At 37.6% G+C, this 288,358-nt stretch overlaps 4 protein-coding genes, 1 long non-coding RNA gene and 1 pseudogene across 17 annotated transcripts; 3 read left to right on the forward strand and 3 right to left on the reverse strand.

Moving 5' to 3' along the window:
• Positions 1-10,713: 10,713 nt before the first annotated feature.
• PPID (peptidylprolyl isomerase D) lies at positions 10,714-24,132 on the forward strand. The gene is made up of 10 exons (XM_045464439.1): positions 10,714-10,928; positions 12,163-12,303; positions 14,747-14,853; positions 16,804-16,992; positions 17,891-18,013; positions 18,157-18,263; positions 20,003-20,144; positions 22,885-22,971; positions 23,070-23,112; positions 23,862-24,132. The coding sequence occupies exons 1-10, from the start codon at positions 10,844-10,846 to the stop codon at positions 23,948-23,950; spliced, it is 1,113 nt and encodes a 370-aa protein (XP_045320395.1). The 5' UTR covers positions 10,714-10,843; the 3' UTR covers positions 23,951-24,132.
• Positions 22,973-56,830, reverse strand: ETFDH (electron transfer flavoprotein dehydrogenase). The gene is made up of 13 exons (XM_045464424.1): positions 56,566-56,830; positions 47,983-48,123; positions 47,341-47,570; positions 45,910-45,991; positions 45,148-45,266; positions 42,009-42,086; positions 38,481-38,627; positions 36,765-36,905; positions 33,204-33,347; positions 29,377-29,545; positions 26,872-27,054; positions 26,257-26,478; positions 22,973-25,043 (listed from the first exon to the last, which is right to left on the reverse strand). Exons 1-13 carry the CDS (start codon positions 56,597-56,599, stop codon positions 24,880-24,882), a joined length of 1,854 nt encoding a protein of 617 aa, XP_045320380.1. The 5' UTR covers positions 56,600-56,830; the 3' UTR covers positions 22,973-24,879.
• Positions 56,831-57,307: 477 nt separating this feature from the next.
• CB1H4orf46 (chromosome B1 C4orf46 homolog) lies at positions 57,308-60,729 on the forward strand. The gene is made up of 2 exons (XM_045464450.1): positions 57,308-57,493; positions 59,195-60,729. The coding sequence occupies exons 1-2, from the start codon at positions 57,308-57,310 to the stop codon at positions 59,348-59,350; spliced, it is 342 nt and encodes a 113-aa protein (XP_045320406.1). The 3' UTR covers positions 59,351-60,729.
• A 6,500-nt stretch (positions 60,730-67,229) lies between these two features.
• On the reverse strand, positions 67,230-189,205 carry RXFP1 (relaxin family peptide receptor 1). 13 transcript variants are annotated; one of them, XM_045464464.1, is made up of 18 exons: positions 188,839-189,205; positions 151,445-151,582; positions 129,570-129,668; positions 125,794-125,980; positions 114,225-114,296; positions 103,526-103,597; positions 98,932-99,003; positions 98,774-98,845; positions 98,102-98,176; positions 88,084-88,155; positions 85,594-85,665; positions 81,660-81,731; positions 78,433-78,504; positions 77,539-77,610; positions 75,529-75,758; positions 73,058-73,468; positions 71,874-72,092; positions 67,230-70,002 (listed from the first exon to the last, which is right to left on the reverse strand). In XM_045464464.1, the coding sequence occupies exons 1-18, from the start codon at positions 188,885-188,887 to the stop codon at positions 69,701-69,703; spliced, it is 2,358 nt and encodes a 785-aa protein (XP_045320420.1). In that variant the 5' UTR covers positions 188,888-189,205; the 3' UTR covers positions 67,230-69,700. The 13 variants fall into 13 exon arrangements, with proteins under 13 accessions (XP_045320420.1, XP_045320471.1, XP_045320491.1 ...); XM_045464515.1 differs by having other exon boundaries at positions 125,794-125,899; positions 188,839-189,157; XM_045464535.1 differs by lacking the exon at positions 98,774-98,845 and having other exon boundaries at positions 125,794-125,899; positions 188,839-189,201.
• LOC123590919 lies at positions 134,584-140,963 on the forward strand. The gene is made up of 2 exons (XR_006709033.1): positions 134,584-135,054; positions 140,721-140,963. It is a non-coding gene; the product is annotated as an uncharacterized LOC123590919 (long non-coding RNA).
• An 84,824-nt stretch (positions 189,206-274,029) lies between the features above and the next one.
• On the reverse strand, positions 274,030-274,581 carry LOC123582888 (annotated as a pseudogene).
• Positions 274,582-288,358: the final 13,777 nt, after the last annotated feature.

Below are 288,358 nucleotides of genomic sequence, written 5' to 3' on the forward strand. Positions count from 1 at the left end.
CTAAATTTCCATCTACAAAGGACTGTTTTGGACCATGCAATCAAAGACCACGCTGCAAAAATTTGAACAAGAAAATGGGGTGTCTGGGGGGGCTAATCCTTTAAGTGTCTGACTTCAGTTCAGGTCAGGATCTCATAGTTCATGAGTTTGAGGCTGGAGTCAGGCTCGGTGCTGACAACTCAGAGTCTGGAGCCTGCTTCAGTGTCTCCCTCTCTCTCTGCCCCTTTCCCGCTCATTCTCTGTGTCTCTCTCTCTCCCAAAAATAAACATTAAAAAAAGAATAAGGACATATTTTTAAAGTTTATTCATTTATTATTTCTACGAGAGAGAAAGAGGAAGAAAGAGAGAGAGAGAGAGAGAGAGTTAGAGAGCACAAGCACAAATGGGGGAAGGGCAGAGGGGGAGGGAGACACAGAATCTGAAGAAGGCTCCAGGCTCTGTGCTGACAGAGGCTCGAACTCTGTTGTGGGGCTCGAACTCACAAACTGTGAACTGCGAGATCGTGACCTGAGCCAAAGTCCGTGGCTTAACCAACTGAGCCACCCAGGTGCCCCAAACAAGGAAATATTTTTATTATTGAATGGGATATTACCCAAATATATTATTGGTAATTAGAAGAAGCAATGTATATAAACAGGTGATGGAAAGTACATGACACATATATACATTTGCTCGTATAATCACAGAAAAGCTCAAGAAAAACACTATAATCACAGAAAAGCTCAAGAAAAACACTCAGGAAATGGTAGCATTGATGTCCTCTACAGCTGGAATTTCCTGGTGGAAATTGTGTAAGAATTTCCTGAATGTCCCGGAAACTTTTCACTACATGTTTTTTTCATTCTTTGATTATATTCTGTGAATGTGTAACTTATTTTCTAAAAATAACTCAATATGGGGTCCTGCCTGGCTCAGTTGGTAGAGCATGCAAATCTTGGTCTTGGGTTGTAAGTTCAAGCCCCACACTGGGTGTAGTGATTACCTAAAAAAGAATTTTTAAATCTTTAACAAAAATTTAAAAAATAATAAAAATAAACCAATATAGGGATGCTTGGCTGGCTCAGTGGGTAGAGCAAGCAACTCTTGACTTCAGGGTTGTAAGTTTGAGCCCCATATTGGGTGTAGAGACTATTTAAAAATAAGATCTTTAAAAAAAAAAATAAATCAATATGAAGTATATAGAAAACTCATCACGCAGTAAGCATGCAATACATATTAGCATTTATATATATAAAATTCCAACTTCATTGTAATTATTTTGCAGTGAAATAAGATATCCAGAAAATTTTAAAAACCAGCTGTTTAAAAAACTAAATACTGGGGCGCCTGGGTGGCTCAGTCGGTTAAGCGTCCGACTTCAGCTCAGGTCACGATCTCACAGTCCCTGAGTTCGAGCCCCGCGTCGGGCTCTGGGCTGATGGCTCAGAGCCTGGAGCCTGCTTCCGATTCTGTGTCTCCCTCTCTCTCTGCCCCTCCCCCGTTCATGCTCTGTCTCTGTCTCAAAAATAAACGTTAAAAAAAAAAAATTAAAAAAAACAAAACAAAACTAAATACTACTACAAGTTTTGTAATATATGAGGTAAGTTTGAACAAGAAAATTGGTCTTACTATAAATTGTAAAGACATTTCTTTTAGCCCATGAAGTCTTATGATTTGGGTCTGTTATCATTTACATTTCTCATAAAGGTATTAAACTATTGGTAATTTTAAAAATCTACTTATGCAATAAACATGGTTAGAAGGAAAAGTTTTCTGTATACAAATGCAAATGTCTCCTGTTAGTCATTGTGCAATTGGAGTTTTGGTAGATAAAGGGTGTCATTTAAAACATTACTAGACTTGTGCTCGCTTCAGCAGCACATATACTAAAACATTACTAGACTGTTTTTAAGAGGATTTTTATTTTTTATTTTTTTAATGTTTATTTTTGAAAGACAGAGAGAGAGAGAACAAGCTTGAGCAGATGAGGGTCAGAGAGAGAGGGAGATCCATAATCCGAAGCAGGCTCTAGGCTCTGAGCTGACAGCACAGAGCCCAACGAGGGGCTCGAACCCACAAACTGTGAGATCATGACCTCAGCCAAAGTTGGCCGCTTAACCAACTAAGCCACCCAGGCACCCCAGACATTACTAGAATTTGACGAAGAAATAAAATACCGAGCATACTTTAGAATCATTTCTTTATTTACAATTGAGTTTGCTTATAGTTCTGAGTTTTGAGTAAATTTGGATGAATTGAGAACAAATGGAGAATTCTTTTTCCATTTTACTTGTATGTATTTAGACGATCAGGCTGCCCTAGCTTCTTTCTCAATAGAATGCACAGCTAGGTTTGTCATTCTTATCAGATACTCTACTATTAATATCTTGTTCTCCCACATACTTTGGTGATAATACATTCTCTGGTTTTTAATTTCTTAGACATAGTTTTTAAGCTATGCTATAGATATATCATATTAACATGTATCCCTCTAGACTCTAATCTCACAGTCTGGTAAAGTATTTTCCAGAATGTAAGAAAGCTTAGATCATATGGCATCTTGCCTGTGAAATTGTTAGAGATCTCCAAAGTTGGATCTCCCAATTTTTTTCACAGTGTCTTAAATCCACCTCTACACTATACATATACTATAACAATCTGTCTCTTTTAGCAAACAGTGAACTCCTGTAAAACAGTAACTCTACTTTTTATCCTCATACTAATGTCTGCTGAATAAAGACCATTTTTTCCAGTAGATGTTACACTACTAATGAAAGTATGTCAGCAAATGTTATCACTTTATTATATTTGAGTGTTTTATAAAAATTTTTTTTTCAATGTTTATTTATTTTTGGGACAGAGAGAGACAGAGCATGAACGGGGTGGTGCAGACAGAGAGGGAGACACAGAATCGGAAACAGGCTCCAGGCTCCGAGCCGTCAGCCCAGAGCCTGACGCGGGGCTCGAACTCACGGACCGCGAGATCGTGACCTGGCTGAAGTCGGACGCTTAACCGACTGCGCCACCCAGGCGCCCCTTGAGTGTTTTATTAAATATAAAAGTAAATCAAATGATTAGAGTTCTTATCCAGCATGTCTCAAAAATCTGAATACAGAGGAATTATTTTCCTAGATAAAATTCCAATTTAATAGTGTAATAAATAATTGTGTTCTAAATGCCTCATTTTAAGCTTAAAAGATTCATTATTTTTTAAGTAACTGCAGCCTCCTTCCAACAGCTTGGTCCAATGATCACTTCTAGGGGAATATTCAAGAAGCAACTGAATCTGTTGGCTACCGATTCAGCAACAATTCACATCACTAATAATAAAACCAAAGTTGTTAGCTTTGGCAGATGTTCCCAAACATCTAGATAGAGTAATAGAGAAATGTTTTTTTCTGACCTAAGGGGCATGTTTTATGGCCTGCAATAAGAGCACGCACAACTCTGATAGTTTGGCCTGGAGGCACATTCTTTAGCCTCTCAGCCAGTTTCTTCCTCTGTGAAATGGGATTGAAACACCAGCCTCACTCACAGTTTTTTATAGCCAAGGTTGTCTGTTTTTTTTTTTTTTTTCAACGTTTATTCATTTTTGGGACAGAGAGAGACAGAGCATGAACGGGGGAGGGGCAGAGAGAGAGGGAGACACAGAATCGGAAACAGGCTCCAGGCTCCCCATCAGCCCAGAGCCTGATGCGGGGCTCGAACTCACGGACCGCGAGATCGTGACCTGGCTGAAGTCGGACGCCTAACCGACTGCGCCACCCAGGCGCCCCTGTCTGTTTTTCGATGATGCTTTGTAGTACAGATTTCTGGGGCTCTCAACAGAGTTCCAGAATCTAAATAGATCCACTGCTGCAAATTGAGAAAAGTCATAACCCCTTCTAAAACGTTCCTCTTTAACAAGGTGAGACGTTCTTTCTGTGGGCAAAAATACAAACTCATTTCTTTGCTGCCCACTGGTCTGGTACCCAGGGCACTTAAATTACTCTTCAATCAACAGCACAGAAACTTTTCATTTCACATTGTCAGCAGTGATCTCAATGATGTAGCTACAATGCAGAGACTATTAAAAACTTAGCTGATAACAAGTGAAAGGCAGCAGGAACTGCATAAGGAGCATTATAACCATGAAGTCCTATGACCTCACTAAATATATCCATCCTTCAAATTTGAGTTCTAGAAATCTGTACACCTGGATAGACAGCACTATTCTGGCCACATGTAAAAATGACTTAACAACATGTTCATTTGCATTTTTGTTTGAGGGTCAATAAAAGAAAAGACCTGGGGGAGTAGTACATTCTGTGCTTTTGGTATTATCGGGAACACTATCCATCATGTTATTTATGCTCTTCTTATAAATTAGGGGAGAACCTAGAAATGGCAGACCCATTAATAACTATTTCATTTAAGTTTGAAAGGTCCTGAATAGGAGGGGAGGCGGGTTTGAGAGACATCATTTGAAAGATAGGAGGGAGAATAGACAAATTATGACAATGAACATTACTGAGTACCTACTGTGTGCCAGATGCCTTTAAGTATTTCTAGCCTATGGTATCTTTAAACAGAACAGGGAAGGGGTGCCTGGGTAGCTCAGTCAGTTAAGCGTCTGTTTCTTGATTTCAGCTCAGGTCTTAATCTCACGATTGGTGAGTTGGAGCCCTGCATCGGGCTCTGTACTGATAGTGTGGAGCCTGCTTGGGATCCTCTCTCCCTCTCTCTCTGCCCCTCCCACCCACTTCCCATTACAAAGGATGTAATTTGAGTGTGGGAATTTATAGCCCAGAGCTCAGGTTTGAACACAGCAACTTTGGTGGGACAGGATATAGGAAAGAGGACTCAAAAACTTCCATGTGCCAGTGGTGCCTGGGTGGCTCAGTCAGTTAAGCACCTGACCCTTGATTTCAGCTTAGGTCATGGTCCCACGGTTTGTGAGTTTGAGCCCAGAGTGGGGCTCTGCACTTACATTGTGGAGCCTACTTGGGATTCTACCTCTCTCTCTCTCTCTCTAAATAAATAAATAAACTTAAAAAAGAAACAAAAAACTTTCCATGTACCAACTCATCTTTTTAAACTTCAAACTGTCACCACCAGTTAATCAGTACTTATTTTGAGTGGTTGGCATTGACATTAGGATACAGAAGATAACTTATAAGATATGTAAAAGTATCTGGCCCACTGTACGTATTCAGTAATGTTACTTTTACTTTTAATTCCCACAAATCATTCTGCCAAAGGAACTGGATCTCACTGTGGAGAAAAATTCTTTTTCCAAAGACATTTATAGGTCTAGAGGAATTCTATATTGTACTTATCATTTTCAGTAAATTTAAGGACATTAAAAATAATACTAAGATTATTCAGAATAAATGTCAATATTAAGCATTTAAGACATTAATAAACCCAAATTATTTCATTAGAGATACAATGCCATTGATTATAAATGTCTCCGCAATGCCACCAGTGACCTCCATGTCACTAAATTCAGTGGATGTTTATCAATCCCTTTTTTACTTAACCTCCCAGCTTTACCAGTCAATCTGCTTTCCACTCTCTCCTTGAAACACTCTTTCCTTGGATTCCATGATACAACATTCTCTTGCTGGTTTGTCTTCTTACTTTTCCTTTTTGCCTCCATTACAGACATATCTTTCTCTCTTTGGCCTTTAAATCCTGCAGTTCCTCAAGGCTCTGTCCTAGGACCTCTTCTTTACTCGTTCCCTACCCTCTTCCCCCAGCAATCACACCTGTCCTCGTGAAATTATCTGTATACTAATGTTACCTAAATTTCTATCTCTTAGACTTCTATTATATATCCAATTAACTATTCAACATCTCTCCTTGAATGTCTCAGAGGCACCTGAGACTCAACGAGTCCAAATCCAAACTTACCGTGTTCCACTCAAATTATCATCTTCTTCCAGTGTCCCCATCCCAGTAAATAGCCTTACCACCCATCTACTTGTGTGTCCCAGAAAGCCAGATGTCATCCTCCATCCATTCTTCTAGGTCACGTCCCATATCCAATCTATTATTTGGAACTGTTCATTTTATACATACTCCCCATGTGCCTTTCTCATCCATCAGTTTTCATCCATCTTTACTATCATCACTTCAGTATAAAATACTAACTGCCTCACTGCCCTCCTTACATCCATTATGACTCCCTTTGGTTTTATTCTCCATTTTAGAGCCAAAATAATCTTTAAAATGCAAATATTTTAACGTTAACCTATGAAAAATACTACATTGGCTTGCTTAGCATGTCATAAAAGTGTCTGTCAATCAATAGAAAGTAACACACCCTTTCTCTATAAACTCTTCTACTTAGTATAACCCTTCTGTCAGAGCCATCAGGATTTGTTACTTGCATATCTACTATTAGTTTCTTTTGCCTTCAATCTCTGCCTCAAATTAGGGAAATTCACGGAGATCCAGTAGATTGGCACCAACTCTCCAACCTCCATGCAAAGTGATTAGGAGGAAATTTTATTACTGCTCTCATTTTCTATGGAAAAATGTTTCTTCTCGCTTCACATTCTATAGATATAGAATATCTCTCAGAAGGCAGAGAAGCCTAATCCGTGTTAGGATGCCAGATCAAAGCTAAATTATGTAAGGATAAAACAAGTCCAATGTTAATGCCATGAGGAGCTCAAGGATCATTTACATATCATGGTATTTCTTACACAATATCTAAGTCTTATATATTTAAAGATAGATCATCAGGTTCTATCTTTCTAGCACATAGGAAAGTGGCTTTGGAATCATATCAAGCAACTTTCTTAACCTCTTCAGCACTTATCTGTCTGATAAATAAAATAGGATAATAAGACTACTACCTCTGACACAGAGTTATTTTGAGGATTAACTAACATAAAGCATGTAAAGCACTTTGCAGAGATCCTGGCACATAGCAATGATCAATAGGGCCTAGTTATTATTATTTGTGTTTGTGATAGTCATAATAAAATCCATTTTAAGGATGTACTTTTAGATTAAGCTAATTTTTTTTTCCTTGGAGGAAAGGAATATTAAAGATTTTTTAAAAGTTTACTTATTTGAGAGAGAGAGAGAGAGAGAGCGAGTGCAAGAGCAGGAGAAGGGCAGAGAGATGTAGACAGAATCCCGCTGATGGCGCAGAGCCCGGTCGGTGCGGGGATCGAACTCATGAACCACAAGATCATGACCTGAACCTAAAATGGACACTTAACTGACTGAGTCACCCAGGAGCTCCACGAATATTAAGGATTTGAACAATGGTTTTGTTAAATCATTGTATCATTAATTTTGTTCTATTAGATAAATACACATCTCACAACTGAAAACAGTTAAAATTAATCTTATTATTACTCCTCAGAAAAATAATACGTGCAAACTCTAAATTAATATTCAATATCCTTTTTTGATCACATCACTTCCAGCTCCTAGATGATTCTTATCATTTTAGGAGTTCTCAGGCGCAAAGTCCACTGCACTATTTCCATCTGTGGGATGATTTCTGCTGGTGGCAGAGACTCTACTGTCCCCTGGTGGCATCTGCTGTCTTCCTTGGGTTCAATGTTCCAGCTCAGAAAAATTACAATTATTCTTACTCATAAATTTTAGCAGGCAGAGCTTTGAGAGTTGCTTTTCCATTCTGATCTGTCAGAGTAGAGATTCTTGGTTAGGACTCTCTCCTACACGTTAGTATCTCATCAACACCAATGCCTCCTTTAGAAGCAGAATCATTTAGTCTCCGTAAGGAGTTGCAGATTAGCCTCTTGGAGTTCAGTTTTGCTGTCAGAGCCTGACTCTCAACAGACAGGATCCTGAAACTTTCTTCCCAGACTCTGGTGTCCTTTCTGACATCTTACCTTTGATAAAGGGGTTGGGTGTTATTTCAAACTTGTCTGGCTCCTAGTTGGGATCTCAATGATCCACAGTCTATGCCCATATAAAGGTATGAACTCAGATGTGTGAAACAAAAGTTTTTTTTTTCTATTACTCACTTTAAGTTCAATTTTGAATGGTCTATTCCAAAGGGTTGATAATGCCATAATCTTTGCCAATTTCTGGTATCTTACTTTCTCCTCTTGGGATTGGATCTAAACTTGATAATGTCTAGTGTTGCAGCTAGTTTTGGGGCAATCCATATTCTCTCTGGGGCTTGCTGCCTTCCTGAGGCTGTATTCAGGAATCCAGGCACATATTTGCTCTGCTCTCAGATCTCATAAACCCATCTATGGAGGTTTGCTGGATTTCTCAGGGATGTGACTGGGGAAGATGGTTCAGAGACTTCTTGTCTCTGAGACAATGGAAATCTGCACCACCATTGCCTCCCCTCTTACTCTCCTCTCTACCATCCAACCCCCCAAGTCTCCAGGATAGGGGATGAGTTTGTTTATTTGAGTTTTACTCCTACTATTATTTTTTTTGCAAGTGGAAAGCCATGCTCTTACAAAAGATGTTTTGTCCAAATCTCTTGCTATGCCAGGAGTCTTTTTTGTTCCTGTAAAGCCAAAACTTTTAGAACTCCAAAGCCAGGAAAACTGGTTTACCCTCTGTTTTCTTTGCTGTCACATATTTCTCCTAAAGCAACGAGTACAGAGCCTAGCTGTTTGTTTGGGTGGAGTAAGGGGCAAAGAGATCGGAAAGCAGAATACTGCATGGGGGGTATGATCTATGAATATTATCCTACCACACTTATGAGGAACAGACAGAAATAATAATAGAGCTCTTAGACAAATACTCATCCCTCTATTCAGATGAAATTATGTTCTTAGCCCTAAGAAATAGTGCATGCCGCTTGCTCTTTGTTTCTGCACACAGGCAAGACTTCAGAACTCTGAAGCTCTGTTTTAGTTAAGCGGACGATGGGACAGGTTGTCTTCTAGAAGGATTTATCTTTTCACTAGAGATCAGTACTGGAGTGGTTTTGAAAGGTATGATTCTGTTACCCAAGTTCGTTCTAGGAATGTGACAGTTTATATAAAGCTGCTACTTTACTGTGAAAAATCTAGACACAGTGAGAGAACATTTAGTCTTTTACACTCAGAAACTTGTAGAACAGGAAGAATCACGTTATATTTTCTGAGAATGCAGAGGTATCCTCAAAGCACCTTTGCAGTTTGAACTTTCATTTTGAAGTATGTTATTATTTTAATAAGGTATTAGCTATTTATAATTAATAATTGCTTATACCTGTTGAGTACTATGTTTCTGATACTAAAACATCTAAATAATTCTTCACCTAATCCTCATAAAAACCTCAAGAAAGGGCACCTGGATGGCTGACGGTAGAGCATGCGACACTTGATCTTGGGGCTGCCAAGTTCAAGCCCCATGCTGGGTGTAGAGCTTAAAAACAAAACAAAACAAAAAAAACAACTTAAGAGATACCTATCATTATCCTAATTTACCAATGAGGGAACTGAAGCACACAGAGGTTAAGTAACTTGTCCAAAGTCACAAGTTAATTAGTGATTGAATTTGAACCCCAAAGCCTGATGGCACAGAAGTGCTTAACTATCCTAAGTAGTTAATCACAATGATATTCATAATGATAATAATGGTTAGGAGGTTATGGCGTAAAAGTGACAATTCTCAGAATAATAAGCTAAAGGCTACCTTTAAGCTAGAGGAGTAGAAAACTTTTAATGTGAATTTATGTTTTGATATTTGAGACAAACTGTAAATTGCCATTTGCAGCCTGGAAATGAGAATGGATTAGAGAACAATTTATTTTGATTCATATTCATCAAAGGACTCATGAGTTGTGTGCTGAGCTTACTTGATCCTCAGGGAACCACAAAGAATCAACACCATGGAATTCAAGGATGTCAACTGGTAAGGAATTAAGATTTTACATTAGTTTTAATGTGCTGGAACTTGAAAGGGTCAGCAGGAAGCACTGATAATCTTCTCAAAGCATACACAAAGACACATGGAAATAAAATTTCTTGTTAGCATTCTGCATAACTCATTCATTCATTCAAAACAATTTATTGAGCACCTACTACCTGCTGGACACTGTTAGAAGTGCTCTGGATAAAGCAATGAACAAAACTAAATTCTTGTCCTAGCAGAGTAATTCTAATGGGAGAGGATAGATGGAATAATGAACAACTGGAATATCACAAAGTGCTAAAGGACATACCGGTTCTCTCCAAAATTAGGCTTGATCAGAGGTGAGTCTATGTTCCTATGACTAGGTAAAATCTTTACACAAATTCCCATAAGGGGAAACTGGACTATAACACAGTTTTATCAGGGAACGAAACTGCTCTTTTCTGGACGTTCAGCTTCACAGTCATCAGTAAAAATGTTAATATTAAGAGTAACTTCTAACAATAAGGCAGTAATAACATGGCCACTATTGATTAGCTACCACCAGGCTGTGTTAGGCATTGTGCTAAGCAATTTACGTTTCAATCCTCAAAACGACCCCCCAAGGTGAGCATTTTGTCCCATTTTCCAGACAAGCAAAATGAGTTTCAGAGAAGCAGTCACTCATCCGTTAGCGGCAGACCTGAGGCTGGGATGGAGAGGACGGTCTCCAAAGCTTTTTTACACTACCGTGGTAGGAAAAGCGATGAAACACGTGCGAAAACAATAAAAACGATCGGGGCTGCAAATTCAGTAGGCGAAAAGCGAGAAAGCACAAGGAAGAGAACTACAGAGAACGCGCACGAGCTCCAGCGCGCGGAAACGACGCCGGGAGGAGGCGCCGGAAGTCAGGGCGCGGCTTCCCGACCTCACACCGGAAGTAGCTCCTCAGCGCCGCCGACAGATCGTCGCGGAGAAAGTAGCTTTGGGGTCGAAGGTGCTGGGCGTCCACGAGATTGTCTGAGTTCGCTCCCAAGCGCATCTGCAATTCAGTATGTCTCACCCGTCCCCCCAGACTAAGCCCTCCAACCCCAGTAACCCCCGAGTCTTCTTTGACGTGGACATCGGAGGGGAGCGAGGTGAGCAGAGTCTGCTACTTGGGGAGTGGCCCCGAGGAAGCTGGACTTACCAGGATTTGGGCGACTCCGAGGGTGGCGTGCGGTTCGGCCAGGGGCTGCACTGTGATGCGAAGGGGATGGCTCCCTAGACTGGACTGTTGGAACAAATACTGATTTCCAAGGCTGGGTGGAGCCCGCGCCCTTGTACCAATACCATCGGTCGCGCGGAAGTTTCTGGAAATTTCTGGTTTGGGGATTGTGGCGGCCTTTAGTTTATCTCTCCTGATTTGGTTGTACTTCCTCGCCACCTTGCATCAAGCAGGCATGAAATAAGGTTGTTTTATGTATGTAGTGGGACATTCAGAAAACTGTGATAGGCGTTTGTTGAGTTCCGGTCACGCCATGTCTTTTGCCACGCAAGATATATATCAGCAGCTGCCATGTGGTTTATAAATAGAGCGACTTTTGTTTGTTGGTTTTTCTAATTACCTATTTTTAACTTAGAGGTACCGTCAGATTGGTGAATATTTTCTGTTTTGGCATTGGGAAAAAGGAGCTCAATGTAGCAATGTGGTTGCCTAGGCTACGTCAGCGGCTCCGAAGCTCCTAGGGTCTTGTGAATTAGCGTATCGATTTGTAACTGAATTGCTCTTGTAGAACGGGTTAGGTTTGTGGGGCTAGGCTGTGTTAACGCAAATACTAACGGACACATGAGGATTTAGGGACCCCGTGGATGATTATGGACGCACATGTACATTTTGTTTTGAAATTAGCGCGAGATTTTACCTGCCTTAGGAGCTGTCTAAAATGGGAACAACTTCACATTTTTGCTTGAGCGGCTGCATTAGGCAGATTCCATAGAACACAGAGGCTACAGCTATACTTAAAATTCAGCCAACCTGACCACTCAAAGGATATTTAATTTTCTCCTATTGGTTACTTGGTGGTTATAATTTCTGAGTACAAGTTAGAAGAAATTACTCAGAATTTAAAACCATTTGCACTTCATAGTGTCCCTTATATGGTGTTAATCTTCTGACTACTGTACTTATGATCCTTTGTTAAGATGTAGAAAAGTAATTGCTTCAGATTCATTAAGATACATGACACTTAACATTAGACTAAATTTGAATGTTAGAAAAATGACCAAAAAAGAGAACTTGGTATTTCAGTCACTAGAATTTTACCAGCTCCCCTTTTATCATTTGCATATTTGGTTGTTTGCATACTGACATAATTTCATTTTTTATTTTAGTTGGTCGAATTGTCTTAGAATTGTTTGCAGATATTGTACCGAAAACTGCAGAAAATTTTCGTGCATTGTGTACAGGAGAAAAAGGCATTGGACCCACCACTGGGAAACCTCTCCATTTCAAAGGATGTCCTTTCCATCGAAGTATGTGTAAAAATTTGAATCTGATTCTTTTTTTTTTAATGCTTATTTTTTTTTTTTTTTTTTTTTTTAATTTTTTTTTTCAACGTTTATTTATTTTTGGGACAGAGAGAGACAGAGCATGAATGGGGGAGGGGCAGAGAGAGAGGGAGACACAGAATCGGAAACAGGCTCCAGGCTCTGAGCCATCAGCCCAGAGCCTGACGCGGGGCTCGAACTCACGGACCGCGAGATCGTGACCTGGCTGAAGTTGGACGCTTAACCGACTGCGCCACCCAGGCGCCCCTTTTAATGCTTATTTTTGAGAGAGAGAGTGTGTGTGTGTGAGAGAGAGAGTGTGTGTGTGTGCGCGTGCACGTGGGGAAAGAGCAGAGAGAGGGAGACAGAAAATCTCAAGCAGGCTATCAGCACAAAGCCTGATGTGCAACTCGAACTCCCAAACAGTGGGATGGTTCCTGACCTGAGCTGAAACCAAGAGTTGGACGCTTAACCAACTGGACTACCCAGGTGCCCCTTGAATCTGATTCTCGTAAATAATTCTGTAGGCATTAGGGAAGAAAATACCAAGTGATAAAGAGTGAAAGTTAAAAATTACTGCTGGTTTCAGGAGGATGCTTTGACATCTGAGGCAGTAGCTCAATTTCATAAAGGTTGGGCTGTGAAAAGTGGAATTCTGAGAGTGTGCTAAGGTTTACTTAGAAATGGAATGCCTTAGCTTCACCAGACATCTGGCTCTTCACACCAGTGGGATTAGATTGAGAAAAAAGGGCGTGCTATGATAAAGAAACAGACTTTATTTTTATTTTTTATTTCTTAAAGTTCACTTATTTATTTTGAGAGATAGTGCATGTGTGTGTGCAGCACAAGCGGGGGAGGGGCATAGAGAGAGAGACGGAGAGTCCCAGAATCCCAAACAGGCTCTGCGCCTACAGCTACACTCACAAACTGAGATCACGACCTAAGCTAGATCAAGAGTTGGATGTTTGACCGATGGAGCCATCCACATGCATGCCCCAAGAAGCAGACTTTAGCTTGACTGATGACAAAAAAGTTATACCTAGTAGTGGACAGGATTGCCTGGGAAGGCTGTAGCTGATTGAAAGATTCAGTGTCTTGGTATTATTTTAATCAAAAGATGACACTTCACAATGCCTGTCACCCTTTGTTTAGTGATTATTCGATGGTTCCCTAGTAGGCTCTAGGTTCCATGAATTCAGGAACTAAATCTTTTCATCGTTTTGTCTTCAGCATACAGTATAGTTATTAAATAGGCACTCAATAAATATTTGCTTAATGAATAAATAAGTTAAAGCATAATCATGAGTAGTATTTTTAAAAGAAACTTAGGAAAAAATTGTTGATTATAAAATATTTAAATGTTTTACATTTATGTTTAATAAAATACTAAAATATACTAATAGAATGTAGTATTCAGAAGAGAGTTGATGTAGGAGGCCTGAGACTGCTTTCCTTAGAAAGGTTTGCTTGTAGGATGGCCATTAGCTGGAGTTTAGGAACTTGGCACTTGAACGATTCCCTGAATCATAATGATGGTTTACTGTGCCTAGATTGTTTGTATACACACTTTGATTTATGCTGAACATCTGATTTCCTTTTGAGAGTCTGAAATTTTGGTACATGGCTAGGTAGAGAGTAACTGCATGATCAGCCCTGATGAAAACCCTGGATGAGTCTGTAATGGGCAACAACATTGTGCACATGTTGCTGCATTTTTTTTTTTTTGCTGGGGGAAGAATGTGCTATATGACCTCTCATAGAAGCAAGAGAGTGTAAGGAAGCACATGGATTCCTCCAGACTCTGTTTATTATCTTTTTCTTTTATCATCTAGTTGTGTATCTTTATTACATTATTGTAATGCAACCAAATGCTGAGGCCCATGAATCCTAGAAAATGTCTGAACATGGAGGTGGTCTTGGGAACCTTTGACACCAAGTGGTAATACTTGCTAAAGTACTTCCATTATTGTATAACAAATCTCAGAATAATTGATCTTATTTAGTAGACTTTAATGAGTAACGTGCCTAGCCATGTGCATGGTGAAAAGCAGTTGCTGTACTTAAGAAATTGTTTCCTAGAAGAGACAGATCATTATAATATGTGTTGTAAAGGTAGAATCAAGATGCCGTGGGAGGAAAATTGATGAGATCCAACTTGGGAGTCTCAGTGACAGTTTCATAAGGAGGTGCCATTTGAACTAATTCTTTGAGTATTAGTGAGTGAGCAGGCAGTAAAAGTAGTTTGGACTCAGACTATGAAAAGTCTTTTAAGAGTTTGGAGTTGTGGGGATGGGTGGGGAAAGACAGGAGAGTGCTAAGACTAGAGTCATGTTTTAGGAAGTTCATCTTTCTCATTACATGTTCATTAGTTAACATTACTATAGTCATCCATATTTTAGTTTCTAATAGCTGTTTTCCTTTTTTGTAGTTATTAAGAAATTTATGATTCAGGGTGGAGACTTCTCAAATCAAAATGGGACAGGCGGAGAAAGTATTTATGGTGAAAAATTTGAAGATGAAAATTTCTATTATAAGGTAAAGTGGGCAAAAGGGAATGTTTATTGCTAATAGTAAAGGTTATTAGATGTCTGGGATACTTGTTGGACTAAGAACCAATAAATGTTTCAACGTGTGCTTAGATTCTCCTTTTCTTGTAAAAGGTATCATATTTGTAAATATATATTTAATATATATTTACTATTTTTAATATAGAAAAATTTGATCCACTAATTTTATTTGGCAAAAATACAATGGTTATGCCTGTGAGATCCAGGTTTACATACTTCAGTAAAGCCAATGAGTTTTTAAGAGTGGCCACCATATGGCAGAATTGTTTCCAGGAAAAATGTTCTCATTATGAGAAGGATGGTAACTTGTGCATCTTTATGCTTGAATTTGAAGAGCAACAAAACCATCGCTAATATCCAGGATGTCAGGGGATTTGCAAAGTAACGGATATGTTCATGTCCAAGCTCCTAGAGGACATTAGTGGTGCCTGTGCCTTCTTATCTTCATTTTCCCAAGATGTAATTGGGGTATATTGCATCATTCAAGTTGTAAGAAGGGACACGTAAGTACAAAAGTAAAGTAATATCTTTGGAAATGAGGAATATGAGCAAGGTAATTAGGATAATTTGAAAAGAAATTGTCATCAGTCTTTTAAACAGTATTCATTGGCTGCAATTGTATGTATTTAGTACTGTCACTGGCACCAGAGGGTTTATAAAAATGAATGGCTTTGATGATAATTTAAGATCTTACCAGGAAGACAAGATTAAAACACATGGGACAACTGGAGAATAAATAATATGCAAATTAATGCTAAATTGATTGAGACTTTATATATTCTAGGAGACAGGTATGATTTATATATTCTAAATTATTAGGGGAGACATTGAAGAGGAATGGGTACTTAAACTGGGCCTTGCAGGGTGGCCAAGACTTGGTTAGACAGGAACTAAAACATAGATGCCAGTTTGAAGGATATGAGTGAGGAAAGACAAAGGCTTTCCTCAGCCTTTGCATGACCCGACAAAAATTTAGAAAGCCTAAGGATAAAGTGGAAAGATGAAGACATTGGGTTTCATAGAATCTTTGAATAGGTTGATGCCAAGTAGAAATTTGATTTTGAAATGTATGCAGCAGTTTGTTTAGGTCATTCTCTGGAATGGTTCTCTGAAGATTCACCTGGAGTGAAAGCCATGATGTTTGTTTGTTTTTTAAGTTTTATTTATGTATTTATTTTGAGAGCATGCGTGTGTGTGTGTTTATGTGTGTGTGTGTACACGCACGCGTGCGCGTGCACGTGCATGGGGTCAGGGCAGAGAGAGGGGAGAGAATCTCAAGCAGACTCCACGCTGCCAGCACAGAGCTGACCTGGGGCTAGATCCCACAAACTGTAAGATCATGATGTGAGCCAAAATCAAGAGTTGGATGCTTAACCACTTGAGCCACCCTGGTGCCCCTGTTTGGATTCTTCTGAGATTAGGAAAGCACCTAACGAATATTTTGTCTAAATTGAATGTCCCATCACTGTTCCCACTTTATTGATGTGTAAAGGAGGAATCAAAGTGTAGGCTCATAAAAATGGGAAGACTGTTTCCTGTTCTCAGACTGTTCCCTGTTCTCAGAAGAGAGCATTCCTTATGAAAAGAGGGCAGAGTACAATCATTAGATTTCCATAATGCAGCATCTTCATCTTAAGTTGAGATACAAACATGTTCTCAAAATGGCCTGTTTAGAAACCTGCCCCCCCATTGTTTTCATTATTTTATTTGGTTTCATAAACTTTTCTTAAGGTCTAAAAAGTGATTAAGTGCCCCATGTTTGTGGATTAAAGGTTGCAATTTATACAAAATAAAATTACATTGTTTGCTCTGAGTAACATTAAAGCCTGCCCTAGTTTTATGTGAATGGTCAGTGAAAGAATAATTCAGACTAGGACCACTAACCTTGGTTTTCTTTTAATGATTTTTATTTCTACAGCATGACCAGGAAGGTTTATTGAGCATGGCAAACGCAGGCTGCAATACAAATGGTTCTCAGTTCTTCATCACAACAGTTCCGACTCCTCATTTGGATGGGAAACATGTGGTATTTGGTCAAGTAATTAAAGGAATGGGTGTGGCAAGGATACTGGAAAATGTAGAAGTGAAAGGTGAAAAACCTGCCAAAGTAAGTAAAAAGTTATAGTGAGATATACTTGTTATCTTAATCACTGCCTTAAACATAAGTAAAAGGATCAGGTGATTATTAGTTGGGAGAATGTTAGGATGACTTTTGGTATTGAAGCTTGGATTGCCACTTTTTTTTTAAAACTTTTCTACAGTGGGAAAGATGAGATTAGGGTAGCTTATAAGGAGATTTTTATTATTTCAACTTCAATTTTGGTGATTTTTTTGTAGGTTTCTTAACTCTTTCTATACCTGCAAAACTTTGAATCAGTATGTACAGTAGTACATAGTAGGAAGAGGACAGGAAACCAAGAATCCCGTCTAGACTCTGCCATTTAACTGGTGGTTTGGCCTTGATCTTGTTATTTAAGTTTTCTTGGCATGTTTCCTCATCCTGTATAAATTACTTGAGGGTTTAGACTAGATTATATAACTCTGTAAAGAACCTCGTATTTTACATGTCCTTGAATCACAGTGGCCAGAATACTACCTAACCTAGTTGGCAGGGTTGTGTGTGGGAGCTGGAAACTGAAATACTTAGAGGAGATAGACTGTTTCTCATTGTATGACGGAAACAGTAGTAAACTTGAAAGGACATGTCTCACCGAAAGAAAATTATATAGAAAATGATAACATTTCCAACTATTCTCTGTATACTGAGCCGCTAAATAGCAGTAAAACACTTTCATAAAATAGTGACGTTGTATAGTAGAATGTATATAAAGGGCATTATTGTAATCAGAGCAGATAGATGAGACTTCTGTCAATCTGTCATTTTAGAAGTGACATGGACAGTGTTGCACATAACTTATACCTGTATAGCTTTTAAACCTAGATCTCTTGTTTTTAATCTCATTAATATGGTAGTGCACCTCTACAATTTAGGATTATTTTTACAGTTGTGCGTTATTGCAGAATGCGGAGAATTGAAGGAAGGGGATGATTGGGGCATATTCCCAAAAGATGGCTCTGGTGACAGTCATCCAGATTTCCCTGAGGATGCAGATATAGATTTAAAAGACGTGAGTACTTTCAGATTAGTCAAACTTTATTAAAAATAGTACTAAAATTTTGAGCTTTGTATCAGTCTGTCTTAATGATAGAACCTAGCATTTAGCTACATTAATTATTAAAATGCAACATATTTGTATTTTTTTTTATACAGGTAGATAAAATTTTACTAATAACAGAAGACTTAAAAAATATTGGAAATACTTTTTTCAAATCCCAGAATTGGGAGATGGCCATTAAAAAATATACAAAAGTTTTAAGGTAATAAAATATTTTTAGTAAGTTAATTTTAATAACTTGTAACTTGAATTATAAATTGAAATTCAGAGTTGTTTATTGTCTTTTGGGCAAAATTACTTTGTAGAATAATAACCAGGTGTGTTGAAATAGTTGCATTTCTTTTGTTTCCTTTAACTTCTTATTTTGAAAATTTCAAAATACAGGAAAATTGAAAGAATAGTATGTGAATACTCATGTACCTTTACCTGTTTTCACTAATTTTTAACTTTTGCTACATTTGTTTTTGTAGAATCATTTTGAAAGGAAGTTACAGATACCATGACATTTACCCCTTCAATGGCTTAGCAGATACTTCCTAAGAATCAAAAACATGCTTTCACATAACCTTCTGGACCACTGAAAAAGACCCCCAGAATAATATTGATCCAATAATATTGTCTAATATGTAATCCATGTGCAGATTTCCCTAATTATTTCACTTGGTTTTGTGTCTCTAGTCTCCTTTAATCTTTGGTAGTTCCTATTTTACATTAGGTTTTCTAAGTCATTTGTATTTTGTGCAGTCTTAAGTCAGTTGTTTTATGGAATACCACCTGTATTTGTTTGCTCCCTCAAGATTATTTTGAGGTTAAATATTTTGGCAAGACCACTTAAATCGGTGGTGTTGAATATTTCCTATGATACCACATCCTGAAAGCACATGTCAATTTGGCCTATTTTGAGTTTTGGCATTTGGTTACAGTGGCATTAGCCAGATGCTTGTGTCATAAAAGTACCTTTTCCTTTTGTAAATAATAAGTACTTTGTGAAGTGATCCTGTGAGATTGTGTAAATATCCAGCTCCTAATCTTTCTTTCATCCAGTGGGTGTTAGCATCATTGAAGATCTTTGCCCGAATCAGTTATTACATTGATGGTGACAGAACTGATTTTCTAATTTATCATTCATAGCTGGCATTCTAATGTTTGAAAGAGCCTCTTCCCTCTGCCCCGCCTCCCTTTTTAGTACCACTGTAGATCTGTGTTTTTGGTTTTTTTTTTTCCCAGTTCAGCTTGTTACTGTACTCTCCTTCTTTTTGATGTTCAAAGGGTTCCAATTTGTCCAGTGGAAGCCCCCTTCCTGTATCTGTTTGACATGTTCCTATTAGTCTGTGAGCACTTGCTTGCTTTCACAAGGTGTTCTATGTTCATCTTGTTTCTTGATTTGGTATTAGCAGTTTCTCCAAGGAGCCCTGGCTCTTTTTATTGGGGGATTGATTTTAGAAACCAGATTCTAAGAGCCAGGTGTGCTCATCATTTCTGGGCCTTCTTCCGTGGGCAGAGCTAAGAATTGTATTAAAATACAGTTCAAAGTCAATAGTTCAAAGTCAACAAAGTCAGCTGTATTAAAATACAGTTCAAAGTCAACTCATTCTATACCCTCTCCTACAGTGAGAACCTTGGCCCAAACATAATTACATTGGAACGTAAATAATGGAGATTGTGAGTTTTAAAAATTGGGACATGTTAGTAGTGCATGATTATCTTTAGATTTGGGGATTGTTGCTAAATTGGTTTCTTTGAACACTTTTGAGGAAAAAGTTGGAACAAATAAAAATAAATCTTCTAAAGGAAAATAAAATTGTGATCATTAAGAATATTAATATTAGCATTTGATGAGCTTTTTATATCAGAAGTGACATAATACTTTTTGACATAGTTGAAGGAGCAGGTTAAGTCGTATGTGGCGTTACATGCCAACTTTATTAATGTATTCTCCAGATACGTGGAAGGTTCAAAGGCTGTTATTGAGAAAGCAGACAGATTGAAGCTGCAACCTATAGCTTTAAGCTGCGTGCTGAATATTGGTGCTTGTAAACTGAAGATGTCAAATTGGCAGGGAGCAATTGACAGTTGTTTGGAGGTAAGTCTCTTTGACATCAGACTTTTTGAAGGAGTTGGTTTATGATTTATCAACTTGAACAAAAACAATTTAATATACATTAATATATTTTATTACATAGGACCTAATGAGACTCGATGAAAAAGTTCTTTTATCTCTAAATACTTTGGACTTTCAGTTCTTCCTGTTAATCCATTCATTTAGCTTATACATTATGTAACTTAATACCAATGAAGATATTTTCCTTTTCCCTTCAGAGCACAGTATCAGCTCATTTATTCATTTTAACATATTGAGCACTTATTGTGTGCTAGGTATTGGAAGACAAAGCCAGGAATGATTAAGATTATGGGTTGTGGAGCCAATCAGACTTGGGTGTTTTTGTTAGACTTCTGTTACTAACTTTGTGTTGGGCAAGTCCTAATTTTAGAGAGTTTTAACATCTTTATTATTTATTTATTTGCTTATTTTAAAGTTTATTTTTAGAGAGAGAGAGAGAGAGAGAGAAAGAGAGAGATGGCATGAGAAGGGAAGGGGAGGAGAGAGAGGGAGAGGCTCTCAAGCAGGCTCCGTATTGTCAGCACAGAGCCTGATGCGGGACTCAAACCCACAAACTGTGAGCTCGTGACCTGAGCTGAAGTCAGGAGTCAGACATTTGACAGACTGAGCCACCCAGATGCCCCAACATCTTTATATTAAATGAAAGTAATACTTGCCTTATGGAATTGTTACAAAGATTATATAACATGTAAGAACATTTAGCACAGTATTGGGCATATTTTAAGCACCTAACAGAGATAGGGTGTTTTTTTTTTTTTTTTTTTTTTTTAGATATGAGAGAGACAGAGAGAGAGAGGTAGAGAGAGAGAGAATGTCAAGCAGACTCTGCACTGTCAGCACAGAGCCTGAACTGGGCTCCAACTCACAAATCATGAGATCATGACCTGAGCCAAAACCAAGTCAGACATTTAACCAGCCGAGTCACCCAGGCACCCCGAGATTAGGTGTTTCAGTTAAAAGACTCATACTCTCAAGGAACTTTTTATTTGGCTGAAGAGGGAGTCAGTTTCAATTTAGGGTCATCAGGATTTACATAGGGAGAATGGCTACTACTGAGACACTCAAAGGTCACCTGTCTTCATGGGGACATCCAGGGATACTGACTGATAAAGCTAGATAGGTGGCAGCATTCCCTCCTTAATCGAGCAATTATGACATTCTTCCTATTGCATAGTTGAAAAATTTTCCAAACTGTGTATTTTAGAAAGACCCATCTCCAGTAATTTTTATGTATTTTGCACATTAAGCAATGTAATTAAATCAGCTATGCCCAGAGTAAGTAGAAATCAAATGAGATCTGGGGTGCCTGGTTAGCTCAGTTGGTAGAGCATGTGACTCTTGATCTTGAGGTTGTAACTTTGAGTCCCATGCTGGGTGTAGAGATTACTTGAAAAAAAATTTTTTTTTTTAATGAGATACTAATTTGGTAGGATAGGTAGAATAAGGGCTAATATATTTAGAAGGGAGCATACAACAGGAAAAAATTTATCCAAGGAAAAGTTTGGTCTTCACTCTGGGTTTCTTTTCTTTCTTTCTTTTTTTTTTTAAATGTTTATTTCTGAGACAGAGAGAGACAGAGCATGAGTGAGGGAGGGTCAGAGAGAGACGGAGACACAGAACCAGAAGCAGGCTCCAGGCTCTGAGCTGTCAGCACAGAGCCCAATGCGGGGCTTGAACTCACAAACCATGAGATCATGACCTGAGCCGAAGTCGGTCTCTCAACCAACTGAGCCACCCAGGCGCCCCTCTTTTTTTTTTTTTTTAAAGTAGTCTCCACACCCAATGCGGAGCTTGAACTCCTGACCCGGAGATTAAGAGTGGCATGGTCCACTGACTGAGCCAGCCGGGTGCCCCAGCTCTGGATTTCTTTTGGACCTTTGTGAGGCAGATAATAAGCCTTTTGCAGTAAGATCTTAGTATTGACCTTTAGAAGATGTGAATAAACAAAATAGGTTATTTCTAAAATGTTTGTTTCAGAGCAGAGACCTATTAAGTGTTAACTACTGCTCCTTAAAAAAACTCATAGATTGCAAGTAAAGAGTGTAACAAATTTTTATTCATGTTTTTCTCTGATAATTTAGGGTCCAATCAGGAGATAGAAACTATATAGTAATTTGAAAAGAGAAAGTTTAATATAAAAGTACATGTAAGAGGAGATTGGAATAATGAGGGATTGGCTAGTAAAGAGAATTCTGAAGAATATGGGAATAGCAGATATATATCTGTCTGCCATATATAAATATATGGAGCTGGGATGGAGCCTCAAGGAAAAGTCACCTCTTAAGGGCCCTTAGGCTGAGATCCGTACTTCATTGGAGAGGGCATAGCTGTGACTTACTGGTGGCAGAGAAGTTTAATGGGTACCATACTTGTGATTCCCTGTAGTGCTTAGGGAAGTTGCCTGCAGGGAGCTCCTATTGACCAAGTAGTGCTGTTGACCAAGTTCAGTGCAGGAGCCCAAGAGAAATGCACTGGAACCTGCAAGAGAAACAGCTTTTCTCATCCGTGTCCCTTTAGTGCCCTCTACTGACAAAATGTAATGTGCCGGCTGGCAGAGGGTATTTACAGGGTTCATCCAACTCCATTATCACAGAGCAGTAAAGGGTTGATTTGTAGCTGACTGGCAGTAAATTGAAATCTAGCACATATATTTAATTCTTAATATTTAGATAAAAATATTAATTTTACAATTTTTTTGTAGGCTCTTGAAATAGACCCATCAAATACGAAAGCATTGTACCGTAGAGCTCAAGGATGGCAAGGATTAAAAGAATACGATCAAGCTTTGGTAAAATTTTGTTCTAAATTTTAATTTTTTTAGACAACCACCTTCATAAATCATACATCTAATTTCTTTAAATGTTTTTTTTTTTTTTTCAATTAAAGGCTGATCTTAAGAAAGCTCAGGAGATAGCACCAGAAGATAAAGGTAAGTTTGTACTTTTTATAGTGAAACTTCATTTTGTCCTGTAAGAATTCACCTTCATAAACCATTGTATTTTTTGCCACTTAGAGACCTATTTGTTCAACATATATTACAGAATGTCTGTTATTGGGCTAGGCATTGGCCATACTGCAGTGAACGTCAAGATCCCTGCTCTCAAGGAGCTTACATTCTGGTCTCTCTTCAGAATATTGATTTTCACACATCTGAATACTATTTTTCTATCATATCATTTGAGATCTGGTTCCTATTGCTGTAATTCTAGTTGAAAGCACAGCACTAAAAGATAAAGTATTTATGATGAATTTAATGTTTGGGACCATTCATTAAGCTGAATGAGGCCATAATATAAGTATTCTAGTTACTGGATATGTTTTAGGAAAGCTATGGAAAGTTAGAGCACAAAAATCTGTTTTTCAAATAATGCCTGCTACAAATAGTGATGGTAGGCCTAGGTATTAAAATATATCTTCAGTTTCTTATTACTAAAGTAAAATAGGAAAGGCACTGCTTTCAAATTGACAATCTTCTAAAATTATGTTTCATGGTTTTTGTGTTTGTGTGATGTTTGCTCAGTAAAATATTCTGTTAATAGAGCTCAGTTACTTTATGGACAAGAAGAGTTTTATCAACGGCGGGGGCGTTAACTGTCATACTAAAACATCAGTTTGTTGGGCATCCTCATTTTTTGGATGTTTTGAGAAATAACTCCTATTTACATATTTATTTTACAGCTATCCAGGCAGAATTGCTGAAAGTCAAACAAAAGATAAAGGCACAGAAAGATAAAGAGAAGGCAGCATATGCAAAAATGTTTGCCTAATAAGGAATTCAGTTTTACTTACATATGCATTGATTGTATAAAGGCAATAAGAAAATTTAAAGGTTTCTGTCTGTTATAGATGATCCCTGATGTGTTTCCTTTGATACTTCAGTTTCTCATTGTTTACAGTTTAGGAATACTGAAAAGGGTTCACTCTTAATAAAATGGTGTTACAAAATACAGTGAAGTTGGTTCTTTTTAATGGCTATTCTGCATTAGTTACAAAGAATAATGGTGTCCAGCCTGTTTCTAATCTCCTAAAGATACATCTGTTGGATAAACAGATTAAAGCTTAAGTTTGTATACTGTTTCCCTTGATTCTTTGATATATTTCTTTGTGGTTGGTTTTTGTTGGCATTTTTATACTTACATATAATACAGATATACATGTTCAGGGGTTGGCAGACTTTATCCAGAGGGCCAGAGAGTAAATATTTTAGGCTTTGTGGACCATTATCATCTGTCACAACTACTCAGTTCTACAGTTGTAGCCACAGACAGTATGTAAACCACTGGGCATGGCTGTGTTCCAATAAAACTATTCATAAGAAAAGTGGTGGGCTGGATGCTCACCTCTGGTCTAGAATAATAATACGTTTATACTTGAAGTCTTGAATTTGACAAGTGCAATATACATTAAAGGCCAATAGTGTATTTGCTATTGGTACTGAATCTCTGAAGAATTAAAGAGGTAAGCAGATGCTACCTTATTGATAAGGTTTTATGTAAGAGGCGTATTCATAATTTTTTATGGGACAATTTTAGGTGTAAGTATAAAATTTTTATTTCGTTGATAATTTTATGAACATTCTGATCAGTAATATGTGGTAAGATAGTTTGACAACCTGTTGACTTCTAAATGTTTAGTTAGCTTGCCATACATTTTAAAGAAACTCTCACAAGTGCCTGCAAATGAAATCAGTTGCAGTTTACATTCCATTGTAAGCAGGTCCTCCACCGCCTTCAGGTACCACCCAGTTAATATTCTGACTTGGATCTTTAATATCACATGTTTTACAATGCACACAATTCTGAGCATTTATCTGTAACCGAAATCCATCACCTTGTTCCAAAGGTACAAATTCATAAACTCCTGTAAGGAAAAATAAATAATACTATGAAGTGCGTATTTTGACTTTTAAAATTCAAACGTAGAAATTGAACCCCTGCAAACACTACAGAAACCTTAAAGGTTTGTTTTCTGAATGTTTACCCATAGAGAATATTATGAAGATCTTGGTGTGTGCCATTGCTGTTAGTATAAATTATAGATAAAAGGGGCGCCTGCGTGGCTCAGTCGGTTAAGCGGCCGACTTCAGCTCAGGTCATGATCTCACAGCCCGTGAGTTCGAGCCCCGCGTTGGGCTCTGTGCTGACAGCTCAGAGCCTGGAGCCTGTTTCGGATTCTGTGTTTCCGTCTCTCTGACCCTCCCCCGTTCATGCTCTGTCTCTGTCTCAAAAATAAATAAACGTTAAAAAAAAAAATTAAAAACAACTAGTTGTTAATATTAAAAAAAAAATAAATTATAGATAAAAGTAGAAGGTACAGCAGTATTGGCTGAGTTAGTCTTACTAACAAGGGAACAACATTTAGCAGTTTTTGAGCTCCAATGTTACATGTGTGCTACAACTGAAAAGACAAATTACATCCAGTCCTTCCCCCTTGAAGAGTTTAAAACCAGTGTGATGACAAATTATTTAAAAGTAAAGTCAAGAGACAGTTGGGGTGCCTGCCCTCAGAGAGCTTATATTCAAATTCTAGTCCCTCCAGAATGTACTAATTTTCATATATCTACATACTATTCTACCATATCATTTGAGACCCAATTCCTATTACAATTCTCATTGAAAGTTCACACTAAAGGATACAGTATTCAGGATGAATTTAATGTCTGGGACCATTTCTTTGAGCTGAATGTGGCTATACCCTAGTATTTTAGTATATATACTCTCTGTGTATGTGTGTGTAGGAGCAGCCATGACAGAAATGATTTTAAGTCCTGTGAACATGGAAAGAGGTATTCTTTGATGTTCCATAATCCTTATCTTGGTCTGAGGATAGAAAGGGAAAAGTTTTTTTGACAACTGTCATCTGAATTAGGCTTACCAAAAAATCCCTATTATTTCAGCACTGATAGAATAAGAACCATAAAAATGAGCTTTCTAAAGGAAGCTGTATGTAGGGGGTCATTTACAATTTCCATGCAGTGAAAATGGTAGACTTCCAATGGTAATGGAAGTCTATTACCAACATGGTTAAAACAAATATTTGTGTTTTAGGAATGGATGGAAATCACATTACTGACCTGCAGGGCAAAATCGCTGTTCTGGTCCATCATATATTGACAGATTTCTGTTTACAGGAATACTGTCGTCCTTTAAGGTTAAATGTGCTGGCTGGTCATGTTCATGATTAGTACCACTTAGGGCCACAGATGACAAAAGGTCAAAGCTGATCTGTCCATCAGGTTTTGGATACTCAATAGGTGTGCAGTCCTTGGCTGGCTTGAGCTGATCAGAGTCAGAACCTTAAACCATTTTGAGAAAGATGTTTAATAAAAATAAAACACTAACATAAAAGTACTTTATCAAACATTTTTATGAAAACTTGAAAATACCCTACCAAAGAAATAAAACTTTAACCCTCTTATGGTAACAATACACTATTAAAAATACTGAGTTCATTATTTCTCTACTAAGACAAGTTCAAAACGTTAAATTTACTTTCTCTACTACTTAATGGATTACATTCATGAGGTTAAAAAAAATTTTTTTTAAAGGTAAGCTCTACCCCCATCATGGGGCTAAAACTCATGACCCCAAGATCAAGAGTCACATGCTCTACCAAATGAGCCAACTAGGTGCCCCCATTCATGAGCGGCTAATGATTTAATACTCATACTCAAGTATGTTGGAATTACCTTTATGTTTTAGAGTCCATGGCTCCATTCCTCTAAATATCCAGTAAAAGATTCCAGTGTAAATCATCCCTCCATATACACCCAGTATTCCATGGCAGGATGGTCTTATATTTCTAACAGAATATAGCTCTTTCCACACCCATGATTTCTTCAAATTGTCCTCATACTCAGTTACATGGAGTCCTTTTATTAAAAACATGAAGTGTTAAGTGTCAAATTACCTCAAGGAGTATAAAATACTTTATCATGAAGGTATTTTGCTGCTGAAATACTTGATGAGTGAATCTTAAATAAATTTAAACAGGTGGTCATGTGAGACCACATCTGAAGAATCTTTCCTGTGTAAATGTTGGCATCTTCCAAAAAAGAATACCATTTGATATATGTTGTTAACAGGCAGTAAGTCATTTGATTTCTTAAACTAGTAGCGCAGAAAATCCATTTCAAAACTGAATGAACCTGAAATGGTTACTTACAAAGTTCATGCTACTATAAAAGTGAGACATTTTATAACTGATTAAATGAAACACTTCCACCTGTTACAAGTTGAATTGTGTCCCCACCCCCCCCCCCCCCCCCCAAAAGATTTTGAAGTCCTAACCCCCAGGATCTCAGGATGGGTCAGAATAAGGTCACTGCAGATGTAATTAATTGAGGTCATATTGGAATAGTGTGGGTCCTTCATTCATCGACTGGTGTCCTTATGCACATGGAAGAGAGGTGAAGATGGAGGCAGAGATCAGAGTTATTCTGCCACAAGCCAAGGAATGTCTGGAACGATCAGAAAGCTGGGAGGGGTGAGAAGACTAGAGGCAGCAGAGTAAGGTCCCATCAATGCCTAGAGAACTCAGAATAAATTCCCGTTGTTTTAAGCAGCCCGGTTTGTGGTACTTTATTGTGGCAGCCCTAGGAAATTGTAACAATACCTAAAACTTGCTGCATGCATTTAACTGGTTCTTAACTGTCACAAACTCCATAGTGACTATACACTTCCCAGTCACAATGTTGCCTCTTCTGGCTCCATTCCCTCTCCCTCAGGCTGTCCTCCTCAATCTAGTCTTTGGTGATCTACTTGCTTCAGTATCATCTATGTGCTGGTACTGTGTGTCAAGAAGGTGAAAGTATGGCTGGTGGTCCCAATAAGGAAAGATAACTTGGCAAGAAAATTAGGAAAAAGCTTCCACTGCTCAACAATTACACTCCTTACCTATTCTGTTCTCCTTGAAGTAGCTTCTTGCCTTGTCTATGTTCTATCTATCCCCTTCCTCTTCCACATCCTAGGCCTCCATTTCTACAAAGATACTTGAAGGCATAATCAGGTTTCATACTTCTACTTGGAGGAACACTTGTTATTTGGAATTCTAAGGAATAAGGTTTATTTATCAAATATCCGTTGAGTTGCTACTATATGCCAAGTATTTGGGATTCATAATGAACAAAGTCCCTGCTCTGCTGAAGCATTCTCTGCAAGAGGCAGGAGATAAAGTTGATAATAAGTATCTTCCCAACAGGGGGAGAATACTATATAAAAAACACTGTGTGTGTGTGTGTGTGTGTGTGTGTGTGTGCGTGTGTGTGGAGGGGCAGTGTTGGGAGTGCTCTGTGTGTGTTGCAAATTAACTGGTATGGTGAATGTAAGGCCACCATGAATGCGAGTTTGACATTTGAGCAAAGGTGAAGGCAGAGAGGGAGTTAGCCATGAGTAAAGACCATGGGATGGGAACATGCTTGACATGCTTCAGGAATAGTAAAGAAGCCAGTGTGGCTGGAATGGAGAGTAAAAAGAGATGAAATCAGAAGAGTAAGAAAGCTGAGGCTTTTATTTTGAGAAAAATTGAGAACTATTAAAGGGTCTTCATAGATTAAGGGTTTACAGAGGTTTCAGTGTTCACTCTTCCTCTCCACCACCGCAGAAGGCAAAGCCTGCAAAGGAAAAGGTGCTGCCGGGTTCTGCAGTGTGCAAAGCTCTTCTGTTTTCAGATTGAAGACACTTCAGTATTTGTGAGGTATCTTAGTGTGTATATTACATACATAAAATGGAATGCAGTACTGTCGAACTTGAAATCATTTCTTTTAAATTAAGAAAAAATTTTTTTAAGTTTATTTGACCAATCTCTGCACTCACAACCCCGAGATCAAGAACAGCATGCTGTACCAACTGAGCCAGTGAGGCACCCCAAACTTGAAATCATTTCTAAGTAGGTGAGACATCATTGGTACTATTCTACTTTTGATCTGAATAAAACACAACATTGCTGGAAAAATCTAATTATTGAGGTTAGTTTTCTTCGCACAGCACACATTTGAGTGCTTTGTGTAAAGGGACAGATACAATATATATCTTTTAAATATCGGTTGAAATATGCATAAAAAAGACCTCAAGATTTTTAATTGTATTTATTTTCATTCTCTATCTGTATACTAAGTGTATGTCTAAAAAGATTCTTTTTAATATCTCAATGAAGACCTTGACAATTTTCTATGCTTTAAATAGGAATTTCTTACCTATTGTCTTTGATTGGAGATTTTCACCAGTTAGTTGATTAAAAATAGATTCTGCTGCCAAAATTCCACTTTTCATTGCTGTGTGGGAACCTTTGATCTTGGGAACATTCATGAAACCAGGGCTACAACCAATTAGTAAACCACCAGGAAAGGTGAGCTTTGGTATAGACTGAAGGAAAGAAACATTCAAAGTGCATTTTTAGTTCAAATTAACCAAGCAGAACAATATTACAAATTATATTCTCTTAAAGTCTTCTAAAGCTATAGGGAAAAATTTGAAGGAAAAAATCAGAATAAGGGCAGTTTCCACCCCCCCCCCTTTTTAAGAATGAGGGTTAGACTATTACTATTATTCTAGGACTTCTTCCTCTTCTGCCCCCTGACTAACCTACATGAGACAGATTTACAACCAGAAATTAACATACATTTTTATTTTTACATATCCACATCTAAAAATGCTCTGTAAACTTAAACAACTATTATAGAAATTGTAATCTGCTTTTACATACATTCTTGGTAACATGATTTACAAAGGATGTTAACTCTATAGCCCTGTTTTATTTTACTTTGATATCTAGAGATGGAAACTTAGGTTCTGACCATGGCATCATGACAATTAGCTACTACTTTAAAGATATATTTTAATTAAGTTAAGAATAAGTTGAATTTCCAAAATTTTATTTATTTATTTATTTATTTATTTATTTATTTATTTATTAAGTTTATTTTTTTGAGAGAGTGAGAGCACAAGTTGGGGAGAGGGGCAGAGACAGAGGGACAGAGAATCTCAAGCAGGATCTGCACCGTCAGCACGGATCCTGATGCAGGGCTCAGTCTTCACAGACCGTGAGATCATGACCTGAGCTGAAATCAAGTCGGACACTTAACCAACTGAACCACCCAGGCGCTCCCCCCCCCCCCACCAAATTTTAAGACAGTTGTCTGGGCCTTAGTATATACTTTTCATGAAAAACAATGTAATAAAAGGTAGTGCTGTTATTTGGGTTATCCAGTAAAAGCTTATATATACCCTACAATGTAGTGGCTAAATTAGATTGTATGAGAAAATGTATTCTAACTATAGTTTGAAAATGAAAGAAGAGAGGACCAATGCAGAGTTTCCTCCTTCTTTATTTTTTCTTCTTTAAGGGCTTCCTAAAGTAAGCCACAAGTCTGTGTTGAGAAAGTGGTGGGTGGTAAGAGTTTGGCTGATGGTGCCAAAAGGGACACAGAGGGAGAAGGATAAACAGGGAAACCAGTGCCATCAGCTGCAAGATCTGTGGCCACAGCTACTATCAATTACAGAATTCTCACTATGAGGGAGAGGTGGTGAGAAGAGAAGCTGGAGGGCAGAGGGAATGCTGGTATAAGACAGATCAGGGTTCAGATCCGTTCACAGTACATGTAGGGAACGAATTTATGATTATAGTTCTCAGACCGAATTCAGTATCAGAACCGCCTAGATAAAAGAGCCTGAAATCAGGATCACAAAATAGACAAGAGGGGGAAAGGATATTACTAGCTGAATATTACTAGCTGAAAAGAGATTAACAGTTAGTAATTTGGATAATGACACTTTTCTTAAATAGGACTTTGGCCTTGCCAACACTAAGTTTGATTTAAGAACCAGAAGACTGTGTGAAGTTTATAAAAGGGCATGGATTGTTAGTGCCAGTTCTTCCAAAATGGTGCTTAAGTGCGAAGAATAAAAATCTTATGGTCCAAGCAAAATGATTTTTATTTTTTTAATTTTTAAAAAATGCTTAGTTTTGAGACAGAAAGAGTACAAATGGGGGAGGAGCAGAGAGAGAGAGAGAGAGAGAGAGAGAGAGAATCCGAAGCAGGCTCCAGGCTCTGAACTGTCAGTGCAGAGCCTGACGTAGGGGCTGAACCCACAAACTGTGAGATCATGACCTGAGCTCAAGTCAGAAGCTTAACTGACAGAGCCACCCAGGTGCCCCAAGCAAAATGGATTTTTAAATCCTGTGAGGATCCTACACTGTATGGGCAGTGTTACTGGCAGCTAGGTATCTGGTCAAGGAACTATGGACAGGAAAAGTTGCACTGGGAAAGGCTGCATTCTGGGACATGAAACCACAAGGTTGGAAACTCTCCAGAAAAGGTAAGTTTGAGTACAGACTAAAAAAAAGAGAAATAAAAAGTCATGTACACAGAAACTACCTCATTTATAAAGAGAACAAACTGGTGATTGCCAGAGGGGAGGCAAGTGAGGGGAGGGCAAAATATGTGAAGTGGATTAAAAGGTACAAACTTCCAGTTATAAAATAAGTATGATTAAAAAAAAAAGGGGGGTGGGGAAATCTTATCATATTTGTTAGCTCAAAATAAACAAAATTGAATTTTCCAAATTATTGCTTCTTAAGGTTCTTTAAAAATTTACTGGAAAAGTTTCTGAATCTTTAATTAAATCAGAAAATTTAAGTAAAATGTATGTGTGTGTGCGTGGTCAACTCTTCTTGCCAATCTAAAAAAAAATCATCTGAGAGGTTGAAATACACAAGGCCATATGTTTTTAAATACAAATCTGATGATGTCCTATTAAATATACTGGAAACTTCATACTATAAAAATGAGTAGAATTAAATTGACAGGTATTATGGACAATATGCAAAAGAGCTGAATGGGCTTGAACATAGTAATACAACTTAATAAATATTTGTTGCAAATGAATTACTACTCTAGAAACAAAATTATTCATGAGAATAATTCCATAGCAACAGGGACACTGTTATTTTAAGATTCTAATGATTATATTTATAATTTAGCTCTGATTTTACTGGACTTTATGAATTATTGTTACAGTAACAAAATATTTAGAACTTCATTTTAAAGGTTAAGTTACTCGTCCCCCATTTTTTTTTTTTTAATTTTTTTATACTTATTTATTTTTGAGAGAGAGAGAGAGACAGAGTGTGAGCAGGGAAGGAGCAGAGAGAGAGGGAGACACAGAATCTGAAGCAGGCTCCAGGTTCTGAGCTGTCAGACAGAGCCCGACACAGGGATCAAACTCCCGAACCATGAGATGATGACCTGAGCCCAGATGGATGCTCAACCAACTGAGCCACCCAGGCGCCCGTCCCCCCATTTTCTATTATCTGTTACGTTTACAACAGAATTAAAAAAAAAAAAATGTCCAATCTCTAAGATAGTTCTAGATTCCTAGAATATTAGAGACAGAAGGGATCATCTTCATTTTACACATGATCCCACAAAGCCAGAGAAGATATGTAACTTGCTTCAAATCACTTGGTATAGATTTTAGAGCTAATTTTTAAGATCATCTTACATGTTTAATATTTTTACAATAGTACTAACAGCTTTTATTATTGCTTATTTCATTGTTTATATATCATTAATACATTAACTGCATTTAGTAAGATTTATTTTGAACATATACTAAAATAGAACAATTCAGGGTAAAAGCTTGACAGAGGCCACCTAAAAGGCATGACTGTTACTAGGTAGTTGGGATTAATTAATTACCTTTGTGGAAAACTAAATCTGTCTTTGTTTCCTTGCTGCTAAGGAGTAATGGAAAATATCTTGGATCATATAGTTTTAATTTTCGGGTTAAAAACCAAGCAACCAACAAGAAGCCTATAAATTTATCTCAAGAAATCAATATATTCTTAAAACTAAACTCACAGTGTAATTTAATTTAAACTATGGTGTGACACAGTTTTATAAACACTAGATGCTCTGCTTAAAAGTTTCTTTCTATAATTTTCTATTCTTTATCTAAATTTGTCACATTATATTTTCAATGTTTACTTTATAATACAGAAATAAATAAAAAGTTTTGTTACCTGAAAGCCACCTTCATTCAGAGCTCTGGCTCCATATGCAATTCTTTTTCCACCTTCCAATGTCGGCTGAATGCTGGGATGGTGTTTCCACCTCTGGAACTCTCTAAATGGGCTCAGATATGGATTCTGGTAGTCTAGACCAACCTTAAAATTTTTATATTTAAATTTAGTAAATTTATATATTTAGACATTTTTATTTCAAATTATATCAAACTAAAATGTGAGCAATATTTATGAGAAAGCATTAAGTTTCTTGTGCTCAATAATACTTGGAGAACTATAGGCAGTAACTCAAACCTAACTGAATAAAATCTGTTTGGAAAAGAAAGGGTAAACAAAAGGATACCATGTGTTTGTATTTGGCCAAACTTTAAAAATGTAGACCGTGTTAATAAATCTTTGTGCTCTGTAAATAAAAGTTCAAATTAGAAAAGTATTTGTAGGTAAGTGGCTAACATTATGTTTCTACGAAAGGAGCTGTAATTATTTTTCATGTATCAGTACCCACTCTGGTAATAAATTAATAAACTATATGTGGTGCTACTAAGGCACAAATGAAGAAACAGAATGTAATCATACTTAGAAAAAAAGAAGACAAGAAATATTAGAGGCTACATTTTACAAGGCATTATCAAAACGCTAAAATTAATATCCAAAACTTTTTTGCTCTCAAAAAATTAAGTCACTGGAATAACTATACAAAAATGATATACTGAACACTTGGCTATCTGTCAAAAAACACCAATAATGCAAAAATTTAATGTATCACATACAAGTCTAATTATGACATTAAATTATAAAGTTGCGACCAACTGCAAGGCGCAGTAACTTTATTTTTTCCATTCCTTGCAAGGTTCAAGATGTAATTTACTGCAAAGACATAAGTGGCCAAAAAGGAAGAAAATGCTTACATTTAAAAGTTATAGATTTTTTCGAGGGGAAGATGGCGGCATAAGAGGATGCTGGGTTCACCGCGTCCTGCTGATCACTTAGATTCCACCTACACCTGCCTAAATAACCCAGAAAATCGCCAGAAGACTAGCAGAATGGATTCTCTGGAGCCAAGCGTAGACGAGAGGTCCACAGAAGAGGATGACATGATATTATACATGGAAAATCCGATAGACTCCACCAGAAGTCTGCTAGAACTGATACATGAATTTAGCAAAGTTGCAGGATACAAAATCAATGTACAGAAATCAGTTGCATTCTTATACACTAATAATGAAGCAACAGAAAGACAAATAAAGAAACTGATCCCATTCACAATTGCACCAAGAAGCATAAAATACCTAGGGATAAATCTAACCAAAGATGTAAAAGATTTGTATGTTGAAAACTATAGAAAGCTTATGAAGGAAATTGAAGAAGATATAAAGAAATGGAAAAACATTCCGTGCTCATGGATTGGAAGAATAAATATTATTAAAATGTCAATACTACCCAAAGCTATCTACACATTCAATGCAATCCCAATCAAAATTGCACCAGCATTCTTCTTGACGCTAGAACAAGCAATCCTAAAATTTGTATGGAACCACAAAAGACCCTGAATAGCCAAAGTAATTTTGAAGAAGAAGACCAAAGCAGGAGGCATCACAATCCCAGACTTTAGCCTCTACTACAAAGTTGTAATCATCAAGACAGCATGGTATTGGCACAAAAACAGACACATAGACCAGTGGAATAGAATAGAAACCCCAGAACTAGACCCACAAACGTATGGCCAACTAATCTTTGACAAAGCAGGAAAGAACATCCAATGGAAAAAAGACAGCCTCTTTAACAAATGGTGCTGGGAGAACTGGACAGCAACATGCAGAAGATTGAAACTAGACCATTCACACTTTCTCACACCATTCACAAAAATAAACTCAAAATGGATAAAGGACCTGAATGTGAGACAGGAAACCATCAAAACCCTAGAGGAGAAAGCAGGAAAAGACCTCTCTGACCTCAGTCGTAGCAATTTCTTACTTGACACATCCCCAAAGGCAAGGCAATTAAAAGTAAAAATGAACTACTGGGACCTTATGAAGATAAAAAGCTTCTGCACAGCAAAGGAAACAACCAACAAAACTAAAAGGCAACCAACAGAATGGGAAAAGATATTTGCAAATGACATATTGAACAAAGGGCTAGTATCCAAAATCTATAAAGAGCTCACCAAACTCCACACCCGAAAAACAACCCATTGAAGAAATGGGCAGAAAACATGAATAGACACTTCTCTAAAGAAGACATCCGGATGGCCAACAGGCACATGAAAAGATGCTCAACGTCACTCCTCATCAGGGAAATACAAATCAAAACCACACTCAGATATCACCTCACGCCAGTCAGAGTGGCCAAAATGAACAAATCAGGAGACTATAGATGCTGGAGAGGATGTGGAGAAATGGGAACCCTCTTGCACTGTTGGTGGAAATGCAAACTGGTGCAGCCACTCTGGAAAACAGTGTGGAGGTTCCTCAAAAAATTAAAAATAGACCTACCCTATGACCCAGCAGTAGCACTGCTAGGAATTTACCCAAGGGATACAGGAGTGCTGATGCATAGGGGCACTTGTACCCCAATGTTTATAGCAGCACTCTCAACAATAGCCAAATTATGGAAAGACCTGAAATGTCCATCAACTGACGAATGGATAAAGAAATTGTGGTTTATATACACAGTGGAGTACTACGTGGCAATGAGAAAGAATGAAATATGGCCCTTTGTAGCAACGTGGATGGAACTGGAGAGTGTGATGCTAAGTGAAATAAGCCACACAGAGAAAGACAGATACCATATGTTTTCCCTCTTATGTGGATCCTGAGAAACTTAACAGAAGACCATGGGGGAGGGGAAGGAAACAAAACAAAACAAAACAAAAGAGGTTAGAGTGGGAGAGAGCCAAAGCATAAGAGACTCTTAACAACTGAGAACAAACTGAGGGTTGATGGGGGGTGGGAGGGAGGGGAGGGTGGGTGATGGGTATTGAGGAGGGCACCTTTTGGGATGAGCACTGGGTGTTGTATGGAAACCAATCTGACAATAAATTTCATATATTGAAAAAATAAAATAAATAGATAAAAGTTATAGATTCAAACCCAGTGCTGCTTTCATTTTTAGTGACAGCATGCCTAAGTGGAAAATGGGCTTTGAAGTCACACAGACTCAGGTGTGAATCCTGCCTCTTGTCATTTAATGGGTGTATTTGAGAAAGTTGTTTAACTTGTTTGGACTTCAGTGTCCTGTCAGTAAAATAAGGACACACCTACTTCTTAGGATTATTATGAAATTTAGGATTCTCAGTGAAGCATCTAGCATAGTGTTGGGCATTTAGTAGCTATGATTCCTAAAGTATACATAAAGTATATTTATAGTGTTTAAAAAGCTATAGACTAATGCCAATTAATAGCCACAAGCACTTTACAGACTGACAAAGTTAGAAAGGGACCTTTAAATGAAAAGCGTTTTTTCTTTTTTTTAAGTAAAAAGCATTTTACATGCTGCAGATTTCTTAACACTGATGATCCAATGACTAACAGAATTTTCCATATTGGGCATGTAACTTACCACAAAACCAAGAGCTACCAGGGGTTCACCTTCATTTAAATGGTAGAGGAAAGAGCCTCCATAAGTATGTCTGTCCAAGGGCCAACCAACAGTGTGATCTACTCTTCCAGGTTTCCACTTCTTTTCATCAATAATCCATAACTTAAAAAAAAAAGTCCTAGAGTATTAAATATTTTCTATCACCACAATATACAACTTGCCAAGTTTTATGTCTTAGTTATGAAAGTTTCAAGTCAAAGACTGTAATACACAAAAAAAGTAATACACTGAGAAACACAAAAAAAGTACTTCGCATATCAAAGAAAATTATATCAAACTGCAGTATGATAAACCGGACTAAAGGAAACAGGTCAGAAAAGTTATGAAGTCTATAGGAAACACCCTGAAGAGATGAGCACAACTTCTGGGGTGCTGGTAATGTTCTGCATCTTGATCTGGCTGGTGGTTACATGGGTGTGCTCACCTTACAAGAATTACTTGAGCTGTACACTTAAGACCTGTTGCTTTACATATGTTATTCTTCAATAATATAGTTTATGCTTTCCTGCACTACCCCCCCAAATGAAAAAAATTGCTCATCTATTTTCAGAATGGTTAGTTTTAATTTTAAACAATTTCTATCTGAAATATTATTTAAAAATCAGATAACGTTACGTGCTATCTGCAACCTACCAAAACAATTAAGCCTTTACTCACAATAAATCTAGTTATATATGGAATTTGAAACTTTCTGAGCTTTACCCTAAAAAAAATTAAACAAAAGGGTTATAATTAATCTTTTACACTCTAATAAGCACAAGGTTTGGGAAAACAGAGATCGGATAAACTGAGAATATATACAATACTTAACCTAATTAAATTTTAGGTTTCAAATCAATATACTATGGCTGAGTATATATTTCATAAACTAAATTATCTTCACAGTGCAATTTTGAAGAAACAATTCTTGTAAGATGCGGTCACCCTACAAACAGCATATGGGTATCAGGTCAAATCTTATTAGGGCAGATGGCATTATAATGAAAAAAATTAATATTACAAGTATTTTTGGGGTGCCTGGGTGGGTCAGTTGGTTGAGCATCTGACTCTTGATTTTGGCTCATGTCATGATCTCACAGTTTATGAGTCCGAGCCCCACGCTGGGCTCTGCACTGACAGTGTGGAGCCTGCTTTGGGACTCTTTCTCTCTGCCCCTCCCCCATTCGCTCCCTTTCTCTCCCCAAATAAATAAACTTAAAAAAATATTTAAGTTCAAGACTTTGATTTCAAACAACATTTTTTAAAAAAAGTTTATTTAGTTATTTATTTTGAGAGAGAGAATACAAGCAGGGAAGGGGCAGAGAGAGAGAATCCCAAGCAGGCTCTAGGCTGTCAGTGGAGAGCCCGATGCAGGGCTCTATTCCATGAACTGTGAGATCATGACCTGGGCTGAAACAGTCAGATCCTTAACTGAATGAGCCACCCAGGCACCCTTCAAGCAACATTTGATAAAACAATTACATGTAGATACAATTTAGATAATAATGGAATTTGATTAGCAGTGTTTTCTAGCCCCTTAAAAAATATCTGAAATCTTTTTAGTCTTAATGAACATCTCAAGTCAAGGAAAAATATAACAACTATAAAATTATATCAATGTTATAAACTACATAAAAATACAAACAAGTTTAAATTCCATATTTCAAAATGAAAATTACAAAAAACAAATCAGGATACCTCCTTGAGTCCAATTCCATAGGTTTGGGGATCACAGTTGGCTCTCAAATCAAACTTCTTATATAGTTGCTTGGCTAGATGTCCATGGCAACCCTCTGCAAAAATTGTAACTTTGGCATGTAGTTCTAGTCCTCGCTCAAATGTTGTCTAAAAAACAAAAACGTTAAATTGCAACATTTGACAATTTAAAAAATATTCACATTCTAGTCAGTTTTTTTTTAATATGAAATTTATCGTCAAATTGGTTTCCATACAACACCCAGCACTCATCCCAACAGGTGCCCTCCTCAATACCCATCACTTCCCCTCCCCTCCCTCCCCCACCCCCCATGAAACCTCAGTTTGTTCTCAGTTTTTAAGAGTCTCTTAGGTTTTGGCTTCCTCCCTCTCTAACCTTTTTTTTTTTTTTTTTTTTTTTTTCCTTCCCCTCCCCCATGGTCTTCTGTTAAGTTTCTCAGGATCCACATAAGAGTGAAAACATATGGTATCTGTCTTTCTCTGTATGACTTATTTCACTCAGCGTAACACTCTCCAGTTCCATCCACGTTGCTACAAAGGGCCATATTTCATTCTTTCTCATTGCCAAGTAGTATTCCATTATGTATATAAACCACAATTTCTTCATCCATTCATCAGTTGTCTGGTCAGTTTTGAATTGAACCATGATTCAGGTATGGAAGAAACAGTACAAATACATAACCCTAGAAATAAAACTAGGTACTGCTGTAAGTGGAATCTAATTTAAAATGTTACAATATATCCTGTGTCTTTGTTGTATTTTTCTTTATAACTTCCAAAGTACCTGAATGAATGCATAAGAATTAAAAATGAAATAAAGCATGCTCCTGCTAAAAAAATTCTCTCCAAGTGAAAATAAAGTGAAAAGAGAAAAGCCATTTCCCCCTGCTCAATTTTCCAGTCTCATCATCTGAAGCAAAAAACACTATTAATAGTTTTCTTGTGAATCATCCCAGAAAATTCCATGAATAAAAAATTATACAGAGCCTATTTATATCCTTCTAACACAATCATACCAAATATACTCTTTAGCTACTTTTCACTTTAATTATACTTGTCCTCTATTGTTCAATGTATATTATAAAACTGAAATTTTTTTCCAAGTAGAAAAAGAGCTACAATTAAAGTCTTTACTTCTTTTTTGCTCTATATATTTTGCACTTAACACCTACCATGATGTAGATACTCAATAAAGTTACTTAATAAAGGAATACAGAATAATCAGGAAAGTCTCTAATGAAGTATATCTTTTCTGATATTTCTCTATTCATTTTGCTTGCATGTATGTGTGTATGCAGACATTCATACAGATAGTAGTTTTACACTGACAAACTGTTTTATAACTGCTTTCACATTAGTGCTTTGTCTAAGGCAATATACACCAAATAAGGCATTCATTTTAAAAAAATATTTATTTATTTATTTATTTATTTATTTATTTATTTATTTTGATGGAGAGAGAGAGCAAGCAGGGGGAGGGGCATAGAAAGGGAGAGAAAGAATCCAAGCAGGCTCCGTGCTGTCAGCACAAAGCGTGATGTGGGGTTCGATCCCACAAACTGTGAGATCATGGCCTAGGCTGAAATCAAGAGTCTTGATAAAGTTAACTGACTGAGCCACCCAGGCGTCCTCGTATAGCATTCAGTTTTAATGCTTGAATAGAGTCCCCTAATTTTTTAAACAATTTTCAATAGTGGGACAATCACACCGTTCCAGTGTGTTTCACTACTATAAAGCATTTCTTACACGAATATACTTGGTGCTAAATATTTTCGGTCTGAATGGTAAGAATTATCTCATTAATTTAACAATAAATTAATTTCTTTGGTTACTAGAAATTCTGAACATCTTTCACATGCTTACTGGTAACTTTTTTTTCTTGAGCAATACTTACTAGTGTCATAATAATGCATACATGTATATTACACTTGCATACACATCCTATAACAACTCTCACTCAGTACCTTTTTATTTTGTTCTTGTCTGCTTCCTTTTATTATACTTCATCCATAAACCATATTAACAATCTAGTATGTACAGTTTTACCCAAATACATAAACATACATATATTCTGAGATACATACACACTTAAATTTTTTCGATTCTTGATTTATTCTACAAAAAATAAGATCATATAATACAAACTGTTCTGTATCTTTTCTCAATACTACTTCATGAAAATCTTTTCAAGTCACTGTATAGTTCAAATTTTTCTTTTCAAAGGCTGTATAGTAGTAGTCCATGTGGAAATACCATAGCTTACTCACCTGTTCTGCTAATGCATAATAACCATTAACTCTGTTTCCAGTTTGTGATCAAAAACAATGTTTATAAAACATACACCCTCGTATATATATATTCTTACAATACTGGTGCTGTGAGTGCAGAGCCCGCTTCCAATCCTATGTCTCTCTCTCTGCCCCTCCCTTGCACCCTCAAAAATAAGCATTAAAAACAAAAACAAAAACAAAAACAAAAAACTTCTTGGGCCCTAGTACAGGACACACTGAGTCCCAGACCTCATATAATTCTGATGAATCTGGTCAAACCCTTAGAAGAACAATGAAGTAGGTAAGACTCCAAAGCTTTGCCATTTGCTTATTTCTAGGCAGGAAGCAGTAAGAAACAGGAACATCTGCAGGGAGATTCAATACGAGATTCCCAATTCTGTTCAAGAATGGCAGAAGGAAGGATAAATTCTAAATTAACAAATATTTATTGAGGACCTGATATTACCTGGTACTATACGGTAGGTACTGGAGTAACCCTCCATGATCTCTGCCCTCATGGAGCTTATGATCCAGTTGAGAAATTAAGACAATAAACACATAAATATGAATTGACAAATTAATTTATTGAGGTGTTAATTTGTGTTTTGTCCTATTGTTACAGGAAAGCAACATGTTTTATTCCTTGTCCTTTCCAGGGAATCTTATGGATCCATCCCCTTAGAGCTTTTCTTTGCAAATTCAAAAATAAAAGTTGTAAAAACCTGAAAACCAACCAGGATTATATCTGAATGAAAGGAAAGCAATCAGTTTAATATTTACCAAAAGATATTAAAATCATGTCAAAGACTCTATCAACATGACTGATAGTAATACAAATGATTCTTGTCCATAGAAATGAAAATTGTGGAAGTGGCAATGCAGTTTACTGATGACCTACACATGGGTATGTTTTTTGAATTCTCCTTGAACTGCTCACTGAGTCTGTCATTTATTAATGAGTAAAATAAAATCTGTCACATGTTTGTTTTATATTTGTACGAGTCATGTTTTTCTCTTTAAAAAAGTATTCTTAAACACATTATATTGACTTGTCTAAGTCATTTTTTAGTTCAAAAATGCTTCTGTATTTTTTAACAAGAGAAAAATTCCACACTAATCATATTCTAACACACACTATTAGCATACACTCTGTAGCAAAACTAAATTATTGCATTTAAGTTGATTCTCTTCTTTGTTTTGTTTGTCAGTTTGTTAAGCTCATAACTGTTAAGATGTTTACCTTTGGGGCACCATCCTTTTGTATCCCTACATCGTTAGTGGCAATCCCCTTTACACTACTATCTTCATGAAAAAGGACCTAAAATGAAAACATATTTTGTTATCACCTAGGATTCACAACCACCTTGAAAAGAAACAATAAACAGTCTTGGATTTTTAAGAAAGTGAGCATGTTCTCTAGATTACAGAAATATAGGCTTTAAAACATTTAGGCAAAAAAAAAAAGACACATGTTTTAAAGATACTCCCTTCTAGTGTATAAAAGAACACAGCTCTAACAGTTGGAAATGAAAGAAATGCCACAACTTTTTGAAGAAGAAAAGTGGTAAGCTACTACAGAGGTCACTAAAGAAACCAGTAACAATAAACAAAAAGCTCTCTGAAGAGATCAGGTATCAAAAACACGTATACAGAACCTGAAATCAGGGCCTGTAACAAATGAAGACCATCAGTGTGGGTGGGAAAACAATAGTGTCAGGAAAGCCTCTGTTCCAAATGAGCTAAGACCCCCTCCCCCCACCAAAAAAACCAAACCAAACCAAACAAAACACCAAAGAAAATGAAACCACAAAACAAAACAGAAAGAGGCTCAAGACAGCCCAAAGGTGATCAAAGTTTATTTCTGGAGCAAGAAGGACTGGCAAAAGCTGGTCAAAAGGGTAATTCTGACGATGAGAAATAGCAATCAATCCTCTGTAACCCTTACTTGGCTTCCGATTCCCCTATGGAGAAAAATGCTCTTGAGAAAGGAAGTACAAAACGTACACTAGAATCACACAGAAAGCACAGGTGTGAAAAGATGAAACAAGGATTAGCGGCAATGGATATGAAAAAGAAAAACATATAAATATTTTATTTCTTACCCTAAAAATGAATCAATCAACCGTAGAATGTGGCTTTGAACTAGAACTGAAGTCTGACTCAGAGTACAAAGAAACCCAACAAACAGATCATTAATCTATTGATGATGATCTTTAATGGACTGAGGAAAAGAAGAAAAGCGTAACAGACTATGTGTATATGTGTGTGTCTGTTCACAAAAACTAAAAATCATAGATTCTACAAAGTGTGACTTTTACACTGATCCCAGTCAAGAATATTTTAATCAGGAAAATGCAAAACCCCACATTTGGGTCTAAAAACCCAAATGCATATATATGAGCTGGTAAAACAAAAATTAGTATAGCACCAAGTATAATACAGGGACTTATATGTTTTATTTGACTTACATATTGTAAGGGTAAAAACAAATTTAAAAAATTTTTGAGGGGCACTTGGGTGGCTCAGTCAGTTACGTGTCTGACTTTGGCTCAGGTCATGATCTCACAGCTTTGCTCGTGAATTCAAGCCCTGCATCAGGCTCTCTGCTATCAGCACAGAGCTGGCTTTGGATCCTCTGTCCCCTTCTCTCTCTGCCCCTCCCCAGCTCGTTTTCTCTCTCTGAATAAAAAAACTTAAAAAAATTTTTTTTTCAATTTTCCCTGAGGCCGAAAACAAAAGAACTCCCCTCCCCCTCCTGCCGATTCTTCCAATTCTTTCCTTTAGAAAACTTAGCTGTAAACCCTTTCTATGTCTCTCTGAGATATAGGAATGTTTTTAAAAGTCTTATTTAAGACTTCTGCCAGATCTGCATCTCAGAAATGTGTTTCTCCAAATATGGAGACATATTTGAAATGTAAACACCATGGAGAATGGTGTCCTATTTCCCTGTCTCTGTGGGAACAGAACCAAGCTAGGTGCTTGGTTCTAAGTTATAACTTCCTGCTTGTCAAAAAAATACAAGAAATTTTATTTTTCCTCTGGATAAAGACACTTAAACTATATGTAATGGATTGTATCTGTGTGGTTATGTGAGAGAATGATATTTCTTTCTGTTTTGGCAATCTCCCTAGCAGACTGCCTGTGACATGCATTGCAGTGTTGGTTTAATGCTCATTAAATAATAGGGGTGCCTGGGTGGCGCAGTCGGTTAAGCGTCCGGCTTCAGCCAGGTCACAATCTCGCGGTCCGTGAGTTCGAGCCCCGCGTCGGGCTCTGGGCTGATGGCTCAGAGCCTGGAGCCTGTTTCCGATTCTGTGTCTCCCTCTCTCTCTGCCCCTCCCCCGTTCATGCTCTGTCTCTCTCTGTCCCAAAAATAAATAAAAACATTGAAAAAAAAATTTATAAATAATAAAACTTTTTTTTTTATAACTTATACAGATTTTTCTGGGTTTGTAGGAGATTTTATTTAATCTATCTATCTATCTATCTATCTATCTATCTATCTATCTTTATTTATTTTGAGAGATAGAGAATGTGAGTAGGGGAGGAGCAGAGAGAGGGGGAGAGAGAGAATCCCAGGCAGGCTCTGTACTGTGATCGCAGAGCCTGACGTGGGGCTCGAGCTCATGAACTTTGAGATCATGACTGGAGCAGAAATCAAGAGTCAGAGGCTTAACCAACTGAGCTACACAGGAGCCCCAGTAAGGGATTTTATTTTTAATCATTTCCCCAATAACACTAAGTGCGAATCAATAGTATGGTATGTTTGCCAAAAGAGTTATTTTGAGAGAAACAGAACAGATTCCAGAATGAAGAAGGCAATAGCTCTTCTCTTGAAGCAGTTTTTTCATTTGGGGTACCGCTTTATAAAGAGGATAAAAAGGGAAGAATCTCAGGGCACTGAGGAATACTGAAGGAACTCAAATTATGTCACATTATGGTTGAAAGAACTGAGAATATTTAACCTAGGAAAGAAAAAACACCAGAGTGAAAGTGAGGAAGAAGAGAGGAGGGCATAATTATAATTGGAAAACTGTCCTTGGAAGATGGCACAGATTTGTTCTACATGGTGCGAAACAGAAGATATATTTCTATTCAATATAAGAGAGTATTATCAACAATCCAAACATCAGATAGAGATTATTTCACTCCTGATGGTGTTCATTTGTAAATTAGACAATCACTTGATGAAGGTACAAAATAAGGAATTCAAGTCCTCTTTGGATTAGATCTTTTCACGATTCCTTCTAATCTTACAATTCTGAAATTCCATGGCTTTTCTAAAATATCTATTTCTTTACATTTGTACTATCCTTGGTTTATATTCAAAAGAAAAGAGATTCTTATAAATATTAAAACCAAAATAAAGCTGTACAAACCTCAGCAGCAGCATAACCAGGGTATACTTCAACACCAAGGGCTTCTGCTTGTTCTCCCATCCAGCTTACTAAATGTCCCAAGCGGACAATGTAATTGCCATGATTATTCATTGGAAGACCTACAAATATATGCTTATCAGTCTGACATTTTATCAATAAAATATCTAAATAAAATACACAAATACTTAACTTAAAGATTCTAATCAATATAGGGGTGCCTGGGTGGCTCAGTTAGTTGAGTGGCCGACTTCGGCTCAGGTCATGATCTCACAGTTCGTGAGTTTGAGCCCCATATTGGGCTTGCTTCTGTCAGCACAGAGCCTGCTTCGGGTCCTCTGTCCCCCTCTCTCTCTGCCCCTTCCCCACTTGTGCTCTCTCTTCCAAAAAATAAATAAAACATTAAAAAAATTCCAATCAATGTATAATTTCTGTGTAAATATACACACTATCTAATGGTCATAATTTCATTTATTTTCTACAATTTTGGCAAAAATTCTAATCACTAAATTAAAAACAACATTACAACACTAAATTAAAATTCTGAGTGGCTTACAAGGCTATCTCAATTGTTTTAGACTAAAAGACAAAGAACCAGGTTCTATTCTTGTTTTACTACAAGTTAGCTATATAACTTTGGGTAAGTCCTTCAAATCTCTGGGCCTCAGTTTTCTCATCTGTAAGAGGAAGGGATTTCACCAGATGAAATGTAGTTCCTTCCATGTATGGAATTCTAAGATACTACAAATATTTATCATACCTTACCTGGAAGAATTGGCACTGGAATTCTGTATTTCTCCGTTAAAATTCCAAATCTGTCTTCTGTTACGGGAGTGTTAAGTGGAGCCTGAAAACAAAAGAAGGAAAAAGAAGGAAATTTTTAGTTCATATTTGTAATGATAAATAGAAATAATAAAAAAAAAACTGTCAAAGGGAAAGTGAACTACTTTCCTCACTTTTCTTTCATCATTTCCTTTAGAAAACTTGGAACTATAAATCCTCTTTGTCTCTTTGAGATGTTTAGGAATCTTTTTAGAACCTAAATAAGCCAGTTTTACATCCCAGAAATGTCTTTGTTGGTGGGGGGGCTTGGAGACATCTTGGACATGGCTTCCTGTCTCCCTCTCTCTGTGGGAGGTTAGCCTAGGTGCTTGCTCCAAGTTGTAACTTCCTGCTTGATGAAAACAGAAGAGAAGTTGTATTTTTCCTTTGGATATAGACAATTAACATGTATGTAATGGATTGTATCTGCTCAGTTGGGCTTAGAAAATCTTTTTCTAATATAATTGATACTATAGCAATTCAATGAGATCTATTTTTGATACAATATTGTAAAAAGGAAGTTAATTAGGTATAACTAAAGTATTTCTAGTTTAAAGGAGCTTGGTCTTTTATTTTAAAGTCTTTTCTTTAGTGTTTATTTATTTTTGAGAGAGAGATCAGGAGAGTGTGCGAGAGCGAGGGACGGGCAGACAGTGAGGGAAACAGAGGATCCAAAGTGGGCTTTGCGCAGATAGCAGGCCGATGTGGGGCTTGAATTCACCATCCTGAGCCCAAGTCAGACACTTAACTGACTGAGTGAGTCACCCCAGTGCCCTGAGCTTGGTGTTTTAGAAAGAAAAACATAGATGAAATTTTTGGAATTCAATTTACTCCATACAGAAATAATACAGGAATCATATAATTTTTGACCTTTACAAAGTATATTCACAGGTAGTGAATATTCTAATGTTGGCAGATACAACATAACCCATCTTATAGAAGAAAAAACTAAGACATGTAAAGTGTAAGATTTTAACCAAGGTCCTACAAATTATGAAAGCAGTAAAACTAACACAGTTCTCTACATATCATACCAGTGCCTTTTCTGCTTAGGTTATGAGAGGCCCTATTAATTTCTTTCTTTAGACCATTTGGTTAGACTATCCTCTTTGGCTTTACATATTGCACTGTTTCAGGAAATTGACAGAAAGCTTTAATAAGAACAATGATATAAACACCTACGGAACAAGTTAGGAAATACCCTCAAAATCTGATAGGACTCAATTTTTTTCATTCTTTTTAAGTTAAAAAAATACCTATCTATAATAACCCTCTAAGAGATAGAATTATGTGAAATGGGTTTTCCATATTCTATAATTTGGAAATAGAGATAGAATAAAGATTATGCTTTGTATAAAAACCAATTTTTCATACTCCCTTCTCCTTCCAGTCTGGGAATAATTCTTCAAAAGCACGTGGATCCAGGCAGGCCCCTGAGAGAGTATGAGCTCCTATTTGAGCAGCTTTCTCTACGAGACACACACGGATGTCCTTTTCATGTTTAGTAGCCAGCTGCTTTAGACGGACTGCTGCAGAGAGTCCTGCGGGGCCTGCGCCAACGATAACTACATCTGCTTCTTCTGCAAACCTCTCCATGTTCACTCCTGGAAGGAAAAAATGTTTAAAAAAATACATGAAAATTCTGTGATGAACATGATCTGATAAAAATCACATACTGGGTTACAAATACTATACTGTACTAAGCATTAGTTATAGAAATTGCCCCTCTGCTTTGCATGAAAATTATACTAAGCATATTACTGTATTAATTGGACGTTCTGTTAGGTTCTTTTCCAGTGTAGATCTTTAGCTTCTAGAAGCCAACTTTCGGCTTTGGGATTTACTACTATAAACTTAGCAGATATTTGCTTATCTCAATATCAGTAAGTGATAGTGTTGGTAAAGCTATGAAATATTATTAGATGATTTTATACTATCATGAAAAATATTTCTCTCCACAAAACGATACAAAGTATCTAGAAAAGCCTCGACTCTTCTACAGAAATTATTACTTACCTTCCCATCGCTTGTCTTTATCCCGGGGATAAATAGTATAGTGGGTAGTAATTCGAGGTACAACAGAAGTTGAAGACCATCTTGTACCACACAGAGGTAGATAATTTTTCTTAATTTTTAAGGCATGAAAGCACTGATATGCTGCATGAAAATTATGAACATTATTATTTCTTTTTCAATTAGCTTTCCTCAGGAATAGGCTGAAAAAAACATTTTTTAAGAGAAAAAATTTCTAAGATTGGGAATCAGATCTGGTTTTTGTTAAATTTTCTATTAATTAGCCCTAAAATCTTAAACAAATCACTTAACCTTTCTAGATTTCAGTTTCCTCATCCAAAAAACGAAAGGGTCACTAGATGATGATTTTTATTTATTTATTTATTTAACATGAAACTTATTGTCAAATTTGTTTCCATACAACACGCAGTGCTCATCCCAACAGGTACCCTCCTCAATGCCCATCACCCACTTTTCTGCCCCTTCCCCCCCCCCCCCCCATCAACCCTCAGTTTATTCTCAGTTTTTAAGAGTCTCTTATGGTTTGGCTCCCTCCCTAACTTTTTTTTTTCCCCCTTCCCCTCCCCCATGGTCTTCTGTTAAGTTTCTCAGGATCCACGTAAGAGTGAAAACATATGGTATCTGTCTTTCTCTGTATGACTTATTTCACTTAGCATAATACTCTCCAGTTCCATCCATGTTGCTACAAAAGGCCATATTTCATTCTTTCTCATTGCCAAGTAGTATTCCATTGTGTATATAAACCACAATTTCTTTATCCATTCATCAGTTGATGGACATTTAGGCTCTTTCCATAATTTGGCTATTGTTGAGAGTGCTGCTATGAACATTGGGGTACAAGTGCCCCTATGCATCAGCACTCCTGTATCCCTTGGGTAAATTCCTAGCAGTGCTATTGCTGGGTCATAGGGTAGGTCTATTTTTAATTTTTTGAGGAACCTCCACACTGTTTTCCAGAGTGGCTGCACCAGTTTGCATTTCCACCAACAGTGCAAGAGGGTTCCCATTTCTCCACATCCTCTCCAGCATCTATAGTCTCCTGATTTGTTCATTTTAGCCACTCTGACTGGCATGAGATGATTAAGGTAACTTTTTGATCTAAAATTGTATGATTCCATATGATGTCTTATATTTGGAAATCTGTGTTCACATTCTGACCATATCAATACCGCATTCAATTAATAGTTAGGTCTATGTTGTTGAGCCATTAGTTGTGCATGTACTGAAACCCACTATACTATTTCCTAGACGAACAATTAAAATTTTCTTCTTAACGTTTGTTTATTTTTGAGAGACAGAGAGAGACACAGCACAAGTGGGGTTGGGGCAGAGAGAGAGGGAGACACAGAATTGGAAGCAGGCTCCAGGCTCTGAGCTGTCAGCAGAGAGACCAACGTGGGGCTTGAATACATGAACTGAGAGATCATGACCTGAGCCTAAGCCGAAGTTGGATGCTTAACTGACTGAGGCATCCAGGTGCCCCAGGTGAACAATTTAGTTAGTTTCTCCTCATTAAAGTAATGTTTTCAAACTATAATATTTTAGAAGTATCTAATAAACTAATTTTTCAATATAGCTCGTATCAAGCCTAACCTATAAATAGGATGACCATATAATTTATCAACTGGATACTTGTGAGAGTAACAAGGGGCAGTATTAATTATGCTGGGACAATGCAGGCAAACTACGTTTTATGGTCAGCCTTTTAAAAAATTAACTCTCCCATATGGCAGTATCTTCTGAGAGCCTCAAAAATGTACCTATACTTTAAGTTAGAAAATAGAAATAAACAGAAGTGTGCAAAGATTTATCTGCAATAATTTTCTTTAAACCTCTATTGTCCTAAAATCTTCAACTCTACCTCCTCCCTCCCTTATCTGAAGCAGATACTCTAACACACCAAACATCATAGAAAGATAGAAGCAATTAGGTGGGAACTTCCCTATTTCCTTGGCAACAACTTCTAATGTAATCTGTATTTGTATCTACTCTTTGTTCATTCTTTTAGGTTATAATAGATGTCGTTTCCCTTCACTTAGATTAATCCTTCCACCTGGATGATGAGGCTTATCCCTCCCATATTTGTAGGGACATCCCTCCATCTGAGGCCTTCCCTTTGACCTGTATCTTCAATTTCAGGCTCTCTTCTCCGGTACTCTTCTTCATAATTTTTCCCATTATTAAAAAAAAAAAAAAAAAAAAAGGGACAGAGAATCCTCCCTTGGGAATAGCCCTGAAAAGTATAAAAACTTGTATTTGGAGCTATAATAATTAAAAGTCTGTTATAGGAGAAGGGATAGAATAATCAAAGGAAAAGAATAAAGAGTTCAGGATTTGATGTCTGATAAAGATGCCATTTCTAATCAGGGAGAAGAGATGGTTACTCACTAAATCATCAAAGATAGGGAGAGAGTCATTTGGGAAAAAAGTGTACCTTTTTCTTCCTATCAAAATGAATTCCACTTGGCCTATAATTTTAACAGAAAAAGTCAAAGTATAAAAGATTATGGTGATACATCCACAGATTATTTGTTTCTCTGCTTCTGAGTGTAGGTTGCAATTAGTTACTAGCTTCCCACAAGTAGAGCATGAAAGGGAAAAATATTACTTTTACAGTGGAGAAATATAGCAGACCCTTTAACCAAATGATCAAGTTTAACATTACTGGCAATAAGATATGTTGGTAAAACCTACTCCCTGATATGATAAGAAGAGCTCTTCACCTGTGTCATACTTCCCCCAAAATCTATAACCTCAGTGTAATTATGAGAAGTCAGACAAATTCAGATTGAGGAACATTCTACAATATGCCTGGCTAGTACATATCAAAAGTATGAAAGACAAGAAAAGACAGAGGAACTATCACATTGAGGTAGACTAAGGAGACATGACAACTAAAAGCAACATGGTGTCCTGGATTGGATCCTGGAACAGAATAATAAAATCCAAATAGAGTCAGTAGTTTAGTTAATAGTATTACATCAATATCAATTTCTTAGTTTTGATAATTCTACTATGCTTATGTAAGGAGTTAAGCTGGGCAAAGGGTATATGGGAACTCTGTGTTATCTTTACAATGCTTCTGTAAGTGTAAAATTATTTAAAAATACAAAGTTAAAAGATTAAGATTATGGTGATACAAAAGTTAACTCAAAAAGCTTCAAAGACCCAAATGTGAGAGCTAATACTATAATTTTTTTTTAAACATGGGTATAAATCTTTGTGACCCTGGATTAGACAAAGGTTTCTTTGCTGTGATACCAAAACCACAAGCAACAAAAGAGAAAATAGGTAAACTATACTTCAACAAAATAAAAACCTTTTATCTTCAAGGGATGCCATCAAGAAAGTGAAAGGATAACTCATGGAATGGGAGAAAATATTTGCAAATCATATATCTCATAAGGGACTTGTATCAAGCATATATAATAAACTCATCTCTAATAATAAAAAGACAACCAGATTAAAAAAGAGACAAAGGATCTGAATAGACATTTCTCCAAAGGAGATATATAAATGGCCAATAAGCACATAAAAAGATTCTCAACATCATTAACCATCAGGGAAATACAAATCAAAACCACAATGAAACAATACTTTATATCCACTAGGAGGGCTATAAGCAGTAAGAGGGATAATAATAAATGTTGATGAGGATGTGGAAAAACTGGAACCCTCATACACAACTGGTGGGAATGTGAAATGGTGCAGCCACTTTGGAAAACAGTCTCCCAGTTCCTCAAAACCTTAAGCATAGAATTTCTATGTAGCTCTCCCCTAGGTATATACCTAAGACAAATGAAAACACACAAGAGCTTGTACATGAATCTTCACAGATGCATAATTCAAAGCAGCTAAATTATAGAGAAAATCCAAATGTCTGTTTGTGGATGGATAAAAGGTGATATATTCATACAATGGAGTATTATTTAGCAACAAAAAGAAATAAAGTAGTGATATATGCTACAATATGGTACACTTTGAAAACATATTGCTAAATGAAAGAAGCCAGCAGGGAAAGATCACGTATTATAGAATTCCATGTATATGAAATATCCAGACTAGACTAATTCATAGAGACAGAAAATAGATTAGTTGTTGCCTAGGGCTGGAGAGGTTGAAGAGTGACTGCTAATGGTGTGAGGTTTCTTTTTAAGGTGATGAAAATGTTCTGAAATAGACCGTGGTGAGGGCTGCACAACTGTTATGTTTGTATTAAAAGCCATTGAGCTGTGTATTTTAGATGGTGTGATTGTATGGTATGTGACATATCTCAATAAAACTATTATTAAAAAAAGAATATTCACAACCACACACAATAAAGATTATGAGAAAAACACTGGAAATTTTTTTTCTAACAGAGATGTGGGGCAAAAGGATCTCTCATCCATTGCTAGTGGGAATGCAAAGTGGTACAGCCACTTTGGGAGATGGTGTGGCATTTCTTAACAAAGCTCAACATGCTCTTAACAAATGATCCAGCAATTGCACCCGTTGGTATTTACCCAAATGAGTTGAAAATTAATGTCCACACAAAAACCTGCAGTCAAGCAAGATGAGTAAGCTCTAGAGATCTGATGTTCAACACTGTACCTATAGTCAACAATAACATACATTTAAACATTTGTCAAGAGGGTCTATGTCATGTTAAGAGTTCTCATCACAATAAAAGAAAGAAAATGGCCAATATTAAAAACAAAGCCCTTCACATGAATGTATAGCAGCATTATTTATAATTGTCAAAACTTGGAAGATGTCCTTCAGTAGGTGAATGGATAAACAGATACACTGGGGTGCATCCAAACAATAGAATATTATTTAGCACTAAAAAGAAACGAACTATTAGACATGAAAAGACATGGAGGAAACTTACATGCATATTAAAAGAAGGCAATCTGAAAATGCCAGTCTACATACTGCATGATTTCAACTACGTGACATTCTATAGATAAAATTATAGAGACATTACAAAAAAATCAGTGGTTGCCATGGGTTCTGGAAGAGAGAAGAAGGGATGAATATGTGGAACACAGGGGATATGGGGGTAAACTATTCTATACAATAATGTAATAATGGTGGATACATGTCATTACACATTGTCAAATGCACATAAAATGTACAATACAAAGAATGAACTCTAATAACAATGTATCAAAATTGGTTCACCAATTGTAACAAATGTACCACCAATACCAGATGTTAATGGGGAATGGGGGAAAGTTATATGGAAACCCTGTGTATTTTCTGCTCAACTTTTCTTTAAACCTAAAACTGCCCCCCCAAAACTAAGTTTATTAATTAAAAACAAAACAAATAGAAAAGGGAAAATGGAAAAAAGCAGTGGTTAAGTGCATAGGTTTTGGAGTCTGTTTACATTGTGTTTGAATTCATTAACAGCAACGAAACATTCAGCATGTTATTCTAACTCTGCTCACCCCGTCAGCTCTAAAGTTTATGGTCAGTCTTTGCCTTGGAAATACTATGATATATGATCTAGTATATCTTACAAAAAGCAAGGGGCTAATATATATTTGATAACTAAATAGATATCTTCCTAGTTACAATTTTCACTGTAATTTGCAGGAACCTGCAAATCTGTGGTTTAATTTCCAAAAAGTAACTTGGGTTATACAGCGATAACAATAATAATGAGGCCTTTCCTGGTTTTTAACTTGTCTCTTATAAGGAAGCATCTATCTGCAAATGAACAAGTTTCTTTTTCTTTTAAGATTTTATTTTTAAGTAAACTCTACACCCAATGTAGGGCTCGAACTCACACTCCCAATATAAAGAGTCACATGCTCTACTGACTGAGTCAGCTAGACATCCCAAAAATAAGTTTCTAAATATGGGCTATAACAAATAATTAGTAAAGATCAACAAAGACTTTTACATGGATTTGAAATATACAATAAAATTTACATTTTAATGGACATACTGAACAGTTCAAAATTTTCAATTTTAGGGGTGCCTGGGTGACTCAGTCAGTTAAGCATCCTACTTGATCTCAGCTTAGGTCATGATCTGAGGGTTCATGGGACTGAGCCCGGCCTCGGGCTCTGTGCTGATAGCGCAGAGCCTGATGCTTGGGATTATCTCTTTCTCTGCTCTCTCCTGCTTGTGCGTGCCTGCGCACTCATGTGCTCTCCCTCTCTCAAAGTAAATCAACTTAAAAATTAAAAAACAAGAATTTTCAATTTTAATACATCTTATCCTTCATGACCTTATACAAATTGTGGGGCAGCTCATCCCCATTTACAGTAGATAAATAGGAATTCAGATGATCCCACTCAAGCTCAGTCTCAATCCTTCCAACATCAGTCAAGCTCTGAGACTATGATAGGATTTGGAATGATTTGTGAATGGAAACTGTGCTGTGATGAAAACAAGATTTTTTTTCCTTTCTTTTCTAATTACATGGAGAGATAATTGCCTGGCATAGTCTAATTATTTTTTAGTACCTAATTGCAGAACTAGCATATTTTTATGATTTATTCTTTCCAATAAAATATTTTTTTAAAGCAAAAATCTGCCCTCAGAAAATCAATAAGATTGTGGGAAACAGGAAGGAAAGAGATGTATAGTGGCTGAACTCTAAGGACTTTTAAACACTAAAAAATATCTTGGGGCACCTAGGTGGCTCAGTCGGGTAAGCATCTGACCTTGGCTCAGGTCATGATCTCATGGTTGTGGGTTCAAGCCCCGGGATGGGCTCTGTTCTGACAGCTTGGAGCCTGAAGTCTATTTCAGATTCTGTGTCTCCCTCTCTCTCTCTGCCCTTCTTCCACTTGTGCATGTGCTCTCTCTCTCTCTCAAAAATAAATATTAAAAAAATGTTTTTGATAATCTTAAAAAAAGAGTGGCAAGGAAACTAATTTTCTCTACTTACAGAGGCATACTAAAAATCTTAATATTGGGAATAATGTTTTAATTATTAGGTAACTTTTCACATATCCTAAATCTTGAAAAAAATGTATCTAAAATACATAAATAAAGATATTACAGGAGAATTCAGTTCTAGAGTTTGGTTCAAATAGAGCATTATCATTATTCAAAAGAATATTTATTAATTATTTGTATTATTAAAAGATATTAAAAATCTTTGTTTTGTGATGAATTGTAGTTTAGTGTATAGAAGTTATCATTTGCTGCTGCAAACTGTTGACCTGGTATCAGACAAAACTAATTCTATTGCTTACATAGCCAGTGGTTTTCTTGAGAATATTTGGAATTGGGTAGTTTGATTTTTGATTTTCCCCAGGGGATAAAAATTAAAAAGTCATGACCTTTACTCTTTTTCTGAAAACAAATCTGGTACTCCACTTTAAACATCTGAACCATTAGGCAACTTGGCTGAATTTTGGTAGAGAAGGTCAAAAAGTCCATTGAACTCATAACATCACTGCCAACACATTTGTGTCCATCTCTTTGTTGCCAGTAGTGCTAACACTGAGCTATGAAAATGGCAATGATTTAAGTATCCATGGAAAATGGAAATGCTGATTGTGGTGGAATTTGGTTAAGGCTTGGCCCAAGAATTGTTTCAGCTAAATCAGGCAGTAGGGTAGATAGCATCTGACTACTTTGATATTCCACAAAACATAAAGCATATCTACACATTAGGTGTAGTAATACATGTATGAGTAACAGGAACCTTAAACAAAATTCTAATTTAACATATGGTAGCCAAATCTGACAAAATTCTACTTTCATAAAATGTACAAAATAAGAACATCTGTGAATCTGCAGTATGTATACTTGTTTATTCCATAACCAAAAATAAAAGATAAAAAAATTAAGACAACTGTGAAAAAATTCAAGATTCTGCAGTGAAGTTTTTTGAATTTTTAAACTTTTTTTGTTTTTAAGTAAAACCAACCAAAGACCATTCAACTGCATTATTATTATTATTATTATTATTATTTTTACTTAAGAGAAAGGGAAGGTAATGAGGTATTTTCACAAATCATCATGATGGTTCTAGGAGCACCCATAACACGGTAAGCCTCTAAAGTTAATTTTAGACAATGTAGAAAAATTTCTGGCTCCAGATGTAATCTGGTGACTTGGGGCAGCACATGGATGTTAATCATGATGTGACAGATCGGACTTCAAATTCTTAAGAATGGACTAGGATGGGTGCAAAGACGAAAGTCAGTACACGACCAAGAAGAAAAACTGTGCAAATATTATTTTATCCTTTAAAACAATGCAACATATAACACCTGAGCTATGGGATAAGAGTTTTAGGACCAGGATTTGGGAATATTCGGTTCAGGAGTCCACCGGAGGGTCATGTTGACAAGGTTCCTCAGCCCACGACCTTTAACCTAGTTGTTAATTCTTCCAATTGGGGCAACTCAATGGGGAGGAATTTAGGGTCCATTACCAGGCGCAGACAGCGTGGCCTTCGTCCTAGTTTAACCAGTGAACGCCAGGAGAGCCGGCGGAGAGAGGTAGGTGTCCTGCCGCACCCCCCTTCTCCCGCCCCAGGTGTGGCCCTGTCCTTTTCGCCCGGACTCCTCGACCTTCCTCCATTTATCCCCGCCCGGAGTTCTCTCTCACCCGGGCAGGACAGCTTGGCTAGCGGCACCAACATATTCACTGTTCCCAGGACTGTCGGTGGGACACAACGGAAGGGCTGTCTGTGGCTCGCCGCGGGCGCTGGACCTCTAGGCCGCGGGGGGCGCCATCACCTGCCAAGAAGGACCAACACCTCCGCTGAAGTTTGCCTAGAGTTCGGCCCAACACTGTGGCTTCACCGTGTTCCCGCCTCTTTCTCGCTCTGCGCCGGCGCCACGCATGGACGCGATGGCCAGCAGAGACTTCCGGGTCACGTTCCGAAAGAGGAAAAGGAAAGAGACTCTAAGTCCCAGCCCGCCCCCGGCTTCAGGCTGAGGATTGGTTCTGAGTTTGCGTCTCACCAAGGCGTGGTGAGGCCTCCGGGGGCTTGTGAGAGAGACCCACAGATCCGGGAGTGTAATGCGCTCGCATCCAAAGCAGTGGGAGGTGGCACGATGCATACGGCATTCTGGGAGTTGTAGTCCTCTGCTCAACCGTCTTCTGAGCCTGACTGGAAGTTTGCGCAAGAGCGTTGAGCTACCCAAGGTGAATTAACTGACATTTGATTGGCTGTCCCGAAAAAATGACTGGTATCCGCGGATTTGGCTAGAGACCCACTAGTATACTGGGCGGGATTGCGGCCGGGAGGAGGCGGGGCTTCTGGGCGTTGGGCGCGAGCAGTTTGAAAGACTGTTGGTGTCGGTTCGGCTGCTAAGGTCAGATTCTGCAGTCCCAGCCCCGCTCAATGGCAAACCCTGAGGACGTGCGGATTTCTTCGCCGCCCCCGCCACCTCCTTCGTCTCCCTCGTCTTCAGACGCCTCGTCAACATCTTCCCCCGGCGTCCCAGTGAGTTTGGGCTGGCCAGTTCCAAGAAGAAGCAGCAGCCGAACAGTGGACCCGCTGGAGGAAGTGGAGCTGCAGATCGGAGACGTGAGTGTTGGTAGACAGGTCCCCATTCAGCCCTTTTTGGAAGACAGACCGTGGCGGTGCAAGGGAGAAAAGGACCAGGAGTCCGCGCACCCAGTCCGGCGCGTCTCGCGCTTCTGCCCTTTCAGAGTATGGGCTGGGGGATGGGTTGAGTAAACTGGCGACCCAAGGCCCTTTGTCCCCCATCTATGAGTATTCCGCCTTTAGATTTAGTGTTGAGGAATAAGGAGTTATCCCTCCACCGCCCCACCCCTATTTTGTTTTAGTCTCGCCTTCTGGTTTCAATCACCCTCTGTAACCTGAAACCGTTCTGCTCTACTGCGCAGACTTGTGCAGGCGGTGTCTGTGCTCTCCTTGTTGCCTGTTGGTGCTTAGAATCAGGCTGTGATTTCTTTCCTTGGGACTTAAGATCCCGCTGCTCTAGTTGGCCACCTGCCAGAGCCAGCTGGCAATGCTATTATTGTCTGTTTTAGGCTTGCTGTGCGCTGGACCCAGTTTGGAGGGATTACTTAACTGCGCTTGTAGTCTAGATTGGGTTTCATTAAAGGTTAGGTCAAAAACCCCTCCCTATGATTGCTAGAATGCATAGTATGGTTTCTGTTGAATTGCGAATTCCCAGTGGCGCGCACACCCACCTACTCACCCATCACCGGGGTTTCAGTATAAAAAGGCTCTTGGATGGGTCAAGTGAATGAGGTATGTAGGGTGTGATCCTCCTGGGAGAACTTTGTGGAATAGACCCTGTTGTGCAGACTGGAAACTGGATAATGAACTCGATTATCTTAAGTATTTGTTTGCTTGTTTAAAGATGACAAAAATGGTGAACAAAACTGTTTTTGCTGAACAAGACTGGTTTCAAGAGAATATGTAGACTGGACTGCTGATGTGTTAGTGTAGGAACAGTGTTATTCTATATTATAGGTGAAGAAAACATTTCTGTATGCTTGATTTTGTTCATTTTGATTTTGTTCATATATGTCAGCTGAGAGTATCTATTCTTTGTTCTATATATTTTCATGGTTTAAATAGCGTTCACAGGTAAAATTAGTGGAGCACTGCCCTTGTTACTAAATATCAGTGAATTTTTTATTTTTTAGTGAGTTGTTTATGATGAAGTAAGTCTGTAAGTCCTTCTTCAGATACTTCTGGTCCTTAGTGTCAAGGGATCCAAGTCCTCTTGTTGAGTTAAATGAGATTCTAGTGTATTTTTTTTTTTTTTTTACTTTCTTTTTTCTTTTTTTCTTTTAAAGATTTTTTTTTTTTTTAAGTAATCTCTACACCCAAAGTGGGACTTGAACTCAACCCCCAGATGAAGAGTTTCATGTTCTATGGACTGAGACAGCTAGGCACCCCTAGTGTATTTTCAGTTAAAAAAAAAATACTGATTTGTTATGTTTGGTGCATAATGGATGCCTTTCCAGCAGACATATTTCCTCAAAGCTTACTTCATATGAAAGAATTTCTTGGGTTCCCTGAAAGAGCTGGTATTTTCGTTTGAAGATTTTTTTGTTACTTTTAAGGAAAATAACTTAGGCAATGGAGTCAAGGTTTTAAGCTATTTTTAGACTGTTTATAAAATGAGATGAAAATCTTAAAAATAAACTTCTGTTGTTTCTCTTTTCTTTCTTTCTTTCTTTCTTTCTTTCTTTCTTTCTTTCTTTCTTTCTTTCTTTCTTTCTTTCTTTTTTTCTTTTTAAATTTCAGGCAGCATTTTCATTAACCAAACTTCTTGAAGCCACATCTGCAGTATCAGCTCAAGTGGAAGAGCTTGCCTTCAAATGTACAGAAAATGCACGTTTCCTTAAAACATGGAGGGACCTCTTGAAAGAAGGTTATGATTCTTTGAAGCCTGACAACTGATTTGGCTGTGTAATAATTCCCTCTTCCTCATTGATGATATTTGCACGTGTACCATAAGTATAAGGTAGTCTCCAGTAGTTCTGTGTATTCAGAATGAAATTTTTTTGGTTTCCTTCACTTTTGTGAAAGCAGAATACTGATGTTATATTTGATGTTGGCAATATTTATCTTTAAATACTTTCTGTCCTCTAAACTTTCATAGAATCTTTTATGGAAGTTAATTTCATCAGTAGATATTGTTATCTATAGTTTTAATGGCAGAAAAAAAAATAGTTAAATCATTATTCTATTTGATTTGCAAGAAGATGCCAAGAGTGCCAGAGTTTGAAGTTGAGCTTTATTTTACAGACCTAGGGAGGTAACTTTAAGGCTACCAATGTTGGCCCAGTGCCACTAGGCCAAGGTCCCTGGAACTAATGATTGTGTCTTGTTTATCTCCAGCACCTAGAACAATTGTGTCACACAGCAATCAGTAAATGTTTGTTGAATAAAAGAGTTGACAGTACAGTTAAAAGCTGTTTTTTTTTGTTCCTGTTTTTACCATGAAAATTGTAATTGTTTTTCTAAAAAAGTATTTGACTCAGAACCTCACTGACTTGAAGGAATACAATCTTTTTTTTTTTTTATGAGAATTTGAACTTTGAGGACAACTTTTTAAAATATATGATAAATATTTTTTTATCCTTTATGATGCTTTCTAAAAAGCTTTTATTTCAGAAAATGAAAGCCTGTCTAGAAAGAATGTTTATATTTTTTCCTTGTTTATTTCTCAGGTTAACTCTTTTTGACGTTGTTGTATGTTTGGTTGTTCTCTTTAAAGTGCCTTGTCAAAATTATGGCTCTGTACTATTACTTTTTGAGCTTTGCACATAATAATTTAAATTCTAAATATGATTCTAAAGAAATTACTGTGTTTTTAAGCCAACAAATTTAAATGATGTGATTGCTTGCATGTAATTTGACTTTATTGACAATGTTCTACTTTACACGTTCCATATCTTATATTCTCTCTGTCTCTCTTTGGTGGTTTGTGTCGACAATTAAGCCAACTAATTTTCCGTAATTTCTAGACATCTTTGATAATGCATCTTAGTTCTTTGTAGATATGGAGTTGTGTACAGATACGTATTCTAAAGACCCACAGTGGGGTTATGAAAGGGGACAAACGGATGGGCAAAGAATAGTTTCATTGAGTATATTAGGTCATAGTTCTTGGTCCCCTTTTTTTTTAAAATTTTTTCTTTTTAGTTAAAGATAACACAAATGGTGTGCTTCTATACCAAAGAGATACTTATTTTCATATTAGAAAAATATTTTTCTTACATGTCACAAAAATTTCAATTTTTAAAATGTATAAAAATAAACTTGTTCAAAGCAAATTTTATTTCCATTTCTTTGGGTTCATTATTTTAAAACTTTTTATTGAAATATTTCAAACATAACAGGAAAAGTGAATGATTAAAGAATATATCCCTACCATACAGATTTAATGAGTATTAGCATTTGGGGCAGCTGGGTGGCTCAGTCTGTTAAGCGTCCAGACTTCAGCTCATGTCTTGATCTCACAGTTCGTGGATTTGAGCCCCGCATCGGGCTCTGTGTGGACAGCACAGATCTTTGGCTCTTCTGTCCCTCTCTCTCTCTGCCCCTCCCCCGCTTTTGCTTTCTCTCTCAAGAATAAATAAACATTTAAAAAAATAAATAAATGTTAGCATTTGGCTATACTTTCTTCAGATCTATGTTTGTAAATGTCAGATACATTTGAAACTTTTGTTACCTCTTTGATCCCACCCCTTCTCTCCCCAGAGGTAACCATTGTCCTGGAGGTGGTGTATATTCTAGTTTGTGTTTTTATATATATTTTTTTTTTTCAACGTTTATTTATTTTTGGGACAGAGAGAGACAGAGCATGAACGGGGGAGGGGCAGAGAGAGAGGGAGACACAGAATCGGAAACAGGCTCCAGGCTCTGAGCCATCAGCCCAGAGCCTGACGCGGGGCTCGAACTCACGGACCGCGAGATCGTGACCTGGCCGAAGTCGGACGCTTAACCGACTGCGCCACCCAGGCGCCCCTTGTTTTTATATTTTTAATACATGTGTATGTTTTCAAAGCACTACAAAATACTTTTTTGTGTATGTGGTAGCTAGCCTCCAGATGGCCACAATGGTCAGCCTCCTGGTATTCATGCCCTTGTATAGTCTCACATGTTGAATAGTGCTGACTTTAATAACTACTAGGAGATTGAAGAAATGCAGTGTGTGATTTCTGAGGCCATACCTTTGTCCATTTTTCTATTAGGTTTTGTCTTTTCCTTATCAATTTGTAGGTGTTCCATATTGAATACTAACTAATGACCTGTTCTCTGTGTTTCAACTATCTATTGTAGCTTGTGGTTTATCTTTGTATTTGAGTGTGGAGTTTTCTTAAATAAAGGCTTTTAATTTTAATGGAATCTTACCAATTTTTCATAATAGTGCTTTCTGGGGCTTGTATAGGAAATGTCATAATGATACTCTCCTTTATGTCTTTCCAAAAGTTAAATTTTTGTTTTTAATGTTGAGGTGTTTATTCGTCTGATTAACTTTTGCTTATGGTGCGATTTTGGGATCTTGTTTATTTTTGTATGTCTGTTGCTGTTCCTTCAAGTATCAGTATTTCAAATGCTACATCTGTCATTCAATTACCATGTAAGTGTTTGGTTCTGAGCTCCATATTGTATTCTGATTTATTTGCTTAGCCCTATGCTAAGGTCCCCTGTAACTTTTTCTGTTATAGCTGTATCATAAGTTTGATCTGTACTACTTTGATTTTTGTGTGTGTGACTTCCTCTCCCCACCATGTATGTTTTTATGTTAGAAAAGAAGAACCATCTTAGTTGATTTATAATTTTGTTGAATTGTAGTCAGCTTAGGTTAACCCCTGATTTCAGGAGGTGAGCCTTCTGTGGACACTTTTGGTTCATTCCTCATCACTAAAACTCATAGCTGCTAGTGTCAGGAGTCTGGTATCCCCACAGCTCAGCTCTGTTAACAGTTTTTGTTGTCATGTGTGGCCCACAGAGAAGTTCATCTTATTTTTAACAGTGGCTTTTTAAAAAAGCATCCCTTTTTGTATTTCTTTTTGCTCAGCTTCATGGCAGGGGTTGGGGAGGAGCTCAAAACATAAACATTTACTTAAAGACTTAAGAAATTGTTTTCTTAACTAAGTAGCTCATTACCAGTTCTATATACACCTTAGAGAAAAACTCAGTATTTTGATGTAATTAAAAGCCTCAAGAGGCTGGGGTGCCTCGGTGGCTCAGTCAGTCGCTGGAGTATCTGACTCTTGATTTCAGCTTGGGTCATGATCCCATGATCCTTCTCAGCACAGAGCCTGCTTGGGATTCTCTCTCTCTCTCTCTCTCTCTCTCTCTCTCCCTTTGCCCCCCTCTGCCGTTTGTGCTCTCTCTTAAAAAAAAAAAAAAAAAAAAAAGGCCTCAAGAGGGTAAAAGTCACTGTAATGAAATTTTTAGTATTACAAATAATGTGTTTCAAAACTTCTGAGTTAGGCACTATGCTAGGAGCTTTATAAGCATTATTTAATATTAACTTTTGAGGAAAGTGATGTTATTTCTGTCTATAGAGACAGAATAGGAAGTAAGCTGAGATGAAATTTGCCTGTGGGTCTCTTACACCAAAATTAGTATTCTCTCACTCTCTCTCTCAATCTCTGCCCCTCCCTTGCTTGTGTGGTCTCTCTCAAAATAAATAAATAAAAACAAACAAAAAGTTTGTTCTTGAGAGAGAGAAGCAGGCCCTGCACTGTCAGCACACAGCCCGACGCGGGGCCCGAACCCACAAACCATGAAAGCATGACCTGAGTTGAAATCAAGAGTCAGCGCTTACCTGACTGAGCCACCCAAGAGCCCATAGATTAATTTTTTGAGAGCTCTAAATATGGATAAAAATCACTTGACTGGAGGTATAGAAACTTGTTAGAAGGTTATTGCAAATATGGCAACAATACATGATGTCCACACAAACTAAGGTACTGGGAATTGGGATAAAGCCAAGTGGATAGATTTAAGAGTTGTTTTTTAGGTAGAATAAAGGTAGGGCTAGGTGATTTGATATGATGGATAAAGGAGAAGGAAGAGCTAAAGACTGATTCTAGGATTTCTACGTTGGGCTTTTGGTACCATTCACTAAGACAGGGTCTCAAAGGACTCTATAGGTTTTTGGAGATTAAGCTGTTGATAAGATAAGGTGTCAGTACAGAGTCTTAGTAAGACAGAGTCCTTAATGATGAAGGAGCATAAGGCAAGCTGAGGGCAAAGCTCAAGCTAAGAATAACAATCCCCCCGCCCCAACCCCTCCTACTCACCTGGTGGGATATGTGTGACATTCCTCAGACACTCTTGGGTGCCCAAGAACAAAGGAAAGGGGGAAACAAATGGTTAACTGATGGAGATCATAGTCCTGCAGGATATGAGTTTCCATTAGTTTATAAAAATAGAATTACCCTACAACCTAGCAATAGCACTATTAGGAATTTATCCAAAGGATACAGGAGTGCTGATTCATAGGGGCATGTGTACCCCTGTTTATAGCAGTGCTATCAACAATAGCCAAATTATTGGGGCGCCTGGGTGGCGCAGTCGGTTAAGCGTCCGACTTCAGCCAGGTCACGATCTCGCGGTCAGTGAGTTCGAGCCCCGCATCGGGCTCTGGGCTGATGGCTCAGAGCCTGGAGCCTGCTTCCAATTCTGTGTCTCCCTCTCTCTCTGCCCCTCCCCCATTCATGCTCTGTCTCTCTCTGTCTCAAAAATGAATAAAACATTAAAAAAAAAAAAAAAAACAATAGCCAAATTATGGAAAAAGCTCAAATGTCCATCAACTGATGAATGGACAAAGATGTTTTATATATATATATATATATATATATATACACACACACATACATACATATATGTGTATATATACACATATATATGGTATACATGTGTATACATATATACATTATATATATAATGGAATACTACTTGACAATGAAAAATAATGAATCTTGCCATTTGCAACAACATGGATGGAACTGGAGGGGATTACGCTAAGTGAAATAAGTCAGAGTAAGATACGTTTTCACTCATGTGGGATTTGAGAAACTTAACAGAAGACTATTGGGCAAGGGAAAGGGAAAAAATAATTTCAAACAGAGAGGGAGGCAAACCATAAAAGACTTAAATACAGAGAACAAGCAGGGTTGATGGAGGGATGGTGGGGAGGGAAAAATGGGTGATGGGCATTGAGGAGGACACTTGTTGGGATGAGCACTGGGTGTTGTATGTAAGCAATGAATCATGGGAATCTACTCCCAAAGCCAAGAGTACACTGTATATACCATTTGTTAGCTAACTTGACAATTATACTAAAAAAAAAGTCTTCATAAATTATAGGAAAAAGGCAATCTTATAAATAGCTTAATCTCCAAAAACCTATGGACTCAGTTTCCTGGAGCCCTAACATCACCCTCCCTTCCATAGTGATGTGGGGAACAAAGGCAAGAAGGAAATGATATGCATAGTTAAATTTCTTTATAACCTGCAGCCCATTGACAAATTCTTGAGGTAAATACAGAGTATGTGTAACATTTCTCCAGGAACTCTCTACTATCTTAATGTCTTACCAGAGGGAAAACAACCTAAGCTTGACAATAGCAAGGCCTCTGGTATCTTTAGCATATGAAAGTCCTTTTGAAAGCCTCCCTTTTTGCCTTTACCTCTCCAAACTACATAGCATATAATCAGTCACTCTTCACAACCCCAGTGCATCTTTTTCTGCCCGGGAGTCCTATCCCAGTGCTTTAATAAAATCACCTTTTTGCATCAAAGACATCTCAAGAATTCTTTCATGGCCATCAGCTCTGGACCCCCACCACTCTAAATCCCCATCACATGATAATGTACATGAAAGAGCCAGAGAGATACTCAATGTTTAGTGGGCAGTTGTATGCATAAGTGACTAATTTAGGAGAGAGAATAGGCTAAAGGCAAAAATGTGGGAATCTTCAGTATATATAAAGTAATTGAAACCATAGAAATAGATAAGAGGCGCCTGGGTGGCTCAGCTGGGTAAGCATCCAGATTCAGCTCAAGTCATGATCTCATGGTTTGTGGGTTCAAGCCCCACATCAGGCTCTGTGCTGATAGCTCAAAGCCTGGAGCCCACTTTGGATTCTGTCTCGGTCTCTCTCAGCCCCTACCCTGCTCATGCTCTTTCTCTCTCTTAAAAATAAACATTAAAATAAATAAAAACATTAAAAAAATTAAAAAAAAACATTAAAAAAATCTTTTGTTTTAAAAAGTCTTAAGAAAAGATAAGAAAAGAATTTAAAACAGTAAATGAGGCTTCTAGTGAAAGATTTTTATTTAAAAGAGGAGTACATTGGGGTGCCTGGGTGGCTCAGATGATTAAACATCCAACTCTTGATTTCAGCTCAGGTCATGATCTAATAATGGTTTATGGGTTCAAGCCCCACATCAGGCTCCACACTGACAGCACAGAGCCTGCTTGGGATCCTCTCCCTCTGTCTCTGTCCCTCCACCACTCATTCTCTCTCTCTTTCTCTCAGGAAATAAACTTAAAAAAAAAAAAAAAGAAATACATTATTAAAAATTCAATGTATTTTTGAAGTCTCTTAGAGTGGTTCACTCCATCACATTCAAGTATCAATTTACTTATTACTTAGGTAAGCAGTAAAATGCATGGACTTGAGTATTCTGGCTGCATATATCCCTTTCCCATTTGTTGTTTTCCTTCAATTTTATCAATATCTAAGTTGCTAAAAGGCAGTAATTGCTTTGTGAGGGATTAGGTAGTAGCCAAATGCATTAGGAACCCTTAAACTGAAAATAGTAAAAAAAAAAAAAAAAAAAAGTTGAAGTCTTCCTGGTATTTATTTTTAAATTTTAAAATACTTTGGTTTAACTTAGAGGCATTGATTTGACCTAGAAGCCTAGAAGCATAGGCCATGAGTTTTGGACCAAAGTTATTTTTGCAAGAGAGAAAACCATAACTTCTCTCTGAGTTAACTTAGTGCTTCTATTGCACCTTCCTTCGAAGTTAGTAGGAATAGTTATGTGGTATGCCAGTAATTACTTACCAAAATAAGTTAAATAGAAGTTACCCTATTTGGAGAGGTGGAAGAATGGAAGAGTGAGTAGCCTGAATAAACAGGAAACTAAATGGCTTCTAGAAAATTATTGGAAAATATTTTAATGCTAAAAAGTTGTTTCAGATTATTTTGTAAGTTCATGCATTTCTAAGACCCTTAAATACAGGTTACGATCATGATTTTTGTAGTATTACATTTTATCTATCTTGTCTTCATAATTATTGCTTTTTTTTAGAAATTATTTTTAAGAAAAATATTTTTCTTCTAATTTTTTAATGTTTATTTTTGACAGAGAGAGAGAGAGAGAGAGAGAGAGAGAGAGAGCAAGTGCGGGGGAGGGGCAGAGAGAGAGAGAGGGAGATACAGAATCCAAAGCTGGCTTCAGGCTCTGAGCTGTCAGCACAGAGCCTGACATGGGGCTTGAACTCACAGACTGTGAGATCATGACCTGAGCCGGAGTCAGATGCTCAACCAACTCAGCCACTTTTCTATTGTAATATTTATTAGCAATAAGATTTAAGAATAACAAATAATCCCAAAATAAACTTATGAGAATTTAAATATTTTTGTTTTTGTGAGCTTTAAAAATTATATAGTTTCAGTAGTTAGAGAATTGAATATTATAAGCAGAACTATAGCTTTCTATTATTTTCTGATTTTTTGTTGGAAGTGTAACCATATTCCTCATGTAGAAAATTTATTGTCATTATTCCAAGAACAAAAAGGACTCAAAGTAATCCATGTTTTTAATAGATGTAAGTTTCAGGTAACTTACTTTCCAAAGAAATCTATACAATTATATATTCAATAAATACATTTCTGATTCCAGTAATTTCATGTGTTAAACATTTTTAGTGTATTTAAAACTACCCGAAAACATTTTGTTCCTATTTAAAGTTTTCAAATTACTAACCCAAAAAAATTCCAATAGCTCAGTTAGAGACCAGAAGAATAAGTAGCCAAAAAGTTAGTATCTTATGAACTGACTGGCCATGCAAAAGGAAGGTAAATCCATCTCTTGATGACAGCTTCTTTGTCTTTGAAGTAAAACATGTGCATGCAGACCTTTCCTTCCTTAAGTTCCTGAATCATTGCATTCTAGCTCTTCTTTTTCCCTTTAACTGCTTTATTGAGGTCCAATTCACAAACCATAAAATTCACCCGTCTAACATCTTCAATTCAGTGGCTTTTAGCATTTTCACAGAGTTGTTTATCCATCACCACAATCAATTTTATAACTTTTTTTGTCCAGGAAAATACTCTGTACTTCTTAGGCAGCATCCTTCTGACCCTCTCAACCCCAGTGACCTCTAATCTATTTTCTATCTCTATGAATTTGCTTATCCTAGATATTTCATGTAAGTGGAATCATATGGTATTTGTCCTTTTGTGCCTGGGTTATTTGATACTCATCACATTGTAGCATGTGTCAGAACTGTATTATTTCTTATAAATGGCTGAATGATATTCCATTGTTTGTATATACCGCATTTTGTTTTTCCGTTTATTAGTTGATGGGCACTTGAGCTGTTTCCATCTTTTGGCTACTGTGAATAATGCAATGAGCATTTGTATATCAAGTGTCTGTTTGAATCCTGTTTTCTATTCTTTTGGGTTTACACCTGGGAGTGAAATTGCTGGATCATATGTTAATCCTATGATAAGCTTTTGAAGAACCACCACACTACTGTCTATGATAACAGCTGCATCATTTTACATTTCAACCAGCAATGCAGAAGCGTTCCAGTCTCCACATCCTTGTCAGTATTTGTTTTCTCTTTTTTTCTTTGTCTTTTGTTGTTTTAGTTACAGCCTTTTTAGTAGGTGTAAAGTGTTATCTCATTGTGGTTCTGATTTTCATTTTTCTAATGATTAGTGAGCAACTTTTCAAGTGCTTATTGGCCATTTGTATATCTTGTTTGGAGAAATGGCTTTTTAAGTTCTTTGTCCACTTTTAAATTGGCTTGTTCATCTTGTGGTTGAGTTATAGGAGTTCTTTATATATTCTGGATATTAAAACCTTCTCAGATATATGATTTGCAAATATTTTCTTCCATTCTGTAGGTTGTCTTTTTACTTTTTTAAAAAAGATTTCATTTTTAAGTAATCTACACCCAACGTGGGGCTCGAATTTATAACCCCGAGATCGAGAGGTACACTCCACTGACTGAGCCAGCTAGGCGCCCGTCTTTTTTACTTTTTTGATAGTGTTGTTTGGTACACAAAAGTTTTTAATTTAGATGAAGTCCAGTATATCAATTTTTTCCCCTTTGTTGCTTATGCTTTTGTTGACACACCTAACAAACCATTGCTAAATCCAAGGTCTTGAAGATTTACTCATATGTCTTCTTCTAAGAGTTTTGTCTTATTTTTAGGTTGTTGATTAATTTTGAGTTAATTTTTATATATGGTGTAAGGTAAGGGTCCAATTTCCTTCTTTTGCATGTGAATATCCAGTTGTCACCGGAATAATTTGTTGAACAGCCAGTTCTTTCCTCATTTGATTGTCTTGGCATCTTTGTTGAAAATTAGTTGACTGTAAAATGCTTTTTTGAGTTTATCAGAATATCTGTTTTCATAGAAATAGATATCTTGTACTACCTCTCAAATGTACAGCAACTTGAGAGGTAAGATGAATTTTTAAAACAAAATATTTTGCAAACAGACATTTTCTCATTTCTCATTTTTCATTACATTGAGTATTACAAAACCTTAAACCTTTATTTAAAAGTGTCCATGATTATTATGTTTGCTATGCGCATGACAGATAAAGCTCTACCTTCATCTAAGAGCTGCATCTATTCTGTTGTAGCTAAACATAACTTAACATTGCAATTGGAAAGATTCTATACTATTCTATACTTCCAGGTTCTATACTTCCAGAAATTTACTGCAGTGCTATACACATAGTGGGTACTCAATAAATGCCTAGTAAAAGAATGAATGAGTCTTTCTGAAATAGATTTCTCTTAATTTCCTATGCAAAATATGTACTAATATATACACATTATCAGTATAATTTATTTCCCTTTATATGGGCATCAGTCACTTTGATTCTTCCCAAATAACCTCATGTCTTTGTAATGGTTTTATCTCAGCCATTATAAATTATTAATTTTGTGGCATTCATTTTATACTAATAAATCCATCATGAAGCATCCCATAATATTCTCTGTGTAGAAATGGGTTTCAAAGTCCGTTATGAATAGGAATCGAGTCTAGTTGATTGAGAAATTAGTGACAATTCACAGGGGTCTGTGAAAAGAGCTGGCTTTATTAACTCAGGTGGCATCTCTTGCAGCGGCCACATTTCTACCCAGATGAAAGACGGAGCATATGTTTTCTGACTTCCTTTGCTGTCAATAGATCTTCTTTTTCTGTAGTTATACCAAAACTGATGAATCATTTCCTTGAATGGTCTTGTGGTTAGAGTATACAGAATTGGGTTTAAAGCACTGTTGATAGGCAGAATAAAAATCACTACCCAAGAGGTTATGGTATCTGAAAGAGAAAAATGTGATAGTTTTAGTGTTTGTGGATGTTTACAAGGTATAGAAGCCCCTTTTCCTTGTTTTTCCCCCAGTCCTCTTTTGAGTCTTAATTTTTTCTGATTGATGTCACATAATTAAATACCAAATCTAATGTGTTTCCAGAATGTCTTTCCAGGGTGTCAGTGTTTGAAGGGAGTGCTGGTAGAACAAAAAACAGGGTTCTTTGCTAAGTAGCTTTTCTTGAATACATCAACAAAAGTATTCCATTAGGTAGAACCATTTTCTACCAAGTGATTACATATTATTGTGATATGATTCCATTTTAGGAAAAATAATATTGTTTAGCATCCAGATCAAACCTTTCCCAATATTTCAATTGCTGGATAGAACATACAGTATTTCTCAGAATATACAGTCTTTAAAAGATTTCTTTTCTGCTATTTTTTTGGTTTTAAAAACAGGTATGCATTTATAGGCTTTTGACTAGATATTTATTTCAGTAAAAAAATCTTTGGCTAAACTTATCTTAAAAATCACTGTAGTACATAGGTAACTCATCATATTTGCTATTATAATTTTACTGATGCTATTTTCCTTCTTTGTTGCTTATGAAATGTAAGATAATATCACCCTAACCATGGGGTGAAAAAAATTAAAATTGTATGTTCATAAATTTTAAGAATGTGAATATATACTGTATTATAATTAATAGCATTTTGGACACTTTTTTATTGTGGTAAAATATACATAAAGTAAAATTTACTATTTTAATCAGTTTTAAGTGTAAGTGTGCAGTTCAGTGGCATTAAGTACATTCATATTGTTGTACAACCATCACCACTGTCCATCTCTAGAACTTTTTCATCCTCCCAAACTGAAACTACACATCTATGTAAACAATAACTTTTCATGCCCTTTCCCTCCCAACCTGATAACACATTCACAAACTGTCTCTATGAATTTGACTATCCTAGTTATGTCATATAAGTGGAATCATACAATATTTGTGTTTTTGTGACTGACTTATCTCACTTGGTATAATGTCTTCAAGGTCCATTCATGTGGTACCATGTTTCCGAATTTCCTCCCTTTTTAAGGCTGAGTAATACTCTTTTGTGTGTATAGGTTACATTTTGCTTATCCATTCATACATTGATGGACACGGGTTATTTCTACCTTTTGGCTATAGTGAATAATGCTGCTATGAACATAGGTGAACCAATGTCTGTTTGAGTTCCTGCTTTTAATTCCTTTAACTCCCAGAAGAGGAATTGCTGGGTCATATGGTATTTCTATGTTTGATTTTTTGAGGAACCACCATGCTGTTTTCTGTAGCAGCTGTGCTATTTTACATTCCTACCAGTGATGCTCTAGTTTCTCCAAATCCTCACCAAAATTGCTACTTTCTGTGTTTTTGATGATAGCTATCCTAATGAGTTGTGATGTACATTATTTTTAAATACCAATAATGCATTCTTCAATCATCTCTCACACTCTGGCGTCATGTTCTCTAAATTGCTATGTATTCTAGGAAAAATGTCTTATGTTCTCAAAAAAAAAAATGAAGTAAATATTTGATAATCATTTTCACCTGTTTGGTCATCTTAAGCATGGGATTATCAGAATTACAAAGCATAGAGTGTTATTTATTTGAGTTGTTCTCTTGTTTCAATGGTAATAGGGTTTTGAGGCATTTATGGAAATAATTGAACAGCTTCCTCCTGGTAAACATTTGATTGATGAACAGAGCCTAAGGTACATATAACTCTGACTTATAATTCTTAAAATGAGTTGATGTTAAGGATCTTAATTTTCTTTCTTGGAGGAACACTGCAGAAAGAGACTTGTTATTTCTTTACAGAAAGAAAAAAAAAATTGTACCTGGTATTTCTACCTGAAGCAATGAAAGAAATTTCAGCACAAAAATGGGTATCCAGCATAATGCATCAGTAAATACAATAAAGAAAAACCGTTTGGCAAGGATCATCTCTTTTTTAACTTGATTCCGTATTTCAGTTGCTGTTATGGCGCTTTTATGAATGCTATAAAACATGCTTCCATAAGAAAAAACTATGATGATAAATGCTGCCAAGTTAATACCTATTTAGAACACAAAGATTATTATTAATGTGATGAGCATTCTTTCAAAACAAACACACATACTCTTAGCTGTTTGAACGTGAACAACATGTGTTTTGTTCTTTATAAGAATTATGAAGAAAAATAATGATTTTTTAAAAAAATTTGAAGTTTTGTTGAACTAATGTGGAATGAAGAAATTTTAATTTAAAAATGGCATATTAGGGGCCCCTGGGTGGCTTAGTCGGTTAAGCATCTGACTTCCGCTCAGGTCATGATCTCACAGTTCGTGTGTTTCAGCTCTGCAATAGGCTCTGTGCTGACAGCTCAGAGCCTGGAGCCTGCCTCAGATTCTGTGTCTCCCTCTCTTTCTGCCCCAACCCTGACAGGCCCGCGTATACTCTCTCTCTCTCAAAAATAAACATTAAAAAAATCAAAAATGGCGTATTAAAATGAGATTAGAGTGATTCAGTGAATATCCTGGGCCTTCTAAATTAATCTTTATAATTTTTTTAAATAATTCAATTTAAAAAATTCAATATATATATATATATATATATATATATACACACACATTTTTTTTAACTTACCCCTGAAACATTTTTTACAGTAGAAAAACACTTGTATGTCTATTTTCAAGCCAAAGACTTGTGTGGGTGGCTACTTTGAGTTTATTTATCTTATAAGGGCAAAGAGTTAAATATATATTTTGTTTAGTATTATTAGGGTGAATGCATGAACTACAAGTATTTACTGTTTTGTCTTTTATTAAGGAGAATGTTGGAATTTATATAAGAAAGTGGTAATTCAGGGGGAAAAAAAATCCCTTTAGGGGATTCTGACAGAATCCATCCCCAATGTTGATGAGAAAAACTGGCTAGAAGTTCTGAAATAAAAATGTATAAACATTAGAAGAAATAATGAGATTGAAAATGTGATTTATTCTAATATTTGAATGAAAGGGCTTATAATACACAGTTTCTTACCGAGAAAAATTGCCACGGAGTAAATCTGAGCTCCAGTACTTTCTGTGTCTTCTGAATGAAGAGGGAAGCACACGCCATTGGTGCCATAGTAGTTTTTGAAAAATTCCTTATTGGTCAATGGAATGAAAGCCACGATAAACCCAGTCATCCAAATGAGAATCAGAACTGTAATTGTTCTGCATTTTTTAGGTCTTAAACATCTAAAAGGATAGACAATGCAGATATATTTTTCCAGTGTCAGAAATGTTAGAAGTAACACTGATACTTCTGTGGATAGAATGGCCAAAGATCCTACAATCTGACAGTGAATGCTCTCCATCCACAGCTGCGCGTGCTTGTTGTATTCTCCACGAAACTTGAGATCGAAGGCTCCAATGACAAACAAATATATTCCCATTAGGCAGTCAGCACCTATAGGATCAGTAAATGTTGCGAATTTAGAGAAATAAGTAAGTATAATAGAATTAATGACAAACAGTAATATTTTTAGTATTAGCAAAAAATACCTAATTTACTTCTATTTTGGGGTGAGGTAATTTTTTTTTTAATGTTTATTTATGTATTTTGGGAGAGAGAATCCCAAGCAAGCTCCATACTGTCAGCATAGAACCCAAGTAGGGCTTGAACCCATGAACCCCAAGATCTTGACCTGAGCCTGAAGTCAGATGCTTAACTGACTGAGCCACCCAGGTGCCCTTTGGGGGGAGGTAATTTTTATTGTAACAATTTGTTTATGGATAAGGACCTTTTCATCAGCTCTCTTCAATACGTACTCTTATAGCACCATCTACAGCTAATTATGTAATCATTTCTCTGTTTTTGTTTTTGTTTTTGTTTTGTTTTTTTGTTTTTGTTTTTTCTAATTTTCAAGTCTGTGTGAGCAGGGATATTGTGTATTTTGTTTTCCATTCTGGTCCCATCACCTAGAAGTGTTAAGTAAATGAATTAAATGCAATTATGTTGAGCGTTTGATTAGGGACCAATATGGGGATGTTGTTATTTGGATCCCCTCTTCCAGTGAAATACTCCCAGCTTAACATGCTAGGGATAGCATCCAAAATCCTAGAGAGAGTAATTCAGAAATTGCTGTGACAGACTAATGACTATGAATTTTGGGGTCTATAATTTAGAAGAAAGGAATAATTAAGAAGTGCTCTGTAGTCAGTATAATTTTGGAGGGCTTAAGTTATTTACCCAGAGCTGGTCTAAGCAAACCTGTTCTCTCTGATTCTCTCTTCCATTTTTACATCTTTCTCTGTCTCTTTTTAGGCTCTCCTATCCCCCAAATCAGTTGTCAATGTGATGCACTACTTGGTGATTTTGCTTTTTAAATGAACATTTCATGTCAGAGAGTAGGTGAGATTTTTTTTTGACTTTATAAGCATTCTATACAAACCTTCCAAAAATCACATCACTGTATAAATCATAAGGCTGGCCCTAATCCTTAAATATTGCTGTGATATTCTAGCCTTCACCAGGGAAATTTAGCATACTCAAAATTTTGTAGTTAACGATACAACGCAGTAAACAATTTCTGAGTTCTATTTCTTAGATAGCTTGCAGTGAAAAAAACAATTAGATATTAGACCTTGAATGAGGCTGGGGGTAAGACATGGACAGCATGCGTAAAGTAGAACATTGTATAGATTGATACTCACTGGAGAAAATATGGACCACTTGACCCACACTATAAACAACCTGAGGACTGGTCTTGCTTATTTTTCTTTGTAGTCCTCACTTAACATAATACCTCGCAATCACATTTCAAAAACTTAAAAATATTTAATTCTACCTAAAAACATTTTATTATTTAAATATTTCAAATTATGGGGGTGCCTGGGTGGCTCAGTCAGTTAAGCATCTGACTTCGGCTCAGGTCATGATCTTATGGTTCATAGGTTTGAGCTCCACATCGAGCTCTGTGCTGACAGCTCAGAGCCTGGAACCTGCTTCAGATTCTGTGTCTCCCTCTCTCTCTCTGCTCCTCCCTGACTAGTGCTCTGTCTCTCTCCAAACATAAATGTTAAAAAAATTCTTTTAAGTATTTCAAATAACGAATGGAAAAGATTTTAGTAGCTCAGAGACCAGAAAAACAGCCATCAGTTAAGTCAATGTCTATATCTGGACATGCAAAGAAAACGGTAAATACACCTCTGGATGTAAAAATTAAAGGTTGCCATTTTATTCACAGTAAAATATTTTACCTGCTTTAACAAAATGTCTTCAGAAAACCAATGAATGACAGCTTCTTTAATATGCATAAGGTAATTGAATTTTCTTGTTTTAAAAACGTATTTTCTTCTCACTAAAGGAATTTCATTTTCATTGCAATGAATGTGAACACAATATATAAGCAAAAAGGAGAAAGACTTAAAATCTCATAATTCCACCACTCTTTTTACTCATTTTTGAATAGCAGTGCTTTCATATATTGCAAAAGTGTAATTCCTCTTCAACCAGGAAATACTCACAGCAGAGAGAAATGATTGACATGGCATGCAGTCTGTTCTCAGACCTGATATAAGGTCTCATACAAATGACAAAGACGTTTCCAAAGCATGTGACTGCAGATACAACCCAGACAAATACTCTCTGAATAATGCTTGCCAAGAGGTTCTCGAGAGATGAGATTCCATCAGTGTTTGGTTTACAGCTGCGAACATGTGGTGCATACCCACAGTACTGGAATTTCTTAAAATATCTGATGAACAAAGCGAGAGTACAAGAAGAATTTACATTTAATTCAGTGCCATTATACATTAATATTTCTTTCCTACATTTTCTCAATAGAAAGAAAATATCTTAATATGAGACTCACAGGAATGTAAAACATTAAGGACACTAAGTGAACTTGATTTCACTGTAAAAGAGTTTGAGGGTCAGAGCAGCAAGTGGCCATCATGAATATACAAGTGTTAGGCGTGTCTTGAAACATAAACAAGCCGTTAGCATGCGATCAAGAGAATTAAAGGAAACTTTTATTAGTGTTTATTAGCATTTTTAGTGTTTAGTACAGGTGAGTGCACTGTTACACAGCTCCTATTGTTGCTGAAACCAGTCTAGCCCTCCGGGGAAGAGACAGCCATATGGTTTCTCCTTTATGCTTCCATGGCTTTTCCACTATATACTTATGTGATCTGTAACTACGTGTTAACATGCTTATCTCTCAACCGGATTTTGGTACCTACATGAGTGTTCAATAAGTTTTGTTGAGTTAATTATTTCATTAATAGACTAATCTTACTGATAAAGTCGATCAATAATTATGACTGTTACCACCAACACCAACACCACGTATTCAGCATCTTCGTATCAGGAATAAATTCTCCAGTCAACTCCATGGGACAGGTATTAACATCACCATAGGAGGAAATGAATATTCAATGGAGACAAATTATTTGCTGTGAAATTTCTAATAAATGTAGAAATTGAAGTTCAAATCTAATTAGAGCTTTAGAGTACATAGCTCTAAAGCTATGTACTCTGGCAAAAAAATAGAAATGATCTTTATAGTATAGACAGCTGTAGCAATACAAGATAAAAGCATGTCAATCACAGTATATTGTCCTATTGTTTAACCCTTCCTTCTTGAGTCCCTTAGACCTGATATGGTTTCTGCCCCAATTCAGGTTTATTCCTTGAGTTGTTTCTTGGGTTTTGTGAGCTATACCATTTTCTCCCAATAAACTACGTTTGGCTTACTTTAGTCAGAGTGTTTTATGTTGTGTGCAACCAAAGAAACTTTTAAAAGCATCCTCTGTGAGGAGTTAGGAAAAACAAAAAGAATGTCCCGTGTGAGACTTAAAACATAAGCGAAATTATAGAGTGGTGACATGACACTTTGTAAATTATTGAGAATTAATTACCCTGGCACGGAGATCATTCTCATATCTGCTGTAAGATTGCATTCAATTAAAGAACATGTTCCCAAAGCATGGAATCAATGGTACTATAATACACACTGTTTGAATAAAAGATTTTTCAAAGTTCACCAGTTTATCCATACACACTTGCTCCAATCATGTCCTAACATTGGAGGCAATTTTTACTGAGGAGGATTTCTCCATACTGTCCTCCATTTACAGCAATTATTTATTTATAGTTATTTTGTGTTGCTTATGTAAATTCTTATTTTTTCATCTGGTAGCACTTATACCATGTGTGAAAATTACTAGCTCCTCAGGCAAACACCAATATGTATGAATGGTGTCAGTGCTGAGGAGAGCTTATAGGAATGGGTGGGTTCCGTCCACACTTATGTTCTCTGACATTTAAAAAATCACCTTTGATTCTATCAAACCATGGAACAGTAAAAATCATCCCACCCCATAGCAACATTTTAAGAATAATATTGTTTAGGCAAATTAGTTAGTAGAAAATTTGATAGATTGGATGCGTTGGGTATGGATGTATTAGCATAGTGCACATGGAAACATAAAAGATTAAAATCAAGGTGAGAAACAAGGAAAACATCTGCTTACATGTGAGAGAGATTCATTAGAGGTCTAAACATCCTTTGTTGGATATTTGAAATTTCAATTCCTTCTAGGCTGCTAAAAATACCAAATTAATTATCAAAATAACATATGTTATAAGGGTGTAATAAAATGACTTTTTGTGATGGACAATTAATAAGATACTGTCAGTCAACACTGATTGTGAACCAAACATTCATCCTCAGCCTGTCCTATACACTTACTTCCCCAACTCCTTTCTGATTCTAGCATTTATACACATCTGTCTCTTCTATTTGAAGTTTTGGATCCTTGTAGATCTATGTGTATAGATGCTTTGTGTATAGTAACTACTCAATAAATATTTGTAGAATAAATGAACAAACATCTCTTAGACAACGTTACAATAGCAGAGGAGTTTTACATTTTGAAATTTTTCTAATAATTTTTAAATAACAATTTTTTTTTTCTAGTAAGATGCCATCTAACTGAGGGACATTTAAATTAAATTAACTGAGACATCTTTTAGAGGCAATTGTTAGACCATAAAAGATTTTTTTGTGTGTGGTGTAAATAATGATTTATATAAGAGAATATTGCATCTTTGGCTAAAAGTAGCTATAATAAATTCTTAGATACCAGTGCTAATAGAGAAATACATATGCAGGGATGCCTTCAGAGGATCAAAATAAATGATCCAATATAAATTCCTGGTGATTACAGCAAAATATAAAATCATTACCTAATTCTTAGTTTATAAACATGTAAGATAAAACTAATAGCACTCACATGGTTTGGTGGCACTTAACTAACATCCTGGAAAAGCGCTTCTGATTTGAAAGATTCTACAAATCTTACAGAATTTATTAGTATATAAATAATGATTTCATCATAAAACTATCCCCATAGGTATATACTTACAGAGACTTGAGTTTGACAAGATAATCAAATTGATTTGCTTGAATTTTCTGGATTGGGTTATAGGAAAGATTCCTGTTTTTTAAAAAAAGGCAGCAGTAGGTCATTTCTAGAAACTTCTTAAGTAAAGAGAAAATGTATCTCGACTTTGGTACCAAAAAAAAACAAAACAAAAAAAAAAAAACAAACAAGTGTAGTAATAGCACTTGCCTTACAGAGCTCATTAAATATTTACAGAAATTAATGGAGATAAAACACTTAGAATAGTGCCTGGCTCTTAGGATTTTGTTAGTGTAGAGAGGGAGCTAGGACAACATAAGAATGGAAGTGAACTAGTCAAGAAATGGCTCTCACCAAAGAAGTGATAGGGTACCCTGAGAGAAACCACACATACCTCACATTTTGCCTAGGTTCTCATTTAGTTAAATGAAAACACAATCTCATTTTGTCAAAAATTGAATTAATAGAATTACCCTGAATACTTTTTCCAATAAATCTCATTCCAAAGAGTGATGTTTGTTCTAATGATTTGTGAGGCATGAAATGAACAGTGAAAGGCTAGAGCTGGGAACAAAGAGATATAGACCAGAATTGACAGTGCAGCTGAATTCTGATGGAAAAAATTTCATAATCCTTTTTGAAAAAAACAAAAAACAAACAAGAAGCATTGAAACAAGAATCATTGATTAAAGGGGCTTCTCAGGGCAAATTCTTTTAGAAATTTATTCTAGATTAGACCATTAGTTAAATGGAGGAGCTATTGGGGAGTGGTGATTGCAGAAAGAAGGAAAGAGAGGAAGAAAGACAAATGAAAATTGAGTTGTATAAAGGAACAAAGTGAACTCAACAGTCTAGGACTAGAAGGAAATTATCTGAACACAATACAGGCTGTCTATGAAAAGCCCACAGCTAATATCATGCTCAATGGTAAAAGCCTGAAATTTTTTCCTCCCAAATCAGTAACCAGACCAGGATAATCCATTTTTCTTCTATTTAACGTAGTACTGGAAGCCCTAGTCAGAGTAATTAGGCAAGGGAAAAACAGGGCATTCAAAATGGAAAGGGAGAAGTAAAATTATTTCTGTTTGCAGATGATATGAAACCATGTGTAGAAAACTCTAAAGCTTGCATGCTCGCGCACACGCGTGCGCGCACACACACACACACACAACTGTTGGAACTTATAATAAAATTCAGGAAAGTTGCCAAATGCAAAACCATCACACAAAAATTGAATGTGTTTCTTTACACTAACAATGAACAATCCAAAAAAGGAATTCAAAAGATAATTCCATTTACAATAGCATTGAAAGAATAAAATACTTAGGAATAAACTTAACCAAAGAAGTGAAAGACTTGACTTTGAAAGTACAGTGTTGCAGAAACAAATTTACAAAGATACCAGTAAATGGAAAGACATTCTATGTTTATGGATTAGAAGACTTAATGTTGTGAAGATGTCAATACTCCCCAAAGTGACCCACAGATTCAGTGCAATCTCTATCAAAATCCTAATATATTTTGTAGAGATAGAAAAATCCATTCTGAAATTTGCATGAAATCTCAAGGGACCTTGAATAGCTAAAGCAACTTTGAAAAAGAAGAACAAAATCGGAGGCTTCACACTTCCTAATTTCAAAACTTATTATAAAGCTACAGTAATCAGAACAATGTGGTACTGTTACAAAGACAGGCATATAGACCAGTGCAGTAGGATAGACAGCACAGGGATAAACCCTTGTATATACGGTCAAGTGATTTTCAACAAGTGCACCAAGACTATTCAATGGGAAAAGGACAGTCTTCAACAAATGGTGCTGGGAAAACCAGATAGCTATTCACATACAAAAGAATGAACTTAGAACCATACCTTACATCATGTATAAAATTAACTGAAAATGGATGAAAGACCTAAATATAAAAGCTAGAAGTATAAAACTCTTACAAGAAAACATAGGGGAAAAGCTTCAGGGCATTGGATTAAGCATTATTCTTGTATATGACACCAAAAGCATAGGCAACAACAACAACAAAACAGAAAAATTGGACTACATCTAAATTAAAAACTTCAGTGTGTCAAAGGAGACCATCAACAGAGTGGAGAGGCAATTTACAGAATATAGACGAAAGTATTTGTAAAAAAAAGTATTTGTAAAAAAAGTATTTGTAATTCATATATTGAAAAGGATTTAATATCTAAAATACATAAAGAATTCCTATAATTCAACACCAAAAAACAACCCAATTTAAAAAATAGGCAAAAGACTTGAATAGACATTTCTTCGAAGAAGATATATGGCCAATAAGTCCATGAAAAGGTGCTCAGCATCACTAACCATTAGGGAAATGAAAATCAAAACCGCAATGAGATATCATTTCACATCCATTAGGATGGCTATTATCCAAAAAAGTGTTGTTGAAGATGTAGAGAAATTGGAATTCTTGTGCACTACTAGTGGGAATGTAAAATGGTGTAGCTGCTTGGAAAACAGTATGTTGTTTCCTTAAAAAATTAAAAATAGAATTACCGTATGATCCAGCAATTTTACTTCTGGGGCTATATACTGAAAAGGATTGAAAGAAAGGTCTCAAACAGGGATTTGTACACCCATGTTCATAGCAGTATTACTCACAATAGCTAAAAGGTGGGAGGAACTCAAGTATCCATGAATGGGTGAATGAATAAACACAATGTTTATGTTTATATGTGTATATATGTGTGTATCTCTCTCTCTCTCTCTATGTGTGTATACACACACACACACAGACACACACACACATAATGAATTATTTAGAATAGTATTATTACTAATTAATGCTATTATTCAGAATAATAACCAGAAATTCTGACACATGCTACAACAAGTATAAACCTTGAAGACATTATATTAAGTGAAATTAGCCAGTCACAAAAGCTTAAATATTGAATGATTCCACCTAATGGGTACCTACAGTAGTCAAATTAATAAATACAGAAGAGAGATGTCAGTCAGGGGAGGTGATGGGGAAATATTGTTTTATAGGTATGGAGTATCAGTTTGGGAGGATGAAAAAGTTCTGGAGATGGAAGTGATAGTTGTATAACAATATGAATGTACATAATGCCACTGAACTGTACATTTAAAAATGGTTAAATTGGTAAATTTTATGTTACAGATATTATTACAATTTAAAAAATAAAAGAAATTAAAAATAGAGAAATGAAGTGACAAAATTAGTATCAGTCTTACAATTGTGAGAGCTCCTTCAGGTCCTTAAATACTCGTGGTGGAAGATTTTCAATCTTATTACTTCCTAAATCCCTAGAGAAATAATTGCAACCATGTCATATTATTTTCTTAAGACTTTATTGATTGTACTGCAATTTGTTAGGGAACCATTATACAACTTTAAACAGTGCTATTAGTGAGTTATATTAATTACCAGAAGTCTAAACGTTTTAAAAAAGGAGTATAACAGGAAAATATAAGAATAACCCATTTCGTAACTTTTTCAGAGACAAATGCTTGATGGTATTTGATCTTATCCCAACAGATCCAATTTTCTAATTTAATTAATATATGTGTTGTGCCTCTCTTCCCCTTTCCTTCATTCCCTTCAACCTTTTGCGTTAGAGCAGTAGTATAATTTGGAGCCTTAATTTTTTCATTTGCTTGGGTTTATTATGATTACCAAATGGAAGTGGATTTTTGTGGGGGCAAGCATCTTTCACAGGTGACATGCATGGGATCTCATATGCTCTTGGGGCAGGATACTTTGGGTGTATGTGTAGAAGTTGGGCTGCCTAGCATAGTATGACCTTGTAGCTTAGTATGACCTTGTAAGAATGGTTTTTTTGTTTTATTTTATTTTTTAAATTTATTTATTTTGAGAGAGAGAGAAAGCAGGCAGGGGATGGGCACAGAGAGAGAGAGAGAGAGAGAGAGAGAGAATCCCAAGCAGGCTCCACACCGTGAGCGCAGAGCCAATGTGGGGCTCAAACTCACGAACTGTGAGATGATAATCTGAGCCGAAACCAAGAGTTAGATGCTCAACGGACTGAGCCACCCAGGAGCCCCTGTAAGAAGGGTTGTGAAGGTAACAGATCTTGTGGTAGCTTTGGTGGTGGCAGCACTCATGAAAAAGGTTCAGATTCTTCTAAACAAGATAACATTTCAATAGGTTTTAGTTCTCCAAAGTGATCAAGAGATGCTAAGATAAAGCCTAACCACTTTCCCTACCCATCTCCAAATTCTATTAGTTGCCATAAGGAAAAGTAGGAGAATGTATGTATTTGTTACATGAGTTGGAGTGCTTATAAATCAAAAGTGAGATTATTCAACTTTGAAGGGCATGATAGTTTTAGATTTGAAGTTCTTTAAAAATTATTTATTTATTTATTTATTTATTTATTTATTTATTTATTTATATTTTTGAGAGATAGAGAAACAGAGTGCTCATGGGGGAGGGGCAGGAGAGACGGAGACATAGAATCTGAAGGAGGCTTCAGGCTCTGAGCTGTCAGCACAAAGCCCAACTTGGGCTAGAACCCACAAACTGTGAGATCAGGACCTGAGCTGAAGTCGGCTCCTTAACTGACTGAGCCACCCAGGCGCCCCTAGAACCACCCGTATTAAACCATTGCCTCTTAGAAAACATGCCATTTTCGGGGCGCCTGGGTGGCGCAGTCGGTTAAGCGTCCGACTTCAGCCAGGTCACGATCTCGCGGTCCGTGGGTTCGAGCCCCGCGTCGGGCTCTGGGCTGATGGCTCAGAGCCTGGAGCCTGTTTCCGATTCTGTGTCTCCCTCTCTCTCTGCCCCTCCCCCGTTCATGCTCTGTCTCTCTCTGTCCCAAAAATAAATAAACGTTGAAAAAAAAAAAAAAAAAAAAAAAAAAAAAAAAAAAAAAAAAAAAGAAAACATGCCATTTTCATCCTTGGAAATCGGATTTTTCAAGCCAGTGTTTAATATGGGATTCAGCAGGCTTTTGGTAGGACTAATGATTTGCCTTGGTTATTCTCTCTGCAGGTTTTCTTGCTCATTCCTTTACCCCTGAACCTGGATTAGCACTGGTTGTGGACTTCACTTGTTTGTGTTTCATGTTCCCTGCTGGTTATTGATACTCACATAGAACCTGCACCTTAATGTCACCATGAAAGTTAGGATTTGGAAAATTGCTTTCTTTTTTTTTTTATAATTTTTTTTTAATGTTTATTCATTTTTGAGAGACAGAGAGAGACAGAGCATGAGCGGGGAAGGGGCAGAGAGAGAGGGAGATGCAGAATCCGAAGCAGGCTCCAGGCTCTGAGCTGTCAGCACAGAGCCCCATGCGGGGCTCGAACTCACAAACTGTGGGACCATGACCTGAGCCGAAGTTGGGCGCTTAACCGACGGAGCTACCCAGGCGCCCCTGGAGAATTGCTTTCTGATACTCACACAGTGGTTGCAAGTAGGATAAAACAAGGAAAAGTATGGATCCCATGACTAACTTGTATTTTAATACCTAGATAATAACTTTGGATCACCTGTTTGCACGTCTCCTTAGTATTGAGAATAAAATAATTTCCTATTTACTGATGATGTGGTTCAGTTGCCAAATACCAAGAGTTGTTACAAAACTTGCTTGGGTCTAATACCTATTGAGATTTTCTTGCACATTTAGTGAATGATTGCTACTGCCTACCAAAAAATGTTTCATTTCAAAAAAATGAAAAAATTGGGGGTTTCAATGGCTTGTTTATTGATGTTTTCAAGCAGAATGCGGCATATAAATTACCTCCATCTGTCTCAGTATGTAGGTAAGGTATCCAGAGAAACATTCTAGTTTACATTCTTTAGTTTTTTTATGGAAAAGTTTTAATAACTTAATGTTCTGCCCAGCTTATTGTCAAAACATGTTGATGTGTCCACAATTCAGATTCTTTCCAGAAAACACAAGACCAAACTACAGCTGACCCTTGAACAATGTGGAGGTTAGGGGTGCTGACCGCCTTACCCCTATGCAGTTGAAAATCCACATATAACTTTTGACTTCCCCAGAACTTAACTACTAATAGCCTACTGTTGCCCAGAGGCCTTACTGATAACATAAACAGTGAATTAACACATATTTTGTATGTTATATGTATTATATACTGTATTCTTTCAATAAAGGAAGCTAGAAAAAAATAAAGTGTTATTAAGAAAGTCATAAGGAAGAGAACATACATTTACAGTTCTGTGCTGTATTTACTGAAAAAAATCCAGGTACAAGTGGACCATCACAGTTCAGACCTATGTTGTTTAAGGGTCAACCGTAGTTGTTAGCTCAAACTTTAGCAAAAATCCAGTTGAGAAAATTAATACTAAAACATAAAAAAATTGTCCGAAGAACACGGACTTCATCCATTGCTCAATATATATTTTATTCTGACAATCAGCTACTATGTGCTTGGGCCACAAAGCTTTGGTTTATCAGAGAGTTGTTTTTAATACTCTTTGGAATTCTGTCATTGATCTTAAAAAAGGGACATTATAAATAGCTGATTCAACTTATGTCTCTCTTCCATTATTATAGGCTGGGATGTTATCCAAGGATGTCTGATTTCTTTTGGATCCAAGATTATCTTTTGTTTCCAGAATTAGCAAAGTATGTCTTTTTGTTTTAAGGTCTCTGAATCCTAACTCTTTAGGAAACTTAAAAACAAATGTGCTGTTCCTCTCTAGCAATGGGACAGAGGATGTATTTTATTTATTAATTTTACCCTGACTTTATTATTTAGCTATGTTTCCTTTATCTCCTTTTCCTTGGGGCACCTGGGTGGCTGAGTCAGTGAAGCATCTGACTCCAGCTCAGGTCGTTATCTCCTGGTTTGTGAGTTCGAGCCCTGCATCTGGCTTGCTGATGTCAGCATAGACCCCGCTTCGGATCATATGTCCTCCTCTGTCTCTGCCTGTCCCTTGCTCATGCTGTCTCTCTCAAAAATAAAAGAAAAAAACCTCATTTTCCTCAATACTTATTTTATATATATTTTAAAGTGTATTTTTCTAAGCTGTCTGAGTTCATTTATGGTTCAAAGCGTATACAGATAATGCTAGGAAAAGAGATAAATATTTCTCAAATGTATAAAAGCATATATATGTAACAAGTGTGAACTAAAACAATAGAAAGAAAAGTCTTATCAATATATGCATAATCAAACTTACAATTCATCTAGCTTTTGTAGAGGTGCAAAAGTATTTTCACTTAGATGACTAATTTTGTTTTTCCTCATTACCCTGAAAGTAAAAAGAAAAATATGTTGTAGCTCTTTGAGGTAAGTGATAAATGAGTTTTTGGAGAGAGGATTAACAGCCTAAAAAAAGGAAACAATTATATATAGTGATTTGCACATCAAGTATCTTGTAGTATGATAAATTACCCAGTCTTGTTTTAGTCTTAAATTTCTCAAAATTTTTAATGATGAAAAAAAATTATTTGATTTTTTAAGTGAGGTAGGGAAGAATTCTGCAAGGGAGTTAGTGAAAACTTCAACGCTTGAGAAAACAGACTGAATATCATGCAACCGAGAGCACAGGGAGCTGTTATAGAACTGCCTCTTCTCCAGCCTGTATCGCATGTCTCTCTAACAGAATACCCTGCACACGAGCACTCACACACATTGGAGTTGATGTGATTTAGAGTGGAGTTACCTAAGGAAGTGTAATCTAAGCTGAACCAATTCAGAAGATCTCTAGTTTGGGATGTTGAATCAAACTGTATATAATTCTTGACCAGTTCATTTCCATCTTTCTTTCTTTCTTTCTTTCTTTCTTTCTTTCTTTCTTTCTTTCTTTCTTTCTTTCTTTCTTTCTTTCTTTCTTTCTTTCAAGTTTATTTATTTTTGAGAGAGAGAGAGAGACAGAGTACAAGCAGGGGAGGTGCAGAGAGAGAGAGAGAGAGAGAGGGAGGGAGGGAGACAGAATCCAAAGCAGGCTCCAGGCTGTCAGCACAGAGCCCGATGCAGGGCTCAAATCCTCAAACTGTGAGATCATGACTTGAGCTGAAGTTGGATGCTTAACAGACTGAGCCACCCAGGTACCCCTTGATTCATTTCTGCACTGATCTTATGTGTTCTGAATGTTTCCAATTCTTTAAACATTGTGAGGCACGACCCTGGAGGCTGGTCTTGTCCCATCCTAAAGTGTTTATTTCCTCTCAGCTCTCCAAACCATTATGATCTCCTGCCAGGATCTCTAGACCAGAAAAGAGCAAGCACCTGCCAAGAGGAAATTCACAAATGATATCTTCACAAAGAGGCTTCTTTAAAAACAAATACAAGTAGAACAACAAAGAAGTTGTAAGTTTTTCAAATATCTATTTGGTCTATGGCCTTTAGTTGAAATTTGGTTTCCTTTGGGCAGTTAGTAGGAACTGTTTTTTGCATGACTGCTAAATAAGCATCCTGCACCCGAAGACTGCTGAGCTCATTGCACAAGAGTTCAAACATCTCAGTGACCTGAACCCATTGGAATGGGGGGAGCATACTGGAGAAAAAGTTATTGTATCAGTGGTAACTATTCTAGTATGGATTTCTAGATCGATTCTAGTGTGGTTTCCAGATGGATTCTAGTATAATGGTTTTCAAACTTTCCCCATGGTAACTACACTTAAAAAAATGCATTTTACGTTGGGACACGACAAACACCCACACGAGCCAAGATTTATAAAACAATACATTTAATGATCCAAATTGTGCTACGACATTTTTACCCAATTCAACTTTCATTAAAAAAGATAATCAGGAGGTACCATATTGCTTTCATCATCCACTTGTGAGTTTGAACCCACAGTTTGAAAAACACTGATCTGAGAAACTGTAAATGAGGCAGTTGTGTTTTCACATTGCAAGACACCTCAGCATCCTTCACTTTCATGGGAAAAGCCATGTGAATTTAAAATAGGCCAATAGGGGCGCTTGGGTGGCTTAGCTCATTAAGCGTCTGATTCGGCTCAGGTCACTATCTCACATTCTATGAGTTCGAGCCTCGCGTCTGGCTCTGTGCTGACAGCTCAGAGCCTGGAGCTGATTCAGATTCTGTGTCTCCCTCTCTCTCTGCCCCTCTGCCATGAGCACTCTGTCCCTTTCTCTCTCTCAAAAGTAAATAAACATTAAAATAAATAAATTAAAAAAATAGGCCGGAGAGGCAGATGGAGAAATTATACCCAGTAACATTCTGGAGTTTATCCTGGTGTCCATAATTATAGCATTAGGGGTGTAGACATTCTGCAGTGTTTTAAAAAAATTTAGTTGTAATTCAATTTGTCCCCACAATCTTTACAGTAATAATTTGCAAAGGGCAAACATTCTTATAGAATACGACTAATTTGGTGTTTCTCAAACTGAGATCCAAGGAGAGATTTTAGGTGGTCTGTGAACATTTCTTTCCATTAAAGTGGGTATCATTTAAGTTCGAGAAAAACAGGTCTCAAATAATACAGTACCGTTGCGATGATCCATGTTATGTTGTGAATCTTTGTTAAGCTTGGTTTGAACTCCAATAATTTTGCCAATATGCTTCAGTTTCAGAAAATTTTAAGTTATCAGTGAACATTTGCCATAATTACTGTGCATGTTTATGCTAACTTGTGTTCACATAAATGATCCATTTTGTTTGTAAAGAGATAGGCCATCAAAAGGATAAAACACTACTTACAAAACAGTTAAATTACTGCAGGAAATAAAAGTCAAATTTCTTAAATTATGGATATGGTTGCCTTCAAAGTCCCTGAAACATAAAAACAAAAATAATAAAGCTAAATTTTAATCATAGAAATAAATTGATCAAGAATTATTTGATTTCTAATAAAATATCTTTTTTTCACATACTGTTTGTTTCATATAGATTCTCATATGTAGCCACTTACATAATAGCTGAAATAATATATATATGTAATGCTTCTTTTTCTGTGTTCATAGTAAAAATGTTTTGAGTCATATTTGTATCATATGTTCATATAGGCACATATGTTATCCTGAGAAATGTGAAGAGAATGAGAAGTCAAATTAAAAAACTTTGTTATGATAAATATCCACTTAACAGACATTTAATAGTGATCTGTATTAAACATCTGTCTAGAGAGTTACCAATAGCATTCCTCTAAGTGGGGTGACCCTATTTGCTACACTCTGTAGAAGATTTTATTATCCTGCTGCCAAAAAAATATTTCACCTCTAACTCCCTTGCCTAAACACCCCCTGGAAAAAATCTCAATAGCATTTTACCACTGAGAACACCACTGTTTGCTTTATTATATTGCCACACAAGCCAATGCTATCCTTGGCTTTACAATTTCTAATTCAGGGAGATAAATGTAGACCCTACTTACACTCCCTTGCTGTGTGATGCTATGTCACCATCAGAAGTCTGGTCTGAGCAGTGAAACTTGTCAAAAAACTTATGTTTAGTGTCTCTTCTTCATGGTGATCATGAAAGCATCCTTTTATTGCCCGTCTTTTATCTTATTGTTAGGTTTATCGTGGAAGTTTGTAGGAAAGAGAGTTAGCTGAGGTTAGGGATATACTTTCAGGAATAAATACTTGTCCTTAAATCTACTCAGTCTACCCCAACACTTAGTTTACTCTTCACCATATAATATAGAGCTATTCAAGAATAATTGTGATGAAAGTGTATGAGCTGAAGTGTGACACAGCTACTAAAATCTGCAGGGGAAACATGGGTAGCATTAAAAGAAGTACCTATATTCTGCTGGCTAGGCTACATGTGGGAAAATTGGTTCTATTTTGGGCATTGCAATAAAAATAAATGTTGACAAATCAAGGAATATTTGAACAATCTGGAAGACCAAGATGTAAGGGGTTTAGAAACCAAGTTGGTTGAGGAAAAGGGTGTATTTGTAATGGAAAAGAGCGAAATAAGAGAGATATATTTGAAGTCAGGCTGTAGAAGATATTATAGGGTTCTCCCATGTTGCATCAGATTGCAAAATTAGATTTTCTGGTTGAATGACACAAAATATTTAAAGTTCAACCTCACAATCTATAGTGTCCAGGGAATAAGCTTATTATCACTACAGATATTTAGCAGAGGAAATATACTGTAATTCAAAAATTTTGTATATAGGATTTCTGTACTATACAGAATATTACATTAAGTCTTAAATCTTGATTCTAGGTCATCCTTCTAAAGAAAAATTCTACTAATCTATTAAATTGGAAATTAAGTGCTTATGGTACTGCTTTTTTGGTCATCAGCTTTGGTCTAAGCTTTTGGTTGCTCACAATATATATTGTCAGTAACAGAGACTGTCCATTTCTTTCCTCTTTTACTGTCGGTACCACGAGTCTGCCACCAGATGGTGATGCTCTCTTAAGTCTCACACAGTATTCTTAAGGTGAGTTGATAACACTTTTCTTGTTAGCTACTATTGTAACTTTCTTTTTCCTATTAAGCGAACAAAAGCATTTAAGTTAGTATTAATTCATCATTGGTATAAATCAGTAAGAGGTACACACCGAGCCATAAATTAGGGACTTTTGACTAAATTGTTAGTTTAATTTTGAGTTTATTTTAACATTTATTTGGGAATTTGTTTTGGCTTTCTTCCCACAATTAGAGGTTTTTATCCTTGATACACAGGGATCTGGTTTGAGGCATACAAATCTGCTTCTTGTTCCTCAGCTCCAAGCTCTAAGGGAGCTGACAAGGAGTGTTTTCATTACTTTATGTCTAGATTACTTTTCCAACTTAATGAGGCTCTGAATTTACCCATTTAATTTTTTCCCTTTTTACATGGTCATTAAGTTTGGCTAATCTGGTCATTGGTTGAAAGTGAAAATATGGTTCTTTGATCTGAAGAACAACAAAAACAAAACCCCAAAGCATCAACAATCTTGCCTGTTTCTTCTCAACTTCCTCTCTTATCCCCTAGAATATAGTGGCATTCTAAACATGCAAATCTCATAAACCTCTACTTCCTCCCCTACCTTCCAAAACCTTTCTGGCTCCTGTTTCATGGAGAAAACTGAGGTGATGAAGCAGGGAGAAGCCCTTGACCTTCTGCCCAACATCTACAAACTTACCTGTATATGCACCTGGTCTCCTTCTAGTCTCAAGAGGAAGAGATGACCCTTCTCCTGCTTTAGGCTAATCCCTCCATCTGTTTTCTTGAGTTTGGCTTATGTATGTGTATGTCCTAAAATATATGGTCAATTTTGGTGAATGTTCTTTGGACATTCTTTGCTTTCAGGTTTATTTCTATCAGAATTAGGTGCAGGCACATATAACAGACACCCAACTATAACAGCATAAATACACAACTACTGTTAAGCAGTCCAGGGCTAGTATGGTAGTTTTACAAAGTTGTTAGAAACATCTTTCATATTCACTGTTTACATGCCCTTGTCTTCATGGTCCAGGGTGATGCTAAGCTTGAGCCATCATATCTATGTTTTCTGGATAGCGAAAGAGAGGAAGGGGATGCCTTTTTCTTTTTAGGGAGATTCCCCAGAAGTCCACATGATACTTCTTCCACATCATTAATTAGAGCTTAGTCATGTGGTTACATCAAGATGCAGGGAAGTCTGGGAATTTAGTATTTTGGCTGGGCACACTGATGTCCAAATAAATCAGTTCTGTTATTGAGAAATACATTGCACTTTGATATACATCAGTTAGAGTTAGTTCATTAATTATGTTATTTAGTTCTTCATATCCCTTTTGGTTATACTTGATATTTCATGGATGAAAAGAGGTGGATTATTATCTCTTATTCCTTGTGTATGCCTGTTATTCCCTTTGGTTACTATATGAATTATTTGGTGTGCATATACTTATAATGTAATGCCTTTTATTAGAAGTTGCACCCTGTTGGGGCACCTGGGTGGCTCAGTCGGTTAAGTGTCCAGCTTTGGCTGAGGTCATGAACTCACGGCTTGTGGGTTTGAGCCCCTCTTTGGGCTCTGTGCTGACAGCTCAGAGCTCGGAGCCTGCTTCATATTCTGTCTCCATCTCTCTCTCTGCCCCTCCCCTGCTTGTGCACTATCTCTCTCTCTCAAATATAAATAAACATGAAAAAGATAATAAAAAAAGAAATTGTACATTGTAGCATTTAAATGAACTTAGTGTTGTTTAATGCAAATTGGCCAGAATTTTATTTATTTAGGTAAAAAATATGATCCCTGCTTTTTAAATTTTGATTTGCATCTACATGGAATACTTTAGGCCAGCCTTTTATTTTTGATCTTTCTTAATCACTTAGATATAGTTTTTTGTTTGTTTGTTTTTTTTGTAAATAGCGCTGAATTAGGTTTTGTTTTGTGAGCCAATTTGAAAATCTTTTTCTTTTCAATAGGTAAGTTAAGCCCACTTAAGTTTATTGATATGACTAATATATCTGACTTAAGTCTTCTATTTAAAAATCTTACTGTGTGGTGGGGTGCCTGGGTGGCTCAGTAGGTTAAGCATCTGACTCTTGATTGTGGCTCAGGTCATGACCTCATGAGTTCGTGATCTCATGATCTCACGATCTCATTCATCCAGCACCGTGGTGGGCTCTGTGCTGAGAGTGCCACAGCTGCTTGGTATTTCTCTCTCCCTTTCTCTCTGCCCCTCCCTTGCTTGCACATGCACATGCACGTGCGCTCGCTCTCTCAAAAATAAACATTAAAAAAATTTAAAAATATTACTATATGGTTTGATAGGTTAAAAAGCTTTCAACAAATATAAAAACTCTTGGGGCGCCTGGGTGGCTCAGTCAGTCCAGCGTCCGACTTTGGCTCAGGTCGTGATCTTGCGGTTCGTGGGTTCGGGCCCTGCGTCGGGCTCTGTGCAGACAGCTCAGAGCCTGCTTCGGATTCTGTGTTTCCCTCTCTCTCTGCCCCTCCCCCACACGCGCTCTGTCTCTCTCTGCCTCTCAAAAATAAAGAAAACTAATTAAAAAAAATTTTTTTTAACAAATAAAAACTCTTTTAATATTTAGAAAGGTTTGTATATTCTATTGGTTATATTTATAATGATAATTTTACCCAATACAGTCTTTCTTTCTTTATTTTTTTTTTAAGTGTTTATTTATATTTGAGAGAGAGAGAGGGAGTGAACCTGAGTAGGGTAGGGGCAGAGAGAGAGGGAAACAGAGGATCTGAAGCAGGCTCTGCACTGACAATAGAGAGTCTGATGTTGGGCTCGAACTCACAAACCATGAGATTATGACCTGAGTCCGAGTCAGGTGCTTAATGGACTGAGTCACCCAGGCACCCCAATACATTGTCTTTCTTAGAGAATAACAATATTTATTAATTTCCTATAATAAGAAATGATAAAATGAGTATATATTATTTTCCTTTCTGCTCTTTTACTTCTCTCCCACCATATGATTTTGATGAGTTATATGCTTTTGATTAATGTTCACTTTAGGAATCTTTCACCTTAGGAATATCAAATATCTGCATTTTAGTGGATTTATTGGTTTTAACTGGTGTCTTATGACTCCTAGTTAGTTTTCTTTATATTTCTGTGGTTATCATCTTAATCATTTTGAAACTGTTTACTCATTTAAGATTATTATTATGTCTTCTTGCTGAATTGACCCTTTTATCATTAATGCGATGTACCTCTTTATCCTTGGTTATAGTCCCTGTTCTAAAGTCTATTTTTTTTCAGTATTATTTTGTAGATGATAAAGTTCCTTCTCATCAGTAGAAAGGGAGCAATGTTGTTTTGCAGTTCTATATCCTAAGCATAATATTGTTGGAATAGAATTGTAATACATGTATCTTCGATGACTTTTTCTTTATAATTCATATTATGTTCTTGAAACTGAGCCATATTGATTGAAGTAGGGCTGGTTCATTCATTTTAAATGTCATATATGTATCACATTTTATTTTTTCTGTCTGTTTCCACATCTCCAGCACCTTGCTCCATAGTGTATCCCTATCATTGTCTGTATTTTCAAATTCTTTATACCCGCTTCTCCTGCCTACAAATAAACTTGCGTTGTCTCATATAGGAGTAAGTTTAATTTACCCTCTTGATCTTTAGTTTACCTTTGGCTATTGCCTCATGTGCTTATTTATTACTTATATTTCTAACTTGTTGAATTTCCCAACTTCTGTTGTGGTGTTTACAGTTTTTATTTTTTGCTTTGAAAGAACTATAATAAAGGCCTTAATCTATTGCCTGTCATGTATCTTGCAAGCAAATTATCCTGGGCTGTCATATGTCTTTTATTTTATGTGTATATTTCCACTAAATCAGTTAAAGAATATATATATATTTTTACCAACACATCTATCAGATATTTTAGTTTATGCTTTGCTAAATAAAAGTTCATGTGCAAGGTAGAGGCACTTTATTTATTTATTTATTTATTTATTTATTTATTTAAATCCAAGTTAGTTAACATATAGTGTAATAATAATTTTGGGAATAGAATTTAGTAATTCATCACTTACATGTAACACCCAGTGCTCATCTCAGAAAGTGTCCTCCTCCTTAATGCCTCTCATCTCTTTAGCCCTTCCCCCTACCCAACACCCCACCAGCAACCCTCAGTTTGTTCTCTGTATTTTAAGAGTCTCTTGTGGTTTGTCTCCCTCTCTGTTTTTATCTTATTTTTGCTTCTCTTCCCTTATGTTCATCTATTTTGTATCTTAAATTCCACATATGAGTGAAATCATAATGATACTTGTCTTTCTCTGACTGACTTATTTCGCTTAGCATAATACACTCTAGTTCCATCCATGTTGTTGCAAATGTCAAGATTTCATTCTTTTTGATCGCCAAGTAATATTCCATTATATTTACATATACCACTTCTTTATCCATTCATCAGTTAATGGACATTTGGGCTCTTTCTATATATACTTTGACTATTGTCCATAGCACTGCTATAAACATTGGGGCACATGTGCCCCTTCGAATCAGCACACCTGTATCCCTTGGATAAATGCTTAGTAGTGCAATTGCTGGGTCGTAGGGTACTTCTATTTTTAATTTTTTGAGGAACCTCCATACTGTTTTCCAGAGGGGCTGCACTACTTTGTATTCCCACTGGCAGTGCAAAAGAGTTCCTTTTCTTCCACATCCTCGCCAACATCTGTTATTGCCTGAGTTGTTAATTTTAGCCATTCTGATTGGTGTGAGGTGATAACTCATTGTGGTTTTGATTTGTATTTCTCTGATGATGAGTGATGTTGAGCATTTTTTCATGTGTTGCTTGGCCATCTGGATGTCTTCTTTGGAGAAGTGTCTATTCATGTCTTTTGCCCATTTCTTCACTGGATTATTTGTTTTTTGGGAGTTGAGTTTGATAAGTTCTTTATAGATTTTGGATACTAACCCTTTATCTGATATGTCACTTGCAAATATCTTCTCCCATTCTGTCAATTGCCTTTTGGTTTGCTGATTGTTTCCTTCACTGTACAGAAGATTTTTATCTTGATGAGGTCCCAACAGTTCATTTTTGCTTTTGTTTCCCTTGCCTCTGGAAACATGTCAAGTAAGAAGTTGCTGCGGCTGAGGTCAAAGAGGTAGTTGCCTGTTTTCTCCTCTAGGATTTTGATGGCTTCCTTTCTTACATTTAGGTCTTCCATCCATTTTGAGTTTATTGTTGTACATGGTGTAAGAAAGTGGTCCACGTTCATTCTTCTACATGCCACTGTCCAGTTTTCCCAACACCATTTGCTGAAGAGACTGTCCTTACTCCATTGGATATTCTTTCCTGCTTTGTTAAAGATTAGCTACCCATATGGGTCGTCTGGGTGGCTCAGTTGGTTGAGCGTCTGACTTCGGCTCAGGTCATGATCTCACAGTCTGTGAGTTTGAGCCCCGTGTCGGGCTCTGTGCTGACAGCTCTGACGGAGCCTGGAGCCTGCTTCGGATTCTGTGTCTCCCTCTCTCTCTCTGCCCCTCCCCTGCTCATGCTCTGTCTCTCTCTCTCTCTCAAAATAAATAAAAACATTAAAAAAAAAAAGATTAGTTACCCATACATTTGTGGGTCCATTTCTGGGTTCTCTATTCTGCTCCATTGATCTTCATGTCTGTTTTTGCACCAGTACTACACTGTCTCAATAATTACAGTTTTGTAATACAAATTGAAGTCCAGGATTGTGACACCTCCAGCTGTGCTTTTCTTTTTCAGGATTTCTTTGGCTATTCGGGGTCTTTTCTGTTTCCATACAAATTTTAGGATTGTTTGTTCTAGCTCTGTGAAAAATGCTGGTGGTATTTTGATAAGGATTACACTGAGTGTGTAGATTGCTTTGAGAAGTATAGTCATTTTAACAATATTTGCTCTTCCAATCCATGAACATGGAATGTTTTTCCATTTTTTGCGTGTCTTCTTCAATTTCTTTCATATTTCTATAGTTTTCAGTGTATAGATTTTTCACCTCTTTGGTTAGATTTCTTCCTATGTATTTTATGGTTTTTGGCACATTGTAAATGGGATCAATTCCTTGATTTCTCTTTCTGCTGCTTCATTATTGCTGTACAGAAATGCAACTGGTTTCTGTACATTGATTTTATATCCTGTGACTTTGCTGAATTCTTGGATCAGTTCTAGCAGTTTTTTTTTGTGGAGTCATTTGCGTTTTCCACATAGAGTATCATGTCATCTGCAAAGAGGGAAAGTTTGAGTTCCTCCTTTCCAATCCGGATGCCTTTTATTTCTTTGTGTTGTCTGATTGCTGAGGCTAGGACTTCCAACACTGTGCTGAATAACAGTGGTGAGAGTGGACATCCTTGTTGTGTTCCTGACCTTAGGAGGAAAGCTCTCAGTTTTTCCCCATTGAGGATGATATTAGGTGTGGGTGTTTTGTGTATGGCCTTTATGATGTTGAGGTATGATCCTTCTATCCTTACTCTCTTGAGGGTTGTTATCAAGAAAGGATGTTGTATTTCATCAAATCCTTTTTCAGCATGTATTGAGAGGATCATGTGGTTCTTATCCTTTCTTTTTTAATGTGATGTATCACACTGATTGATTTGTGGATATTAAAATAGACCTGCATCCCATTAATAAATCTCACTTGATCGTGGTGAATAATTCTTCTAATGTATTGTTGGACCTGGTTTGCTAGTATCTTGTTGAAAATTTTTGCATCCATGTTCATCAGGGAAATTGGTCTGTAGTTCTCCTTTTTAGTGGGGTCTTTGGTTTTGGAACCAAGGTAATGCTGGCCTCATAGAATGAGTTTGGAAGTTTTCCTTCCATTTCTATTTTTTGGAACAACTTCAAAAGAATAGGTGTTAACTCTTCTTTAAATGTTTGGCAGAATTCCCCTGGAAAGCCATCCAGCCCTGGACTTGTTTGGGAGGGAGATTTTTGATTACTGATTCAATGTCTTTACTGGCTATGGAACTGTGATTAGTTTTAAAAGAAATGAATACTTATAAAGCAAAAATTATTATTACTGGCATTAAAATTGGGATAATGTTATCAGGAATGCATATGAAATGAGTTATTTTAGATAGCTAAAATTTAAAGATGGTAACTTTAGTGATGAAATTGTGAAAAGTCCACCTCTTTAGTAGTATAACTTAATCATTTAAATTTTTATCTGAGATGTATATTTGGCTGCCTTTTTAAAGGCAAAGGAAATGTTTATTAGTGTATTGCATAATATCTCCTACATTTGCTGCTGGTGTCAGTGCATGAATTTTTAATTGCTAATTTATGTATGTAAATATTAACCAATTTTGCTTTATTATTAAGTTTGGATTACTGAGCACATAATAACTGTTAATGTGCTCATTTGAAACAAAATTTAATTACAACAAGGAGATTGAACTTAATTTGCCCTTTTCTTGAATACTTTAGCTGTCATCAATGCGGGTACTGTGCTGTCATACCAAGACGCCCTCTGGACTTAGTAATGACTCCGGCGATGTTTGTCTTCCCCTAAATGGTTCCAAACTAGTGTGTTTTGAATTATTATGTCTGTTCTTTATAGCACTCCCATTCCTGCTTTATTATCAGGTTGATAGTTGTCACTTCTCACTGATGTTTTGAACTTCATCTTTCCCCTCTACTTTTAATCTGGCACTTCTAATCTGCTATGAGCTTAAAAATTAAACAGCAAACAAAACTTCTGAAAATTTCACACAAAATGAGACACAGAGGAGGTTTTCATATAATACTGTATATGCGGTTTATTGTTGAACTTTTAAACAGTTATTTTGGTCACTTATTTCTTCATTTTTACTGTGTTTTAAATGGGCAAATTTACTGGTTCTTAATAGGTAGAGTGATTCTTATTATCATATGCAAAGCTACTGTGTAAAAAACTTTATGGAACATATTCTGTTGTCATTAGAGTTAAATATAAATTCTAAATATCATGTTCTCATTGTGCAGAATTTAGGAATGAGGCTAAAGTGATTTAGTCTTTCTGTATCAAATTAAAAGGTGAAAATAGATTGACAGAGGGAAGGAGGAGGAGATGTTCTATAGCTACTGTGACATCCTTTCTGTCTTTTTTCTTCCTGCCTCTCAATTTTTTTGTTTTTAAAGATGGTTTATGTTGGCGAGAATCTAGAGGAGTTAGTTTAGTCAATGGGGCTGTTCAGTAACAAAAACATGCTAAAGTAATCTGAGGAAATATGATATGACATTAACAACCTATCATTTTTAAAAACCTAATATCCAAAGGGAACTAGGCAAAACCAGAAAAGTTAGCTGGCTCCTTTAAGGAAAGGTACAGCAACTTACAGCCAGTGCAGTCTTGGCATGTGCTGGCAAAGAGGTTTATCCGGCAAATGGGTGAGGACATTATTCATCAGTGCTCTGAAAAAGAAAAGAAAGAGAAGTCACCTTTTTCTGGTTCTTTTTTCATCTTAAGTCAAATATGGTATTATCATTATTCTTTATGAAACCATGAAAATCTATTAAGTTAGTTATCTTCTCTTTTTTTTTCTGTAAGTTTTGTTATATTTGAGTGCTTGTTAGTAATAAAATTCAACAAATGATAGTTGTCATATGGAGGAAACAGCAATGTTAGTAACTGAAAAAAAGCCTGTACCCTTCAAAAGTGGGTAGTGAGGAGGTGATTTTAAATGAATATTATTATTATTATTATTATTATTATTTTTACTAAGATGAATACAGGGCAGTAGTGGTATGCTTGAGAATATTTCAATAAAATATAGCAGTGAGGCTGTATTCAGTTTTGAGGGGCTGATGTTCTAGAGGACAGAAGGTCTTATATAATTGTTAAAACTACAATATAGCCTCATAGGATATGATTAAGAGATGATTTTTAGTCAGAAAGGCCTTTCTGGGGCTTGAACAATTCCAAATTTAATGCTGTTAAACTTAAGGCAGTAACTTTTATTCATGTCTTTTCTTTCCATTGAAATAGTTGTCTTAATTTTTAGTACTTACAAGAGAATAAGAGAATTTAGTCCATAAAATGTTAGTGGGGAAATTCGACTGAGGTGATTATCTTCAATCATCCTGCCAGCCAGAAGAAAAAATGGATTCATTTATATATTTAGAATATAAAAACTAATACTATAAAATGACACATAAGTTAAACATACAGCCATTCTAGTCTGTGGAGATCTTCAAAAACACCCGGCTTCAAGAAAGTTATTCTGTTATGACTGAGATACCTGAAAAAAGAGAAATGACTACAGTAAATGTGTTATCTCTTTCTTTTTCTTTTTTTAAGATTTCATTTTTAAGTAATCTCTACACCCAATGTGGGGTTCACACTCACAACCTTGAGACGGAGGGCTGTATGCTCTACTGACTGAGGCAGCCTGGCACCCCAAATGTGTTACCTTCTTGATATCTAACAATAAGGAAAGGAAAAACAATAATCACCCATCTTAGATTTTCTTGTATACTATTCTTATCAGATCTTTTCCCTTCTTTTGGGTCTCTAAAAGTTCTTTATCACTTACCTTTTCATGTCTAGGTTTTAATTCCCCCACAATCAATCAATCAATCAATCAGTCATTCCATTCATTTATGCCTTTATTCATTAAACTTTTTTGGGTACCTATACTCTACGGCAGTGTGCTAGGCATATCATCTCTTTCTTTGAGGGGCTTTGAGTCTAGAGGGAAGACAGAGTATGAACAGGTTATTACTGCAACATGGGGAAAAGAGAAGCGTATAATGTAGGGTTGCTCTGAATTGCAGAGGAGAAGGCATCTGTCTTTGTTGGGGGCAGGGACTGCAATGCTCGGGAGAGTCAGGAGACAGAAGGCTTTACTAGAGAATGCACAACTGGATGGATAGAGATTCGGATGAAGATACCATTCACAAAGCAAAGAATGGGTAGGAGTTAATGTAGGCAGAGGAGATCGCTTATGCAGAGGCAAGAGAGATGAGAGAGAACAACAAGGTAAGGGATCACCAGGTATTTCAGTGAGGCCTCACCATGAAGGCATTGTGAAGAGGGACAGGGGATGAACCTGGGAGGCAGGCAGGGACTGTTTTGGAAAAAAGGACATGGCGACATTGTATGCTTGTTAAGGAGTTTGACATCCACCTTTTCAGTTCTTACTCTTCTGCAGATTGAGTCAACTCTGTTCTGTTCATGTTTCTTTCTTTCTTTTTAATGTTTTTATTTATTTTTGAGAGAAAGAGAGAAAAGTAAGAGAGAGAGAGAGAGACAGAGAGAGAGACAGAGAGAGACAGAGAGAGAGAACTAGTGGGGGAGGGGCAGAGAGGGAGACACAGAATCCGAAGCAGGTGCCAGGCTCTGAGCTGGTAGCACAGAGCCTGATGCAGGGCTTGAAATCCTGGACCAGGAAATCATGACCTGAGCTAAAGTCGGAGGCTTGACTGACTCAGCCACCCAGGTACCCCTTGCCATGTTTATTTCTACCTCCATGTCCATACAGCAGTTTGCTGCTCTGACTCTGACGTCAGATAGTTCAATTCCTAGCTTTGCTACTTATTAATAGTGTGACCTTAAGCAGTTAACTCCTGAAAGCCTCAGTTTCCCCAACTCTAAAATGGAGATAATCTTAGTACCTACTTTATTGGGTTGTAACACGTCATAAGCATTCAGTACATATTATTTATGACACCTCTATTCATGCCTCCCATTCTTATATCCGTCTTCTTTTTCCCCTCTGCCTATGATTCATATGCAAGTTTTACTTCAAATTTCACTTCCACAGATATATGGACCACACTGTTGCTGCACTTTTCTCTACTCTTATAATTTGACAGCTTATAAAATTTCTCCCGCTGAGAGACTCCCCATTCCCACCATATTTGTCTTTTGCTTAGGGGTAACAGGAGATGATGCCCCATATTAGAGCCACTTCTCTCCTTGCCTTGTAGGTCTAGAACCCCATTTGGGCACAGGAAGGGTAAAGAATAGCTACAATACTTCCCCATGACCGCCTCAGGGGGCTCCTTTAAAAGCCAATAGCAATCCCCCAGGTAAAAGCATTTGATCCACCCCTGTACTCTATACTCATCTGTTTTTCCCAGTCCTCTTCATTTTCCCCAGCCATCCTTCATTGCTCCTGACCCCAAACGGTCACTTGTTTCAGTGAAACTTAACAGGAATTTTGGTCTGAACAACACGGTTTCAGATTTAATCGTTCTCTAATTGTTCTCTAATTGTTGTGTGTATATTGGCATAGTTTCCCACCCTAGATCATAAGCCTCTGGAGAGCAAGAGGCATGCCTTGCCCCAGTGGTATCAAAGCCCTTTACCTGAAATATTAAAGTGTAAACTGTTGGAAGGCAGCATGTCTGACTTATCTTTCGGTGCCACCTCCCCATGGTGTCTTGCTGAAAAATTTGCACATTGTAAGGACTAATGAATATTTACAGGTGAATGAAAAGGAGGAATCTAATGATTATCTATGAAAACCCAGAAGTATGTGACATCTTTAACATCTAAACAATAGTCCAGTGCTATGAATAACCATGGAAAGAGATGGGGAACTCTTTAAAATTTGTGGTACTACCCTTCACATCCATTGGATACTAAACCAAGACTGTAGTATCTTTCACACCCATTGAACATTAAACCAAGCAGACACTGCTTATAAGTTTTGAACAGATTTATGCGGGGTTGGAGAGAAAGATAGGAGCCTGATGGGAATGAATCTGATATTGACTTTGGGTGATTTGCCAAGACACAAAAGAGCAGGGATGGGATAGAAGGGAAGAGGACTTGGTAAAAGTGGTTACTGTTAGGACTCTGAGTCTCCAGGGCCATTCTTCCATTTTGCTAGTAAAATTATTAGACAGCTGTCTCTCAATCCTAAACCCTGATACCACAAACTAGGAATCTGACTGGAATGAGTTTCTTGGATTAGGATTAAAAAAAGTGGTGTAGGATAGAAAACAAGGCGACAGAAATAGAAATATAGGGAGTTGTTGATTTATGTGCCTTTTGGTTATATTTCCATACAGTTATTTCCTATAGGAGGTTAGGTTCAGATGCTGAAATGGAACATTTAGTAGACTATTTTATTTACTTATATATTTACTTAATTTTTTAAATTTTTTTAGAGAGAGGGAGAGAGAGAGTGCATGAGCAGGGGAGAGGGGCAGAGAGAGAGAGAGAGAGAATCCCAAGCAGGCTCCAGTCTGAGTGTGAAGCCTGATGTGGGGCTTGAGCCCATGACTCTGGGATCATGACCTGAGCTGAAATCAAGAGTTGGACACTCAAACGACTGAGCCATCCAGGCGCCCCAAGAAAACTAATTTTAAAAAGCTTTGCTTTTAACTACAATGAAATACGACTTCATATCCATTAGGATGGCTGTTTTAAAAAGACAAACAAATTCTTAAACAACAAAACCTCAGAAAACAAGAAGTGCTGGTGAAGACGTGAAGGGATTAGTCCCCTTGTATGTTGTTGGTGCAGATGCTGTGGAAAACGGTATGGTGGTTCCTCCAAAAGTTAAACCTGGAATTACCATGTGACTCATCAATTCCCCTCCTGGGTATATACCCCAAAGAATTGAAGGCAAAGACTCAAACAGATATTTATATACCAATGTTCACGGCAGCATTATTCATAACAGCCAAAAGACAAAAACAACCAAAAATGTTCACTGATGGGTGTGCATGGAAAAACAAATGGATGAACCTTGAAGACATCATGCTAAATGAAATAAGCCTGACACAAAAGGACAAATATTGTATGGTTCCACTTAGGGTAGTCATATTCAGAGATACAGAAAGTAGAATGGTGATTGCCAAGGGTCAGGGGAGGAGGAGTTACTGTTTGGTGGGTACAGAGTTTCGGCTTGGGAAGATGAAATGTTCTGGAGATGGATGGTGGTGATGTTTGCACAACAATGTGAATATACTCAATGCCACAGAACTTCACATTTAAAAATGGTTAAAATGATAAATTTTATGTTATATGTATTTATTTTATTTTATTTTTTCAACGTTTATTTATTTATTTATTTATTTTTTGGGACAGAGAGAGACAGAGCATGAACGGGGGAGGGGCAGAGAGAGAGGGAGACACAGAATCGGAAACAGGCTCCAGGCTCTGAGCCATCAGCCCAGAGCCCGACGCGGGGCTCGAACTCACGGACCGCGAGATCGTGACCTGGCTGAAGTCGGATGCTTAACCGACTGCGCCACCCAGGCGCCCCAATGTACTTAATCACAATAAAAAAGCTTTACTCTTTTAACCTTACAGCGCCGTATGTATTCATAAAAGCAGGAGTGGTGGAAAAAGAATTACTGGAAAAGTCTGGGTTTTTTCCTTCGAAGATTCTAATTATCATCAGCGTTTCTTATTTTGAATAAGTTCTAACGGCCATCATTCCTGTCACCATGGCCAGTATGTATTGAGTTCTATTTATGCGTCAGATGTAGTGCGCCTAATTCTTCCCAGGGATTTCCTCGTTTGTTTCTTACAACAATCCTGAGGAAGGTACTGTTATAATTTGTATCTTACACTAGAGGGAATCAATGCCTAGAAAGAAAAATAAATTGCTCAAGTTTATAGACCAAGGGAGTGGTGAATCAGGACTTAAGTGGAAGCCTGTTCAAGTCAGAATTCCATGCCCTCGACCATAGTGCCCTGCGTGCCCCTTCAACTGTTGTGGGCAGGAGGGCTACCATGGAGGGCGGTGGGTCAGCCTGACAGACCACAGTGGAATGGGCAAACTAATTGGCACTGGTACTTACAGTTTAGTAAGACTGTATAGTCCTCTGAAAGCATAGATGGATATGGATCTAATATTATTGTTTTGCAGGCACCTGTGAACATAATTATAAAAAAAACATAATGAAACAGAATTTCAGTTTTGCAAGATGTAAAGAGCTCTTTGGATGGGTGGTGGTGAGGGTGGCACAACAATATAAATGTACTTAATGGCTCTGAATGTAATTGGTTTAAGATGGTACATTTTACAGCATATGTATTTACCACAATAGACTTTTTTTTTTTAAATTAAAAAAGGTAAACATAACAAAATAGTGAAACTAGATATGTTATTTTGTTTGCTATTAAATTCGTGTATGATTAGGCTAGTTTTTATTTAGAAACTTAGTTGTAAAGATAAACATGTGATAGTTAAAATTTAATATTTGAACTTTCTTTTTTCTTTTTTGCTTTTCAAGTTTTTATTTAAATTCTAGTTAGTTAACATATAAAGTAAAATTGGTTCCAGGTGCAGAATTTAGTGATTCATCACTTACATATAACATCCAGTGCTCAGCACAACAAATGCCCTCCTTAATACCATCACCCATTTAGCCCATCCCCCACCCATCTCCCTCAATCAACCCTCAGTTTGCTCTCTATTGTTAAGAGTCTTCTATAGAGTGTTTCCCTCTCTCTTTTTTCCCTTCCCCTATGTTCATCTGTTTTGTTTCTTAAATTCCACATATAAGTGAAATCATATAGTATTTGTCTTTCTCTATTTCACTTAGCATAATACAGTCTAGTTCCATCCACATAGTTGCAAATGGCTAGATTTCATTCTTTTAGACGGCTGAGTAATATTCCATTGTATGTATATACCACATCTTTATCCGTTCATTATTGATGGACATTGGGCTCTTTCCATAGTTTGGCAATTGTTGATAGTGCTGCTATAGACATTGCTGTGCATGTGACACTTCAAATCTGTATTTTTGTGTCTTTTGGGTAAGTAACTAGTAATGCAATTGCTGGGTTATTGGGTAGTTCTATTTTTAATTTTTTGAGGTGCCTCCATCCTGTTTTCCAGTGTGGCTGCACCAGTTTACATTCCCACCAATGGTGTAAGAGGGTTGGTTCCTCTTTCTCCACATCCTCACCAACATCTATTGTTTCCTCTGTTGTTAATTTTAGCCATTCTGACAGGTGTGAGGTGGTATCTCATCATGGTTTTCATTTCTATTTCCCTGATGACGAGTGATGTTGAACATCTTTTCATGTGTTTATTAGCCATCTGGATGCCTTCTTTTGACAAATGTCTATTTATGGCTTCTGCCCATTTATTAGCTGGATTATTATTATTATTATTATTATTATTATTATTTGAGTGTTGAATTTGAAAAGTTATTTATATATTTTGGATACTAGCCCATTATCAGATATGTCATTTGCAAATAACTTCTCCCACTCCATAGACTGCCTTCTAGTTTTGTTGATTGTTTCCTTCTCTGTGCCAAGAAGTCCCAATAGTTTATTTTTGCTTTTATTTCCCTTGGCTCTGGGGATATGTCTAGTAAGAAGTTGGTACAGCCAAGGTCAAAGATGTTGTTGCCTGTGTTCTCTAGGATTTTGATGGTTTCCTGGCTCCCATTTAGGTATTTTATCCATTTAGAATTTGTTTTTGTGTATGGTGTAAGAAAGTGGTCCAGTTTCATTATTCTACATGTCACTATCTAGTTTTCCCAAAACTATTTGTTGAAGAGATTGTATTTTTTCTATTGGATATTCTTTCCTGCTTTGTCAAAGATTTGTTGACCATATAGTTGTGGGTCCATTTCTGGGATTTCTATTCTGTTTCATTGGTCTATGTGTCTGTGTTTGTGTCAGTACCATACTGTCTTGATGACTATAGCTTTGTAACATAGCTTGAAGTCCAGAATCAGGATGCCTCCAGCTTTGCTTTTCTTTTTTCAGAATTGCCTTGGCTATTTGGAGTCTTTTGTGGTTCCGTACAAATTTTAGGATTGTTTATTCTGGCTCTGTCAAAAGTGCTGGTGGTATAGGGATTGCATTAAAAGTGTAGATTGCTCTGGGTAGTATAGACATTTTAACAATATTCTTCCAATCCATAAATATGAAATGTTTTTCCATTATTTGTGTTTTCAATTTCTTTCATAAGTGTCTATAGTTTTTAGAGTACAGGTCTTTTACCTCTTTGGTTAGGTTTATTCCTAGGTATCTTATGGTTTTTGGTACAATTGTAAATGGGATCGAGTCCTTGATTTCTCTTTCTACTGCTTTATTATTGGTGTATAGAAGTGCAACTGATTTCTGACATTGATTTTATATCCTGCAACATTGCTGAGTTCATGTATTCATTGTAGCGATTTTTTTTGGTGGAATCTTTCAGGTTTTTTTACATAGAGTAGCATGTTGTCTGTGAAGAGTTTAAAATTTCACTTCTTCCTTGAAGATTGGATCCCTTTTATTTCATTTTGTTGTCTGATTGCCGAGGCGAGGACTTCCAGTACTATGCTGAACAACAGTGGTGAAAGTAGACATCTCTGTCATGTTCCTGACCTTAGGGGGAAAGCTTTTAGTTTTTCCCCATTAAGGATGATATTAGCTGTGGGTCTTTCATGTATGGGCTTTATTATGTTGAGGTATGTTCCTTTTATCCTTACTTTATTGAGGGTTTTTATCAAGAAAGGATACTTTATGTTGTCAGATGCCTTTTCTGCATCAATTGAGAGGATCAAATGGTTTTATCCTTTCTTTTATTAATGTGGTGTACCACATTGATTGATTTGCAAATATTGAACAACCCCTGCATCCCAGGAATAAATTCCAGTTGATGGTGGTGAATAATTCTTTTGATGTACTGTTGAATTTGATTTGTTAGTATCTTGTTGAGAATTTTTGCATCCATGTTCACCAGGGATATTGGCCTGTAATTCTCCTTTTCAGTGGGGTCTTTGGTTTTGGAATCAAGATAATTCTGGCCTTGTAGAATGAGTTTGGAAGTTTTCCTTCCAATTTTTTTTTTTTTGGAATAATTTGAGAAGAATAAGTATTAACTCTTCTTTAAATTTCTGATAGAAGGGGCGCCTGGGTGGCGCAGTCGGTTGAGCGTCCGACTTCAACCAGGTCACGATCTCGTGGTCCGTGAGTTCGAGCCCCGCGTCGGGCTCTGGGCTGATGGCTCAGAGCCTGGAGCCTGTTTCCGATTCTGTGTCTCCCTCTCTCTCTGCACCTCCCCCGTTCATGCTCTGTCTCTCTCTGTCCCAAAAATAAATAAACGTTGAAAAAAAAAAATTAAAAAAAAAAATTTCTGATAGAATTCCTCTGGGAAGCCATCTGGCCCTGGGCTTATTTTGTGGGGAGATTTTGATTATTAATTCAATTTCTTTGCTGGTTATGGGACTGTTCAAATTTTCTATTTTTTTCCAATTTCAGTTTTGGTAATTTGTATGTTTCTAGCAATTTGTCCATTTCTTTCAGATTGCCCAGTTTGTTGGCATATAATTTTCATAATATTCTCTTACAGTTGTTTGTATTTCCATGGTGTTGGTTGTGATCTCCCCTCTTTCATTCATGATTTTATTTGTTTGGGTCCTCTCTCTCTTCTTTTTGATAAGTCTGGCTACAGGTTTGTGAATTTAATTAATTCTTTCAAAGAACCAGCTCTTAATTTTGTTGATCTGTTCTACTGGGTTTTTGTTTCTGTATTGTTTATTTCTGCTCTAATCTTTATTATTTTCCTTCTTCTGTTTTTAGACTTTAGTTGCTGTTCTTTTTCTAGATCCTTTGTGTAAGGTTAGGTTGTGTATTTGAGACTTTTCTTGTTTCTTGGGTAGGTATTTATTAGTATATACTTACGTCTTGGAATTGCCTTTGCTGTATCCAAAAGGTTTGGACTGTCGTGTTTTCATTTTCATTTGCCCCATATATATGTTTTTTATGTCTTCTTTAATTTCCTGGTAGACCTATTCATTCTTTAATAGGATGTGACTTCAAGTTTCATTGTGTGGTGGTCAGAAAATTTGCATGGTATGATCTCAATCCTTTTGTACTTGTTGAGGCCTGGTTTGTGACCCAGTATGTGACTTATTGTGGTGAATGTTCTGTGTGCACTTGAAAAGAATATATATTCTGTTGCTTTAGGATGAAATGTTCTGAATATATCTGTTAAGTCCATCTGGCTCAGTGTTTCCTTCAAAGCCACTGTTTCCTTGTTGATTTTATGCTTAGACCATCTGTCCATTGTTGTAAGTGTGGGTTTAAAGCCCCACTGTTATTGTATTATTATCAGTGAGTTTATGTTTTTGATTAATTGATTTATGTATTTGGGTGCTTTCAATATGGGGGCATAAATATTTACAATTGTTAGATCTTGATGGGTAGACCCCCTTTATTATGATGTATTACCCTTCTTCATCTCTTGTTACAGTCTTTGGTTTAAAATCTAGTTTGTCCAGGGGCGCCTGGGTGGCTCAGTCTGTTTAGCTTCCGACTTTGGCTCAGGTCATGATCTCATGGTTTGTGAGTTTGAGCCCTGCGTCGGGATCTGTGCTGACAGCTCAGAGCCTGGAGCCTGTTTCAGATTCTGTGTCCCCACCCCCCACCCCCCCGCCCCACCCCTGCTTGTGCTCTGTCTCTCTCTGTCTTTCAAAAATGAATAAACATTAAAAAAAAATTAAAATCTAGTTTGTCCAGGGGCACCTGGGTACCTCACTCAGTTAAGTGTCTGACTTCGACTCAGGTCATGAACCCATGGATCGTGAGTTTGAGCCCTGCGTTGAGCTCTGTGTTGACAGCTCAGAGCCTGGAGCCTGTTTTGGATTCTGTATCTCCCTCTCTCTTTACCCGTCCCCTGCTTGTGCTCTGTTTCTGTCTCTCAAAAATAGACACATGTTAAAAATTAAAAAAAAAAATCTAGTTTGTCTGATATAAGTATGGCTACTCTGGCTTTCTTTTGATGTCCATTAGCATGATATATGGTTCTCCATCCCTTGAATTTTAATCTGGAAGTGGCTTTAGGTCTAAATGATTCTCTTGTAGGCAGCATATAGATGGGTCTTGTTTTCTTTATCCATTCTGGTACTCCATGTCTTTTTTTTAAATGTTATTCATTTTTGAGACAGTGCAAGTGGGGGAGGGGTAGAGAGAGGGGGACAGAGAATCTGAAGTGGGCTCTGTACTTACAGGCTGACAGCAGTGAGCCTGATGTGGGTGGGGCTCAATCTCACAAACTGTGAGATCATGACCTGAGCCAAAGTTGGACACTGAACCACCCTGGTGCCCCTACTCTATACCTTTTGATTGGAAATTTTAGTCCATTTACATTCAGAGTGATTACTGTTAGATACGAATTTAGTGCCATTGTAATACCTGTAAAGTTGGTGTTTCTGGTGATGTTCTCTGTTTCTTTCTAGTCTTTGTTGCTTTTGATCTTTTTTTCCCCATCAAAGAGTCCCCTTTAATGTTTCTTGCAGGGCTGGTTTAGTGGTTGTACTCTTTTAGTGTTTGTTTGTCTGGGAAATTCTTTATCTCTCCTTATATTCTGTATTACAGCCTTGCTGGATAATGTATTTTTGGCTGCATATTTTTCCCATCCAGTACATTGAAAAATCATGCCACTCCCTTCTGACCTGCCAAGTTTCTGTAGATAGATCTGCTGTAAACTTGATGTGTCTTCCCTTATAAGTTAAGGACTTTTTTCTCTTGCTGCTTTCCAGATTCTGTCCTTGTTTGTGTATAGTTAGTTTGACTATAATATGTCTTAGTGATGGCTGGCTTTTGTTGATTTTGATGAGAGTTCTCTGTGCCTTTTGGATTTCAATGTCTATTTCCTTCCCCAGATTAGGGAAGTTTTCAGTTACAATTTGCTAAAACAAACCTTCTGCCCCCTCTTCCTTGCCTTCTTCTTCTGGGACCTCTATGACACTAATGTTATTATGCTTAATGGAATCATTGAGTTCCCTAAGTCTACATTTGTGATCCAATATCTTTTTTTTCCTCTTCGTGTCAGCCTCATTGTTTTCCATAATTTTATCTTCTATATCATGGATTCATTCCTCCATTTTATCCATCCTTGTTGTCACTACATCCAGTCAGTTTTGCATCTCGGTTATAACACTGTTTTTATTAGGCCTTACTAGTTTTTAGTTCTTTTATATCTGTGGTAAGGTTCTCCTGGTTTCTTCTATGCTTTTCTCAAGGCCAGCTAGTATACTCATGATTGTTGCTTTATATTCTGGTTCAGACATATTACTTATATCTGTTTCGATTAGATCCCTGCCCATTACATCTTCCAGTTTTTCTTTTTGGATGAAGTCGTCCATCTTGGACTTTGCCTAGACCTCTGTCTACTGTGTGTTAGGAAAACCTGTTTTGTTTCCTGCTTCTGAGAGTAATGGTTATATTAAGAAGAAGTCATACTGTCCACGGCCTGGTACTTCAGGACATTTTTTTGGTGTTATGTTCTGTGCTTTCTGCTATTGTGATTTGGCTGCTCTTTCTCTTAGATCAGTCCTCTGCAGAGTTTCTCCCTGCCTGCAATGTGGAGTATTTGGACCTGGTCCAGTGTTTGGCATGTTTTAACTAGAGATGTTTGGTCTGCTTGTTAGAAAAGGCTAGATCCTGGGGTGCCTGGGTGGCCCAGTTGGTTAAGCTTCCAACTTCAGCTCAGGTCATGATCTTGTAGTTCGTGAGTCTGAGCCCCGCATTGGGTTCTCTGCTGTCAGCCTGTCAGTGCAGAGCCCATTTCGGATCCTCTGTCCCCTCTCTCTGTCCCTCCCCCACTCATTCTCTCTCTTTCTCTCTCAAAAATAAATAAACATTAAAAAAAAAAAAAAAAGGCTAGATCCTATATCCCCCAGAGCTGAGGCTTTGCACACTCTATGATCAGTGGACTTGGTATTTGCAGGGGGGGTTGTGCTAGTCTTCTGGGGGAGAGGCCTGCTGAACTGGTTCTCAGGCAGACTTGCCTTTGTAAAGATGACCCTGCAGGACATATTGGGATGAGGCTTAGTGTAAGCTGGGGGTGCTGTGTTGCTCACAGAAATGCTGATGGGCAGAGGGAAAATGGCATCCCCCACTCTGTCATCTCTAGAGAGGGGAGTTCATGCCTGTTGCTGTTCAGGAAACCTTTACAGAAGAGCAGTCTCCTCTCTTGTGTCTCAGCCTTCTTCCATCAGAAACCCTGCATTCATCCTCTCTGTTTCCAAGCCGTCTATTCTTCTGGCAGCACAGTACTCCTGTGTTTTATCTCAGGCATGTGAGTGAGTTTCAAAGCTCCAAGTTCAGGGATGCAGTATAGCACAGACCCACGCTGATCCTCTGGAGGAGGGTCTTGCCACACTGTGGCTGGGGCTGTTTTTTCCCAGAAAAGCAGATGCACAACCGTGGGGGCTAGGAGTTTATGACAAAGCACACCCAAAAGCTGGCTTCTAGGTTAGCTACCTTCTGTAGGTGCCTCTGCTGCTATGCTAATTAATGGGAACATTCAATGATGCCCACCTTCTCTTTTGTCTCCTGAGAGGCAGTGCCGCCTCTCCCAAATGCACTCCAAGCAGAACTATTTCTCCCTGTGTGACCTAGGGGATCCTCAGAGTATGCTGTCTGCTCCTGGGCCTCTGCCCTCTTTCCCCATAGGAGCACCATTAAACCCACTAGGAATGACCGTGGTGATTTCACAAACTTCTAAAACTTTAAACTTTGAGCTCCACTACTTATAAAAACTTGTGATTGTCAGCCCCTCTCCTTTTCCGAGTCAATGGTTTTGGGGAAGAGTTTTTCTTGTGCAATCCCCTGTTCACTGCTCTCATGCTCTCTTTCTCTCTCTTTATCTCTCTGCTCTCTCCATGATCAGGGCTCCTACCCCTCTGCAGCCCCTGCAATTCTTTTCTCCCCCAAATCAACTCTCTGCAGCAACTAACTTCCATGATGCGGCTGTTTTTCTCCCTCTACTTGTGCAGTTTTGCTGTCTCAGTCCTCAGATCGATTTCTTGGGTGCTCAGAATGATTTGATATTTATCTGGCTGTGTTCGAGGGATGAGGCAAGCAGAGGGTCTTCCTACTGCTCCACCATTTAACTCCTCCCCTTGAATTTTCTATAAGTGAAACTTTAATGCACAGTAAGGCACTCACTCACTTATCAAACAGGCTCAGAAGTCAGACTTTTTAACATTTCCTGCTATAATGGAAATATAGGTGTTTAGTATAGTGCTGGCAAAAGTACAAAATGTGACACCTTTAAGGCCCCAAATCATATTCCATGTTAATCACAAATCTGCTAAGCAAGTCAGCTCCAATTTCATTAATTTGACACTCCAAGTCTTGCTTTAAAAAGTGTTTGAAGAAACTTATAAGAAGTATTTATGACAAAAGAAAAAAAAGGAATAAAAATAAAGGCTAGAAGAATATAAATTAGACTAGCATGTCAAGACAAGAATGTAGTTTTATATAATTAACTAGATTGGCCTGTGTTAATTGGAGGTCAAAGGAAACAGAGACCAGAGCACAAGAAATTGCACCAACTGCATCCTTGTAAAGCTTTGCATTTCTGCGTGCACTGGCCCCAGAATGTAGGGAATGACAAGGTAAGGCTTTGAGCCTGACTTCCTGTTCTGAGTATAGGCCATCGTTGTCCTTGAGGGTACTCTGAAGTTTATATATATATATATTAAAAAATATTAGGAGCAATAAGGAAGAAACCAATACGAACAAATTCTTAGTTAATTAGAAATTTTGACTAAAAAAGATCCTCTATTTCTGCAACATGCAAGAAAACCTAACTTTGTACGATGTTACACAATAAGTTATGTTAAACTATAAGTTTATTGTGCATATAACAATTTCACAGAACATGTTATGGTTCCAATCACATAATAGGGGATGCATCTTCCTCACTAATACACAGAGAAACTTTAGCATGTATTATTTGTTTCTAACTATTTTAATAATCTGCTAAGCAATAGACTGTATTGTGTGGAGGTTGAGCAAAGCTTATCTCTAATAACCAGGTAGAATTTTTTTTTTTTTGTAATTAGGCTATTTTGATCTATTAGGTATAACAAATTGGCTATTTGAGAATTAATTTGGGGCTCCTGGCTGCCTCAGTCAGTAGAGCATATGACTCTTGATCTTGGGGTTGTGGGTGTAAGGTTGGGTGTAGAGATTACTTAAAAATAAAATCTTTTTTTTTTTTTTAATTTTTTTTTTTCAACGTTTATTTATTTTTGGGACAGAGAGAGACAGAGCATGAACGGGGGAGGGGCAGAGAGAGAGAGGGAGACACAGAATCGGAAACAGGCTCCAGGCTCTGAGCCATCAGCCCAGAGCCCGACGCGGGGCTCGAACTCATGGACCGCGAGATCGTGACCTGGCTGAAGTCGGACGCTTAGCCGACTGCGCCACCCAGGCGCCCCTTAAAAATAAAATCTTAAAAAAATTATTAAAATGTTTACTATGGAAAAATGCTAAACTACCATTACATAAACCTGAATTTTGATTTTTAAATTTGAAGTCCTAATTCCTTTTAAACATGTGGACATAAGGTGGTGCTACAGATCAGAAAAATTCTTCATACTCCAAAAATCAGGAAATAGAATACAGAAGCATCCTCTTGAAGATTTTATATAATGCCTAATTTTGAAAAGCTCTTCTCTGCTGATTGCTGAACATCCAGAATAAAGTTTTGAAAGTAATTTTTATTGAAATTTTTATTTTTAAATATGAAACATACTTTTTTTTTCGGATTATCTGGGTTTTGAGTACATTTCATTTAATGAAGTAGATTAATATTTCTTCTGATTTTGCTTTATATTTTGTAATCTTAATTTTTTAAATGTTTATTTATTTATTTTTGAGAGAGAGTGTATACGGTGGGAGAAAGGCAGAGAGAGAGAGAATCTCAAGCAGGCTCTGCACTGTCAGCACAGAGTTTGATGTGGGGCTCAAACTCATGAACCCTGAGATCATGACCTGAGCTGAAATCATGAGTCAGACACTTACCCGATTGAGCCACCCACATGCCTCATATTTGTTATCTTAAAGAAGAATATACAGATATACATCTATGTGTGAGGTTTCTTCAGTATAAAACCAGAATCAAAAGCAACATAGGTATGAAAATGAAATGAAGAATTCTGAGATCTTTTCTAGATAGTGTGATTCATGAACAAGATATTTAAACCCAGCAGTTCAAGTATGATATGATTTAGTCACAAAGTTGGCCTAGATATTAGGTAAACATAACCCGGGCCATTATGGATTTTTGGAGTATGTATGAAAATGCTAAACTGATGGCAATCTAGCATGTCAGATACTACTTGAGGCCAAAAGAAAACTCAACCTACATGGCAGATGTGAAAATGGAATTAAGTCCCCCAGACAACATGCTCTGGGGTATCAAACCACCATGACTTGCTCTCTTAGTTGGAGACTGAATTTGCAAACATATGCAAGAAAGTTCTTCACGGTCTAGTGTGTGGCAGGAGAAGTCATAGCTCATATGCTCTAGTTTCTTTGGGAATAAGTATCTGAGGTTTTTCTAGAATGGCCTCTAGAACCTCTAAAAAAAAAGTTACCTGGTAGTCTTGAGCTAACAGCTAAATAATTTCCTGAAGAGGAATTAGACTTAAGCACCGGAACAGTGTTGGTCTTCACAGATGTAAGAAAAAACAGACATGCCAAAACAATGTTAGTGAATTAAATACTGGGGATTAAACTTTTTCTTACAGCTTCTGAAGGTGATGGTACTTCTTGAAGCCATCAGGAGGAAGCTTTCTTATTAAGTTCCGCTGAAGTGACCTGAAATAAATGTAAATTTATTAAAGTTTCTTAAAGTTTTTCTTCATTACTTTTAAACTACAAATAATACAATAAATTTAAAATAAAATAATTATAAGCTTTATTTACTTTGGTACCAGCTTTCAGGAAACATTTTATTTCATGACATTAACGTTCATATCCATAGTACCATTTGAATTGGATCTAACTGTTAATTTTGTGTTACTAAAGATATTTGTCTTTTCTTAAATTTAGGTTACAACATTGTAATTCTGGCAAAACACAAAAATAATTAAACTGGGAAAATAATTTTCAGTTACATTTTGCCTTTCTCTTTTTATTTAATAAACATTGGGTTTATAATCTCAATTTTGAAGTGACAATAAAAGTAGTGTTTTCTGGGGCGCCTGGGTGGCACAGTCGGTTAAGCGTCCAACTTCAGCCAGGTCACGATCTTGCGGTCCGTGAGTTCGAGCCCCGCGTCGGGCTCTGGGCTGATGGCTCAGAGCCTGGAGCCTGTTTCCGATTCTGTGTCTCCCTCTCTCTCTGCCCCTCCCCCGTTCATGCTCTGTCTCTCTCTGTCCCCAAAATAAATAAACGTTGAAAAAAAAAAAAAAAAAGTAGTGTTTTCTGCAAAGCACATTCAAGTACGTAAGTAATTTTATATTCTTCAATATTTCATTGCTCACATCCCACTTTATTTTTTGCTTTTTTGTGTTGTGTTGTTTTATTTCTACTTCCTTTTAAAATTAGTTATGAAGGAAACTGTCAGTTGGGAAGTACAATTGAGCTGTCTTTATTCAATAAGTGATTTTATTTGTTTCTAGTAAATTGTATAGAAAGTTTTCCCCTTGTATCATAATTTGATATGCAGCTTGACACAAATCAGGTCCACATAATTGTGGCTGTATTGGGATGGACCTAAACCTTTAATCTGTTAAGGAAAAGCAATGTAAGGTAGTAGGAACAAAATTAAAGAAGCAAAAAAGCAAACCAAACAGGGCAAAATGCAAATCATTACAGCTGGAGTCCCTTGCACGAATCATGAATCATACATAATCATTCCTTGTCAGTGTCTTTAACTGTGAAAGCATGGATTTGGACTAGAGGAACTGTAATAATATGATGCAATTATTATTACTATCTTTATATAATACAATGGAACAGACGATTGTCTGGAGGTTAACCACTGTGGGATGAACCCTTGGAGATATTTGATCCGCATAAAGGACTCGAGTTATAACAGTCTTGTATAGTAGGCACCACCAATGTTAGTTGTTATGTTGGTTTTGGACCAGTGTTGCTTAAACTTGGTAATGAAATCTTCTTAAATAAAAATAGTTTCTCAGATTCCCCAGGACACATTTTTGGAATCTAATTTGAGAAATGCTATTCTAGAGTTTAGGAATGCAAGTATTTTCAATGGAGGTATTATTGCCCCAAGGTGTGAAAATTGGTTCTAAAGGAATGAAAAAAAAATTTAAAAAGTCTTACCTTTTTAAATGGATGAAGAACAGGTATACATAAACAGATATATAGTATTAAAATTTCACAGGAGGGGACAAACAGAAAAACAATGTCTAAAAAGGCTTGGGGGGGGCCGTAATGAAAAGAAAAAAAAATTAAGACACACTGTTCTAGAATATAAACACCAGTCACTTAGTAATTTTTTAATGAATGAGTGCCAAAGGTTGATTAACTATTAATCCTCTCTTGAAATCATTCTTAGCTGCCAGGCTATCACTAAATGTTCTTTCATTTCTTATGTTAGCTATTGAGAATCCCCTTCCTACTAATCATTCTCCCTTGGCTTGGGTCTTCAATTCTGCTTTACATCCTGTTTCAATGTTTGTGTTGTATACAAATAAACTGTTGAATATTTGGGTTTGATTTAAAAATATTGACAAAATCTTAGTGTGTTTTCAAAAATGTGCTCATTCATTCATGCATTCATTCATTTTCTCAACAAACATGTTAAATGCCTTCCATTTGCACTTTGGAAAATAACCAGTAATATCCCTGCTCTTCAGAGCTTATATTCTATTGGGGTGAAAAAGAACATATTTTATCTATAAATAGAGATTTTTCTTTGGAAAGTAACTTCAGTTTTTTTTTTTTTTATTATATGAAATTTATTGTCAAATTGGTTTCCATACAACACCCAGTGCTCATCCCAAAAGGTGCCCTCCTCAATACCCATCACCCACCCTCTCCTCCCTCCCACCCCCCATCAACCCTCAGTTTGTTCTCAGTTTTTAACAGTCTCCCATGCTTTGGCTCTCTCCCACTCTAACCTCTTTTTTTCTTTTTTCCTCCCCCATGGGTTCCTGCCAAGTTTCTCAGGATCCACATAAGAGTGAAACCATATGGTATCTGTCTTTCTCTGTATGGCTTATTTCACTTAGCATCACACTCTCCAGTTCCATCCACGTTGCTACAAAAGGCCATATTTCATTTTTTCTCATTGCCACATAGTATTCCATTGTGTATATAAACCACAATTTCTTTATCCATTCATCAGTTGATGGACATTTAGGCTCTTTCCATAATTTGGCTATTGTTGAGAGTGCTGCTATGAACATTGGGGTACAAGTGCCCCTATGCATCAGTACTCCTGTATCCCTTGGATAAATTCCTAGCAGTGCTATTGCTGGGTCATAGGGTAGGTCTATTTTTAATTTTCTGAGGAACCTCCACACTGCTTTCCAGAGCGGCTGCACCAATTTGCATTCCCACCAACAGTGCAAGAGGGTTCCTGTTTCTCCACATCCTCTCCAGCATCTAGAGTCTCCTGATTTGTTCATTTTGGCCACTCTGACTGGCGTGAGGTGATACCTGAGTGTGGTTTTGATTTGTATTTCCCCGATAAGGAGCGACGCTGAACATCTTTTCATGTGCCTGTTGGCCATCCAGATGTCTTCTTTAGAGAAGTGTCTATTCATGTTTTCTGCCCATTTCTTCACTGGGTTATTTGTTTTTCGGGTGTGGAGTTTGGTGAGCTCTTTATAGATTTTGGATACTAGCCCTTTGTCCGATATGTCATTTGCAAATATCTTTTCCCATTCCGTTGGTTGCCTTTTCGTTTTGTTGGTTGTTTCCTTTGCTGTGCAGAAGCTTTTTATCTTCATAAGGTCCCAGTAATTCACTTTTGCTTTTAATTCCCTTGCCTTTGGGGATGTGTCGAGTAAGAGATTGCTACGGCTGAGGTCAGAGAGGTCTTTTCCTGCTTTCTCCTCTAAGGTTTTGATGGTTTCCTGTCTCACATTCAGGTCCTTTATCCATTTTGAGTTTATTTTTGTGAATGGTGTGAGAAAGTGGTCTAGTTTCAACCTTCTGCATGTTGCTGTCCAGTTCTCCCAGCACCATTTGTTAAAGAGGCTGTCTTTTTTCCATTGGATGTTCTTTCCTGCTTTGTCAAAGATGAGTTGGCCATACGTTTGTGGGTCTAGTTCTGGGGTTTCTATTCTATTCCATTGGTCTATGTGTCTGTTTTTGTGCCAATACCATGCTGTCTTGATGATGACAGCTTTGTAGTAGAGGCTAAAGTCTGGGATTGTGATGCCTCCTGCTTTGGTCTTCTTCTTCAAAATTCCTTTGGCTATTCGGGGCCTTTTGTGGTTCCATATGAATTTTAGGATGGCTTGTTCTAGTTTCGAGAAGAATGCTGGTGCAATTTTGATTGGGATTGCATTGAATGTGTAGATAGCTTTGGGTAGTATTGACATTTTGACAATATTTATTCTTCCAATCCATGAGCAGGGAATGTCTTTCCATTTCTTTAAATCTTCTTCAATTTCCTTCATAAGCTTTCTATAGTTTTCAGCATACAGATCCTTTACATCTTTGGTTAGATTTATTCCTAGGTATTTTATGCTTCTTGGTGCAATTGTGAATGGGATCAGTTTCTTTATTTGTCTTTCTGTTGCTTCATTGTTAGTGTATAAGAATGCAACTGATTTCTGTACATTGATTTTGTATCCTGCAACTTTGCTGAATTCATGTATCAATTCTAGCAGACTTTTGGTGGAGTCTATCGGATTTTCCATGTATAATATCATGTCATCTGCAAAAAGCGAAAGCTTGATTTCATCCTTGCCAATTTTGATGCCTTTGATTTCCTTTTGTTGTCTGATTGCTGATGCTAGAACTTCCAGCACTATGTTAAACAACAGTGGTGAGAGTGGGCATCCCTGTCATGTTCCTGATCTCAGGGAAAAAGCTCTCAGTTTTTCCCCGTTGAGGATGATGTTAGCTGTGGGCTTTTCATAAATGGCTTTTATGAACTTTAAGTATGTTCCTTCTATCCCGACTTTCGCAAGGGTTTTTATTAAGAAAGGGTGCTGGATTTTGTCAAATGCCTTTTCTGCATCGATTGACAGGATCATATGGTTCTTCTTTTTTTTTTTTGTTAATGTGATGTATCACGTTGATTGATTTGCGAATGTTGAACCAGCCCTGCATCCCAGGAATGAATCCCACTTGATCATGGTGAATAATTCTTTTTATATGCCGTTGAATTCGATTTGCTAGTATCTTATTGAGAATTTTTGCATCCATATTCATCAGGGATATTGGCCGGTAGTTCTCTTTTTTTACTGGGTCTCTGTCTGGTTTAGGAATCAAAGTAATACTGGCTTCATAGAATGAGTCTGGAAGTTTTCCTTCCCTTTCTATTTCTTGGAGTAGCTTGAGAAGGATAGGTATTATCTCTGCTTTAAACGTCTGGTAGAACTCCCCTGGGAAGCCATCTGGTCCTGGACTCTTATTTGTTGGGAGATTTTTGATAACCGATTCAATTTCTTCGCTGGTTATGGGTCTGTTCAAGCTTTCTATTTCCTCCTGATTGAGTTTTGGAAGAGTGTGGGTGTTCAGGAATTTGTCCATTTCTTCCAGGTTGTCCAATTTGTTGGCATATAATTTTTCATAGTATTCCCTGATAATTGTTTGTATCTCTGAGGGATTGGTTGTAATAATTCCATTTTCATTCATGATTTTATCTATTTGGGTCATCTCCCTTTTCTTTTTGAGAAGCCTGGCTAGAGGTTTGTCAATTTTGTTTATTTTTTCAAAAAACCAACTCTTGGTTTCGTTGATCTGCTCTACAGTTTTTTTAGACTCTATATTGTTTATTTCTGCTCTGATCTTTATTATTTCTCTTCTTCTGCTGGGTTTGGGGTGTCTTTGCTGTTCTGCTTCTATTTCCTTTAGGTGTGCTGTTAGATTTTGTATTTGGGATTTTTCTTGTTTCTTGAGATAGGCCTGGATTGCAATGTATTTTCCTCTCAGGACTGCCTTCGCTGCGTCCCAAAGCGTTTGGATTGTTGTATTTTCATTTTCGTTTGTTTCCATATATTTTTTAATTTCTTCTCTAATTGCCTGGTTGACCCACTCATTCGTTAGTAGGGTGTTCTTTAACCTCCATACTTTTGGAGGTTTCCAGACTTTTTTCTGTGGTTGATTTCAAGCTTCATAGCATTGTGGTCTGAAAGTATGCATGGTATAATTTCAATTCTGGTAAACTTATGAAGGGCTGTTTTGTGACCCAGTATATGATCTATCTTGGAGAATGTTCCATGTGCACTCGAGAAGAAAGTATATTCTGTTGCTTTGGGATGCAGAGTTCTAAATATATCTGTCAAGTCCATCTGATCCAATGTCTCATTCAGGGCCCTTGTTTCTTTACTGACCGTGTGTCTAGATGATCTATCCATTTCTGTAAGTGGGGTGTTAAAGTCCCCTGCAATTACCACATTCTTATCAATAAGGTTGCTTATGTTTATGAGTAGTTGTTTTATATATTTGGGGGCTCCGGTATTCGGCGCATAGACATTTATAATTGTTAGCTCTTCCTGATGAATAGACCCTGTAACTATTATATAATGTCCTTCTTCATCTCTGGTTACAGCCTTTAATTTAAAGTCTAGTTTGTCTGATATAAGTATGGCTACTCCAGCTTTCTTTTGGCTTCCAGTAGCATGATAAATAGTTCTCCATCCCCTCACTCTCAATCTAAAGGTGTCCTCAGGTCTAAAATGAGTCTCTTGTAGACAGAAAATAGATGGGTCTTGTTTTTTTATCCATTCTGATACCCTATGTCTTTTGGTTGGCGCATTTAATCCATTTACATTCAGTGTTATTATAGAAAGATATGGGTTTAGAGTCATTGTGATGTCTGTATGTTTTATGCTTGTAGTGTTGTCTCTGGTACTTTGTCTCACAGGGTCCCCCTTAGGATCTCTTGTAGGGCTGGTTTAGTGATGACAAATTCCTTCAGTTTTTGTTTGTTTGGGAAGACCTTTATCTCTCCTTCTATTCTAAATGACAGACTTGCTGGATAAAGGATTCTCGGCTGCATATTTTTTCTGTCTAGCACACTGAAAATCTCGTGCCAATTCTTTCTGGCCTGCCAAGTTTCAAAAGAGAGATCAGTCACGAGTCTTATAGGTCTCCCTTTATATGTGAGGGCACGTTTACCCCTTGCTGCTTTCAGAATTTTCTCTTTATCCTTGTATTTTGCCAGTTTCACTATGATACGTCGTGCAGAAGATCGATTCAAGTTACGTCTGAAGGGAGTTCTCTGTGCCTCTTGGATTTCAATGCCTTTTTCCTTCCCCAGTTCAGGGAAGTTCTCAGCTATTATTTCTTCAAGTACCCCTTCAGCACCTTTCCCTCTCTCTTACTCCTCTGGGATACCAATTATGCGTATATTATTTCTTTTTAGTGTATCACTTAGTTCTCTAATTTTCCCCTCATACTCCTGGATTTTTTTATCTCTCTTTTTCTCAGCTTCCTCTTTTTCCATAACTTTATCTTCTAGTTCACCTATTCTCTCCTCTGCCTCTTCATTCCGAGCCGTGGTGGTTTCCATTTTGTTTTGCATTTCATTTAAAGCGTTTTTCAGCTCCTCATGACTGTTCCTTAGTCCCTTGATCTCTGTAGCAAGAGATTCTCTGCTGTCCTCTATACTGTTTTCAAGCCCAGCGATTAATTTTATGACTATTATTCTAAATTCACTTTCTGTTATATTATTTAAATCCTTTTTGATCAGCTCATTAGCTGTTGTTATTTCCTGGAGATTCTTCTGAGGGGAATTCTTCCGCTTAGTCATTTTGGATAGCCCCTGGCGTGGTGAGGACCTGCAGGGCACTTCCCCTGTGCTGTGGTGTATAACTGGAGTTGGTGGGCGGAGTCGCAGTCCGACCTGATGTCTGCCCCCGGCCCACCGCTGGGGCCACAGTCAGACTGGTGTGTGCCTTCTCTTCCCCTCTCCTAGGGGCGGGATTCACTGTGGGGTGGCCTGGCCCGTCTGGGCTACTTGCACACTGCCAGGCTTGTGATGCTGGGGATCTGGCGTATTAGCTGGGGTGGGTAGGCAAGGTGCACAGGGGCAGGAGGGGCAGGCTTAGCTCGCTTCTCCTTAGGTGATCCACTTCAGGAGGGGCCCTGTGGCAGCGGGAGGGAGTCAGATCCGCTGCCAGCGGTTTGGCTCCGCAGAAGCACATAGTTGGGTGTTTGCGCGGAGCGAGGAAGTTCCCTGGCAGGAACTGGTTCTCTTTGGGATTTTGGCTGGGGGATGGGCGGGGGAGATGGCGCTGGCGAGCGCCTTTGTTCCCCACCAAACTGAGCTCTGTCGTCCGGGGGCTCAGCAGCTCTCCCTCCCTTTGTCCTCCAGCCTTCCCGCTTTCCGAGCAGAGCTGTTAACTTATGACCTCCCAGACGCTAAGTCGCGCTTGCTGTCGGAACACAGTCCGTCAGGCCCCTCCGCTTTTGCAAGCCAGACTCCGGGGCTCTGCTTGGCCGGTGAGCCGCCCCTCCGCCCCGGCTCCCTCCCGCCAGTCCGTGGAGCGCGCACCGCCTTGCCGCCCTTCCTACCCTCTTCTGTGGGCCTCTCGTCTGCGCTTGGCTCCGGAGACTCCGTTCTGCTAATCCTCTGGCGGTTTTCTGGGTTATTTAGGCAGGTGTAGGTGGAATCTAAGTGATCAGCAGGACGCGCGGTGAGCCCAGCGTCCTCCTACACCGCCATCTTCCCTCCTCTCCAAGTAACTTCAGTTTTATAGCCCAAGGCTAAAAAGGCAATCAGCTTGTTTTGTTTTTATTATATATATTTTCTTATAATTTCAATTCAAAATCAGTGTTAAGAGCTTATTATACTCTATTGGGAACTTTGGAGGATATATAGAAAAACCATTTTGTAGGCCCCCATGGAGCTTATGGCATTTCCCTTTCTCTGATAGAGATTAGAACCCCAACCACTGTAGTACAAGGAAGAAATTTGATGTGCTTAAAGGAGACACAGGTGAGGTTCAATGAGAGAATAAAAGAGGAAGAGCTAATTCACCTGAGTGGGAAGGTTACTCTGGAGGAAAGGAAAGCTCATTTAAGGACTCCTAACTATGGTTTCTTAGGAAGTTGGTGTTTTGTTAAGAGTGCCTAGGATTTATAGGCTACTTCCTTCTAAGTGATGTCAAGTATTTTTACAAATAGTGTTCTCGATATTTTCATAATACCCTGTTGAAACGGAAAAAGGTAGGTGTTATTATTCTCACGGAATAGGACAAACTCCAAATTTTTTAATATAATAAATTCTTGAGTTTTGAAATGTAATATTCCAAGTTTGACTCTTCACAAAGTGAAGTGTGTGTGTGAAAGAGAGAAGCTACTTAGTTTAATTACTATTGTCAAAGCTAGCTGCAGTTTTGATAAAGAAAGCTCTTACAATCGATTATGTGGTTTAGTGGTTAAATTCCAGCATCTTATCATCAGCTCTCATGCAGTCAAAATTAATGTTTAGGAAGCTAGAACAATGCATAAATAATCATGTTTATCTGTTTGTCTCTTTTGCTCATTAGCATTTATGTGAAATGTCTTAAAAATCCCAACTTCAATAAATATATATACATTTTTAAATGTTTATTTATTTTTGAGAGGAAGAGAGAAGAGTGAGAGTGGGGGAGGGGCAGAGAGAGAGGGAGAGTCGGAATCTGAAGCAGCCCAGAGCCTGACACAGGGCTCGAACTCACAAACCCGAGAGATCATGATTTGAGCCGAACTTGGAAGCTTAACTGAGCCCCCCAGTACCCCCCCAACTTTAATAAATATTATCTGGATTATTGGTTTCTTTAAAACTTATATATGATTTAGTCCATTTCTGACATTTCCCTATGAGAGTTCCAATTCAAAATATGGAATGAACTTAGTAATAAAATTTGACATTTACTCTTTTTTTTTTTTATTTTTTTTTTTTTTAATTTTTTTTTTTTTTCAACGTTTATTTATTTTTTTGGGACAGAGAGAGACAGAGCATGAACGGGGGAGGGGCAGAGAAAGAGGGAGACACAGAATCAGAAACAGGCTCCAGGCTCTGAGCCATCAGCCCAGAGCCCGACGCGGGGCTCGAACTCACGGACCGCGAGATCGTGACCTGGCTGAAGTCGGACGCTTAACCGACTGCGCCACCCAGGCGCCCCTGACATTTACTCTTTTAATGTATTTGTTGTAAAGCCTAGTGTTCCTTTTCTCTATGAAATTGAATAAAGACTGGGGTGAGTATGATGCTGAGTCAGCTTTCTGCAGAAAAAAGTGGAAATGAGGAACTTGAATCAAGCTGCTCAATCCAAAGCACAAGAAAATGCATTTTTTTTCACAAAACAGAAAAGAAAGTGTTACAGACATAAACTCCTGAGCTTTATTTCTACATCTCCAAATGCCTGTTGAAAATTTCTGCTGAGTGACCTGTTAACCTCAAGTTGAAAAATCCATCTAAAATTGGAGTCCTAATCTTAGCCACTTACTGTCACCAAGTGTCTCCATTCTTGGATCACTCTATTTACTCAGGAGGGAAACTCTGAAATCATCTTGGACTCTTCCTTCTCTCTCGTTTTCCTGTAGTCAGTCATTCACAAGGAGCTGATCCCAGTTTTTCTTTTTTCTCTGTACCAAGGGTTAAAAACTGGTGGCCCACAGGACTGCACACACCTCTTTATGAACGTTTGTGTGAATGTATGTGTGAATGTATGTATTGAGCCAAAACAGTTTTTATTTAAATTTGAATCAGAATGCCTTTAGGTATTCTTTAGGGGTACACACTGTCTGGTTAGTCATTGCCTATCTTCTTCCATTCCTCCAGTTCTGTCCATCTCTTCCTTTCTTATGCAAAGTTTAGTTAAGTTGCAGAAGAACAGATTCAAATCTTACTTGTAGGAAAGTGAAAAATGGGACTGGCAGCATCAAGGTATTCTTTGATTTTCTGCTAATTTGATACAAGCAGTGGGGGTGATCAATGTTTTTCCTTGAAAATAGAATGCAATCATCATCAATTTTTATACCGAACAGGTCCAGTCATGACTTAAAGCATGGCAACTCTCCACGGAATCTCAGATTGTTATTTAATTCTAGTAAAATACTAAGACTAATTATCGAGAAAGAGTGAGGTGAGTTGGGGATAGGGTAGAATGCTTGCCTTAGTTCAGGTGGGATTATCACCTACCTTGGAAAATAAGTCTTTGTGGTTTCACCCGTTTGATATTCTTAGCTTATTACCAAGTTGAATAAACTCAGGTCACTATCAATTGAGTAAACCCTCCCAGATTCTGTTAATTTGATGGCACCACTATCCACAGGAACTCTGAACTCTAGCTCTCCCCACCTCTTATACTTCAAGCTTATGAGTTGCTGTGTTATGTGGTTTGGGTTGACAAAGGCAGGACTTACCCGTATCTGTAAATTTAAGAATTACTCCGATTTTGTCTTCATATACTCAAAAGTCAGAACCATAAGGCACTAAAACACTTGGGTGAGACAAAAAACTCAGCAAAAATATTGGATGAAAATATCTATCCTCCACTGATTGCTTTTGAAAAGTTTCAGCCAAATGTGTGTGACTGTGTTCCTAAAGTTTGTTGAATTGGAATTATTACTGGATCAACAAACCACTTATTGTGAAGATAATTTTCTTTTATATATATAAGTTTGAGTTACTTGGGAAAAAAAACAATAGCAACCTCTCTCAGTCAGATGTGATTCAGAAGAGTTAGATTTTAAATGTGAAGTTCTAGGAATATTTTATCCAGTTTTTGTCCCTTCTTTTCTTTTCTTTTTCTTTTTCCTTTTTTTTTTTTGCTTGTTTGTAGATAGGAATGTTTCTAACAAAGTCTAAAAGAACTCTTTCAATAAATGTCCATTCTTGTAATAAGAAAATTCTATATCATAGTTTAACTGGCAGTCTTTTCTCTTTACTTGCACATAAATGATGACATTTTTTGTTTAGGTAAAACGTGGAGACACTAAATACTTGATAGGATTATTATCAGGGACCAAATAAATTCATATATAGATGAATTTAGAGTAGGGCCTAGCATTTACTAAATGTAAAATAAATATCAGCAATCATTATAATTGATGGAGAACAATGATATCATCTTTGAATAAAAATGCATTAATAATAACAAGGCCTTAAGTATGATACAATTTTCCAGGTGCTATTCTGGCTGTCAGGTTGAAGCCATTCTTTTCTACTTACATTTTAGTCACATTTGAAGAAACTGATGGAACAGCTCGTAAATTGGTCTCATCACAGTCAACCTCTAAACCTCGGCAAAGACATGGCACGGGCACAGAACCGACCACTGAATAAGGAGGAAGTAGTAAAGAATGGGGATAGTGAGGGACCAGGAAGAGGAGGGTAATGAAAAGAAAGAAATGAAAAACTATGAGAAAATTATTTAGTACAAAAGTATGTCCTGTTTTACCTAAGCAATTTGGGCACTGCTTTAAATTAAGTTTACAAAGTTTGCTTTTAATTTAATGTTAAAACAATGCTAGAACACTAAGATGAGAAAACACATACAATTTACGAACCCAGGCATTTTTTGTTTTTTTAAATAGCAGACTACTCTTCTCCATTTGCTGCAAAAATGAATGAAGTCATCTGCTTTTACTCATACAAGGAGAGTGGTTATGTCCAGGGATCACATGACTGACAGTGTGTGATGGGCTTTAATGTCCATGTTAAAGCTGCTACTTAAGAATAAAGTATTTATCGGGAGGCCTGGGTGGAAGCTCAGTAAAGGTGAGCCTCGACGTCGACTCAGGTCATGATCTCACCGTTCATGAGTTTGAGCCCCCAATTGGGCTTGCTGCTGTCAGTGCAGAGCCTGTTTCAGATCCTCTGTCCCTCTCTCTTTCTGCCCCTCTCACTCATGCTTGCTCTCTCTCTCTCTCTCTCTCAAAAGTAAATAAAACATTAAAAAATAAAGTATTTATTAATAGCATAATCTAACCCTTAATGGAAGACTAAGTCATTTTTAACTAGCGAGAAAGAGGAGAACTAAACATGAATTATAGTGTTGGTAGAATTCTTTTTTTTTTTTCTGGAAAATTCAGGAGTTCTTTAAAGGATTTTTTTATGATCTTCTTTTGGATTGGATTACATAGGGATGTAAGGATGTCAAAAATGTCATTTATGGGAGTGAACTTTTAAAAAAAATTTATTTATTTATTTATTTATTTATTTAAAAATTTTTTTTTCAACGTTTATTTATTTTTGGGACAGAGAGAGACAGAGCATGAACGGGGGAGGGGCAGAGAGAGAGGGAGACACAGAATCGGAAACAGGCTCCAGGCTCCGAGCCATCAGCCCAGAGCCTGACGCGGGGCTCGAACTCCCGGACCGCGAGATCGTGACCTGGCTGAAGTCGGACGCTTAACCGACTGCGCCACCCAGGCGCCCCATAAAATGTTTTATTTATTTTTGAGAGAGAGAGCGCACAAGTGGAGGAGGGGCAGAGAGAGAAGGGAACAGAGGACCCAAAGTGGGCTGCATGCTGACATCACCAAGCCTGATGTGGGGTTTGAACCCACCAACGTTGAGATCATGACCTGAGCTGTGAAATCATGACCTGAGCCAAAGTTAGACATTGAGCCGACTGAGCCACCCAGGCCCCCTGGGAGTGAACTTTTTTAATGCATATCCAGCCATTCTATTCTCACTGCTGCCATTGGGAAGAGGAAGAGTTGAATGTATCCCTTTGGCCATCTTGTGGGGCTGTAGTGACGGTCTTAAAGATGTGACCTCATAGTTCTAATGTCTGTTAGACTTTCAATGATGTGTTCGTATAGCTCAATAGTACAATAGGAATGGTTGATTAATGAGAACAATGAGGAGCGTTTTCCCTCTACGTTTACTTTGAAACCCTAACCTGTATGGTAGAGGTAACAGACTCTTATGTCCAGGGGACTGGCAAAATAGGTATAGGCATTGTCCAGATGTCCCAGTGGAACAGCTTCTCCTAACTGTTGCCATATTAGGATAAGAACATGTGTAGCCAAGTCAACCAACTTTCTCAAAGAAGCCAGAAATACAATGTCGTACATAGGTACTTATGTACCTATTTTAAAAAATGATAATAGCCAACTTAAAATACTTTAAAACATCACAGAACAAAGAAAACCTTCTATGAGAATTTTCTGCTTGTAGGCTTCCAGTTTTTGACCTTTACTGTAAAGCCTCCAGAGAGTAGAAAAGTGTCTTAATGCAACTAGAGATTTCCATGACAAAGGTGGTAGATGACTTTGACCTACTAAACTTCCCTTTGCTCAGCTATGGGATGACAGGTGTTCTACCTCTCCTCCCAAATAACTCTGCAGACTATTTTATAGGATTACAAGAGATCAAAATCATAACTTAGGTTTTGTGTTTTTTGTAAACAGTCTCCGCCAAGAACTTTTAAACAGTTTTATGGTTGTAAATAACCATTTTGGCTATGGATCTCTGAAAATGGATTCTGTCTCCAAATTACAGCCATGTCTAACGTGAGTGTTGTGGGGAAGGAAGGGTGTGGGTTGGGAAAGAAGATGAAGGTTCTGAGAGTGAGACTAGGAAGGGTTAAAATGGAGGGAGTGAAATTAGCATTACTTCCAGGGTGTTTTTTCTGTTTATATTGACAGAGTTAAAATAATTCATATACGTTGATTACAGGGTTACCTGTAATAGGGAAAAATGAAAAAAAAATAACACCAAAATATCCAACAATCAAAGAATGAGTAAGCAAATTATGACACTTAAAAATATATAGTATATTCAAAAAGAGCTTATAATAGCATGGATACCTGATTATGTCAAAATGTTAAGTGAAAATATGATACAAATGGTTTATACAGGATATTTCAACTATGTTAAAATAAAAAAGATAAGTAATGCACCAGCAAGTTAGTGCTGGTAGCCTCTGAGTCTATAGACTCAGGAAAGGCTATACAATAAAACAAAAAAATAAAACCCATGTTTTGAGATAACATGGCATAATTCATTAGTTTTTTTTGTTTGTTTTTTGTTTTTATTCTATTAGTTAAATTATACCTGTTACCTTTTTCATTCTCAAAAAGTTTTAGCTTTTCAACGATCGAGTAATTTGGTTTCTGTACAAGGAGAAAATGTTAGACTGAGACAGATTGCTTGTAATCTGTGGATTGGCAGGATAGAAGTATGGTCCTTAAATTGGGGACTGTTAGTAGTAGTTTTTTATTATTCTCATCTGAATGCTGAAGACAAAAAAAATATTAAACCTTAAGAAAAAAACTATACTTTACAGCTTGTAATAGAACATAAAGGAAATAATGTAGTAAAGGATTCTCTCCACTCCCACCCCCGACTATTTAACCAAGGTTTTGCAGAGCTAAGATCAAATTGTAACTCCCTGGCACAAATTTACATTTGCATAATTTATCAGAATAAACACAAATTATTTAAAAGGAAAAATTGACAAGATCTTCATGTTCTAAAATATTGCAGAGTCCGTCCTAAGGTCATACCCTCCCACAGCCCCTCCTGTGTGTTGGAAGTTTTCAGTATGCGACTAAACATAGCAGGTTATAGCTCTTGCATTAATAGCTCTTGTATTAATGAGACTTTTTTGTATTTCTAAAGTAGTTTAGACCCCAGAAGCTTTTTCACTTGCAAACATTAAAATCCAAACAGCTTCACTGCCCTTCTGTTTCTACAGTTCCCTTTGTATCAGAGTCTATAGTGATTGTGAAAAAGGGACATATAATAGCAACCCTGACTGACAGACATTAATTTTGTTCATAACAGTATCTGGCATAATGTATTGTTTTTTTTTACTTGGGATCCCTGAGTCACTTTTGAATAGAATTCTCAAATTAAGGCTACATGTCTGATAGAGTTTGCAGTTATAAAACTATAATTAACCTTTTAAAAAATATGTTGGATCCAACTTTTAAAAACATGATATCTTATTATGAACTCATTGAAAAGGAGACTCAATCCCTCTGATTACTTACGGCATTCAGATATTCGTGTCTCAAAGTGATACAAGGAAGTCATTTTGTAGTAACTGGCAAAGTATTTGTCAAACTGTATAGGCCATCCACTGTTGTCTCCTAAAATAAAAATCAGAAAGCAGAAAATTCAAGAAAACAGAAATACTCTGGTGTGTTGGGAAAAATAGGTCCTCTCTTTAAAATAAACAGGTGATTGTCACAAGAGAAACAAGCATCATCTGGGAGCTTGTTGAGAAATGGAAATTTCTGGGCCCCCACCTAGAGGTCCTGATTTCACATGTCTGAGATGGGTCCCTACATCTCCACTATGGGCACTGTAGGTGATTCTTTGGCAAGTAGTGTTTGAACCACATTTTAAGAAACAGTGCTTTCTTAAGTACTGAAACACAGCATACTGTTCCTAGCATATTAATTATGATTCTCTCTTCTATCATTTAAACTGATATTGGAGATGTATTAACATGGATAGATGATCATGACTATTAAAGAAAAAAAGAACCTGACCAGCATGATCACGTTGCTTACTTTTTTCTTTCTCTTTCTTTTTGTCTTTCTTTCGTTCGTTCGTTCGTTCGTTCTTTTAAAGGGCACCATGGTGTCATGGATGGTTTTAACAGGAATTATCTTCTGAGTGCTTACATATTTTCTCATATATATTTTCTGATTTTGATATTAAGCTCTTGTATCATTTAAAAAACCATAAAAATTGGGGCGCCTGGGTGGCTCAGTTGGTAAAGCGTCTGACTTTGGCCCAGGTCATGATCTCATGGTTCATGAGTTCAGAGCCCCGTGTCCTGCTCTGTGCTGACAGCTCAGAGCCTGGAGCCTGCTTCAGATTCTGTGCCTCCCTCTCTCTCTGCCCCTTCCCTGCTCATGTTCTGTCTCTATCTCTCAAAAATAAATAAACAATAAACAAAATTAAAAAACATAAAAATTATAAAAGTCCTTCTTTGGGGAGAAAACCAAAGAAATAATTTTACCATACAAAATTCCTTATGACCTTTTAGTTAATACTAAACATAAGAGACAAGGAAGCCAATCATGTGATAGAATGGACTTTGCATGGGGGTGTAGGAGCAACTTCTCTGGACATCTTTGCAGATGGTACAAGCCTTCCAGAGATTCTTTCCAGAGGTTTTAAAATTTTTTCAGAATGTTGCCAAGACTCTTTAAGGATGCATAAACATATGAGAAGATGACAAAACCTATAAAATTTTCTTGTTTTTTTAAAAAATTTTTAAAGTTTATTTATTTTGAGAGACAGAGCAGAAGAGGGGCAGAGAGAGAGGGAGACAGAGAATCCCAGGCAGGCTCTGCACTGTCAGCATGGAGCCTGATGCAGGGTCCAAACTCACAAACCATGAGATCATGACTTGAGCTGAAGCCAAGAGTCGGAGGCTTAACTGACTGAGCCACCCAGCCACCCCAAAATTTTCCTGTTTTTATAAATTAGTATTAAGTCTAGCATAAATGCTATTTATACTTGTAAAATTAGTCTTGCTTTTAGAAATCCCACTAAAAGTGAAAAATTGAATACAAGTTTATTTAAACATTGTATTTAAAATATTCTTCCTTTAGCATGCCTCTTTAGTTTTAAAACTTGTCTATTACAGAAGATTTCAAAATAGAAGTAGCAAAATAATATAATGAGATCTCAGTTCAGAGGGAGATAAGTGATGGCCCTCAAGTTTACCAACCACACTCTTCAACATGAGACCCCAGATGGGTACCAGTAACTAGGTGGCCAGGAACAACATCCTAGAAACAGAAAATACCATCCACTGAATACCCAGGTATCAGTTCAAGGTGCCTCCCCAGCCTCTGACACCATGAGGATGGTATCTTAGAGAAACAGGAAGAATGGGAGGAAATTGGAAAGACTGGGGTTATACAGCCAAATAGAGACTACAAGCTATTGAGTCTGTGGTAGATTTTGTGCAGCTTGTTCCTCCTTTGTTCTATACTGGGTTTAGAATGCTTTCTTGTTCTTTAGAAGTTGGTAGCTCAAATCTATGTTTTCCATACCTTTAGCAACTAGGGTTCTTGTTACAGATAAGTTCTTCCATTTGAATGCACACATGTGAGATCAGAAGTTTATAGATACCAGTCTTGTGGGTATATAGTGGGAGTTGGGGCAGCTACTGCAACCGGTCTCAGGGTTCAGTTTCACAAGTAAAGAGATTATTAGCAGTACTAGTGACAGTGACAGAATGTCACTAGTACTTCTTGATCTTGGGCTTGCAATTATGGTGATTTGTTCTCCACTCCTGATTCTTGCTTCTATAGCCTTAACAGCGATTCTATAAACACCTTCTTCCTAGCATGAAATCTGCTTTTTCTTAAGCACCCCCCAAACGAGAGTGGTTTCTGTTTCTTCCTTCTAGAAGGGATTGCAGATAATGCTCTCAAGGATGGAAACATTAGATTGATGATTTGAACTGGTTGGTGTTGAAGATAATGGCAATACTGTTACTATTAGAAAATGGGACTCTCAAAGTTTATGTCACACTGTGACAAAGAAGTGACTTCAATGATCGCTTATGGCTTCCTTATGATGTGCCTCTTAGAAGGCTACACACTGGCACAGTAGTTGCTATGGTAAATCATTAGAATGAAAATGAGAAATTTCTAGAGTTGTGGAATAAGATAGCTATGGAGATGTCCTGGGGAGATTAAAGCTAGAAAATGATAAGCCCAGGGTTTAGGTTCAATCTTATCAGTATGAAAAAGTTCAGAGAACTACTGAGCTTCCATGATCACTCTAAGATAATCTTTTATCTCTTGTGATCTCAGGATTGATGTAACCTCAAATCTGATAGACTCTGATCCAGTGGATTACAAAGGTTACAGCATAAGCTGAATTCATGTTTTGCTATCTCTTTTAAGTGAACATTAGGACACTGATTTGGAAGGAGAGAAACCCTGCCAATTATAATGGGACATTTGAGTACGTTGAGTTGAATTTAAATACTTTGAATCCCCATCCCATGGAACCTTTCCTGTCAGCAAAAACATCTCCCTTCCCTGTCCCATAAGGTTGGTTGTAGTCTGTTGGAGACGTGCTAGTTACTTTACTTGAGGTAAATAACTTTTGAGGTCTCTTCAGGCCCCACATTTTGAGTATTCTTTTCTGCTTCTGAGACTATTATAACTAGAGTCAGATCCTAACACACCCAAGAAGCCAAGCACAAGTTGAACTCAGAAAAAGAAGATCTACATACCAAAAGATTTTGCTATTTTAAATAAGCAGAAACTCAAGGGAATTGTTTGGGAACAATATCTAAGTATACTATACTAGGAGGAGGGACTATAACTTTGAGCACAGCTAATTAATACAGGTTTCTGGATTCAGTGTGCTGGCTCAAGCAGTAGTTTGCCAGATTGTTGACGGGAATCAAGACTCATTGTTGCCTTAGACTAAATAAAGTCAAGAGGCAAACACTTATGGGCATTGAGTCACCAAAGGGGTGGATTATGAGGGACATGGCCCATGTATTGTAGAGCTGAAATGGACTTATGGTGGATACTGTAGATTGGCTTGCTCAACCTCTGTTCAACTCCCCCTTCATTGGTGTGTTCCTGGAAAGTAGAGACTGCAAAGCTCACAACATTTCACATCTTTACAGCCAGGATCATGTGCACTCACACATATTTTGGTTGATAGAAGAAAGGTAGAGATCATTTTCCTGCTGCTATGTCTAAAACAGAGACACTGTGTTAAGAGGCACTTATGGCAGCAGCATGACAATTTGAGTATTACCAGCTCTGTGGGTGTGAAGAGGCAGTTGTGTTAGTGGTAGGGACAGCAGGATCAGCAGTGATTGGGGTAGTCACTGTCTCAGTCTTTGGATTGCAGCTATGTTGATGTGTTCTTGGATTCAATGGCATCAATGGGAGCCTTGCTGATGCCCACTCTCCCAGCCTTACTGGGAATTTTGTATCTAAATTCTGTTTAACATACCTAGAATGGGTTCTGGTTTTTCCATTAAACCCTGATAGATACAGAGACCTTTTGAATTATTGGATTAAAATATGGTTTAAGTGTGGTTGGACATTTATAGCATTTGGGGAGCCCAGGTAGAATCTCATGAGTGAGAACAAAGCAGTGCATTTTTTCTGAAACTATGAGCTTCGGTGTAGTTTAATTTTGTGGTCTCACTACAGAAATGATGACATTTTCCAACATTTTTCTGCATCTCCAGTATGGGTTCTAGGGATAGGTTTAACAGCCTTACAAAATGATCTATTCTTCTGGGCTCAGAATTACCTATTTGTTTCCTTGGCTTTCCGGTTTTGGTTTACGGCATTGGCTTTCCCCTTTCCTGGTTTGGCTGTGTTTGTTGATTTTTTGGCAAGGTTTTGCTTTAAAAAACTTGGTTCATATCTTTAGATATAAGAAAGGAGGATTCTGTGAGAGATTTTAATTCTCCCATTTTAACAGAGAAATTGAATATTAGCACTTAGCTCTGAGAGAACTTATGTTTAGCAAATACCTACTACATTGTACTAGGTACTTTATTTTATCCTCATAATTCTATTTGGTCACTATTGTCACTTCGTTTACAGATGGAAAAACTGCTTCTAAGATGTTTAAGTGAATCAGATTATCAAAATTTACTAAAGAGTTAAAATAATAAAATAATTAAAAATTTTTCTTTCCTAGGCCAAATAGATGATTTATCAATACATAGTCTACCTACAGAATTTCAGCTTTTGTGTGACATTGGCTTTAAATATTTAACCAATACTATTTATTGCTTATTTTTCTGTTGTCTATTTCATTTCCATTATTGAGGCTCTTATATCAGAATTGTGTGAATTATACAAAAATTCATTTATTAATTTTTTTTTAACATTTACTTATTTTTGAGAGACACAGTGTGAGAAGGGGTAGGGCAGAAAGAGAGGGAGGGACAGAATCCGAAGCAGTCTCCAGGCTCTGAGCTTACAGCACAGAGCCCAATGCGGGGCTCGAACTTACTAACCATGAGATGGTGACCTGAGCTGGAGTCAGATGCTTAACCAACTGAGCTACCCAGGCATCCCCAAAAATTCATTTAAATAACAATCAGAAGTAGTTATTACCTGGAATTTAAGCTCATCACTATTGCTACTTATGGAATCAATGAAAACATTGTAAATCATTAAAGTATTACTAAAACATTAATTTAAAAAATAAATTTTTTTATAGATTTATGCTATGATTTTTTATACATTTACATGTTATAAATAAGACATGTAAGATAAGTCATTTGGCTCTGGATATGTTGAGGCACTGATTATTTTTATAAACAAGCTTGTTGTGTATCTAGAGAGCAAAGGCAGAAGTGGTTTGCAAAGGTCTGAAGAATTTCTCCTTTCAGGCTGCCAACGCCTTGTTGGCTTTGTAGGAGGAGGAGGAGGACACCCCCTGCCCCACGTTCATGTTCATGTTCATGTTCCTGACACATCCGCCCAGACCTCAGAAAACAGCAATGGAAATGAGGTGAGGTGACAGCATTCCAGAAACACAGGGCTGTTTCTATGGTTAGTGTTTCACTGCTGCTGGGAAATTTATGAGATCAGGGATGGGGTGAGTGCCAGTAGATGTTGATTTTCTTTCACTCTGGTTCTTTAGCAGGCCCTGTATGGAACTGAATTTTTACAACTGAACTATTTCAATTTGCAGCATTTTTTTACCATTAACTGATAGTTCAGTGCTTAAAATCATGGGCTCGGCACCCTGTGCTAATACTTTGTCCCTCACCATTGCTCTCTATTTTAAGAGGTTCACTCTGTGGCCTTGGTTGAAATGATTTAGTCCAACAAATTGACATGTGTAGTTATTTATGCTGCTTCTCTTTTCATTTTCTTAATCCTACTCCTTTTTTCTCCTTTTCTACCTTATTGTACCTCAACACAACATACTCACACACACACACACACACACACACACACACACACAGAGTCAAAAAAAAAAAAAAAAGGAAAGAGATGTGATATTAGTATAGATGTGGGTACTTTTAGAATGCAGAAAGAAGCAAGACAAACCTGCTTATACTTCCCTAGATAGAGCATATCTTTTTTGGGACGATCTCTTTTTAAACAGCAACATCTTCAAACACACAAGCTTTTTAGGAATTAGTTTTTACCTTTCTTTCTGCCTTCCCAAAGCATTTGCTTCTTCCCACTCATTACTTCCCCCCACCAGAAGGCAGGAATATAGAACATAGGAATTATAGCCAAAATTGCAAAGTTGGAAAGTTAGCATTTTTAAGAAAACAGCTTTTGGAATATGTGCTTCTATATTTTATTTATTTATTTATTTATTTATTTATTTATTTATTTATTTTTTATTTTTTATTTTTTTTTTTTCAACGTTTATTTATTTTTGGGACAGAGAGAGACAGAGCATGAATGGGGGAGGTGCAGAGAGAGAGGGAGACACAGAATCGGAAACAGGCTCCAGGCTCCGAGCCATCAGCCCAGAGCCCGACGCGGGGCTCGAACTCACGGACCGCGAGATCGTGACCTGGCTGAAGTCGGACGCTTAACCGACTGCGCCACCCAGGCGCCCCTGTGCTTCTATATTTTAAATCCTTCATTCTTAAGGATGTTTGGGGCAGTAAGAGAATGGTTTTTCATACTTTGGTAATGATCCCACTAAAGTTTGGTTGTCTGGTTTTTTTGTGTGCATCATAAGGTCATATAATGAGCACTTTACTAGAAGACCATTGTGTTAGGGCGTATCATTTCCTTATGTATTGCTGAGTGAATAATAGTGTTGATTAACAATATAAATGTTTATTGAAAAAGAATTTTTTTCTAGCTAAAAAATGATGGAATGATACTATTGTTAAAAAGGAGACAGCAGACTCCAAATAATGTCACTTGTGCTAATCCCCAGATCAGCAGAGCAAGACTTAATACCTAACCTAATTGTAGTCTTAACTCCCCAGGAATGTGACCTTTAACCAGTCAATTTGAAATTTCCTGGTCAGCACTAGGAGATAATCCACTGATAAACCCCCTCTGTTTCTCTTAGTAGGGCAACCTTGCCTAAAACAATGCATTCTTGGTTAATTATTTCCTTTTTTTTTTCCTCCTCTGTCTTTAGAAACTTTTTCTTTTCTGCAGCTCAACAGAACTTCTTTCTACCTGCTATAGTGGATGCTGCTTGATTCATGAATCCTTACATAAAGCCAATTTGATCAGTTTATTCAGTTGAATATTTGTTATTTAACAATGTAAATAAAAATTAATGACACAGATGAAGAAAAATTTGGTGGTGCATGCCACATGAGCTCAGTACATACTTGCTAACTGAGTGAGTGAATGAATAAATGAATGAATGAGGCTCTAACCTCAAAGACACCTCAGAGAAAACCCAGTCTCTCTTATTCTACAATAAAATTTGGGAACTGGAGCACTTATCAAAAACACAGTTTTCCAGGATCTTTTACTGTAGATTCTGATTTGTTTGGTTAGTATGGGGTCTCGGAATCCATAGTTTCCACTGGTGTCCCATGTGAGTCTTAGAACAAGTTTTGGGAGAACTGTGTTATGAAATTCACCCTAGTTAGCTGGAGCCCTTCTCCCACTGCAGTAGAGCACAGCTAATTTAGTCACACAAAAATCTTGTCCATCAGAAGAGGCATACTTCTTTTCTTTAGCAAAGTTGTTGATTGTTAATAATGAGTAGCTCAAACACTCCAATAAGATTGCAAGTGGTCCTTAATTTACATATGTATATATATTTATTTATATAATTACTTATAATTTACTTAAATTGCTTATATCTTTCTTATTATGCTTATTGTAATCTGCTTCATACTCTACTTATTTGTATATGCATTTTATCTCCTTATGGCAGTATAGTAGGAAATAATCTTATAAACCTATGCATTTTTTATATACTTCATTGACTACAAAGCTACTTTAAATATATTTAAAATATGGCTCTTACTAGCTCCTCTAAAGTATATGAAGTATATGAAATACTAAAACATCATTTCACTTGCATCAAGTATTTGTTATAATTTAGTTTTTTTAAAGATTTTATTTTTAAGTAATCTCTACACCCAAATGTAGGGCTTGAATTTACAACACTGAGATTAAGAGTCACGCGCTCCACCGACCAAGCCTCCCAGGTACCCGTTATAATTTTAGTTTTATGGAAAAGTGGATTACACAATGATTTGTATTCTGGACAATGTACCTGCCCCTCCCATGCTCTCAGATTCTTCTGGCACTCGGGCAGAAATATAGGGGTGGGGGTGGTTCGAGGGATGAGGTCTGGATGGGAATGGGAAAGGTCCAAGTTTCTTAAAATGCACTAATTTGTTATGGTGCTATATTGGGCTTTCCTTAAATAGTTTCCCAGGATCCTCCTTGAGGAGAGAGCTCTGTGGTGAAATACATTTGGAAATGCTGCATCCTATATCTTCACTAGGATTAATAATGCATGCTAATATGATGAAAGAGAACACAGGCATTAAAGAAATATCTTTAGGGGCATCTGTGTGGCTCAGTCGGTTAAGTGTCTGACTTTTGATTTCAGCTCAGGTCATGATCTCATAGTTTATGAGTTCGAGCCCCTGTGGGGCTCTGTCCTGACTGCACCGAGCCTGCTTGGGATTTTCTCTTTCCCTCTATCTCTGCCTCTCCCCTGCTTGCTCTATTTCTTTCTCAAAATAAGTAAGATAAACGTTAAAAAATTTTTTTAAAAAGAGGTATTTTTAATTTTGTTTAATTCTTGCTATAAGATGCCATACATTTTGGAAAGTGTTTGTTTTCTCATTTGCACAAGAAAGAGTCTGTCTAGATCACTTGGTTTTCAAAGTGTAGATCCAGGACTAGCAGCATTAGCATCACTTGGGGACTTCAAACAAAAGCAAATTCTTGAGTCTTACTCCAGAGACATTGAATCAGAAACTGTAGATGGGGGGAGGAGAGAGGAGCAATCTAGGTTTTTACAAGCCTGATCTGATGCCTTTGAAAACCACTGCTCTACACTAATTAACCACTTTCTAGGTGTTCTAAACAGGGTAATAATATTGTCTGTGCATTGGGAAGTGAATCATTTCAAAACGTTAACAAGTATGTTCATCTGCCATGTTTGTTAAAAATGCAGATTTCTGGGCTCCAAAACTACCTAGGAGATCAGCATTTCTGGGGGTGGAGCTCAGAACTGCAGCACCTCTCGCCAGCCCTCAGGGGAGGCTGCTGCCTCTAGTTCTCAGAGCAGGATTCCCAAAAGTTCCCATCAATTTTCAGCAGCCACTCCTGGGCACCCCTGATGTTTGGGTTTGGAATAATCCAAGGTTAAGGGACTTGTGTCTCTGACAGAGAGGAGGCCAAAACAAAGGAAGATGTAATAATGCTGTGTCAAATGGTCTCCTTTTTTTTTTTTTTTTAATTATTAAAATGAAGGCATAAATCTTATGGGTTACAAAGTATGCATGTTTATTGACTAATGAATGAACAGATAATTTATAAAGTTTGGGTTTATGTAAAGTGGAGCATTCCTGATTCTGAGACATTTACTCACCTCAGCACCCATTCTTGGGAGTATCTTTTTCTCAGAAAGGAATGATCCCCAGAGTAAAGGTGCCCTGGGCCATTAGAATAAACCTTTGGATGCTGACTGGTTAGGCAGAACAATTCATCCAACTAACTGTGTGGGATCTCCTTGAATTTGAATGACAATAGTAGTTTGCTGGACAGAAAGTATTAGCCTCTTTGTAGGCTCCTAATGCCTTTGGAGGCAGCTCTGAAGAAATTAAAGGGTGTGACATTATCCTGGGCATATTTAAAGAAAATTAAGGCCACTGAAGAAACTACCTTTTGTGGCCTATCAAGTAGGAAGTGTTCTGGGATGAAAGTCTTTGTGAAGTTAACCCAAACATTGTTTAAGCATTGTTTGATAAACAAGCTTGAGGTTAAAATGAGGTTTGTCCAGCAAAGGGAAACAAGAGAGAGAAGCAAACCAAGAAACAGACTCTTAAATGTAGAGAGCAAACTGATGGTTACCAGAGGGGAGGTAAGTGGGGGATGGGTTAAATAGGTGATGGGGATTAAGGAACACTCTTGTGATGAGCACCAGGTATTGTATGTAAGTGCTGAATCACTAAATTCTACACCTGAAACTAATATTACACTGTATGATAACTAACTGGAATTTAAATAAAAACTTAAAAAATAAAATAAAATGAGGTTTGAGTGTAGAGAAAAGTGAAAGTTTCAGTTCCTTAGGTATTTCCAGTGCTATTTTGAGAATAAGAAATAGAAAACCACATATTTTTGAACAGACAATGCATGGTTGTGTATTAATACATATTTATGACCCATGTCACTTTTCCTCTTGTGTTTTTAACCTTGAAAAAGGCAGACCACTAACTTTAATGGAATATTCTAAAATGCGAAGAGCTAAGTTCTACATCAAACTGCCTGCCTTTCCCATCATTCTGACCGTTGTATAAAAAACTGTATTTAGGAAATGAAAGAATATTTGGTATTCCAGAGTTTTAAATGCAGGCCCACTTAAAAATTTAAAAATTATATTTAAAAATACATATCATCACCATCACACTCATAAATAAATACTGTTTATCTAATTCTTATAGATTAGTAAGTGCAGAAAAATATTTTGGGATATTAACAAAGTTTTTCTTCCCTTGAAGTTTTCTCATTCTCTGTCCTTTTTCCTAGAGCAGGCAGCTAAAGTTTTCCGCTTTTGTTGTTTTGGAGAAAGGATGACACAGAAGCTTGCAGATAACAAAAGGAATCAAATTCTTAGTATTTGATTTTCAAAGGCCTATACTTGAGCACTGAAATTTGGAAAAACAGAACAGAAGAACGAGGTTTGCTATTCCCAGTCTGCACAAGACAGTTGGACCAGAGAGGGAGAGTAGAAGAGTCTTCTTGTCCTCCCATTTCCCTAGACAGCAGAATCTGGGGGAAACCAGAAACTCTTTACTTCATTACATCTGCAAAGACATTATTTCCAAATAAGGTCACATTCTGAGGTTTGAGGTGGACATACCTTTTTAGCAGATACTAACCTACTACACTATCCAAAATGTATTAGAAGAGATTTCTATTTCCCCTGTGGATTATAGAAAAACTAACATGGAAACGGAATAACAAAAGTCTTCATCTTTTTTCCTGTAGACATCCTTTTCCTCTGCTAAAGTGAGGAGTGTTCAGAGAAAGAGTCTACAGAGGGACGGCATCAGAACTCAGGTCTTCATGATAGAGTAACTCAACTTGGCTCCAACGGGGGATGAAGTTGGGTTGGTGTAACTTCGAAGGGGAGCCCTCTCTGTACAACCATCCATTTATAACACAGAGGAAATGCTAACAAATTCTAATCTGGAAATGCGGAGTTCCTTTTAAATAAAAATCTAGAGGTAGCGAATAAATGCCATAGTATCTGCAAATTTGACACTACTTTAATATTTCATGTTTACTACTGAGTTACACTCAGTTTAAAATGGACATAAGTGATTTCTGAATGAGGGTCCTAACATTTTTGTAATCTGATTCCTTTGGTATTTACCCAGATATATTCATCCAGGTATCTCAGAGTTTTAGGTGAAAAAGCAAAAGGTCCCTTTTCTTTTGGTTTGCCATTGTGATACCAAGTACTACTCTAAGGACTCTTTGAGACTCTTTTGGGTCTCTAGTCTGTTTGATTGCATAGATAGTTCTGAGTAGAGATGAAAAGTGGGTTAGGATACACAGCAAACATGTATGGAAATTGTATGGGAATTGTATCAAATTTTTCAGGGGAAAAATTATACATTTCATATTGAAGTTTATCAGTAAGGATCAAAGTTATTATAAAAATGGTGTAACCAATTTTGATATATGTATGTCTATAAATTCTGTATTGCCCAAATATTTTAGAAAGAAAGGGATTCTTATGAATTCAATGGAAAACTTCAAATCTATTGCTTTTGCTTGCCTTGTGTCACTGAAAAATGTTCAGTGAGGGGCGCCTGGGTGGCGCAGTCGGTTAAGCATCCGACTTCAGCCAGGTCACGATCTCGCGGTCCGTGAGTTCGAGCCCCGCGTCGGGCTCTGGGCTGATGGCTCAGAGCCTGGAGCCTGTTTCTGATTCTGTGTCTCCCTCTCTCTCTGACCCTCCCCCGTTCATGTTCTGTCTCTCTCTGTCCCAAAAATAAATAAACGTTGAAAAAAAAAATTAAAAAAAAAAAATGTTCAGTGAGTAGATGTGTTATACTTTTTATACTGAGATATTTTATTTTTGTAAACTATTCCATTATAGAGAAATTATTTTTGTAAAGAAAAGTGGGAACTCAATAAGCAAATAGGAGTGCTTGTTTAAAATGCCTGTGATAATACAAAAGTCACATTTTTCTCCCTAAATATATTTAGTTCATATTATAGTTCAATATATGGGGAGTCAGTTTAATTTATTTAATGGTGTTTCATTTTGGGGGTGACTCTGCTAAATTTTATGGCTACTATTTTGATTTGACTTACTTTTCCACTTTAATAATTATTACTGGTGTCAATGGTAATAGCTTGGAGGTATTTTTTAGGGTGTATTTTAAAAGTTCTAATTAAGGAAAAGTCTCCTTTCCATTACAGAAAGATTTTTTATTTGGCAATACATTATTAACTTATAAATGAGCACTCTAAAAGTGATTTTTACCTGTGGATTTTTCTTTTATTCATATGTTAAGATACTATATTTTATGTGATTGTAAATATACTTAATGCTACTTATTCAAATATGCATGAAGTTTACATATTCTGAAAAGAACCAACTTTCTGACCTAATTTATTTAAAAAAAATTTTTTTTTTTTAACGTTTATTTATTTTTGAGACAGAGAGAGAGCATGAAGTGGGGAGGGGCAGAGAGAGAAGGAGACACAGAATCGGAAGCAGGCTCCAGGCTCTGAGCCATCAGCCCAGAGCCTGACGCGGGGCTTGAACTCACGGACCGCGAGATTGTGACCCGGCTGAAGTCGGATGCTTAACCGACTGTGCCACCCAGGCGCCCCATTTCTGACCTACTTTAATTAGCATTAAACAGAATGTAAACATGAATGTCTTAAAAAATGAACAGCCAGGGGAGCACAAATTATGTAGATATTCTAAAATTAAAAAAAAAAAAAAGAAAGAAAACAATTCACATCCAGTGAAGGAAATTCAGTAATCAGAAGCAAGAGGAAATAACTGCATTTCATAATTTTTGTCGTCTGGCCCCTAAAGGTGATGATAAAATTCTGTTTTCCTTCCTGGGATGTTCCAACCTGTACATGCATGGACGCAGCAACATGTCAACTTACCATTGCTGAGGTTTTGACCAGAGTTGATAATGGAGTTAGCAAGTTAGTAAGTCTGCATACCATATTGAGAGTTTGACTCTAGTTTATTTCTACTCTTGCTACTATCTCACCTGCATTCCTTGTTTTCCACTCACTTGGGTCTAGGTCAGTGTTCTCGAAATGTAGTGTGCGGGGTGACTTGAAGAGCTTTCAGAAACATTGCTGAGCTACCGGCAGAGTTTCTGATTCAGTCGGGTTGGGATGGGGACTGAGAACCTACTTTCCTAGTAGCTTCGTGGCTAATGCTGATGGCTTTGGTCCAGAACTACAGTGGAAGATCTGCTGGCCTGGATAAATTTCAGGAGAGTACTTTTTTTTCTGACATAAGAAGTCCAGGAGTAGTTTAAGATAGTATTTGTTACATAGACATGTTTTCATAAGAATAGATTATGATTTTGCCCATATTTCTAAAACTGGACTTGGGTTTTTTATTTTTTTGATGTTGACAATGGTGAATGAAGGAGGTTTAAAACAGCATTAAGCAGGGGCACCTGGGTGGCTCAGTCAGTTGAATGTCTGACTTCGGCTCAGGTCATGATCTCACAGCTCGTGGGTTCGAGCCCCGCCTCGGGCTCTGTGCTGACAGCTCAGAGCCTGGAGCCTGCTTTGGATTCTGTGACTCCGTCTCTCTCTCTCTCTGCCCCTCCCCCTCTGGCTCTCTCTCTCAAAAATAAATGAACATTAAAAAAATTTTTAAATAGCATTAAACAGAATATTTTTTTGTCTAATAAACAGAATCATTTTTGTCTAATAAATATTTTAATATTAATTGCTATTCAAGTCGCCTGCATTTTTAATAATTAGTATTTTTGATTAAACAAAATGCTGTTTACTTTCATATGCCATGTACACCTATAGCTTGAACTTGACTTATTTCATCTGTGACCTATTTTATTTTTATGAATGCTGGTGGTGCACACCACTCCCTGCTCACATCAGGGGTCCCTAAGATAACCATTTTGCAAAACCTTTGGAACAGATTGCTTATACTACTTTGACTCAACTTGCTTCACTCTTCCCTACATACATACAAACCAGGATTTCCCTGGTTTGAAGTCCAATCAAATATAAACTATTCCTGGGATAGAGTGAAAAAGTTGTGAACTCCAGAGTAACTCTGAGTATAGTGGTCAATAATCTGATCCACACAGATTTATTGAGTACCTGTTTTATGTGTGTGTGTATGCATTTCTATACATGCAATTAATTTAATTCTCACAACAAATTTATTATTCCAATTTCACAAATAAGGAAAGTGAGACTGAGCCAAAAGAAATGACTTGTCCAAGTATCAACAGATAGAAAAAGACACTTCCAGGATTTGAGCCTGAACTTTCTGATGTCAGGTTGAGGAACCTTCCAACAATTCTGTTTCTATTTAAAAAGAAATCAAAGAGGGTAAGGAAAAGTCATTATTCTTGACTGTAAAATACAAGCCACTATTCTGAGATACACAGTCCAAGGGTAGAGAAGGGGGGTGGGGGCAGGAATCTATTTAGTGCTACATAGAAATTAAAAGCAACTGCTTGGGTTTTTTCTTTGGAGGTAATGATATTAAAATATTAACAATGCAGTTTGTAAACTTAATGGGATGAACAGAATAATAACTAAAGTCTAATTTACGAATACTGTGAAGGACTTGGTTTGAAAGAGAAAAGAATAGAGGAAAAGACAAGCATGAAGTAGAAAGGGAATTGAGAGACAGTGAAAAAAGGAATGAGGACAGTTAGGGAGGCAGAATGGAAGTGGGGAGACACATGGAAATGAGACAGAAAAAGAGACAATGGCCCTCAGATACACAGAGAGCGGGGGTGGGGGGGGTGGGGGCAGGGATTGGGAGGGAGATAAAGGCAAAGAGGTGGAAGAAAGAGGAAACCATGATGGATCTCTAACCTGATTTTTGTTCCGATGGTATTGTTTTCACAAGAGTTAAGCCCCTGCTTGTCATCAGAATTCAGACTCTAAGAGTAAAGATGTAGGCCTTAATATTTTCTCTAATGTATATTTTCTTTGTTAAAATTCAACAGGATAGTTAAGCAGGATAATTAACATAATTAAGGTCCAAATATACAAATAAAATATAGTTTATTTGGTCCTGCCCAAATAAACTATAGTTACATTTTCAGGAAATAGGGGAAAGCTTACCCACCTCCTGACTATCTCATAATCAATAGCACACACACACACACACACACACAGCTATTTATTAAACATAAAACTACAAAAACAAGAATATGGAAAAATAGTGTTCCTTCAAATATGAGCTGCTGTTTCAATAAGTAAATAGACAAACCATGGTTGTTCCTAGAAATATTTAAATTGCTTAACAGACAGGACTTCCTAAAGTTACACAGGTGGGGACTCTGAGTCACCTAGAGTTAATATCAACATTTGTGGGAAAAGCAATCTCTGAGTCACCGAGAGTTAATATCAACGTTTGTGGGAAAAGCAATGATAATACCAACTGGGGTAGAATTTGCAAAAGTGGTTGCAGTGGCTGCCCTCCCTCTGCCCAACCCCCTTGCAGTGTGACTTTGCAGCTCCTCTCAGCAAGAGAAGTCAATTTCATCCCTTGAAACTGGACTGGTCTTGTGACTCCCTTCAACAAGGATGTGGGGCAAGTGTGTCATTTTTTGAGCATAGGCTTCAAGAGTCCTTTTACACCTCCAGTTACCCCTGGGTGCCATGTCTCTACCATTAGCAGAAAGCTTAGCCTACTGGAGGGCCAGAGCTGAGTCACTCTGGTTATCTCAGCCAAGGTCCCAGACATGACGACAAAGCTGATCCACAGATAATGGAGGGTACATGAAAAAGTCCCAACTAGGTTGAGAACTGTGGAGCTGGTCTCAGCTGAGCCCAGCCCAAGTTGTTGACCCACAGAATTGCAAGCTAAAGAAATTATTACTTCTTATGTCATTAAGTTTGTAAGGTAGCTACAACTGGCTGATACACAAGTTAATTAATTAATTAATTAATTAATTAATTAATACACATTTACTGAATGCCAATTTTGTGTCAGTGCTGGGCTAAGCATCCTAGATACAGTATCTCACTGAATCTTTTTTTTTTTTTTTTTTTTTTTTAATTTTTTTTTTTTTCAACGTTTATTTATTTTTGGGACAGAGAGAGACAGAGCATGAACGGGGGAGGGGCAGAGAGAGAGGGAGACACAGAATCGGAAACAGGCTCCAGGCTCTGAGCCATCAGCCCAGAGCCCGACGCGGGGCTCGAACTCACGGACCGCGAGATCGTGACCTGGCTGAAGTCGGACGCTTAACCGACTGCGCCACCCAGGCGCCCCAACACTGAATCTTTTTAAGACATGTGGACACAGATATTTTTATTATTCCCACGTCACAGAAAAGACAACAGCCATTGTTACCCTCTTCAGAGCCAGATTTTAAATCCAGGTCACCCAAGCCTGATCTCTGCATTCTAATGCATATCGCCTCCATCTGAATTTGCTGGTTGGTGAATCCTGAAAAACTTGAGTAATTAAGGATTACTACTTTGAAGATCGTTACTTTTGTTACTTGGTTTCTTTAAATGCAGCACTTTAAAAGAGCTCCCAAGCTATTTTTCACTGAGAAACTACTTTTGGTGGCAAATTTCCTGTCCTACCAAGTTTTTTCCTGCTTTCTGTCAACATATCAGCTGGTAGGAAACTCTCAAGCCACTCTCTCTATATGAACTGCTAGCAGCTTAAGGGGGAAGTGGCTGGCGGTGGGCAGAACACTTTTATCTTGGTTTTTAAAAAGTTTATATGGTAATCAGGTGTTTTAAGAAGATAGAACATATATATACATATATGTATACGTACATATACATATATGTATACATATACACACACGTATTCATATGTATACATATATATAAATACATAAAAGATTTTGGCTCAGGTCCTGATCTCATGGGTTGTGGGTTTGAGCCCTGTGTCTGGCTCTGTGCTGACAGCTCAGAGCCTGGAGCCTGTTTCAAATTCTGTGTCTCCCCCTCTCTCTGTTCCTCCCCGACTCGTGCTCTGCCTCTAAAATAGATAAACATTAAAAAATTATAAAAAAAGAAGACAACACATATGTATAGCCATCCAAATCAAAGATAATCATAGCTTAAGCTCACCAGTTTAGATAGTGTGTTTACTCTTGAGTTAACTGCTACCACCTAGAGAAGTGTTAATTCCTTCAGTGTAGGGTCTTTAAAAAAGTCTGTAATACTCTAGGGAGTGAAAACAGCAAGTCTCTTCAGTGTATTACTTATTTATGCAGCATTTCTGATCGTTATGTATGTCTTTATCCTCCAAAAATAGTACCTTATTTCCCCATGAGTAAGAAATCTCATTATTTTACATTATTAACCAAAGCTCATTTTCCCAGTAGGTCAGATCCAGCCAGTTGAAGTTCTTTTATAAATTTGTGTTGTTACGGCTTCAGAAATTTGAACAGGATATTTGGAGGTATGGTAGTGGAGGAGTAGTGAGACCATAGGCTTGCCTTGTCCCTTTTTAGAGTAGAGGTGAAAAAAACCGCCACATCTTGGAGCTGCAGAGAGTTGATTTGGGGGAGAGAAGAGCTGCAGGTACTCCAATGGGGAGGGAGCCCTGATCACAGGGAGAGGAGCGAGAGAAGGAGAGAGAGAGTGACAGTGTGTGCAGGGAATTACACAAGAAAAAGTCTCCCTTAAAGCCATTGACTGTGACAGGGAGAGGCGCGGAATACCACAAGATTTTATAAATAGTGGAGTGCAGAGTTTGAAGTTTCAGAAGTCTGCACCATCGCCAGGGACATGTCTAGTAGGCTTAGTGGTGCTCCAGTGGGGGAGGAGGGTGGAGACCTGGGAGTGGGCAGTGTGGGCTGAAGATCTCCTGGGTCACATGGGGAGAAGCAGTTCTCCTGCCTTCAGTACATTTGGGAGAGATGACCCGGCCTCTCCAATGAGGGCTTCCTGAAGAGTGGTGGCTGCAAACTCCCTGCTCCAGGGACAAGAGAGCGGGTGACGCCATTTTCAGCCTGCCCAATAGCACTGACCCACTTCAGTGTGCAAAATAGCACCACCAACCAGAGACTGGAGCCCCTTTTACCAAGCCTTGCTACCCTGTGCCCTGCAGGTGCATTTCCACTAGGGCAAGCCGGCCTAGGGTAAGTACAGCAGGTCCCACCCCCAGAAGATCAGCACAAACCCCTTGCGTGCACCAAGTCTACTGATCATAGGCTGCTACGAAGCCTCACCTCTAGGGGAAATAGGATCTAGCTTCTTTTGTTCAGCCCCCCTTGGGATAACAGAAAAAGCAATTTTAATCTTTATTGTTATTTTAAAATTATTTTATTATTATTATTATTATTATTATTATTATTATTATTATTTTGGATCTAGCTTCTTTTAACAAGCAGAACAAAACACACCTAGGATCTAGCTTTCTCTTTCTTTCTTTCTTTCCTTCCTTCCTTCCTTCCTTTCCTTCTTTCTTTCTTTCTTCCACCTTGACAACATGAAAAGATGGAGGAATTTACCCCAAAAGAAAGAAAAGAAAGAAGCCAGGGCCAGGGATTTAATCAATACAGATATAAGTAAGATGTCTGAACTAAAATTTAAAACAATAATTATAAAGATGATGGCTGGGCTTGAGAAAAGCATAGGAGACACTAGAGAATCCCTTACCATAGAGATAATGGAACTAAAAACTAGTCAGGCTAAAATTAAAAATAATATAACTGATATGCAAATCTGAATGCATGTTATGACAAGGATGGATGAAACAGAGGGGGAAAATCAGTGATATAGAAGATAAAATTACGGAAAATAACAAAGCTGAAAAGAAGAGGGAAAGAAAAACATTGGATCACAAATGTAGACTTAGGGAACTCAGCAACTCCTTATAGCATAATAACATTTGTATCCTAGGGGTCCCAGAAGAAGAGAGGTAAAAATGGGCAGAAGGTATTTGAGCAAATGATAGCTGGAAACTTCCCTAATCTGGGGAAGGAAACAGATATTGAATTCCAAAAATCACAGAAAAACTCCCATTATTCAACAAAACTGACCATCACAAAAATATAAATGAACTATTGAGACTTCATCAAGATAAAAAACCTTTAGGGTGCCTGGGTGGTTAAGTCAGTTAAGCATCTGACCTTACTTAGGTCATGATTTCACAGTTCATGACTTCAAACCCCACATTGGGCCCTGTTCTGACAGCTCAGAGCCTGGAGCCTGCTTGGGATTCTCTGTCCCCTCTGTCTTTGCCCCTTCCCCACTTGCAATCTCTCTCTCTCTCACAAAATAGATAAATGTTAAAAAAGAAAAAGAAAGCTTGAAATAAAGATAAAAAGGTTTTGCACAGCAAAGGGAACAATCAACATTCCCTACAGAATGGGAGAAGATATTTGCTAATGACATAAAGGGTTAATATCCAAAAATATGTTAAGAACTTATGAAAGTCAACACCCAAAAAATAAATAATCCAGTTAAGAAATGGGTAGACTACATGAATAGACATTTTTCCAAAGAAGACATCCAGGTGGCTAACAGACACATGAAAAGATGCTCAGTATTACTCATCATCAGGGAAATACAAATCAAAACTACAAAGAGAGATCACCTCACACCCATCAGAATGGCTAAAAGTAACAACACAGGAAACAACAGATGTTGGCAAGGATGTAGAGAAAGGGGAACCCTCTAGCACTGCTGATGGGAATGTACATTGGTGCAGCCACTCTGATAAACAGTATAGAGGTTACTCAAAAGTTAAAAATAGAACTACCCTATAACCCAGCAATTGCACTACGGGGTATTTTACCCAAAGATACAAAATACAGATTTTGACGGGGGACATGCACACGTTGGCAGCATTCTCAGCAATAGCCAAATTATGGAGAGAGCCCAATGTCCATCAACTAATGATGACAAAGACAATGTGATATATATATGCAATGGAATATTACTCAGCTATCTAAAAGAATGAAATCTTGCCAATTGCAATGATGTGGATGGAACTAGGGAGTATTATGCTAAGCACAATAACTTGGAGAAAAACTTGGAGAAATAACTCAGAGAAAAACAAATACCATATGATTTCACTCATATGTGGAATTTAAGAAACAAGAGATGAACAAAGGGGAAAGGAAGGTAAAATAAAAAGATAAAAACAGAGTGTGAGGCAAAAATATAGGAGACTCAATTATAGAGAGCATGGTAGGTTGCTGGAGGGGAGGGGCTGGATGGGCTAATGGGTAACAGGTATTAAGGAGGGCACTCATTTTGTTGAGCACTGGGTGTTACATGTAACTGATGAATCACTAAAGTCTACTCCTGAACCAAAACTACACTAAATATTAATGACCTAGAATTTAAATAAATATTTGGATAAAAAAAGGAATGAAATCTTGCCATTTGGAACAACATGGATGGAGCTAGAGACTATCATGCTAAGTGAAATAAGTCAGTCACAGAAAGACAAATAGCATATGATTTCACTCATATGTGGAATTTAGGAAATAAAACAGATGAACATATGGGAAGGGAGGAAAAAGAGAGAAACAAACTATAAGAGACTCTATGATAGAGAATAAACTGAGGGTTGATGGAGGGAAGGTGGATGGGGAGATGGGCTAAATTGGCAACAGGTATTAAGGAGGGCACTTGTGTTGAGCAGTGGGTGTTATATGTAAGTGATGAATCACTAAATTCTATTTTTGAAACAATATTACACTGTATTTTAACTAACTAGAATTTTAAAAATTTGAAAACAATGAATATACTAAACAAAATTTGAGCAAAATTCTAACCAAAAGCCAAGTTTTCCTGGTATTCTCCTTGGTCAGAAGCTCTACTTGTTGACTTTATTAGGTTATAAATTTGATTGTTGGTAAATAATGGTTGACTTTATTGGTTATAAATTTGGTTATATGTTGACTTTATTAGGTTATAAATTTGATTGTTGGTAATAGGTTAGCTGGACTTATTGTTTGTTCTTTATTAGGCGGTCTCATTTGTCCATCAGAATTGTAGTTAGCAACAGATAATAAGAAAGAGCAATAGCTGTTCACACTTAGCTAGTACCTGCTGTATGCTTGCATTTCTCTAATCTCTTACATTTAATCTTCCCAAGTTATCTTAGCATAGGGACAATTTCCAAGCCCTTTTCTAATATCAGGAAAGAGAGTCAAAAGAGAGGTTTAGAAACATTCTCAAGACTACATAATTGGTCATTGTTGTACCCAGATTCAAACCAGACAGTCTTGTCTCCAGCCCCCAAATTCCCAATTCCTACACCATTTTGCTTGTAAGATGTTAACTGGATGGGTTCGTGGGATACAAAACTTACTATGTGCACAATCACCACTTTCCTCAAATACTGGTGGTGATAATATAAAGAATGGATGTTTGAAGCTAATAAAAAACAGTGTACGATTTCCTTAAGTGACATATTTTTTTCAATTTAGTTTTCTCTTTTCTCTTGTTATGAGCAGTCTCAGAGACTTTACCTGCAGTGATTTTGCCCTGATTCCTGCTGTGACTACAAGTGCTTCACTCACCGCAGTTGTCCTCATCCGCTTGGTTGCCACAGTCGTCCACACCATTGCAATGAAGAAGCTGAGGCAAGCACTTGGTGATATTCCCACAGGGGAAATAGCCGAGGGAGCACTTGACATCCTGCCCACTCCCGTAAAGGACTGTGATGAAGAAGGAGGAGAAAAGGTTAATACAAAGGCTTGGCAAACAATGGTTTCTCCCCAGTATCCTAAAACCTGTAATCTCATTCTGGCTTGTACCGCCCACTGTGTGGCTGCCTCACCTTGCTTACTAGCCTCATGCCAACTGTTTTCCAAGAACCTTCACGCCAATGGGATGTTCTCTTCTATGTCCCCAGAAGATGCCAGGATTCTCCTTTCTTTGCCTTTTCTCATGCTGTTTCCCACGTGGAATGTCCTCCACCCCCATCCTTTTTCTATGCAATGTCTGCCCATACTTTATAGTTTATCTCAATTCCCTTCTTCTCCCTTTCAAAAATATTTTAACCAATCATTTTAAAAATCGGGAATTTATTGAATTCTTACTCAGAATCAAGACTCTTCTGGTATTAAAGGAAGAAGACATAGAGAACATCAGGAAAGTACATGCACATGCTCACTCACAGACTGGATAGTGCCTGTGTGTGAGGCTCTGTGCAAGATTTTGTGTAAACCACACTGAATGAAACAAAGTTCCTGCCCAAACTTTCAGATGGGCTTCTTTCACTTAGTAATACACATTTAAGGGTCCTCTATGTCTTTTTATGGCTTAATAACTAATTTATTTTAGCACTGAATAATATTCCATTGTTTGAATGTACCATAGTTTATTTATCTTTACTTACTGAAGGACATTTCAGTTTCACCCAAGTTTTGGCAATTATGAATAAAGCTGCTATAAGCATCCATCCACATGCAGGTGTTTGTGTGGATATAAGTTAACTATGCCATTTTAAAACCTTAGATTTATATAAATTTTAAAGATTATTGGAGACTCCAAATGTAGTTCTGTTACTTACTATCCTTACCAAGTTTGTACATGTTTGGAACTTACTAGAATATCATCAATTAAAAGAAATAAAAACAGAATAGCTTGAATTGTCAATAACATTTATTATATAAAAATGTGTTTGTGATCTGTCACCAAGACGTGAAAAGAATAAAAAAGACTATTTTCTTTGTAAGATGCAGCAGGGCATTTTAATAACAGGGCAAGTGACATTTTTATACAGAAGAAATCTAGCAATGTCAGGTTTTGACTGTACTTAGTTGTTTCAGAGCACATCATTTGATGAAGGAAATAGTTAAATCTATGTAATAATGAGCTGTGTTGTAAGTGGTGTTCTCACTTGTGAAATTATTTTTAATTATTTTTAATTTTTAAATTATTTTAGTTTAATTTTTTAACGTTTATTTATTATTGAGAGGCAGAGACAGACAGAGCATGAGAGGGGCAGAGAGAGGGGGAGACACAAAATCTGAAGCAGGCTCCAGGATCCAGCTGTCAGCACAGAGCCTGATGTGAGGCTTGAACTCATGAACTGAGAGATCATGACCTGAGCTGAAGTTGGACGCTTAACTGACTGAGCCACCCAGGTGCCTCTCACTTGCGAAATTATTTTAAAATTATTTATCAATATTTTTTCAACAAATTGATTAAAATGAAATCAAAGGATTTGTATGCTGCAGGATGGCCCTGGCAGGACATCACGTATTTCAGAGACTTCAAGTGTACATAAAATAAGGTAATCTGTGTTGATACTGACTTCTGATGTCTTTATTAATTTTTTTAAATTAATTTTTTAAGAACAAAATTTAAAAATCAAGGGTTGGGGCGCCTGGGTGGCGCAGTCGGTTAAGCGTCCGACTTCAGCCAGGTCACGATCTCGCGGTCCGTGAGTTCGAGCCCCGCGTCAGGCTCTGGGCTGATGGCTCGGAGCCTGGAGCCTGTTTCCGATTCTGTGTCTCCCTCTCTCTGCCCCTCCCCTATTCATGCTCTGTCTCTCTCTGTCCCAAAAATAAATAAACGTTGGAAAAAACAAAATAAAATAAAAATCAAGGGTTTCAGGGATACCTGACTGGCTCAGTTAGTAGAGCATGTGACTCTTGGTATTGGGTTTGTGAGTTTGAGCCCACCATTAGGTATACAGCTTACTTAAAAAAAAAAATCAAGGATTTCAGAAAAATTCTGTGATGAGTTGTCAGTCTTCAGCTGAGAGTTACTATTTGAAGATGTTTTAACTAGACGAGACATACCTGCCTGTGTTTTCATGCTGCTGTTTTGAAAATTCTCTTCTGAGTAACTTACTTTTAGGGATATTATGTTTTTACGTCCTATCTTTTAAGTTTATATTTAGAAGCAGATACAGCCCTTCAATGATTGTGTCATGGAATGAGTTCTACATTTTGATAACATTATGATTCAAAAGATACATTTAAGGTCTTAAATAGTGATATTTTAAAAATAACTTTGATATTATCTCAGATTTAAAGTTGCAAATAGAGTATAAATAATGATTTTTCCTCCTGAATCATTTGAGAGTAAGTTCCTGACTAGATGCTCCATCACCCCTAAAAACTTCGGCTGTGTTTTTTTCTCTAAATAAGGATGTTCTCCTCCTATATAATCATGCTAGAACCATAAAAATCAGGAAAATTAACATTAATACCTTATTACCATTTAAACTGCAGAATCCATTCACTTTTCACTTACTGTTCAAAAAATGTCCTTCATAGTAAAAGGATCTAGTTTATAATCCTTACATTTAATTGTCCCATTTCTTTAGTTTCCTTTGATCTGGAATAGTTTCTTAGTTTTTCTTTATCTTTCATGACCTCAACACTTTTGAAGATTGTAAGTTAAATATTTTGTAGAATGTCCCTAAATTTTGGTTGTATGATATTTCATCAAAATTAGATTTAGATTATGCAACTTTGGTAAGAAATTCACAGAAGTGACGCTTATTTCAACCTGTCAGGTTATGCAAGGTTTGATTTGTCCCATTACTGATGATGATCACTTTTGGTCGCTTGGTTAGGGTGATATCTGCAAAACTTTTCCACTGTGAAGTTAGTCTTTGTGATTAATAAGCATTTTTGTAGGGGCACCTGAGTGGCTCAGTTGGTTAAGCCTCCAATTCTTAATTTTGGTTCAGGTCATGATCTCATGATTCATGAGTTTGAGCCCTGCATCGGGCTCTGTGCTGGCAAAGCGGAATCTGCTTGGTATTCTGTCTCCCTCTCTCTCTGTCCCTCCCCTGCTTGCTTTCTATATCTCTATAAAAATAAATTAAAAAAAAATTAAAAATAAGTATTTCGTGGAAGGGTGTCCAATTCCTAGCTAACACCATATGGTTCAGTCTAGTTTTCTCCCTTTACATATCTCTAGCTCCCCTTTCTGACAATGAGAAAGTGCTTTCTATTATCCTTAATATAGTTATTATCTTGACAAATCCTCTTCCTGCGTAGTTACCTTCCTCACCTCTCTTTAGTTCTGACTCCCAATAATGGACATTTTTCCTGCATGAGCACTCTCCTTGCCCTGTTAGCCATCTGTTACAGAATGCCAGGCACCACCTTCCTCTGTGGACACCCTCCTTATCCCATTGTGGCCCCAAAATTCCTCTCTGGGATGCCATAGGTCCTCTGTCACATCCGGCACAGAAGAATACCTTTCTGTGGTTCACCAAATAGCTTTAGGGCTCAATTGTTCAGGAGGAGAATGATAGAGTAAGGGGCAGGTAAGTGATGGTTATAGGAAAATTTAGGAGAAGTTGAAGGGGATCATCTTATACCATTCCCAAATGTGCATGCCACTTTGGCATAAGTATTGTTTTAAAATGAAGACAATTGAAAATGAGCAAACATAGAGCCCTCCACCCTTCCCCTCTCTGCTTAAAAGCAGGACATATATTTCCCTTTGTAAGGGTGTCTTCCTCCTCCCTCCATACCAGGAGAAGAACAGCTCTTGTCACTGGAGATGGAAAGTTGGCACCGAGGTGAGTCTGCACAAACAAACATTATTAAATAGCCCCTTTTCTCTCTCTCAGGACTAAAATCTTAGGGGTTTCAATAAACACTTTTTGGAGGCTAAGTTCCAAGTGATTTATCATTAATGAAATAAAATTTAGCTTCTACTTTTTTGACAGACCTTGAGAGAAATGCACAAGCACTTACAATTTTGTCTAGGAAAATGCACAAAAGTGCCACTTCAGTGAAATTATAACTCTTACTCTGTAGCAAACTTAAATGCGAATATGGAAAATTTTAACATGGTTGCTCTGAAGTCAATGCCTTAAGGGCATCTCTGTTCAGTTAAATTTAAGTAGTGAGTGTAATTGGCACATTTAATTAAACTGTTTATTGTGTTTCTGTACAACTTTGACTTGTGTAAACACTAAGATGGGAGTTTCATTGGATTCTATAACTTATTTCCAGCATTTGAAATCCTCCTCACAATCTATGGAAAATATGCAATATTCTATTTTCTTAGATAATTACAGCATCAAAAGTATAGAGGTAGTTTACTACCTTGTTAGGAAGTAAAATACACACACACACACACACACACACACACATACAAACTGACACAAAGACAAACTTTCCCTATATTCAGTCCATTTATTTAAAAAAAAGATAATTTCTATCTTAAATGATGACTATCAATAGCTATTTAAGATGTTTAGAAATAAAAAATAGAAGTATCAGATGTGGGGGTGCCTGGGTGGCTCAGCTGGTTAAGCATCCAACTCTTGATTTTGTCTCAGGCATGGTCTCAGGTTAGTGAGATCGGGCTCCATGTCAGGCTCTGCACTGACAGCACACAGCCTGCTTGGGATTCTCTCTCTCCCTCTCTGCCCCTCCATCTCCCCTGCTCATGCTCTCTCTCTCAAAATAAATAAATAAACTTAAAAAATACCAGATGTAGTGGAGGATTGTTAAATAAATTACGTGGTGTAGTTTCAGAACTACATATTTGCATATGTTGAACAATAGTCTATATTGTTTGTTCTTATTTATATAAAATAAAAGCTATATGTGTGTTTATAAAATGCTGATATATTCACAATGAACTGTTAACAGTGGTCATCTTTGGGAAATGGGACAAATAATTTCAGGAAAAATGGGAGATTTCATTCTGCAGTTTATACCTTTAAGAAAAGAAAATTTGGACTTGTGTTTTAAAAATGAGTATTCCTGGGGCACCTGGGTGGCTCAGTCGGTTGAGTGTCTGACTTCGGCTCAGGTCAGGATCTCACATTGGGCTCTGTGCTGACGCGTTGGGTTCTGTGCTGACGGCTCAGAGCCTGGAGCCTGTTTCAGATTCTGTGTCTCCCTCTCTCTGCCCCTTCCCCGCTCATGCTCTGTCTCTCAAAAATGAATAAACGTTAAAAAAATTTTTTAAAATACATAAAAATGAGTATTCCTTTAATAATAATAAAAATAATATGAAGTTATTTATAGACAATTCAAACATGTGAAAATTTGGTTTCTTAGCTATAGATTAAAAACCTGATTGTAATATTAGTTAGCTCTCTTTAGACCTTTTGAAAGAAGGTGAGTATGAGATCAGTGGTTCTTAATCAGGGATGATTTTGTTCCTCAGGGGTCAAATGGCAAAGTCTGGAGACATTTTTTATGTCACAACTTAGGGGGCTGCTATTAGCATCTAATTAAGGTAGAGTCCAGGGATACTGTTAAACATCTCACAATGCACAGGAAACCTCCCCCCAAACAAAAACTTATCTGTCCTAATATGTCAGTAGTACCCAGGATGAGAAACCCAGGACTTGTCATTGGTGAAGAATCAATAGGAAAACACTCCATGCCAGCAGATGACTAACACATGAGCTCACTTGCAGAACAGGCAATTGATTACTTCAGTGGCTGTTTATCCTTCTAGTGGAGACTTTCTAATTGATTTTAAGAGGTTTTAGAAATAGATGGACATTACCAGTGCAGCTTTTGTGTCTCTGGAAAGGTTGCAACTGCTATTGTTTTGACAACTGGGAAAGAGGTTGCACATTGTTATGTCCACTAGTCCCAGGGACTCATGGTAGTTAGAATCATTTCTTAAAAAAAAAATTTTAATGTTTATTTATTTTTGAGAGAGAGAAAGAGAGAGAGAGAGAGAGAGAGAGAGAGAGTGTGTGTGTGTGTGTGTGTGTGTGTGTGCAAGCAGGGGAGAGGCAGAGAGAGAGGGAGACACAGCATCTGAAGCGGGCTCCAGGCTCTGAGCTGTCAGCATAGAGCCTGATGCAGGGTTTGAACTCATGAACTGTGAGATCATGACCTGAGCTGAAGTTGGATGCTTAACTGACTGAGCCACCCAGGCACCCCTAGAAAGAATCATTGCTTAAGTGCAAGAATTATTAAACAATGGGTTGGGTTACTAAGACAGTCTCTGGAAGTTTTGAAAAATTGGATAGATAATTTAAGCATATTCTGCCAAAAGTAAAAGAATTGGCCACAGAATATTTTCAGGCCTCTTGAACGAGTTCCATGAATCTTTGAATAGCAAAACAGATGTTTTAAGGAAGATATTATTTAAAAAGAACGTTTTAGACTTCAAATCTGAGAGTTTGAGATGTGTGTACTCTGTACACACAAAAAATATTGACAAAAATTCAATCATCTCTACCTCAAGAGAGCTGAAAAATTAGCCAAAAAATTCCTTTGTCCTGACAAAAATCTGGGTACTTAATATCTCTGAATTTTATTGCTTCAGCCCAGTTTCTCATTTTAAATATTGTATGATGATCTTTCTCATAACTTATGCTCCTCCAGATAAACACTTGGTTTCCCAAGAAATATGCCTTTCTCTAGGAGAAGAGGATTAAGAGTACACTTATTGTAAAGAGCACTGAGTAATGCATGGATTGTTGAATCACTATAGGGTACACCTGAAACTAATATAACACTGTAGGTTAATTACAATTGAATAAATCAATAAAATAACATTCTACAACAAACATAAAGAAACCATTCTACCACCAACAATAATAAAAAATATGACTTTATCATTGCCTGTCCTGATTCCAGTTTGACTTAAAACCTCACATAGAACTGTTTGCAGTCCCCAAATATGTCATGCACATTGCTGTTACCTACCAATAAAATGACAGTACATAGGCACTGGGATTTCTTCATTGCCAATATCCTGAATCTTTAGGATTCAGGTATTACCTTCTTCTGAAAGCATCTAGTTCTTTAGGCTGGGTTGTATACCTACTCTCCGTTTTCTTAGCATTCTGAACCTATCTCATTCCAACGGCCCCTGTTGCACTATACTGTAATTGCTGCCCACATGTCTCTTCTGTAAGCTTTCTTTTTTTAAAAATTTTTTTAATGTTTATTTATTTTTGAGACAGGGGGAGACAGAGTGCTAGTGGGGGAGGGACAGAGAGAGAGGGAGACGCAGAGTCTGAAACAGGCTCCAGGCTCTGAGTTGTCAGCACAGAGCCTGATGCGGGGCTTGGACCCACAAACCGTGAGATCATGACCTGGGCCAAAGTTGGACGCTTAACCGACTGAGCCACCCAGGTGCCCCAGCTTTTTGAGGGCAGACAGACCATGTCTCAAATCATGGTCATATTCTCTGTGCTTAACATTGTAGTATAAGATGGCAATAAATATTTGTGAATGAATGAATAAATGAATGAATTAGAATGAAAGATATGTGGTGAACTGAATTAACTGGAGATGGACTGAATTTTCATTAGCCTTATCTACTCACTGTCACCAGCGTAATAGTCCATGTCCTATTTCACTCATATTCTCCCTATCTCATTATTAGCCTAGGAGAGCACAAGAACATGCCTGTTACAACTAATTTCCTATAAAAACCAAAATTAAAAAAACTGAGAAAAACTAGGAAAAATATGTTAAATTTTTATTAAGTTCATATCTTTCATATCTTTCCATTAGATTTGATATGGTTTTTAAAAATCTTGGCTTATGTAGCAGCTTCTTACCAGATATGTCTCCTGAGGCAAAGGAAACAAAAGCAAAAATGAACTATTGGGATTTCATCAAGATAAAAAGCTTCTGCACAGCAGAGGAAACAATCAAATTAAAAGGCAGCCAGTGGAATGGGAGAAGATAGTTGCAAATAAAATATCTGATAAAGGGTTAGTCTCCAAAGTCTATAAAGAACTTACCAAACTCAACACCCAAAAAACAAATAATCCAGTGAAGAAATGGACAGAAGACATGAATAGACATTTTTTTCAAAGAGGCCATATAGATGGCTAATAGACACATGAAAAGATGCTCAACATCACTCATAATCAGGGAAATACAAATCAAAACTACAATGAGATACTACTTCACACCTGTCAGAATAGCTAAAATTAACAACTTATGAAACAACAGATGTTGACAAGGATGTGGAGAAAGGGGAACCTTCTTGTGCTGCTGGTGGGAACGCAAACTGCTGCAGCCACTCTGGAAAACAGTATGGAGCTTCCTCAGAAAGTTAAAACCCAGCAATTGAACTAGTAGGTATTTATACAAAGGATACAAAAATGCTGATTCAAAGGGATATATTCACCCTGATGTTTATAACAGCACTATCAACAATAGCCAAATTATGGAAAGAGCCCAAATGCCTATATATATATACATATATATATATATATATATATATATATATATATATATAATGGAATATTAGTCATAAAAAAGAATGAAATCTTGCCATTTGCAATGATGTGGACTGTTCCTCCCCTGCTCGTTCTCTGTCTGTCTCTCAAAAATAAATAAACGTTAAAAAAACCCAACATTTTAAGGGGTGCCTGGGTGGCTCAGTCGGTTAACAATGGCATGGAAGCTAGAGAGTAGTATGCTAAGTGAAATAAGTTAGTCAGAGAAAGACAAATACCATATGATTTCACTCATATGTGGAATTTAAGAAACAAAGCAAATGAGCAAAGGTGGAAAAAGAGAGAAAGGCAAACCAAGAAACAGACTCTTAACCATAGAGAACAAACTGATGGTTACCAGAGGGGAGGTGGGCAAGGTGATGGGTGAGATGAGTGATGGGCATTAAGGAGGGCACTTACAGTGATGAGCACTGGGTGTTGTATGTATGTGATGAATCATTAAATTCTCTACCTGAAACTAATAATACACTGCATGTTAACTAACTTGAATTTAAATAAAAATTTGGAGAAAGAGAAAACAATCTTGGCTTATTTGTGGGGTCTTATAAATTGGTGAGATAACCTTTAAAAATAGTGACTGAAATTTTTTTTTCTTTCCTGAAATTCTTTTGTTGCATGGGCTCTTCATCCATTTCAGTGATATTCATTGCTTCATGAGGTGGGCAAGTATAACTGAGAACCAAGGAGTACATTACTACTGCAATTAACATATTTTTAGATGAATTATTATTTTTCTTTTAGAGAGAGAAGGGGGGGAGACTGTGTGCAAGTGGGGGAGGGGCAGAGGGAGAGAGAGAGAGAATCTTAAGCAGGTTCCACATTCAGCACAGAGCCTGATGTGGGACTTGATCTCACTACTGTGAGGACATGACCTGAGCTGAAATCAAGAGTCAGGGGCTTAACCAACTACGCCACCCAGTTGCCCCTAGATGAAGCATTATTATTGACAGCCTGGGTTTCCATTGTAAGAGCCAAAATTTTGGAAAGAAAGTAAGGGTCTTTTCCTTTAAGTTCCAAAGGCTGATTTGTGTGGAGGACTTAGAACATGGAGTTTATACATAAACCACAGAGTGAGAACCCATAGGTGATGGTTAGTTTTATGTGTTAACGTGGCTAGGTCATTGTAGCCAGTTTTTCATTCCGGTACTAATCTAGGCATTACTGTGAAGGCATTATGTAAATGTGTTTAATGTCCACAAAAGCTTTACTGTAAGTAAAAGAGATTGATAATGTGGCTGGGTCTCATCTAATCAGTTGAAGGTCTTAAGAGCAGAAATTGAGGTTTCTCTGAGGAAGAAATTCTACCTGTGGATCACAGTGTTAGGTCCTTCCTAAGAGTTTCTAGCCTTATGGATTTCAGACTTGCCCAGACAGACCCCACAACTGAGCAAACCAGTTCACTGAAATAAATCACTATATATCTATCAATCCATATATGTGTGTATATATATATATATATATATATATATATGTATATGAGTATATATGCAAATAATATAAACATAAGAATCACTGCATATATGTATGTATATATACGGATAGATAGATCAAAATGAAAATAATATATATCTTACTGCTTCTTTTTCTTTGAAAGAACCTTGATTGATTCAGCATGTGATGGGGCAATTTTCCTGCCTCCTAAAGATAAAAGAATTTGTCAGAAGGCAGGAAGAAATGGATTGCAGGGAACCTCCATTCCCTGGGCTGGGACCAAACAACAATCTGGAAGGAGGATCAACAAGTAGTGGGAGGAATGCCTGGGTGGCTCAGTTGTTTAAGCATCAGATTTCAGCTCAGGTCATAATCTCATAGTTCATGAGTTTGAGCCCCACATTGGGCTCTGTGCTGACAGCATGAAGCCTGCTTGGGATTCTCTCTCTGTCCCTCCCCCTGCTCTCTCTCTTGCACTCTCTCTCTCAAAAATAAGTAAATAAACATAAAAAAAACCCTCTCTCTCTCTCTCTACACACACACACACACACACACACACACACACACACACACACAATGGAGTATTACTCTGCAATCAAAAAGAATGAAATCTTGCCATTTGCAACTATGTGGATGGAACTGGAGAGTATTAAGCTAAGTGAAATTAGTCAGAGAAAGACAAATATAATATGACTTCACTCATATGAGGACTTTAAGAGACAAAACAGATGAACATAAGGGAAGGGAAACAAAAATAATATAAAAACAGGGAGGGGAACAAAACATAAGAGACTCATAAATATGGAGAACAAACAGAGGGTTACTGGAGGGGGTGTGGGAGGGGAGATGGGCTAAATGGGTAAGGGGCACTAAGGAATCTACTCCTGAGATCATTGTTGCACTATATGCTAACTAATTTGGATGTAAATTAAAAAAATAGTAATAAAATTAAAAAAATAAAAAAACATAAAAAAGCCCCACAAAACCTTTAAAAAAATAGAAAATAGTGCCCTGGGTGAGTGAAGGGATCACAAATCTCAATGGACCTTTTTCATCCCCCACCACACGGTGTAAGCCACAGTAGAATAAAAAGAAGATGTGATGCATTTAAGGACAGAGACCCAAGGCCTCCTTTTTACAGTCTCTTATTTTATGAAATCCTAGACTGGAACAGAACAGTGTCCTGATGTTTACAGTGTTCCCCAGAGGGGACAGAAGTAGCCAAGAAGCTAGCCAACTGGGAGAGGTCTGACGAGCGGGAGGAGGATAATGCAGACTGACCAATGTGAAGCCGACTGCAGGACGGTGTGGGGAAGCAGATGCCTCTACACCAGATATGACAGAGCCAGGGGACCGGGAACTAAGCACGGGTGGTGCGATTTCCCGGGTGAATGATCCAGCAGTGGACCATAGGACCAAAAGCAGAGGCCCCTCCCACCACAGTCTAGATGACACAAAAACTATGGCCCAGCTTTGGTCACTCCTGGAAAAGAGAGAAGAGAAGAAGACAGAGAAGGTAGAGAGCTTTGAATTGGCAAAATATTTACCCAAAAGATACTGAAGGGAAAAAGTAGTGGGAAGAAAATAAATGATGGGATTACCTGGAAGTACGTTAGGTTTTCTGTCATATGCAGGAGTGGACATTCAGATTAATTTCATTTACTGAGAAATGAATTTCCATTATTCTGCCCTTAAGTTTCTAAAAGGAGTTGTACTGCTTCTGTTTTACTTGTGTCTAAATTGTAGAGTTAGAGCACATTAAAAAAAATGGCATATTCTACTGTGTGTGCATTTTTAAAAACTGATTTAAATCAAGCATTGTGGAGTTCAAAATATATTTAAAATGGGTTCTTTCCAGAATTACAGAATCACTGAGAAGAATACCAATGTTTATCTACTCAAAGGCTACCAAGGTTCTGCCACGCAAATCCTTTCTGGAAGAAGGTAGATCCTTAAGAAAAGTGTGTAGGATTAGCTCATCTGGCATCTCTGGGAAAGAGCTGCTTGGTTTATTCTGCATGCTCAGTGATGGGCTCTTCCTAGGAAGCATTTGAAAAATTGTCATCGAGGGAATAAGTAGTAGCCCTTTAAACAGAGTAGTTGAGATTCATGAATTTGGCTGCTGTTGATTTGCAGCATTTAAAATATATCCCCTCTAGGGGCGCCTGGGTGGTGCAGTCGGTTAAGCGTCCGACCTCAGCCAGGTCACCATCTCGCGCTCCGTGAGTTCGAGCCCCGCGTCAGGCTCTGGGCTGATGGCTCAGAGCCTGGAGCCTGTTTCGGATTCTGTGTCTCCCTCTCTCTCTGCCCCTCCCCCGTTCATGCTCTGTCTCTCTCTGTCCCCCCAAAAATAAATAAATGTTGAAAAAAAAATTTTAAATATATCCCCTCTAGATTTACTTTTATGGCAAAGCCGTAACTTCAGTTCTATCCAATTCTGTTTCTCTTAGACCTGCACTGTTGTGGCTAAACTTGACAGGAGAAAAGAACATGATTCATTTCATAACAGGACCCAAATGTTGGGGGGCTCTTAAAGCTGATAAGAGGAGCCCCACTGGTCCTCCCGCTGTGTCTCCCCACAGATCGCCCTCATACGTTCTTCGCCCTTGTTATGGATGAACCCTCTGTGCTCTTGCTGAAAGTTGGCCCATTCTCTGAGCTCCAGGCACCACCTCCTCTATCCTACTCAGGACACATTTCAGTGGTTCCTTCCTCGTGCTAAGCATTATCAAATTTTACCTCTCACCTGGCTCATTCTCAACAGTCTGAAAACGTGCCGTTACCTCTCCCTTCTTTTTCTTTTTTACATCTCCCTTCTTAAAAACAAAACAAAACAGAACAAAGCAAGAGAAAAAGAATTTTGTGATCTCATTTCCCATACTAGTCCCATTTCCAGTTTTGTCTCCCCCTTTTAGCAAAACTTGTCAAAATTTTTCTATACTGGTGTTTGTGATATAACTTTTGTGTTTAGCTTTACCTCTAAAGTGTTGGGAAGCTATTGAATACAATATTAATCTTCCTTTGTGAATTTAGGTTATCATGTTGAACAGTACAAGAATGCCTTTAAGGCACTTTGAGGGAATTTGTGTCCTATAAATTTGACCACAGACTCCTGCGCTTTGAGTTGTCAACTTTGTATAGTTTTTCTCCAAAATTCTTCACCAGGTGTTGCATCACCCATCATTAATTTGTTTGCCTCTGTAGTCTCAGTATCTTCATTACTATTTTTAATTTTTTACTTGAAGTGGCTGTAGCTACAAATGCAGATACTCAGACATGGTAAACTTCTGTGTAAAGAATGAGTCAATACGCTATGAATGAGATCCTGAAAAGGACAAAATTCTTTTTCTTCTTCTTTTGTTTTTTAATGGCTTTTAAGAATCAAATTAAAAAAAAAATTTTAAATGTTTTCCTATGTTGAGAGAGAGAAAGAGAGAGAGCAAATAGGGAAGGAGCAGAGAGAGAGGAAGAGAGAGAATTCCAAGCAGCTCTGCATTGTCAGCACACCAGTGAGCCAGCCAGGTGCCTCAAGAATGAAATTTTTTTGGGTTCTAGGATATGTGATCTACAATTGCGTGCGATGTTATTGTAAACATTTTTTAGAGCTTAGTATTCTGCCATAATAAGCATTCAGTAAGAATTTATTGAATGGATGCACATATTTCCCAACAGAGAGCAGCCAAGATTTCTGAATTTTCTATTTATGCATTTTTAGCATATTTCTCAAACTATGACAAAACTGTTTTTCTTGACTATCCAACCATCACATTTTATTCCTACTCACCAGTACAGCAGCAGTAAGCTTTATTGATTACTCTAGTAGTGCAGCCAAGAAATAGAGATCTTAAATCAAGGGCAGTTGTATTTCTTAATAGCTCTTCCATTCAGTACCTTATTTCCATTCCTACTGTCTCAACTTATTTCAATCCGTATGATATCCTGTCCAGGTAATAAATTTTTAATGGTTTCTTTTTTGATCGCACTTTAGCCTTATAGTCAAACGGCCCCAACTCGCCGTAACCTGCTTTTTGAAACCTAAAAATCCATTACTTTAACTTTTGCTCTGATCAGCAGTTCTTTCTTTCATGTTTTTGAGCACTTATAATATGTTAGACCCTAGGCTAAGCATTTTGCATGCCTTGCTTCATTTTATCCTCATAATAATTCCATTAAATAATTATCAATATTACCTGACTTTAAGACTCAGAAGGGAAGGCATAGAGGAGTAAGTTGCTTGGGATCCAAGAACTGGTAAGTGGCAAAACTGATTCAGACTCACAGCCAACTCATTCCAGAGCATGCGTTCTTAACCATGGTGCCTCTACTCATTCCCCCCATATTAACCTGCTCATGAGCCCCTGAAAAATTTTCAGATTTTGGCCTTCCTTTTTTGGCATATGATGGTGTCCCCACGTTTCTTCTTTTTCTAAATCTTACCTTTCATGATCAATTATCCTTTCTGACTGACTTCCTTTTGGATTTCTATTCTGGGTGAAATGTCTTTCTTTTGAAATCTTTCAGTGCAAGGATGAGATACTGCTTTATCAGGGTATTTTGTATTTGTGTTTCCCTGGATGTTCTAAGATATTTCCCCAAAGGTCAAGGACAAACATAATGCATCTAAACAGACATTTTCTTATTGTTTCTTGGCAGATGGTATTGGAGATGGCGGGTTTATAAATTCAGACTCATGGTTCATATGGAACAATGATTCCCAGTGAAGACAAGGATTTCTTCCCATGGTTTCCCCTTACTTATATTTACTCATATTTAGAGAGTAAAAAAAAAATTAAAAAGGGGGAAAACACAATTCTCATTATCTTTCCTCTTTAGAGAGGTCTCCAGAAATAAACAACTGAATTGATAAATCCTTGCGGAGTACGTTATATTTCAGTGGCCAAGGTATGGGCAAAAGGGACCAGGCAGAACAAAGTGGACTAGTATGCACCATATATTATGATATTTACAGTAAATACTAATGTCCAGCAGACTTATGTTTTATTCTTGGCTATGCCTCTAAACTGATGGGCAAATTTGGGCAAGTCACTTCATCTTGCTGGATGTGAGGTTTCCTCCAATGTTGGGAGAGGAGACGGTACCAGCTCTTGTAATGTTATTTGATTCTGGGTGGAAGATAAAATGTTAATAAAAATATTTGAAAGTTCATCTTTCAAGGGGAAGTACTAGGAAGAGAAGATACATGAAGAAAAATAGGGAAGAAATATTGAATGAAATTGAGAAGTAGGGAATGGATACAGTTAAATAGTGATTGGGAGGAGACAGAGGAACTTCTGGTTGCCTGCTTATTATTTATTTCTTCCTCTCCCTTTCATAATGGAATCCTGCCTCCCTTTTTTTGTGGTGACGATGTGTTCAGTACTGGAAGATGAGATGACAGGCCTCAACAATAATGGTACTTCTATTTCCTGTGTTCCCTGCTTCCTTGGCAGTTAGGCGGGCTATGTGACCAAATACCTACCAATGAGATCTAAGAAGTAGAAGTCTTCTTGGGGAATTTCTGGAAAAGCTATTGCCTTCCTGATAAAAAGGGAAAAAATGGAGCTTCATGTCAGTTTTTCTTTTCTTCCTGCTTTGAACATGGACTTCATATCAGGTGCTACAGGGATGCCTGTGTGGCTCAGTCAGTTAAGGTTTCGGATCAGTGGTTTCGGATCAGGTCATGATCTCATGGTTTGTGAATTTGAGCCCCACATCTGGCTCTATGCTGATGGTGAGGGGCCTGCTTGGGATTCTCTCTCTCTCTCTCTCTCTCAAAATAAATAAATAAATAAATAAAATTAACAAAAAATTACTTAAAAAATGATCTGATGCTACAGTCGTCATCTTTGCATTCATCAGGAGATAAGTGTTTAACACAATAACCAATGCACAAAAGATGGTGGAGTGAAAGATAGAGCCTAGGATCCTAGTGGAATGCCTAAACAGCTGATCCAGTGCCAGCAAGCACTTACTTCTGGATAGTGTTCATCTGAGAAAACAAACTCTCATTTGTTTAAGCCACTGTTGCTTGGTCCTTCTCTTTGTGGCACCTAGAATGCATTTCGAATACAGAGGGGATTTATGTAAATAATGATACAGACTCCCTTCCCTGGAGGGGAGTAGGAGAACTATGAGCGTAGGCAGGTAAAGGAAGGTAGGAAAATGAAAATGATTGCCAACAGGTGAAGGCAAAGTGTGCGTTTAGGGTGAAGGCTCCCGAAATGACCTTAAAAGTTAGGATAGATAAGTGTGACAATGAAAAGAACAAATGAGACATGGAAACAGGGAGTTCTGTGAGTCCTATCTGAAACAAAAAAATGATGTAATATGAAGAGGAACTTTAACAGGAGATCGGCCTCCATGTAGGCTTCCTCTGGAATATTTCTATGACAACTTTTGTTAACAGTCTTGTGTTCGCAGAAGGCATTATTTTAGGTATTTATAAAAGCATACCCTTGAATCAGACAAACCCAAACTGAGAATGTTTTACATAACAACATTCTTCAAAATTCATGTCATTGTCTTCAAATTAAAGGAGACTACAGAGCTGTGGTTGGTGAATGCAAGGTGTGATCCTGGATTGGAGCTTGGATTAGAAAAAAAATAATTTTTTCTTTAAAGAAAAATTAGGACAGTTGATGAAATATGAATATGGACTTTATAGTATGATTTTATCAATGTTAGATTTTTCTGAATTTAATCATCATATGGGGGCTAAGAAAATGTAATTCTTAGGAGATACAGCTTGAAGCATTTAGGAATGAGGGATCATGATGTCTGCAACTTATTCTCAAATCATTCAGCAAGAAAAAAAAATGTGTAAGTTTGTATGATTGGTGAGAGACAGAAAGCAAGTGTGGGACAACATTAGCAACAGGTGGTCCAGGTGAAAGGTATGTGGGTGTTTGTCTACCACTTTTGTAATATCTTATAGGTTTAAATTTTTTCAACATAAAATTTAAAAAAGTTTAGTAAATATGTAATCTATTAAACCTACTATAGCTGAAAAGCTTTGTAAAGTTTCCAGGTTTTAAAAGTTTTATTATTTGAAAAATATTTAACCTCTCCTTTATCTGGTGTTTGGGCACATAACCCACACAATTTTTGAATAAACATGAAGTTATCTGGACACTATCTATGTATGTGTGTGTGTACTATATGTACACTGTAAGATTTCTGAGAATTATGTGTGTGAGACACAAATAGCTTTAAATGCCAGACATATTATTTATAAGAGATGTCCTTCCATATTATCTGTGTGTTCATGACTTGGAGTTTGTAGTTATTCCCCCTATCTTTAACCCAAAGGACAATTTCAAAGGCATTTATAGGCTATGAGAGTTGCACAAGATTTTATCTGATGTGACATAGATGTCTCAAGGTACAGAGTAGGGATATTATACCTGAGGGGGAAATACAATAAGCAAGACTCTGAATATCATTAAGGGTCTGCTTCAGGCAGCACTGACTATTGACTGACTGCATGTCCACAGGCTACAGGTTAAATGCCATTGCTTCCTTTTTAGAATTTCCAGGATGGCTATTATTTTGTTAATAACATCTGTCATGGACTTAATTTTAATGCTTTTCCATATAACTACTTATTATTCAGAAAAACCAAAGAGGTTTATTTAAATTTGAATACTGTATTTTCCTGCTTTTGCCTTTTCTTGGAATTATCACAACCTCAGACAATAGCAATCCTCAAGACTCGCTCCACACACCAGCACTTCACGTCCTCAGTGTAGGCTAAGTGTGGCTGCTGCAGGGCAGGGAGAGTTATTCTTGGGAGTTCCCAGTTATGCCATTGTGGATTTTTTGTGCAGGTTTCATAACTTCTCAATTTCCTCTTCTAGAACACAGGGGTTAGTAAATCTTCCTTCCAGGTTTTTTGGTATGATTAGATGAAGCTAATGGATGTGAAAGAGTCTCTCACTGCCTTTCACAGAGATCACATGTAGTACGTGCGAATTTCCCTTCTACGTCCATTGTTTTTAATTTCTAGAGTATTTCTATTGTGAGAAAGAGAGAGCATGCGTGAGCATGAGTAGGGGAGGGGCAGAGAGAGAATCTTAAGCAGACCCCATGTCCAGCACAGAGGCAGACACTGGGCTCCATCTTACGACTGTGAAATCATGATCAGAGCCAAAATCAAGAGTTGGGTGCTTAACTGCCTGGGCCACCCAGGCATCCCATGAATATATTTAATAGAATCCATTCCCTCTAATCAATCATTGACCCATGAAATTGTAAGCATAATGGGCTGAATATTGGCTGAGATGCTAAGAGTCACATGTAGCCCACTTTGATGCTAAGACCCCCTCTGATACCAAGTAGATATTGCCTATACCTCTCTCTTCTTACTGATGTCTACTGAGAATTAGTTAATATTCTCCTTAATCTTTTGTAGGGTACCCTCACCCTCAAACCTTTCATGATTGATTTCTTTTTTTTTTAATTTTTTTTTTTTTTTTTTAACGTTTATTTATTTTTGGGACAGAGAGAGACAGAGCATGAACGGGGGAGGGGCAGAGAGAGAGGGAGACACACAGAATCGGAAACAGGCTCCAGGCTCTGAGCCATCAGCCCAGAGCCCGACGCGGGGCTCGAACTCACGGACCGCGAGATCGTGACCTGGCTGAAGTCGGACGCTTAACCGACTGCGCCACCCAGGCGCCCCTCATGATTGATTTCTAATGAACATAGCTATCTGTGGGTACTTATTTGTGTTGTTGACTGCCTGACTTCCTATTTATGTCTAAATTGCCATCTCAGATTAAGCTGAAGCCTATACTGGGAGATGGTTGCTAATTCAGGTCACCAGGTTAAGCAGTGAGGAAGAATTCATCTTCTTTGGTCATATTCTAGTATGGCTTTTGCCAGCTGGGGTCCCTCTGAGTGTCTGCTGCTGACCTGCCCATCTGTACCCAGCTCATTAGACCAATAAATGGGTTGGATGCTCATCTGTGGCAGGTAAGGGGAAGCACCATTCCTCCAGAATTGAATTATTAAGTAGAGAAGCTGTAGATTATATGGCCATTTTCCTACATATTCTTCTCTCCTTTAAAAGAAAATTCCTTTAGCTTCTCTCTGACCCTTAAAATTCCTTTTGCCTTTTCTCACCTTTCAGGGATAAAGGAATGGCTTTCTCTCTGCCCTCACTTCCCACCTGTGATCCTTTAGCAAGGGCTGGTGACTCTCTTTATAGCTATCCTGAATGTGCCAATGTCTTCTCCTCTTGGCTTTTTTCTTTCCTTATAGGGTCAGCCACTGTCTTTTCTTTTTTTTTTTTTTTTTTTTAATTTTTTTTTTTCAACGTTTATTTATTTTTGGGGGGACAGAGAGAGACAGAGCATGAACGGGGGAGGGGCAGAGAGAGAGGGAGACACAGAATCGGAAACAGGCTCCAGGCTCTGAGCCATCAGCCCAGAGCCTGACGCGGGGCTTGAACTCACGGACCGCGAGATCGTGACCTGGCTGAAGTCGGACGCTTAACCGACTGCGCCACCCAGGCGCCCCAGCCACTGTCTTTTCTTAGCTGTAGCTGTCTCTCACTTGGACTTCCTGCTTCTCTTTTCAACCTGTTCTCCATATAGCAGCCAGAGGGATCTTTCAAAAATAAATCACATCACAAAAATATCCTGTTTCAAAACTTATAATGTCACCCCATTGTTCTTAGGATAAAAATCCAAACTTTCTATCCTCCCCTTCTGACCTTACTTGAGTGAACCTTTCCTATTCACTGATTTGGTTTCTTTCCACTTTTCCTGCTTCACTTAATTTCATCCGTATTGACTGTCCTCTAGATGGGCTGTTTGTTCTTACTTTAGGGTCTTTGAGTTAGCTGTTCCAACAACCTGGATGCCTGGACTGTTCTTCCCCCGGGTCATGGCTGATTATTCCTCATTATTCAGGTCTCAGCATAAATATCCCTGCCTTACAAAAACTGGGGTCATCTATCTCAAGTCCCTCCACATTCCTAGCTGGTTACTCTCCTATTACACTATTGGTTCCCTCCCCGCCCTTCTTCTTCACAACACTTATTTCTATCAGGGACATTTTATTTATTAGTTTATTTTTTTGGTATTTGAATATTGCCCCCAGAATATAAATTCTCATAGGCAAGGGATCTTTCTTGTTTTGTCCACCATTAATCTCTGTGCCTGTATCATATTGCAAGAACTCAAAAAAATATTAGTCAAAGGAAAGGAAGAATGAATAATTGCCTATGAATTTGAAACATTTGGAATAGTATTTTTCCAAATACTATTGGTGGTGCCTTGAAGATCTCTTTAAAGGCTGTGGCCTGGGCTTTTCTTCCAGACTCTGACTTGAGCTAGTTAGGGTCCAATTTCTATAAATATTCTCCAAACACATCCTGGGCCTGATGTTAGTGTAGTTGGCCATGAAGTCTTTGTTTCCTCAAAGGACATAAGGCCCTTTACCAGACCTATAGCAACTCTAGGGACCACAGATTTTTGTCTATGAAACAACTAGATAAAGGAAACTTAGTTGTATTTTTGGGGCAAGGGGAGGAAAGGAAGAGAAAATTAAGGGAAGAAAGAGATGCAAAGAGAAATATTTAAAATTAGGACTAGCTCTTCAGTATAGCTAGTGGTGGAATAACACCATGTTTACTCCAGCTGTATTCTGTCATCCCATGATAGTAAAAATCCTAAAGACAGGTTGGATTTTAGATTTAGAATCTAGAATATATATCTGTAAGTGAACAAATAATATAATCACTATAATCAAGTGAACAAAAATCAATTTTCCTATATTAGCTAGGTTTTCATGAATTGACAAATTGGCATGGAATTTACTTTTTTAAGGAAAACCATAAACAGAACTTTGTGCATTCTATACGTGTGGAATTCTTTGCTCACCAATGTAAACCCTAAATAGTACATCAATATTGCAACTCTGGAATGTATGTGATTTTTTGAGTCTGTTATTTTTTAAAAATGTTTATATATTTATTTTGAAAGAGAGTGAGAGAGCACATGTGCATGAGTGGGGGAGAGGCAGAGAGAGAGAGAGTGAGGGAGAGAGAAAAATCCCAAGCAGGCTCCACACTCAGCATGGAGCCCAATGTGGTGCTCTATCTCATGACCATGAAGTCATGACCTGAGCCAAAATCAAGAGTCGGGCACGCAACCTACTGAGCCACCCAGGTGCCCTCTGTGTTATTTTTAAGAGTTAATATATTTTCCCAATATGCATTTAATTTACACCAGAAAGTAATTTATCCAGTGGAAGGATTTGTTCAGCTGAAAGCAAATGTCTTGTTTTTTTTGGTAAATGTATTGAAACTACTTTTTAGTTTTCTATGACTAGTAGTTGTAATATTTCTAATCATATTACAAGCCATTAGCAATGGTTTTTACATAATGTTTACAATATTTCCCCAAAGAGCCCATTTTCAGTCATGTGTCTCTTTTTAGCACCATGATCTAACCAACTAAGCTAAATGGCCAACTCACTCATGTAGCTCCTTTAGTTTAATGCTTGAGTTAATAGTAACTTGCAGGAATACTATAATATGCTATTATTTTGAAGATGTTCTGGACAAGCTACTTTTCTAGATAGCATGACCATGAATGTGCAATTTTTAGGGAGATTAGAAGTATGCTGAGGGTCAAGGGCCTCTCTGATGCATGGTCAGTATTTGTGCCATAAACTTTCAGCACCATTTCACCCCATTCTTACTGTGCCCTTCATCAAGGAAACTTTAAGAAATAAAGTAATGAATGTACACTTGGGCCTAAAACTTATCACAAGTAGTGTTATCGATTAAAACATGAACATATTAAAGCAAAGGGTAAAATTATATCTTACAGATATTATGCCTTGGCCCTATGAACACAATATTTTAAGTTATTTATATAAATACTGTTTTTCCACTATGGTGAGGTCACTGAGTATTGTGAGTTGCTGAGTAAAATCCCTGAAGTTTGTTTACTGATACTTTCTTAGTAACAGCTTTGTGCTGCCAAGTTACTCATTGATTAAAGAGTAGAGATTGTACTTCTAGATAGTACCTTCCATTTGATTCAAATAAACACTGTGGCCACCTATTGTCCATTATCGTATGTACTTTTGTTAACAATGTTTTCTATTATGTTTTGTCTTTTGACTTATTTTCAAATTGGATCCCAAACTTTATGCAGTTAAAGGAAACAGTGAGAAAATAACACATGAAAAAGAAGAAACATGTAAATACAGGCACAGAGTGGATCAAAAGAGTTTGGGAACTAGAAGTAGAGATAATAGTTGGATTTTTGTGGAGCGCAATGTCACAAAAGGCCAATATTATCATATTCAGTGTAGTAGACAAAAAGTTTGTCTTGTATTCCACACATATTTTGTGTATTTTATAGGTACTAGACAGGGAGAAAATACATTAAAAATGTATCAAGGTCCTATGAAAACAATGTAAAACCCAGCAGCTAACTTGACTTGGTCACAGTCTTCAATAGTGACTCGAGTGCAGTGGACACTTCCTTTAAGGGTTGTTTTCAATGGCTCAGTGATCTAGAAACCACTTTTGGTAAGCTGCTGGGATAACTTCCTAAAAGATAAATCTCTTTATATCATTCTGTGCATATATGACGAAGTCCATTGTTGAGCGTGGTTTACAAAGACTACATAATCTGGTTCCAAAGATCTTCTAGCTTCTCTAACTCCAAGCACTCGCTTTAGCCCTATTTCTTAAGCCACCCAAACTTCCCATCATTTCCTAAACCTGCCATGCCATTTCCTGCCCACACTCTACCTGTTCCTGCCAGTGCTTTCTTTTTTTCCCCACGAAACAGTAAGTGGTAGATCTGAATTGAGTTCAGATTGCTTGATCAGTTTGCTTATCTGTAAATGGAAATAAAAATATTTGTCTTATAAAATGAGAGATAATATACCATAATTAAGTATCATGACTTTGGTGCTTGTATGATGAGTGGAAAGAACTCAGAATTGGGTGCCAGATAAACCTGAGTTCAAGTTCTAAATTAAGCACTTACGAGCTGGTGATCTTAGCCAGTTTCTAAATCTGAGGCAGTCCCTCATGTAGAGAGAGGAGAATACATTACCCTTCAAGGTTCATGTGAGGATTTAATTAGACAACACCCTGACGTGTTTATCTTCAACCAGAACTTCAATAATGTAACTGACTCTAATTACAACTTCAGCAATATAAATAATTCATGTTAATAATCAGAATATGGTAGCTTTGGTCTAGTACATTTTGTGTATCTAAGACAGCACATTATAATATATATTAAACTTTCGCAACAATTACCCTGGAATAAATTTTCAAGTAGTGTAGATTCATGGAGACTGATTGGAGGATGTGTGATAGCACAGCTTCTGGTGGAGGAGAGCATGATGTCAGACCACTCTTTCTTCCTTCCTAATATTTATCAGAAACTCTATTGTTTTACAGATTCTTATTTTTTTAAGTTTATTTATTTATTTTGAGACAGAGAGAGAGAGAGAGAAGGGGAGGGATAGAGAGAGGGCTCGATCCCATGAACCAAACCCATCATGATCTGAGCCAAAACCAAGAGTCTGATGCTTAATGGACTGAGCCACCCAGGTGCCCCTCACATATTCTGGAAGAAAGATAATAGATAGACACAATGATTTGCGATTTTTCACAATCTGAATAAAACATTTATGTTTTGGTGTTTTCATCTATAATAATGTACAATATTATAATATTGTGTTGTTAGAACAGGAAAAGAAAGCATACAGTAAAATGTAGGGAAGAGAGATTAAAAATAAAAATTGCAGAAAAGGTAGGTGTAAGTGAAATAAGAGAAACCAGTTTGGGCAACAGAATGAAAGAGTGGAAGGAGATGGTACCAGAAAGAATATAAGATTTGTGTCATGATATTTGAATTAGGATCCAAATAGGATGGGCACATTTTCGTGTGACTTAAAAAACAACAAAACCACCAAATGAAGATATTCCTTTGATAAAGTGAATAACCCTACCCACCATTAAGTTGTGAATATTCTGATTTTTCTTTAGAATTTTCTTGAAAGTGAAAATAAATAAATACTGAAGGACTCAGAGCACTGAGGTTTTCCCCAACCTATAGAGGTGAGTAAGCATGTGTGATGTCCTTAAAGCAGTTTTTTTTGAACTTGGGGGGAACCAAACGGGAGGATGAAGCACCCTGTCAACTTGGAATCCAAAACTCCGTTGGGGAAGGGGGAAGGCGAAAATCACTGAGGGGGCTTGGGGGATTGCCCAAACAGAGGTGATTCTTGTCCCAAATCCAAATATGCAGTTCAAGGAAAGGGCAAGTCTCTAGCAGAAGCCATGTGCCCTGAGTGATGTGAGGGGCCGGGGGAGCTGTGGCACAGAGGTAAGTCAGAACAGGGTCTGAGTCAACCTCAAATCACCCCAGGGTTCCTGGCAGAGGAAGGATATTTGAGGATTTCTTATGCTGTTCTGAGAAGGCTGGCTATAAGCAGACAGTCAATGTAGGTGGGCATTGTTGCTGGGTGAGAAGCATGTGGATTATCTGGTAGCTGGAGAACATGAAAGTGTTTGAGTGCTTTGGTGAGTGCTGATGCCAAAATCCAACAGAGGAGCTAAACCTCACACAGAACTGACGAAGTTACTATAGATGTTCATCTCTCCACCTGTCCTCCACTTTCATGTTTCAGAAGTTGCCTCTGAGCCTAGATGCTATTGGGCAGAAGGGGAAAATGGGTGGAGTGGATAAGAATTCTTAGGTGATTAAGATTGTATCTTTAAAAAAATTTTATTTTAATGTTTATTTAATTTTGAGAGAGAGAGACAGAGAGACAGACAGAAGGTGAGTGGGGGAGGGCCAGAGAGGGAGGTAGGGAGAGAGAATCCCAAGCAGGCTTTACACTGTCAGCACAGAGCCCAAGGTAGGGCTTGAACTCACGAACCATGAAATCATGACCTGAGCCAAAGTTGGACGCTTGCTTAACTGACGGAGCCACCTAGGTGCCCTTAAAGTTCCTGATTTTTAAACCAAGCTACTTTGAATTAGCAAATTTAAATGTTTATCATTTTATGTAGGAGTCACGAGCTCTGAATTTAGTCACAGAAACAAAATTTCACTTTTATGCATCTGAGATTTGTGGCCTAAAAATGAAAATTTGTGTATTATATACCATGTCTGGTTTTGATATACTTAATATTAATGATCGGACAAAGCTATTATTTTGTGTGTGTGTGTGTGTGTGTGTGTGTGTGTGTGTAATAGTTTACAACCTTCCCTGCACCCTTAAATTTTATGACCAGAATGTTGGCATTGCCTTTTAACCTTCTTCTCTGAACTTCTCCCGTACCCTGTGTTTTCTGAGGGAAAAAAAAACACGAGAGGTGAATTTTCCTGAAAAAAGTAGACTAGAAGACACCTTTTTGTGCCCAAGGAGACCGTGTGGCAGAGGAGTGTGCTGTGTCAGGAGTGTGTTAGGAATGAGGGTTGAGTGATGGGGGGCAGGAGGCTGAAGGGAGGCCATGCAGTCTTGCATCCAAGAAAGAAATCTGGGGAGAGGAGTCAAAAAGTTCTTGGAGATTGAAGAGTAATAGAGAAGAGAGGCCATGGGACTTCAGTAGGGCTCGTGTAGATCGCATACAATCGAGGAGTCTAAATTTTTCGGAGGCATGAATAAAGGGAACGCCCTTGTTCTGTACGAGTGTCATTAAATGTGAACCCATTCTGGGATTGGATCACATATAATAAAGTTTACGCTGGTACTAACACCACCACCAACACATAAATGCCTCCGTTAGTTCCTTATCCTGCCTCTACGTCACAGACTGCTGGGTGATTTCACTGAATTCTTTAATGTCTTAAAACTTACTGTCCATCTGCAAACACTACTTATATTTATTCCATATGACGTGGCATCATTCTTGCTTTCATTCCTCCACAACACACTGCCTTGTCAGGTTCCATTCTTCTTGATCACTACCACATTCACTCCTCAGTTATCTGTTCAGGCATTCATTATAGCTGTACCATAAGCAAAATGTGGAGGGGATTTAATCAGGACAAAACGTTTGGCCTTGACCTATCTGTTCACATCTTAAGTTGATAATTCTAGCCTGTGTCTATTTGTATCCATCTTATATAACAGGCATTAAAGCTGTCATAGGTTGTAAACTCCTAGAGAGAAGGGAATGAGTCTGTTTAATTTCTTCATGCAGCTCCTCCTAGGTAATGACTACAATGGACCATGAGAATAATATTGAAGCCACTGTATATTACCAGCATAGAAACTTTGAAAAAGATGCCTAAGAGCCAGGAGCACGACAAAAAGATTTGTATAGATTTTTTGCCACTAAAGTGGATTTGATGGACAAATGATTTGCTCCATTATTTCAGGTCAACACTGGGGGTGAATGCTCAGTTTCTGAGAAAAGTTATGGGGTTTCAACAAATAAAAACAATCCCTCTTTCCAGGGAGCCTGCACTGTTGTGCTGTGGGCACTCAAGATCGGGGGTAAGGGCTGCAGGCAGAAGGGAAGAAACAAAAATCTAAATTTAACTTAGCTAAACTAGCCAGCTCTCCTGATTTTACCACAAAGAAGGAGGTTAAGTGGAGGTTAGGAGAATCGAACAGAAAGCATGACCGATGACGTCTTCTTGTCCAAGCTGGAAACGTGTGAGAAAGTAGAAACATTTATAAACCATGAAGCAGTTTTGCGGTGTCCAATAAATCAGCCACAACCAGGAGAGCAAATCTTCTGGACCATTGAAAATGAGTCAAACATTTCTAGCCTGCGCTGGGAAAAGCCTATTAAAATATCCAAAGGCTGGGGGTGAGCAGGAAGATGAGGGCAGAGGCTGAAAAGGAAAGACAAGGATCAGAGGTTTTTGCGAGTGACCGAGGTAGTGGTGCCAGTTGTGTTCTGTCTCAGAAGCTAGTGCCTGATGCACCCGAGAGCTTAATCAGTTCTTTCCCTTAATTTATACCTGCACCATGGAACCTGGACAAAAGCTTTATCAAAACAGCTTTGTGTGGTAACTTACGTGATTTCTCTCAGATCCACGCATGCACATTTCATGTCCATCAGCATGTTTTATCCTATAACATTTCAATTTCCAATCTACGAAGTAAGATTTATCTGCTTGAATGGCTACAACACAGGAACCTGTAGGGTGATAATTCCCTTATACCGTGAGGATCAGATGGGGGCACCAACTTACTAAATGCTTCAAAAATGAGCCAGAATGTCCGTGAATGCAGGTAGCTGCAGAATGGATTGTGCATATGTGATCTGTCGTAAACCTGTTTAATAGGGAACTATCCTTCATGAAGGTCCTAAGTCATGAGGGGGGATATTAAGGATAAGAGGTGGGTAGAACTAAGAATTCTGGTTGCAAGATGTGCGACCAGGAGACGAGAGTTTCTCTTTGTGTGTGTTTTGTCACGAGGTATGGTGAGTCTGAGGAATAGAGAGAATGGTTAGGATGAAAAGGGAGAAATCAGGTGGTAGCGAGGGTGCAGAAGAGCTTGTTGATTACAATTAGAAATCGGTATCTGGGCCTCTTGGAAGTCAGGGAAGGAAATGCTGCTGATTCCACTTGGCACTAAGCAGCCTGAATGTGGGGGAGATGAAAAAGAGGAGAAACTGAGCACGCAGCAGGATCAAAGCCTGAAGGAGGTGGGAAAGTGGCCAAGGAGACGTGTTCAGTGTCTGCATACCCGCTTCATCTCAATGCAAAGCCTGCCTCCCCCCACAGGATAAAGAGGAAATCAGCCTGGCATGGTAACAGACAGCTTATTACCAGTGTGGGATGTATTTGCTACCAAATCATGAATCGTTAATGCCTTTGGGTAGCTACGCACAGCAGTGAGGATGCGTTGCATTGCTTCTCTACGTGTCTCTGCCATCTCCTTGAAGTTGGGAGACGTGTGGCTACCATCTCAGGGAATTGTGTGTGTGTGCTGAGGCAGGGCGAGGGAGGAAGGAGCAAGTTAGGGTGACTCTATTCAGTATGAACACGGTCTCAAATGTATCTCCCTTCTCTGGGCACCAGCCTCGGCACAGGCAGAGTGACAGAAGACACGGTATTCTTTTTTGGGGGAGAGGTGGTGGGAGAGGTCAAGTGTGTAGGTATTTGGCAACCAAGCTATTTGGGGTTACCTGGAGAAAAGAAAGCATCTGTCTGAAACTAGAAGTGTCAGGAAGTGGGTCGCTTTGGTGGCTCAGTAGATTAAGTAGCTGATTCTTGATTTCAGCTCAGGTCATGATCTCAGGGCTGTGAGTTCCAGCCTCGTGTCAAGCTTTGTGCTGACAGTGTGTAGATTCTCTCTCTCTCCCTCTCTCTCTGGCCCTCCCCTGCTGTTTTTTTTTTTTTTTTCTCTCTCTCTCTCAAAATAAATAAACTTAAAAACAAAACAAAAAAAGAAGTGTTGGGCAGATCCTGGTAGTTTACAAATTGAGAAGTTGACAAAGTTTCTTCCACTGTGGCTTCACCTGACACCTGTGTAGCAATCTTCAGCCTCAGGTTTCCTACAGCCTATCAAGACTCCTCCACCTTAGATGGAATGCCCCCAAGGGCCAGATTCAGGGCCCTTTCAGATGGAAAGGGCTGTATCTTTAAGGAAAATGTAGTTGTCTGAGGGATAGCATGGGAGTATGGACTGGAGAGGGAATAGAGATAATGAAAACATCCACTGGATCTTAATCACTTGGAGATTTATAAAAGCCCCTTTCGTTAAAGTTCCTCTGGGCCTGACTGCAAGCATGGACTTGGAGAAGTGTGATCAGACCCTTCTCTCCCTGCTCATTCTCTCACTGGCTGTGAGAATGATTTAAAATGTTTATCTACTAGGCAGGTATGTGAATAATGATTACACTAAGCTTAGTGTATTGGCAAAATCTTAATCTTTAAGGCTAGGATTTTGGGTGATAATAAATTTGTTTTAATAACATCATTGTAGGTTCTCTCTACTTTAAGGTGACATTCTACCCTTCTACATTTCCTGCCCTTCTTGCCCTACATATGAAATTGGAGGCCCATTTTTAAGAGTAAGTAAAGAATAATACAACTCATGACAAAAGGGAACACAGCTATATGGCCTCAGTTTCTTGCTATGTAAAAAATGAGGGTGTTGTACTCTATAAGTTTTTGACTTTCCCCTGAACTCAAAAGTCTGATTTTATGAGACTTAAATTAAAAAAGTACTTGAGAGACAGAAGATGAAACTGTCTAACTAGATAGTAATTCACTAAAGATTCAGATGCTGGAAACAAAAAAACTTACTATTTTTCTTTAAATATATTAGATAGGAATTAAGAGAAATGATTAGGGGACAGCAGTGTAATTAGATGTTTTAATCAATTAATTAGCTCATATAACTGGATGGCCTTTCAGTTCAAGTGCATATTCAATCCTCTAATAAAAACAAAAAAAAATTTAAATGTTAGTTGCCTTTTAAGAAGGGTGAATCTTGGGGCGCATGAGTGGCGGCTCAGTCAGTGAAGCGTCCAACTTCGCCTCAGGACATGATCTCGCAGTCTGTGGGTTTGAGCTTCGTGTTGGGCTCTGTGCTGACAGATCAGAGCCTGGAGCTTGCTTAGGATTCTGTGTCTCCCTATCTCTTGGCCCTTCCCATGCTCATGCTCTGTGTCTCTCTGTCTCTCAATAATAAATGAATGTTAAAAAAAAAAAGAAGGGTGAATCTTACTATTAAAGACTGTATCAGATTGTCTGCGTTCCTTTTTGTAGCTAATCATGTGGTGACATTTTGGTTCAACAGAGCACCTTGACCAAAGGTGGACCTGGAGTTGAGTTTGGAGACAGGGGCTCAGGCCAGAGAGCTGTGTGTGTGTGTGTGTGTGTGTGTGTGTGTGTGTGTGTGTTAAATGTTTATTTATTTGGGGGGGGGGAGGAGAGAGAAAGAGAGAGAGAGAGAGAGCGCTCTTGCATGAGTGGGAGAGGGGCAGAGAGACAGGAGAGAATCCCAAGCAGGCTCTATGCTATCAGAGCAGAGCCTGATGCAGGGCTTGATCCCACAACCCTGGGAATATGACCTGAGAGGAACAAAGAGTTGGATGCTTAACCAACTGAGCCCCCAGGTGCTCCTATGTTGTTCTTCACTATGGAGGAGAACTTGAGTTCCGGAGACAATATCAGGGAGGGGTGATAGGTTGAGGAGGAATGATGGAGAGAGAGAGGTGGAGAGAGGAACTGGTGTAGTTGTCAGAGGCAAGGCCTAGAGCATCCAGTGCAACGGCCCTGAGAGTCCTCCTCACAAAGGATAATCCTTGGAGGTTTTTTTCTTTTTTTTTTGAGAGTATTGATTATTAAAAAAAAAGATATTCATTATTATGGGGGATTTAAGAAATAAGGTGACCCTAGTAAATTGAGGTGATATTGAAATAATTATAAAATGAATCTACTTAGCAAAAAAAAAAAAAAAAAATCAAACAAATTACTATAAACTACAACTATTTAGCAGGAAAGTATCAGTTTCTAACACAAGTAACAGGAGACCTCACTTTATACTATGCTTATTTTTTTTTTTTAACTTGACTTCTAGCTTTGCTGTAACAGAGAACAAAACCTAAATTTGAAATATACATGACGTGCCAGCCCCTGCTTAACTTCAAAGAAGGACAAAGCTTTTGGTTGTTCTGATCAGGGTGATGGGTGAAGGTGCAAAAAGGATGAGAGAGTATTGGATGACTATGTACAAGAAGTAGAGCTACTGAGGTTGTGGGGATATTGAGGGGAGAATATATCCAGGAGGAGGGGGAGGTAAACTGACATAGGAATGGAGTAAATATTTATTGGTACTTGTAATGTGTATAGTCCATGTCATGAGATACAAACAAAAATGCTTTCTAAGAAAAATCCTAAGATCAATACAAGTGGAGTCTAATTTTCTATTCATTCAAATTATTTACTTGTGTATCCTAACTCCTCAGTTGGGGGACACTGAGAGATATATGTAGAGCAGATGGCACCAGCTCATAGGAGGAGAGCCATAAACAATGGGCATGGATTTCTTCAACTTCCCTGGGATGGGGAGGGCCTCACCTGGGGATGTGCAACCTGGTGTTGTTTGGATTTACTAGTTTTATGACTCTGGGATGGTCAATAGTTCTTTTTTGCTTAATCTCTGAAATGGAGAAATATCTGATTTGCCTGTAGGCCAATGGGCTAGATTAGAGGATCTGTTAAAATCCCCTTTAATTCTCAGATATTATGGTATTAGAAAATATTAGAACTGAATCATGTTTTGCTAGCATAGGCTTTTCAGGGAGACAGGCTTGGAATCAAATCTCTTTTGCAACAATTACTAGGGAATGGTGCCAGGCATACTACTTAATATTTCTCATTTTCTGTTTCTTCTTTTGCTAAATGAGAATATCTCTTTGTGTTTTTATAGGGGTAAAACCAGATAATGTTTATAAAGCACTTAGTACATAGTTCGTGGCTCATGGGAAATTCTCAATAAGTGGTAAATATAAAAACAACCACATCTATAACCACAATCATAGTCCTTGAAATCAAATGGTATGAATGCTTATAGTTTTTCGGACAAAACAAAGAACAAAAAAACACACCTAACTAGAATACCCAATTCCAAGCATTTCACTTTGCACTTCACTTTGCAAACAAGTTTGTCCTAATGTGCGAAATTATACTTGCAAAACTATTTAGTTTTGTTCACAAATATTTAGTTCACAAATATAATCATGTCTTTCCTTGATGCAGATTATGATGATGTAGTTGCACAGATCTGTTAATTTTCTTCCTATTCGAAACTTAAAGATATTATTCCAAACTCACAGCAAGAACAATAAAAAATTATTAGTAACCTTCAAAAACATAGGGCAGCATAATAGATACTTCTGTAGTGTGCACATTGGAAAGTTTATTCTCTCATCTTTTGGATATGGGTAAATATGCCAGTATTCTCTTTTTTTTATATACTAATGGTCGGTTCTGGGAAAACCCTTTCCTTTCTTCTTCTGAATGGTTTGAGAAAAAAATATTAGAAGGTATGCCTGTCGTAGAACTTAAGGCAAAGCTCAGATGGTCTTGTAAGTATCCATTCAGAATTGAAAAGTGAGGACATGGTGCATCTAAGTGGCTTAGTCGGTTGAGTGTCCGACTTTGGCTCGGGTCATGATCTCACGGTCTGTGAGTTCGAGCCCCATGTCGGGCTCTGTGCTGACAGCTTGGAGCCTACAGCCTGCTTCAGATTCTGTGTCTCCCTCTCTCTCTCTGCATCACACTTTGTCTCTCTCTCCCTCTCAAAAATAAATAAACATTTAAAAAAGTTAAAAAAAAAAAAAAAGAAAATGAGGACGTTCCCAGCTGTGCCAGCTCTTGGCAAAATACTTCAGTGGATCAAGTTTATGTTTGGGCCTCTTCTATTTCCTATTTCCTCACTTGTTCTCCGTCTATCCAAAGTATTGAGTGAAATGATTGTTTTTGTTTAATGATACTGGTTAAGTAATAAGTAAAGCATTTGCTGATAAGGACTTAAGATACAATTCTTCCTGGGGATTGTTTTTTAACTTTTAATATCAAAATATTATGGACTCAAAAGAAGTTGCAAAAATAGCACAGAGAAGTCCTATATACCCTTCACCCAGTCTCCCCAATGGTAAAATCTTGTATAATCATAGTACATTATCGAACTAATAAATCAACACTGGCATAATACAACTAACTAGACTATACACAGAGGAATTTTTATTATTTATTATTATTATTTTTTTAATGTTTATTTATTTTTGAGAAGAGAGAGACAGAGCATGCATGGGGGAGGAGAGAAAAAGAGGGAGACACAGAATCTGAAACAGCTCCAGGCTCTGAGTTGTCAGTACAGAGCCCGATGCGGGGCTCGAACTCACGGACTGGGAGATCACAACCTGAGCCAAAGTCAGACGCTTAACCAACTGAGCCACCCAGGCGCCCCAAGACAGAGGAATTTTTAAAGAATTAGAAATTCTCAAGGGTCAAAGAAAACCTTTTCTATATCTAAATGTTGCCCCTGTCTGTGTGCACCTAGGTTTTTGCCCGTCTCACTGTTTGGGAATCCTAGATTAACTTTCTGTCTTCTCCACTCTACCCCTTCAGAGCAGGGATCATGCTTTAGTCACCCCTTAGTCTTATTGCTTATTAAGGTCATTGGCATTCAAAAAGTATTTTTGGTTAACAAGGTGACTAATAATTGCTTAGGTCTTTATACACATTATCTCTCAGAATGTTCATGGTCTAGGGGAAAGAGTATAGACTTGAAAAACATTCAAATCCTGGTATTTATTAGCTTGAGTCTTGTGACAAGGTACTGAATGTCCTTGGGTCTTGCCTTCCTCACGTATTTCATTACATCTACATAATAGAGTTGTTGTAAAATTCAAGGAGGTAATTTATGTAAAAAAGAAGCAAACATAAGGGCTTGGGATGTGGTTAGGGTAAAATATTTTATTGCCATTTTATAAACTAAGGGTCAATGATTTTATTGCCATTTTACAAACTAAGGCTCAGGGAAGGTCAGTCATTGCTGCAAATCTTAGAGCTGATACATAAAGTGCTGCTAAGCACCTTAGACCAGCAGCCTTCCATGATAGCACATTGTCTTTTCCAGGCCACTGGAAGAGTAGATTAAAAAAAGAAAGAAAGAAACAAACAAACAAACAACCACCACCACAGGGAAGTTACAGAGATTTAAGATTTTGTCCTTATGTAGTTGTTGACTTCTTTTGCTAAGTGCATAGGAAACCCTCTTAGTGGAGCTGGATGATGAGATAAACTAGAAGGTCAATCATGGGTGTGTGGTGCTATTTTAGAGGTCGCTGCCAAATGCCCGTTCACCCTCCCCATTCCGTTGACACCCTATAGCGAGGAATGTTGCTTGCCAAACTGCATCAGATGTTTATATCCTCATCCCTTGCTGAAGGCATGGAGGGATGAGAAATTGGAGCCCTTAAGTATTCACAGTACATTGTCAAAATTTGTTCTTAAATCACAAATTAAACTTAATTTTTTAAATCACAAAATAAACTTAAATTTAAAAAGTTGGAGGGGGGTGCCTGGGTGGCTCAGTCAGTTAAATGTCTGACTTCAGCTCAGGTCTTGATCTCATGGCTTGTGAGTTCAAGCCCCATGTTGAGCTCTGTGCCGACAGCTCAGAGCCTGGAGCCTGCTTCAGATTCTGTGTGCATTTGTGTGTGTGTGTGTGTGTGTGTGTGTGTGTCTCTCTCTGCCGCTCCCCTACTCATGTTCTGTCTCTCAAAAATAAATAAACACTTAAAAAAAGTTGGAGGGTTTTGACATCATCATCACCATCATCTACTTTTATTTTCTGCTCATGAAATAATTTTTTTTAACAAAAGAGAATATGTAAACATGGAAATTTTTTACTAACCTGAATTGGCTGAAAACACATTAGCCAAAGTTGCTTTTCAACTTGCTCTGATCACCTTTTTTTTTTTTTTAAGTTTATTTATTATTTATTTTGAGAGAGAGGGTGCACAGGAGGGGCAGAGAGAGAGAGGAAGAGAGACAGAGAATCCCAAGTAGGCTCCACACTGTCAATACAGAGCCCAAAGTGGGGCTCAAAGTCATGAAACATGAGATTATGACCTGAGCCAAAACCAAGAGCTGGACACTTAATAGACTGAGCCACTCAGGCACCCCTGCCCTCAACACCTTTTACATACCCTTGAATTCCTCATATTAGAATGTCTAATTCTAATTGGAAGTATCTTTTTGGCCTATTTAATCTATTCATTTCATTGAAATGGAATAGGAGATGGTAAAATATGTTATTGATTTATGAGGCTGTTGGCTACAAATGTCAAAAACTCGGGTAGCTTAAATACTTGGATTACAGTGAGAAACATTCCATTTTTGGTGGTGGTTTGCAATTTGTTTTTTGGTCCTCTAATTAATAAAATGGGTAATGGGTCTTAAATGTAGGAACCGAAACCATGAAACTTCTGGGAGAAGACATAGAACAAAGCTCTTTGACATGGATTTTGGTAGTGATTTTTTGGATATGGCACCTGAGACACAAGCAACACAATACAAAATAAACCAGTGGGACTGCCCCAAACTAACACGCTTCTGCACACCAAAGAAAACCATCAAAAAAGTGAAAAGAAAACATACAGAAAAATATTTGCAAATCATATATGTGATGTGGGGTTAATATCTAAAAACATAAAAAGAACCCATGCAATTCAGTGGCAAAAAACCAAATAACCCAATTAAAAGATGGGCAAAGGACCTGAATAGATGTTTCTCCAAAGAAGACATATTTCAACAGGGCCAACAGGTGTATGAAAAGATGCTCAACATCACCAGTCATGCACAAGGAAAAGGTAAATCAAAACCACAATAAGATATCAGCTCACACTTTTTAGAATGGCTATCATTAAAAGGACAAGGGGAAGAAAGCTGGCATGGATATGGAGGAAAGGGAACCCTTGCACACTGTTGATGGAATTGGAACTGGAAATTGGTATACTCACTAAAGAAGGACCCTCAAAATGTTAAAAATACAACTACCATATGACCCAGCAATTGCACTTCTGGGAGTATATCCAAAGGTAATAAAAACACTAACTCAAAAAAAGATACATACCCCTGTATTCATAGCAGCATTACTTACAATAGTCAAGACATGAAAACAAGCTACATGTCCGTCAGTAAATGAGAGAATAAAGAAGTTGTGGCCCATATATGCAATGGAGTAGTATTCAGTGATTAAAAACAACAACAAGAAAATTCTACCATTTGCAAAACATGGATGGACCTTGAACGCATTATGCTAAGTGAAATAAGGTAGACAGAGAAAGACAAATACTGTATGATCTCACTTATATCTGGAATCTCTACAACAAAAGGAAAGTCTCAAAACTCATGGAAAAAGAGATAAAATTTGTGGTTGCCAGAAATAATGGTGGGAGGTGGACAAGTTGCTGTATGATGTACAGGACAATTGTTAAAAGAGTAAATCCTAAGAGTTCTCATCACAAGGAAACAATTTTTACCCATATTTCTTTTCTTCTTTCTTTTCTTTTATACTGTATTTATATAATATGGATGTTAGCTGAACCTATGGTGTCATCATTTCACAATATATATAAATCAAACCATCGTTCTGTAGGACTTAAACTTACACAGAGATGTATGTCAGGTATTTCTCAACAAAACTGGAATGAAAAATGGAGTACCAGCTACCAAGATTAGAGATAGAGAGAGCAAAGAAATAGGATGCTTTTCCAGGATTCTGAACTGTTTCCTCGGTTTCAATGCCGTCTCCCACCCTCTGACCATTAAAAGTAAGGTATACCGGAGACCAAGAAAGGAAAGGAAAAAAAAAAATCACTTTGATGCAGTACAGGCCATCGGAACTGGGAAAGTTAGGATTGAAATTTACTTGGAGATATCCTCAATAGAATATCTCAGTGAAAACCACCTTCTGCAAACTTTGAAGACATGGAGGAGTGTAAACATGCGTGTGAATTCTAAATGTGTTAAAGTTTGTCATTCCCAGCATCATAAGGTGTTAAAGACACCCAGAAAGTTTTCTTTCTTGATTTCCTTGGACTGTCTCATAATTTAGTACCTAAGAGACATAAACATTTTATTTCTACTTACATAATATAATTTAAAGAGGGTGTAATGCAGAATGCCTCTCCTTTGATTAAAAAAAATTTTTTTTTCTGAAAAATAAACTACAGCATACATGGAGAAAGCAAAAATTGTCATAGTAACAAAAGTAAAAATGCCCATCTGGGCTCCTGGTGTGTCTGTGCCTTTCACTGCTTTGTGCTTTTCCTTTTTTTTTTTTTTTTTCCAAGGCATAGCAAGAGATCTTGTTGAATAAAAAGATTTTATGAATGCATTTCTCAGTGAGAAGGCACACCTGTGATATCAAATCACAAAGGACCGGGACCACAAAGTGTTAAAACTACACAGAAAGCTGAATACACGTAAAGTCTTTCCCAGAATATTTCAATGGGCATCTTACTTGAACACGATCTCTTTAAGGACTGCTTCTCTTGAAACATTATAAAATTACTTATAAAATAATTATTGCTTAAACAAATTGGTTTTTATGAAGCATAGGTTTGTATGTCACGTTAATCTTGCTCAACTATTGACTCTGCCAGGATAGTCCAGTTTCTAATATAAATACCAGAAATGACTTAAGAATAATTCTGAAGTGAGATTACAATTTTATCAGAAAAAAAATTATCTCAAAAGCATAAATGTAAGTAATAAACATTTGTAATTGTGATTAGTTCATACAATATTATTAAGGTATATAAAATTAAATACTGAGCATACTTACAATATTTACCCAAAATTAAGATGTAGAAGAAGACAGGACCAGATGTCATTTCCTTCTTTCTGAGCAACTGATTAATAAAAGTGAATACAATTTGGTCTTGGTTTCTGAGTCGCACACAGCTCACGGTGGTTGTGTGCTATTTCTGTCTGCAATCTTAGCAGCTACAAAGCAGTTCACCCTCCTTCCTCTCTCATTTCCTCTCCCTCTCTTTCCATTCCCTTTTCTTTTCTTTCTTCCTTTCTGTTTCTCAGAATCTCTCCTCCCACCCTCCTTTGCAAAAAGTCTTAATATCCTTCTTTACACCCTCTCCACACACACCCCCCCAGCAGACGTGCGCGCGTGCGCACGCGCGCGCGCACACACACACACACACACACATACACACATACACACACACACACACACACACACACACACACACACACAAAAGAGGGAACACAAAGCTGAGCAGTGAGCAAAAGTTTCAGACAGAGAACATACAAGCTCTTCTTGACTCTAAACATCTTGTTTCTATGTCCTGCCGCAGTGTACAAATGAGAGTGTGTGTGAACTGACAAATGTCTGAGCTGATCAAAGTCACACTACTAGAAAGAAACTGAGCTAGAGATACATTACAAATGAAAACTATTTTTTCTCCTCAGTGACTTGGGACTAGGAAAAGAACAGAACTACACGGGGCAAAATGCCTTTGTGGAATTAACTGTAAGGCAAGGATTAAAATGTAACTGTAGCATTCTTTTGTGATCTGAGTTTAGGCATTTGAATGATAGGATATTGTTTATAGAAAAATACAAAGGAATAAAAAACAAATCTTAAATTTTCTTGAGCCCATGAATTTGACTGCAGTGGAGAGAGCACGACAAGTCATTGGTTGTGGAGTAAAGCCTTCCTGGGTTTGAATCATGGTCTGATTCAAACAAACTATAGTTGTGTAGTTGCTTGCTCTTGGCTGACCTTTGGTTTTCTGGAGGAAAATATCTGGAGGAAAAAGGCAAGGTGGCTGGGATGATCAGCATAGTGCATACTGAATATCTGGCATAGGTTCTAGGGCATAGTAGGTGGTTACCAAATGGCAGCCATTCATATGATGATGACTTGTATAAGTAGGAAAAAAAAAAAAAGGAAAGGAAAACAAGGAAAAACATTTCCGTGCAGTGCTTTCTTCTTTTAACCAGGCTATATCATTCTTATTTTTCAGTTTGCTAATTTATTGCTAAAGCAATGGGCAGCAACCTTGCCATGAGAAATTTGCTCATGAGGTTAATGCCTCCTAATCTCTCTCTACATATAGACTCTATGTAAGTTACACATCACGATATCATTTATTTCATCACAGGAAGCCCTTTCTTTTTTCTTTCTTTCTTTCTTTCTTTCTTTATTTCTTTCTCTTTCTTTTTTTCAGGAAGCTTATTTCTAAAATGTGGCTAAAAGTTTATATTAACACTACTTTTCTTTTTTCCTGTAGAAGTAATTAATACCATGAAAGGAGAAATGAGGTATAGGAATCTTTATAAGTCCTTTATTTATCAGATTTATTCAATGAAGACACTGTTATTTTAGTAGAAATGTTTATGGTTAACTGAATTTGAATGCTCATTTAATGATCAGTAAGTGTTCATTCAGTGTTTATTCTTTATAATAATACTTGAAATGACTTAAGTGATTAACAATTTTTTATTTATTTTAGAAACAGTGTTTCCTAGAAGGATGCTAAGGGGCATATTAGGGCAATATCTGAAGGGACACCCATAGGAAGCTTCTCAACAGTAAAGCTGAGGCACTTGCTTTGGGAATCTTCCAGCAGAAAGTCGTTTTCAAAGTAATCCTGATGTTATTTTGTTAGCTTTGAGCATTTTGTCTGAGCTGATGATACAATTAGCGGGCCAGTAGTCAGGAAGTACTTTTAACAATATATACATGCATTGTATTTTTAATCTCAAATTATCCATGCTAAACTTCAAAATAATTTCTCATTTCACTAAGATTGTAGTATATTTTACTAAAATGGATATTTATCTGGAGGAACAATTTAAGACTTTTTTTTTTTAATAGAATATCACTTCTTTCTTATTTTAAGCCAATACAACGAATCTGGAGTATTAGTTTCATATAGGTATATTGGTGGAAAAAACCCAGGAGTGAAAAAAAAGTACCCTTACCATACAGTGCAGCAGGCACTATTGGGATTTTGGACCAGAAAATGATTGTGAGGTGCTATGCTTTGCATTGTAGAATATTCAGCAGCATCCCTGTCCTCTACCCACTAGATGTCAATAGCACTCTCTAGTTGGGACAATTAAACACGTCTCCAAACTTATGCAAACGTTCCCTGGGGGGCCAACTTGCTCCTGGTTGACAACAACTGCATTGTAGACAAAGCCTTGCCTGAACAATGTTTAACTATTGATTTTTACTTAATAATTAAAGTAGAATTCTTCTCACTTAAACTTCTAATTAAAATGTATTTTCTTCTTTTGTTGTTCTGCAATTTAAAGACATACATTAAAGAGTTTTAAAAAGAGATGGTGTATGTTCCTAGCCTTCTCTTCCTGCTCACATTGTTCAATTCCAAGCTTACATTATGGGTCTGATAGGATCTGTGATGTCATTCCCTCTGTTTGGCTGAGTATTTACTTCATGGTTTTCCACATCAGATTTGGTGGTGATTCAGGCTAACAGTTAACACCCTTTCTTACCTTGGAGTCTTTTTTAAAATCTTATTGAGACTCTCTGAATAATCACAAAACTTTATATTTGAAAATTACTTATCAGAACAACCTAGAGTCAAGCCAGATAAGCATTATCAACCTGTGTGCACTGTTTAGATTCAAATTTCTAATCTGTGGTTTTTCCTTCCCACTACCACTGAACTATTCTAGTACATTTTTAGCATCATATTTTAAAATTTGATAATGATACTCAAAGGTTTTTTGTCTATGTGTCTCAACCTATTTGCCACCATCATTTCCAACAGTAGAAAGAACCATTTTGCTTAATGTGTTTTTTAATTTTTTTTTAAAGTTTATTTATTTTGAAAGAGAGTGAGAACCAGTGGGCGAGGAGCAGAGAGAGAGAGAGGGGAACAGAGTATCCGATGTGGGCTCTGGGCTGATAATAGAGAGCCGGTTGCGGGGCTCAAACTCATGAACCATGAGATCATGACCTGAGCCGAAGTTGGACACTTAGCCAATTGAGCCACTCAGTCTCCCCTAAATGTTTGTTTGATTGCAGACCTGGGAAAGTCTCAGTGAAAGAGATTGGTAAGATCTCAATCAGAACCTCATGATTCAAAGATATTCGGGCAATAGTAAACCAACTCTTGAATCAAGACTAAGTGTGATCCCAGAGCTAAAATGCATGCTGTCAAATGCATGGATCCCATGGATCCATTCCTAATTGACAGCTGTCAACCAGGCAATACTCTTGAGATACTCATCATTTCTAAGTCATACCAAGGCAATTTTAGCTATCTCAATTTAGCATTAATTACACAATTCTGAAATGAAATGACTTCCGGAGAATGATATGAAGTAAGATGTGCACTGAGACAGAGCAATGAAGAGGTACAGGTATTTCAAGAGACATTTTATACAGAATCTAAACAATTTCACTCTAGACGGAAGCTATTATGTCATTTTAGGAGAAAATCAACAATTAAATGTAAACCAAATCCCATGTGGATTAGTGTGTTGCCTTGATGGTTATAATAGGGGTGTGACAGAATTGAGTAATCCTCTGTGAAACCGATGGTGTGAAGAAGGCGAGGACGTGGTTAACAAGCTCAACACCATCTATCCATGTATGTATCTATCTGTTTGTCTATCTATCAATCATCACCTTATGCAGTAGTTATCAGTTGATGGTTTTGTTAAGTGAAAATTATGTACATAATTTAGTATTACTAACCTTGTCTTACTTAGTTTCCTCAAACAATTGTAATTGATGACCTTCAAGTTTCAGGTTCCTTGTATCAAGATTGAGCCTACCTAGTTCAAGACCAACGGTATAAAAGGAGAAATAAAGTCTGTTGCTTGAGCCAGTAGATGGGGTCTGGAAACTAAACCTGCTGGTTCATATCTAGCAGCCTGCATGCTCTCTGAGCAGCCATCTCTGTCCCTTCTTCTGCACATGCCCATTGTTCCTGCTCAGTTGTGATAAGCTTCAGCTGCTTCAGGTTCCTAGCTGGAGCTTCGGCATCCATGCTGTCTTGCCTCTAACCCCAGCTCACTTGCCTATGATTTAGCTTGTTCTTCACTCCATGGGGTTGACCCTACAGGAGATTTACTGCTCTTAGCCCTAGCTTCCTAATCCCAGTGTTCTCCCTTTAATGCACTGCCAGTCTGCTGTTGATGCCTCTGCATGGCTCACCCAAGACTGCCTGATCTATGCAAGAGGTATCTCCTACATGCTGGAAGAAAACATAAATCAGAAAAGTAAAGATGGCTTGTTCCAGTAGTCTCAGTAGAGGACGGCAAGTTACGCTCCCAGTTTTGCCACTGATTAGACATGTAACCTCTGATAAGTCACTTAAATGCCCTGGTCCTCGGTTGTCTCACCTGTGAAACCAATAGTTGATCTTTCATTTATTTATTTTGTTAAAGATTTATTTATTTAAGTAATTTATTTATTAAGTAATCTCTACACCCAACATGGGGCTTAAACTCACAATCCCCAGATCAAGAGTCGCATGCTTTACTGATGGAGACAGCCAGACATCCCAACAATTGATCTTTTAGAGGAATTATAACTCTGTAATTTTATGAAATATAATAATCTGCTTCAGAAAAAAATGATAAATTGGGGCGCCTGGGTGGCTCAGTTGGTTAAGCATCCGACTTTGGCTCAGGTCATGATCCCGGGGTTTGTGGGTTTGAGCCCTGCATCAGCTCTGTGCTGACAGCTCAAAGCCTGGAGCCTGCTTCAGATTCTGTGTCTCCCTCTCTCTCTCTGCACCTCCCCCATGCACTTTCTCTCTCTCTTCAAAAATAAATAAACATTAAAAAAATTTAAAAAAAGAAACAAAATAAATTATTATGGAGACAGAATTCATACATATGAATTACCTAAAATATATTTTTACCAGATTTTTCAACAAATGTAAATTGTTGCCATGAATATAATGTTGTAAAGAAGGTATGAGAAGGTGTCAAGGAGGCTAGTACAGACAACTAGGTGGGGTCAATTATGGATGATCCTTTAGGGAAGAAAATCTGTGTAGTGAATATGGAAGACAAGGAAAGTCATGGGCTGACAGGGAGTCACAGAAACAACATTTTACTTCAAAAACAAGTGCGTGTAAACATGTGCAAACAGCAGATCTGGATGGGTCTAGGCCAAAATATAACCAAGAAATGCTATTGTAAAGTTATGGAGTAATTAATCACTTGTTGGAAGTGTCAGACATGAGGTTGACTAGATAACAAAAAGTAGGATATAAAAGTTGATATCAATTTCTGAGCAGTAAATTGATATAATAAAAAAAAAAGACTAATAAAGACGACTAGTCTCATGACCGTGTGATGCAAAAGATGAGAAAGAACAGACTTTAGCTACGGAGACGAGGCTGTTGTGTAACAGATGTAAGTCAGCTATTCGGGTTTGGTGTCACTGCAAAGGCTGCAAACACCAGCCGCTGCCAGAAAGAAAATTGCTCTAATTATGGTTGATTATGAACAGACTTTGACTATTTGTTTATCTATTTATTTTGTTCAGACTTTGACTTTAGATGAGGGATGTCCAATGGAAGTAAAAAATGAGCCACGTGTGCAATTCAAAATTTTCTAGTAGCCACATTAAGAAAGTAAAAGGAAATAGGTAAAATTAATTTTAATAATACATTTTATTTAACTCAATATATCCACTATATTACCACTTCAACGTGGAATCAGTATGAGAATTATTAATGGGTATTTAAGTCCTTTTTTAAATTTTTACTATCTTTGAAATCTGGTATATGTGTGTTACACACACAGCACATCTCAGTTTGGGCTAGCCACATTTCAAGTACTCAGGAACCATATGTGGTTAGTGGCTATCATATTGGACAGTGCAGCTCTAGAGGAGGACACAAGAGGTTTTCTTTAAGATCCTAGCAGAAGTTTTTAGATTTTTTTTTTTTTTAAATTTTTTTTTTCAACGTTTATTTATTTTTGGGACAGAGAGAGACAGAGCATGAACAGGGAAGGGGCAGAGAGAGAGGGAGACACAGAATCGGAAACAGGCTCCAGGCTCCGAGCCATCAGCCCAGAGCCCGACGTGGGGCTCGAACTCACGGACCGCGAGATCGTGACCTGGCTGAAGTCGGACGCTTAACTGACTGCGCCACCCAGGCGCCCCAGTTTTTAGATCTTAAGAGCAAATAAAAATAATCATTTTATAAGTAAGTAGAATTTTAACAAAAACAATGGGAACAACATAAGGTTATCAACCAGTTTTATCAAGTAAAAAAATTAACAACAGCAACAAAAGCCTTACTTACCATTTTTTGGCCATCATTTTATGAATCTGAGGACGTTTGGTTACTGCACAATTAGGGAAAATACAATATTCAAACACAAAACAGTCCTTTAAACTAAACACAATTAGTTTCATAAAACATGATGACATTGTATTTATTTTTCTTGTTTCATTGCAAATCAGTAATGACTTCTCCAGATCCTATCTGTGGACCATAATTTAGGAACTACTGATCTAGTCTAGGCTCAGAATCTGTTTGGTAGCTCAAGTCCTTTAAAACCCTGGTAGACTGCTAGTGCCTTTGATTTTGGGGCACTCAGCAGTTAACCAAAGTTTTTAGAGTCTGGATCAATCAATCTAGGGGCTGCCTTTGTAGGTCTTCCTTTTAGTATGTGCTGGAGTTCCTAACCCTGTTTTAATGGCAGCTAACTTGGCTTCTGCTTCAAAGCAAGGAGAATAATATATGGGTCCATGTGGCAGAGCTAATCTTTCATCTAATGCCAGGATACATTCTAGTGATTGGTGCTTAATGAAGGGAGGTATTGTTACCCCTGTAACTCAGAGGTGATCCTGTGGGGCATTTTGGAGAAAGGTTGGGAAGCTAGGGTTTCCTTATTTCTTTGGCTCCTTCTAAGTATTCCTCTTCCTAGTCTGGACCCTAATTTTTGATTTGGGTATGTAATTGGACTTTTACAGTGCTGTAAAGAAATCATCACCTGACCTAAAAGTGATCTTTGTAGAAAAGGCCTTTCTTACTTTTTTTTGTCTTTTTTCCTAAAGGCCTCTCAGTCAATATCTGCTAGATTATGCTGTTATAAAATACAACCACAAAAATCTCAGTTGCTCAAATCAACAGAAATTTGTTTCTCACTCTATATGACCATCATGGGTCAGTAGGAGGCTCTGGTCATTATGGTCTCCCAGGTATCGGGTTGATGGAGGTTTCATAATGACACATGCATCCATGATCATCAGGGCAGGAAGAAGGTAACATGGTAACATGGTAAATTGCACACTGGCTTTTAAAGATTCTACCTGAAAGTGATATACATCATATCTGCTCACATTTCATTGGCCTAATTTCAAAATGATAAGGGAAGGGACAATTCAACCATGTGCCTGGAAGAAGAGGAACAGAAATATTATGATGAACAGCACTAATGACAGCTTCAATCTGCCTTTCTGAATACCGGTAAGCATAATACACTAATCTCTTTTCTAAGGCAGACATTTCAGAAGTCAAATCTAGTCACAATATCAAGCCCACAGATCAGGATCTCTGAATGACATATAAAATGGGTACTTCTGACATGATATCTATCTGTGGCTTCTCTTGACTAATCATATACGAACTAAAAAGACACACTATCCTCCCCCAATATGCAGTGGTGGAACAGGGACAAGATAATCACAATGAATATTCTTACTAGAAAGCAGAAGGTGAGGAGAAACGCTATAGATAGTTGTGGGTAGCAATTTTGAAATTCTGCTGAGCAGATGAGGTGAGGCTCCTTACCCTGAGGATGGGGAATGTTTGTTAATTGCCTGAGTCTACTCCCTGGAAGGGGCTCCCCTGTCCATTGTTCACTGTGGCCCTCGGTCTGCACACTGGAGGGTCCTTCCTTTGTATTATATGATTTTCCATGTTGAAGAATATGTTCTTCCACATTAGAGTTGGGGGCTGAACAGAATACACAGCTTCCTTTTTTTAAAAAAATTTTTAATGTTTATTTTTGAGAGAGAGAGAGAGAGAGAGAGACCAAGTGAGCGAGCAGGGGAGGGGCAGAGAGAGAGAGGGAGACACAGATTCTGAAGCAGGCTCCAGGCTCTGAGCTGTCAGCACAGAGCCCAACATGGGCTTGAACCCATGAACCATGAGCCAAAGTCTGATGCTTAACCAACTGAGCCACCCAGGTGCCCCTATACATCTTCTTTTTTCCTTTCAGATGGTTGGGTATCCAAGGTTGTTTCATAAATAGAACAATCACCATTTTTGCTTTTAAGCTGAGGTCGATAGTCTTTGTAGTAGTACATCTCTCTCAAGGACTTAGTTGTGTTCTTATTTATTTGATTCCAATTAACTTCATGTGTTGATGGCCACCTCAATAGTTCTTTTCTCAGAAAAGTTTTGTGGACACAATTTCCTGATTTACCATGCTACTTTTTTTGCCCCCATACCTATGTATCTCTTTGTATTTAATGACATAATTTCAAGTAACTTGAGTCCATTAAGTTTTGTTGGGGCAGCCACTTCCTGTCTTCTCCCAGAGCTATTTGGTCACACTGAAAGACTTTACTGAACCACAGTTTGTTGGGTCTTTGCTCTTTCAATTATATTTTTTACTGGTTGTGGATGAAAAGCACACAGTTCTCCCAATCCTTCAAGGGCTCAATTTCTGGATTCTATTTATTTTTCTTTTCTTTTCTTTTTTTCCCCAAACTGGACAATTCTCTGCTAAGTTTATTTGCTTTTTATAAAATCTTATGAAACATAGACAATGACAACCAGCAACAGCAACAACTAAATTTCTATAATCTCTTGTCCTAGGATTATAAATTCTTTAGGTACACCATCTGCTTGCCAGGTTATCAATGGTGACGATATTACTAAATGCTTTGTCACTATGCAACATGGATAACTATCCTTAAAGCTTTGACAACAGTTTCTTTCCTATGTGCCACCTGGCCTTTAAGTCAATGCCATATGTTCTCTTTTTGTTATGACAGCACACCATGTCTAGTTACCAATTTCTGAATCAGCCAGTATATGCTAGGTGTGGGGGGGGGCTGCAGTAAGAAACATCTCCCATGGAAGTTTATTTCTCACATTATGATCACTCAGGGACCTGACAATATTCTGTCTTGATACATATTTCCACAATTGTTGTGGTAGGAAAAAGGGAAAGTGGCGTGCCATACCCTCATCCTAAGACATGACAGGTGATAGTTTTAATCGCATGACTTTATATTGAATGACTAAGTTGCCAATTTCCCAGTCTGGGATGGAAGAATTATTATTGCTTTCTACCCTTATCAATGATCAGTTATGCCTGCATTTTAGCTTTTCTTATTTATGACAATCCACTTCCCATTTTTGTATTCATCAGAATTCCCTGGAGTGCAGATGACAGAAATCCAACTCAGTCAAGTTCATCAAGTCTCTTTGTCTATTTCCATATGTCTCTTCCTCCTTTCTCTATTTTTTATCTTTGCTTCTCTATGCTTTATTACTTTAGATAGATTTTCTCTGTGTGGTTGACATAATGGCTGTTGTTAATCTCTGGTTCTTATCTTTTCTGGTCCATGATCCCCAAAGCAAGGAAACATCTCCTTGTCTAATTAAAGAATTGTTGGTGCAGGTCTCTACTTTTAGGTTACATGTTTGGCCATGAATTAAGCATTGTGTCTACGAGAAAAGAACCTTATAATTATCTGAGACTAGGTTTTTCATTTACTTTATGATTAGAAGGTAGTATAGGACACATTATCAGAAGATAGAAGATGGGTAGGATTGGTGAGCAGATACACAGTCTACCACAATCCAGAACTTTCCTCTGCCAGTAAGTATAGAAGGAAGTAGCACCAAGGCTGAAAATGTTTAGGAGATGTTCAGAGATAGTATAAGTAAGAAGAAAATGGGGCAAGGGTTGGGGGTGAAGATTGAGAAAAAGAAAGATTGACAAAGGTAAAGACAGATGGTAAATAATTTACAGATGGTAACTAAAATGGATCAGTAACTAAACTGAGTGAGAATGTTGTCAGGTTTTTTGAGTTGGTGTATACGAACTTATGGAGATCATGAAAAGTAATTGTCACAATAGTCATAAAAGCAAATATTAAAAAAGTAACATATAATTATGCAATTAAGTTTATGATTTTGCTATGTGAAGACAGATCAGTTCTGTCATATTCCTCTTCTCCTGGTGAGATAACACTCTTCAGGCTGTGTGACTAAAGTAAGAAGGTGTTGGAATAAGAAATCCTAGTTGTGAAAACAAAAATGTGTCTCCTATTTCTCGTTTAATCTTCTTTTAGAATTACTAGAGGTCAACTCGGATTTCTAATTAATGTTCCAGGCCTGTGTTAGCTTGTCATGAAATAGCTTCAGGGAATTTCTCAGCTATTGCCCCTTCTAGAGACTAATCGAACTTGGGTCTGGGGGTAAAAATCTTAAGACATTTTTTGGCAGCTCCTGATTCCTTACATGTTTATAGCTTGCTATTTACCTTTTGAAATGTGAAGTTGGGTTTTCTCCACAATGTGTCAATCTGTAAATATATTAAATAGACATACATTTATAAGGGTCAAATGCCATACCAAATTTGCTGTAGGGAAGTCAGGAATTTTCTGGGTGGAATATTGTGGTACATGTGTACTTGTTGGAACCAAGGGAGAGGTGGCAAGGAGTTACTAGAGAAACAACAGCTTCAATCCTGGCATAGAGAGACAAATTGTGGACTGAAACTAAGGGGAATCATGAAAATTCACACCGCAAGTACCAAGAATCAAACAGGTACTTAAAAAAAGTTAAGGTACTAACAATTATTGGGCACTAACAATGAATAAATAGGAAAAAAAAGGCAGGTGGGAGGAGAATGAGGTTCTGGAAGTAGATGCTTAATGAGTCAACCTTGTAGGATGGACCTCTTGCCTTGGAGACTATTATTAGCGAGGAGATGGGACACTTTAGACTTTGTTCTTGATACCAGTATATGTCTGTACCTGATTCCTGGTGATTTCCTGAAGGAGAGAAGCTTGAGAAAATAGTGATGCACTAAAGGATTGGGTAGAATAGGGTTGAAGAGACAATGAATCCAGGTGTGTTATGTCAAATTAGTCAATTGATTGTTACCTTTATTTTCTCGCATATCTTTGATGATTGTTATTGGATTCATCTTTTTTTCTATTTTTTATTTAAAAAAATTTTTTTAACGTTTATTTATTTTTGAGACAGAGAGAGACAGAGCATGAATGGGGGAGGGTCAGAGAGAGGGAGACACAGAATCTGAAACAGGCTCCAGGCTTTGAGTGGGGAACACAGAGCCTGATGCGGGGCTCGAACTCATGACCTGAGCCGAAGTCGGACGCTTAACCGACTGAGCCACCCAGGCGCCCCTTTTTTTTCTTTCTCTAAGATAAGTAGTAACTATTCTTTACTTCCTGCAATTTACTCATCTTTGTTAAGTAAAAATAAATTTTATTTTTGAGAGAGAGACAGTGAACAGGGGAGGGGCAGAGAGAGAGAGGGAAACACAGATTCTGAAGCAGGCTCCAGGCTCTGAGCTGTCAGCACAGAGCCCAACGCAGAACTCGAACCCACGAACCTTAAGATCACGACCCGAGCCAAAGTTGTATGCTTAACCGACTGAGCCACCCAGGAGACTCTCATCTTTGTTAATTTTAAGTTAATTTAACTTTATAAGTTAATTTAGAATTTAGACTTTATAAGTCTCCACATCATAGTAGTAAGTCCCTTCCTTTGGAAAGGCTGGGAGAACTGGTGTTCTTAGCATCATTAAAATGAGTTTCTCGAGAAGGTTGTTATTAAGACCACACTTAATTATTAAATGACACAATTAGAAAAGCAATCCAAAGTCCTGAGAAGTAAACTTGTCACCTTGAAGTTATCCTCGCCACAAAATTCTCTTTACCTGTGCAGCAGAGCGGTTAGTTTTCAGAGAGCTAGACAGTGAGAGGCAGTCAACAAACTTGTTAGCTTTAAAAAGTGCTTCAAGGGGCGCCTGGGTGGCGCAGTCGGTTAAGCGTCCGACTTCAGCCAGGTCACGATCTCACGGTCCGTGAGTTCGAGCCCCGCATCAGGCTCTGGGCTGATGGCTCAGAGCCTGGAGCCTGTTTCCGATTCTGTGTCTCCCTCTCTCTCTGCCCCTCCCCCGTTCATGCTCTGTCTCTCTCTGTCCCAAAAATAAATAAACGTAGAAAAAAAAAAAATTAAAAAAAAAAAAAGTGCTTCAAATTAACATGAAAATACACAGGGCGTAAAGTCGACTAAAATCCAGTTCTTAGGCACATATATTTAATAATGTGAAGTTTCAAATCATTACTGAATGAAAAATATTTCCTTTAGACATTAAGTTACACCATAAGATTCAGGAAACTGATGTGGGGCAGTAATTTGTTACAAGGGCTACACTTATTTATTCTCTAACATATGATGTGCATTTAGGATTCTAAGGTAAGTTGATTTTTTGATTAAATTCCGTTTCTTACATTATCACATAATTGGTGACAGAATACATTGCGCAAACTGGAAATGAAAAAAAAAGTGACTTTGTTTTAAAAAGAGGTACAAATAATTGGTAGCAAACCACACCCATAATCATGTACGCCTTTAGAAAAATTTTACTTTACATGTAGTTAGAGTTTGCTTTGTAACTTTTGGAAGATCTGTAAACATGTGGAGTCAATTTTAACTCAGTTAATTAAGCTGTTTTTTAAGAGTTATACAGTGTCTTTAACTTTGTATTATTCTGAAATGAAAAATACGTTTGTTCTTTGGAAACTGTCTAAAAACTGAGGTAAAATAAATTGTTGTGCTTAAACTTAAAAATATGGTAGAGGGGAGGAGCCAAGATGGCGGAACAGCATGGAAATCTTTCGTGTGTCTCGCGTCCATGAAATACAGCCAAGCAACACTAAACCATCCTACACACCTAGAAAACTGACTGGAGGATTAACACAACAATCTGCACAACCTGAACCACAGAATTCAGGAGGTACGCAGAGCGGAAAGCTGAACTTGGGGAGCGGTAAGGGAGGTGTTTTTGCGAGCAGAGAGAGGACTTGGGTGGGGGGAGAATATGGGAAAAGCACCCCTCCCCAAAAGCAGCTGCAGAGAAAGTGGAAAATTGGAAACAGCCGCAGGGACTAAACTAAAAAGGGAGAAAGGAGAAAGGAGAGGGTTTACATTCCATTGAGACTGTAAACAAGGGGAGCGCAAAGGCTGCAACTCAGCAGCTCGATACCTTGCGATGCTCTGGTGGGAAGGGCGAATCTCCAGGAACAGAGTGGGGTCCGGGAGGTTCTCAGGCCACACGGGGAAAAGCGGTTCCACTGCTGTAAGGACATTCGGTAGAGACTGTTGAAGCCACATGGTCCCAGCAGACCCCAGAAAACGGCCACATTCGCTGGTGCTGGAACAAGGTCGTTAAGGGTGAGGCCCGGTGCCAGATGTGTGTTATGATTTTCCATAATCCCTGAAAAGCTGCTGCTACACTATCTCGCGAACTTTTTCCGGGGCGGCCTGGCAGCTGGCCGCAGTCTCCGGGCACCAGCAGAAGCAGGGTCCGGCAAGCGTTCCTGGGTGCAGCCGACATTCAGCCATTGCTCATTCGGCCATTGCTCCATGAGACCTTCCCGCAGAGGGGCGGAACGGGCCAAAGCCGCAGTCCTTCAGAAGTAAGGGGCAGGGGAAAACAGTTGCATCTGAGACAAAACTCAGGAGAGAGGTACTGCCTGGGGCCTGGTCACGGACAGTGAAAAAGCAGGGAGTGCACAAGAGCTGAAGACAGAGGACAGGTGTGCAACTGCTGATCTGGGAGAACAGACTGGATAGCTGGGTGGTGCCTTTTTCACCTATGGGCCCCACAACACTCCACCCCAGTAGACTAGCAGCGCCATCTAGTGGAGAACGCAGTCTTTACACTGAGCCCCGCCCAACTGGGCCGACCTCGCTCTTCAAGAACACTAGTCTTAATGAAATATGGCCTTTTGTAGCAACGTGGATGGAACTGGAGAGTGTGATGCTAAGTGAAATAAGCCATACAGAGAAAGACAGATACCATATGGTTTCACTCTTATGTGGATCCTGAGAAACTTAACAGAAACCCATGGGGGAGGGGAAGGAAAAAAAAAAAAAAAAGGAGGTTAGAGTGGGAGAGAGCCAAAGCATAAGAGACTGTTAAAAACTGAGAACAAACTGAGGGTTGATGGGGGGTGGGAGGGAGAGGAGGGTGGGTGATGGGTATTGAGGAGGGCACCTTTTGGGATGAGCACTGGGTGTTGTATGGAAACCAATTTGACAATAAATTTCATATATTAAAAAAAAAAAAACACAAGTCTCACTGCCTGCTTAGTTTATGGACTATAAAGTGCTACATAGTCTGACTTCTATGACTTTTCCCCTATGGGGAAAACGAAGTAATTTCAGTCCTATCTCAATCTGTTAGCAGGTCCATCAATTCAGTTTTCTTTCTTTCTTTTTCTCTTTTACACTTCTTTTCTTTTTCTTGATTACAGAAAGAAAAAAAAATCATTTTTATTTTTAATTTTTATTAAAAATATTTTTCTTTAATTTTTATTACTATAAATTTTACTTTTGTGTAAATTTTTTCAAATTCTATAATACTTCCATCATTTTATTTTAGTCTACTTCAGTGTATTCACCTTTTCAAATTTTCAAATGATTTCCTTTTCTTTTTCTTGAATGCAGAAAGAGAAAAACTTCATTTTTACTTTCAATTTCTATTAAAAATATTTTTCTTTAATTTTTTACTATATTTTTTGCTTTTATGTAAATTTTTTCAAATTCTATTTTACTTCCATCATTTTATTTTAGTCTATGACAGTGTATTCACTTTTTCAAATTTTTGAATAATTTTCTTTTTTTCCTTTTTCTCTTTTTTGTTTCTTTTCTTTTTCTTGAATACAGAAAAGAAAAAAATTCATTTGTATTTTTAATTTTTATTAAAAATATTTTTATTTAATTTTTTCTACTATATTCTTTACTTTTGTGTATACCTTTTCAAATTCTGTTTTACTCCCATCGTCTCATTTTAGTCTACTTCACTGTATTCATTTTTTCAAATTCTCAAATGATTTCCTTTTTTTCCCTTTCTTCCCCCACCTTTTTTCCCTCTAATCTGCCAAACCACTTTCAACACCCAGACCAAAACACACCTAGGATATAGCATCATTTATTATATTTTTATGTGTGTGTGTTTTTAATTTTTTAATTTTAATTTTTTTCTTTCAATTTTTCTACCTCATTAGTTCCTTTTCTCCCTTCAAAATGACAAAATGAAGGAATTCACCCCAAAAGAAAGAGCACGAAGAAACGACAGCCATGGATTTAACCAACACAGATACAAGCAAGAGGTCTCAACCAAAATTTAGAATCACGATAATAAGAATACTAGCTGAAGTCAAAAATAGATTAGAATGCCTTTCTGCAGAGATAAAAGAAGTAAAAAATAGAATGAAATTAAAAATGCTATAACTGAGCTGCAATCACAGATGGATGCAGTGGTGGCAAGGATGGATGAGGCAGAACACAGAATCAGTGATATAGAGGACAAACTTATAGAGAATAATGAAGCAGAAAAAAAAGAGGGAGATGAAGGCAAAAGAGCATGATTTAAGAATTAGAGAAATTAGTGACTCATTAAAAATGAACAACATCGGAATCATAGGGGTCCCAGAAGAGGAAGAGAGAGAAATAGGGATAGAAAGGTTATGTGAACAAATCAGAGTGGAAAACTTTCCTAACCCGGGGAAAGACACAGACATCAAAATCCAGGAAGCACAGAGGACCCCCATTAGATTCAACAAAAACTGACCATCAACAAGGCATATCATAGTCAAATTCACAAAATACTCAGACAAGGAGAGAATCATGAAAGCAGCAAGGGAAAAAAAAGGTCCCTAACCTACAAGGGAAGACAGATCAGGTTTGCAGCAGACCTAGCCACAGAAACTTGGCACACCAGAAAGGAGTGGCAGGATATATTCAGTGTGCTGAATCAGAAAAATATGCAGCCAAGAATTCTTTATCCAGTAAGGCTGTCTTTCAAAATAGAAGGAGAGGTAAAAAGTTTCCCAGAAAAAGGAAAATTAAAGGAGTTTGTGACCACTAAACCAGCCCTGCAAGAAATTTTTAGGGGGACTTTTTGAGGGGAGAAAAGATGAAAAAAAAAAAAATATATATATATATATATCAAAAGCAACAAAAGATTAGAAAGGACCAGAGAACACCACCAGAAACTCCAACTCTACAAGCATCATAATGGCAATAAATTCATATCTTTCAGTACTCACTCTAAACATCAATGGACTTGAAACTCCAATCAAAAGACATAGGGTAACAGAATGGATAAGAAAACAAGATCCATCTATATGCTGTTTACAAGAGACCCACTTTAGACCTAAAGATACTTCAAATTGAAAATAAGGGGATGGAGAATCATATATCATGCTAATGGTCAACAAAAGAAAGCCAGAGTAGCCATACTTATATCAGACAATCTAGACTTTAAAATAAATATTGTATCAAGAGATGTAGAAGGGCATTATATAATAATCAAGGGGTCTATCCACCAAGAAGACCTAACAACTGTAAACATTTATGCACCAAATGTGAAAGGACACAAATATATAAATCAAAGAACCACAAACATAAAGAAACTCTTCAAGGGGTGCCTGGGTGGCTCAGTTGAGCGTCTGACTTTGGCTCAGGTCATGATCTCACAGCTCATGAGTTTGAGCCCCATGTCAGGCTCTGTGCTGACAGCTTGGAGCCTGGAGCCTGCTTCAGATTCTGTGCTTCCCTCTCTCTATGCCCCAACCCATTTGCATTCTGTCTCTGTCTCTCTCAAAAATAAATAAACATTAAAAAAAAATTTTAAAAAGAAAAAGAAACTCATCAATAGTAATACCATAATAGGAGACTTCAACACCCCACTCACAGCAATGGACACATCATCTAATAAAAAAAATCAACAAGGAAACAATGGCTTTGAATGACACACTGGACCAGATGGACTCAACAGATATATTCAGAACATTTCATGCTAAAGCAGCAGAATATACATTCTTCTCCAATGCACATGGAACGTTCTCTAGAATAGACCACATACTGGGACACAAATCAGCCCTAAGTACATACAGAAGGATCGAGATCATACCGTGCATATTTTCAGACCACAATGCTATGAAACTCGAAATCAACCACTTGGGGATTGAGGAACATCCTACTAAAGAATGAATGGGTTAACCAAGAAGTTAAAGAGGAAATAAAAAAGTATATGGAAGTCAATGAAAATGATAACACCACAACCCAAAACCTCAGGGATGCAGCAAAGGCGGTCATAAAAGGAAAGTATATAGCAATCCAGGCCTTCCTAAAGAAGGAAGAAAATCTCACACAACCTAACCTTATGCCTTAAGAAGTTGGAAAAAGAACAACTAATAAAACCCAAAACCAGCAGAAGACAGGAAATAATAAAGATTAGAGCAGAAATTGCTATCAAAACCAAACAAACAAACAAACAAACAAAAAAAAAAACAGTAGAACAGATCTGGGAAACTAGAAGCTGGTTCTTTGAAAGAATTAACAAAACTGATAAACCATTAGCCAGTTTGATCAAAAAGAAAAAGGAAAGGACCCAAATTAATAAAATCAAGAATGAAAGAGGAGAGATCAGAACCAACACAACAGAAATAAAAACAATAATACGAGAATATTATGAGCAATTATATGCCAATAAAATGGGCAATCTGGAAGGGACAAATTCCTAGAAACATATACACTACCAAAACTGGAACAGGAAGAAATAAAAATTTGAACAGACCCATAACCAGTAAGGAAATAGAATTAGAAATCAAAAATCTGCCAAAAAACCAGAGTCCAGCGCCAGATGGCTTTCCAGGGGAATTCTACCAAACATTTAAGGAAGAGTTAACACCTATTCTCTTGAAGCTGTTCCAAAAAATAGAAATGGGAGGAAAACTTCCAAACTCTTTCTATGAAGCCAGCATTACCTTGATTCCAAAACCAGAGACCCCACTAAAAAGGAGAACTATAGACCAATTTCCCTGCTGAACATGGATGCAAAAATCCTCAACAAGATATTAGCCAACTGGATCCAACAATACATTAAAAAAAATTATTTACCACGACCTAGTGGGATTTACACCTGGGATGCAGGTTCAATATCCACAAAATAATTAATGTGATTCATCACATCAATAAAAGAAAGGACAAGAACCATATGATTCTCTCAATAGTTGTGGAGAAAGCATTTGACAAAATACAGCATCCTTTCTTCATAAAAACTCTCAAGAAAGTAGGGATAGAAGGAGCATACCTTGAGATCATAAAAGCCATATATGAACAACCCAACGCTAATATCATCCTCAATGGGGAAAAACTGAGAGCTTTCCCCCTAAGGTCAGGAACAAGACAGGGATGTCCACTCTCGCCACTGTTATTCAACATAGTATTGAAAGTTTTAGCTCTGCAATCAGACAACACAAAGAAATAAAAGGCATCCAAATCGGCCAGGAGGAGGTCAAACTTTCACTCTTCACAGATGACATGATACTCTATATGGAAAACCCAAAAGATTCCACCAAAACACTGCTAGAACTGATTCATGAATTCAGTAAAGTTGCAGGATATAAAATCAATGCACAGAAATTGGTTGCATTCCTATACACCAACAATGAAGGTACATAAAGAGAAATCAAGGAATCGATACCATTTACAGTTGTGCCAAAAACCATAAAATACCTAGGAATGAATCTAACCAAAGAGGTGAAAAATCTATATGCTGAAAACTATAGAAAGCTTATGAAAGAAATTGAAGAAGACACACAAAAAATGGAAAAAGATTCCATGCTCCTGGATAGGAAGAACAAATATTGTTAAAATGTCAATACTACTCAAAGCAATCTATATATTTAATGCAATCCCTATCAAAATAACACCAGCATTCTTCACAGAGCTAGACCAAATAATCCTAAAATTTGTATGGAACCAATAAAGACCCCGAATAGCCAAAGTGATCTTGAAAAAGAAAACCAAAGCAGGAGCCATCACAATCCCAGGCTTCAAGCTATACTACAGAGCTGTAATCATCAAGACAGTATGGTACTGACACAAGAACAGACACTCAGATCAATGGAACTGAAAAGAGAACCCAGAAGTGGAACCACAAAGGTATGGCCAACTAATCTTTGACAAAGCAGGAAAGAATATCCAATGGAATAAAGACAGTCTCTTCAGCAAGTGGTGCTGGGAAAACGACAGCGACATGCAGAACAATGAACCTGGACCACTTTCTTACACCAGACACTAAAATAAACTCAAAGTGTATTAAAGCCCTAAATGTAAGACAGGAAGCCATCAAAATCCTCGAAGAGAAAGCAGGCAACAACCTCTTTGACCTTGGCCACAGTAACTTCTTACTCAACATGTCTCCAGAGGGAAGAGAAACAAAAGCAAAAATGAACTACTGGGACCTCATCAAAACAAAAAGCTTCTGTACAGCAAAGGAAACAATTAGCAAAACTAAAAGGCAACTGATGGAATGGGAGAAGATATTTGCAAATGACATATCAGATAAAGGGTTAGTATCCAAAATCTATAAAGAACTTATAAAACTCAACTCCCAAAAAACAAATAATTCAGTGAAGAAATGGGCAAATGACACGAATAGACACTTCTCCAAAGAAGACATTCAGATGGCCAACCGACACATGAAAAAATGCTCAACATCACTAATCAACAGGGAAATACAAATCAAAACCATAATGAGATACCACCTGACACCTGCCAGAATGGCTAACATTAACAACTCAGGCAATAACAGATGTTGGCGAGGATGTGGAGAAAGAGGATCTCTTTTGCACTGTTGGTGGGAATGCAAGCTGATGCAGCCCCTGTGGAAAACAGTATGGAGGTTCCTCAAAAAACAAAATAGTACTACCCTATGACCCAGCAATTGCACTACTAGGCATTTATCCATGGGATACAGTTATATTTTTTCAAAGGGACACATGCACCCCCATGTTTATAGCAGCACTATCAACAATGGCCAAAGTATGGACAGAGCCCAAATGTCCATGGATGGATGAATGGATAAAGAAAAGGTGGTATATATATACAATGGAGTATTACTCTGCAATCAAAAAGAATGAAATCTTTCCATTTGCAAGTATGTGGATGGAACTGGAGGGTATTATGCTAAGTGAAATTAGTCAGAGAAAGACAAAAATCCTATGACTTCACTCATATGAAGACTTTAAGAGACAAAACAGATGAACATAAGGGAAGGGAAACAAAAAGAATATAAAAACAGGGAGGGGGACAAAAACATAAGAGACTCATAAATATGGAGAACAAACAGAGGGTTACTGGAAGGGTTGTGAGAGGGGGGATGGGCTAAATGGGTAAGGGGCATTAAGGAATCTACTCCTGAAATCATTGTTGCACTATATGCTAATTTGGATGTAAATTAAAAAAATAAAAAATAAAAATAAATAAATACAGTATAATAATTTTAGACATACTTTTATTTGAAAGAATGGATATTTATAATATTATTTACTACAATTCTTTTAAGAAATATTATGTGGTTGATACATTTTAGAATCAGAAGTATGAATGTTTTAATTTTCTTCAGTAGTATTTAAAAGGTGTTTTGTAAACACTTTTTGTTTCTTATCGGACCTCTAGGACAGTCTCTAACGGTGGTTTTTCATAGTGTGGACCTGAGAAGTGGTTACAAACACGAATTCTCCAGTCCTTTCTACTGATTCAGAAATTCAGGGGCGGAGCCCACTCACCTGTGGTTTAACAAGCTTTCCAAGTGATTGTGATACACACTTAGGTTTGAGAAATGCTGGTCTAGAAGGTGTGAGATCTGTCTTGTCTCATTTGACCCATGAAAAAACAGTGAAGAATTTTTGTCCTCAAGTATAAGTCTCACTCATTTGAATGGGTAAAACCACATTGCTAAAGAATACCCATCAGCACAGATCATTAAACAAAAACAATGAGAGTTCCTTTTATGGCGACTTTTCAAGTTGGCAATGTGGAAAACAAGCCACAATAACAATGCAGGAAGACTGCAGGGAAAATTATGTTTACTTAATTTCCAGAAAAATGCATTTTTGAAAGTGGTTAAAAATTAAAATGATGGTAGTCTAGAAGACCAATGAGTGGCTTGAAATAAAAACTATTTTATCTTTTAATTGTTTATTTTGGAAAATATGTCTTAGGAACCTATGAAGGAATTTTAAGAACATTAAATGTTTGGGGCTCCTGTGTGGCTCAGTTGGTTAAGTTTCCGACTTCTGCTCAGTCAAGATCTCATGGTTTATGGGTTCAAGCCCTGCATGGGGCTCTGCACTGTTGGTGCAGAGTCTGCTTGGGATTCTCTCTCTCTGCCCCTTGCTCTCACTCTTGCTCTCGATCTGTCTCTAAATAAATAAATAAACTTAAAAAAAATAATGTTAAATGTTCTCTTAATAATGTAGGAAGCAACGGGGGAAATGTATATAAGCAACTGGTTTTACATAGGCTGCTTTTGATGGGGACAAAAAAAAAATCTTGTATTTTAAATAGCCCATGTGAGGCCCAGTGATTTTAGAAAGTTCTCTTATGAAGACCTAAAGCCAAGCTCTATTTAAAACAATTTTTTTTTTCAATGCTTATTGATTATTGAGAGACAGAGCACAAGCAGGGAAGGGACAGAGAGAGGGAGACACAGAATCCAAGGCAGGCTCCAGGCTCTGAACTGTCAGCCCAAAGCCCAATATGGGGCTCAAACTCATGAACCCCGATATCATGACCTGAGCTGAAGTCAGACACTCAACAGACTGAGCTACCCAGGCACCCGCAAAAGTCAAGCTCTATTATTGGAACCAAACTTGGGCCTGCTGTATCTAATTCCAAGTGAAACACCTGTTCGTAGATCACGTTGCCATTTTAAGTGCAGTGAAGCAAATGTAATTGTGACGTTGATAGTTGTAGGAATAAAGATTATTGCCAAATGCCATATTACAACACGATGAAATATTTCCTGAACTAATTTACATTAACTGATTTACTTCATTGAAAAAATACATACAGTTCTTAAAGAATCTCCAAGGTTATGTATGGCTTCTCCCACTGAGCTAAAAGTGATTTCAGTTGTATAAGTAAGCAGGCTGTGGTTACCAGCTGAACAGATTTTCTCTCTTTAGAAGCAAATGATGTAAGTAATAGTTACGAATGTCTAGTGTAGAAGAGGGTTTGTTTTGTTGAGTTCTGCATTTTAATTTAAATGCCTACCCATGTTATTTAAAAGAGGTTTCAGGATTTTGCAGTTATAAAAAATTGTGTAACTTGGATTTAAGTGGAAATGATCTAATGTGAAAAGGTAAAAATAAATAAAGACAAATAATGTTATGATATTTATATGTGGAATCTAAAAAAGCTGAACTGGTAGAACCAGGGAGTAGAAGGGTGATTACTGGGGGCTTTGAGGGTGGTGGAGGAATCAGGAAGTTATTGTTTAAGGGCATAAACTTGAAACTAGAAGATGAAGAGTTCTGGAGATCTAATGCGCACCATGGTTATTATAGTCAATAATACTGTATTATGTACTTGAAAATTTCTAAGAGACTAGATCTTGTCTGTTCTCACCATAAAAAAGAGATGTTAATTATGTGATAGCAAAGAAGTGTTAGCTAAAGTTACAATGGTAATTATACGGCAATACGTATCAAATCAACATGTACAACTTAAACTGTAAGGTGTGTAACAATGTTATATGTAAATTATATCTCAGTCAAAAAGAATAGACTGGGTGTATTTTTTCTTGAGCTCAAGTAAGAAGTGGTTATGAGACCAATGCAGGAAATGTTAAATTTTCTTCACTTTTCTAAATACATTAAATATGATTCTACACCCACACCCACCTGGCTCCATTCTTCTCTTCATTGGATGACACAGCAATCCTGGACCCTGGATGTCCAGGGTGGTCGCCATAGTTACCATTGCTTTTTTGATATGTGATTGTAGATGTCAACAACTTTGCAGCCCTGTTGCTTGAGACAGTGATGCTGTTTTCAGAGCCTGGCTCCTCTATAAGGTCAAGCACAGTGGACGTTTACCCTTACCTTCTAAGCCAGGTGTGTAAGGCTCTGAACCCAGCTCTCCACTTTCTGCATGAGAACTTTTCTTCCCCTTTGAAATATTGCTGATGAGCTGGGTGCAGACTCAGCACTTACAGAGCCTGCCATCCTGTGGACCTCCTAGTCTTGCAGAAGCCAAACCTCTCACTGGAAACTTAAGCTAAGTCCCTCTTCTGGTCTAGAGTGGCTGCTTTCCCTATGTTTCCCTCAGGGACCCTGGAACTCTAGTATTTCCCGGATTGTCACAATAGCAGGTTCTTTTTTTTTTTTTTTTTGAGAAGTTTCTAAAATCTAATCTCTAATCTCTTTCTCCCCTGGTAAAATTGAGACTGGGAACAGAAAGATTTGGTCATTCTTTAGGGAAAGGAAGTTGAGCAAGACTCAAGGGAGTACAGAATAAGCATGCCACATCTATGGCTAAGGAGGGGCTGCACTGAAAGCCCCAAAGGACTCACTTTCCTTTCCAACCAGACTTGCTCTAAAAGCAGGCAATGGCTTCTCAAAAAACACCAGTGCCCTAGGGGCCCTAGCATATCCTTGCTTCCTTGTTTCCTGCTGTTACTTCCATACACTAGCTAACCATTCACCCGGAGAACATGACACAGAAAGAGAGTGAAAAATAGAGTGACTCAGAGTTCCTTTTCTTTTCAGCCCCTTCGGATTTTTAGTAAGCCAGAGGCAGAGAGTATTGCGGAAGGTCCTGTGTCAAGAAGTGACACGACGAGTTAAGTTAGCTCTGTGCCGTGTTTCCACTGTTTCATGAAGTATTAATGTATGAGCTACAGAATACAAATCATATAAGTTTGATGATTTTGTATATAAGTTAAGTGCTCCTTCCTTCCTTCCTTTTTTTTCTTTCTCTCACTCTGGCTCTCTTTCTTTTGGCACAGAGCCCAATGCGGGGCTTGAACTCATGACCCTGAGATCAAGACCTTGAGCTGATATCAAGAGTTGTATGCTTCAATGAGCCACCTGGACGCCCCCAAGTTAAATGTTCTTATAGTCGCACTGAAAACCAGCATCGCACAAGGTAAATGTGGACAGAAAAATTCATGCTGATAATTTAAAATTTTAATTTCTCTTTACTTAGAACGATATTAAATAGGAAATAAAAAACACTGTGACAAGTCGGGAGAGAGAAATAGAGAGAAACCATGGGAAAAAAGAAAAGGGTTTATACTTCCATACTTTTAATGGAAGTATGTGGGTATTTAATACCCACATTTTTGTTGTGCATTGGGCCTTGCACAGTTGTACAGCTGGTCTTGTGCCTGTAGCAACGTGAACTGTGCACCGTGTCCACTTTGCTTTGTCCTTTCTCAGCTCTTTGGAGTCTGCAAATGAATCAGGACATGGCAGCAACTTTGAAAATACTGCTGTCCCACAGAGTACTTGTTTAAGGTGAATCTGTAAAAAACGCACCAGTTTATACAAGCTGTTTGATCGCAGAGACCATCGTCTGCCTGCACTGTTTATTATGTAGCAATTCTTTTCCCTATTGTTAGATTCATGTATTTGCCACACTTGCATCTCAGAAGCTGAATTTAATATTTGCAAATGAACTCAACTGTTGTTATGGGTATCTCAGAGCATAAGTATTAAGTTCGGTGCCTAAGGTGGGATTTCCTTCTTGTCTTGTTCTTTATAGCAAGTATTAAGCATGGCTTAAATATTAAAAATAAGAAAACATGTCTGGGTTCTATGATGTAATTTTCTACAACTCTGAGAAATCATATATTTTATTGGAAATGAGCATGTAGCATCATGTTAAACCTGTTGAAATAGCTTTTTTTTTTATTTTTATTTATTTTTAAAAAAAAATTTTTTTTTCAACGTTTATTTATTTTTGGGACAGAGACAGACAGAGCATGAACGGGGGAGGGGCAGAGAGAGAGGGAGACACAGGATCGGAAACAGGCTCCAGGGCCATCAGCCCAGAGCCCGACGCGGGGCTCGAACTCACGGACCGCGAGATCGTGACCTGGCTGAAGTCGGACGCTTAACCGACTGCGCCACCCAGGCGCCCCTTGAAATAGCTTTTAATGTTTTTTTTTGTAAATGATTTTAATATTCTTGTAACTCAAATTGCCTAGTGAAGCAGACTTCATTTTTTCCTCAGTGAACATTTACAGCCTAAATGCCTCAGGACATTATATTTCATAGCAGTCAGCTTATAATAAAAACCTTTTGAATATTCCAGTTTGGTAGGCCTTTAGTAAATTTTGACAACCACATCAGTTCCTATTTACTAGCATTTTATTTTATGTATTCTTTTTAACAATTTTGTTTAATGTTTATTTATTTTTGAGAGAAACAGAGAGACAGAGCATGAGCAGGGGAGGGGCAGACAGAGAGGGAGACAACAGAATCCGAGGCAGGCTCCAGGCTCTGAGCTGTCAGCACAGGGCCCCATGCGGGGCTCGAACTCATAGTGAGATCACAACCTGAGCTGAAGTCGGACGCTTAACTTACTGAGCCACCCTGCCATCCCTTTAGTAGCGTTTTAGATTATAGAATAATATAGAACGTGTAGATAAATAGTAATTTTTATTAATGGAAAAGAAAACTGACAAATGAATATAAATTTCAGTGATAAATCCTTTTAGATATTTTATTGTTTAGTTATCTGTTTTATTTTTCTCCTCCCCCCACCCCCCCCCCCCCCCATTCTATGATGTCACTCTGCCGGTATTGTTATTTGTAGCATTAGGAAATAAATGGGAAGATACATGTTCATTTGTTCATTTAGTCATTCCATCAAAAAATTTATATAAACCGCCTCAATCTAATCTATTTTTGGAATAGGAAAGGGCAAAATTGAATGTAAACAATTGCAGATTGTCTCCAATAGCAATCAAATCATCACTCAACAATTATATTCCTTGGGTTCCTGGCACTGAGAACTCAGGCTTCTTGCCCACAGAAAACTTTGCTTTTCGTGGTGGAGATTTACAATAAATACATATGTGTGCTTGAGCTAAGTAGTCAGAGAAAGCCTTGCTGAGAGTTGACATTTGAGTTGTACCCTTAATAATGGGATAGGGCATTCTCATACCTTCCTTCTTTTGGACCCAGCCCTGCATCTTTCTGTTTCTCTGACTCTCTTTCCGCCAGTGACTTTTCAGACTCCGTCTTGGCTCATGATTCCCCTTATGTGTATGAACATTATGTTCTTCAGGGCATGCTTCCTAGATATCATTTCTGAATCTACACTTCTGGTTCAAAACTCTTTGGGATAGGAGTGCCTGGGTGGCTCAGTTGGTTAAGCATCTGACTTTAGCTCAGGTCATGATCTTAGTTAGTGAGTTCAAATCCCACACGGGGCTCTCTGCTGTCAGTGCAGAGCCTGCTTTGGATCCTCTGTCTCCTCTCTCTGCCCCTCCCCTGCCTGGTTGCTCTCTCTGTCTCTCAAAAACAAAACAAAACAAAACAAAACAAAACAAAACAAAACAAAACAAAACATCTAGGAGGTCATTGGCCCTATTGGCAAGGGAAGCCCCTTAAAAGGTGGTGGCATAATCAGATTAAAATGATCTGTGGGAAGTAGATGAAAGGTAGTAATGAGGAGTGGGTGACTAAAAACATTAAAAAAAAAGACCTTTTGGGGTAGAGAATTTGAAGAAAAATATAGACCCTATTTCCATGTAAATCATACAAAATTTTTAGGGGATTAAAAGAACCATTTGAAGATTACTCATAGAAACAATAGGGGAGCATTAACAGGCAGTTGAGGACCCCTCCTTTACCTCCTCTTCCTGGTTAATTTCAACCGCACTAATGACATTAGACACACCAAGGACTCTGAAACCTGTGTCCTCAGCTCATCCTCAGCTGTGTATATTTGACTGATTTCCAGACATTTTCACTTCATATCCCTAAATCACCTTGATTCTATATGTTCAACAGGGAACATACCTGTCACCCCTAATCATCACCGTTTTGTAACAGGGAGAAGCTTAGCATGTCTGACTCCATATTGCTTCTATTTTCCTTGCTGCTGTGACCTATAGTGTGTAAACTTCTGTCTATCCCTGCACGTAGGCACGTTACAACTAAGATTTGTAAAAACTGCTTTTTATGTGAAATCTACCTCCCCCGAGGAGATAGGAAGTATGTACAGAAATGACTATACTAGGTTTGAGTTTTACAGGAACAATATGACCAGACTCCTGTACACAAAGATCAACTGACCAAGGACAAAGGAGTTAGATGACCTTCCTCAGATGTCTGCAAGATGTCAGTCATCTTTTGACTCCAACCCCTTCCACTTCCTCCTTTTGGTAACATAAAAGAAGCTCTAATATTATGCCAAGGAGAGGTGGTTCTTTGGGACAATAGTCTGCCATCTCCTGGTTTGCTGGCCTTCTGAATGAAGTCACTTTCCTCACCCCAGCATCTTGCCTCTTGACTTATTGGCCTGTCCTGTGGCACGTAGAATGAGCTTGGACGCAGTTACAATTTGTTCCTTTCCCTTTCACCTTCTGCTTCCTCCTTCATGCTCTGTCCTGGTGAACAGTAGCACCAGTCAGTGACTGACCTATTCATCAACCATCCTTTCTTTCATGGTTCCAAGGAGTTGCCACACCCATCATCTTTCTCTCATTCCCAATGCCACATCTGCTCTGTAATCCCACCCCCATTGCCTTTATTTATACCTTCTAATCTCTTTCTTGGATATTTTCAGAGAGTAGAAGTGCCACAGAGATCTTGAAGAATATGGCAAATACTTGCGAAAGCCATTTGAAAGAATGGGCAAGTTTGCTGACTTGGGATTGCTGAGTAGCACTGGGGGCCCAGTCAGTTCCCATTAAGAAAGAATTGTCTTCTCTTTCCTGACTTAAATTCCTCATGAAATAGCAAGGGTGGAGAAGTTACCAATGCTTAATGTCTTTCCCCACATCTAACCTGAAGATTGTTACTAAGTTTCTCATTACGTGGTCATTGACCAGTTGAACAGGTTTACTTCCTTTGATTTCGATATGTTTTCATCTGTATTTCTTTTGAATTCTTTCAATATTTTCTCATACATGTTAATGTTTAATTCAGAACTGGACATTTAGTCCTAGTACTTTAGCCAATTCAGCAATTATATGTATCTTTTGTCCTCAAAACATTGGAGACCTTGTTGTATATGGGAGTCAGGGAATGTTAATTAGATTTGTGCATGTTACAATTAGGTAAAGCAATTTAAGGCAATGCAATACAGAAAGTAAAAATGCTGAAAAAATATACATGGTTAAGCATCAATATATCTGGCATTGAGACGGGTGGATAAAATGTGAAGCCAACATAAACGATTGATTAAGCATTGCCTGCAGGCATATCAATGAGTTTTGGTTGTAGGAAAGTCTTTTTTTTTTTTTTAATTTTTTTTTTCAACTTTTTATTTATTTTTGGGACAGAGAGAGACAGAGCATGAACGGGGGAGGGGCAGAGAGAGAGGGAGACACAGAATCGGAAACAGGCTCCAGGCTCTGAGCCATCAGCCCAGAGCCCGACGCGGGGCTCGAACTCACGGACCGCGAGATCGTGACCTGGCTGAAGTCGGACGCTCAACCGAATGCGCCACCCAGGCGCCCCATAGGAAAGTCTTAATGGGAAACTATTATGGCAGCCTAAAGAGATTTTTTTTTTTTTTCTTTTTCTGTGATTCTTCCCAGTGTGCTTTTGTCTTCAGTGGTACTCCAAAAAGCCCATTTAAGGAAAGAGCTGTACTCTGGGTTTTTTCCCAGTCTGAGCTCCTACCTCTTACTCCCACAGAAGCAATTCTGGTTTCATTTGTTTTACATATTTGTCTTCTCTGAAAAATTGTACTTAAATGCAGAGTTCTAGGAAAGAAAAAGAAGGAAAATCACTGTTATGTCTGATGAATGAAGTTACTCTTTACACAAAATATGTCTTGTCATTGTTTGGATTCTTCCCTCAGAAGTCAGAATGTTAAAATGTTATATTAGACATAGACAGCATTATTTATGTTTCCTATATGCCTGTATGATGTGTCTGATTTGAGAGTTCTAAGATTTACAAGATTTTACTGTCTAGGTCTTAAGTGAAAAATTCCTTTCATTCTTCCTAGCTGTAATTTTGTAGAATCATAGATTTTAGCAGTGAAAGAAAACCCAAGGCAATGTCTGGTCACCCTTCTGACTTTCATGGGTTAGTTCTAATTATTTACATTTTACAGATGTCATATCTGAAGCTTAAAAAAGTGACTTGGCCCATATGTATTATGACAATGGGTGCCAATGAAGATTAGATCTTTCATGTAAATCGGATTAGATTTTGCATTAAATATAGTTAAATATTCACATCTTGAATACTTTGCTAATTAATATCAACAAAATGTGAATAAATCAGTGGATTAAATTTTTACAATTTCAACATGGGGGTAATATATTACTTAATTGCTAGATGTCATCAGTTTTTTTTATTTCTTCAATGATACTTTCCTTTTTTCTTTAATAGAAACTGGTTCTCATTTTGTGGCTACTGTTGCCTTGTGGCTACTGCTGGAGCCACCTGAAAGGAGTCTATATATTCTCTCACTTCAGGGAGACACTGGAAACCCATCCTGCATTTTCCTTTATTCTAGTAGCAGTTGCTGATCATACTACCCCCTGATAAAAGCTTATTTCTGCCTCTGAGATTTATCCTTTCACCTACCTCTCTTTCTTCCCCTTTGTGTTGCTGTCATTTACCTTCCTCTCAGTTACTTCCTCTCATTCAGTGAAGACTAACCGACTCAGTCTTGGTTAGTCTTGGACTCAACTACCCTCAGTCTTGCCATTATCCTGAGTGACTTCCAGGTCCACATGAATATCCCACACCATTTTCTAGAAGTTTCTTGACTTTTTCTCCTTCATTGACTTTCCTTTCCACTTCATTTTAGTCAGCCTTCTGTGCATGTATCTGGGGCATCACCACAAATTGTTCCACCTCTCACTTTGGACCAATATGTCACGGACATGGTCCCGGTCTAGACTCTTCAATCTAACAGGGAATTTGTGTCTGAGACATTTAGCTAATGTACCCAAAATTTAGGTTCCCTTTCCTTAATGTAGAGTTTTTGTTTGTTAGGAAGTGGCTGTATAACCAAGTTATTGTATTACTTAGCAGCTCTCACATTTAGGTGGGAGCATTAATTCTTCCCAAGGACCCTGAGTGTAAGTGATGTGTGGTAATTTTAAGTCCAAGTTATTAGGAAGCAAATGCACTTTCTTCAGTTTGCTGGATGAATGTCATGTCCAGGGGTCACCTTGGAAAGCAATGTTGAAAATATTAGGTCATCTGTTAGCCTATGTCCCTGAATGACTTTTGGAGCAGAAGCCTTCATCTATCCTGATCATCAATACTCAAGTGAGTGAGTTATTGTATTAAGCTATTGAAATACTGGTGTTTATTATGGCAGTCAGTAATGGTCTGATTATTATTAATAGCTAAATACCTATTTTCTTACTCTTCCCCTGTCTACCTTTTTCACTTTTTTATATAATCCATTTAGATTACTTGGCTAACACTTTCTTGATAATCTTTAACCAGGTAAACCCTTGTCTTTATCTCACTTCTGCTGGGAAAACCTACAAATTTGGATTTGACCAATCGTATACTATTTTGCTTATGTTTGTGCTATTCTGTGCCACTGGAGAATATCACCTAGCCATGTAGATTTGCACCATGATCTCCATTTTCTGAGTGGTGTTCTGAAATGCTATTTTTTTTTTCATATCAGTCTCTTGTCTAAGAATCTTTATCAAAGCAATCTTGAGAAAGAACAAACCTGGAGGCATGATGCTTCCTGATTCCAAACTATATTGCAAAGCTATAGCAATCGAAACAGTGTGGTACTGGCATGAAAACAGACAACATTGATCAACAGAACAGAATAGAGAGCCCAGAAATAAATCCATGCATTTAGGGTCAATTAATTTATAACAAAGGATCCAAGAAAGTACAATGGGGAAAGGACAGTCTCTTCAATAAATAGTACTGAGAAACTAGAAAGCCACATGCAAAAGAATAAAACTGGACCACTGTCTTACACCATACACAAAAATTAACTCAAAGTAGATTAAAGACATGAAATCATAAAAAGTCTCAGAAGAAAACATAAGCTCCTTGACATGAGTCTTGGCAATGATTTTTTTTGGATTTGACACCAAAAGCAAAGGCAACAAAGGCAAAAATAAACAAGAAGGACTAAAGTAAACTAAAAGCTTCTGTGCAGCAAAGGAAACCAACAACAAAATGAAAAGGCAACTTATCAAATGCAGAAAATATTTGTAAATCATACATCTGATAAGGGGTTAATACCCACAATATATAAAGAACTGATACAATAAAATAGCCAAAAAAAATCCAATTGAAGAATGACCAGAAGATCAGAATAGACATTTTTCCAAAGAAGATATGCATATGGCCAATGGGTACATGAAAAAATACAACATTATTAATCATCAGAGAACTGCAAATCAAAACCACAATGAGATATCACCTCACATCTCTTAGAATGGCTGTCATCAAGAAGATGAGAAATAACAAGTGTTGGTGAGGATATGCAGAAAATAAAACCTTTGTGCACTGTCAGTGGGAATATAAACTGGTGCAGCCACCACAGAAAACAGTATGGAAGGTCCTCAAAAATTAAAAACAGAGCTACTATATAATCCAGAAATTCTACTTCTGGGCATTTATCTGAAAAACAAAACAAAACAAAACAAAACAAAACAAAACAAAACAAAAAACAACAACTCCCAAAACACTAACTTGAAAAGATATTTACCCTCATGTTCATTGCAACATCATTTATAATAGCCAAGATACAGGAGCAACCTGTGTCCATTGATGGATGAATGGATAAAATATTGTAGTGTGTATACATAATGGAATATTATTCATAAAAAAGAAAGAAAGTTTCCCATTTGTGACAACATTGATGGATCTTGAGGACATTATGCTAAGTGAAGGAAGTCAAACAGACTGTATGTCAAACATACTGTATGATCTCACTTATATGTGCAATCTAAACACACACACACACACACACACACACACACTCACAATGAGCTCATAGATACAGAGAACAGACTGGTGATTGCTGGAGGTAGGGGCTGGAGGGTGGGTAAAATTGGTGGAGGAGTTAAAAGTTACAACTTCCAGTTATAAAATAAATAAGTCATAGAAATGTAATGTACAGCATAGTGACTATAGATAATCCTGTATTGCATATTTGAAAGTTGCTAAGAGAATAAATCTCGAAAGTTCTCATTTCAGGAAAACAAATTTGTAACTGTGTATAGTGATGGATACTAACTAGACTTATCGTGGTGATTATTTCAGAATATACACAAATATAAAATTATTATGTTGTATACCTAAAGCAAATATAATGTCACATGTCAGTTATATCTCAATAAAAAATACTTAATCGTTCTTCATTGCTTTAAGAATAAAACAGTAGTATGGGCACCTGGGTGGCTCAGTTGGTTAAGGGTCCAACTTCGGCTCAGGTCATGATCTCATGGTTCATGGGTTCGAGCCCTGCGTCAGGCTCTGTGCTGACAGCTCAAAGCCTGGAGCCTGCTTCAGATTCTGTGTCTCCCTCTCTCTCTGCCTCTCCCCTGCTCACTCTCTGTCTCTCTCTGTCTCTCTCTCAAAAATAAATAAACATTAAAAAAAAAGAATAAGACAGTAGTAGACATCAATACACTGCTATGTAAGAGTAAACAAACCCAATTATGCATATTTGTTGATTATTGGTAAACATTGTAGATTGATATTAGCAGCATTGTTAGTCTAACTTTTTATTGTCTTAATCAAATTTAGCTCTTTTTTCAGAAATCATTTATGTTTTAATGAAAATTTTAAATCATTCTGTCAGTTGCTGAGAGTGGAGTGTTAAAATCTACAAGTATTGTTCATTGCTCCATTAATTCTGTTTTTTTCATATACTTTAAAAGTGTTATTAGGTGCATACACGTTTATGATTGCTATATCCTTCTGATATATTGGTCCTTTTATCATTATAAAATGTCCTCATCATCTCTGATAATACCCTTTGTCTTGAAGTCTACTTTACCTGATATTAATATAGACACTCTAGCCTTTCTCATGCTTACAGTTTGCATGGCGTAAGCATGGCAGTTTCCCCCAATGATTTAATTTCTATCTATTTGCATATTTATATTTAAAGTGTGTCTCTTTAAAGTAGCATATATTTGGGTCTCTCAAAAATTTATTCTGTAATCTCTGTACTATAATAGGGGGTGTTTAGTCCAATAACAATACAATTATTGGAATGATTAGATTTAGGTCTATCATTTTACTATTTGTTTTCTGTTTGTTCCTTTTTGTTGTTGTTTCTCTGTTCTTCCTTGGTGGCTTTATTTCAGATCAATTGAATATATTTTTTTTGGAACTCCATTTTAATTTACATATTGGGTCTTCAGTTCTACCTCTTTGGGTTAGTTTTAGCAGTTGTTCTTGGGGTTATAATATACAACCTTAACTTTCACAGTCTACGTAGAGTTAATATTTTATGACTTCATGTAAAATGGAGCCACTTTATGATTCTGTAGGCCCAAGCCAAAGACCAGGAACCATCTCACAGTTATCTGAGAAGTAGTAGAGAGCTTAAAAGCCATGAATATAAGCTAAGTCTCGAAGACCAAATGTCACCAGTTCTTCTAAGTGTGTTGTTATAGCGGGTGGTGGGATGGTGGTGCTGGTGGTAGTGTGCATGTGTTTATACCAAGAAGCAAGAGAACCAGACAAAATCTGTTGGCAACATAAATGGTATTCCACCTGGATTTCATTGTCTCCAGCACCACATACTGCTCCTTTACAGTTCACAAGATGATTAGATATAAATTCTATTTAATAATCATAATGAATTCTTCTGGGTTTTATTATGTGATTGATTCTGACATTTGAAAATCAGCAAATACCACTTTGTGATAGCAATGCAACTACTTTTGCTCTGGCTACCAGTATGCTACGATTATATTTTCTTTTTCAGGTATCTTTTTGTTTTTATCTGAAGATTTTAGTTAGGTTTCTAATTTGTTGCACTGACTGTCTTTATTATATTCTGAAGTTCTTAGTAACATCTCAAAAATAATATTAAATCTACAAATATTTTTCTCAGACAGCTTTTTCCTAGAACCCTGTGTCTTCCTGTTACAAGGTTTCTTGTGAGTTTATATCTATTTTATTCCTTTTTAATAATTTTAAGAAGTCTTGTTCAAGAGCAAAGATAAATATTTGTGGTTACTCTTCCATTTTGACCTTTGTTATTCCTTGACATTTACTGTAGCAGGAAGATGCTTGCTAGAACTCAATTCTAATCTAGTTTCTTTTTGGGTTTTTTAGTCTCCTTAAACTTTGGATATATGACATGGAGCTCACTATCTACCCAACCCCTGTTTCAACTTGCACTTCCTTAAAACTGCAAATGTTTCTTCCTCTTTTTTTTTTTTTAACGTTTATTTATTTTTGAGAGAAAGAGAAAGAGAGAGAGAGAGAGAGCAAGTGAACATGAGCATGGGAGGGGCAGAGAGAGAGGGAGACACAGAATCTGAAGCAAGCTCCAGACTCTGAGTTGCCAGCACAGAGCCCAGCACAGGGCTGGAATTCACAGACCAAACCGTGAGATCATGGCTTGAGCGGAAGTCAGAGGCTTAACCGACTGAGCCACCTAGGCGCCCCAAACTTATTCCATTTTTTACTATACACTGCCACTGCTTTAGCTGATGCCACTATCCGAATGATGGCAACAGCTTCCCAACTAGTTTCTTTGGTTCTCTTTACCTCTATCTGGGCACACTTCTCCCTCTTTTTGCTCTGACTAAACTCCTATTCATCTTTTGGGTGGTTTTCCTTTAGGAAGATAGGAAACTCCATATGTGAGGTTAGTTGTTCTTGCTAAGAGTTTGCATATGACATCAAGCTTTTCCTATCTGTAACAGCATCTCGCTTTGTAGTATAATTTTCCTCTGCTATCTTCTTCTGTTGACAATGAAAATTATAACTGTCTTAGTCAATATTGTGTCCCTAGTCTCTAGCACAACATCTGGAATATAGGAGAGGCTAAATACAAGTTTTAAGTGTTGAATAAATGAATGAATGTTGTGTTTGGTATTCTTTTGGAAGCTCTTTACCCACTGTAGTTTTTTTAGTGTCTGAATATCAAATTAGGTTAATCATGTATCAAGAGACACTTCTTAACTAATGTCTCATTTGGTTATTAAATACCTATTATCTTGATTTTCACTCATAAGTGGAATTGTTTTCTTTCATTGCCTGCAAAAAGCATCTCTCACTTTTAAATTTATTTTACTTTCTATTTATCAGGGCCATGACTGTGTTTTTGCTATTCTCTGGGGCCTCCTGGTTTCTCTTGTAATAATTGAGTCATTTAAAGATAATTTGTGAAGATAATTTTTCAATTAGAACTATGGCAAAGAGCTTTATCTACAAAGGCAAAATATAATTGAATACAGATAAAAACCATGGAAATTTAGCTGACAAATTAGGATACATATCCTGGTAAGCCTTTGAACTTTTGAATGATTATCTTAATTTAAAATTTTAAAATCAGAAGCTGCCTCAGTTATGAGTTGATTTATTTATTTATTTTTAAATGTTTATTTATTACTGAGAGAGAAGAGAGAAAGAGAGAGGGAGAGAGAGGTGGGGAGGGACAGAGAGAGAGGGAGACACAGAATCTGAAGCAAGCTCCAGGCTCTGAGCTGTCAGCACAGAGCCTGACGTGGGGCTTGAACTCTTGAACGGTGAGATCATGACCTAAGCTGAAGTCAGACGCCAACTGATTGAGCCACCCAGGCACCCCAAGTTATGAGTTTAATACATGGAATGATAAATATGTGACAGCATGATGGGCACATCACGTAGTGACACTTTTTATAGGTTACAAAAGTTATATCCTGGTGTATGCTGAAAACCATGTCATTCAGAGTGGGGAATTTGGGAAAACCAACACAGTACATAAAGTTGCTTTCTTTTTTCAAATCACATATGTCATATGTGGAAACTGAAGGGGATGCGGACGCGCCTAATGCTACTTTGGCATTAGGATTTTTTTGAGCTGAAGGCAATTGAGAATCAGCAGACGCAGGAAGAGTTCTCTTCCCTCCCCCTTTTCTGTCTAAAAGCAGAGCATAAATTTTCCCGTGTGAAGGTGTCCCTTTTTCCTGTTCCAGGAAGGGGAAAGCAACTCTTATCACCAGAGATGCAGAGATGACAATGAGATGGGTCTGCATCAACAAACCTGACTAAAATAACCCTTATCTTCCATTAGTTGCCCCATATATTTCCTAGTCACTTACCCACAATTTATTATACCTCAAAGCCCAAACCCCCTTTCCTTCGTTAAAATGATATATAAACCCCTGAGTCTAAGTGCTGCTTTGGGTTTCACTTTTTCTGTGAACTCCTATGCATTTCAATACTAATCAAATTTGTGTTCTTTTTCCCCTGTTAACCTGTATTTTGTCAGTTAAATTTGCAGACTGCCAGGCAATGAACCTAAGAGGGAAAAGGACAAAACAAAATAATTTTAACACTATCTGAGGAAGCAAATGATGGAATCACCATCAAAACTGATTAGAAGCCTCTGCTTTGTGAGGTTCATTTCTGGCTAGTTTTTAGTGTATCCAGAGAGCTCCCAAAATGGGGTTTTCAGGATGGACAAATCTTTGCTTCTTTATAAGCATAGGGAATGGGTCGATGGAAAGGTAAAATTTAGAAAGGGGAGATGTATGTGGACCTTCAGGTCCCTTAGTAGTTGGGAAAGCTTGGAATCTAGGATGTAGGAGGAATTTGCCTTAGAGGATAATGGAAGGATGAAGTAGAAATGAGAAATTATATATAATAAAGAGGTGAAGAAGATGGCAGTTGATGGAACTTTCATAGAATGAACCTTGTTTTAATGACAGTGTAGGAGGCCAAGGCCTCTGATTAGACTGGGGGAAGGGAGGTGTTCCATGGGGAATTTTATCTTCAGTGTGCAGTATTGCATCTGGCTAGTAGGGATTTACTTGTCTCCTCTTTCAGTGCAAATTAATATGTTGAAGTCCTGATCCCCAATACCTCAGAGCGTAACTGTATTTGGAAATAGGGTCCACAGATGTAATAAGTCAAGATGAGGTCATATTGGAATAGGGTAGGCCCCTAATCCAGTATAACTGGTGTTCTTATAAAAAAGGGTGAAATCTGGACACAGACACATGGAGAAGGAAGATGATGAAATGAAGGGAGAAGGGAGAAGATGGTCATCTACAAGCCAAGGTGAGATGCCTAGAACAGATCCTTCCTTCACAGCTCTTAGAAGGAATCAACTCTACTGACACCTAATTTTGGACTTAGCCTTAAGAACTATGAGACAATACGTTTCTGTTATTTAAACTGCTCAGTCTGTGTTACTTTGTCATGGCAACCCAAACAAACAAATATACTGGAGTCAATACTTGGGGAGCGGAATGGATGAATGCATAAATAAATGCATGGACAAGTGGAAAATGACTCTCAGGAGTGAGGATAACAAGAAAAATTTCAATCAGTTGTTAAGTTACCCCAGAGGGTGGAAGTATTTCTCAGAGTTCAGCTGATGATTTGGAGAAAATAGTAAATTTGAAATTCAAATGAAGATAACTGGAAGGAAGGTGATGCATGGATTGTTTAGAAATAAGGAGATGGAGTAAGGCAAGGATAAACCCTTCATCCTATCCCACTGAATTAAGGTGGAGTTGGAAAAAGTGAATCTTAACCGAGTGAGCAGGTGGGGATGTGGTTTAAAAAGTACTCATTATCTTCATTGTACTAGATCTCATGTTCATATATTCATCATTGAAGTACTCTGGTAGATCCTCTTTTAAGCTACCAGCATCCACAAAGCAGTTGGGTGTTAAGCCAAGAACCCAAAGATGTGTGTGCATACTAATGTTTTCTACTATGATAATTTGGTATTCTTTTTGAATAGGTCCTTTGGATAGTTTCCCACTGTCTACCTTGATAAAATCATTAATGCTTTCAAATATTCTTCCTCACAACTCCTTAGGTGCTTTGAACACCTAAGTGATATCACATACGGTGATATGTTATAAGAACCGAAGGGGAAAATACAAATGCTTTCTAGGTAATAATGTCAGAATTTAGTCATTAAGTTTCAGAGATGTTTTTTATAGGCAATATCTATAAAAGTAACAGGTGATAATGGGTAGACTGCCTTGCATTGAAAATAACAAAATATTTAGAAATAAGACATTAGATTATAAATGTGTTTTATGTTATATTTGCATTTTGGTCCTGGAGGAAAATATTTACAAGATGATGTTGGATTCACAGAAGAGTGGATGCCATGGTTATAATGCTGCTGAAAGGATCTTTTGTGTGTTGTTACAGTCTCAGGGAAGTCAGTGGACCCTGTAGCATGGTGTTTACTGAGTTTTGGAGCGTCTTCAGGTTAGACTGTAAATGACCTAGAAGTGTTGCCTTTTATTTGGCCTTGGCACTTCTTACTGGAAAAAGCTTCTTTTCTCGTGTCTGTTCTTCCTATGTAGTATGTATATTTCTAGCATTATGGAGTTAACTTAAAAATATATATATATTTCTTGAAGTAACACAACTGACTCCTATCCAGGGAGATCATACAGAAAATATGTGTTAACCTGCTACTTTTATGTTGGGGTCATTTGCCTGGGAATTAGATAATCTATGAAAAAATTGTAAAGTTAATATCCCACTTCTTATGTTGGTGCAGATAATTAACATGGTTTTTCTGCCCAAGGAAGTCATCTAAACTTATTTCTTCTTCAGTAGAACCTGGAGAGCCTTAGAGAAACAAAACCTATAGGAGATCTCTCTTTCTCTCTCTGTCTATCATCTCTATCTCTATCTATGGAGAGTATCTATCGATCTATCAATCTGTCATCTATCTAACAATATTGGCACATGCGATTATGGAGACTGACAAGTCTCTGTGAGCTGGAGACCCAGGAAAGCCAGTGGTATGTTTGAAGGCATAAGAATTGGAGTGTTTATGGTGTAGATTCCAATCTGGGTTAGAAGGTCTGAGAACCAGAAGTGCCTAGGGCTAGAAAAGATTGATGTCCCAACTAAAAATAGTCAGGCAGTAAGTGGATTCAAACTTCCTCTACCTTTTAGTGGATTAGATGATGTCTGCCCACATTGGGGAGGGACATCTGCTTTACTCAGTCTACCAATTCAAATACTAATCTCTTCTAGAAAGACCCCACAGACACACCCGGAAATAACTTTTAATTAGTTATTGAGGCATCCCTTGGCCCTGTCAAGTTGATGCACAAAATTAACCATCACAGCTATCTAACCCAGGAAGCTGTCTTCTCTCTAGAAGTTGATATCAGTTCCATATTGTTATTCAACCCGTCATTGAGTTATGCTGTATAGTTAACTTTATACAGCCTTCCTTTTGGTTTGTAGCTTCTTGTCCTGGAACAGAGTTATGCCTATTTTTCTCCTTTATCTCCCTCTCTAATCTGGATAATGCCACTTGCCTTAGCCTGTTCCATAAATTCAGCCTTAAGTCTCCTAGGCAAGGTCTTTTTGTTGCTCCCAAAAGACCTACCAAATTGTGAGACATACAGCAGACATTGCAGAAATACAGGCTGATATTTGCACAATTAATTGCCTGGACTCAGATTGCACTTAAACAGTTAAGAATTTAACAACCAGACTGAGTTTACCCAGGGAGCTCACAGTTCAGTGGGCCCTTTCCAGCCAATTCATGAATGTCTGGGCTGGCAGGTAATTTGAGAACCAAAGGAAATCTGGTGAGAAACAAATGGAATGCTTCTAAATATTAGGTTATTAATGTTATTAATGTTTATTATTTTAGCTAACCTTTGTTGAGCATTTACTTTGTGCCAAACACTGGAGTAAAGGGCTTTACATTTAGCAGTAATTATAGGAAAGTGTTATCCCTATTTTTCAGATAAGGAAATTAAGGCTTAAAGAATTAAGGAACTTGCTCAAAGTCAGAGAACTTAAATGGCACTTAAGTGGTTGGGATTTGAACCAAAATCTGTCTAAATTTCCAGGTCATGCTCTTGACCAGGGAAATACTTTTTGTTATGAAGTTATGTTTGAGACATGGACTCAACTGCTGTCAGAGAGAGATACCTGCACTGAACTGCTCTGATGGTTGTCAATGGCTGCCTCTAACAATTGTCTCCTTACCCAGTTTTCTCTTAGGCATTTATTTAACCCTGCCTCACATTCTTGAGCGTGTTTCCTATAAATATTTCTGGTTTTAGCTTGACTGCCTTTGTTCTATGTTCCTTTCAAAGGTTATGATACTAGTTTGATCTGAGGGAGTGATTTTTGCCTTAACACCCGGCTACATGAGAATATAGGGGCATCTGAGGTTTTCTTACGTAATTACTGCATAACCTGCTCCAGACCCTGCCCCCATAAAGGATGTATTACACAACCCTGGTTATTATTCCCATGGTGATTTTAGAGTTTCTGTGTGCATGTGTTTGTGTGTGCATACATATTGGGAAAGCAAAGATAAAACATGATAAATGGATGTTAACCTTAAGATCTCTTCATTTTCTCTAGTAATTGCACAAGTCACATGTGAGACTAATTACAAATGGTCATACTGAGCAGTACACTAGTTAAAATGCTTTGGGTTTACATTATTCATGAAAAGATTAGGTATAGGAAAAAAAATCCAGTTTTTGTAAAAATTATTTAAAAAAAGAGTCAAATAACTTTGAAATCACTGTAGATTGGGTGCCCTTCTATTTCAGTGAAATGGTACTCTGAAAAATGCACATTTTGTTTTGTTTACAAAGATAGCTAATATATTATGCTTGGCATTTTCAACCCACCCCACTCAGCAAATTAGTTTTTACCCAAACATTTTACGTGTGCTGTATTATTTGACCATCTGTTGTCTTTGACATATTGTTTTCCTCTCTAGGTTGATTTATTATTTTTAAAGTTGCCTTTCAGTGAGTTGCCTGTTTAATTACTTATAGATACATGTCTTCATATGAAGTAAAGACAATTTTAAAGGGTTCTATTGGTAAATATGCACAATTCCCAGTTTGTATATGATATGTGTTTTCATGAATAGCTGTCAGTCCTGGGTGGTGAGTTGCTGTGAAGATTGGTCAGAACAAAATGACACAAATATCCAGAGGCCATGATGGATGAAGGACAGAAAAGGAAACATGATGATATAAGCTGTAGAAAGCAAAGTGAGTTGACACTGAATATGAAAAAGGCAAGTATCATAAATTCAGAGGATGAAACTGACATTGAAGTCATGGGATGGTGACATCAGAGTCAAAGGTGTCGTGGGAAGTCTTCTGAAGAGAGGGAACAGAGATCTGGAGGATATGGTGCAATTCAGACGTGAGAGAAGAGCATAGGATTTAACAGAATAAGAATGCAGTGACCAGGAAGAGTCTTAGAGTCTAATACCCATCACTGAGTCTATAATAAATATAATTCTTCATTTCTGGAAAAGAGAAGGATAATGTCTGGAAACTGGGTGGTACTTCCCAGCCTAGGGAAAGACATGGGACCAAAGATTTATTTATTTGTTTTTTGGTAAATCATTTCAATAAGGGAAAGGATAAATTCTCCTGGGATATTGGCTTCTTGACTGCCATACTCTGGAGAATAATGATATATTTGTAATTGGTAAGACTCAGTTGGGAATTATTCTATAAAATAAATATCAAGCACCTGGATGATAAGTCATTAAGCATCTGACTTTGGCTAAGGTCATGATCTCATGGTTTGTGAGTTCGAGTCCCATATTGGATGAGCTTGAGCCCTGCTTTGGGTGAGCCCCGCTTTGGATGAGCCCCCCTTCTCTCTCTCCCTCTCTCTACCCCTTGCTCACTTGTGCCCTCTCTCTCTCTCTAAAAAACAAAAAACATCAAAATGCTTGTCTTTTTTTGGTGCCAGATATCAGCTAAGGTATCTATGATCAGGAGTTTCAGCTATAAATATTTGCCCATCTTTTAAATAGTAATGTTGGGTTTTCCTTTTCAATAATTTTAAAATGTATCTCTGCAGCAAATAAAGAGGAAACCATGAGATTACTATCTCTATAGTAATCTCACTATAGAATCACACTATAGAAATTCCAGTGTGAGGTTAGTATTCGCATGAAGCTAAGTGGTCCATCTTTCCTGTATACCCATTCTTAATTAGCACTCACCACTCTTTCTGTGTCAGAAAACTCCAATTTTGATGGTGAGATTAGAGTTGCCAACCCCTTGATGAGGCCAGCAAAATGATTGACGGGCATAAGACAGGCAATTTTTGGAAAGGCCAGGTGCTGGTTTATGCAATTGGTCGGATGGCAGACACAGCTGATGGCTCAGAAAGGCAGACTTTGGAACTCTACATGTGGATCTTTCCATAAACATGAATCGTTCTTGAGGAATTTGTTGGGTTTATTGGATGTGGTAGTCCTCTTCTCCATGAGAGATGAATGTTTCCATTCACCAATGTCAAAAGACTAAATCTCACCAGTAGTTTTGGAAATCTCAAAGAGCAGAGCTGTTAAAAGGTATAAGTTTTTTTTTGTTTTTTAAAGAGATATTTGAAAAAATATATATAAAGAGATATTTGAAACTCTGGCAAGTGTCTTGCACTATGATTTGTATAAAGTGGGATGCATTCATGGAAAAAGAGGTTATTGTGCAAACTAGTGGGATTCTGGGAAACTAAGATAACATCAGTATCATAATACTAAATTAGTAAACTTACACTTTATTTCTCCCTCTCCCACTGATTGAACTTACTGGATGACCTTCAGTGAGTCACTTAATGTCTTTGTACCTCAATTCTTCTCTTGAAAATGTAAATTAAGTTGACACACAGTACAAATAAGAGCTTATTTCTAATCCTTGGATCTTCAGGTATTTTGTGTGTACTTATGATAATATTGTCTGTCCTCCAAATGAATTTATTAATCAATCAGATTTCAGAAGAATCAGATGTGGAAATAGCAAACCTGTTTACTTCTTGTTTGAAACTTATCCATACCAGATAAATGAGGTTTTATATCCATTGCCTCTCCCCCTCCTTAAATACCAGTTTTCTTGAGCAAAACAAAATCACTGCTTCTTTCTTCAAGTTAGTTTTCAAGAATCATTAAAATTTTCTTATTGTGTTTTTATTCTGAATACAGCATGCATTCGTGTTAAAATAGATCCTCCTTCCTAACTATTTTATAAGCTAAATTTGTTTTTTAGATCGAGTCAGAGGTTCTTTATTTTAAAGTAATGATTTGACATTGAGGTCCCTCTCTAAAATTTAAATCAAGAGTATAATATTTCTCAAAAATTATCTTGAATAAAGTTAATAATAAAATATTTTATAAAATTTGCTTCACTTTTACTATTAAAACATGAATTCAGGTTTCTGTGTTAATTTTAGGAAAAGGGACTTGAAAGAGGAAACATTTCTAGCAGTGATCTCTAAATGAAACCATTGATAGATTGGGATATTTTATCCATTTTGGAATAAGTTCTTGATTCTGATTACATGTAACTTAAAACAATTTAATTAATTGATTTTATGTGAAGTTGGACATCAAATTTGGTTGCTTAATGGAATCACCTAGGAAGCTTAATATTTGTTACATAGTCTTTCCTCCAGATATTCTGATCCAATTGCTCTGAATTTGGCTTTGGTATCAGGAGTTTTAAGAGCTTACCAGCTGATTCTCACATGCAGCCACTCGTCTAGAGACAGGACATGATTGGAAATTAAGAGACAACAGCTCCTGACATCACAGTCTACAAGTTTCAGGATGAGACAAGAGCTACTTAACTCTGATGGTGACTGAGAGTGGCACTAATACTAAGGTTTGGTCAATCTTTCATATATGAGAGGACGATCCAAAGTGGACCATCATTATATTAATTAAACAAGGAGGCCATTAGATTGATGTGGCTCTAATACTGTGGCAGCCTGAATAAACAAAGCATAATCTAAGACTGTAAATGCCCCAAGATTACAAAATTGAAACATAAGGACAACAAACAGCCAACTAGGCCTTCAGCTATAGCCAATCAATAATTTCCTTTCTTTGTTTCCACCTTTCCTCTATAAAAGTCCTTCCCCTAATTCCTGTCAATGGAGTGCTTCTAATCACTTGTAGTTGGCACTTCTCGATTAGAATTGTTTTTTGCTCAGGGCGCCTGGGTGGCTCAGTCAGTTGAGTGTCTGACTTCGGCTCAGGTCATGATCTCGCGGTCTGTGAGTTTGAACCCCATGTCAGGCTCTGTGCTGACAGCTCATAGCCTGGAGCCTGCATTGGATAGTGTGTTTCCCTTTCTCTCTCTGCCCTTTCCTTGCTTGGTCTCTGTTTCTATCTCTCAAAAAAATACTTAAAAATTAACAGAAAAGAATTGTTTTTTACTCAAATAAACTCTTAAAATAAAAAAAAAAAAGATATCAGCCCCAATAATAACCTTTATCAAATAGAATAAGGTATTGGACAGAGGGTAAACATTATAGTGGCTATACTGCCTCTGGCAAAGATGAAGTTTCAAGATGGCAGATTGTGTTTTATTCTTCTCATCCAGAAGGTTTGACCTTGTAAAAGATAGTCTTAGATTGGCAGTGATGAAATCATCCTAGGTTTCTGGAGGGTTTATCTGACTAATTCCTACTGTGCACATTTCTGTATTATTGTAGTAATGAGAAGGAATAAGTCTTTGGCTTTTTTTTAATCTCAGTTTTCTGGCAACAGGATCACAACATAACAGAAGATTAAAAGCATTTTCCAACTCCAGGGTGATTTCTCTTTAGAAATCTTTGAGAACAATTTTTTTTTCCTGTATAAAGAAAAACTTTGCTTTATTTGTCATAAATATTGAATATTTACAAGGGTCTGAGAGACCTTTGTTTCAGACAGATTTTGAAAAATCTCTGAAGAAAGCTGGATTGGCTTTCATCTAAGCATAATTATTCAGAAAATATAACAGATTCCTTCTTAGCTAATGATAAGCCAAAACAGTCCATCCTTTAATAAAAATAAGAGCTGCTACTCTAGGAAATGAAAATAGGAAAGGTGGCGTGAATCAGTGTTTCTACAATTACAAATGTCATCTAGGTGCTTTGTCTTGTGTACCCATCGTGACTCACTGTTATCTCATCTCCCTGCTTCCTGTGTGTAAGCAACCAAGACGATCACAACTGGTTCCCAATTTGGTGAAAATTTGGGTATCGAGTGAACTGCAACTCAGGTTAGTTTTGGAGGTGATGCTGACACTCTCTGGTTGCAGAATTTGCCTCTTAGTTGTTTTAGTTTTGAAGACGCTCAGGAAGGCTCATCATGATGACCTGCCAATATTTCTTTGGCTGATAATTAAAATATTTCACTAATTATATAACAATAATTAGGAATGACTCCAATAGTGTCGAACACTTTCCATATTGAGTCGACTCACTAGAAAATCAAACTAATTTGTGTAATAAAATGGAAAATCTTTAAATAAAATCTGAATGAGGAAAAATATAAAATAATCCAAGACAGGAAAGAAAGACTGTGAATATGTATTCTACATACATAGTTACTAAAGTTGAGAAGGAAAGTGATTCTAGGCTTCCTGGTTTTTGAAGAAAGAGAGGAATGAGAAAAGCCTAAATGTCCATCAACTGATGAATGGATAAAGAAATTGTGGTTTATATACACAGTGGAGTACTATGTGGCAATGAAAAAGAATGAAATATGGCCCTTTGTAGCAACGTGGGTGGAACTGGAGAGTGTGATGCTAAGTGAAATAAGCCATACAGAGAAAAACAGATACCATATGTTTTCACTCTTATGTGGATCCTGAGAAACTTAACAGAAACCCATGGGGGAAGGGAAGGAAAAAAAAGAAAAAAAAGAGGTTAGAGTGGGAGAGAGAGCCAAAGCATAAGATTCTTAAAAACTGAGAACAAACTGAGGGTCGATGGGGGGTGGGAGGGAGAGGAGGGTAGGTGATGGGCATTGAAGAGGGCATCTTTTGGGATGAGCACTGGGTGTTGTATGGAAACTAATTTGACAATAAATTTCATATAATAAAAAAAATTAAAAAAGATTATATATGTCATTTATAAAGAGAAAATACAGTATTCTTAGGGATATAGTTACATTATTCCTAGAAAAGAGAGACAAGTAAAATCACCAACAATCATTGTCTGAGAGAGGAGAGTTCAACTCTACTTTCCATGTCACCCTTGGTTAGTAAATTTCTTAACTCTTTAGAGGAACCGCTTTTGTTAAGAACTTTGAGAAGGTTGGCTGTCAATCTACTTTGGCTCAGTGGATGCAGAGTGTGCTATCAAATCTTTTCATGAGACCTCATCATCAATCAGGTCTGAGAATTTATAAGGAGTTGTGTTTATGTTAATCCACCATTTTTCAAATAATGTCAATGACTACTGTTATATACTGCTCAGTTAGATTCATTCCTGGAACCAACATGATATCCATGTAAACCATTTGGATCCCTGGTGCTTTTAATTTATGTAATACGTATAGATTGTCCAGGGTGAAAATTAAGATGGAGGTTTTTATCCCTAGCAGTGCCTCAGAATCCTTTAGGGAAAAATGTGTGGATATTTCTGGGCTCCACATGAATTCCACAGAATCATAATATCTTGAGGCAAAAGACCAGCATAAATATTTTTAAAAATTTTTGCAGGCAATTTTGATGTAAAGCCAGGGTTGAGAATCACTGCAATCGTAGTTGCTACTCTTTGCCAAAGAAAAGAGATATAGTTAAAAATGAGGAGGAGAAGGATTATCTGTTAACAACTACCTTTGGAAATTGACTGGTACCCACTTCTGTATTTTATAATTGCCTCACAATATAGCCATAGCCAGTTCACTATAAAAATTTATTCGTGTGCTGTTTATAAGAGGCATGGCATTTAAGAACTCTGATAGCATTGCTATTAATTATTCCTATAAAACGTTTAAGAAAAAATGACTTCACAATAGATTAAAACTTCTGTAATAATAACTTGATCCAAAATAGAGGTAACCCCTGGGCACCTCTGTTTCATGCCCTGATCTCATATATCTTTATTTTCTGCCTTCCACTTACATTAAGATAGTTTGCCTAAGAGGCCCTGAACAATGTGGAATGGATATTGTGCAGAACTGAGTAAAGTCAAAATGCCTTTCAGAAGTTTCCTATCCATTAGGCCTTCTTTCTGTAGTTACTATGACCAAGGACAGATGGTCTGTGAAATACAAAGACTGTACACGATGTTATCTCAAACAAATACCTCTGATTATTCAGTTGCACAGATAGGTTACTAACACAAAAATAGAGTTTTTGGAATTTGATGTCTAACTTATCTCTGAAGGTGGGTGCATGCTTGCCATGAATTTTATTAATGCTTCTTTTAGATCCAAGACTCACACAATATGTTAGCGTGATGCATTTCAAACTGGAGTGTGTTTTAAATGAGAAAAAATATTGTAAAGTTTAAATTAGAAGGATAGAGCAGAAAGCTTATTTTTGTTCGTGGTATGAATCTGACACTCTACCATTTCATTGGGTTGTTTGAGTTTTGGTTATATGGCTCATGGTAAGAACTTACCTCAAGATCGCCAATACCTGGGGTCTAAAATCCATCCTATTAAAAAAAAAAAAAGAGGTTAGAGTGGGAGAGAGTCAAAGCATAAGAGACTGTTAAAAACTGAGAACAAACTGAGGGTTGATGGGGGGTGGGAGGGAGAGGAGGGTGGGTGATGGGTATTGAGGAGGGCACTTTTTGGGATGAGCACTGGGTGTTGTATGGAAACCAATTTGACAATAAATTTCATATATTGAAAAAAAATAAAAAAAATTAAAAAAATAAAAACAAAAACAAAAAATAAAATAAAATAAAATAAAATAAAATAAAATAAAATCCATCCTATTTATACTAACGCTCTATCTGTTTGCCTGGAGACCACACTGTTATAATAAATAGGTACAAGAGATATTTTCTACCTCCCATCTTTCCTTTCCTAAAAGAACTAACACTTTCTTTGCTTCCCTCTATTGTGAGTCTTCCTTTCAGTCTCTGGGTCTTTCTGTCCATCCACCTGGGGTCTCTTACTTTCTCCATTTTGTGATGGGCTGTAGGAGTTAGTGTCTCTCCTCTACCCGCTACACATTTTCACTGGTGTATTTAACAGGGGGCTGGAAAATTGCTATTATATACTTGGGATGAGTTCAGAGAGTAGTTTTTGACTCCTTATATGCCTAAGGTTTTTACATTATATGCATTTTATTCTGTTTGGGGTTGAAAACTTTGACTATAATATATGCAAATAAATTAGGAAAGATGTCTCAATTCAGATGATAGGAATGAATAAAGAAACTTCTTGTGATATTAGACATTTTCAGCACTTTGTAGTCTGCACTTAAAGAAATAGGATAGAAATATCAGTATCTATTAATATTTGCATGTTAAGCATTAAAGACTGGGTAACACAGGTTTCCACTCTCAAAGAATTTATAGCATCGTTAGTTAGAAGAGACAAAAACTTTATAACAGACTTTAGTACATTTTAATTTGAAGCTTACTTTCCTAGTTTCTTCATTTTAACTCCCGATGGCTGAAGTATGGTAGAGAATATTAAAAAATCATAATGATTGACTGCATTACACATCTTTGAATTGCTACTTTATCTGGGTCTTCAAAAGCAGTCTGACTTAATTCTAATCAATTCCTTTCCCTATTTCTCACACCAACTATCTCACATACCGCCCCACCCTCCATTGGTTCTTTTTTTTTTTTAAAGCTACTTTAACCTTACCAACACCTGTTATTTCCTGTGTTATTAATGTTAGCCATTCTGACAGGTGTCAGGTGATATCTTATTGTAGTTTTGATTTGTATTTCCCTGATGATCAGTGATGTTGAGCATCTTTTCATGTGTCTTTTGGACATCTGGATGTCTTTGGAAAAATGTCTGTCGTATCTTCTGCCCATTTTTTAGTTGGATTATTTGTTTTTCTGGGTGTTGAGTTTTATATATTTTGGATACTAACCCTTTATCAGAGAAGTCATTTGCAAATATCTTCTCCCATTCCACAGGTTGACTTTTAGTTTTGTTGATGGTTTTCTTTGCTGTGCAGAAGCTTTTTATCTTGATGAATTCCAATAGTTTATTATTGCTTTTGTTTCCCTTGCCTCAGGAGATATATTTAGTAAGAAGTTGCTATGGCCAATGTCAAAGAGGTTATTGCCTGTGTTGTCCTCTAGGATTTTAATGGTGAGGAAAGAGGAACACTCCTACACTGCTGGTGGGAATGCAAACTGGTGCAGTCACTGTGGAAAATAGTATGGAGGTTCCTCAAAAAGTTAAAAATAGAACTACCCTATAAGCCAGCAATTGCACTACTAGGTATTTATCTAAATAATACAAAAATAGAAGAAGGCAGAGCAGCATGGAGACCCTGAGCTTGTCTCATCCCTGAAATGCAGCCAGATCAGCACCAAACCATTCTGAACACCTAGGAAATTGATCTGAGGATTAACACAACAATCTACATAGCTTGAGCCACAGAAATCTACAGGTATGCGGTGCAGAGAGGTAAACTGGGGGAGAGAAAAGCCACGAAGGGTAGGGAGCTATTTTGTGGAGAGCAGAGAGAGAAAGGGAAAGGGGGAGAGTGTGGTGCACAGGGATTGTGCAAGAAAAGCACTCCCCCGAAAGTAGCTGGAGAGGAAGAGACAGAAGGAGTGAAAACATGCACAGGGGACTGAACAAAGAATCTGTTCCCCAAAACCATTGAGGGAAGAAAGGAGAGGTTTCAATACCACCAGGATTCTATAAACAGTGGAGAGCAGAGTCTGAAGTTTTGGAACTCAGTGCCTGGCAGTGCTCTGGTGAGGAAGCAGGGCAAATCCCCAGGAGCAGGCAGCAGGGTCTGAGGGGTCCATGTGCCACATGGGGAGAAGCGGTTCTCCTGCCCGCCCATTTGGTAGAGACAATATGGCCTCCCAACAGACAAAGGTCCCAGTGGACCACAGAGAGCAGCCATGTTTGCTGGTACTGGGACAGAGGCCAGAGTGTGGTGAAACCCTGCCCTGGCTGTGTGTTGTGGTTCATCATAATCTCAGAACCTCTGCTGCTGTATGATCACAGGAACATTTTTCTGAGGCAAGCCTTCCCCAGGCACTGGTCAGCAAGACTCTCCCCCCAAGAGAGTCAGTGCGGGTCCAAGCTTCAGGGGTCTCTGAAGTGTGGGATTTTAAAACACAGCCCCATCTGAGATAAAACTCTAGAGGGAGGTGCTGCCTGGCAAGTGGACAGCTTAGACATGGACAGGGTAGAGGCAGGGAGTGGACGGAGGCCTGAGACAAAGGAGGAGTACTTGATTGTGGATCAGTGAGAGCATGAAGTTCCTGTGCCAGAGACTAGGTATCTGGGTGAAGCCATTTCAATGCTTATGTACGCTGTGCATGCTTATGTACGTGCACATGCATATGCACCACACTGATCCACCCCAGTAAGCTAAGCAGCTCAACCTAGTGAAGAACAGAGCCATTACACCAATTCCACCCAGCTGCACCCTCCAAGCACATCCCCTAGAAAACCAACACAAGTTAATTCACCTGCTTAGTGAATGGACTATAGAAGGCTTCATAGTTCCAGTTCTAGGGGAAACTGGATATGACGCTCTTCGGGTTTCATTCTGTTCACTGGTTTATTTATTTGTTCATTTTATTTGCTTCTATTTTTGCCTAAATTGTTTTCTTTTTTTCCTTTTCTTCCTCATTCTTGGATACAGAAAGAGAAAATTTTATTTTTATTTTTTTACTTTATTTTTATTAAAAAATTTTAAATTCTATTTCATTTTATTCTATTTTATTCTATAATTTTTTTAATTTTTAAATTTGTTCTTACCTTTTTCATTCTTTTTTTCTTTCCTTTTTTTCTCTGTTCTATCAAGCTTCTTTCAACAAGAAGACCAAAATACAACTGGGATCCAGATTTCTTTATTTGATTTTTTGTTTTGTTTTTAATTTTTTGCTTTATTAATTTTTCTTCTGCCAAAATGACAAAACAAAAGAATTCACACCAAAAGAAAGGAAAGGAAGAAATGACAGCCAGAGGCTTAATCGACACAGATGTAAGCAAAATGTCTGAACTAGAATTTAGAACCATGATAATAAGAATATTATCTGGGGTTGAAAAAGCATAGAATATCTTTCTGTGGAGATAAAAGAAATAAAACCTAGTCAGGACAAAATTTAAAATGCTATAACCAAGATGCAATGTTGAACAGATGCCACAATGGCAAGGATGGACAAAGTAGAGCAGTGAATCAGTGATTTATAAGACAAAATTATGGAGAATAATGAAGCAGAAAAAAAGAGGGAAACTAAGGCAAAAGAGCATGATACAAGACTCAGAGAACTCAGTGACTTATTAAAAAGGAACAATATCAGAAACATAGGAATCCCAGAAGATGAAGAGAGAAAAAGGGACAAAAGGTTTACGTGAACAAATTATAGGGGGAAACTCTCCTAATCTGGGAAGGACATGGACACCAAAATCCAGATGCTCAGAGAACTCCCATTAGATTCAACAAAAACCGACCATCACCAAGATATATCATAGTCAAATTCACAAAATACTCAGACAAGGGAAGAATTATGAAAGCATCAAGGGGGAAAAAAAGAGTCCTTATCCTATAAGGGAAGACAGATCAGGTTTGCAGCAGACCTATCCACAGAAACTTGGCAGGCTAGAAAACAGTGGCAGGATATATATTCAATGTGCTAAATCAGAAAAAAATATGCAGCCAAGAATTCTTATCCAGTAAGTCTGTCATTTAAAATAGAAGGAGAAATTGTTTCCCTGACAAACAAAAACTAAAGAAGTTTATGGACACTAAACCAACCCTGGAAGAAATTTTAAGGGGGACCCATTGAGTGGAGATAAGACAGAACAAAACAAAAAAGGCCGAAAGCAACAAAGATTAGAAAAGACCAGAGAGCAGCATCAGAAACACCAACTTAACAGGCAACACAATGGTGCTAAATTCATATCTTTCACTACTCACTTTCAATGTCAATGGACTAAACACTCTAATCAAAAGACATAACGTATTAGAATGGATAAGAAAACAAGACCTATCTATATGCTGCTTACAAGTGACTCATTTTAGACTTAAAGACACCTGTAGATTGAAAGTAAGGGGATGGAGAACCATCTATTCATGCTAATGGTCATCAAAAGAAAGCTGCTGTAGCCATACTTGTATCAAACTAGATTTTAAAATAAAGATTGTAAGAAGATATGAAGAAGGGCATTATATAATAACTAAGGGGTCTACCAAGAAGCTCTAACAATTATAAATATTTATTTCCCCAATGTGGAACACCCAAATATATAAATCAATTAATCATGAACATAAAGAAACTCATTGAAAATAACACAATAATAGTAGGGGACTTCAACACCCCACTTACAGCAATGGCAGATCATCTAAGCAGAATATCAACAAGGAAACAATGGCTGTGAATGACACACTGGACCAGATGGACTTAACAGATATATTCAGAACATTTCACCCTAAAGCAGTGGAATATACATTAATCTCGAGTGCATCATGAGGAACATTCTCCAGAATAGATAACATACTGGGTCACAAATCAGCCCTTAACAAGTACAAAAAGACTGAGATCATAACAAGCATATTTTCAGACCACAATGCTATGAAATAAAGCATAAGAAAAAAATGAATACAATGAATACTTAGAGATTAAAGAACATCTGACTAAAGAATGAATGGGTTAACCAATAAATTAAAGAGGAAATTTAAAAGTACATGGAAGCCAATGAAAATGAAAACACAACAACCCAGAACCTCTGGGATGCAGCAAAGGCAGTCATAAGAGGGAAATACATAGCAATCCAGACCTATCTAAAGAAGGGAGAAAGGTCTCAGATACACAACCTAACCTTACACCTAAAAAAGATGGAAAAAGAACAGCAAGTAAAGCCCAAAACCAGCAGAAGAAGGGAAATAATAAATCTAACAAAAAATCTAATAAAGATTAGAGCAGAAATCAATGCTATCAAAACAAACAAAAAATAAAAAACAAAAACAAAAACAAAACAAAACAGTAGGACAGATCAATGAAACCAGGAGCTGGTTCTTTGAAAGAATTAACAAAATTGATAAACCCCTAGCCAGATTGATCATAAAGAGAAAGGAAAGACCCAAATAAATAAAATCACGAGTGAAAGAGGAGAGATCACAACCAGTACTGCAGAAATACAAACAATAATAACAGAATATTATGAGTAATTTATGCCAACAAATTGGGCAATCTGGAAGAAATTGACAAATTCCTAGAAGCATATAAACTACCAAAACTGAAACAGGAAGAAATAGAAAATTTGAATAGACCTATAACCAGCCAAGAAATTGAATCAGTAATAAAAAAAATCTCCCAATAAACAAGAGCCCAGGCAGGGCCAGATGGCTTTCCAGGGGAATTCTGCCAAACATTTAAAGAAGAGTTAACACACATTCTTTTGAAGCTGTTCCAAAAAATAGAAATGGAAGGAAAACTTCCAAACTGATTCTATGAGGCCAGCAGCACCATGGTTCCATAACCAGACAAAGACCCCACTAAAAAGGAGAACTATAGACCAATTTCCCTGATAAACATGGATGCAAAAATTCTCAACAAGATACTAGCCAACCGGATCCAACAATATGTTAAAGAATTATTCACCACGATCAAGGGAATTTATTCCTGGGATGCAGGGCTGGTTCAATATCTGCAAATCAATCCATGTGATACATCACATTAATAAAAGGAAAGATAAGAACCACACGATCCTCTCAATATATACTGAAAGAGCATTTGACAAAATGCAGCATCCTTTCTTGATAAAAACCCTCAAGAAAGTAGTGATAGAAGGATCATACCTCAAAATCATAAAAGCCATATACAAAAGACCCACACCTAATATCATCCTCAATGGGGAAAAACTGAGAGCTTTTGCCCTAAGGTTAGGAACATGACAAAGATGTCCACTCTCACCACTCTTATTCCACATAGTACTGGAAGTCCTAGCCTCAGCAATCAGACAACACAAAGAAATAAAATACATCCAAATCAGAAAGGAGGAAGTCAGATTTCACTCTTTGCAGATGACATGATACTCCACATGGAAAACCCGAAAGACTCCTCCAAAAATTTGATAGAACTGATACATGAATTCATCAAAGTCACAGGATATAAAATCAATGTACAGAAACAAGTTGCATTTCTATACAGCAGTAATGAAGCAGCAGAAAGAGAAATCAAGGAATTGATCCCATTTACAATGTGCCAAAACCATAAAATACATAGGAATAAACCTAATACAAATCTATACACTGAAAACTATAGAAAGTTTATGAAAGAAATTGAAGAAGATGCCAAAAATGGAAAAACATTTCGTGCTCCTGGATAGGAAGAACAAATATTGTTAAAATGACTATACTACCCAAAGCAATCTACATATTAATGTAATCCTTATCAAAATACCACCAGCATTTTTCATAGAGCTAGAACAAACAATTCTAAAATTTATATAAAACCAGAAAGACCCCAAATAGCCAAAGCAATGCTGAAAAAGCAAAACAAAGCTGGAGGCATCACAATTCTGAACTTCAAGCTGAATTACAAAGCTACAATCATCAAGACAGTATGGTACTGACACAAAAATGGACACATATATCAATGGAACAGAATAGCAAACACAGAAATGGCCCACAAATGTATGGGTAACTGATCTTTGACACAACAGGAAAGAGTACCCAATGGAATAAAGGCAGTCTCTTCAGCAAATGGTACTGGGAAAACTGGACAGCGACGTGCAGAAGAATGAACCTGGGCCTCTTTATTACACCATACACAAAAATAAACTCAAAATGGTTGAAAGACCTAAACATAAGACAGGAAGCCATAAAAATTCTAGAGAAGAAAACAGGCAACAACCTCTTGGATTTCGGCTGCAGCAACTTCTTACTTGACATGTCTCCGGAGGCAAGTGAAACAAAAGCACAAATGAACTATTGGGACCTCATCAAGATAAAAAGCTTCTGCACGGCTAAGGAAACAATCAGCAAAACTAAAAGGCAATTGATGGAATGGAAGAAGATATTTGCAAATGACATATCAGACAAAGGGTTAGTATCCAAAATTTATAAAGAACTATCAAAATCAACACCCAAAAAACAAATTATCCAGTGAAGAAATGGGCAAAAGACACAAATAGACATTTTTCCAAAGAAGACATCCAGAGGGCTAAAGACACATGAAAAAAATGCTCAACATCACTCATCATCAGGGAAATACAAATCAAAACCACTGTGAGATACCACCTCACACCTATCAGAATGGCTAAAATTAACAACTCAAGCAACAACAGATGTTGGTGAGGATGTGGAGAAAGGGGAACCCTCTTGCACTGCTGGTGGCAATGCAAGCTGGGGAATGCAGCCACTCTGGAAAACAGTATGAAGTTTTCTCAAAAAATTAAAAATAGAACTACCCCGTGACCCCATAATTACATCTCTAGGTATTTATCCAAAGGACACAAAAATGCTTATTCAAAGGGTCACATGCACCCTAATATTTATAGCAGCACTATTGACAATAATCAGAGTATGGAAAGACCAAATGTCCATCAACTGATAAATAGATAAAGAAGATGTGGTATATATATATATATATATATATATATATATATATATATATCCCCCCACACACACACCTCAGCGTTCATATCAGTGCTCTCCACATGTAATTTCCTGTGCACATACTATGTGATCTTTCACATACTGGTTTCTACCTGCATCTCTATCTGCTTTCCAAATACACAAAATTTCTGCCATGTTACACTACTTACTGTAACGCCAACAAGTTTGAATTCTGAAACCATTTGAGAGAGTCCAGGAATGCTCTGGGCATTCTCAGTCTGAGGTAAAAAGAAAAGCAGTACAAAAGCATAATAAAATAATAAACAAAAACATTAAAGTAATTTTGCAATAAAGAAATACAATAAACCAAAAATACAGAGGGAACTATAAAGTGCTTAGATAAGTAAGGAAAGCACTTAGATAAGTCAATTTCAACTATCAAATTAATATAAAATTAAAAAACAATGAATCATAGTATTGGTTATGTGTGAAAAGTTTTTATTATACTCACAATTACCTAGAAACAGGGGGCATGTCACACCTATAGGGCCACACAAGAAAGCACAGACAATATGAGCAGGCTGAGAGAGAGAGAGAGAGAGAGAGAGAGAGAGAGAGAGAAGCAACTGGATAGGCCCTTTTTTCTGGCTTTTCTGGGAGGGACCAGATGAGACAAGGTAAACAAATTCAGCAAGTTTGAATAATTTGGGTGGGCTCTGGGCTCTTAGGTGATTCCTAGTTGTCTAGTAATTGGCTCTGGGTTGATTAGGTTGGGGATAGTGGTCCTCAGACTTGAGGAGCCCAATAAAATGAGACAGATGAGGGTTTGGTTGGGTGGCATAACAAAGACGTGCCCCCAGGCAAATACTTTACTATCTCAGGGAATTAGCTAACCCTGGGATGGACAGTTCCTCCTCAGTTAGCAATGCCCCAGATGCCAGGGCATCAGGAATACACAAAATAAGAAAATGTAGTCAACAAAATGATTGTGGGTATCTCATATACAAATCAAAACAATTGTTTCCCTCTTTGAATCATCAATTTTCTCTAAGAGTATTAGAAGACAAGAACAAAGAGTACTTTCACCATGTGATTTCAAGGATTACTAAAGAGCTACAGTAATCAAGACAGAGTGGTACTGATGTAAAGATAGATAAATAGATCAATGGAACAGAACAGGAGGTCCACACCAATTGATTTTTGAAAAGGTTACCAATTCAATTCAATTCAATTCAACTCAATTCACTGGGTGAAAACAGTCTTTTCAACAAACAGGGCTGGAATAGTTGGTGAATATGTGGGAGAAAAATGGGCCCTGACACTCCTATGACAATGCACTGGAAATTAATTTGGGTGAAGCATGGACCTAACATAAAAACTAAAATCATAAAGTTTCTAGAGGAAAAACTTCTTCCATAAGAGCAAAACCTCCACATTACCTTCACGATCTTGGAGCAGGCAAAGATTTCTCAGGAGGACAATAAATCCACTAAGTGAATAGAAAGAAAATTAAGAAATTTACCTCACTGAAATTAATGTATTAAGAGCAACAGCCCAACAATAAAAAAAGAGCCTAATGAAAAGGAGCAAAACTATTGAATACATATCTCACTGAAGAAGCTCCAAGTGGATAACAATCAAAAGAAGACATACTCAACGTCATTAGTTAACAGCGAAATGCAAATTAAGTACACTATGAATTGCCACTTTAACCCCACTGGAATGGCTAAAATTAAAAAGATTAGTAAGGAGTGCCTGGGTGGCTCAGTGGGTTAAGCTTCTGACTTTGGCTCAGGTCGTGATCTCATGGTTCGTGAGTTTGAGCTCCACATCGGGCTCTGTGCTGACAGCTCAGAGCCTGGAGCCTACTACAGATTCTGTGTCTCCCTCTCTCTCTGCCCCTCCACTGCACGCACACTCTCTCTCTCACTCTCTCTCTCAAAAATAAATAAACATTAAAAAAAAGACCAATAATACCAAATATTAGTGATGAGGTGGCACAACAGGAGCTCTCACTTTGGAAATCTGTTACTGTTGGTTTGTAACCTCAGGAGTTCCCCAGGTGAACTCTGAAACTGGCCTCTGTACACAGAGAGCAAGGAGAGACCAAAGAAAGAGGCAGACCCCTTCAGATTGGCAGGTGGCAGGTTTTTATTATTATTATTTTATTTTTATTTTTAAATGTTTATTTTTGAGAGAGGGGGAGGGGCAGAGAGAGAGGAGACACAGAATCAGAAGCAGGCCGTAGGCTCTGAGCTGTCAGCACAAAGCTCTTCGAGGGGCTTGAACTCACGAACTGTGAGATGATGACCTGAGCCAAAGTCAGTCGCTTAACCAACTGAGCCACCAAGGTGCCCCGGTAAGTGGCAGTTTTAAGAAGCAAGGGCACTTAAACATTAAGCTTGTCTTGGGCCGCTGTAAGATGAGAAGATCTCTGCATTGTCCCATCAGGTTTTAAAAATTTATATAAAGACCTTCACCGGGTTCAGTTCCAGATGGTCTCAACAACACATTACCCCTTCAAAAGGCTGCATTCTTGACATGGCACCTAGTGTGGGAATGATGAATAGAACATATATTCCAACAGGCGAAGAGATAAGAGACTCCCAATGGCTGGGTCCAGCTTTGCAGATCAACCAGAAAGTCATGTCTTCTCAATGACCTCCCCCAACAGTTAGGTAGTTCCTTAAAAATTAATCATAAATTTATTTTACGATGTGCTAATTCTACTCCTAAGTATTTATCCAAAAGAACTGACATTTTCTTCCAGATTTTCATTTATCTTCTGACTAGGATTTGGCAATGCAGATTAAATATGTTTGTTTTTTGTTCTTGTTCTTATAATTAGGTGGAAACAATACTGAATGCCAATCTTTTTGTAGTCATTTATTTATTACTGATTTGGCTGAAGTTTATCTTCTAGTAAAGTTTATCTTCTTTCTTTAAGTTTATTTATTTATTTATTTTTTTTGAGAGAGAGATGGAGAGTGTGGAGGAGGGGCAAAGAGAGAGGAGGAGAGAGAATCCCAAGCAGGCCTTACGTGCTGTCAGTTCAGAGTCCTTGATGTGGGGATCCAACTCAAAGTGTGAGATGGCGTCCTGAGTTGAAATCAAGAGTCGGATGCTTAGCTGACTGAGCCACCCAGGCGCCACGCTTCTAGTAATTTCTTAAGTAAAAATTTATGTAAATTATGTTCTGAGTTTTAATATAACGTATTTTTTGGTGGCCTTTGTGCTTGAGTGACAGTTTGGCTGTATATGAAATTCTTGAGCTATACTTTCTTTGTTTGAGGGCTTTGTGGGTGTTGTTTTATTGTCTTCCAACAATGAATGTTTTCTCTAGAGAAGTAAGAGCTAGTCAGAATTTTTACTATGGAGGTTACCTGATCATTTTGCTTAGATTCCAATTTTCTTTAACTCTGTTTCATTACAATCATAATGCAGATGACTTTAGTGTCTATAATAGCACAGCCTGCCTATCTCAGGATTAAATGAGATAGGTACTACACGTGAAACATAAATGTGGATGATGATGATGATGATGATGATGATGATGATGATAATTTATTAATCTGGTTCCATTTTTTTTGTTTGGAAACTTTCTGGGACATTTCCTTAATTTATGTCTTACTTATTTTTTTCTAGTCCTTTGATTTTACTCTTTGGTAACATGATGTATGCAAATATTGGATCTCCTTTATCTATTTTCCTAAAGCACCATTTCCTTTCTAAAGTTTTAAAATCTTTTTCATCTTATTAGTCCATATTATGTAACTGTGCTCTGTGTTTCTTATTGTGCTTTCTGTGTGTTTATTTTTGTGCTGCTGCTTATGTGATTGTCATTTCTGTGATGACTCTTTTTGCCCTTGTACTTCTTTCTTGAGCTCATCTAGCTGATTTTCCATCTTCTATTGTTATTTTTCCATGACCTCTGAATTCTCATATCTCTTATTTTTGTTTCTGTTTTAAAGAGGCTCTTGCTTCATTATGCTTTTCATACTTAGTACACTATATTTGACTACAACTTTTATTTACTGTTTTATTTTCCTCCTTTAAAAAATAGATCTTGTGTATTTTTCTTTTTTTTTTTTTATTATTCTTTATTTTTGAATGAGGTGAATTGTCCTTGGATAATCTATTTGTAGGAGAGTTTGATAAACAAAGAACAGTGTTAGGATCCAGGCTCACAAGAGTTTTACTTATGACATAGTCTATATAAATTCGTTTAGCTTTCATTCCTCTCTAGTCAACTAAAAATGGTACTTTAGGCTGTTTTTAATCTTCATCCTTGTCTCCCACTCAGATAATTGCAAAATATAGCTTATCTATGTTTCCTAAATTAGTTCCACTCTCTCAGATATTTTAGACTTGATGCCAAGTAGAATCTGTTGGTTCACAACCTTTGGAGCTTCCCTGGGTGAAATTTGAAACTGACCCCTGTACAGGGAGGACAAGGAGAGGACTGAAGAAAGAGGCAGACTCCTCTGGATTGGTAGGTGGCAGGTTTAACAGACAAGGGAACTTACTTCCAACGCTTGTCTTAGCTGCAAGACAAGTAGATCTCTGTACCCACTCACCAAAATTTTAAGTTTATTTGGAAGCCTTAACTAGGTTCAGTCATGTATACCATCCAGATAGTTTCAACAACATATTGCTCTCAGGACTGTGTCCTTGAAAATGCCTTCCACTGTGGGAATGGTGGGGAGAACATACACCCAAAGACAGGGGAAGGGCTAAAGAGCCTCAGTTTCCCTGGTCACATCCTCTCGATTACCTCTTCCAATAGGATCCAAGGGGGCTTCCGTTATTAGTTTACATACTTCATTTATCCTGTTGTAAGTATGAAATAATTAAAAAAATATCTTAGAAGTATGTTCTGCTTGGGGCATCTGGGTGGCTCCATCGGTTAAGTATCAGATTCTTGATTTTGACTTGGGTCATGATCTCAAGGTTGGTTAGATCAGGCCCTGCATAGGGCTCTGGGCTGTCAGATTCTTGGGACTCGCTCTCTCTCCCTTTCTGTCTACCCCTCTCCCGCTTGCAAATGTTCTCTCTCTCTCTCAAAATAAATACATAAATAAACTTAAAAAAAAAAAAGAAATATGCTCTGCTGGCTTTTGTGAACTTTTTAGCTATGATTGTTGTCAGTCCATATCCTGCTGTACTTTCTATTTGACTTTCACAACTTTTTGTAAACTTTCTTTTGTTTTATTATATCGAGGTTGAGATTTCTCTAGTTCAATCAAAGATAGATTTATACTTGTTTCTCACATTATTTATAGAAGAGGCAATGCTCAATTTATTTTATTACAATTGAATCAGAAGTTCCTCCAGACTCATATATATATACATCCCAATCTATCAAGGTGCTTAGTGGAACAAAATGGTCTTAATTTTGCCATAGTCGCTGAGGTTGGACAGTGGTGTGTTTCTAAATAGCAAATTTCTTTCCTCCTCCTTATATATGTCTGCATATATCTTAATCAATATCTATGTGTACCTTTATTGATTTTAAAAAATAAACTTGAAGGGAAAATTCTGAAATACAGATTGTGGTTATGCATGAAAGTAACTACTGAATCCCCAAATTAGGTGAATATTCTAGATCCTAAGAAAGCACTAACCATCTAGCAGTTCACAAATACCAAATGGGGAAAGATGTAGATATGTAAATCAGAGTATGGAACACAAGTCCAGGGAAAGGCAAGTCAGGGATGAATTAGAAATTGGTGTGGGAGGAGAGATGAAGTCAAGAAGCTCTGTTGATCTCTTTAAACTTGCATTTCTGAGCCATGTGGGAAAATGGTATGTGGCGTGTTGGTCTGGTTTAAAGGATGGTGTGTCAGCAGGAAATGAGCATGCCATATATATTCATTCCTCCATGCTACCTTAACCCTGCCAGCCTGGAAAATATGGCCTACAATTTTTTTTACTCATTCTTTTAGGTACAGTTCAAAGATGGTCAGTTCTCTTTGGCTTTCTGGATTCCTACTATCTCCCCTATTCCACTTCGATTTTTTTTCTTGATTCACCTAGCTGTTTGAGCATATCTCTGTTACAGCACCTAAAATGTACCTTTAGATTATTATTTGTTTGTCTGTTTTCTGTTTTTAGATTATGAATTCTTTGAAGGCTAGGATTTAATAACATGATTTTTACTGCCTAGCACATAACTTGAGATACATGAAATTCTTAATAAGGTTCATACATTTTATTGATCATGGTGTTTTCATGTAGCACTAAATGTTCTTGCATGATGGATGCCTTAGGAGTTTGGTAACATTTAGTTCAAAAATCTTTAATGCATCAGTTGAAGTTTTTGTGGTACTACTTGAAATATCTGTGTACAGTTATAGCTTCTATGATTTAAGTACCTAGAAATCTTTAATACAATTGCAAATATTTTAGTTATAAAAACATGTTTCATACATTGCAAGCCTTTTTGAAAAATGTTTATTTATTTTTTGGGACACCTGGGTGGCTCAGTCAGTTCAGCATCCGACTTTGACTCAGGTTATGATCCTGTGATTCATGGGTTTGAGCCCTGGGTCAGGCTCTATAAGGACAGCTCCGAGCCTGCTTCAAATTTTGTGTCTCCCTCTCTCTCTGCCCCTCCCCTGCTTACACTCTTTCTCAAAAATAAACATTAAAAACATTTTTAAAATGTTTATTTTTGAGAGAGAGAGAGAGAGGCAGAGAGAAGGAGACAGAGGATCTAAAGTGGACTCTGCACTGACAGTAGAGATCCTGATGTAGGGCTTGAACTCACAAACCATGAGATCATGACCTGAGCTAAAGTTGGACGCTTAACCAACTGAGCCACCCAGGCACCCCTCATTGTAAGCCTTTTTGACCATTCTGTGAATAATTCTAATTTTAAGGAAAGTTACAGATCATAAAATTACAGTGTGTGAAATTTTCATTGCTTTCGCTTCATGAATTTTTCAATCACTCTGAGGAATTTTAGTTCAATTAAGCCTGGACAAAAATATGTTTCCTTAGGCTGCATTTAACTCATGGCAAGAGACCAGTTGCAGAGTGAGTCTAAGAGTTACTTCCCAATGTTTTGATAATCTGTGATCCGAACATACTGTGTATACTAGCAAAGGCTGAAAGTATGATTTTCTCTGTTATTTTGATCAATAAAAGTTATTGAATGCTTACTATTGCCAGGCACTGTGCTAAATACTTTACACAAATTGTAGACTTTGATTCCTCATTTTATTGATAAGAAAACCAAAACTTGGTGAGGTTAACATGCCAACCCCACCCAACTGGCAAGTGACTGAACAGATAGTGAAACCCCAAAGCCGTATTCTTAGCCACTATGTTACTTGACCGCTGTGAACGATGAATGAAAAACAGCTACTGAATTTGACTCAGTTTCATAAAATATTGTTCAGTGATACTTCTGGTTCTGCTTATGCAGACTCAAAGTCAGGTCGAGAGAGGCTCAGAGGTTTCTTGGCACATGATTCAACTTAACAGAATTTTTCAATTATTATACAGAGCATCATGGAGCCAGTCTCAAACTCATCTGACTTGTGTGTTTGAAATTCCAATCTCTTGTGAAATGTTCGAGGATGTTTAAAATTGGAAGATGTTTTAGTAGGCTGTCCTTCCGTGACCTCTCTTTTTGCCTCAGTCACAATGATGATGTGACCCTGGGGAGAGCAAGAAGACGGAGACCATTCATAGCAACAAGGTTATATTGCTGGGCACTGTGTGTGTGCAAGTCTCTAATTTTAATTAAAAAGCACTCTGAAATGTTTTGTTCAAGACTGCAAATCAAGGCATGAATTTAACAAGAAAATCTTTACCTATTTTATTTTGCAAATGCCAATAGAGTGTTTCAGAGTTAGAAATGGGCTCAGGTGCTTGCGGCGGGAAGATACTGGTTTGTGTGTTAATATGTAATAAAAAAACCTAAAAATATCCTAAATCAACAAAGTGTTTTGTTTTAAAAAGAAATTTGAAACAAATTCTCTTAGGATGCGTGAATTCCAGAGTCAATTCGAACATATGGATATGGCTTTTTGGAGTTTCAGTCATTCAATCTGAAATGTAATTAATTTTTTTTTTTAATTTAAGGCCAAGCTAAGGAAGTAACCGGGCAAGTAAACTGATAAACTATTTGAAAAACACAGCAAATAGTTTCTTAAAAACAAAAACAAAGTAAACCTACACAAGGACTAGAATGAATGACTTTGTATATACTGCTTCTCCTTTTTTCTTTTCTTTTTTTTTTTTTTTTTACTCTCTAAATTTATGCTATGTCTAAATAAAAGAGAGAGAAATTGAAGGAGGCAGGAAGCGGGGCACAGGCTATTGTAGCACCTCTCGTCTTCAGATCAACATAATACTTTGGGTGTGCGGTGAGCAGCTGTGAGAAAGATAGATGATTTCCCACCTCCCAGGAGTTATTTCCTCGGGACAGAGAATGAACAGCAACCCCTGCTGCTGGCAGTGAAGTGGGCACTTAATTTCAAAGACTCTTAATGCAATGAATAAGTAGTATAAAACCTACTAAAATTAGACCAGAATATGTATGTGGAATAAATTGGAGTATCAATTTATAGGAGAATTATTAACCTTTATATCATATCAGCTGCAATGATTGAATTTTGCTCTTGGATCTCTTACAATAATAATTACCAGATTATTTTTCCAATCCAGTTACACCTCTTGACTGTAATGAATGCTCCCTCTGCACTCAGAATGTACGGAGGGGAGGCATGCAGGGTCTCACCTTATCCAATCAACTGCTATAAATGTGGCCTTTAGAAACCTGAATAGATGCTTTTCCAAAGGAGTCTGTACAAATGACCAACAGGTACATGAAAAGGTGCTCACCATCACGAATCATCAGGGAAATGCAAATCAAAACCACAGTGAGATATCATCTTATATCTTTAGGGTGGTTATTACCAAACAGACAAGAGGTAAATGCTAGCGAGGATGAGGGGAAAGGGGAAATTTGTGCACTGTTGGTGGGAATGTAAACTGGTGTAGCCACCCTGGAGAACAGTATGGAGGTTCCCCAAGATATCCCATTTCTGGGTATATATCCAAGGAAGTGAAACCATTATTTTGAAGAGATAACTGTTCCCAAGTTCATTATTCACAATAGCCAAGGTATGGGAACAGCTGAAATGTCTTAAGAATTTTTTTCTTCCTCCACCCTTTTAAAATTGTGTTAAAACATACATAAAATAAAATTTACCATGTTAACCATTTTTAAGTGTACACTTCAGTGGTATTAAATACATTCACTTTGTTATGCAATGATTTTGACCACTCTAAGTACCTCTTACAGGTAGAATGATGCAGTATCTGGTTTTTTCACTTAACATAATTTCCTCAGGGTTCATCCTGTTGTAACTTTTGCAGAATTTCCTTCCTTTTCAAAGCTGAATATTCATTTCATTGCGTGTGTATACCACATTTTGCTTATCCACTTATTGGCTGGATGGACACTTGTATGCTTCCCTGTTTTGGCTATTGTGAATAATGGTGCTATAAACATGGCATACAAATAATTCTTTGAGATCCTGCTTTTAATTCTTTTGGGTACATATCCAGTGGAATTGCTAAATCATATGATAGTTCTATTTTTAATATTTTGAGGAAACTCCATACTGTTTTTCACAGCAGCTGTACCATTTTACATTCCCACCTAATACTTGTTGTTTTTTGTTTTTCTGAAAGTAGCCATCCTAATGGTGTGAGGTGATATCTCATTGTAGTTTCCATATGCATTTTCTTTCTATAGAGCATCTTTTCGGGAGCTTATTGGCCATTTGTGTGTCTTCTTCGGAGAAATGTCTATTTCAAGTCCTTGTCCATTTTTGAATCAAGTTGTTTGCTGTGTTTTAAGAGTTCTCTATTCTCTCTCTCTCTCTCTCTCTCTCTCTCTCTATTTGATATACTTTATCAAATATATGACTTGAATATATTTTCTTCCATTTATGGGTTGACTTTGTACTCTGTGGATACTGTTTATTGATAGATAAGGAAGATGTGATATAAATAGACAATGGAGTAATTCAGCCTTAAGAAAGAAAGAAAACTTGGGAGGCTGCCTGGGTGGCTCAGTCAGTTAAGCTTCTGACTTCGGTTCAGGTCATGATCTCACAGTTCATCAGGTTGATTCCTGTGTCGCGCTTTGTGTTGACAGCTCAGAACTTGGAGACTGCCTTGGATTCCGTCTCTCTCTCTCTCTCTATCTCTCTCTCTCTCTCCCTCCCCCACTCATGCTCTGTCTCTCTCTCTCTCTCTCTCACAAAAATAAATAAACCTTAAAAAAATTAATTAAAAAAAGAAACAAAAAAAGAAAAAAAAGAAATCCTGTCATTTGTGACAACATGAATGAATCTGGAGGGCATTAGGCTAAGTGAAATAAGCCAGATAGAGAAAGACAAATACTGCAGGATATCGTTCATATGTGGAATCTGAAAAAATAAAAAGTTGAACCTCTAAAAACAGAGACTAGAAAAATAGTTGCCAGAGGTTGGGGGCTGAGGGGTGGGGAAAATACGGAGAGGCTGGTAAAAGGATATAAACTTCAGTTACAAGATCAATAAGGCCTGAGGATCTAATGTATAACATGGTGACTATGTTGATAGCACTGAATCAAAAAATTGAAATTTGCTAAGAGAGTAAAATGTAAAAGTTTTCACCAAAAAAAGAAAAAAATGAAATACATAAGGTGATGGATGTATTAATTAATTCCATGTGTAAATCCTTTCTCAATGTATACATATATCAAATCATCATAGTGTGCACTTAAAATATTTTTTAAATATTTATTTATTTTTGAGAAAGACAGAGAGAGAGAGAGAGAGAGAGAGAGGGAGAGAGAGAGAGAGACAGCATGAGCAGCGGAAGGGCAGAGATAGAGGGAGACAGAATCCGAATCAGGCTTCAGGCTCTGAGCTCTCAGCACGGAGCCCAAGGCGGGGCTGGAACTCACGGACCGCGAGATCATGACCTGAGCTGAAGTCAGAGGCTCAACCAACTGAGCCACCCAGACGACCTGTCACTTTCCTCCTTTGTAAATCGAAGATGATACTAATGTTCTGCTACAATGTGTGTTTGTGTAATGTGAATTGCCTTTCATGATTGGTACATGAAAGAATGTTGTCAATATAATGCAGTAATGTGCTGGTTCATATGAGATTTTCTCCACGCTTGTGTTTCATATCACTAAGTTATCAGCAGCTGAAGGTGAAGTGTCTGAAGACCCCAGTGCAGGCAGCTGTGGGGAAGGTAGGACTGTGCCTGGTGCCAGCTGGTGCTCCCTCTAAGGGTTGGGTAAGTTCAACCACATGATCTTGCTTGCAATGGTTATCTGCATGGTTCTTCCTGACTTTGATGCAGGTCATTGCTGTAAAGACTGTCCATTCTTTCCTACACCCCCATCAGTCCCACCAATTCCACATTTTTAGAAAGTTAAAGTCCTGTATTTTCTATAGCATTTTTTTCTAACATTACTGAGAAGGAGAAAACCACACATAAACTCTCATTTTACTTATTGGGCATTTGTCACGTTTAAAAAATATGCTATTTTAGGGGCACCTGGATGGCTCAGTTGGTTAAGTGTCAGACTTTTGATTTTGGCCCAGGTCATGATATCATGGTGTGTGGGATCAAGCCCCATGTCAGGCTCTGAGCTGACAGCATACAGCCTGCTTGGATTCTCTCTTTCTCCCTTTTTCTCTGCCCCTCTCCCACTTGTGTGCATGCACACTCTCTCTGTCTCTCTCAAAACAAATAAATTATTATTAAAAACAAAAATGTGCTATTTTAATTAATTCTATTACCCCAGTGCTTAGACAGTTTTGTTTGTTTTGGATAGTCTCCTTTTAACCCTATCTTCACTATAAACCCTGCTGGTTTAGTGCAAACTTTTGCAGAATGTGAATTTTTTTTTTTTTTAGGAATGTGTGTATTTCATTTTAGTGGAAAAACCTATATTATATATCCTGTAGAATTTTTTTTTTTGTGTGTGTGGCTCAAGTGGGTTAGTAACATACAAATCTCTGCTACCAATTACTGTGTTCTAGGTATAGCTCTGAGCACTTTACATGTAAGTGTCAGATGAAGCTGGCACTCAGGAAATATTCATTTTTATCAGAGGAAACACTTAACTAATTTACATGCTCATGGTGCCCTGAATCAGGGTCATAGGTTATGCATTGCGTTGCTCAGAGGGGTGGTGAGATGCACACCAAGGACGTTGCGCATATATATATATATATATAATGACAATTTCCTGCTGGATAGAAGTACACCGTCTGGTTTTAACAAAATCATGATGGTGAAATCTGTGTTGAAGAGGACTCCTTTCTAAATAGTAGTTAGGGCCAGCAAAGGACCTGCCATGAATAGTCTTTTTAGTTCATGTAAGCCTCCATTTATAAGCCTGAAGTTATAAGAGGTAGCATATTAATTTACATTTATTTTAAAACTGTGATTAGTGATTTATCTCTCACACCATCATGGCATTTTAGGCGGAGACAAGCTATGACATTAGGGCGATGGAGGCCCCAGTGATTTTTAGTTTGCATAAGTGATTTCTTCCTAATCAAGCCGATTTGGTAGTTTATCTTTGATGCCCTTTTTCTTCCTTTCCTTTTCTTGTTGGGCTTTGTGATCAGGTAGTGTGGTCTTGAATCCCAGCTCCACCAATGTGAGGCCTTGATTAAGATGCTTAACATCTTTGGGGTGCCTGGGTGGCTCAGTTGATTGAGTGTCTGCCTCTTGCTTTCAGCTCGGGTCATGATCCCTCAGTGGTGGGATTGAGCCCTTTGTTGTGCTGTGTGCTAAGCGTGGAGCCTGCTTAAGATTCTCTCTCTCTCCCTCTGCCCCTCTCCCCTGCTTGCACACACCCTCTGTCTCTAAAATAATAATAAAAAAATATACTTAAAGTCTTTGCTCCTTCAGTTTCGTGCTTTGTGAAATGGAGGCAATAATACCCACTGGAGGAGTGCCTGGAAGTATTTTTTTCCAATACCATGAAAAGTGATATATCAAATAAAACTAACCAAACATTTAATTCTGTGGTAAAATAGCCTACAGACACCTTAAAGTATCCAGTGGCAGCAGGCAGTATCGATTAAGAAAAATGCATAGAAGAAAAATCTAAATTGAGAAAATATAGTTCATTAAGTCAGCTTATTGAAAAAGAAAACTAGAGCTCTATTTTCATGGTTTTATAACTTTAGTCATTTCTTAGAAATGCTGAGATTAGTCTGATATAGAATGCACTCGGCCCTGGACTTGTAATGTAGTACTTCCTCTCTTATTCAATGGCTACTGAGTACCTACCATATGCCGGGCACGTGTCTAGGCACTGGAGAGGCAGAGGTGAGCAGGACACAATTCCTGGAGGGATTTTGGAGCGAGGCCAACCACACACAAGCTAGGGGGAGGTGAGTGAAGTAGGGGAAAGTTAGAAAGTCACTGAAGAGTTCATCAGAGCGATGAACTGATGGTGGCTCAGGCCAAAAACCCAGGAATCATTCCTGAACCTCTCTTTCTTTCACTCCTAGCCCTATCCAACCCAACTGCAATTTCTGTAAACTCTGCCTTCAAAACATTTTCTGAATCTCATTCCTTCTCACAGCCGCTGCTGTCACCCTAGATTTTGGCCTGAGCCATCTTGTAACTGGTGGATCATAACTCTCCTACCTGTACCCTTTACCCCGACTGCAGGTAATAAGTGTCCCCAAGCTGCCGTCTGGATGTCCGCAATAATACCCACCTGGGACCCTCTGTCTACATTTTCTCTCTCTCAAGTTATTTCTCCTATTTTGGGATGACTGCCTGTTGAGACTAATTCCTGCAGCTTTCAATCCAGTGGTGACTCAGATGTCAGCTGTTCCCTCATTGCTGTCTGTGAACTCCCCCCAAAAGAATTTGCTTCAGAAAAAACATTAGTGTGTTATATAGAACTTGCTGGTTATTTCACAGGTGATTTGGAGGAAAGAGGAAATATCGTATATGTCTATAAGCAAAAAACCTGAGGCACTTAAACATTTTTCTTTAAAGTCCTTTTTTTTTTTTTTTTTTTTTTGGCCACAAGTGTCACTTTGCTCACTTCCTTTCCTGATTTAGTGCCTAAATTTATAACATTATTCTCCTTCCTTCCACATTTTTTTCTAGACTTTCAAATGTAATTTTTATTAAGGAAGCAATCTATCTTATTCCTCAGTTCCTACCAGTTCACTTGCATACTAACATGGGAATCCAGCTGAATAGAATAATCTGGCTACAAGATGTAAACTCTTTGCCACTTGGGTGTTATAGTAACTAAGTTTTTTTTTCTTTTTTTATTGCATACTTGTCATATGTAATTCACAATGTGGGCAAAATACCAATAGATTTAATTATCTCCCCCCAAATATTTACTTTGAAACAAATTCATATTCAACAAAGCATACTGACAAAATGATGTTTACTTGTTGTAGGACAGATTGTGTGTGTGTGTATGTGTGTGTGTGTTGCGTCCTTTACTCTTTCTTGGTCTCTTTTCTTAGTCAATCACTCTAAGTCATCTATTGTGATAAAAGGCCATGCAACTGGTTTATGGGTTAAATTTGTGAAGAAAAATGATGATCCTGGCATAGGTTCTGGGTTAAGAAAAAAAGGAATCAAAGTTGGCTCCAGTGACCATTCACCCCTTATTAGCTATCATTTCCTTCCCGATGTTTTCTCTTTCTCTATTCACAGCAGGGATTCTCCAAGATGTTTCAGTGCACAGCTACCCACAAACACTTAATCACACATCTTAATGTTTTCCCTTGGGGTTCTATTTCAGTCTTAGAGTGATTTTAGGAATGTGTTCCCAGATAACTTGGCACACAGTTGCCTCAGTTGATAAGTTGCAGAACATTTCGTCTAGTGTTTCGGGCAGGTTTCACAATTTGCCTTGTGGGTGATTGAATCATACCTATAAGGATCATTGTGATTATCTTGGCCAAGCCATGCATGGACCTTTCAGTCACCCAAACTTGTATTCTAAGAAGGAGAAAATTGATAAAATTTTAGTTTTTAATCAGTGATGTTTCCAATGAAAGCTAAGAGTTGCTATGGCTGATGTCAAAGAGGTTGCTGCCTGTTTTCTCTTCAGGATTTTGATGGTTCCCTTTAGGTGTTTCATCCATTTTGAATCTATTTTGTGTATGGTATAAGAAAGTGGTCCAGTTTCATTCTTGTGTACGTTGCTATCCAGTCTTCCCAACACCATTTGTTGACCATAGAGTTCTTGTGTACATTCTTGTGTACGTTGCTATCCAGTCTTCCCAACACCATTAGTTGACCATAGAGTTGTGGGCCCATTTCTGGGTTTTCTGTTCTGTTCCATTGATCTATGTGCTGCTTTTGTGCCAGTACCATCCTGTCTTGATGGCTACAGCTTTGTAATATAGTTTGAAGATGTGATGCCTCCAGCTTTGCTTTTCTTTTGGAAGATTGCTTTGGCTGTTCAGGGTGTTTTGTGGTTCCATACAAAAGTTGGGATTATCTGTTCTCGTTCTGTGAAAAATACTGTTGGTATTTTGATAGGTATTGCATTAGATGTGATTGAATTACATTACTTGGGTAGTTAGATTGTCTATTCTTGTATGAGTTTTGCCAGATTTTGTCTTTTAAGGAACTGGTCCATTTCATCTAGGTTATCAAATCTATGTGCATAGAGTTATTCATCGTATTCCTTTATTCTCCATGTAGTAAAGGATAACTATCCATTTAGTATACATTTTTATAAAGGTACCTGCAATGTTGTCCCCTCTTTCATTTCTGATATTGGAAATTTGTGTCTGCTTTCTTTTTTTTAAGTTACCCTGGCTACAGGCCTATTACGTTCATTCATCCTTTCAATCAGCTTTTGAATTTGTTGTTTTGCCTATTGACTTTCTGTTTTCAATTTCATCTCTAATTTTTATTATTTCTTTTCTTCAACTTACTTTGGATCTAATTAGCTCATTTTTTTCTAGTTTCCTAAGGTAGGATCTTAGATGATTGATTTTAGATCTTTCTTCTTTACTAATATATACATTCAATGCTATAAATTTCCTCCTAAGTACACTTTTAACTGCATCCCACCAATTTTGATAAGTTGTGTTTTCATTCCAATTTAGTTTAAAATATTTTAAAATTTTCCTTAAAATTTCTTCTCTAACACATGTGTTGTATGGGAGTATGTTGTTTAATCTGCACGTATTTGGGGATTTTCCAGCTATCCTTTTGTTATTAATTTCTAGGTTGCTTCCATTGTGGTCTAAGAGCAGACATTGTATGCCTTTTAGTTTTGGAGGTTTCTACTGAGTTATACTCGAGCACAGATATTATCTCCTCAGCCATGTATGATCTACTCATCAGCCCATCAAAGGTATTCTTCATTTCAGTTACAGTGTTTTTGATTTTTAGCATTCCCTATATGTATCTTCCTTGGAATTCCCATGCCTCTGCCTACCTATTCTTGCATATGATCTACTTTTTTCATTAAAGCCCTTAGTAGGTCAATCACACCCATTTTAAATTCCTCATCTGATCATTCCAACATCTCTGTCATATCTGAGTCTGGTTCTAATGCTTGCTCTCTCTCTTCAAACTATGTTTTTTCCCTTTTTGTACATCTTGTAATTTTTTCTTGATGCCTGAACATGATTTTCTGGGTAAGAAGAATTGTAGTAAATAGCTTTAGCAATATAGTGGTAAATTTTAAGGTAAGGGAAGCTTTCAATAGTCCTATGATTAAGTTTCAGGCTTTTAGTGAGCAATATGACTGAATATTAGCTAAATTAAAAAACTAGTAAGTATTGTTTTCTACTCTAGTAATAAACTTCAGTAAGGTAAATGAAAAAATTGTGGTAGTAACAAAACTATGGAATACTTAAGGACATATTTAGTAAATGACAAAGCTCATGTTTTAATTATTTAACAATTGGGAATCCATCATATGTGACAAATCAAGTATACAAAATAGGATAATAAAACTCCTACAATAAAATCTAGGATGTGTGTGCAGTCCAGGTTTGTGGAAGATCTTCTTAAATAAATCTAGAAACTTAGATAAGATATTTGATTAAAAAGTATTAAAATATATGGTAAAGGGGCGCCTGGATGGCTCAGTCAGTTGGGTGTCTGACTTTGGCTCAGGTCATGATCTCACGGCTCATGGGTTCGAGCCCAGTGTCAGGCTCTGTGTTAACAGCTTGGAGCCTGGACCCTGCTTCAGATTCTGTGTTTCCATCTCTCTTTGCCCCTACCTACCCTGCTTGTGCTCTGTCTGTCTCTCTCTCTGTCAACAATAAACATTAAAAAAATATTTATGGGAAAAATACAACTAATATGGGAAAAATACAACTAACAAAACAAATGGATATAGAACTATTTGCTGTATTGTCTATTTCTTATATTAACAGACAAGCAATATAACAAACGTGACTAGACAATGAATAAAAGAACAAATACAAACCACCAACAAAAGCTGAAATTATGGCCAAACTCACTAATAATCAGGAAAAGTCAAATTTAAATTAATACACATTGGATAAAGGGCTAGTATCCAAAATCTATAAAGAACTCACCAAACTCCACACCCGAAAAACAAATAATCCAGTGAAGAAATGGGCAGAAGACATGAATAGACACTTTTCCAAAGAAGACATCTAGATGGCCAACAGACACATGAAAAGATGCTCAATGTCACTCATCATCAGAGAAAAACAAATCAAAACCACACTGAGATACCACCTAATGCTGATCAGAAGACTAAAATGAACAAATCAGGAGACTGTAGATGCTGGTGAGGATGTGGAGAAATGGGAACCCTCTTGCACTATTGGTGGGAATGCAAACTGATACAGCTGCTCTGGAAAACAGTGTGGAGGTTCCTCAAAAAGTTAAAATTAGAACTACTCTATGACCCAGCAATAGCACTGCTAGGAATTTACCTAAGGGATACAGGAATGCTGATGCATAGGGGCACATGTACCCCAATGTTAATAGCAGTGCTTTCAACAATAGCCAAATTATGGAAAGAGCCTAAGTGTCCATCAGCTGATGAATGGATAAAGAAGATGTGGTTTATATGTACAATGGGATACTACTTGGCAATGAGAAAGAATGGAATAATGCCATTTGCAGCAACGTGGATGGAACTGGAGGGTATTATGCTAAGTGAAATAAGTCAGTCAGAGAAAGATACCATATGTTCTCACTCAGACGTGGATCTTGAGAAACTTAACAGAAGACCATGGGGGAGGGGAAGGGGAAAAAGTTACAGAGAGAGAGAGAGGCAAACCATATAAGAGACTCTTAAATACTGAGAACAAACTTTGGGTTAATGGGGGCTGGGGGAGAGGGGAAAGTGGGTGATGGGCATTGAGGAGAGCACTTGTGGGGATGAGCACTGGGTGTTGTATGGAAACCAATTTGACGATAAATTATATTAAAAAAATAAAGTGATACACAGGTATCACTTCACATCAGATTGGCTAAAATTAAAAGGACTGCTAACACAGGATACAGGGATACAGGAAATGTAAACTCAATTTATTTATTTATTTATTTATTTATTTATTTATTTCCCCCGTTTTTTTCAATTTACATTTTAGTTAGTTAACATATAGTGCAATATTGGTTTCAGGAGTAGAATTCAGTGATTCATCACTTATATACAACACCCAGTGCTCATTCCAACAAGTGCCCTCCTTAGTATTCATCATCCATCTAGCCCATCTCCCACCCATGTCCTTTCATCAACCTCTACTTTGTTTTCTGTCATTAAGAGTCCCTTGTAGTTTGTTTCCCTCTCTTCTCTATTTTCTGTCGCTTCCCATATGTTCATTTGTTTTGTTTCTTAAATTCCACATATGAGTGAAATCATATGGTATTTGTCTTTCTCTGCCAGACTTATTTCACTTAGCATAATACATTCTAGTTCTATCCATGTGATTGCAAATGGCAAGAGTTCATTCTATTTGATGGCTGAATAATATTCCATTATATATATATATATATATATATATATATATATATATACACACACACATATACATATACATATATATATACACATATACATATATATATATATATATGTATGTATATATATATATATATATATATATATATATATATATATACACACACACACCACATCTTTATCCATTTATCAGTTGATGGACATTTGGGCTTTGTCCATAGTTTGGCTATTGTTGCTAATGCTGCTATAAACTTTGGGTGCATGTACCCCTTCAAATCTGTATTTTTGTATTCTTTGGGGAATTACCTAATAGTGCAATTACTGGGTCATAGGGTAGTTCTATTTTTAAATTTTTGAGGAACTTCCATTCTCTTCTCCAGAGTGGCTGCACCAGTTTGCATTTCCAGCAACACTGTGAGAGGGTTCCCCTTTCTTCACATCCTCACCGACACCTGTTATCTCTTGGGTTGTAAATTTTAGCCATTCTGACATCTGCAAGATGATATCTCATTGTGGTTTTGATTTGTATTTCTCTGATGATAAGTGATGTTGAGCATCTTTTCATTTGTCTGTTAGCCATATGGATACCTTTGGAAAAGTGTCTATTATTCATATCTTCTGTCCATTTCTTAATTGGATTATTTGTTTTCTGGGTGTTGAGTTTGACAAGTTCTTTGTAGACTTTGGATACTAACCCTTTATCAGATATGTCATTTGCAAATATCTTCTCCCAGTCTGTAGGCTACCTTTTAGTTTTGTTGAGTGGTTCCTTCACTGTACAGAAGCTTTTTATCTTGATGAGGTCCGAATAGTTCATTTTTGCTTTTATTTACCTTGCCTCTGGAGATGTGTACAGTAAGAAATTGCTATGGCTGAGGTCAAAGAGGTTGCTATCTGTGTTCCCCTCCAGGATTTTGATGGCTTCCTGTCTCATATGTAGGTATTTCATTCATTTTGAATGTATTTTTGTGTATGGTATAAGAAAGTGGTCCAAGTTCATTCTTCTACATGTTGCTGTCCAGTTTCCCAGCACTATTTGTTGAAGAGATTGTCTTTTTTCCATTGGATATTCTTTCCTGCTTTGTTGAAGATGAGTTGACCATATGTTTGTGGGTCCATTGTTGGGTTTTCTATTCTGTTCCATTGATTTGTATGTCTGTTTTTGTGCCACTACCATACTCTATTGATGACTACAGCTCTGTAATATAGCTTGCAATCCAGAATCATGATGCCTTCAGTTTTGTTTTTCTTTTTCAGGATTGCTTTGGCTATTCTGTGTCTTTTGCGGTTCCATACAAATTTTAGGATTGTTTGTCCTAGCTCTGTGAAGAATGATGGTGATATTTTGATAGGGATCACATTGAATGTGTAGATTGCTTTGGGCAGTATAGACATTTTACCCATGTTTGTTGTTCCAATCCAGGAGCATGGAATGTTTTTCCATTCCTTTGTGCCTCTTCAATTTCTTTCATATGTGTTCTATAGTTTTAGAGTATGTATCTTTTCTCTCTTTAGTTAGGTTTATTCCTAGGTATCTCATTGTTTTTGGTGCAATTGCAAATGGGATTGATTCCTTGATTTCATTTTCTGCTGGTTCATTATTGGTATATAGACATGCAAGAGATTTCTGTACATTGATTTATACCCTGTGACTTTGCTGAATTCATGTATTAGTTCTAGCAAATTTTTGGTGGAGTCTTTTGGGTTTTCTACATAGAGTATCATGTCCTCCACAAATAGTGAAAGTTTGACTTCTTCCTTGCCGATTTGGATGTTTTTTTATTTCTTTTTGTTGTTTTATTGCTCAGGCTGAGACTTCTAGACTATAGTACTTCTAGTACTGTTTTAAATGGTAATGGTGAGAGTGGACATCCCTGTAATGCTCCTGACCATAAGGGAAAGGCTCTCAGTTTTTCCCCATTGAGGATGACATGAGCTGTGGGTGTTTCATATACGGCCTTTACGATGTTGAGGTATGTTCCATCTATCCCTACTTTGATGAGGGTTTTTTTTTTATCAAGAGTGGATGCTGTATTTTGTTAAATGCTTTTTCTTCATCTATTGACAGGCTCATATGGTTCTTACCCTTTCTTTTATTAAAAAATGGATGAATTTCATAACAGCTTATGTTGAACTAGAAAAGACACAAGAAAGTCACATCATAAGATTTCATTCCAGCGGGGTTGGCCACATAATGTGGAGCCATTGTTCATAAAGCAAGAAAAAAATGTCATTAAAGGTATATACAAAGCTTTTTGTTTCTTTCAAAGTCTTTTGAATTGTCCTGGCATTTTAAATTTGTTATTCAATCTTGTTCTAAGCAAAGAAAAATTAAAATTAAAATTGTTACATTTAAATTTAATATTAAGTATTATAATTTGTTGTTCATATTTATATTGTGCAATGCTAGTTTTAAATGCAAATGTAAGAACATTTATCTTGTATGCAGAATAATTGATATTATAAACTGTGTATTTTGTAGCTCATGCATGCATATGCATTTTGTTCTTTTTTAAAAAAAATTATTTATTTAAATTCAAGTTAGTTAATAGACAGTGTAGTGTTGGTTTCAGGAGTAGAACCCAGCGATCCATCACTTACATATAACCCCCAGTGCTTATCCCAACAAGTTCCCTCCTTAATGCTGGTCACCCATTTAGCCCATCTCCCCACCCACCTCTCCTCCAGCAACCCTCAGTTTGTTCTCTATATTTAAGAGTCTCTTATGGTTTGCTTCCCTCTCTGTTTTTATTTTATTTTTCTTTCCCTTCCCTATGTTCATTTGTTTTGTTTCTCAAATTCCGCATATGGGTGAGATCATATGATATTTATCTGTCTCTGACTTATTTTGCTTAGCATAACACACTCTAGTTCCATCCACATTGTTGCAAATGGCAAGATTTCATTCTTCATGATTGCTGAGGAGTATTCCATTGTATATATATACCACATCTTCTTTATCCATTCATCAGATGATGGAAATTTGGGCTCTTTCCATAATTTGGTTATTGTTTATAGAGCTGCTGTAAACATTGGGGCGCACGCACCCCATCAAATCAGCATTTTCATGTCCTTTGGATAAATAGTAGTGCAATTTCTGGGTCATAGGGTAGTTCTATTTTCAATTTTTTGAGGAACCAATACATGGAATTAATACAACGAAGAGAGGATATGATAGTGTTCCTTGGTCACTAATGTTTCTTAGATCCACATTGATTCCTTTCTGTGTTTGAAGCAAGTTATGATTAAGATGGGGAGTGTGACTTTTGAGGCTATGGGGGTCCGTGCTTATTCATACCTGGAGGTAACATGCTTACCTCACACTGAGTCTCACTGAATCATCACTCGTCATTTGTCCTCTGGAATTCTATCTTCATGGGGCATTGTAAAGTCCATATGAGATGGGGCAACAAGCAACAGCAGACACACACATTGCTCCTTTGTCCAATCCGACTCCACTAAAAAAAACCACAAACTCAAAGATAAAATTATTAAGAAGAATTTCAAGAAAATAATAATAGCAGAGCACTAAGCTAAATATGAAGCCCTTTTGAGCACAGTTATATGTGTATACATTTTAGTTAACATATGTATACATTCCTCAAAATTTAGCAATTTAGTTTAAAACATTTAGTTTTTCTGGTGACTAATCCTATACCAAACAAAATAGATTAAAATGATCAGTTATCAGACGCTTCCTCCATTTCCTCCCAGCTATGTGGCCACTTCAATAGTTTAGAATGGCAAAACTATTACACGGTCACAGAAGGTAAATTTTTTGTCTTGTTCCATATTTTTTTTCAACAAAGAAAATGTAATTATCCCTTTGAATAGTATAATATATGAAAAAAAGATTGTAATGATCAGGCCACAATTTCAACAAAAGTACATTTCTTGCCTCTTTTATGTCTTATGAAATATGTAATGTGTCTGCAATTCATGAAGAATTTATATTCATTTTTCTCTATGACAGTTTAAGCCCCTAGGGAGAAAAGGCTTTGATAGGGATCATGGTATTTTGCCTCAATGTAGTCATTTGTCCTGGTCAAGGATGCAAATTGAAGGATGTTTCTTTCAGTGCCATTTTAATCACACCACTGAGAAGGAAGAAAGTTCAGTATTGCTGGATTTTGGGTCACACTTATCACATCTGCAATGCAATCAAGAGCTTTAAAACTTTTCTGAAGATTTTATTTTACCATTTTCTCCATGGCTAATATGCAGCAGGATAGTGAATTATTTTTACATTTGTCGGTAGTACAAAAGCTAACGTACTGTTTAATTTTCAGTTCACGGAGGCAATGTTTGAAAGAAGTACTTCATAAGGAGGAAATTTATGAGTATATTTTTTCCAAGTACTGTATTATTTGTTCAGAGCTAATATCATTACCTTGAATGTTTCCTATATTTAAAAGGAAAAATCATTTTAAGAAAATATTACAAATGGAAAAGATTTCAGGCATGAAAAATTTTTTTAAAGCATATTGCAGTCCAACAGATTTCTTAGTGCCTTTATATGTTGCCTATGTGAGCTGATGTGCAAGCTAAGTGTACAGCCAGGAAAGTCAAGAGCATTACAAACTTGTCCAAAGGAAGAGCACAAAACATGGAAAATGCTTTTTGAATCTCAAAAACCATTATCAGAATTATTATTGTCTGAATTACGATTATTTACTAACACTTCAACTTGTCCTTTTTTCTGTGTGAAAATTATATTGTATAGTTGACGATGCTTCTCCTCTTATTTGGAAATAATATTTTTATCTTTTCGCTGAATGGTTTATATTGTGGTCCCCCTGGGACTTAATTCAACAAGTTTGAATCCGAGAATATCATTCTCCTCCTCAAATAAGCTCTTCCTTTTCTCTTAATTCAATGTTATCATCCTTCAAACCATCAGGAGATTCTGTCTGCAAAGTGTCTCAAGAATCAGTTCTCTCTTTTCCATGACTACTCTACACTCTTCTGCTAGGCCTTCCTTCTTTCCCTGTGACTGTTGCAATAGCACACTACTTTTCTTTCCTTCTGTAGATTCTCCCTCTTTGTACTGCATCATGTATAGTCCCAGCCAGATGCATCTTTGTAAAATGCAGTTTTGAATTTACAACTTTTAAAGAACTCAGTTAAGACAATTGATCTTTTCAGAGGAAGACTGATCATGTGAGGGAACAAATATTAGCTGTTACTCACTATCATTTGCATTGGATGGATTTGCCTCAGATGTAGAGTTGGAGAATAGTCCTCATGTAGGGGTCTTAGTGGTCAATATCCTTCATGATATTGTCAGCCTATTGGGATATAGAGAATTAGAGCTGCCAGATTCCTTTGTGTCTTTCTAACCTCAAAGAAATGTGCATTCCTAATCTTTACTCTCAAAAATAGTCCTTAATGACCATTTTATTTTTTAACATTATGGATTACACAAAAAATTATATCGGGACATCTGGGTGGCTCAGTTGGTTAAACATCTGATTCTCGATTTCGGCTCAGGTCTTGATCTCATGGTTGTGAGATTGAGTCTGGTGTCAGACTCTGTGCTGAGTGTGGATCCTGCTTGGGATTCTCTTTCTCCCTCTCTCTGCCCCTCCCCAGCTTGTGCACACTCACTCTCACATTCTCTCTTGCTTCCTCTATCAAAACAAATAAGCCTTTAAAACAATTATAAAATTATAATGTATAGTACCCTGGAGTAAACAGGAGGGGACCTGGAGACATTTATATCATGTTTAGTGAAAAGATCCATTACATTTATATGATATAATTACATATATTGTAGATATTAGCTATTGAGTGTGCTTAAAATTTTCAAATACAATCTTTCAGGGTTTTTAATGAGAAACTTGTACTTGTTTCCCTGAACATAACATTTTAAAATTAGGTTTTATGTTTTCAGTGGCTATATTTAATTCCTGATTAATACTTTTGGATAATGATTTCTTCATTTTTCTTGATAGTTTTCTTCTTTGATCAAAGAAGAATTGTTGACATAGGTATCTGATTTTAAAAATTAAAGCCATTTGTTTTTAATTTTAGAGACAGAGAGTGAGTGGGGGAGAGGGGCAGAGGGAAAGAGAGAGAGAATCTTGCCCAGGTCTGTGCTGAGCATGGCTCAGCTGATGTGGGGCTTGATCCCATGACCTTGAGATCGTGAACCTGAGCTGAAATCAGGAGTTGGATGCTCAGCCGAATGAACCACCCAGGCACCCCTTGAAACCATTTTTAAAGCATTCAAATTAAGTATTTATAACAGTTGAAACTGTATTTAAAGCAGCTCTTCCTTTTTTTCCTTCAGAAATGAGAAACATTGAAATAATGTTTAATGTTAATAGATTTTTAAAAAACATTTTTATTTAATTTTGAGAGAGAGTAAGAGAGAGAGCACACAGGGGAGGAGCAGAGAGAGAGACACATACACAGAATCTGAAGAAGGCTCCAGGCTCTGAGCCACCAGCACAGAGCCCAAGGCAGGGATTGTACCCATGAACTGTGAGATCATGACCTGAGCTGAAGTCGGACGCTTAACCGACTGAGCCACCCAGGCGCCCCTAGTGTTAATAGATTTTGAATCCACTTAAACTTTTCCATATCAGAATTTCAAAATCATCACGAGGCTCTAATTTTCAGAAGGTGGTTGCATTTTAGAACTGTCACCTGAAGCTAGTTTGAATGAGAAAAGGGACAAATCAGCCACAGACACACAGAAATCTTATAAATAGGTGATGGCAGAGATTCAGAGCCACTGCATTGGTGGTGCCTGCCAAGAAGTTTGCCTGACTCCCATCCCCATTCCCATTTCCTGCTAGTAAGTGTACTTAGGGCTGGCCGCTGACCTCCCTTGGTACTTAGGACATGAACTCAAGCAGTTCTGTAGCCTCCTTGTCCATGCATGCTGCAAGTGGGCCACTGAAAGTGATGCCCCATGCTGGACACCCATGCCGCCTAGCCTCACGGCAGGGAAACAGCAGGGACTACATACAACTCATGCTCCCTGCCTGCAACTGTGAGGGCAGCCAGTTCAGTCCTCACTCTGCTAGGGCCGCCTCCTGGAAACCTTGTGCAGCAATGCTCATTGTCTGGGGCAACCACTCTAGGAGCTCCTGGTCATCACAAATACAGACAATTTCTCTCCTGAACTCCTGAACCTTTGTACTTTTTATGGTTCTCCTCTCACTTTCATGTTAAAAAAATTTTTTTTAACATTCAGTTTTGAGAGACAGAGAGAGAGTGTGAGCAGAGGAGGGGCAGAGAGAGAGGGAGACACAGAATCTGAAGCAGGTTCCAGGCTCTGAGCTGTCGGCACAGAGCTGGATGCGGGGCTTGAACTCATGAAGGGTGAGATCATGACCTGGGGCTTGAACTCATGAAGGGCGAGATCATGACCTGGGTTGAAGTCCGATGCTTAACCAACTGAGCCATCCAGGCACCCCTCTCACTTTCATGTTTTATAGTAAATTGTTTTATTCTTCCTAATAGGAAGCAAATCTCTTTGAATACTGAAACTGACTGAGTCCTTTTGTCTCCTACGGCACTGCATCGGTAACATACTTAGCACTCCATGGATATTTGTGGAATTGAACGTAGGTACAGAAATAAAATCTCTAAGAAGTTTCTTTGTGATTAGCTCAAGGTTGTAATGGGCAGTCAGTAAATCTATTAAACATATTGAGGAAAATTTGGCTTTTATAATTTGTTTTATAATGTAGTGCAGATAAGCGGAATGGAGTATTTATTTATTTTTTCTTCAAAAACAATGCCAAGAGAGTTTTGCAGTTAGGTTCACGAACCTTCAAGTTCAAATGATTTTTAGGTTTTGTTGTTGTTACTGATATTGAACCAGAGAAATCATGTATATTTTTCCACAAATGCGATTTTACATGAGGTTCCAATATATAAAACAGACAAAAGCAGAGCAGCCTAGGGTGATGCATAGGGCAAACCCGACCTTTCCCCACCAACCTGTGCGCTATCAGCATCTGTGAGGAACCTGGGGCCCCATGGAACACAGTTTGAAAACTGCCACCACGGCATTTTCACTTGCGGGGGTTCTCATTGCGTAAAGACATGGCATGTCAGACATCAGAATCGCAGGCCCCATCCTGGACCTACTGTATTGGAATATACTTTTTAAGAAGATTCCCAGGTGATTCTTACCTGTGCATTAGAAGCATTAACTTAGAGGATTTGGGGGACGTTAGGATAGGAAAGGAGACCAAATAAGAATTTGCTATTACAGATACGAGAAATAAGATAGAATGAGTTGTGTCCGTGAGAAAAAAAAATGACGCTGGAATCGCGTTTCCCGTATGATTCTGGGTGCGGACCGGGCACAGGAGAAATGTGTGCAGTATTTGGAAGGTAGAGGAAGCAACGACAGTGACACCGGCGACTCTTGCAGGGTTGCAGTGCCGCTGCAGCTCGTGCATGTGGCGGCTGATCTGTAATCCACTTCCTTGGGCTGGGGCAGCGCTGAGGCTTGCACTACAGCTGCAGCTCGGGGTGCAGCTGCATTTGATTTTGCTGCTGCTCCTCCTGCCGCCTCTCCAAGTCCTGGGCCAGGCACTTGGGCAGCCCCGCGGGTGCCGGTCTCTGGAGGTGTCATGGGAAAAGACGCATATTCCTGCTTGTCCTTGTCGGTTTTACTTTGTCTTTGTGAATTCTGGCTGGTCTTCGTGGGTTCTAGTTTTTCCCTGATTGCTTCCACTCTGCAGCGCGACCTGTTCCCTCCCTCTGACCCAGCTGACCTACAACACTCTCCGCCTGGCCAGCAGGCGGCTACAGACATAGAAGCTTTGCATAGACTTCTGCACCAGCTCTCCGTGTGGTTCCGGCTTAGAGATGTTTCTCGGGTTCTCCAGCTACCTCCTTCCGGAGTTTTCCTTCCCCAGCTTCTCCGACAATTAAGTTTAAACCCTATAAGGAACCCCTCACTCCATATTAGTCACTGTGGTCCTGGTTCTCCAATTAAACCCTGATATGTGTATTTGATTCTTTCAGGTCTGCAGGACCAGTGGAGCATATAGCCAAAGGCTAATCGTCCCCCACAACTAAGGCAAATCCCATCTGATGCCCCATGAATTAGGAAGTTTTCCTCTCTGGCTGGTGGGAGCAGACACTGTTCCAGGTCTGTGAGTGCCTCAAGTGCTGTTCTCTTTAATCCTTCCAGGTGGTTCTTTTTCTGGCTTCAGATTGTTTGCTCACCTACAGGTGCTGATCAGTACTTGGCTGAGTACTAAAAGAGAACCATCTGCACATTCCCAGATTTCTCTCTTCAGTGAGAAGATTTCTTTAACCCTCTACATGGCCAGTTCTAGCCTCCTTCATCTCCCCAGAATCTTGCTTGCTTCTCCTCAACTCAAGGAGACCTTGCCCTCGGGTTGTGCCTTCCTGCACTGGGGTCTGGAAACTCTTAAAGCCGTAAACTGGGACAGCCCCAAGAATGTTTATTATCTCTTAGGGATCACTGCCCTTCACTGTCTGACGCTCGGTGTCTTTAAAATCGTTGTTCCAAACAACTTCATTTAATATTCTTGGTTGCTTTAGGCAGGAGGGTAAATCTGATCTGCTATTTCATCTTGGCCAGAAATAGAAGACTATTGTTTTCATTCATTCATTCATTCATTCATTCATTCATTCATTCATTCAAAACTGCATGTTTATTTTATTTCCATTAGAAAAAATATTATCTCTTAAAATTTTGGTCCGCTTTTGTCTTCTTTACTTCTACCACTCAAACTCCAGTACTTCAATTTTACTCAAGTGAAAGCAGAAGTAGATAGCTGATGTGAGAACTAAGTATTTCACATCATTAAATTAATAGAATTTAATTGAATGAGGTGTGCGCTTTATTATTTATCAGGAATAGTAACTCATCTCTCCTGCACGTTATTTCCCTTTACTATTATTTATGAGAGTAAGTATGTAATGAGTGTCTCTTTTCCCACACGCAGTCACATGAGTGTGCTTAAGGGTGGTTTATAACACCGGTAACAGGATTTGTCCTCTGATCTTCAATTCATGCTCAATTCCCCTTATTATAGGATATTTCCACAATAACTTCAAATGTTTTAGTCAGACGTGCACTTTCCAACATCAGCTGTAAAAATTAAGATGTTAATTTAAAAACATTATTATAATTCCAGACTAAATAATGCTGGACCCACTTACAGCGATGCTGTTGTGAGAGGTCCTTGGACAGCCACTGGCTTCAGTCTCCACATGGCCTCCTTTGGCAGAACAGCAACCCGGTAAGTGGCTCTAGCAGGAAAGCTACTCTTGAAATGTTGCTTGTGGGTTTCATTGACGGTTTTGAAGCCATTTATGTCAGCCTACAAAACAGTTGTCTTTACATTTTAGTGAAATCACAACTTGCAGCTTTCAGAATTTCACCCATGTTGACAAGGGCTTGTTTGGTTTCTTCTGCCATCCCTCCTAGCACCAGCTGTCCACTGGAAGGTTCATGCCTACCTGTCCTGAAATGTAAATAGTACTGTTGACTAACAAAGCTTGACTGTAGGGACCAACAGCTCCTGGGGCTTTCACAATGCTGATCACCTTTCTGATCAAAGACACCGTGGCTAACACTGCCATCTTGCTGTCCCTCCAAGAGAACAGTCCCGTACACTGTCTCTCATAGCATCTCACCTGACTAACCAGAAGACTATTGCTTTTGTTCTCTTAGTTAAGAGTCACTTATGTTTTTCCTCCCACTCTGTTATCTTATTTTTCCTTCCCTTCCCTTATATTCGTCTCTTTTGTTTCTTAAATTCGATATATGAGTGAAATCATATGGTATTTGTCTTTCTCAGACTGACTTATTTCACTTAGCATAACACTCTCTATTTCCATCTATGTCATTTGCATATGGCAAGATTTCATTCTTTTTGATGGCTGAATAATATTCCATTCCATTATTTATTTATTTATATATATTTATATATTATATATATATTTATATATATATTTATATATTATTATTTATATATATTTATATATATATTTATATAAATATATATCACATATAAATATATACATATATATCACATATAAATATATATATATATATATATATATATATATATATATATCACATCTTCTTTAACGATTCATCATAGGGTAGTTCTTTTTTTAACTTTTTGAGGAGACTCCATACTGTTTTCCAGAGTGGCTATACCATTTGCATTCCCACCAACACGGCAAGAGACTGCATCCTCACCAACATCTGTTGTTTCCTGAATTGTTCATTTTAACCATTCTGACAGGTGTGAGGTAGTATCTCATTGTGGTTTAGATTTGTATTTCCCTGATGATGAGTGATGTTGAGCATCTTTTCATGTGTCTGTTAGCCATCTAGATGTCTTCTTTGGAAAAATGTCTATTCATGTCTTCTGCCCATTTCTTCACTGGATTGTTTGTTTCTCGGGTGTTGACTTTGATAAGTTCCTTATAAATTTTGTATACAAACCCTTTATCAGATATATCATTTGCAAATATCTTCTTCCATCCTGTAGGCTGCCTTTTAGTTTTGTTGATTGTTTCCTTTGCTGTGCAGAAGTTTTTATCTTGATGAGGTCTCAGCTCAGTTTTGCTTTTGTTTCCCTTGCCTCCAAAGATATGTCTAGTAAGATGTTGCTGTGGCCAAGGTCAGAGGTTTCTGCCTGTGTTCTTCTTTAGGATTTTGATGATTTCCCATCTCACATTTAAGTCTTTTATCCACTGGAATTTATTTTTATATATGGTGTAAGAAAGTGGTCCACCTTCATTCTTCTGCATGTTGTTGTCCAGTTTTCCCAACAACTTTTGTTGAAGAAACTTTTTTTCCATTGGATATTCTTTCCTGCTTTGTCAAAGATGAATTGACCATATACTTGTGGGTCCATTTCTGAGTTTTCTATTCTATTCCATTGATCTATGTGTCGGTTTTGTGTCAGTACCATATTGTTTGGATGACTACAGCTTTGTAAGACAGCTTGAAGTCCAGAATTGGGATGTTTCCAGCTTTGCTTTTCTTTTTTCAGGATTGCTTTGGCTATTCAAGGTCTTGTGTTCCACACAAATTTTGGGATTGTTTGTTCTAGCTCTGTGAAAAATGCTGGTGGTATTTTGGTAGTGATTACCTTAAAAGTGTAGATTGCTCTGGGTAGTATCGACATTCTAACAATATTCTTCCAATCCTTGAGCATGGAGTATTTTTCTATTTCTTTGTGTCCTTTTCAACTTCGTTCATAAATGTTCTGTAGTTTTTGTGAAAGGGACATATTTTGGGGTGTCAGGATATAGGTGGGGTGATATTTGCAGTTGAGATTCCTCCTTGGTGTGCTTTACCTTCCAAATGAGCAGGTCTGTATATGAGTCAAGGCGTTGACAACATGGGAAGGGAACCAATGGGTTCGGTTCTATAATTTTCAGGGCATTGTGCATTTTGTCTCATTTCAGCCTAACAGTTACTTAAAGACCCTTTGAACAAATCCTAATTCCTTAAAGCATACACCTGATTCTTTTCCTAAGCAGTTTGACATACTACTTCCCTTCAGGATTAACTACTGTAATAGTCTTTTCTGCATACAAATAGACCTGCTCACTTAAATCCTAGTAATTTCCTAAGTCCTATTATCTTTTTCGGCCTCAGAACAAGTCCAAATTCCTGCACAAATCAAACACATATTTTATACTTTATTCTAATATCTCCACGTTGCCAATTTTCTGGTAGGATTCATTTAAATTTCAGTGAGAATTAATGCATATTGGACACAAGCAATATGCATGTCCAGCTGGAGTTCACAGATAATTTCTGATAATTTTTCTCTTTGAAAATTCCTGCCTTCTCTGTGTTTCTCCCTCTGAAGATAGGAAGTAAGTTTTCTCTGTGAAATATAAGTTTGTGTTGCTGTTGTGACTTTTAATCAAACCTAGTTTTTGGCTTTTACTGTCACTGTAATATGTTGCAAAATTATATTACATTTTTGAAATTTTCCAAATTTGTTTCAGATACAACCTTTTCCCTTTTGTCACAGGTTAATGAACCTAAGCTTCCTGTTTGGCTTATGAATTTTATGTAATAATATCATATGAGAAACATATAAACAAATATCTCAAGTTTGTTGTGGGCCCAAGGCAATAAAAAGATCTTGTTAATTTATTAAAAAAAAAAAACCTTTTCAGATTGTTTGTCCAAAAGAAAAACTTCTACTCACCCAAAAGAAATAATAAATTACCTTTTAGTCAGCTGCAAATACATATAAACAAATCTAGTCAGGAATTATCTTGGCAGGATAGGGTCAGATTTTTCTCTGGAAGATTTCTTTTTATTTTCACATGACACACTTACATGCTAGTGAAGTTTGAGAAATTGGGGGTGAAATGGACTGAAGGAACCCCTTGGCACACAGCATTGCTTTACCTTCCTGTGACATTTCACAGTCTCACTGTCTCTCCCTTTAGGACTCACGTCCATGTGAGAACATCACTGCATGTCTGAGCCCAATTACGGGACTCATGACTGGGGACCAATTCACTGCAGACAAATATAACTGCATCTCTTGTAGACAAATACTGGTTAGAATGGATTTCCAATACTTTGTTTTTCAAGAGGTATATTTCATTTCATCTGTATTCTTGCAATCTGTTCCCTAGACACTTCTTTGTTATTTTAGTCAGTTCCAGAAACCCACTTGACCAGTGAGGGGGAAATTTTTCTGCTGAAGTATTCAGGGTTTTTTTTTAGATAAAATTATTTGTTGTCACTAAACTTATGAGTCTGATTTTTCCAAGCAATTTACATTGGGTACAGAGAGAGCAAGGTTTCTTAACAGAAGTATTTAAATAGTTATATATTTAAAATTTTTTTTTAAGTTTATTTATTTATTTTGAGAAAGAGCACAAGCAGGGGAGGCACACAGAGAAGGAGGGACAAAATCCCAATCAGGCTGCACACCATTAGTGAAGAGACTCATGCAAGGCTCAAACTCAGGAACGGTGAGATTATGACCTGAGCTGAAATTAAGAGTTGGGTGCTTAACCAATTGTGCTACCCAGGTGCCCCTTGACTATTTAGATACATTTTGATATGGTTCTTTAATGAGAGTTTTACAATGGGGCAGTACCACTCTTAGAACTGGGCGACTAGAACCCCTACTCTGGGTGCCCTGTCCTCCATTCACCACTTCCTCACTGGGCCAGAACATCTCCAAACCAGGAGCTTCCATTCTCCTGCCTCCCCACTTCTACTCCTGCTCCAGGCTCTCCAGGACCATAGAATTCCCTGTGCAAATGCATGGGTTTGCTTTCATGCCCCAAGCCTACTTTTAATGACTGCTCAGGAATCTTCCCCCAATGGATCACCTGAGGTCTACCTGAGTTCCAGTTGTTCACCCCTGTGGTTATAAGCCAAAGGACACTGTTGAGGGGAACATTATCAGAGCCTGGGAATGTGGTTTGGCTTCTCCCTAGTTGTGCACTGAGGACCCTTGTAATACAAGTGGATCTGCTGGTGGTAGGTGGGAACTGCAAGGGCATAGGAACCATAGTCTGTGCTCCTCTTGGGCTGTAAATGATAGAGGAGGGCCTTGGACAGAGGAGGAAGAAGTCATGAAAAAGTGAACATCATGTGGTTTTTCTCAAAGACAGTTTATATACACTATGCAAGGGATATGTACGATGAGAGAAGATGACAATCAAATCAATTGTCAAGGGCAAGGGAGCTTTAAATTATATAGATTGAGCTTGTTCTGGAGTCTTCTTTCACCTGTGTGCCTTTCTCCTAAGTCTTGGAGGCTAGAATGTTTCTAGTCAAGGTGAGGAAGTGCAGGAGGCATGCTGAATGGCCATTGCTAGGTGCAGGTCACCGTCCAGTTGGAGCAAAGGTGAGACTGGCTATTAGTGGTAGCGAGAAGCATCACGGAATTAGCTGAAGGCAATCAAATGTTTGTTCATCAACTGGGAAGATGAACTGCTTTAACCAGTGCAGGTGCTCATTTTAATTTTCCTGTCAGAAATTAAGGTGGGAGACTTTTTACAGTAATAGGGAACTAGGTTTACTCTCTTGCTTAAACAATGAAAAACTGGATAAAATACATGAAACAATGGTTTATCAAGACGCGAAACAGCCAACAACAAAGGTTAGGATTCTCTGAGAGAAGAGAAACAAGTGAGGTGAATCCTGTGATTGCCCCAGTTTACCACTTGAGAGTTTCCAGGCCGTGGCAGAAGGAGGAAGAACCCAGATGAGTGTCAGTGGTACCCCTGAGTTGAGGAGAAAAAGCTGAGAAATCAGGTGAGCTAAGAGGCTAAACTATATAGGATATTATGCTGAGATAAGTCAGAGCAAAGCAAATACTGCATGATGTCACTTATATGTGGAATAGAAAAAAGCTTACCTTGTAAAACATGGAGTAGAATAGTGGTTGCTAGGGACTGGGGGTGGGGGAATTGGGAAGATGTTGTTTAAGTATATATGCTTGCAATTAGTACCTCAGTTCTGGAGATCTAATGCACAGCATTGGGATTGTATTCAACAATATTGTATTATAAACTTCAAAGTTGCTAAAAGACTAGATCATAATTGGTTGCCATCATAAAAAATAATTGTGATATAATAGAGGTGTTAGCTAACACTACAGTGGTAATCATATTGCACTTATGTAAGTGTATTAAATTAGACAGGTTGTGCACCTTAAACTTACACAGTGCTATATGACAATTGTATCTCAGTTAAAAAAAAAAAAGGTGTAGAGGTGAGAATGCCTGAAAAGGAGCTTTCAGAGAATTTAAGAGATCTGTAGAGGATCCCCTGAATTCTTTATCTGAGTATGGGACAATGCTTATGTGTCAGGAAATTATCTGAGGCCAAAGAAAAAAAGGACACTCAAAAGGTTCAGAAGGAACAATCTCCAAGTAGTCTAAATACTCATTTAAAAGGCAGAAATTCTGACTGAGTAAAAAAGCAATGTGGTTGGAATGTAAAATGGTACCTTGACAGAACAATTAAAACTTTTAATATTAAATCAAATCTTATTTGCCTGAATTAAAAAAAAACCCCATACATTAAGTCTGTAATGAAAACAGATTTATGATCATTGGGAAGATTTGTATAGTTTTATAACACTTATATAAGAACTATATTTCAACTATTTCTGTATTCTGACAAAACTAATTACATATGATGATTAAAACACTTTTTCTCTAAATTTCTTTAACTCTCATCCAAAACTATGGATGAATAAATTCATGCTATAAAAAATTCTCCATATCATATGCCATGGAACATACTGTTTTCATGGCATAGAAGTAATTTTTACTTGTAAAAGACATACTGAATATTCAATATGGTCCAAATGAAAAAATGATTTGTTAATTTTTTTGGAGTCTTTGGAGTCTATGTTTAGTCTTCTGGACCAACATTATTTATGAACTGAAATCAATATGCAGATAGGCCAGGGCATTAAACATTAGTTGAGAATTTGCCACAAGCCAGGGACTTTTCTAAAATCCTCACGACAATTCAGTGATACAGGTACTATTATTATTATTCTCAGTTTTACAGATGAGGACACTGAAGTCAGAAAGTTAACTAATCCAGTGTACTCAGTAAGTAGCTCAACACGAATCTCATGCATTGTGATCGAAAGGGCAATTATCCTGAGTGTTCAATTTTATCATGTTGGCATTTTTATTTCAGTCTTTCATGGTAATGTGAAAAATACAAATTTATTACGCTTAAATTGAAATTATTTGTCAACCACTATGGTGAGTGAATTCTGAATTAATCTCTTTAGACTGGGATTCCTCTTGCCCTCTTAGTGGTGTGCCCACTTTGAGGAGGTTTTGCTGGGTCAACATGACTCATATGAGCCTCAGCAAGGGAGCCAGCAGGACATGACTATTCCTTTTTATTCAGATCTACATAAATAATTCCAGAATTGTTTTTTTTTTAATCTTACAACTTATTTTAAAATGTTCATGGATTACATTCAGAATAATATCTTTATTTCTGTAATAATACACACATTAATTTCAACATACTCAAACACTTTTGGTGATAATAAAAGTATGTAGAATCCTGTTTTAGTCAGCTTCGACTGCCATAACAAACTACCATACGCTGGGTGGCTTAAATAATAGTAACTTACTTCTCACAGTTCTGGAGGCTAGAAGTTCAAGATCAAGTTGCCAGCATGGTCATTTTCTAGTTGAGGACTCCCTTGACTTGTAGATTGCTGCCTTCTTTCTGTGTCCTCACATGGTTGGGGAGGGGAGAGAGCAAACTCTCTGTATCTTTTCTTCTAAGGGCACTAATCCCATCATGCGGGCCCAATTCTCATGACCTCATCTAAACCTAATTGTCTCCCACTGGTACCATCTCTAAATAGCATCATGATAATTTTATTTTCTTAATTTTTACTTCAGTTAAAAGATTTCCTTTTATTCTAGTGCTGTTACAGAGAGTAAGTTGGAAGTAAAAACATTTAGATAAAGGAGGCTTTTCTTTGTATTTTATGTAAAATTTTGTGATCTGAATCTTTGTGACTCTCATTATAGCACATCACAAAAAGCATACTCATTTCAAAAACCTACTGGTCTCAGTGGTTTCTATGGATAATACAATCTGAATAAGTGTCACATGGTACTATGACTTTAAAAAAAGCAATATCACCCCAAAGTGATGTGGTGTCCAAAAAAAAAATCACATTAGGAAGCACAATCTAGCAGTGAAAATAGTGCCACCCAGAAGATGGGCAGTCTGTGTACTAAATAATGAAATTACTGATCACAAGTTAGTCTGTGAAACATTTTTGTAAGAGTCTTCTCTACCTCCTCTTCCTTCTAAAGCCTTTAAAATAATCCATTCTAATTATGTTAGAATGTAGTGTGGAATTTAATAGTAACAACAGTTTAAGTCCAACACAAGTCTTGCATTTGCATGACTGTGTATTAGCAATTCACAATTCATGTATTTGCACAAGTCATGCATTTGCATGACTGTGTATTAGCAATTCACAATTACCCTTGAGACACTATTTTGTTTTTTAAAAAAATATTTATTTATTTATTTTGAGAGAGATAGAGAGAGATAGAGAGCGAGGCAGAGAGAGAGGGTGAGAGAATCCCAAGCTGTCAGTGCTGAGCCCCCTGCGGGACTTGAACTCATGAACCACAAGATCATGACCTGAGCTGAAATCAGGAGTCAGATGCTTAACCAACTGAGCCACCCAGGCGCCCCAAGACACCTTTTTAAGGATTATTGCACAGAGGCTCAGAAAATTCTGTAACTGTCACAGGTTCACAGAATTAACATGGGTTTGAAATGGACTAACAGTTCAGGTATTGGACTCTAGAGCCCAAGTTTTTAACCACTACGTTGGTGTTGATTGATTCTGATATACATACTTATTCAGGGATAAGCCTCAGATATGCAGGTGGAACTTGACCTCGGACTGTCCTCTCATGTGAATTGATTATCCTTATTCTTAGCCATTGGCTGACTCCATCTCCAACTTCCTCATCAAAGAAGCCCATGCAGTAACTCACCATGAGAAACTGGTTGGTTATGCTGTTTCTGTATCCAGATGAATTAGACTCTTTCACCCTTAGGGTTGGCTGAGAACAGAAGATTTGAAACTATAAAATATCAAGTATCCAAAGGCAACTTGTTTTAGTTATTCTGACTTGGAAACTGCTCTGGAACATATCTTCAAGTGACAAAAAATCTTTACTATGGTAAGATGGAAATTTTAAGGCAATAATTTAAGGCTGGTTTTAATATCTATTGCATATGTACTTTTCCTGTAGTCTCAGAATTGTGGCTGAAACTCAAAGCTGAAGACACAACAAGGCACTAAATATTCCTAAGGCATTAATGGCTTCCAGGGCTTACCAAATGGCATTTGTCCCTTCCATCACCATTAGTAACCATCTCTTTTCTACTCCCCCATCCCATTTCCTCCTACTGCCCCAGAATTTGAGGGAGGGAGAACATTCGCAATTTATGGCTGGAAGTTCCTCCCTCCCTTCAGTTGGAGGAGGAGACAGTGGTGCTTTTCCATCCATGGAGCCAAATGAGTCAGCTTCGATAAAATCTTCATGAAGATTGGGGATGTCTCAAAAATGGGGAGACTGATACCCTGCTCCTCCGGATATTTATTTAGCTGCAGACTCTGGAGACTTATTCTGTCGCTAAATGTGTGGCATGGTTTTGAAAGGTAACAGAACATGCCACTTCAAAATATGCCACTTTGGCATAAGAATTATTTTGAGCTAAAGGCAACTGAGAATCAACAGATACAGGGAGAATTCTCTGTTTTCCACTTATCTGCCTAAAAGAAGAACATAAGTTTCCCTTTCAGGAAAGTTTCTTCCTATCCCCCCTAAACCCCCACCAGAGTGAGAAGAGCAAGTCTTCTCGCTGTAGATGGGCAGTGGATAACAAGATGAGTTTGCAAATGCGGGTCTTCCTAAAATAGGCCTTATCATCCATTAGTTACCCCATATATTTCCTAGTCATTTCTCCATAATTTATCATCCCTTGAAGCCAAAACCCTCTTTCCTTTGTTAAAAGGATATATAACCTCATGATTCTAACCCTTCTTTGAGTTTCATTTCTTTTCTGTAAACGCCTGTGCACATAAATATTAATAAAAATTGTGTGTCATTTCTCCAGTTAAATCTATCTTTTGTTAGTTTAATTTGCAGGCCCTCAAGCACTTAAAATAAATAGGTAGGGAAAAGTTTTTCTTTCCTAACACTTTTCTTCTCAGTTCTTCTCTCTCATTATGGGAGAGAAGAGGGAAGTGCTTGGCTGTGTTTCCTGATGTTTGAAGACATGTTATGATGAGGCTGAATGAGATGAGTTGCCCCTTGGAGGGGCCCTTGCGGCCTGGGAGGATTTCAGACAAGAGAGGTCCAGCATAAAACATCACATGTACACCACTCAGATAAAGGCTGCCACATCAGGTGAGGCCACCAGCACCAGGTGGAATCAGCCTAAACTAGAAGTAAAGCAGGGATCCTCTCAACCAACACTGTGGAGACACGTAAGGAGAATTTCGTAACTCCCTATACCCATTTCCATTTTATCCCCAAATCCAGAATAGCAAGTGTCCATAAGAAGGAATAAAAAGGGGTGTCTCAGAGACAACACACCCCCTCCCACCATTTCAAACAGTAAAGCTTACTTGGGGTGGGGCAGGGAGTAAGGGAAGACAGCAGCTTAGAGTCAAGTGTGAGATTCAAGTTAAAAAAAAAAAAAAGCAGCATAAAATCCTAATTACCAGAAAAAAGATTGTTCTAGTAACTGAACAGGGTTATGGAACCAATGTAAGACACTATTAAGGTAGCAATTACCCAGCTGGAAAAACAAATTTCATCTAGTGTTGCTGGTGTGCATAGTTGGAAGAAAAAAGTTATCACGTAATTAAACTCCAAAAATTGAGACTCCTCCATCAGCAGGTATATTTATGAGTGAATTGTTTTTCTCAGCAAGTTCCATGTAATTTTCTTTATGGGCAAGGCTTCAATTGCTTTTTATGTTATCTAGACCAAGGCTGTCCAACAGAACTTTCTGTGCTAAAAATGTTCTCTGTTTGTACAATCCAATATAGTATCCAGGAAATACATGTGGCCATTGAACATTTAATATGTAGCTTATGAGATAGAAGGACTGAACTATTAACTAAAAATTTTTAATTTTAATTTTGATTTAAATTTAAGTATAAACAGTATCATATGGCTAGTAGTTAAAGTATTAGTGCAGTCTAGACTCAAGGAAATTGTGGTAGAGGCAAATACAAAGATAAGGAAAGTTCTATGTTGATAGGTGTTTTTCTTTTCCTGTGAATTTATTTATTCTTTTTCAAAAGGGTAGTATAGAAGCATCAATGTATACTAACCCAGCTAGGACTCATTTTAATCCAGTTTAAAGAAAATCGTGACAATTAAAAAAAATAAGTCACATTTTTAATGACTCATTTGTTAACTCGAGTGTTGAAAGAATGGAATGGAATGCTTGGATTCAACTCTGCAAAAAACTAAGCCATCTTTATTCAAAGATTATTTCCTCATGGGTCATTTTTCCAGAAATATTTGTTTTGACCTTAAAGTTAAAAGTCAAAATTTCTTCCTTAAATTTATTCTGTTTTTCAATATTGCTATCTTTCAGTTTGACTGTTTATATCAAAGAATGGATAAATTAAGGAGTAAAGGAAGCCACAACGGGGAGGGAGTTTTGTTGTTGTTGTTGTTAATTTTATTTTTAACTGATCTCTACACCCAGCCTGGGGCTTGAACTCATGACCCTGAAATCAAGAGTCACATGCTCTACCAACTAAACTAGCCAGGCAACCTAGCATAAGGACCTTTCTAGTGCATAAGAATTCTTCATCATACTTCTGTAAGAATCATGATGGAAAAGATGGTGTTCTGCTCCATTTCAGAGGGACATAAATGAAAGCTATGTTCTGTTTTCTCTTCTTATCAATATAAACCAACAATCTGGTTGTTATTACTTAGATTAATTTGCATCCTTTTGTTATAACAAAGGGAAAAGCAAACAGCTTCTTGGTACTGATAATGTGGTGGTACTATCACGGATTAGGAGGAACCCATCATCCAGATTGCCTATTACTGTTAAGAGAACTAAAATAAGTTTTCGTGGCTAATGAAGCCCAACATTCAAGTAGTGAATATTTTAAATATTTTTATCCAGTAACTTGGCTGTACATTTTACAGTGAACTCATTCTGGTTGGCTTCATAGGAAGCATTGCTGCTCCAAATCAGTTATTGTCAGCAAGGGTCCCACATGGCCTCCAGTAGGCCAAATTCTGCCAGGAGACTGGCTGCCACACTATTTTTGTATTTTTGAATGTGAATGCCTTTAGGTGAGTATCTCCAATTTGCCACTCTCACGTGGGGCCCTATTGCATGGGGCCGTTTAGTGACGGCTAGGGCTTTTGAGTTGTGAAAGCCCTTTCATTCTACTCAAACTGTCCTGAGATTCCTCTATGGTGAAAGCAGCTCATTGACAAAATAGCTACCCTAAAAGGTTTGCAGGCCCAATCATCTACATCGAGCTCTCTGGGGCTCAACTGAGCGGTTATATAGGCTTTTGAACAAATTGAAAGAGTTAAAGTAAAAGTTGATCCTGCTGTCAGGCAGTTCTGGAGTTCCCAACCATTGAAGTCCTGCTAATTTATGATTAAAGGGACAGATGTTGGAAAGAAGCCATACACGGGACCGTTAGAATAAGGTTCTCTAGGTTCAATTCTTGTAGCAACTTAGATCAAAAGACATCTACTTGGACTATATTAGCTTTTCCTATAAAAATCTTTCCCCTGAAATAAAATATAGTATTGTGCCTTTGGCTTTGTAAAGAAGAAAAACACTTTATTGATCACTGTCTTCATATAAAGACACATGGAATATATTTCCTTATCCCTAGTACCAGAGAAAAAGTTTGGTTCTTTTGAATTGGTGTGCTTCTTTTCATCACATGGTGAGAGTTTCCTCACCTTCAATGTTTACTTTTTAACCTTGGTTGTCAGAATATTGAAATTAACTGAAAATTAACCCATGGCTTCTTCCTTACACAGTTACTCTCCTCTTTCTTTATATGCGTTTTCCCCCCATCTCTCTTTTACTTTTAATCCTTTTCTATATAAATATATAAGAATTTACTGGTAACCACTTTCAATGACATTCTGAAAATATATGCATCTAAAACTGCAAATAAATCATTAATCATGAAACATAGCCATATTTAAATATGACAAATAACTTTGTTAAAGATTCTATGACTTTTTGTATTACTCTTTCTTTTTTTTTAAACAAATTGAAAAAAGTGTAGAAAATCTAGTGTTTTAGAATATAAATTTTCTTAAGGAAATAGAGATGTGCAAATACTTAACCAGATATATCCTTTAACTGCTTTTTGTAATAAGAGAACAAGGACATATCTATCTGTATTTTTAAAACCAGAGGCAATCTGTTAAACGAATTAATGTGTATCCATGCAGTAGAATATTGTGCAGTTTGAAAAGATGCTGTTGTACAAGTATATTTGTTAGATGAAAGTCGTTAGAATATTGTGATTCAAAACAATATAGTGTTGTTTGTTGTTGCTTGTTTTTGTTTTTTGTTTTTTGTTTGTTTGCGGTTTTTTTTGGCACAGAAAATCTAGAACTATGTACACCAAAGAGTTAGCAATAATTGCCTCTGGGGCAGTTGGAATTATATTTAACATGTATTTTATTTTTGCCTATTTGTATTTTGTTTCTTTACTTTTTCTAAAATAAACATGTATTACCTTACTAATAAAAGTAACAGATTTCAAATTAAAAAAAAAACCGGCCAGTGGTTGGGGATTTTTTGTCAGGGGTATCTGGAATGGTAAAGGAACACAAACGAAAGACAGTGGTCCATGCCAATCTGTCAGGAAGATGGGGCCCAGAGAGGAACTTCAAAGAGCAGCTTACAGATCAGCCAGGTGCTTTGATCTTTGGTGAGGACTCCCTTGAGCACCATTTAATTCCTCTTTGTTAGTGTCTGCTGATAAGAAGACAGGATCGGAGATCCACCTGCTCAGTAAAGTAGCTTTGATTTAGCAGAGGTGGAAATCAAGGGATTTTTATTGATTTGATCCATGGATGTCTTATTATCAAAGTTTATTGATTGACATTTCTGAGAGATTTTCAGAGAGGGGCATAAAATAATGCAGTTAATGTCTATAAGATAACCTCTTTTTAAGGTAGAGGCATTTATGGATTTAGAATAAATGGATTTAGAATTTAATAGTATCTGGAAAAAAAAAAAAAAAAAAGCAACCCTTGATGCCTAGCAGCATTGCAGGAGGAACGAGTGTTGACCTGTTATAAGCCAGTCCTGTTATAAGTTAGTTCATTTAGAAGCTAGTTCTCCAAAGCTTCTCAGTGAAGTCTTTTTTTCTTTTTTGCTTTCTTCTGATTCTTTTAAAGTATGGGGATTTTATGAATTCCCTGCTTCCACTTCTCCATATGACAATTTGTACTGAAACCCGAGGTTTCCATTTCCAGAGCAGATCACTTTTAAGAAACAGGACCCTTGTCATTTTCCGGAAATGGTAGCTAATCCTGACTCAGTCTTCAGGAACACTTTAAAGGTACAGTTTTCCCCACAGTCTGCTGGAAAATAAAATATCGGGCTTGTGGATGGTGTCTGACTGATGTGGAGAGTGTGGAAATGAAGGTAACCATTTGGAGAACTGCTCTGTTCACGCGAAGATTGAGAGAAATGTGCTCTTCTAACCTGTGAGGTACCATCTGTCTATGGGTTTATGTAGTCGTAAATCAGAGATTTAGATGTTATGGTCTCTGCAGCAAAAACCTCAGTTGAAATGAATCTCTCACTAGCTGTTCCCAATATGACCATTAAAGTCTACCTTCTATGGCA

Source organism: Leopardus geoffroyi, chromosome B1 (genome assembly GCF_018350155.1).
Source record: "Leopardus geoffroyi isolate Oge1 chromosome B1, O.geoffroyi_Oge1_pat1.0, whole genome shotgun sequence".
NCBI lineage: Eukaryota > Metazoa > Chordata > Mammalia > Carnivora > Felidae > Leopardus > Leopardus geoffroyi.

Bases quoted from the DNA above. Each gene is read 5' to 3' on its own strand.
- PPID (XM_045464439.1), top strand. From the start codon at position 10,844: ATGTCTCACCCGTCCCCCCAGACTAAGCCCTCCAACCCCAGTAACCCC. The intron at 10,929-12,162 runs GTGAGCAGAGTC...TTTTTATTTTAG, and splicing joins GGACATCGGAGGGGAGCGAG to TTGGTCGAATTGTCTTAGAA. The intron at 12,304-14,746 runs GTATGTGTAAAA...CCTTTTTTGTAG, and splicing joins AGGATGTCCTTTCCATCGAA to TTATTAAGAAATTTATGATT.
- ETFDH (XM_045464424.1), bottom strand. From the start codon at position 56,599: ATGTTGGTGCCGCTAGCCAAGCTGTCCTGCCCGG. The intron at 48,124-56,565 runs GTGAGAGAGAAC...ATTTTCATGCAG, and splicing joins AGCCAAGCTGTCCTGCCCGG to CATATCAGTGCTTTCATGCC. The intron at 45,267-45,909 runs GTAAGGTATGAT...ATATATTTGTAG, and splicing joins TCCAGTGCCAATTCTTCCAG to GTCTTCCAATGAATAATCAT.
- CB1H4orf46 (XM_045464450.1), top strand. From the start codon at position 57,308: ATGGCAAACCCTGAGGACGTGCGGATTTCTTCGCCGCCCCCGCCACCT. The intron at 57,494-59,194 runs GTGAGTGTTGGT...TTTAAATTTCAG, and splicing joins TGGAGCTGCAGATCGGAGAC to GCAGCATTTTCATTAACCAA.
- RXFP1 (XM_045464464.1), bottom strand. From the start codon at position 188,887: ATGACATCTGGTCCTGTCTTCTTCTACATCTTAATTTTGGGTAAATAT. The intron at 151,583-188,838 runs GTAAGTATGCTC...TCTTCATCACAG, and splicing joins CTTAATTTTGGGTAAATATT to TCCTTTACGGGAGTGGGCAG. The intron at 103,598-114,224 runs GTAAGAAAAAGT...TTATGTTCACAG, and splicing joins TACCATCACCTTCAGAAGCT to GTGCCTGCAAAACAATAATA.